Here is a 232,373-nt window from a genome sequence, read left to right as displayed (position 1 = left end):
CATTGCTGTTCATGCAGCACCAACCATTAATGTATAGCCTATCATTACAATAGCAGAAATTACACAGTGGGTAGAAAATGACAGTGATGCATGGTCATATTAAGCTGCTCAGAACCAACAGTGAATGATGAACTGTCATGTTGAGGCTGAGGTCAGAGATGTTGTGTTACACAAACCTTTTACAGGAGCAGAGCTGAGTCAGAAATTTGCTCAGGAGATGGAGTGGATCGACCACTACCCAGAGGGTCCGTGGTTCAATATCCGGGGTCCTCCAGTGGAAGTGTCCTTGGGCAAGACACGTATTTCTAATGATGGCTTTGCCAGGAGAACTATGTGTGATTGAAACAGAGCTGTGTATAGTAGCGCTGTATGAATGTATGTGTTAAGTGGTTAATGTGACTTGTACTGGAAAGCACTTTGGGTGGTTGATAAGACTAGAAACGTGATATATAAATACAGTTCACCATTTTATCATGAAGTTGCTGAAAAACCCAGCCATTACTAGACAGGTGCAGTACACATTCGGAGATATGCTTTGGTTTTTAGATAAGATAAGATATTCCTTTATTCATCACACAACGGGGAAACTTTGGTAACCTCAGTGGAATTTGATTTGGTCACTTATTGTCTTTTATCGCTTTTTCCATCTGGGAAACATTAATTTCTGTACCATATTTTATGGAAATTCATGCCCTTGTTGTGAAGACATTTAGATAAAGAATTATATTAGATAACTAAAGCCAGTTAGTGTCATCCTCTGGTGACCATAAATATTTTTAATAATAGCAACCCATCCAATAGCTCAGCCTGCACTAAAATGGTGGACCAACTGACCAATGTACAACTCATCCAAATATTTAAAGTTTTAGAAAAGAAAATGCAAGTATACCCCTCCTGAAATTAATACAAATCTTAGGTTTGATTTTAACATTATGGTTCCCTTTTAAAGTGCATAGATACTGAATGTTGCAAGTGTTATTTTAAGCCTAAGCGAAGATTTTTTCGTATTAAATGGAGTGGAGTGTTATCGAAAATCCCTTCTCTCCTTGTGTAATAATAGGATGTCTAAGTTTTGAGCACGGCCTCAATCTGTGGTTTGACCACATTTACAGAGTCAGCATATTCTGCTTTAGTACCTCATTCCAGTGTAATTCCTCTGAAAGAGTAAACTCTGTATGGAAAAATAGAATTTTGCACACTCATCCTTAAAGTCCCTTCTCGTGCAACAGAGGCGTTGCCAAAACTCTGTAAGGGGAAATTAAGTGAGCTGGAGGGTCAATGGTTGGTTTGTAAAATAAGAGACTGGTGTAACCAGATAGAGGGACAGTTTGTGTTTTCAAATGTCCTCACAAGATGATAAATAAGACTAATTTATGATTATCAACAACTGAGTTTATGTTAGCATAAGATTAATTCAAGATTGGCTCAGGATCAAGACTTGCATACAACTACGTTTATAAGGCGTTTTGACAAAAGGGTGAGGTTTTTTAAATTACAAAATCTGAGCCCTTGTAACATTTAAGACTCAGAGGAAGTTTCACATTTTCAGAAATATATGTCTTTTCTTTCTTTCTGAGAGTTGTGTGATTTTGTCGCTCATTTACTACATCACCCGACTTCTGTCTTTGTTCACACCATAATGGCTACAGCTGCCGAGCAGTAAGACGTAACTAGGAGTGCCCTGCACTGCTGCCTGACCTATGGGTTTGTACGAGAGGACAGTCTCGCATATCAGGCTGGTGTGCATGGCAGATGATATTTGAGCATGATAAGAAGTCATTGAGTTTATTGAAAAACGACACTGGAAAATCCTGACTTATAATCTAGAGCAACCATGTTTCCTAGAAATTACATTAACATACAGGTTTTCTGCAGTAGCAAATAGGTTTTTCAGGGTAATGTTTTATATATTTCATTTTCTATTAACTTAATGAGGATATGTAATTGATTTGCATATTTTTAAAGTCATGTGTTGACATCGATGTCCCTAATGTTACTTTTTATGGTTATGTTTAGGCATTCACTGCACTTTGACCATGGTCGTGTTTAATACAGAAAAAGTTGACTTCAGACATTGAACCAAAACCAGTCTTTTCCAAATCTAAACCAGGGTGATTTTGGCGCCTAAAGCCAACCACAGACAGGACTGTGGATGCAAACCCTGGCCCCACCATCCACCCCAACGGCTACCATGCGTTTCTACTGTCGTTACTCAATGTGCAGCTTTGTTGATGGAGAAAAATCTTGTCTCTCGAAATAATTCACCCAGTGATTATGTTCCCTACAAAACATTGTTGAGCTTCGACATTGGTTATTGTACCATTTGGAACCATTTGTCTGAACAATATAGTTGATCAACTATGGCTGTCAAAATTGATTTAATATTCATATTAAATAATAGCTTTAATTAAAATCAAAGTTCCTCAGGGCACCACCCTTCAGAGGAAGGGCAATTATAGCCAATTTACTGATTCAGTCTCATTTACAATATATTAACTGTCAATTTGGAATTCTGATTCATATTTAAATTAACAATTACAACCAGAATCACCATTTGGTAGTTGGCAGAGGTTGAAGGATTTGGGGTTCTACCGGTCAGTGGTTGGCAGTACTCACTCTTATGCAACATTAAATAGACCAGAGTGTATATTTAATATTCCATATGCCCAGGTGTTATGGCCTTGGTTCCTCAGGCCTCGTTTATTTTTAGTCACTGTCTGGTGGAGCCTGTGTTTTTCAGTTAAGGTAAATCACTCTGGTCCTCTCCACCAAACCTCAACTGGGGAGGACTCCTTCCTTGGCTGTGATTCGGGACCTCCCACCACTGTGTTACCCAGGAGCCATCTGCCAGCAACCAACCACCACCTTCCCTTCACAATCACCCGCACTATTCAAGCCATCTGGTGAGATTGCCAGGGGTGACTTTTGTTTATTTTGTAGTATTAGGGAAACTGGGCATTAGGTTAGATATTTGATAATTTCCTTACACTTGTCGTTTTGCACAGCACAAAGTTATTTCATTACACAGGAGTTATGGGTGACGGCCCCCTCGTGTTTTGTTATATTAAGAAAGATTAGGTCAGGTAGGCAGTATTTTCATTTCGTTAGGTAGATGGTAGAATAGTGACAGATTGTGCGCCTGTTAGGCACTTATCTTTTGAATGTTGCCTCCCCTGACTCCTGCTCTTTTTGTTTTATTTTTTTAATTGATTGTTAATAATAAAAGGCTGATTACCTTTTTACCATCTATGGTTTTGCTACCTCCCTCCTTTACCCCCAGACCAATTAAAGGGTCGTAACACCCCGTTACTTTACCAAGTCCATGGCGAAGAAGAAGAAGAAGAAGAAGAAGAAGAAGAAGAGTCCTTTTGGGATGCTGTTTGTGTGTCCAGAAAAATGCAGCAGTCGTGCTGTGTGGTTTCAGTGATCAGTTGACAAGACCGTGTGTCTGCCACTGATATGTAACCAGACTTTCCAGCCTTGGTTGGTCTTTTGGCAGGCTCTCGCGTCGCTGCCTTTTGGAAGTTGCAGCAGTCTGCTTCGACAGGCCTGCATGGAGTTCAGGATCTTCAGAGAACAGAGGCCTTTACTCCCCAGAGGGTCTGTGACACACAGTGACCAATGGCAGCTGGAGGTCGGAGGAGAGTTCACACCCAAGGTGTGAAAGGTGAAGCATCCTGGGAATCTGGGTTCTCTTAGGCTTTTCCTTTGTATTTGGAACAAAGGGCCACATTGTCAAATCCTCCATTTTGGTGAGGCACAACAATATATTAGCCGTTGCTGTTTAGTTCCAAATGAACACAATTTCTAAAAGGCAGGATTTACTGTGGATTTCTGATTGAAAAAGCTCTTATTTGTTCATTTATGTATTTGTTTATTTAATAATGGATCATCCTAGCCTGTTTAATCACACCATGTTTTGCTAAAAGAGAAATCTTTTTTTACATCTAAATTAAGTTAACCTATGAAATAAAAAAAGTTACAGCTTCCTGGGTAGTTACGTAATTTGTCTTGTAACCTGGGAGGTGGCCCTATAGCACAGCTTTCATGTTTGAGGCCTAAATTATCACCAAGGGAAACTTTTTTTTTCCCACAGCTCCTGTTTGTATAATGTGTTTCTCCCCCACTACCAGTCTCTGGACTAATAGTACTAACTTAGATTTTTCTAATCATCTTCCAAATGAATTAAAGGTGTTGTGGATTTCTTCTGTGATGACTACAGTGAAATCATCGCCAATTTCAAAGTCTCTACTCCACTACTCACAAGCAATGAAAATGTAAACCTGCTTCCTCGTCCCTTTCCTTGAAACACACAAATATCTCCCTCTGACAAGTCCATATGCTTGGGACTGCTTCTTTACCCTTGTAAATCTTATGCAGAATTTCCCAGCTTGGGATGAATAGGTATTTATCTATCTATCTATCTATCTTATTTTCTTAGAAAACCAAACAGAGCCTCATAAAGCAAAACTATTCAGAAAGGAGCAGAAAAGAAGAAGAAAAACATCTGCGCTGATGGAAGGCGGTGTTCTCTTTTTAATGATTAGCATTGTGAGCTGGGGCACAGCTTCACTCTGAGCAAGTCATTCTAAGCCATTACTCTGTCCTTGTCTATACCCAAAGACAAAAACCCAGTGAGGCGTGCTGGGGTGACTTTGTGTTTGAGTGTTTAAAACCTCATGTTTTATGACCCCATCCTTATTGTGTCTTCAGTGAAGCTTGGAGTGAGGAGTATGGAAACCTATAGGGGACTTAATTCAAATGATAATGTCAATGTGAAAATGAAAATGTAATTCCTTGTCTTTTGAGTAAATATTTTTAAATAAATTTGCATTTGCATTTTCACATCCTTGTATGGGCATTCTATGACTAAATTAAATGATTATGCAATTTGATAACAATATGAAAATTTAATAAGAATTCCATTTGACTTTTCATTTTCAAAGACTTAACCTGCACTTCGGTGGACAATATTCAAATGTAAATGCAATGTAAACAATACCGCCTAATTGTCCATTTAAGCAAGCATTATGTAGGTCACAATTAAAATGAAAATGCATGTCTAACCATTTGAAAATTAAATTGCAAAATTCATTGGACTTTTCATTTCACATCACATCAAGGGTTAACCTGCACTGACAAAATGTGAATGCCATAAGTGAAACAGAATTTACATGTTACCGCGCTCTTAACTTGAATTTGAACATCCAATCTGTCAGTCCTCTCATCAAGGTGGGTCTTCAGTTAGGACGATTGTATGTGCGACACACCATAGTCTACCTTTTGGGAACCTATTGACAGAGACTGACAATCTCGGCAGCGCTAAGCGGAACCTGTTACCTGACTCGCGTCATGCATGATGGCGAAGTCCGTAGCGCTGCTGCTCCGCGGGCAGCTCCGTGTACTGGCGCAGCAGCGGAAGCCAAACACCGTTCATCTAAACAAACAGCATTAAAACAGAGCTGGATTCAAATCAGCATAATATCTCGAAGTTTCTAAAGAGTTGATGTTGAAAATAAGAATAAAGTGTTGCTCACTCTCGTCCCATATGCATATCTCTATTTATTCTGACAACGTTTCTACCCTCAGGCCTTCTTCAAATCAACAATCATTGTTGCGCCAGTGGACTGGAACGACCGAGGGAACTACGGGATGAATGTTGCTGCTCCATGGCCTCTGCAGCCTCTTGGCGAAGCAGCACTACGGACTTCGCCATCATGCATGACGTGAGTCAGGTAACGGGTTCCACCGCGCTGTGCAGCTTGTAGGTCTCTGGCTACAGGTTCCCAAAAGGCAGCCTATGGTGTGTCGCACATACAGACGTCCTTACTGTCTTCAGTAAGGACGTCCTCATCAAGGTGGTTCTTACCACCTTGATGAGGACTGACGATGCATTTTCAAATATAAGTTCTAAGAGCGTAACATGAAAATTCAAATGCTATGACTGGGGGTGCTGTTTCACCCACTGCATTTACATATTGTCCACCGAAGTGCAGGTTAAGGCTTTGAAAATGAAAAATCCAAATGGAGTTTGCGATTTCATTTTCAATTGGTTAGAAATGCCTTTTCATTTTAATGTGACCTATATATTGCTTGCTTAAATGGACAATTAGGCTGCATTGTTTGTATTGTATTTACATTTGAATATTGTCCACTGAAGAGCAGGTTAAGTCTTTGAAAATGAAAAGTGAAATGGAGTTTTAATTTTAATTTTTTTATATTGTTATCAAATCGCATTATCATTTTAACGAAGTCAGAGAATGCCCATACAAGGTAGTGAAAATTGGATTATTGCATTTTCATTAAAATGTTTACTCAAAAATTATAATGCTATTGTGGAATTACATTTTCATTTTTACATTTACATGATCATTTGAATTAAGTCCCCTATAGGCTGCCATAGTGGAGGCTCTAGGAGTCAAGTCAGACCCGATTGCATTACTTCTATTACTAAAGCCATGACTAAGATCTGCAGGGTTGGGGGACTGAGAAATCTATGCAGTTGGTTGTGTGATTGTTGTTCCATCAGTCACTGAATCACTGCATGTATTGCAGTCCTCCTTTATAAAGTCCTCCAATGACTCCAACTATGTTCAAAGCCCCGAAGTTGATGTTTTATCATTCGCTGGCTTGGTCAATACTGTTAAACCATTGGTCAGAAAAAAATGAAATGCATACCTTTATAAAGTGCATAGGGCGCCTGTGGCTCTGGGGAGCCACTATAGGAACCCAGACCAAATAAGAATTCTTACACTTACTGCAACTTTTCACAATGCAAATCTCAGTTTTAAATGTTATTAAGCAGCACGCCAAATCACATGTGGTGTTTGGTATTCACCCTTTCCAATGAACCATGGCCAGTTATACAAGAACTCACCATAATTTCCCTTGGGATCAATGAAGTATTTATCTGTCTTGAATGCATTGTCTTATCGTCTGACTTGTCCTCAAAAGCAAATAATTATCATATCTAGATATATTGAAATGAGGCCGGTAATAAACTGATCGGTATGAGTTCAATATAATACAGGTGTGCTTGTGTAGTGTAAATTATTTCAAAACAATTGAGTAGAAAAGCATTAAAGCCGATGATGTCGTGAACCCAAAAGCTGAACGGGTGAAAGGACCATAGACTGTAGAAAGGACCCGCGCGTGCGTCCTGGTGGACAGAAGACGTACCTCACTGAACGCGCGAACCCGTCTGGACCGCAGTGCCCCGCCAGGACGGCAGGGGGCCTCTCGCTGTTTTCATATCGCTGCACGTCTCTGGTCAAAGTAGGAGAAAAAGAAAAGGCCTCTCACAGCTGAGGAAAATGGCCGACGTTGAAATGGACATCACGTCCAGAAGAATGAATTATGCCAACGAACACGTGTAAGTGATTCTATTTCATCTACGACGTTCGCGATAATAAGACATACGCTCTGAGACAGCAGGGGACTGTTCTGTTAGTCATGAGCGCGGAGGCTAAACTGAGCAGCGGGTTCACATGGTAGCCGGAGCTAGCTAAATAGCACATCAACGACTAGCTAACGTTGTTAGCCAATAGGCTAATGTTCTGTAGCTCAACTAGCGTGAAGTGTTGATAAACTTACAGCGCATATGAACCTCAGCTCATGTCCACTTCTTGTATATACCCGTCTGAACGCGTGCAGTCACACGGTGGGCTTTGGTAGCGAGCAACGACCCTGGGACTCCAGTGAGCATGGCTAGAGGATGTAGCGTGTTAGCTCCAAGTTTGCTAAGAGTGGTTAGCATATCCGAAGCTAACGACTGAACACCGTCTTGGCGCTCTGGCTCCGGGGCCGAGTGAACAAAGTGAAGTCCACGCGCGGACTCGTGGCTGTCGTTGACACACCACCCAGCCCATTCCAACATCTAGAAGTTTGGGCTCTTACTGTTTTTGTTAGTGCTTTATGCTCCGTGTAGTGTCCAGTTAAATGAAGAGCATTACGTAAGCACAAGTTATCCTCTTGAGCTCGTCGTGATCCTCATGCTGTCTCTAGAGGGATGGCTCCAACTTCAGTCTGAACGTGTCGACGTGAGTGTAGTGCAGGCGATCGATTAGTTGATGTCTGTTTATGATCAATTTTATGCCGGAAGAGAACAACTGCTGCGATGGTGTTTTTACGTTATTAACTCAAACGACTTAATAACTAAACTCTGCTGGTTTCTATATGAATCTACTAGTTACTAGTGTTGGAGGAGGCACTGTGTGTGTTAGAGCAGCATTGAAGTCATCAGTGTTATTATCCTCAGCTTTTTCTTTTCTTTTGTCTAATAAATGGTCAAAACACAAAGACATTACACCACGTCAAGCCTGGCCAGATACTGATCAAACATCGTAGAGCTTAACTTGATAAAGTCTTTGAAATGCTTCTTTTGTCCAACTTACAGTCCCAAGAGGATGCATCTACAATTATACTTTCCAAGTGGGACATTTAAAATATCCTAACACTATCGAAAGTAGAACCATTTAACGTATGGCATCTTTTACTAAATTACTTGAATTTTTGCTTCAATTGTTAGTCAGTTATAAATCAACATAAAATGAACTGCAACTGTTTTGTATTGAGTATTGGTTTTGATAGAAAATCGTTGGTTTGGTTTCATCTCATTCGGTGTGGTGATCTGCTGCTCGTAACCGAATGTTTGTTTTTAGAATGGAGACAAATACAAGACACCTGAAGATGTGACCTTGGACTCTGAGAATATGATGGGCATTTTATTTATTTATTTTTTTATATACATATTGATTCACTTAGAAAGTGGTTGACGGATAAATTGCTAGTGAAAATATTCTTGACTTGCAGTCATAATGCTTATACAGATACCTCAAATCAGTCTGTCTGCTCATATCATTACTTTCTGGGGGGGTTTTCTGGCGTAGCCAGACTAATACTAGTCAGTCTGGAACCTCATGGTTCATTTTCAATTTCCAAGAGGTATTACCAACAGATACAGACCAAAATGCCTCCGGATGCAATTATTGGATGAGCCAGTGAGAGCAACGAATCAGAGAGGGGATGATGTGATGATGGTTCCACAATGTCTGTGAACCAGGGTCGACATTTTTGTGGGAGAAATCCGAAAACATTGGCTCCGTGTCAAGATATAAGCCCCGCCCATTATCAGATAACTGGTTGTGATTGGACCGGCAGGTTTTCTTCCAGAGGCAAATCGATTCTCAGTGGAGGAGATCCAGACCGAGTCTGTCAGAGCAAATGAAATCTGGGTCCCAGACAGAAAATCAGTGTACCTAACTGTGGAATTCTTTTGGGCCATTTTTATATAACCATACTACTGGATGAATGGAATTGATTAATTTTTTCCTAACTTTGACAATGAAACACTATTGTGGATGTGATTTCATGGATGATGCCAGTGCTTCCTACAAAGTGAATCAATTGATTATAAATTAAGTGACTTGGTGTTTGACGTCTGCTCAACATTTAAGACTATTCTCTGTCCAACAGGAAGCAGGATCTGGAGAGCCAGGAACGAAGTGGAAATGAGGATAGCGGAGACATGTCTGAGGAAGAAGAGGAGGAAGAGGTAGGGCTGGACAACAGCAGACCAGTGGTATGTCCATCACATTCAATTCATACATTAAAAGTATTTTGTTTTCCCTTGTTAACTAAAACTGCTTCACAAATTCACATGCACAGTAAAAACAAGAACATAAACAGGAAAAAATGCATAATTCATGTTATCCTTTTTTATGCTGTTGTTACTTCATGTTTCATCATTTTCAATAAAACTGTATCTATTAATAACTTGAAACCTGGATGACTCTTATAAAACTGAAGAAAAAAGAAGCATAACTACAATTTTGAATATTGTGATGATCCAACAGCTGAATCAACCGTCACGCTGATGTGTTGTCTCATCCTAGGAGGAGGCCGAAACTAACGGCGAGAAGACAGAGGAGGGGTCCAAGCAACAAAGCAGCAGTGGTAAACACAAGAGGAAAAAACACAAGCACCGGAGTAAGCACAAAAAACACAAACATGCCTTGGACGAGGACAAGGACCGCAAACGCAGACACCGTCATAAACATAGGAAACACAAACGCAAAGAGGGCACCTCTCCCTCTGGTGCTGGCCTCTTGGGTGCCTCCGGCCATAAAAAAGTTGAGTCCTCTCCCTCCTCTGGAAATCCAAGTCTGGACGACAGGGCCTTGCTGGAGGACTTGGAGAAGCAGAGGGCCATGATCAAAGCTGAGCTGGATAGCCAGTTAATGGAGGGCAAGGTTCAGTCTGGCATGGGCTTGATCCTTCAGGGTTATAACTCTGGATCAGAAGAGGATGGAGAGGCCAAGGTAAGAAATGGAGAACAGCGTCAAAGGGGCAGTTCAAGTAAACATCTATCTCCAAGAGGAGGAAAAAGTGGAAAATCGAGACGGGACTCAACCGAGGGCAGTAAGTCCAGCTCCAAGCGTCGTAGTCGGAGTAAGTCTGCAGACAGGCCTGCTAAGGAGTCTAAGCAGGACAAGGTGACCAAAAGCACCAAGGACACAGGTGTTAAAGGCAGAGTCCGTGGCAGGAGCAGGTCGAAAGACAGAAAGTGTTCAGACAGCACTGAAAGGTCCAAGGAAAGGAGGAAGTCCAACTCTCCCTCTACCTGGAGAGGAGAGCAGAAAGGCAGTCGCGCTGATAAACGTGCTTCTCCACAGCGGGACGACCGACCAAACCAGGAAAGGGCAACCAGACGGTCCAGATCACCTGGACGGGAGCGGCCGAGTCGCTCTGACGCCGACCGGGACAAGCGGCCAGCAAAGTCTCCATCCAAGGACGCGTCATCTGGGAAAGAGAACCGCTCCCCTCACAGACGAGGGCCGCACAGCCCTGTGAGGAAACGCAGTGCTTCCCCTCGTCTCCGAGAGACCCGCCTCCCCTCTGCGAGTGCCACAGAAAGGACATCCAAACAGAGCCACTCCCCACCCAGAATAAGGTCCCCCCCCAGGAGAGGCCGAAGTCGCTCACCTGATGCCAGGAAGAGGGAAGTTGACAGGCAGGACTCGCCGTTACGGTTGGTGAACAGAGCTGAATAACAACAACATGAGATGTAGATCTGAAGGTTATGGTCCATTGTTATCATAACTTTTACAGAGCACTCTTCATAAGCCACATTACAAAGTGCTTTACTTTCAATGGTAGTCTGCCATGATTCGTTTTGACTCTGTCTCATGCTTGTTCAGGAAACGCCCGTGGGCTGATGCAGGGCCCGGTAGAGAGAGGTCACGAGAGAACAGTCCCAGAGCACCCGCCCGCCGCAGAATGAGTCGCTCGCCCCTGAGACGGAGGTCCCCATCCCCACCACGACGCTCCCGCTCCTCCCCTCGCAGACGGAGCAGGTCTCCACTGAGACACAGGTGAAGGGATCTCGCACCAGTTTAATTCATGTAATGGTTCTGTAGTGTCTCCAGCGTCTTCCAGTAGTATTGTGACCAGACCTTTTTTCAGGTTGAAACTTTCACAAGTTAACATTTCATGCTTGACATCTGGACCCCACAGGTCTGGAGAGAGAGACAGGTACGGCAGGCTCAGACAATACCGCCGCTCAATGTCCCGCGATCGGGGGAGGAGGAGAAGGCGCAGCAGAGATGAAGACAAATTCAAGGGTAGCCTTTCAGAGGGCATGAAGGTTGACCAGGAATCCTCAGGGGAAGAAGTGTGAGTATAAAAAGATACTTACAATACTGTCTCTTTGCAGACCATACATGAGTTTACATGTGAAAATAATAACATTAAAATAATGTTCACTTGCAGTAAAGTAATGAAAATAATTGTGTACCTAGCTCGCTAAAAGTGTTCATGGCAACTGCTTTTGATTAATGCGTTATACATCCTGTAGGTATGCACTGATTTCATTAACAGCAAATTGTGGTCTTCCTTTGTTGGTGTTTGCAGGCTGGAAGACTTTGATGGTGAGGAGGTAGATGAAGAAGCTCTCATTGAACAGCGTCGCCAGCAGCGCATGGCCATTGTCCAGGTGTGTGCACGCTGCTCAACCAGATCTAGAAGTTTCCACGTAGTCCGATACTGGTGAAGATAAAATGAGTTTGCAGTTATACGTCACTCTTCTTGATGCTCCTGTCTTTTTAAAAACAAATATAAACCATGTGCATTCTAATGTTTTTTCTGTTCCTTCCACTTACAGAAATACAAAGTGGGGAATGAAGACTCTAACATGGTGTCAGAGCCAAGCAGCCCCCAGAGCAGCACACGTAGCCGCTCGCCCTCACCAGATGACATCCTCGAGCGAGTAGCTGCCGATGTCAAAGAGTATGAACGCGAGAACCTCAACACCTTTGAGGCCAACATCAAAGCCAAGCACAACCTCATCGCCCAGGAGAAAGACGGTAATGTCCTGCTGTCTTTTGGCACACGGGGCCAATTGAATGAACCTCATGTGAACTCTGGAATTAACTGCCACATGTAATCACTTTAGAAACTAGTTGTGAAGGCCTGAGGCCTATTGTGGACAAGATGCAAAAATACTCTGTGATATTTGCACAGGAATCACTGATTGAACGCAGGTCAATCATGGTAGAAAACAATGAAGTGCTTCTTCCTGATAGGATACTTAACGTTCCCCTCACCATTATCAGTGTGGCATGATACTCCCCAAGCTTCACCCCCGTCACTAAGCCTGTAGAACATACTGTATGTTGGTCACTGCATGTGCTTCCCTTCATCATTCAACAACACAGCTTTTAGTTGTCAGGGTTCAATTTGTGTCGTCCCTTCTCAGTTTCCGATTTCCAGACGAAGCTCTTACATTGTTTTCCCCAGTCTGTCACGTGCAAGTGATTATGATATAGATTGGTCAAAACATACGAGATATAAAACAAATGATTCAGTTTTTTTGCATGGTTTGTGCTGATGCAGGGATTTCAATTTGTTTCTTTTTGTCGTGTGTTCATTCAGTTGCTGACTTGTAATCCAATGCCTGGTTGTCTCTGCCACCAGCAGCATGTTTTGATCTCTGCACAGTATGTGAATCAAACATGTTCCAGATATTCTGCCTTAACATCACAGACAACTAGAAACTCATCTTGTGGTGTTGGATTGTTATTCTTTGTTTCAGGAGCAAATCCTAAGAAGCCCTCGGCCCCTGACATGTTCACAGAGTCCGATGACATGTTTGCTGCTGACTTTGATGTGAGTATTCTCATATTGGTTTCAGTACGTATTCATCCGGACAACATTCGTCTGCACTTTAGTGTCTATTTCAATGGTTTGGCCTTAAGTTTTAAAAGAGCATGAAAAATGATAGTAAACACTGAGTTGATTTTTGTGCTGTTTGTGCAGAGTGCCAGGATGAGAGCAGCAGGTGTAGGAAAGGACTTCAAGGAGAACCCCAACCTCAGGGACAACTGGACTGATGCTGAGGGTTACTACCGTAAGTGGGTTCTAATTCTTGTCAGATTCTCAGTATTGAAGGCTTGTTGAATGTTGTTTAGACTTGTCAACATTAACATGTGTCTTTGGTTTTAGGGGTGAACATCGGGGAGACATTGGACAAGCGCTATGACGTGTACGGCTACACTGGCCAGGGCGTGTTCAGCAATGTGATCAGGGCCAGGGACACTGCAAGAGGCGGCCAGGAGGTGGCAGTCAAGATCATCCGAAACAACGAGCTCATGTGAGTGAACTGTGAACATGAATGTTACATTTTCATTTCTAAGCAGAGTATAGATTCTTGCAATGCAATAGTTTCAACAACAACAATGATACAGATCTTTGATTGGCTTTGCATTGATGGAAAACATGTCTGAATTTTTTGGTGAACAGGCAGAAGACAGGTTTGAAAGAGCTAGAATTCCTAAAGAAGCTGAATGACGCAGATCCTGATGACAAGTTTCACTGCCTTCGCCTTTTCAGGCACTTCTACCACAAGCAGCATCTTTGTCTGGTATTTGAGCCGCTCAGGTACAGAAAAACCAAACAATCCTTTTCCTAATTTGTGCATGATTCTTTCTTCTTAATGACCTTTTGAATTCTGTGTTCTGCAGTATGAACTTACGAGAGGTTCTGAAGAAATATGGTAAAGACGTTGGACTCCATATCAAGGCTGTGCGCTCCTACAGCCAACAACTCTTCTTGGCCCTCAAGCTGCTCAAACGATGCAACATCCTCCATGCTGACATCAAGCCAGACAATATCCTGGTACGATCTAAATACTCAATCAACATAGAGTCTAGAAAGATGAACACGGGCAAAATTCCCTGATGATTAAATGTATTTTTTTTTTTTTTTAAATTTTGAATTCATACTATTCAACTAGTCAAAAAAAAACTGTCACAATTGAATCAAGATCACACTGTGTAGAGTTAGGTATCATAAAGTTATTTGTTCTGATACCGGTGCTAAATGGATACTTTTAAAAATGGTACTGGTGTCTAAACCAATAATTATTTCTTTAAAAAAGTCACAAAATGGTGGTCGACGTTAGGAGCAAATTATTTGATTACAAATTGGAACTTGAAATAAACTTTGGCATGCTGCCATGGGTGTCACGCAAAAACAACAGGGTATATCCCTGTGCATCAGTCACTGTCCTGAGTCCAAAATCTCAAAGCTCAACTTGACGAGGACGCCACTGTCCGTTGGTGAAGGGCGAGTTCACGCTCGTCTCAGCCCCGTCCCCGCAAAAAACACTGTCGTGCAGAAATGCTGGCTCGCTAGTGTGCCTTTCACCCGCTCCCAGATTCCATTTGGTGCCCTGGCAAACATCCTGGTGTCGGAATCCCGCCGTGTAAAATACAGACACACTTCAGGCTTCTTGTTGTCTTGTTGACTCGTGTTGGACTAGCTACTAGCTAAATGTAGGCTAATGTTGCGTGCAGCCAGATCCATGTAGAGTGTTTTGAGTTAAAGGGAAGGTAAGCGATCCTAAAGCAATACGCGTTTTGAATGACTATGTTATGGCAATGTTAAATCATTGAGTGGACTCTTCGTGGATTCATCATGGACTCTTCATGCACATCCCTAAATTGTACTGACGTTTGTGTCCATCCTTACAAGGTGAACGAGTCGAAGACCATTTTGAAGCTGTGTGACTTTGGTTCTGCGTCCCACGTTGCTGACAACGACATCACACCATACCTGGTCAGCAGGTTTTACAGAGCTCCAGAAATCAGTAAGTTGCATTATTTTTTTATGAATCTGAACCCCATGATGAGAAAGTTTCATTCAGACCTGCTCATTCAGGCCTACTCAGCGTCTTTTCTGTCTCAGTCATAGGAAAGCCGTATGACTATGGGATTGACATGTGGTCGGTTGGCTGCACTTTGTATGAGCTTTACACTGGCAAAATCCTGTTTCCTGGATCTTCCAACAACCACATGATCAAACTAGCTATGGATCTGAAGGGCAAGATGCCCAACAAGGTACGATGTCATCATATCATTTCAGTTCCTTCAGTTGCTGTTTCCCTGAGACATGATATTGTTACAAACTGTCTCCAAGAAGTAATGTGTGATGTAATAATATGGTTTTCTTTCCTCAGATGATCCGTAAAGGTTTGTTCAAAGACCAGCACTTCGATCAGAATCTGAACTTCCTGTACATTGAAGTAGACAAAGTAACAGAACGGGTAAGGTGTTCAGACTTCTTTCTACTTAGGTTCTCAAAAATGTCCTGCAATTTTAACAGCACCCGGCATGTACTGAAATGCTTATGTACTTTGAATAATCATCGAATCATTGTATCAAGTTTGACTTGCATCTCCTGTCATGTCTGCACCATCAGGAGAAGGTGACGGTTATGAGCACTATCAACCCCACCAAAGACCTACTGGCAGATATGATCGGAGGCCAGCGGCTGCCGGAGGATCAGAGGAAGAAGGTCCTGCTGCTGAAGGACATGCTGGATGGAACCCTGATGCTGGACCCAGCCAAGCGCATCAGCATCAACCAGGCTCTGCAGCACCCCTTCATCCAGGAGAAGATCTGACTGCCGGACGCAACACACACTCCCGGAGCAGGCCCAGAACGAACCACTACACCAGCTCTGACAGGGACACAACGTCATGGATGTGTATTCCTCCTCCAGATTATTTTGTTTATGAAAGCATCAATGTGTTTTATTGTAAATATTGAAATGGTAGTCATTGACAACATTGATTTTTGCGATTCATTATTGTAAACTTCCCCTCATACCCGCAATGCAGTCATGGACATTTTTTAATTTAACTGGCATTGGAGTGACATGTTTAAAAGAAAAGTATAATTACTGTAAATACTGTATGTCTATTGCATTAACAATCTCAAGCAGAAGACAGCTCAGTTTTGTCGTAGTTGCAGACGTTTAACTACACCATTCTTTTTTAACCACATTGCTCATTGTGGGGCGATGCATGCTTTTGAATGTGCACCCTTTGTGCTCTAGACGTGTGTGGTGCAGGCTTGTGTAAATGCTCTGTATGTGCGTCCACTCCCCCTCCCCTCGTCCAGGCCTTGAGGTCGGCGCTGAAGGAATAGATACATACTATGTAGTCCTTGCAACGTATTCTATTTCCAAAGCAGGTGGTCATGGTTTTCTGTTGCTAGACATTTCCATGTTTTGTCTTTTTTGAACCTTCCTCTCCCTCCAGCTCTCTGGCTCGGTCTTGGCTCTTAAGGCTCTCATGTTCAAGTGCCTCCTGTACGAGCCTAGTGTGTTGAAACACCAAACAATGCTGGCCCAGTGAAGCCTCACCTCTGACCTCTCCTGCTGCTGTAAATAGTCCGTAGCTACTGTTATTCCATGTATGATTATTTTGCTTATGTTTTTTTCATTAAGTGGTTAAAAAAACAATCTTGTGATTTCAATAAAGAGTAGTTGTGGAAACGCTGCCGAAAGAGCACCTTCAATCTAAGACATTTTTTAGTAATAAAATGTTTCCTATTGTATACCAAACCCCCTTTCTTCTTTTTATCCCCAACATGTTGGCATGGTGGAGTTGATGATGTACTGTACATCAATAATAAGATTCATTTGAAGTAGTGCAATATAGTTATCAAAAGTGGCCTGAATAACCACAGACCGTGTGGTAAATACATAAGGGCTATAACACCTACTGGCTTTAACCTCTAACATGTCAACCCAGTATCTAAATATGTAACCAAGCAAGTGATTTATAACTATGCTATCAAATCCTATCAGGGTGAAATTCACACTGCGTTGCTGCCACCATTCAACATGACTGACATTTCTTGTGATGGTCAGAAGAGGGCACCAGAAGCACTAGGTATTCTTCATGAATTCAATCACTGTGATTTATGTGAGAACATAGGCATTCAAAATGTACATAAAAAAACTGACTATGTATTTACTGTCGTGACACAGGCTGTTCTAGATACAGTTGGTAGATGTATTACATTGAATTGACTACAATAAATTAAAGTAGATCTACTGTCTTGGGTTGGACATTCCATAAAAAATACAATTCAATTCAGTACATTTCATATATCATCAAAACAGCTTATAAAGAGGAAAAGAGACTTAAAATATAATTTCCATTTTTATTAAAACCATACAAACATTTGTAGTCGGTTATAAAGGAGCAAACTGGCTCTTTTGGTGAAGAGGGCCTCGACCCAGGGCCTGGGAATCAAACAGTCCGTTCTGTATTGGCCCCAGGATAGTCCCAATTTCCTCTGCTAATCCTACAGAACAAGTATATCATTTACATATTATGTATAAAAGCACAATAAATGTGAAAACTTTTTAAAAAAGCAAAATCAAAGACAAGTAGAATGCATTTCACAAGTCTTAACGTTTCTGATCAGATTCAGACTTCTCATATATATATGTTTAAGCATTTGAGCATTTCATTTTTTTCAGGTCTCACAAGACACTTTACATGTTTTATTTTCATTTTTTAATCATTCACAATGGAAGATTGGCAGTGATCTTTCTCTTAACCAACAGGCAGATTATGTATAAGGCACATACCTCAGTGTATAGTCCTTCTTTCAAAAGAAATGATTTCTACTTCTTTGAAGAAAAAAAAACACCATCAATGCACAGCTACAAAAATGACAAGTAGTACCTAAGAACAAATAAACAATTTGTACCTCATTGCTTTGATGCTGAATAAAACGTTAACTACTCAATATTCTGTGCAGTAACATAAGACTGCAAGGCAATACTAACCCCGTTGACAAAGTCACTGCAATACTCGATGGCAGTACACATTCTGAATTTAAGAGCTTTGTAGAAAACAATACGATTTTAGATGATTTCCTATAGAAAAAAATGCATCACTTGAAAGCACTTATCATCATGAGAGGTGTGCTGTGGACCGCTGATGGTCATTAAGAGAGATTAAAAACACAAAGTACACACATCAGTTCTCGTAAGCAAACATAAAGCACCAAATCAAGGAGTTAATGTCAATTTCACATTAGCTCCAAATAACCGTGCAATCCAAAATAAAAAAACAAACCAACAAACAAACGTTTTTTCACAAACAATATAAAAACACTGTTATATACACTTGCAAGTACCATACCAGACTAAATCAAGCCATTTAGATATCAAGTTGATGACTATCTAGTATCTACGGTAACTTGAAGACTCGGATGTGTTTTGGCCTCGATACCATCGAGACAAAAGTTTTAATAAGTGGTATATTTCCATCGTTGTCAATGACAACGATGGAAATATACCACTTATTAAAACTTTTGATGTATAAAGTTATCGTCAGGGCCTGTAAATTAAAGACCCATGTCTCACCTGCTAAAACAAGAATGGATTTCGCAATTTTGTACCTGTGGGATCAGAGCTGTGGATACTTGTCTGCGTACTTACAAAGACAGTGTTCATTGTTTAACCTTTAATGCATGCATTTCTTTTTTTTACCAACAGTGTGTACAGCAAAAACACTGACAATACGCAGAACACTGTTTCAAAGACATGAGCTTTTGCTCACCATCGTATAGTCATACAAAGAGAAGGGCTTCTAAAAATAGCCATCATTACAGCAAAGGAATATAACTATTTAACTATACATCATTTTGACACATCCCATTTCTGTGCAGGATTTTTACAACATACATGAGTTTGGCAACTGCCTTTTCCAGAACACTTTAAGTTCATAATAAAGTTCTCATAATTGCCACTTTTGTATTAATCTTCACGTACACCAGAGTTCTTCCTTTTTTCCATTTTTCTGAAGGGAGAAGAAAGCAGAGAGAGAGTGCAGCTATTGCATGATAGCTAGGAACTTGCTCTCCTCAGCAAGGGTGGTGAGGAGAGAGCTCATATCTCCAATGGCCATGTTGTTTAGGCCAGGGGCCACACCGTGAAAGATTGTGGATGTTCGGGGGGTGGTCAGGCGTGATGAGGTCCTGGACAGTCCCTGAAAGATGGAGGGACTCAACACCCCTGATGCCAAGCTACCCTGATCATAGCCATCCTCCAGCATGGTGCTAAAGTCCAGACTTACCCCCTCATCTAATACACCAGGCACATTTCCATTCACTGTGCTGGTCACCTGGTCTACACCGGGGGAGAGAATAGCAACCGAGTTCCCATTGCCACTGCCACCACCATGTCCCACTGACTCAGCCATGGAGTCAAGCAAGCACTGGTCCTCCAGGACAGGGAATGAGGAGGCCTTGCGATTTGCTGGCTCACAAGAGAGGCAGTCAGCAGCCACCTGCTCTAAGTATCCATGCTCTAGTTTCATCCCAGATACCTGATGTGCCAGGGAACAATGGTCCCCACTCCTCTGCAGTTGTTGCTGCTGCTGGTTAGGGGGAGCCTGGATTTCATTTGCACTCTCAGTATTGAGGTACTGCTGGGTCCTGACCAAGTTCCTGTTACCATTTATAGGAGGGTGAGGAGCATGAATCTGCCGATTGTGATGGAGAGGAGTTCCCTGGGAGAGGCTGGGGAGATAGTCCATGAAGCCCCTAGTAAGGTTCAGGTTGTTCCCAACTTGACATGTGGTGCTACGCTTGTGGTTCTGGTGGAAGTGGCTCAGTTTCTGAGGTCCGCTGGAGGCCTGCTGTTTGAAGCCCTCGGGAAGAGGCTCATCGATGTTCTGTGAGAAGTTAGGCCTGCCAAAGGTGTTTGTAGAGTTGTGACCTCTCATATCCATGCAGGAGTTAGGCGGCGTCTCTAGCTTCACCCCAGTGTTGACACAGCAAGCACTTTGAGGCTGATTAGCCTGAGAACAACTGTTCTGGAAATCAAGGGACACTTGGTGCTGCACTACCATGTTTTCAAACCTACAAAAAGGTGCAGATAAGGTTCCATGTTCTGTGCCTGAACACCTTGCACACTGTGTGTGGTAGTTTTGTTCCCTCTGAGGAGACCTGTCAGCACTCCCAGAGCTCACTTCATTCCACTGGATGGGAAGCTTGTTGGGGCTCTTTCTCTCTGCTATCTGCTGCTGCTGGAAACTATGGCACCCAGGGAAGGCTATATTCAACTCTGACGTAGGTTCCATCTCCCCCCTGTCCCTTTGGCCAGAAGCTAATTGGTCCTCAATGTTCATGTAGGAGCCAGCATCCAATTGGACCTGGGAGTGGAGATACTGCACAAGGTCATCTGGTAGCATATCCTCATCCTCAAGCAACAGGCCAGGCTCCCCGTCATCCTCCATGGCCAGGGCTTCTAAGGCTGCATGTTCTGCAATGCTAGGAGTGTGCGGTGAGTGCTGCAGACCTCTCTGCAGGTTGCCCTCTGAGCGTGTGTAATTCTGGAGGCTAAAGTTACGAGTTTCAGGCGTAGAATGATGAGACAGAGGTGGAAGAGGGTGGAGGTTGTTAAGGCTGTTGAAACGTTGCACCGGGGGGAAATTACAAGTATCAGGAGCCTGTGTCCGGACTGGATCACTGGCCCTGCGGTTGCCATTCAGTGGTCCTTCACCAGGATAGAGGACCCTCCTCCTGTAACCTGCATGTCCCATGTACCCATTGGTGTACCCGTTCGTGCTATCACTGCAATAATGTGGCCTGACTACAGGTGGCAAACAGTGGTTGCTACCACCAACATCCATCATGGCCATGCGAGTCTTCAAGCTCATGCGCTCCATGTTGGGTAGAGGCGTTGGAGGGGGGCCGCCAGTTGCTGCTGCGTACTTGGCTTTAAGGTGGTAGTGCTGTGCTGGGGTTAAATTGAGCATTCCTCGTGAGCCTGCTCCTCCTCCTATGCCTACTCCTCCTACACCTCCACAGCCCCCACCTGAGAATATCCCTCCACCCCCGCCCCCTAGCCCACCTCCATACTGACTAGCCTCGCTGGACCGACGGGAGGCATCAGTAGAGATGGGGTCGTAAGAGTCGGTGGAGCTAAGATTGTGGAGGCGACGGTGGTGGGTGACTGCCATTGTACCCTCACTTTGGGAAGCCTGGCTAGAGCGTCGGCTGGAGAAGCAGGGGGAGATGCCTGAGGAGCGTCGGCTGCTACTCAGATAGGCGGAACTGGTAGCACTACCGCTACTGTCACGCCGGTCTCGGAGCAAAGTGAGCACTGTTAGCTCTGTGCTTCCCAACTCAGCATGAACAGGTGGCTGAGGTGCAGACACCCCCGACTGCCTGCCCAGACAGGATCCTGGGGAGAAACACAGACAGAAAAATGGAAATGAAGAAGATGTGAACAGCGATGGAGGGAACAGGAAAATGATGTGGTAACAGGTAGATAACAGGAGGGTGAGAGAGAAGGAGAAAATTAAGTTCCTGAAACCAGATGTTACCAAAGACAACTGGCAGCACTCAGCCATGAAACATTGTTACATGCTATTCTCACTGATATGATCCACAGCTTGTTATGGGTTTGACACCATTTTCCAGCATAAAATACATTTTAAGAATTAGTTTTGCCAGAATGCTCTAGCCAAAATAGGCTAATCAGGATAATTCCTTCCCAAAATGTCATTACACACATCTGGGATGATGTGTAAATGTGGTGCCCACAGTTGCGCTCTGTGTCGAATAAGGCATGCTGTTTGTGAGGGTCAGGGGCTAACGTGAAACACTAGAAGCGTATTTGAAAAAGTATTCCCATACTCTCTTGGACGTCTGATTCAAACAGAATGAAACAAACGAAGATGTAAAAGTTGATTTTACCCTTCCCCAGGATGAAGGGCAATGTAGAGCCCTTGGGGGGCGGTGTAGGGGACAGGGGCCCCAGCCTGGGCAGCACTCCATTCACTTGCTTCAGCCGCTCCATCTTGATGTGCTCCATCCAGCGCAGGGGGCGGCCAACACTTCTCCTCGCCTGCAGGGTCAGCATGGCTGCGGTTGCCGTGGAGACTGTGGAGTCCATAATGGGGGCTGACTCACCCTCACACTCCTCCTCTGCCTCCTCTTCGTTGTCCTCTTTCTCCTCGTCCTCCTCCAGCCCCTCCCCTGGCGAGTGTCCGGCGCTCACAGCAAGCTGGACTCCACTGCTGGGATAGGTGCTGAAGGGGGACTGGTCACTGCTGCATGTAGACTGACTGCCAGGGCTTGGCTGAGACGTCTGACGAACACAGTCCAGGGAAGAAAGACAGAACGGACAGACAGTTGGGAGAAGAGAGGAGAGAGAGAGACAAGAAACACAAGTTGAGTTTATGGAACACAAGGGAAGTCATATACAGTATTATATGTAACAAACAATCATACAATGTAATGCGTTGAAGGATGCATTTCCAAGACAATGATAAGATGTACAATCCATTATGAAAGGTTCATGTGTTCAGATAATCATTTGGCATATTCGCTGTAGTTTGTGCTGGTTGGTTAAGCCAGAGAACCAACTACCTTTACTATTTTAGAAATAAGAGGTTTTGTACAATATTTCAACATGAATAATGCTACCCCCTGCGATCCACTAGGGACAAATGCTTGAAAAGAGAAAATCAAGTTTTGAATTTTAGGTTGTTTACTGAATTATAAGAACTGAAGAAAAATTGAATCACATTTGTGGCATCAAGTGTTCAGACGGTATTCACCCTGTTTCTATTATTGAATGAATGTGGCTGCACAGTGGAAACATTATAATAATAATAATAATAAATTGACAGAGTCAGGCCGACTCTCAATAGCTCATATGGCCAAAGCCGAGGACCACTACTCAGAGAAATGCATCGCCTACAATAAATGCTGCTGTAATAAATAAAATGAATAAATGCTGTACAGTAAAATGAGAGGAAACTATCTTTTTATGAATGTAAGGGATGAAGGAAAACTACAATGGCAACAGATCGTAAGTGTTTTGGAGAGTTGTTTTTATGAAAAGTTCCATGCAGATGTCATAGGATGAGAAAAGTCAAACAGGCCATAGAACGATGATCCAGAACGACATAAGCAAGAATAGATTCCACAAATCAAATGTGAAGGGACACCCATCTCACCTGATCACCCACTGTCCTTAGAAAGAAAGGGAGCGACATGCCGAAGCATTGAACAGAAGAAAACATTTACTCGTTAGAAGACTTAAGTGTTAAAAGTGCATGCCCCCTATTCAATGTTACACACAACAGAAACACTCAGTACTCAAATTAGTATGCCAAGAAATTGGTGTTAAAAAGTATTAAAGAAGAAAGGAATTTAAAAGGAATTTAAATAGTGTTAAAGGTATGAGTGGATACAGAGTCTGAAATAAAGTCTTACCATGGGCTTCTCTGTCTTGATGGACTTGACCTGCAGACAATCGTCTTGTTTTGAGGTAGCATGGTTGTACTCCCTTTGGTCTGTATAACCACCCAGGGGCAGTTGCCCTGGCGACCGGCCCTGGCTGTTGCCCCCTGGCTCCCTGGACTGGGGCGGAGGGCGTGGGTAATCGCCACGCTGTTTCTTCGTGACGTGCGCCTCGGGGCCGTGCACCGTCTTCACGTGCTTGCGCAAGGAGCTGGGGTCCGTATAGCGTTTGGTGCAGCCTGGGATTTTACACACATACGGTTTCTGAAAAGTAAAGGATAAAGGTGAGAATGGAAAAGCACGTTGCTTGTAAACACTTTACTTTTAGCAGTTAGGTCAACCGAGTCTGAAATTGTTTGTTGCTACCTCATTTGAGTGTGTGCGATTCTGATGTTTCGCCCGATCTGACGCGTTGGAGAAGGCCTTGTTGCAGCCTTCATGCTCACACACATATGGTTTTTCTCCTGTGTGGGAACGTAAGTGAGTCTTAAGGTTCTCCAGACGGGAGTAGGCCTTGGCGCAGCCCTCAAACTGCAGAAAGAGAGAGTGGAGGAAGAGGAACATGTTCATGTAGCAGCAGGTTACACGTAAAACAGCTTTTCATCTGCAAATAAATGAAGTCAACTGAATACATTGGAGTATCCTTACTGTGCACTTGTGCGGTTTTTCTCCAGTATGCCTGCGCATGTGGACCACCAGCATGTACTGGGCCTTGAAGGGCTTCTGCTCTCTGGAGCATTCCTCCCACCGGCACACAAACTCTTTCTTTTCCCCATGAATGTGGTCATTGTTGATGTGCTAGAAAAGAAAGATGAGAGAACTTAATCCAGAGCAATCCCTACATTATTATGAGCTTGTGCTGTTTCTGTATATAAGACAGATTTAGAATTCAGTGCTATGTCATTTGGCCTCAAACTGATGTTGTTGAGGGAACTTTTGCTCTGCAAAAAGGCAAATGTTTTTTTTGTTGCATGTGGTTCTTCAAAATGTCTTCCATCTCATTTGACTTAAGTCTTTCCTTCCATTCTCTTTTCTCCCTCACACAGCTGAAATCTTCACAAAGCCGAGCAGAGAAGGCAGACGTGTGAGTCTCACCTTCCAAACTGCAGAGGGATTTCAAATAAAACCCTGTCACCTCACATCACATTGGGCCCTCGCCCCTTCATGACAAGTGCTGACAGTTGTGCGGTCGTGGCAACTTCCAATCTGAGACTCGGGAGGAAGGGGAGGTAGGAGGGAGGTGGGCGTGAAATCTAAAGTTCGGTCAAGGCATGTGAAATGCAGGGGCTTTACAACTCCAGCCAAGCATAAGATTTGGGAACACCACATTTCTCTCGCTCCAACCCCTCTCACTTCCCTTTTCTCCAACTTTCTTCTTCTTCTGGAGATGAAGTCAACATCTGGCTCTCTTTCATAGACAATAATGTGTGTCGGCCTCTGAAGTGCCTCTCTGAGAGCAATTAAAAGCCAGGGAGACAGACACAATATCCTGTTGACAAGAAACCAGTATTATTACATTCCTGAGCAGCAGAGAGTCATCTTTTACCTCAGGGCTGAATGAAGAGAGCCGGATGGCAACAGGAGAGATGGAAGGCAGATAAATAGAGACTTGACTTTGAATGCTCTTAAATATCTGGGGGAAATGTGCTTTCTTTGAGCTCTTACTTGCAAGACTGTTAAGCTATAAGACATGTAGGACGAAAGCATATGAAGGGCTCCAGGGTCAATTCCCCTCTGGGCATGACACTGCTCTCACAAAGGCATCTTTGTGACTTCCTACTGCCCTGCCCACTGGCCAGGTCGTGACCCCACAGTGACCATGACATCAACAGAAACCGCCACGCTTCTTTCTAATCTTCTTTCACGACATTTTGACCCAGAATCTCTTCTAACTACAGACCACTACACTCACTGCCCCTCTGATACTGAGGGAGTATCGACAAATGAGTCAGCGCAGTAACAGCATGGTGCGACAGCAAAGGCAAAGAGCCAAACTGACACTAACATATCTGCAAAAGACCTCCATTATTCTCACTTGACGTTTTTTTAATTTTCAAGTGACAAAACAAGACTAATTCCAGGGGAAATGATTGGGGACTGGATGACCACCGACATTAGTGAAGTTTCCCCAAGATTGATCTCCTCCTCTCCTCTGCCGGCCCCTCAGAAAACCTGACTCGTCTTCTCCTTTTCCTCCTCTCTGTGAGGGAATCCCTGTGGCAAGCCATCGGTCTGTCGTGAGCAGCGTTCAATATCCCCTGGCTGAGAGCGATGGGGGAGCGCAGTGGTGCCGAGGCTCGCACAACACGAGTTCATGCACACAGTCACACACAGATGGATACACACTCAAACCCTGTTTGTACAAATGAAGGGGGTCGTTGACGGGTGTGATGCATGGGCCTCCGAGCTGACAGAGAGGGGGACAGACAGCACGGCGAGAGGGGCCGCCGAGAAACCTAATGGCATGATCTAATGGCAATTTTTATTGAATCAATAATCTCCATGCTGAGCAGACAGGCCCCATTGGCCGGCTAAATCGACAAACAGGTGCTGATAGCGGCAGCGCGGCAGGTTATTCATTTTCCCCCTGCCAGCTTATCGGCCAACAACTGTAAAAACGCCACCAAGATGGATTTAGGAGGGAGTCGCACGACAGGGAGTGCCGGCGACACAGACACAGGGGACACTGAGGCCGCCTTTGACGTATGAGGTGCGCACACGCGCACGCGCACACACACACACACACACACACACACACACACACACACACACACACACACACACACTGGTGCAGATGCTGTTTTCTTGGTGTAGACCCCTGATGTTTGGGTGCTCACACACAAACTATTTTATACTTGTTCTAAAAAATAAAACCCAATCAGTTTCCGTTCCTCTATGCCCCCCGGTGCTCACACCGACGCAAATCTACATGCATTCCTGTACTACACCGAAGCCTATCTTTTTTTGTGTTTGTTTTGTTTTCCCTGTATCCCAGCATTTGCCCATTTCAGTATCCATCTCCATGTCTCCTTATCAAACCCTCTCTGGGACACAGCCCTCATGCATTACAATGCAAGCGTGCATGAAAAGAGGGCCTGTTTACAAGGCAATTTCACTAAGCTGTGGGACCCGCAACACCGTTTAGCTTTATCAAACACTGCCTAATAAATCATATGCTCTTTTGTGATGTCAGTTGCTGAAGTGCTTTGTGTGAAGAGAGAGGAAAAAAACAAAATGAAAAGACAAAGACGGGAGGGAGGGAAGAAGTAAAAGGGGGAAAATTGAGTGAGTGAGGGAAGGGGGGAGGATAAGAGTAACTGAGCGAGCGAGCAGGGGGCAGGGAGCTAGAATTGGCATGTGTAATTCAGCACAGTCTTTTCATCTCAGAGTAAGATACTCTAGACAGATAAGGGGCCTAATCCTTCTCCTGATCAAAAAAAATCTGCATTTTACCAATTAAAGGCCTACGCCAGCAGCCGGGGGGGGGGGGGGGGGGGGGCTGTGCCCACGTTTATCTCCCTGTAACACCAGGGAGGCAAGCAGCAGCTGGGAGAGCCGAGGACAGCACAACGCCACCTAGTGAGATGACCAGGAACAGAACGGTAGACTGTGGTGGGGAGAAAGGCCTGATGAGCAGTCCGAACACACACATCCAGACCACCAACTTATCACACACACCAACACGTAAAGTCTTTCACTTCCTACTAAATCAGTTACTTGCAAGCTGACTGAGCTGGATTGTCCAGTTTGGAAGCCAGAAAAGGTCCAGCTGTCGTAGTGAATACATACACAAGAACAAATGAATCGAGCAAATCTATGTGATGAAAAGAAATTGGCTTTTACGCTTTTATTTCGACTCAATCATCTGAACACCAGACCTTATTATTTTGTTGTCCCATATATTCAATGACTACAACCACTTCTTACTGGGAAAAAAAGCAATATTTAATTTTATTTGTATAGCGCCAAATCACAACATACATTGTCTCAAGGCACTTTACATAGTGAGGTCAATATTACAATATATAATAAAGCAACAATATAGATTTTGTTGCTATACGACAGCAGTGAAAATTCACTCCTTACTGAAGTATCAGAGATCAATGGGAAAATACTGTGAGATTGTTGAGCAAGGCCATATTAGGGAATTATGAGAGTGGGGTTGGCCTCTCCGGCGACAAACCACAGGGAAAAAAGCCCACTTCAGAAGAGGGACATTAAAGAAGCCACCAGGCCTTATCTTTAAAAGTACTCCCTCCGAGGGCAAAGAGAGAGAAAATGAGAGAGGGAGAAGTTTATGCCCCCAAAATGGGGGAGCCACAGAACGCAGAGCTGAGTGGAGAGGGAGATAGAGTGGAATAGAGTTGAAATGTAATGAATGAAATAAATACAGCAAACCAAAATTGACACCCGCCTCGCTTTTGCTGACTGGGTAGGACAGATAAGTGAGCTAAATTGCACAGATCTGATGTTTATCTTATCGGCTGCACCGAGAGCGCTCAGATGATAAAGGAACGCCGTGGCACGTCATGCTAAGAGCACATTTCTGGATGTAAAAATATGCATCCAGATCACGGCAGGAGTGCTTTTGAACAAGGTGGTGAGCAACGAGGGTGGTGTCAAGGCTTAACTCTAAAATTAGACCAACCACAAAGAGAGGGGATATTTGAATCAAAGCAGCACCTGCGTTTAGTACTTCAGAAAGCCTTTCTTCTGACATAAGCTCATAAACAACAGAACAAAGTTTTAAAACAATTAATGCTGAATATGAGTCCATGTTGAACTTTGTGGTAAAATGGTTAACAGGCATTTTTTTTTCTTATCATGTTTTTTCTCTCCCCAAAGCCATTTAAGAAGGCAAGTTCGGGGGGAAGGGATGCTCCATTGTTTGGTTATATGACCCCCCTCCACCCACCCACAGACCCCTCCCAGTGTGAGAGGAGCGCCACTGTGGTCCAAATACTGTACTTATCCTATTACTGAGGGGGGTGGGGGTGCAGAGAGATAAGAGCATTTTCTCGTCCGCTCTGCTGAATTAGAGGACAGGGATTCTGTAGGCGAAGACTTTTATTGGCATCTCTCCACATATCTGCATGTGCATAGAAAATGAGGAATGAAATGCAAAATCAGAAAGTCAAATCCTGGGGAAAAGAAAACAATTCCGAGATGGAAAAATGGAAAACTAATGAGGATTTTGTTGGTGTCTGTCTACACGGCAATCTGATCGTGAGCGCAGCTTGGGAAGGTTAGCCTGGATAGTACCCTGCGTGTGGAGGAATGGGGAGAGGAACCTGCTGTATTTGGCCACCTGGTGTGACTACAGTAGGGGGAGGATCAGTGTGAGCTTTTCCTCCCCTCCTCTCCCACCACCTTAGCTCATCCCGCCCCCTGAAACAGGGGCAAGAAGTTGTCAAGATCCTCAACCTTTGAGCCAAGCCCTTCAAACACGGGAGGCAGCCCATTCCGCGCTGAGGATATCAATTATAGATAGGGGTTACCACCGCAGCTGAGGATTGCAATGTCAAGACGGCAAGTAGACAGCTGTGGAGAGCCGAGGATCTTTCTATCAGATGCGTGGTGATGTGTGTTTCATGTGTGTGTGTGTGTGTGTGTGTGTGTGTGTGTGTGTGTGTGTGTGTGTGCACTCCAAGCATCCCTTGTTCACAGCATCATACTTGTGTATTTTCTCAATTTCTCCAGCATCAGTTTGGTCTCTTCCGTTGTGCGTCAGTGTAAGTAGCCATAGTGGGGGCGATACGACCATAATGTCATTAATATTAAGCTTAACGGTGAACCCTCAGGCGCAATGTGATGAGAGCCATCCATCTCGCGGGCTGTGGGAGAGTTCTGATAAGAGCCAGGAGGAGGGCCGGTCCAGTGCAGTCCAAAGAGCTCACATCCTGACTATGGGAGGCTTAACCCACCGAATCAGTTAGCACCGTTGAGCTGTGAGATGTGCTCTCCAGCTTTTGAGCCCATTACCACCGTCCCCGGATCCAATCAGGAATCCAGGGCCAGGATCAGTCGATGCCTGCAGCTCCGACTCTGCTGTTGGCTGCTGCTGCTGCACAGACACACAGGCCTGACAGGAAGCATTGTCCAGAGCGCTGCAGCTGCTGGGGATGTTGCTGGAATGTTGCAAGTGTGAAAACTCTCTCAGCACAGAAATCCAAACCCATTGTTGGTTTGGTGCTCTTTCTGTCAGCCGTCAGCCATCTGAGCTGTGAACAACCTGTTGTGTCGCCCCGTTAGAGCAGCTCTAGTCCTGGAGAACACATGGGGTCAGGTGGGAACAGAAGTGATGAGTCACAAATCAAGAGTGCTCCTTGTGTCCCTTTGAAACTGTTTGAATGGGATTTTTCAGGATAGGGACATTTTTAAAAATCTTGGTCCAGGTTTAGAAGGAAATGTTCTGCTGAAGCTGAAGTTAAGGAAACATTTTCCAGCCACAGTTCTTTCTCTGCGTTTCTGTTTTTGTGTGTGTGTGGTACCTACTTGTACAAGCTGCTCCTGCGTATCAAACTCGCGGCAACAGTTCTCCCAATGGCAGTTTGTCTCGTAAACCACCTCGGGCTCCTGTTTGCTCTCGTCCTTGTCTACTTCTTCCTTCACCATGGTCATGCCATCGGGATGGTCCTGAAAAAGTGAAAAGATAAAGGAACTGCCCAGTATCCATCATCCATTAAAATAATATATTGACCACCTTTCTGCTTTGCATGAGAGGCACAGGCAACAGTGGTTTGGCTACAGGCCTCAGCCGCAGTGACCCTGGGACTGTGGAGAGCGGAGATGTGGCACTGAAAGCATGGCTCTGTACTTCTAACCCCCTCTTCCTGCTGTAGGTTGCTCTATCAAGCCCACTGACACTGTTTGGTAGCTGAGTAACGCAGAGATTTGGTGTGGGACAAATACAGGGAAGCCTGCCGCCTCCAGCAGACACCTCAGGCTGTATCTGCCAATGAATATCGACTCTTACGAGGTTCTTTTTTTTTCCTGCAGAAGCAAACACTCACTATTATCGCATTTCTCTTAAATTTTCCCAGCCACTTAAAGAAAAAAAGGAAAGCAAAAACAATTTCCTCCCAGTGTCCCAAAGATAAATGGATTGTTTCGCTTCGGGAAGTGAAAGTGATAAGAGCAGGGTGAGGAACCAACACCAACAGACCGGTAAGCTTGTCTATTGTTGCAGGTAACCAGCGTCTCATTGTAGGAGAAATGTCTCAAAATAAAACTGGTGAATACAGGGATTACCAACCAGTTAGCAGTGTGATACTTTCTGCCAGAATGACGACGGTGTTGCCGGGTAACTGAAGAATGTCCGTGCAGTCATTAACTGAAGATAAAGCTTGATATATTCTATAAATGCAGACAGGCCTCACCTGTAGGCTCACTGCACCGGGACTTGGCAGCTCTTCTTCTGGTTTCATTTTGGAGCGTTTGTGGTGCATTGGGTCTCCGGTGCTGCTCACAGCAGATTCACTCGTAGGTTTGGTCTGTGGAAACACAGAGCAGTCAACACACTCCTTCCATTTCATCATTTTGAGCCTTCAATGGCACGATGTTGACTCGATAGTTCATTTGTATTTTTTATTTATAGTATTATTAAAAATACAGTCAATTGATGCATACCTTAATCAACCAGAAAAAAACACTGCGGTTCAACCACAATGTTTCCTCAGTCTCATCCATGAGCTTTATGCTAATTAAAAACCATGCAATTCAGTGGATCACATTAGCTTCCCTAATCATTCCAATTAAAACAAACTCATGAAAGCAATTCCGTGAACCAATGGATGACCTGACCTTGGCCCTTGGGGGGAATTCTGGTTACATACCAAGCGCACCCTCTAACAAAAGAATTAACATGTATATTTTATGATTTTAATCTTATGAGAAGAAAAACTTTTTGGGGGTTATTTTACTGTCGTTCCTGAAAATCGATCGTTTTGTAACACGTAGAATGATGTATCTCAGCAGCCTTATCTTTGCTGAAAGATGAGATACATTGTGGCCCCAAAGCAATATTTTGTTTGTTCAGGAGGAGGAAATGGACATTTTGATTTGCCCAATGTGGCCTCGTTTGTGATCATACAAAATGCAGGCAATAGGAAACAGCAGGGAAGACTGTTAATATATAGAAGAATATTTACTTCAAATGTGGGCCCGCACATAGAGTAAGGGTCGGGGAAAGAGGGAATAGGCCTCTCTGGATCCATCCATCCATGTCAATATTCCCTCTTCAGTGATTAATGGAGTCAGCGGTGGGATTCTATGCTAACAAGCCTCTTGTTGTTTGCTGCAGGCACATTCTGGGTCGTGCTCGGCAGCATCAAAACAAGAGACAACACAAGTAGGAGGAAACTCCCAGGAGATGAGTACATGAAGGAGGGGGGGTCCTGCCTGTACCACGTTAGCCCGCTACATTTCGCCGAGATGTGGCTGGCATGCGACACTGCAATCTATTACCCGTGATGATGAATCGCACAGGCGCCTGCCACCGCACTCACCTGTGAGGAGTCGCTGGAGACGGCTGAGCGCTCACTGGCACTCAGCCCAGAGGGGGGGATGCCAGGTATGGGCCTCTGGGTAGCAAAGGCCGGCGTCGGGTGGATGAGGGGCGGGCTGTGGCCGAAGGCAGAGCCCACAATGCCCGGTTGACGGCCAATCAGCTGCTGGTGCACGTGCAAAGCCACTGGGGTTGGAGGGTAGGCGAAGCTCAACGCTGGGCTGGAGAGAGAAGAAGGAGGGAAATGCAAATCTGTTTTGTTGGATCAAACAAATCATAAAACTTAAGTACAACTTCACTAAAACATCAGTTGCAAAGGCAGCGAGGCGGAAAAAGGAGCAAGACAGTGAATAAATGGATTGTTCTGGATAGCTCCTCATCCCTAAGGACAATCTGACAGGAGATAGTGTGGTAATGCTGGAACCAGGGGGCTGCCGGCACATCCCTGCCAATGAATGTTCAGCTTGTTAACACACAGTGAATTATCATGTGGTCTGTGTAAAGCAGTATGTCATACTTCCACTGGGCAAATGATAGAGATGATAAACAATCTGCCTTGTAAATAAGGCAGAATGATGTTCCTCTGGGTAGTGTGCAACCACAGGTGAACCAGCAGATAAACACAGATCTGAGAGCAGCAGCCTCCATCCATCCTGACCTCTGACGCCTCGCTCTCGTCCGCTGATCTTATTACGAGCCAGCCCAGTAGAAATCAATGAGCCGTAACACATCCGCTTGTCATATCACTCATCACTCTGTTGGCCCCTGTTATTTGGGTCCTGTCACCATGACATTGGCTGAGTATCCAGCGTGATTGATCAGGTTCTTCTTGCAGATCACTGATCAATGGATATGGGTGGGGCAATGGATCTTTCCTTTTCTACTTTGTCTTCTTCTCTTTTGCTTCGCTCTGCTCGCCACCGGCTCCAGGGCGTGATGAATGTGACGTGCCCATGAGGGGTGCTGGATGACTGACACCAGCCGCCGGGGAGGCAGGCTGACTGGCTGGATGGGAGATCGTCACCCACGTGAGGGTTTGACATGGACAACACACACACGCACACACACATCACACACACACACACACACACACACACACACACACAGATTTACTCTTTTCTCTCACACACATGCTGCAGAGTGCATTGTAACTACATTAGAATATAATTCTTAAGGTGACATCTGGGAGTGTGTGTTTGATGAAAAAATACTGACCAATGATATTAGAAAATCATTCCTAACATTATTCCCCCCGGGGAGATTGTACTGTTGATTTATCATCGGCACAATCACTGCTCCTGAAAAACACTCTGACAATAATTTATTTAAATGCTGAAGGAATAATCAATAAAATCTCCTTTGACTCACGGATGAAACAGGTCTCTGGGACAGCCCTTTTTCACCTGGGCAATATTAAGAAAATTAGAAACATCTTGTTTAAAATTGAGAGAAATAAACTGAAGAATTAACATATAACCAAATTTGGTTAAAAAATGTCCTGAATGTATTGGAAACATTTTATACCCATAAAAGCAAATCCTCCTCATCTTAAATACCATATTTTTTAAAATTGCAACAAATATTATAATTTTTTTCGGAATGAGCTGCTTGTAATATAGGGACACAGAATCCATTTTCAAATCCGTGAGCTACCTGAGGGTCCCGGCAGAGAGGTGCCCGTAGGAGCCGCTGGTGGAGGAGCTGGAGCGCGAGTTGTTGAGCATGGTGACCAGAGAGTTGGGTGAGTTGCGGATCATGGTCTGCAGGTCGAAGCTGTGCTCAGAGAGGGGCGAGATTGGCAGCGGGCGTTTCCTGCTGGGCCGCGATGGCAGCCTCGGGCTCGGGAAGCGAGAGCCTACAGGATGAGGAAAGAAAAGTATCTTTTCTGAGGAAGTTACTAGAAAGTAATGACTGTGCTAGTAAAAGGTTATCATTTCCTGTAAGAACTGTAAATGAACCCTTACCTGTTCCCCATCACATGTTCTGACATGCAGAAGATAAATTCCTACAAATGTTCCTACAGTTTCCGTATGATTTTCTGTTTGACTTCATCCAAACTTTAACCTAATCAGACTTTAACAGATGACATTTTTGTCAATCATCAGACAAAAGGCTCGTCTGAGTGAGTGTTCGGCTGTCACTTGATGCACTGCTTGCATTTCATCCAACAGAAAACATGCCTTTTATTTTGGAGAATTGCTCTGACTGTGTATGGTAATATTGAATCAAGTTCAGTTTGACTCATTATTCAAATGCAATCAATGTTGACTGGAAATACTAAAAAGGGGGTTTGAAAAGGTAAAAGGCGGAAACAGCACAACCATTCTCTCTGCACATACAATGAGCCATGGGTAGAGATTAACACATGACTTTTGTTGTCTTCTCACACAGAGATGTCACAAACAAGACAGAGGCAGACGGAAGGAGGGGGGAAACGTGAGGGGATGTCGCGCTTTGTGCACCAACTGACACAAGGACTTTGTGACACAAGACTTGGAAAGAAAACATTTTTTTAGTTATCTTATAAAGGCAGACAAAACCGGTTTATGCAGCCCCGATAACTCCCCTTCCATATTTACTTCCCCCACAATCCATCCATCTCCCAAATGTAAATGCTCCATCTCTCATTTGACACATCCAATGATTACAGAGCACTCCATTCACATGCTAATCAGAGTGTGTGGATGTGAATGTGTGTTTAGCAAATGTTTCTGTGGTGCAGTGATGGTGTTCGGGCATAAGAAGGCCTGAGATGCAACTACAGCGTGGAGCTGCATGGAGAGCAACTCCTCCTTTACATCGTGATTGTATGGAAAATCTGTCTTTTTATGTCTTAGAGAAGGAAGTGTTGGAAGGTGGACACACACACACACACACACACAAACACACACACAATACACTTTGGTTAGTCAGGTGACGTTCCCTGACATGTCTGATTCTTCACTATTTCTGTCTGCTTGAATCACACATTGAATATATTTATCCTGATATTTCAGACAAAACCAACTTTCTACCTTGACAGATTTTTTTAAAAAGCCTAAAGAGACAGTGTGAGAGATGGGTTCCACTTGTGAGAAATAAGGAGCGGCAGTTTATTGATGGGGAGCAGCGCCAGCATCCCACAACTGCAAAGCCTCATGGGAGTGATATTTATTAATGCACAGCTCAAATGATAAATCGGCCAGCAGGACTATCCCTCTAATTTCCTTTTGATTTATGGATGCAATGGCTGGTTAGGCATCGTGATATTAATTCTCATGGGCAGGTAGGGTCCGACAGGCCAGAATGACAGTGTTGGCAATATTAGCTGGGTCCATAACCGGGGTTGAACCCTCCCTGACACACCTGGGGGCCACCTGAGAAGCAGGCCATCCCGAGTGGAACGTAAAAAGAACTGTACCCACAACTAAACGAAATAAACTATTATTCTGGGCATAAAAATAATATAATATATATAATATATAAATTCCTTTTAACACAAACAGTGCAAAAGGTACATTTCAAAATACTTGACTTGAGTTTTAAGCATTATATTAACTTTTAATAGACCGCAAAAAACGCACCCTAATGTAGTTGAATCCAGCCACATGGACGTTTTACATTTTATATGATTAACTGTTTTACTATGTTGTCATCCGTTATCTGAGTAAACAATACCCTAAGTCAACTGCTAATTTATTGAATGTTTATATACTGTTTATAAATGCTACGTGGGGGGAATTTAAGTAATTTCAACTCATTTCAAGTTTATTTGCATAGCGCCAACATAAATGATGTGTTGCCATATAATTAATAAATGACTCGGGTTATATACGACATTTCCAGTGTTTGAAATGCGTGTATATTAGTAAATATTAAAAACACAAATAAGAGTCAAAATGTCAACAAAAAGAGTAGAGAGTTCCACGAGGCGGAGGAGCCGTGGCACCGTGAAATAGACACAAAGAGCCGCAGTAACGTGGACGCTCAGACTATCGGTGGAAGCCTCGCGACAGGCTCCGCTCTTTGTTTTATACTGAAATCCAACAAAGCTTTCAAGTGTTCATCTTTCGGGCGTTGGAACACACATTGTTGAAACATGATGAGTTATTACCAGCAATGATCACAGGCGATTTTGAAGTGAGAAGCGGCGCATCTCCACTTAAATTTGGCCCTAATTGTTTTGTCTCAGTCTATTAATCTTAAAAAGTGACACAGAAGAAAGGATTTCTCCAGTGATGAATGGTGGCACATTCCAATTCCCACTTAATAGCAATTAATTTTCTGATACCCGCACAAGTTTGGCTAGTTTTAATTAGTTTGTTCTTAGGAACAGGGGGAACTTCACCCCAGATTTCCATGAGAGCGGAGTCTGCCAGACTAAATACGTTCTCATCAAAGGAAGTGGGGGTGAGGCTGTCCGACCTTTCTAAGATTCACTGGGCGTTTAATTTCCTATTTACACTTTAAAATAACTCATTAGCATAAGTCCTCTGCACGCAGTCTTGAGCCCGAGACAATAGCTCATTTGAATAATGTCCGAGTAAAGATGCAGGTCTTTCCTTGTCGTGGTTGAGCTGGAGCTTGATCTATATATAGCACAAGGTGTATTGTACATGTGCATTTTAAAGGCTTGAATTCCCACAGGGGCCAACATGCTTTAATGTAGACGTATGTGATCATAATTCATAAGTTTAAAGCGCAGTGCCAGTCGGCAGGGATTCACCTGCATGGCAAAATATGGTCAATAGGTGCAGGTTTTTGGATTCAGCGGTGATTCAGACTAAACTGTTCAATATGGAGTTTCATTTAAAAACTTCATGCTCATGCTTTTAATTTTATCACTCTCACCATGATTATTCCATTTATTTATGATGATGGCGATGATTTTTATTATGCTATTTTGTTATTATTATTATTTACTTTTGCGGATTGGGGAGCGAGCTCAATCTATTATTGTGTTTGTATTTGTAACATTTATGTGTTATGTAATTCTTGTTCTTCCTGTATGTTCTATTGTATAAATTCTGGATCTGTGTTATAGGACCCCCTTGAAAATGAAACGCTGCATCTCAAGGGGCTTTCCTTAATAAATTCAAATTCAAATTAAACTTCAAGACCAGATACATCGTAGATTATAGTCATTTCACTTTTCATCTGCATATTGATGTTAAATGAAACAGATGAAATCATGATTGTCCACTATAACCCAAATTTGGTGATTTAAAATTTTTCAGAAAAATTAGGTATTGACCTTTTCTTGATTTATTCATTCTCCTGTTTAGATGAACAAACACATTATAAAGCTGCAAACAGGGCTGTTTCCATAAGCTTCTGAAAACCTGATGCCGCGGCCATGAAATGCCACACAGTCACCACTTCTGGGGAAAAGTGCACACTTACTGTCTATCGCCTGCAGGTATTCCATTTGCAGAGCACTGGCGCTGCTGGTGCCGGCCATGGATGCCACCGAAGGCAGCAGGTCGGTCGCGTACGGGCTGCGGGGGCCTGCCAGCAGGGCCATCTGGTGGTAGTACTCAGCTGTGGTCAGACCCGTGTGAGGGACTGGAGAAAGAGAACACTCAGGTCAGCCAAACGTGAGGCTATGCATGGCAAGAACATGTTATAGACACCGATGGATAGAGACGAGGTATTAGAAGAAATGGGAAGGAGGGAAAGTCGAGAAACAACAGTGGAAGGAGAAGTGTTAGTGAGACAAGCCTGACAGGGAGAACACCTGCACTGCCTCCTGAACCTGCTCTCATTTACATCAGATGATAATCGACTCAGCGGAACAGTAATGAGCACATTAGCAACACCATCAAGTTAAGCAAAAGTGCAGCACGGGGAGCACCACCTGAAGTGGAGAGCCTCACTGGGGATTACTGGAGGCTTGCTCGGAGATTACAGTGAGTGTGCACGAGTGTTTAATTGATGCATTCATGTCGAGCGGCGCATAACGAATCGTCTGACAATACAATTCTTTAACTGCCTTTTCTCTCCTTCTTACTTCCTTGATAATTTGGAGAGCGTGCACATGTGTGTGTGTATATACAGTGTGTGTGTGTGTGGTAAGAGTATGTGGGCTGACACATCTTTTGCCAGAGATGGTGTTTGTGTGTTGTTCACATCAGGGCTGCAGCCTGCAGATATGCAACCTGCTCCTCGACTCTGCTCTGTCAAACGCTGAAGGAAAACAAAGGGCCTAAATCTGCCCAGATATATCTGCATACATAAAAATACAGCAAACCATCTCATTCCTCTGTCTTCCTCAAAATGCCTCTCTTTTCAAAGTCACTCCCGTAGTTGTAGAGTCTGTAAGTCCTTGAACCGTCGCCTAAAAATAAACATGTGGCGGTGGGCTTCCTTATGCAAATATTCTAAGAAAGAGAGGGAGAAGGCTAACATGGTGGTTTTGGATGCAGATATGGAATGCGGTTCATACCCACAGACCCCCCCCCCCCCAACTGAAGAAATAAAGACAAAATAAATAAAGAGACACAGTATGAGGGGATTTCCTCTCAAAACTGGCCTGTATGCCTGCAATATGAGACCATGATTGGTTGAATGAATGTCAGAAAAAAATTGTAAATTCATTCGATCTGGGTATTATGCCTTCACTGGAAGGAGGGAGCTTCTTAATTGTCTCCTCGGTTCCGCCTTAGCTTTGCTTTTGCATTCAACCATAATGTGGCCCTTTCACTCTCCACGCACAGAAAAGGGCTTTGCGGAATTTCTAAATCAGAAACGCTGGCATCCCAGTGCGATCCTGGGGGCAGAAGGGGGGAGTGTGAGAAGGAAGTCTGTCAGTGAGGCACTCGACGTGGAGACGGCAGAGACATGCCTCAAGACTTGGTGATCCACCAGGTGCTCCTTCAGCACAACAATGGGATCAGGGCAGGCCTACCTCTAAACCCCATCTCACATGGAAAAGAGACATGTTGGGAGGGAGGAGCAAATGTGTGGCAGCAAGAGGGTGGCATTAAATCCCACCCACTTTAAATCTCCATTTGATTGTGTTAATTAATTCATCATTATTCCAATGTACTTTTCGGTACGTGCTGAAGAGGGAGGCTCGCTGTGAGAATGGTGATATACTAACAACTAAAAGGCTGACGGGTTCATTAATCACCAGACTGATTCAAGGAGTAATTAGGTGCAGCATTATGAACTAAATGGGATCATTTGCTAGGTTGGACAAACTATTTGGATTCACGGCGAGTTGAGACTGGTGCACATTATACTGTGGTAATGGAAAATTGGAGGGTAGAGACTTTGAGCTTGAGCGTATACTTCCTGTTGGGAGTGCAAGAGAAGAGTTGAGTGAGCAAAGGTGCAGCTTCCAGCGGACATGACTGAGCTAACTCTGCTGCTTGAGTGTCAAAAAATTGATGGGTAAGGACATGAGGGCCACAACAGGTCATCAGGCCAATTCAAAAAATATATATATTATATTCTAGAAATAGATTTTTGGAAATTAAGTTTTTGTCTGTCTGCTGTTGAAAAAGCCGGTATGATGAAGTGGGTTACACCGCTGGATTCCAGGTCATAATGCCTTAATACCTTAGTATCTGCCCTGATGACTGTAAGTCGCTTTGGGACAAAAGCGTCAGCAAAATGGACGAAATGTAAAAACTAAAAGTTTAAAAAAGCCAGAACATATTCAATTATAGTGCTGTAACAAGGGACTTTTGCGATTTCCTGAGTAATCATTAATCTATACGTTGTCAGAAAATAGTAGTTTAAAAAAACAAAATTTCCCAGGCCATACATTTTGTCCAACCAGTCAAATAAATTAAATTCAGTTCAATTTAATTCACAAAAAAGGAAATCTTCACATTGAAGAATCTAGAAGTTTTTTTTAACACTCATTTCAAAAATATAAATTTTCTGCGGAAAGTCACTCCTCAAAGCAGGAGATCTAGACTGTATTCTTCATCTGGGTCCCAGGCTAGTGAAATGTAGTGTATTCCTTCTACGTGTATTTGGATCTGTATTTCCTCTATGATTTACAGGTTACAGGAGTGTCCACTTGAATTGATTTCTCAGTCCCAATCCATTACAGATTTCAGGAAACAAACACATAACATCCCGGCCCCCTGCCGACGCCACCTGAACTTGAGTCTGACCCTCTTTCAGTGTGTGCAATGTAACTGTACGTGACCCTGCCACTCACTGACGCCTCCTCCAGAGGTCTCTGACATGACTCACAGATCAGAAGGATTAGCCTCCCTCCAACCTGCACGCACACACACACACACACACACACACACACACACACACACACACACACACACACACACACACACACACACACACACACACACACACACACACACACACACACACACACACACACACACACTCATAATACTCCCAGGCCCCTCACTCAGATAACATCTCACCAACCCCTGGGTCTTAATAGAGATGGATCTGGTTGCCTCTCACCTGACCTCCTCTGACCTCAAACAAGAATTAAACTGATATGGACAATTCTCCAACTAGCAATCATACCTCACTAATCAATTCCAACAATTATTTTTAAGGGTCTGCTTTGAGTTTGTGTGCAGATGTTCATGTGTGTGCTGAGTGTGTAGATGCATCATGCTTTGTGCGACGGTGTGCGTTTCACTTCACCATCTGCAGGGGTGAGGCCTCGGGTAGCAGACAGAACGGAGATGGAGGGGCTGCTGTGAAGCGAGCGGATGTAGTCCATGTATGGGTTAATGTAGGGGTGCGGAGGGTGAAAGGGCGACTCCGCCCCCACGGAGGGGTTCCGCTGGGGCGAGATCCGGATGAGGGAGATGTCGGAGAAAGCTGGACTGCCAGCCAGCACAGGAGGCCTGCAGGGACAGACAGAGAAAACATGGATATGTATTATAAATGTGTTACAAACTCCCACAAGGTGCTTACTGATCACATGAAAATTCATTTGTAGTTTAAACGTTGAAAGAAAGTTTTTTGAGTTCTTATGTCATCATTTCACTGTAAACAAAACATAAATAATTCCGTGGTCTCCACAGACCCAACAGGGACATCACACTCATTTCATTAGCTGGACGAGCTCTGAACATCCAGTATCTCTCTCCTTCCATCTGCATTCCAACTGCTCCCCACACAGACATTTCCTCAGATCAAAGGCAGCTTTCAGCACCGCTTCTCAATCAGAGGGAGAGTTCCACCAAGCCCCTCGCCCGACAAGCAGCGCTGCACCACTTCCCTCACATGGCTTCAGACTTGGGCTTTGAGCAGCAACTGTGTACAGAAACACTCACAATGGACACAACCACCAGAAAGTCTCACACAAGTTAGAAAATATGAGCACATAGTCTTTTCTCTTTATCAAAAACGTTTACTGTGAATTGCGATGTGAAATAAAGTTGAGAACAATCATGAAAAACTTCTTTGGAGCCAAGTTTGAGATTAACTAATTTGTCTCCCTTCTTATAATTGGCTAGGAGGGCTAGGAAACTTCATAATGATGGCCTTCACCACAATGGCCTTCCCCTGAGGATGTGGAGAAATCCACATATCAGCCAGACATTAAGAGGCTAAGAGATTAGACTGAATTAGCCCCTCCACTTCTCCGTGGCTCCCCAGTGGACCAGTCTGCTGTGACAAAAGACCCCAGGAGGAGGACAGGATGAGCGAGGAGGAAGGGAGAGGGAGTGGTGGAGATTTTTCGGAGATGGAAAAGGGTGAGAAAAGACATGAGAACGGGGCATAAAGAGTGAGAGACCTGCCCCAGAGTTTGTCTCACAGTGACCTTGAGCAGGGCGAGGGGGGAGGAACAGCCCAGTTACAACCGCCACCCGTCCCCTGATCCCCTACCAGTCCATTTGTCCCTACATTTCACAGCCCCCCTAATGAAAGAGCTCAGGCCAGTGCCAGTAATGAGCACTGAGGAGCAGAAACAGCGCACGCACGCACACACGCACACACGCACACACGCACACACACACACGCACACACACACGCACGCACGCACACACACACACACACACACACACACACACACACACACACACACACACAAACTTTGTCTTCAGCAGCATTTCTGTAATTAGCCCAAAGGGGCTATGAGACGATTTTAAACTGTACAAGAGTGTGACAACATGTGGTGCTGAGGCAGGAGAAGGTGAAGGAGTCCTGAGAGGAATGTGTGTAAGAGCCGAACTGATCAAGTGAACAAAGGTGACTGGTGATTCAAGGACCACGTCTGACAGTGCAGTGCAGTGGTTGTGCTATTTTACATCCACCTTCATTTGATCAGTGTGTTTCTGCACGTCTGCTGTTAAAAAAAACCTCTTCCTCCACACCTAGCAGGCCAAGCTGAGGGCAACGGTATACTTGAAAACGCGTGTGTGTGTGTGTGTGTGTGATAAGTCATGTGTTCTCATGCCACCATTGCATGCCTCATTTACACACATCACAACACAGCTGCAGAGTGACGCTGACTTTGATGTCAACATGTCTTACCGTGCACGTACACACTCATACTCACACACACACACACACACACACGCGTGACTGAGGGACGGACAAAAGACCTGCTCCGTCATTACAGGAGACAACAACAGGAGTCCTGCATCAGTCGATATCAACGTGGCATACATGAAAGTTAATCTTATCTTATCTCATACGCTCGTCCACCCTTCCCAAGCTTCTCACAGTCCACATGCGATGTGTCCTTAACCCTAAATTGCCTCTGACGGCTCTTCCAGCACTGTATGAGTGTGACGTGTGCTGTAAACCACTACGAGTGGTCAAAAGGACTAGAAAAAGTCCATTTATGGCAAAGTATGTGGGACATGAAGCTGCTGCATGTGACATTTTAGACATTTTCAGTGCAGAAAAGAACCCAAGAGGAAAGTTTCCGTGTCTGGCCCTCCACATGCCAGTGTGAGGAGAGCCAGACACCACTGTGGCTGCCATGACACTGCTTCTCCCTTCACCGAACCTGGCCACATGCCTTTGCTTTGCCTTGCTTTCCCAATTAACTGAGCAAATAAGACCAAACCCTTGTGCTGAAAAAAGAGTTGGTGACTGGAGGGAAGATGGTGGCACGGGGAGGAGGGAGATCTGAGCCTTTAGAAAAGTGAAAAGGAGAGAGAGAAGGGAAAACAATATGGAGCAGGGCTGCGGAGGGGCAGAGCCTGACTGGCAGTTGGGAGGAGGAGGAGGAGTGTGAAGAGATGGACTATGAATTGTGAGAATGGGCCGACAGAGAAGAGTTAGAATAGAGAGGGGAGACAAACAGAGGTCTCGAGTGGTGCAGAGCCAGGTGTGAGGGGATTCGAGGAGGACAGATGAGAGATGGATGGTTTGGGGGAGAGAGCTGTGTCTCTGCACATGTGAGAGGTTTTGATCCTCAGTGTCCAGCCTCCGTCTCCAGGGCCGTGATCGTCTCAGCATCTGCCAGCGTGCATTAATCAACGTGCAGAAAGGAAGTCATCTGACAGGGCCCAGTGTTTGCGTGCAGGAATGTTCAGCCTGTGTGTGTGTGCTCATGTTTTAGGAGTGTGTGCCAGAGAAGTAGCTTCTTAGTTACACCTGATTTGAGATTTACATCAAAGCTGTACTGCAGGGTTTGCTGGCCTCTCCTTACCAGGGAGAAAACAAATGTCCCCCTCACTCCCTTGCTTCCCCTTGTAGGCTTACAGGTCCCGTTAACCCCAGAGAAGGCCTCCTGCAAACAGGGCACTGGGAGACTCGGAGCTCCTGACATATGGAAGCCATTTCCTTTCACGTGGCCTCGCTTAAACCAGTCAGCACCTCTATACGACAGTGCATGTTTACACGGGCGGTCGTCTTATTTCACCAGATAAATGTGCACTTGCCAGGGGAAAGTATGCCCCCTAATGATTTTGAGGTTTGGTGGCGGGGTGTGTGTTCATGTAAACAGGCCTTGAGACTTTGTTTGGAACAAGGTTGTATCAACACTAATATTTTTTGGGTGAAAGCTGCAGTAGAAACACACAGTTGCGGTGGATGCTGTCGGACAGAAGCTATCATTGTGGTGCAGCAGTTCGACCTGGTGGTATTAACACAGCGGCCCGCTGAAACAGGAACTGTGCTCGGCAAAAATACTTTTAGCTCATGCATGAAATAAAACGAAGATGTCTTGATGCGTACTTTCACAGGTCACAAGTCTAAATTCAGTTATCCAGCAACTGTGAACGTATGTGGAGCATCATATTTTCATCTGTAGTCGCTGGTCTGGTCCAAAACACAGTTGAAAAAAGAAAAACACTAAACATGAAAGCCGAGAGTCATCAGCTCCAACAGAAATTAGATTAAACCCAATCATTTTTATTTGGACAGTGCTGTGTGTAGCATTTAGTCTCAATAAAAAACATTACAACATTAATATTGAGACTCGTGGGCAGCTGGAATTGTCACCGGCCGGGAGGACGGATGGAAACTCTTCTCATACTGATCTCCTCAGTCAAAGGGACGCTCTCAAAGAGGCAGTCCAAGAAATGTCAAATGTAGATTATATGGCTTGAACTGCCAGAAACATTAACTTAACATGCAGGTCACCAAATATTTTGACATGATTATTGTAATAATTGATAATTACTGTAACACAGATAGAATGGAGTGTAGATGGGTCAGGGGCACAATACTTCCATGTTCACAACCAGCTATGGCGCTGCGCGTCCTGATGCTGCCTAAATATTGCTGTGGATACTACTATGCTCCTTAAAGGGGCAGCACGCGATGTTGGAGGACGCTTGTTTCTCTCTTTGTTGTTGATGATTTTACTGCTCTGACCGAGCCTCTGACTGAGCCTCTGACCGAGCCTCTGAGCCTCTGACCGAGCCTCTGACCGAGCCTCTGACCGAGCCTCTGACCGAGCCTCCGAGCCTCTGAGCCTCTGACCGAGCCTCTGACTGAGCCTCTGACCGAGCCTCTGACCGAGCCTCTGAGCCTCTGACCGAGCCTCTGACCGAGCCTCTGACCGAGCCTCTGACCGAGCCTCCGAGCCTCTGAGCCTCTGACCGAGCCTCTGACTGAGCCTCTGACCGAGCCTCTGACCGAGCCTCTGAGCCTCTGACCGAGCCTCTGACCGAGCCTCTGAGCCTCTGACCGAGCCTCTGAGCCTCTGACCGAGCCTCTGACCGAGCCTCTGACCGAGCCTCTGACCGAGCCTCTGACCCTCTGACCGAGCCTCTGACCGAGCCTCCGAGCCTCCGAGCCTCTGAGCCTCTGACCGAGCCTCTGACCGAGCCTCTGAGCCTCTGACCGAGCCTCTGACCGAGCCTCTGACTGAGCCTCCGAGCCTCTGAGCCTCTGACCGAGCCTCCGAGCCTCTGACCGAGCCTCTGACCGAGCCTCCGAGCCTCTGAGCCTCTGACCGAGCCTCTGACCGAGCCTCTGACTGAGCCTCTGACCGAGCCTCTGACCGAGCCTCTGACCGAGCCTCCGACCGAGCCTCCGACCGAGCCTCTGACCGAGCCTCCGAGCCTCTGAGCCTCTGACCGAGCCTCTGACCGAGCCTCTGAGCCTCTGACCGAGCCTCTGACCGAGCCTCCGAGCCTCTGACCGAGCCTCTGACCCGCAGCCTCGGAGCCTGTGCGACCAACGCACTAACACCCCTGAGTCGTAGCATCACTCGCTAGCTCGTCTCTTAACGTGTCGGGGATGTTTACACACTACACAGTGTTGTGTGGTGCGGTCCGCACCATCTGTTTCGTTTTCGATTTAAAGAGCCTGGGCTGAGCCGAAAAAACAACCGTATTCTTGACCGAGCCTCTGACTGAGCCTCCGAGCCTCTGAGCCTCTGACCGAGCCTCCGAGCCTCTGACCGAGCCTCTGACCGAGCCTCCGAGCCTCTGAGCCTCTGACCGAGCCTCTGACCGAGCCTCTGACCGAGCCTCCGACCGAGCCTCCGACCGAGCCTCTGACCGAGCCTCCGAGCCTCTGACCGAGCCTCTGACCGAGCCTCTGACCGAGCCTCTGACCGAGCCTCTGACCGAGCCTCCGACCGAGCCTCCGACCGAGCCTCTGACCGAGCCCCTGACCGAGCCTCTGACCGAGCCTCTGACCGAGCCTCCGAGCCTCTGACCGAGCCTCTGACCGAGCCTCTGACCCGCAGCCTCGGAGCCTGTGCGACCAACGCACTAACACCCCTGAGTCGTAGCATCACTCGCTAGCTCGTCTCTTAACGTGTCGGGGATGTTTACACACTACACAGTGTTGTGTGGTGCGGTCCGCACCATCTGTTTCGTTTTCGATTTAAAGAGCCTGGGCTGAGCCGAAAAAACAACCGTATTCTTTTCGGGCACACTCACAGAACCGACAGCGGATGGCTGATTTTAACAAAACGTGTATTGGATTAAAATCGCCTATTTCCCTTTAGTACTAAGTTTTATGTTGCTTAGTTCAGGTTCACAAATTGGTACACTTGTTATTCTCTGTGGTATGTTTTTTTTGGATGGTTGAATGTCAGCCGACTGAGTATGTGGCACATGGTGTAACTGTGGTGCAAGGACCTGTGTGACTCCTCATCAAACTGCTAGTCGGACCAGACACAGCTGTGTGTTAGGGGCTGCAGTGGTGGAGGTGTGCTACTTCAAGTACCAGTAAGGAAAAATGACACTATTGCTGCCAGTTTGAACAATAAGCGCACAGGTCAAACCCATGAAGAGCCTCTCTCCTGACACATTACGCCTGTGGCCACAAGGGGCTGAGCGCGGTGGAACTGTGGTTTTGGAGGGCACTGGAATCAGTCAGGTGTCAGGTAGTCTCCTAACCGAGGCTGACAGCATTACACGCCCACCCCCCCAAACCTCACCTCGATCTCACCCCCTCATAGAAACCTGCACTCCCTTCCACCAGCCCCCCCCAAACCCACCAGCCATAGCACACGGCTGCCATCGCTCTGAAAGCCTAAACCGGAGAGGAGGAAGAGAGGGGCTCCTGACAGCGGAAACAGAAGCACTTTAAAGCTCCAAAGCCTTTCACTGAGATCAAAGGGCCACAGGAACAGAGCCCGAGTCCCAGGGAGACACTGAGAGACACAGAGAGACACAGAGAGAGACGTTGAGAGAGACAGAGAGACACTGAGAGAGACACTGAGAGAGACAGAGAGACACTGAGAGAGACGTTGAGAGAGACAGAGAGACACTGAGAGAGACACTGAGAGACACAGAGAGAGAAGCTGAGAGACACAGAGAGACACAGAGAGAGACGTTGAGAGAGACACTGAGAGACACTGAGAGAGACACAGAGAGACAGAGAGACACAGAGAGAGACGCTGAGAGAGACGCTGAGAGACACTGAGAGACACAGAGAGACACTGAGAGACACTGAGAGAGACACAGAGAGACACAGAGAGACACAGAGAGACACTGAGAGAGACAGAGAGACACAGAGAGAGACAGAGAGACACAGAGAGAGACATTGAGAGACACAGAGAGACACAGAGAGACACTGAGAGACACTGAGAGAGACACAGAGAGACACAGAGAGACACAGAGAGACACAGAGAGAGACGCTGAGAGAGACGCTGAGAGAGACACTGAGAGACACAGAGAGACACAGAGAGACACTGAGAGACACAGAGAGACACAGAGAGAGACATTGAGAGACACAGAGAGACACAGAGAGAGACAGAGAGACACTGAGAGAGACGTTGAGAGAGACAGAGAGACACAGAGAGACACTGAGAGAGACAGAGAGACACTGAGAGACACAGAGAGAGACAGAGAGACACTGAGAGAGACGTTGAGAGAGACAGAGAGACACTGAGAGAGACAGAGAGACACTGAGAGAGACGTTGAGAGAGACAGAGAGACACAGAGAGAGACAGAGAGACACTGAGAGAGACGTTGAGAGAGACAGAGAGACACAGAGAGAGACAGAGAGACACTGAGAGAGACGTTGAGAGAGACAGAGAGACACAGAGAGACACTGAGAGAGACGTTGAGAGAGACAGAGAGACACAGAGAGACACTGAGAGAGACAGAGAGACACTGAGAGAGACGTTGAGAGAGACAGAGAGACACAGAGAGACACTGAGAGAGACAGAGAGACACTGAGAGAGACGTTGAGAGAGACAGAGAGACACTGAGAGACACAGAGAGACACTGAGAGAGACAGAGAGACACTGAGAGACACAGAGAGACACTGAGAGAGACAGAGAGACACTGAGAGAGACAGAGAGACACTGAGAGAGACAGAGAGACACTGAGAGACACAGAGAGACACTGAGAGACACAGAGAGAGACACAGAGAGAGACGTTGAGAGACACTGAGAGAGACACTGAGAGACACAGAGAGACACAGAGAGACACTGAGAGACACAGAGAGACACAGAGACACAGAGAGACACTGAGAGACACTGAGACACAGAGAGACACTGAGAGACACAGAGAGACACTGAGAGACACAGAGAGACACAGAGACACAGAGAGACACTGAGAGACACAGAGAGACACAGAGAGACACTGAGAGAGACAGAGAGACACAGAGACACAGAGAGACACTGAGAGACACTGAGACACAGAGAGACACAGAGACACAGAGAGACACTGAGAGACACTGAGACACAGAGAGACACAGAGAGACACTGAGAGACACAGAGAGACACAGAGACACAGAGAGACACTGAGAGACACTGAGACACAGAGAGACACAGAGACACAGAGAGACACTGAGAGACACTGAGACACAGAGAGACACTGAGAGACACAGAGAGACACAGAGAGACACTGAGAGAGACACTGAGAGAGACACTGAGAGACACTGAGAGACACTGAGAGACACAGAGAGACACAGAGAGACACTGAGAGACAGAGAGACACTGAGAGACACAGAGAGACACAGAGAGACACTGAGAGAGACACTGAGAGAGACACTGAGAGACACTGAGAGACACTGAGAGACACAGAGAGACACAGAGAGACACTGAGAGACAGAGAGACACTGAGAGACACAGAGAGACACAGAGAGACACTGAGAGAGACACTGAGAGAGACACTGAGAGACACTGAGAGACACTGAGAGACACAGAGAGACACAGAGAGACACTGAGAGACAGAGAGACACTGAGAGACACAGAGACCACCATTGTACTCCGGGTCAAACCAGTGGCCCTTTGGACACACTGAGCACATTTCCCCAATTTAGCCAACATTTCATTTAAAAAAAACATTTCTGCTGTCAAAAAGGTTTGCTGGTAGAATTTATGATCCAATGAGGCCTGACAAAAACAATCTAAGTCAAGGTTCACTTACTAGCCTCTTTTAAGCATACTGCACAGTCAGTTAGCTCCGAGCTGTAGAAGTGAGACTTTTTAGGAGCGGTATATTGGCCTTTACAAAAGTGAAGTGACGCTGTTGGATCAAACGTATCTCACCACAGATACAGTACTTAGGTCCTGAAATGTAGTTCAGTGATGAATATCACACATTCTACATGATCCGCATGTAGAGATGGCTTTGCTAGATGAGTTACTGTCTTTTTTCGGATTGGTTGTCTTCACTAGAAATCTCAAACTCAGTGGACAACACAAGCAACCTGTGCTGATGAATCACAGTTTCCAAGTTTTCCAAATCTCCATAGTTGTTGTTTCGATGATGTGGAGCTGCATGTCAGCAGTGGCACAGCCTGATGAAACAGCCATGATAAAGTAGTGCCCCAACACTAAATGGCTTATCAGAAGCAACTAAGAACATCAAACAATGAGGAGGCCGTATTTAAGTGTATTTAAGCCTTTAACCCTCTTAGAGCAGAGCATTGCTGCAGTTCTCATATTTCAAAATGAACACTTTGTAAGCCTCAGAATCTAATGAATACACTTTCTTGATAAATGAAGGCAAAGAACTTTTCTGTGAGAACCGTAGTTGAGCCTGCACTGTGAATGTCTGGTCCTGAGCCCGGGCAGAGCAGACCGCGGGCCTGGACGGGCATGGGGAGGTTGCCAGGCGTTCAGGGTAACTATGTCCCCCTGGAGCTGGAGGGCTCGGTGTGACCCCCTGACATCAAAGGGCTGGGTGGGTTCAGGGGGTGGGGAAGACTTTTTATTCATGGTCTCATCAAGCAGGATTCCCTCTCTGTGGGATACCTCTGGAGGCGTGCCAAACATCCCCACACACAGCTGTCCAGTTGAGCACCCCCCTCTCCTCTAGTTTCCCCGTCTCCTCTCCCTGTGCGTCTCAGTCACACTCTCAATGTCCACATAGAAGCAGCAGAGACCGCACACGTGCACCGTGCACTGCGTCCTGCAGAAAGATGTGAACGACGCACGAATCTCTTCTGGAGTGATAACATGAGTGTGGCGTGTTGGAGACACTCCTATTCTAACTGCTGCCTGTGTGACCTCCAGGGTCACAGTCCACATGACACTGCTTCTTGTTTTAGATCAAGGCTCCTTGTCACTCCTTATACTTCTACAAAGTCAAAGGTCTTTGCTTTGTCAAGAAGGCAGTCTCACATCGTTTCCAAATTGTGACCGGACACAAAGTTTCTGTTTGGCTCTGCCACGCGGCAGTGTTCTTTTTTGCAGGCTGCAGGTGACCATCGCCATTAGAATGTCTACCCAAAAAAGACTATATAGAAGTAAATGAATGTCCCTTCTCTCCTGTAAAGATTGATGGAATCAGGGAACAAACATGTGACAAAAAAAGATTTTCTTGTTCTTTTTCAGTCCTCTCCCATGCTTGATTTAGATTTTCCCCTTTTACAGATAGAGCAATCATTTTGCACGGATCATCCAGGATTCTATTCGGCTTGCTGTGAATTTCATATTTGATTGCTGTTTTCTTACCAAGCACAGGTGGAATTAGCACTGCTGGCAGTTTAGAGTTCCTCTGGCATGCCCCGGGCTGTAGAGAAGACAGGAGGGGAGTCCTGGGTGTTGAAGTGATAAACTTCTGAAAACAAGGAGGAAGCAAATCTATCCTTCCTTTTCCTATCTTTCCTGATGCCTGCAGCTAAACAAGGTTCGGGTTCCACACCCCATTGCCTTCACTACCCTGACAAGTCGGGTAATCCCAGGTGAGGGGCGGCGAGGAGAAGGAGTGTGGCCCAGGGCTGCGAGTACCGGCGCAGCTCGGTGAGATGGCTCCGCATGATCCCCCTCAATTCACCACGTCACACTGGGCTGCTGAAATGAGCAGCCGCACGGACAGGCCTGAGCAAATCACAAACAATACACAGCGCTACAAGACAGAAGAGACACCGCTGGAGATGATTAATCCTGTAGACGGGGATCTAAGGTAGAATAACAGAACAAAAGGGGGTTGGGGGGAAGAGGAAGGAGGGGAGGGAGAGCTGACAGAGGGAGGAGAACAGCAGCATCAGGTATAAGACACATAAATATATGTTTCCTTCTCTCAACAGGAAATCTCCTTTTCAGAATGAAATCCATCACATTTCCTAATACATACTTCTCATCGAGGAGGGGAAGGAAAGGCTGGACAGAAGAAAGGCAAGAGCTGGTGGGAAAGTGAACAGACACACCCTACTTTATTCGGGCCATTTCATCCATCTTGCTGGACTAATAAAATGTCAAGGGGAGCTCCTCGATATTTAATCATGACGGGCCTGAGTGCGTGGTGGTGCCAAGCTCAGGCTTGATGAAGCTCTGGGAGGCTTTCACACAAACCTGTGGAAATTTGGGATATACCCAAAGCAGTATGTTTCACAAACCGGCTAAACAAGTGAAGAACCCTGATGGGAATGAGAGGGAATTCCAATAAGCCCACTTTGGGAAACATATGTTGTTGTTTGACAAGAAGTTACCCAGCTTTATTTAATCCCTTACACAGACAAATATATGACGGATATGTAAAAGAAACCTTGCTGCATACTGTGGTCACCCTACAGCTGTGTGCATGACTGCACAAAAACCTAAATGTATCAGGGGAGACAGATATAGAGAAGAGTTTCTTTTTGGCTCATTCCCAACTGGAAACGACATTATTAGATGAAACCATTCTCTATCACACTATCAGATGTAATGGATGCCACATCTGATAAGGCAGATAACAAAGGGCTGAGAGAAAAGAATCGCTTTATGTGATATGAATTCATTTTCATTGGTGAGGAGAGTGTAAAATAAGTGAAATCTTCTGTGATCTTGAAGATAAAATAGAATAGAAAACAGGAGGAGACGAGGTATAGAAGCTGTAAAAGAGAAGTCATTAACTCATTTCCTCCTACATTAAAACTGTCACTGGTCCACAGCTCGACGGAACTGTCTCACCAACATGTGGGAACATATGACATTGTTGAATTTAGGTTTCTTCCAAATCATTTACTGAAATCTTGACGAAGAGGGATGGAAGCGGAGGAGAAAGAGGGAGGAGAGGAAAAGGCGGAACAGAGGAGGGATCGAAAATGAGCAGAGTCGGAGAGGATTTATGGCCCTCTTCCTCGGTCTCGTTACTCGCTGTAACTGGCCCCCATAGTGGGAGCCCCGAGATCCCAGGAATGGAAATTCCACATTTATACACTGCTACAGCATGACGTCAAAAAGCTACGAACCGACTCTCAATTTCTTAAACTAAAAAATAAAATAAATAAAATAAAATATTCTCTAACTGCAGAAAAGACATTTGAAATGACTGCTTCTTACTATTTGGGACGAGAGGCAGACGTCAGAGCAGCGGCTGCCTGAGGTTGTGAGGCGATGTGAGGCGGCCTGCTGCAGCGCCGGGTAATATCTCTCACAGCTCCGCACCAATGAGAGGAAGGTCTTTTACTAACAGCTCACACAACTGATAGTCGTCCACACCCAGCAAACAAGTTACTACCAAAACCTATAAGCTTTTACTTTCATGCCCTTTATGAATGTAATACATCACACAGATTAAATGCTATTTAAGGCTAAGATACCAAACGTTCTCTGGTTCCATCTTCTACTTATATTTGTCATATATTAGAGAATATTTAGGGGGTTTGTGGACAATTCCACGTCACCTTGGGCTTTGGGAAATTTTGCCTTACAAACACATTTTATAGAAATACCATTCATAGACAACAAATAAGCAGATTATGTGATGATGAAAATAATGAATAGTTACATTATTCCTAAGGCATATTGTAATAATTTTAAGTTTGAATAAAATCCTTTTTTTCCCAGTTCTTATTAACAATTAACTATTAAATGTCTCCAAGTTTGCCAGGCGGCCGATGAAACAGACGGCCTGAACAACTCAGATTTTAAGAGATGAAAGATGAAGAATTTAATTGAAAAAAAAAACGGCAGTAAAATAAAGCAAATGACTGAGAGGAAAATGTGTGTGTGTGTATGTGTGTGTGTGTGTGTGGGGGTGCGTGTGTGTCTGTGTGTGTGTGTGTGTGTATGTGGGTGCGTGTGTGTGTGTGTGTGTGTGTGTGTGTGTGTGTGCGCGTGTGTGTGCGTGTGTGTGTGTGTACTTGTGTGTGTGTGTGTGTGTGTGTGTGTGTGTGTGGGTGCGCGTGTGTGTGTGTGTGGGTGCGTGTGGGTGCGTGTGTGTGCGTGTGTGTGTGTGTGTGTATGTGTGTGTGGGTGCGTGTGTGTGTGTGTGTGTGTGTGTGTGCGTGTGTGGGTGCGTGTGTGTGTGTGTGTGTGGGTGTGTGTGTGTGTGTGGGTGTGTGTGTGTGTGTGGGTGCGTGTGGGTGCGTGTGTGCGTGCTCGCAGCGAAGAGCTGTTGGCACCTGCCTGTTATCTCTTCCCCTCAGACCTGGTTGTGAATCGTGTTCCATGGGAGAGAAACAAATTGAGATCTCAAACATGAAGAGGGGGCAAATGACTTGTGTATAGAAAATCTAATCCACTAATGTGTTACAAATTCACAGGCCTTGTTCTCTGTTATTGAAAATGTAAATTTTTTTCAAAGATATTTTTAATGTGCCCTGATATGAAATTCAACCAAGGACAAACACAGAATATATTACAATTAATAGGAAATATTTACTGGACATTGTTTAGGATTGGATTAATGTATATTGGAAATGCTAATAAGTCTTTAGTTGGAATTTCTACTGTATTTGGTTTTACGTCATGCTAAATGCGTACATTTTTAGCAAAAACATTTTTTAGCAAGGAGCAAATCATTGTTTTGGATATTTAATAATTGGGGAGAAAGACAAACAGTAGAAAGAGTGGCTGCTGCAGCCTCAGTGGGATCCCAGCCTGGTAGGTAGAGTTTTGGAACATGTCTCCACAGGTAATGACTCAACCCTAAAACCTTTACATGCCTTGTCAAATATCTGCTGTGCCAAAGTAGTTTCCCCCCTCTTCTTCCCCTGTGCCTGCTGCATCCATAATTCTCAAAATACACAGTTGCCTTTAACATATCAGCCATGTGCTCAGACTGCAAAGAAAAAGTCTTCAGTGGCTATTTAGGGTTCTGAAACTGGTGTATTACAAAAATATATATACTGTTACTATAATCTGCCCACATTTCTGCTTTGGCATTTATCTCTTTTCTCTCTAAATCCTGAAATTGCCCCAGAAGAAAAGGGGAGATATTTTCCCCTGCTCGCACATTTTCACAGAGTGGCGCACAACTTTTTTTCTATCCTCTTTTTTCTCCAGTGAAAATTGAAGAGGCTTTATGTCAAATGCGGCTAAAGCCAGCCTCTCCATATCAAACAACGCAGCGCGAAAATTACTGTGGTGATGATAAGGCTGCCAGATAGAGTGGGAGAGGAGAGCGAGGGGGGAAAACTGAAAGAAAGTGACTCTACTCAATTATACTGCAAAATTGGTATGACTGAATATTTTTCATTCAGGTGACTGATAGTATCAGTGAAACTGCAATGCAGATAAATAAAGGAGCCCTCTGTCAAGAATAAACACCATTAATCATGAAGCCAGCTACTGCGTGACTGCCTGTCCCCCTGACTTACCCCATAGAGAAAGTATTAAAGAGGGGGATGAGGGGGAGGAGGGGGTGGAGGGGGGTGGAGGGGGAGGGAAAGCAGTGACTGCACCAGAGAGGGGTGACCTACAAAGTCACACAGAATGGGTTTTGGACAGTCGGAGCGGAGGATGAAAAAGTGGCCCAAGTCTCTCTTCCCTGCTTTTCAGTGACAGCAGCCATATCTGGACAGAGATCATCAGATGTGATTATGAAATGATCATCAATTCTTAATGTAATTTATGCCTTCACTTAACATTCTGTTTTAGTCTAGAAGGCATTCAAATGTGAATATCAATGGGCTATTATGACAGAGAACCTGAAAAATATGTTCCTTCTAAATAATAGTTATGTTACAAAGAATATACATTTAGAAATTTCAGCATCTGTCATTTGATTGACAAAAAACAAAGACAAAAATAGTTAAAACAGTCTTGAGGTTTCAAAGTCATCTCACGGCACTGATGAAGTCCTGCAATTAAAAACACTTTTCCTATCTTCTATAAAGCTATACTTCTTTTGTCTTTCTATGGTTTATTGTTTAGTTTATGTTTATGTCTTTATCTGGAGAGAGAGAGTGTGTGTGTGTGTGTGTGTGTGAGTGTGCGTGTGCGTGTGTGTGCGTCCACATGTGTTGCAATGCTCGGCCTCGTCCCATCTGGAAGGAGGTGTTGAGATAAGACCGTGGTCTCTATGCTAAGTAACATGCCACTCCTTTGTGGCTCAACTGGGCTTTCTGGAACAGATTATGTGAATAACAAAACACGCTCAACACATCTTTTTTTAAAATAAAAGTGTACACTGAGGGCGTAAAGAGGAGGAGTACAGCAACAGTAACAGTTTAGAAAAGGTGAAAACCCAACTGGACATGAGAGGGTAACAGGGGGATTCACTCAGTTTAAGATCCAGTGACATTACTGAGGCAATAGCTCACGCAGCACTTAAGACAATGAACTTGTTCCTGGTTCATTTGGTTTCAGAGCTGATGTTCAATGACAGAGACATGTCGCACCTGGAGAAGACCTTCAAGTCAGGGAGGCCCTTTTCAGTCAGGAATACCTTCCAGTCAAGAAGACCTTCCAGTCAAGAAGACCTTCCAGTCAGGAACACCTTCCAATCAAGAAGACCTTCCAGTCAAGAAGACCTTCCAGTCAGGAACACCTTCCAGTCAAGAAGACCTTCCAGTCAAGAAGACCTTCCAGTCAAGAAGACCTTCCAGTCAAGAAGACCTTCCAGTCAGGAACACCTTCCAATCAAGAAGACCTTCCAGTCAAGAAGACCTTCCAGCCAAGAAGACCTTCCAGTCAAGAAGACCTTCCAGTCAAGAAGACCTTCCAGTTAAGAAGACCTTCCAGTCAAGAAGACCTTCCAGTTAAGAAGACCTTCCAGTCAAGAAGACCTTCCAGTCAAGAAGACCTTCCAGTCAGGAACACCTTCCAATCAAGAAGACCTTCCACTCAGGAACACCTTCCAATCAAGAAGACTTTCCAGTCAAGAAGACCTTCCAATGAAGAAGACCTTCCAGTCAGGAAGACCTTCCAGTCAGGAACACCTTCCAGTCAAGGAAACCTTCCACTCAAGGAAACCTTCCACTCAGGAACACCTTCCAGTCAAGAAGACCTTCCAGTCAAGAAGACCTTCGAGTCAGGAAGACCTTCCAATCAAGAAGACCTTCCAATCAAGAAGAACTTCCAGTCAAGAAGACCTTCCAGTCAGGAAAACCTTCCAATCAAGAAGACCTTCCAATCAAGTAGACCTTCCAATCAAGAAGACCTTCCAGTCAGGAAGACCTTCCAGTCAGGAACACCTTCCAGTCAAGGAAACCTTCCACTCAGGAACACCTTCCAGTCAAGAAGACCTTCCAGTCAAGAAGACCTTCGAGTCAGGAAGACCTTCCAATCAAGAAGACCTTCCAATCAAGAAGAACTTCCAGTCAAGAAGACCTTCCAGTCAGGAAAACCTTCCAATCAAGAAGACCTTCCAATCAAGAAGACCTTCCAATCAAGAAGAACTTCCAGTCAGTAAGAAACACCTTCCAGTCAGAAACACTTCCAGTCAGTCAAAAATACTTCCCAGTCAGGAGGACCTTCCAGTCAGATACACCTTCCAGTCAAGAAGACCTTCCATTCACAAACACCTTCCAGTCAGTCAGAAACACCTTCCAGTCAGGAAGACCTTCCAGTCAGTCAAGAAGACCTTTTAGGCCTGCAGCTGAACAAACACACTCCTGGATGAAATGAGCACACAGGCTGGAAAGGCTCCTTCACAGCCCCCAACTGTACTCCTCCACAGCCACAGAAAATACAGTCCATGACTTTAATCATGGCTAAAGCTGGGCAACTGTGGTTCAGGAGTAAGAGTGGGTTGTCCACTAACCAGTGGGTCGATTGTTCAATCCTAGAGTCCTGGTGTCCTTCGGTAAGACATTTAACAATTAATTGCCACTGACGGCTCTGCCAGCAATGTATGAATGATGCGTGATAGAAAAGTGCTGTATATAGATATAAGACAGAGAAGTTTTCTGAAAAATCTAACTATGATATGTTCAGATTGCTTCACTTTTCTGAATCAATTTAAAAACACAATTAAATATATATATATATATATATATATATCTATACTGCACATTTACCTTTGATGTCAGACTTTTGGAATCCAACGAATATATATTTACTTAATTTCAATTTTCACATTTTGCATTTGCTCAACAAATTATATATATTGGGAAATATCTTGTATTATACGTATAAAACAGAAATGTCCTCTTAAATGCATAATCAAAAAGAGAGGCTTTCCTATTTGTTGTACAACTTTATAAACTCTTTCACTGACTTTGCCATTTTGACTGATTCTTTTCTAAATCTACATTCTGTAGCTGCGCAAAAGGCAGTGAGTCAATTGCTTATCCCTTAAGACTGTTTAGTTTTTTGTGGCCCGATTCACAGCACTAAGGGCTGAGACTCCAGAGTAAACTCTGATGATGGTAATTGACTTGTGACAAATACTTCACTTTGTTCCGAGCGGTCTCCGGGTGACCAACAGCCGGTGCTGAGCCATATGAGAGAGTTGTTTTGTTTTACTATGGTCAGGCAATAAAAAGCTGGAATGAAAGAAGCTGGCTCTGCTCTTGGCCCCCTGCATCCCCCCAAACTCCCATTAAGCCAGTCCCGCACAATGGTGCTGGCATAGGAGACCCGAGTTCCCATGGAGCGCCTGTTCTTCACCGATCAATGTGTTTACTTAAGCAGGAAGCATCTTCTCTGGAGCAGGAAGGGCTTTTCCTCTGTTTGGTGACGTCGGAGGCCAGCTGTTTCCAGACCAGAGAAATGTGCAGAAAAAGCACCGGCTTCAGGACTAAAAATCTCTTTCACTGGTCCTGGATCAGTGTGGGACAATAAGGATTTGCTTGAATTGGCAGGCTACAGAAACTCAGAAGGAGCTTGCTGTAGCTGGCTTTGGTTCAACGCAAACTGAGGTAGCTAAAACTCTTTCATATGAATACACGAGTTCCTCAGCAAGGCAAGCACCCACAACAAGCGACCCCCACCCCATTCATGCCCCTGAGGCTTTCATATTGAATGGCACATTGGTACCTTCCCCACAAGAATTCATAAACTAAACGATTAGCCTCTGTCTGTAATTGCGCTCTGCTTTGCCTAATAGGGGAGGTGAGGTAAAGAAGGAAAAAAACAAAGAACAGTTAATTTGTGATTTCCTCTGCTCATTTGAAGGCAAATTAAGTGTCAAACAGCTAATACAGAGCATATTTCATTTTATGAGCTTTTAATTTAATTCCACCGCCTCATACCGCTGGAGCCTGTTAGCTGCGCAGCTAACGGCCGCTCCTCATCTGAAAACGGGGGCCATAAATAAACATGTTTCAATTAGGTCCTTCACAGTAATATGATATGATTCAGTTCATTTGCCATGTATAGATGGTGGATGTGTCATTGTGGCAGAGAGGAAACAAGCTGCTGGGCATGTGTGGCGTTCTGCTCCGGCCATGGATGCCCAGTGGTGACTGGCTTGTGAGCGTGGCGGGGGAAGCTGGCTGGATTGATGGAACTGCCTCAGGGCCAACCCAACTGTAATTACAGCCCATAATGAGAGGCTGCATGGGGAAGTACTGCAATAATAGCCCCTGTGTACTGAGGCATATCTTTGAGAGAGCTAATAACAATTAATTGTGTTCACTGAAGAAAACTTGTCTTAAAACAATTCAATATTTCTCCATAAGCCAGCTCCTGTCCTCCATTTCCCTGAAGCGACAGCTACACGTTGACTACCTCTATTTCCCGGCCTGGCTACAAGCAACATTACAGAGGAAAATGCATCACTTCTAAATCTTCAGAGAGATTTCAATTTTGGCAGTGGCTCTATGGTCATTAAGTTTCGCTGCAGCAAAAACTTCACAAAATTGAACCTGGGAGCACCATGACCTCCAATACTGAGGAGTGCTTCCGCTGTTCCCGGTGCAGACACTCAGAAGTAGTTGAGATTTTTTTCATGGAACCACAAGAGTTCACGGATAACGTGCACGACAGTGAGTTCCCTTGATTTAAATAAGCCTGGCTGCTTAACAGCTGTCTTATAATAATGACAAATAGTTTCCGTCAGTGTAACGTGTCATATTAAACAGCTCTATGTTTATTGGCCTGGATAAATAGGCCATAAGTAGCATAGCAGAGCATGGCCATGTCTCCAATGACAGCAAACCAAGCGTACAGATAACTCCTGTCCGGACAGAGTGACTGAAGACACTCTGCGTAACTCATCCCCCTTAATTCAATTCCCTGGCTCCGTGTTTCCCCTCCTCATTCCTCTCCTCCCCCTTCTTAACCTGTGCTCCTGATTTCACCAAAGCGCTCCTGACGGATAACAAGCCAGGCTGTTTGTTCGAGCCTATGTTGGCGCCGCGTGTTCGCCCCATTATCTCTGCATAAGCTAAATGCTAAATTATATTTGCCATTTTGTTTGCAGTGACACGGGGCATCAATCACCTCCCTTTTTTATTTCCTCGCAACCCCCCCTCCCCTTTTCCTCCGCTGCAGCCCCTGAGCAGGAGACGAGGGGTTGAGAGGTGGGGTGGGCCGGAGGTGGGGAGGCAGAGGGGGGACATAAAAAATTCATTACGCTTAGTGGCACATCAGCAAGGGAGAGATATGACTCCAGAGGAAAGGAAGGGGGGAGTTGATAATGATGAAGAATATCAAACATAATGCGGCCCAAGTAGCTGCCCCATCCAATTTGTCCTCGTCGCGTAGTGATCGCTTCCTTCGTGTCTACGGGTAAGAAACAAGCACAGCAAGGACAATGAAGCATCTCCTTGTGGCGCCTACTGTTTAGACGCAAAGAATATAAATGATGAGAGAGAGTCGGAAGGAGTGAAAGACAGTGACTGAAGGCAAACAGTGTTTAGAAGTTCGCTGCTGCACTGGCCAGTCAGATGTACACCAGGAAAAATACAAGACCACTGTAATAAGCATTTCCCTGCTTATGAATACTTACCACTCTCTAAAGAGGCATGGCAGCCCTTTTTTACCTCGCTTCATATTTGATAGTCTGTACATGTGATTGGATGGTTAGTTGTATTCGTTTAGTGTGTCAGGAGATGGGTAGATGTCAGCACAGGCGTTGCTTCCTTCTCTTGACAGGGCTTGATCACTGCTCTTATGAGAATGGCATGCTCCCAGGCTCCCCTCGCCCAGCTCTCGTTTCCACGTCTCTGACACATGTTCATTTGTGTGTCTCTGACACAAAGATCATGTTGCGCATGTATGGGACTGACGCCTTTGATCCTTAAAAGGAAAGAGAGGCGCCTAGCACCCATGAGGAGGACGCTCCACGCCCACAGGCGGAAGGACGTTTAGGGGCTGGATTTGTATCGCCGGTAATATCTGGGAGCTTGTCACTGATGAAATGTTCTCTCAGGTATGATCAGCAATCAGCTTGAGACAGCTTGATTACAGTCACCAATAACTTTCTGTCATGTGGGTATAGTATTAAAAAAGAATTAAAGACAGACTTGACTTAATTCTTTAAGAAAGACCCTTAAGTTAAAGCAATAAAGACAGTTTGAGTAAATGGCCGAGCACACCATGAAAACAAAGGCCTTGTCTGTGTGTGTGTGTGTGTGTGTGTGTGTGTGTGTGTGTGTGTGAGACCAGTTTGAGAGACTTACATGTGAAGAGGGGGCATGGGAGAGGGCTCGTAGATGTAACGTCCCTGGGCATGTCTGTCATCGATGGGCACAGGAGGATGGAAGGTCGGGAAGAACTGTGGTGCAGCTGTAGAGAACAACAGGAAGAGGATGAGAAAAGACACAGGAAACATGATCTTTTACAGTTTGTAAGACACAGGTTCCTCTACAAGATACTGCCGTCCTGTTCACTCTGTCCTCATCGAGCAGCTATAATAAAAGGCAGTGGTTGATGACTATCTTTCTGCAGACCCACCCAAATGAGACCTCATTAAATGAACTATAATCTGCACGGCTCCAAAATGTTCGCTGAGGAAGTCTTTCTCAGGGCTGACACAACTCGTAACAAACAAAGATAAATAACCATAGACAACGCAGCCAAATGGCACATTTCTTACAGAGCCAAGCATAACGTGTTTTTGTACAAAGGATAATGTTTGAGTACAAACACTGAAACGTAGAAAATGAGAACAAAAACATCCCTTTCCGTTTCAGTGTTTTGTCACAACTGCGAGAGAATCAAGCGGCTCCTTTTTCTCCCCTCCAGATGAAACATTAAGATATTTGCATAATATGAGCTCCCAGGCCTTTTCTCTATTTTTACCAGCTGCTAAATGAACCTGCTGTGCTGCCACTATGCTGAATTCACATGTGTACCAACACATCTTCTGGCCTCAACTGCATTTCACGCCATAATCTTAAAAACTGAAGCTGGAATTTGGTGTTGCAACTGTGCATCCATTGTTGAACAAGTTACAACAAGCAAATGCCTGAAATCCTGCCTACCTGAGGGTCCAGGGTTAAAATCAACAGGTGAATTTGGACTTTTTTGGGTCCACATGGGAACAAATTAATCACTTCTTCATTCACACGTAGTTTGATCAAATCTCATTGCCACAACATGTCACGTTGCTGCCTGTTCCCGAGACCGCTGCCAAGTGGCGAACCACCGCCCTGAGGCAACAATGTGTCAGCATCTGCATACCTTCACGCAACAAGTCTCTCAGGCTACTAGCTGTGTCTTTCTGCTTGTGAACGTGTGTAAGCTGGTGCCAACATGGTACACTGCCAAACGGTGAGGTGCTCCACAATTTGTACATGTGGTGAGCGCAGCTGGGGTCGATTCCTCAGCGCCACTCAGGTCGCTCACCTCATCACCCCTTTCTTTGATTGAGATGATCTTTGGCGGGTTGGGCCAGCACAGAAGACCCTTGAGACAGAATGACACTGGGCTGTAGTGCCCCCTCGTGAGGAGTAAAAGGACTTTGACATGTTACACAGTAGACTAAAGTATAACTATTGTTATCCGGAGCAGAGAGGCAGACGGTTCAGGTCTTGTTCTTCATTGTTGATGTTGAAATATTAGCAAATCTTTTGAGGTCTTTTAAAAGTGTAAGAGTCTAGTGAAATGATGCACAAGCGATTCTCGAAGCTCAGATAAGTAGTAAAAGCCTCCTCCACATCTCTGGCAAGCGTCCGTCCACTCCATCTCAGGCTGTTTGAGAGTTTCCTCCTGATGACTCACTTTTGGCTCGGCTCACCTCACCTGATTTCAGAGCTGCGGAGATGGAGAGATGGGCCGGTGTGAGACACGGGCAGAATGTGCTTTGTTTACTCTCCACAGCTCCACTACTGGGCTGCTGGCCCTCGGCTGTCAGAGTCGGAAACGAACCGTCAGGATTATGTTCTGTGTTTTAGCTTGACGGGAGGAAAGGCTTCATGTTGTTGATACCGATCCCTGCCCACATTGCATGAACTTTACACTGACCTCCCTTCTTTTGGGCATTGTGGGATGACTACAGAGATTACAAACTGTGAGATCATTTGAAAGACTCCACCCCTTCATTTTCACATCCGCCACTCCTCATTGAATTACCAAGATCTCCTCTATGTTTATGTCTCTGGAGCTCCTCACTCAGCAGGGCCCTGTGCCTAGACGGGACCCTTCATCACTCTTTCCCTCCCCCTCTAGCCGCGGCCCGCGACTTCACCGCAGTCGCATGGCAAAAAGTCCAGCCGAGGTTTATTTAAATCTAACTCAGAAGTTTACTTTGCCATGGGCCGATCTAAATAGAGCCGACTACCTCTTTTACACCAGCGCAGGTCTCCATTAGCAGGGCACACAGCCCCGTGTCACTGGAGGGAATGGATGCAGTTGCAAGAAACAGAGGAAAAGAGAGAGAGTGGGGGAGAGACTCCATCCTGCAATCCATCTGCAGTGTTTCCTGTAGGGACTCCTCACTGTTTACTCCGGGACTAAATTGCCCTTGCTCTTGTGGATATTCAGGGATATTCTCATCTTCTGATACAGAATACAGCTGGAGGGCACAGAGCAGGCCAATACAAACTCACAGTGTTTTACCTCAGCACTGCAGCCACACACCACAGCAGCCGAGCATCGCTGAGGAAAGTGTCATCACGCTACATGAATAAACTAACACCGGCAACCAATCAAATGCTGAAAATCAGGAATTCAGGATCTCTTGATAGTTTTCTAACTTTTTTGACAAGCATCTTTTAAAATAATATTTTTTAGCTCTTCAGAAGAGCCGGTGCGACCTTTCAGAGCAGCAATATTTATTTTACCTTTATTTTTTTCAAGTTTTTCTCTCTCAGGACATGGGAGAGAAGTCATTAAGACATGATTACAAATGGGTCCTAATGAAAGGGCAATTAGAGGCTAACTTTGACCGAGCTCATTAATTCTAATTCAGTACAAACACACCATGCTCAGCTTCTCCTTCATTAAAGAGAGGATGGTAATTGACTTGTCCTTTATTGGACACTTGAATAATTTCTAAAGAAGGGGGAGGACAAGGGAAGGATGAAGCCTAAAGCATATAATTTGCAATATCCTTATTGTTTCATCTGTTTTGATAATGGAAGTGTTTCCACAAAGGATCTTCAATGGGCTTCGGAACATATGTGATGTGATACTTTCGGAGAATTCCAGCTGTCACTCACAATTCATATTTGGGTTTTGATAATACACAAACTATTTCTCTTCCTTCTCTTTTGTTGTCAACTCAGCATTGTGAGTTCATTGTCTCGACGGTGAACCCCGACTCCTCCTCTGCGCTGGTGAGGGTTCACCGACTCTGCTCTAACACAGCGTCACCCGCAGCCGAGGACCAAACACTCTTCCATAAACACTGCGCTCCTCATTGACGCGCCGCTGCAGGAGCACAAAGAGCCACTGACAGATTGTCATAAGCTACTAAGGCGGAGTGAGAAAGGGGCTGCTGGGGCCGGCTCCAGAGGTTTGTGAATTGCTAATGTGGAACATATGAAGCCTGTGCTGAAGCTGTGACTGCCAGATTTCATTATGCCACCTCTTTCCCCGCTCATGATCTCACTGCTCAGGCATGCTCGTCTGCAGCGAGGCCTGCACTTACACTTCTTAAACTGAGCGAAAGACGCTCCTGACTGCATGTTTGCATCTTGTGCCGCTTCTCTCTGGGAGTGAGTACGAGCACATGTATATGAGTTTGCTGCGCAAGAAAAGGGCAATGCAAGTGGGGCGCATTTTGTAACTGGCGCAGCAGTTATGTACATATCAGGTAATCAACAAAAAAAAGGAAGATCAAATGAAGAGTTCCATAATTCTGTAGCAGTCAAGCCTCTTTTAGTATTTAGTATGTGCCTGATGTGTGACTTCATCACCTCTGATCCTGCTCCACTCAAGGCACGAGACAGTGGGCCTCCCGTCATTATCTGGGTGGAGCCATGAACGGACGATCCACGGAAGTAGTCTGGAAGCTGGCACATTACCCCTGTGATCAATCCTTTCATAAGCATTTTCTCCTCATGTCTGCTTCCACTGACACCTCAAGCTGTTTGGACATGTAAATAGCACTTACAGGGAGTGTTTAGCTAAGCTCAGTGGGAGTTGCTGTTGACTTTTGGAGCGCTTTGCTTAATTAAAGGTCCCAGATTGTTTCAGGTCTAATGGCCTAATTACCACTGTATAAATTAGTCTAATGTTCTTGCCGTGCAAAGCTTTCTCTGCAGAATGTGACGTTTGGGTAACTAAGATAAAAACAGGTCTTTATTCAGCAAAGAGCCATAGTCACAAAAAGCGAGAAGAAGGCCAGCAGAGAAATGTTAAGTGTTGGCATGCTAATCTCTCTGCCATTCATCATATACTTATGGCTGGCAGATCACATTCTGCCCTTCCTCTGAAAATCAATAGATTCTTCTACTCCGCTGTGTTCTGCAGTTTCTTTCTCAATTGCTCTCATACCCTTAAATACAAGATTTAAACGTAAAGTACAAGGTTTTTTTTCTGTGGGTTAAAGTAATTAACGCGGTGGAAAAGAACAACAGAACAGGGAGGAGGAGAGAAAGTCAGACATCAGCTATCCATGATAACAGGCTCTCTGTTCAAGTATACATTCCATCACTACTCGCTGTCAGGAGTCATTTGTTTGTCTAAACTGAACAAGTCGGTCAATGTCCGTCCTTTCCCTTTTTCGTTTCCGCCCGAAACGTGTATGGATCTCTGGGACATTTATCTGAGACGATATTTAGCAAAAAAATCCTTTTAGCAAACCTACATAGATGTAGGCTGTGCTTCAAGCAGCATGTAGTTAGATCTCCGACCCCTCCCTTCTCAACAAGTCACACAAATATATTTGCAAGACATTCACAGAGCCAAGTCAATCTTAACAACTTGCACACTAGCGCGAGGACCCTCACCAGAGCGGAGCTAAGCATGCACACTGCTTTCCCAGGTGCCCCCAGCCTTTCCCCCTTTTCTCCCCTTGTCCATTACCCTGTGCCCAAGTGTGGATCAGGGAGTTAGGATTATTTCACAGGCCTGTGCGAGGCTGCGCGCTATCTCCAACATTTGAATTTCTCCAGATTGAGATGAGCTTGGGAGCAGAACAAAGCATTATGGTTCGGCCCTCTCCCCTCACTTCAGCGCCCTCTCTACCATATATATATCTATATAGATATAGATATATATCTATATATATATAGATATATATCAGAGTGTTCACGACTACCACAGCTGCTTCACAGCTAAGCCCCTATAGCCTCATGTCACAGACCTCTGTCAAACTGCATGTGGCTGTGTGATTGTGACTGTGAGGCTAATACACCTGCATCATAATGAAATCCAGGCTTGACAGTGTTTGGGGAACCTGGGCAGCTCCTCGATGTTGAACCATGCTGTGAGGACATTTTGAAGTAATTTTGTAGACAAAATGTTTTTTCCTGGTAGCCATTGCACTTGGTTCAGTTCTCTGAATGTCAACTAGCAGGGATTTTAATCACAATGAGAATTTTTTCAGCTTTGTTTTTTGTCAAAGTGATTTATTATCGCATGGTAATGTGGTAAAAAAAAAGAAGCCGGTTTAAAAATGTTCCTTCATGGTGCATTCAAGGGCATGTCGAAAATTTAACTGGGAAATGCAGAAAAGTGAGGAAATTGCAAAAATGGTAGTGTGTTGAAAACCAACTCTGGAATCTTAATATTTAGAAAATATTCAGCAAAAAGGCTGAGCTCCTAAATGGCTACAAAATGTTTTAGAAGCAGGTTTTGTGCGTCTGCAAGGTGATTTTCATATGGTGTTAAAATTAGTGGCAAGCAGTGGCTGCGTAAAAGGTGGGAAATCAATCGGTAAAGAAAATATTGTATCCTTTGGAAAATAGTAGTTGTTTAATAGTTTATATTTTATAGTTTCATTTTTAAGCTTTACATTCAAAACCATCAATGAAGTTGTTATAATCAAATGGTGTTTCACTGTGTTGTAAATTCTTAGTCCTTTATTTTTTACTGAACCTTCAGACATTAAACAAAGTCTGCATGCCTGTGGAAATACGTAGCCAATATTTGGGCAAATAGAGGAAAATGTGTCAGCAATCAGACAGATGACTGCCGGGCTCTGCAGGGCCAGACAGGGGTTTATGCTACGAGACCAATTAGGTCTTATGAGTGCAGCAAAATCTGGAATTCTCTTCTTTTCCTTTCTCTGCACTCTTTGCATTGCTGCAACCTTATCCTCTCTTTCACCATCTCTCTCACTCTTGCATCGTCCTCCTAATTCTTTCAATTAATCCCGCTCTCGGTCTAACTCCCTTTCTTTGCCTCTCTCATTATTCAAAGCGCATCCTCCTGATCTCACCCCTTTCCCTCCTCACGTCATCCCAAAACAAGGACAAGTTGTAATCCATTTACTGTGACCCTGTCAACAGTTTCCACCCAAATAATCCTTAAAGACTTACAACTAGGCCTAGGTACTATCAAGGGAAGTAGAGGAAAGAAGGGGAGGAATGCACAGGGGAAGGCAAGCAAGGGCCATGGAGAAAGAGGGGAGAGGGGAGCGCATACAAGGGGAGCAAAGGAGAGAGGCAACAGATGGAGGGAACTTGTGTCACAGTGATTTGAGTCTTTGTCACACAGGTGGCACCCAGGGGATCCCTCAGCCTGGGCAGAGAGACAAACTGGGGCCCATGTAAACCTTAAAGAGGATTAACCCTGCCGGAGAACTTTAAGGAGACCTGAAAGTGCCGGGCACCAGAGAGCCCCACTGATTGAGCCACGCTCGAGTCGGCTCCCAACGGTCCACCAGCCCAGTGGCCCAGCAGCGCTGCTGCAGCCCCGTGGCCTACAGCTGCCTGGTCACACTGAGCCACATCAAAGCAGCCTGGCTGGAAGAACCAGGGACGATGTGAAGAGGAGGAGGGGCTGTGAAGTGGGAGGAATGGATAGAGGAGGGTGCCTGCATGGAGGAATCCCTTATCTCCTCCTGAGAGGATGCTGCTCTGTAGTGCGAGATTGTCTGGAGCTGCCACCTGTCCCAGGCATCTTTGAAGGCAACACTAAAGCCTGTGATGGGCCTGACCTCCTTGAGCTCCCATTCTTTTATGTCTCTCTTCATTTTCTGCTTTGTTACACCCGCACCCCCTCTTCTTCTCCACTCTCTCTCTTCTCTGTTTTTCTGAGCCCTCTGTCTCGCTCACACCCGTAGACTCAGCCCTGACTCCCTTCCTGTTTCCCCAGTGATATCTTACATTTGACTAGGCTGCTACAAACATTTTAGTTATATTGTGCTCATCAGCCTCCTCTACATGTAGAACAATATATACTTGCGACCCTCTAGAGACGAGCGAGATATGGGTTGTTGGCTGAAGGGATGCGAGCACTCATCTTTGCCACTATGTGGGAGGAATGCAAATGTACAAAGGAACGATGAGAATTGGATACGCAGAAAGGAAACATAGAAAGGCATTAAACAACTCATATTCTCCCACAGCACACAGAGGTGATTATCCTACTGGAGACTACAGGGCAACTTGAGGAGGAGAGAAAAAGGCAAAATATACTGTGGCTTTAACCAGCCATCTGAGAAGAAGCCCCCATGAGCATCTAGTCTTCTTGTTGTAATAGTATTGTGCCCGATTGTTTTGTCACCAGTGGTGTTCGCTGCAGCTCGTTCTGAACCATATACAGCAAAGTATTCATTTTAAGCCTTCACAACGTCAGCAAAGTGCCATTGTTCCATCTTGCATCTGTGACTTGACTGATTAACCAATCTCATTTGAAAAGGAGTAAAACACACTGACAGATGTTGCAACAGCGATACCAAGAGATGCTGAGTATTCTTCTTCTGACATCTTAAGTTCTCTGGAAATTCTTCTTAATGCCTCTTAGCCCGTTCACATTTAATCTTGTTATTGTTAATAAGAACTGACATTATTCTGAAATGGCAGCTCAGTTCACACGCATCAGCACTGTGGTTAGAGCACCATGCGACCTTAAGATGGTGTAAGAGTGCATTCTTGAAGCACTTCAAACTCTGCTTAACCCACTTAAATCATCCAGTGCTACAAAGGGGCACATGCATGTGAGAATATGGCCTATCTTACAGCATGAGATGCCTCTAATAAGCTGTATAAAGGGGGATCATCTGATAATCCCTGGTGCGCTGGACCAAGGGGCCACAGCAGAGCACAGGCCCATGTTGTTTTTTCTTGATGAAAGGAGGTGGATGGAAGGAATCCCTCTCCATTGCCTGCAGTGTGCCCCAGGCTTCTCTGTGCCGGCACACCGCTGGGGGAATGCATCGTGCCACCACATTGGCAAACAACAATCACAAAGACAAACACTTATCCATGAAACAGGCACATGACTTCTCACTCCGGGCTCTCCTCTGCACTCCTCTGTTCCTCTGGGGGAAAGATGTTTGAACCTGTATCCCAGCCAGTACTGGTCACGTTTATACCAACCAGAGGCCAGAAAGTTTGTTCTCTTAGTGCGATTTCTTCCAGAAACATACACACACACTTCATACATTCTACTTTGCTACATTTACTCTTTCAAGACATCTGGAACGGTCCATATGAACTGAATGACAAAGCACTGTAATTAACTGTCGAGAGTCCAGGACTATTCTTGTGCAGATCACGTTCAGTTTGGTGACAGCTAGCTCATTCAGTTCAGTGGTCAGCTGCATTTTGATACTGAGGCTGACAGTGGGGCAGAGGCTGGCGTGCTACGGCCCAGTAGACCTGAGATCAGCTGGACACAGCACTTTAGAGCTTAACCCATACAACAGGACACCTCCCATTCCCACCACACCACAAAACCCCATGCAGGTTTTATGTCATGGCTCCATGTTCCCACTAGCATTCCCCGAACACAGGGCCAGTATGATCCAGGTAGCCGTCACCTTTGTCCAGGCTCAGAGAGTCGGGATGCTGTGATACAAGGGAATTCATTCTTTAGCCAAGACAGCCATGCCTTCACTGCCTCTAGCTTAGCAACCTTGGTTTCTGAGATCAGTCAAGGACAGGAAGGCTTTAGTGTGGGGATTTTGTCCTGGCAGCCAGAAGCAGCCTTGATTTTTTTAAGGAGCTAACCCAAAGACTGTAGGACTGATACTGTAGACAGCCATCTCAGCCTGGAGACACGCTTAATGTGTCTGTTCAGTCCCATCAACGATCTACTGTATCAATGATAAGAGTACAATCACTTCAGCACCAAAATCCTCAAGCATTGTCTCCCAAGCTTTTCTCTAGTTGCCTCCATTTCACTAAACACTCTCTGGTGTCGCAGTGCGGTTTTAACATGAGCAGGTAAGCCATTGAAAAGGAGTCACTCTAAGTCCCTACACGAACGTGACACTTTAAACAATTCGCTCCCCTGTGAAGAAGGAGCGTGGCTTCGCCCAACCAATAGGCTCAGTGCTGCAGGACCACTGACCTGCTAATCAGCGCATAATGCAAACAGATGACGGTGCCGCGCATCCCATTCACATTTTCACACAATTAAGATCTTTAAAAAAGTCTTCTTCCTCATTAATCTTCAGCGCAATTCTTTCTTCTTATCCCACAGCAAAGCCACATGTTGTGGTAAGAAGGATACGGCCTCTTATCCAGTGTTTGCCCAAGAAAAGCGGCTAAGACTCAGGCAACACCATGATGAGCTAATGGCAACAATGGGCAGTGTTTCCTTAGTGTCTCCTCTTTTCTACCCTGAAGTGGGTGTAACAACCAGAGTAAACACAGACTTAGGCCACGGATGTTAGAGGAGTGGGAGACCACGGGGATGGTTGAATAGCAGAGATTTACCCGGAGCACAGACCCCTGAAGATAAACCCCCCTTGCTCTCTTCTCATTGTTCAACTCCCACGCTTCTCAGAGCTTTGCTACCATTTTAAGAACCCAGTGGCCAGGTGTGGGGAGGCTGCAGGTGCCTTCGCATTTAGGCACATTAAGCACTGACAAACACCAGCACCAAGAGTAATCGGATTTACCTGGCAGTCTGCTACATGGCGTGGTGCACTGTGCAAGCACAGCACAAAGGCTCAGGGCCCCCTCTCCATCACAAGCACACACATGCACACACCTGGGATAGATTTAGGAGGTGACAAAGCCCTCATCGAAGGGACTGCTGCTGGTGTGTGTGTGTGTGTGTGTGTGTGTGTGTGTGTGTGCGTGTGTTTATGGAACCAGAAACCGGAACAGGAGCCAGTGGCTCTTTATACCTTGTAGTGTAGTAGTGGCGACAGACGCCACAGGCTTCTGGTTCAAAGCAGCCGAGGGAGGGAGGAGGGAGGAGTTTTTAGGGGAGCCCCTTCATTCCGCTGACCCTCGGACCACCGGAGCTCATGGGGATTGAGCTCTGGTGCTGGGTTCAATCAGACAAAATGGGACCGTCGCCTTAAGGGACACCCCGTGTCCTCAGCACCTGGGGCCAGGAGGAGGTGTTTTACACAGCAATGCTCTCATCTCAGATCACAGGTCTTCAGAGTCGGGATCAGAGAATTCACAGAGAAGATCGATGAAAAACACTACAGTGATTTTTTTTAGTCTCAATTTGTTGGTTTCTTTTGAATACTTCTTAAATATATACTGACACCTGAGGTGCGATAAATAATGATTTTCATTATCCATTATTCTTACTAGAATTTTGACTACTGTTTACTGTTGTTACTATTAATCAATCCTTTTGAGAACAGAAAATGATCAGCGCCAGTAGCGATGTTTTTTCATTGTTTTGTCTGGTCAATAGTTGAAAGCCATAAAAGAATCACTTCACAATGATAATAGGAAAAGAGAAAAGGAGCAAATCCTTGCATTCGAAAGCAGCAATTGGTGAATGTTATTATCAAATTGCTGCAAAGTAGTTTGCTGCTGATGCTTAGAGCAATGCCTTGTATATGAACATGTGAAAAAAGCAGTTTAGCAGGATATCATACCCACAGTTTCCCTGCCAGCGTCACTGTGATTCGTATGATTGCAGCCTTCAAGCCTCTTGAGTCCTGAAGCACAAAGAAAGCCTCTTGATGCTCTGCAGCTCTTTTGACTTCTCCTGCTGCTTTTGAACTCTCCATTTCAGACTGTGACCTTTCCACATGACCTCAAGCTTCACAGTGACCCCCGCTGCCCCCTCCTCTTCCTACTCCCACCCCAAAAGCTTCAGTGGTGTGGAACCACCAGAGCTCCTTCACACATACGCACACACAAACATAAAATGAGAAGTGGCAGTGTTGCTGAGTTAGGTCAGGAGGTAATGGGCAGTAATGTTCTGTCCAAAGCGCCATTGCCTGGTTTTCAGTAACCTCACCCTTGAAGAGGCATGTTGGTGACTGCAGGGGAGCAGGAGCTAATGAAGTGGCTGAATAAATAAAGTAACAGTATAAGGTTGGGGTCCGCTGGACCTTTTATTATTGCCTCTGGATTAAAATGACTCCGTCCCAATTCAGAGCCAATTTAACCAAACTAAACAAGCTATCACATCAAATCCTGGCTAAGTCCTCATGGCTGCAGTAGCCGCTGAATTAACCTTCTAAGCTTCTTACTCCCCAATCATCGATCTCCTGTTCTGTCATTCCACATACACAATGCGTCACTTTAATCTAACTACAACTGTCTATCTCACTGTTTTTTCCAAATTATCTTCAGTATCTTACTCAAGCCACGGCTCTCCCTTCACCTAAATCTCCCAAGCTTCATCTCCATGACGCTCTCTCTCTCTCTCTCTCTCTCTCTCTCTCTCTCTCACAGTCTCTGAGTCCCAGGGAGGGAGGGGCAGAGGAGGGAGTGGTGAGGTTCGTCTCGGCACTGCTTTGGGGCTTTGAAGTGTGTGTTGATGAGAGAAAGTGGAGTACTGTGCTCCGAGGGGCCCCTAATGAGGGAATTAAGAAGCTACGCTGGCCGTTGCCCATACTAACTTCGCAAGCACAAAACAAGACAAGTGTGTGTGTGTGTGTGTGTGTGTGAGAGGCCAATCTGTCAGACATCTTGCAGTCATGCCTCTCTCCTTCAGTGAAGAGACGGCTATATTCATGTCCTTGAGCTTCTTACATTAAAATCTACAACTTTTTCCAATCCAAAAATGTAAGAAATGTTTTAGAAATGTCATGCTGGTGGACTTACGGTAGTGTGAGTCTAGGTAGCCATTGCGGGGGTCCATAGCAAACAGAGTGCCTCGGTACGGCAGGGCGTGGTCGGCCAGGTGGGGCAGGGAACCATGCAGCTCCTTCTTGAGCAGCGAGGGGCGTTCCTCTGTGGAGGTGGAGGGCTCCTCATTGGTCGGGGCCTGGGAGCTAATAGCATTACGCCTCTCGCGGTGGTAAGGCGTACCGGAACTCTCCTCCTCTGTTAGGGTAGACACACACAAAGAGGAGAATATGAATATGAGGTTCAAACATTGGAGGAGCAACAGATCTATCACAAGCAGATATCAGAATAAAAGTTGGAGCAAGTGTGACAATTTCTCTCTTCCTGGGAATGTTATATACAAATACTTCTCCCTCTCTCTCTCCCCCTCTTAGACAGTGTATGAGCATAATTTACATTGCATCACATAACATTACAGGATAGCTGACGCTTTTGTCCAAAGCGACTTACAATAAGTGCATTCAACCATGAAGATATTACCCAAAAAGTGCAAGAACTAATAGAGTAGGCTACATAAACATTTATAAAATAGGCAAAAACAGCTTCAAGTGCTCCATTCTGGGTTTTTTCAAGGAGTAAGGTGCAGAGAGGTGAGTTTTCAGTGTGAACAGAGCGGAGTGGACGGCCCGAGGTGTTAGGTCTGACCATGTTCTGGATGTAGGAAGGGCCTGAGCCATTCGCATTTCCTGAATGTCCATTCTTAAATTCAGCCCTGTCATTCACCTTCCGCCTGTATCGACCCTGCCATCCTTCTCTTTCTCAAACTTAATCTGTGTCTTTCTCTCTCTGAGGGCAACATTAGGAGGAGTGGGGTCTCTAGAGATAGCCCATGCTGGGTAGAGGGGATACATAAGGAGTTGAGTTCAATGGCTGAACTGCAGCAGAAAGACATGACCCTTGACCTTTGGCCTGACCTATGAACTGACATATATAAGGGTTAGTTAGCCCCCTGACCTGGAATTAGCCTTTTCTGTGGGATGATTCTATACAGACATTTGAACTGAAGTATGTCACTTAAACTGATTCATCTTTAATATGCTGTTAGGTCCTGTCGGTTTTATAATTTATGTCTGGAAATCTTTATTAGCAATAATCCACTTCACTGGGAGATTGTCGTTATTTCTGAGTTCTGTCATTGTTGAAAATGTATATGAGTGGTGCCAGCAGATTACTTATTAGTGGACCGCTGTACATCTGTAATTCAATCATTTTGAAAGTAAAGTAAATTATTAATGAAATATCTTGTTTGCCACAGTAACATTACTGTGCTCATTAATGTCTCTCCATCAATGCATAATGCTTGACCTGCGTCCCTTGTGTAGAACATCTTTAAACTGAGATAGAATGCATCTGATGAGGTCTAGATGGGTGATATGTTACAGGTTAGTGGTAAATGTTTTGTGTTGTGTGCTCTTGAGCAAGATCAATCACTGAATGAGTCACATTCTTCAAAATCAACTCTTTCATTACTTTGATCCACTGCTCCCATGTCTCTTCTGGACCTGATTCCTTCATCAGCTGCTGAGTTAACTGGTCTCAGTGCTCAGCCCTGATTATAAACAATCCTGATTTCACCCCAGTGGTCCTCTGCAGCATCCAAATGCTCTTTCTCGCATTAATGTAGCCCACTGAGAACCACAAAATGTCGCTGTGCTGGTGCCACCAGTACTGTAGTATTAGCAACCAAGCGGTACAGGGCTCCCCACTATGCGCTGCAACCCAACAGCTTCCAACTGCCAATTAAGAACAGAGGAGAGGGCCAGATTAAAGAACACCAGCATTATGCCATACCACTTCACTGAGGACAGAAGTGATCAGCGGGGGTGGGGGAAAAAAGAGAGAATGAAACTGAGCGAGGCAAAGAGAGAGCAGGAGGAGCAAACCACGGGTCCTGATTTTATCCCCCATACTCTCCCACATCCATTACCTGCATCGGGGCCAGCCGTGCCTCAGCGCAGTACTGGCAGCAGATTCAAGGATTCTTAACGCGGAACTGACAGCCAGAGAGGCAAGCCTCTCTCATCCGCAGGAAATGACAGTGTCAGTTATGATATAAGTATTTAATCCTATACTGCACAGCCAGTGATCTTATTAAGGGAATAATGGCACTTATACGGTTAAAGCTGGATTAATAGGTCTGCTCTTGCAAAGCGCAATATTAACATAAAGGGATTTCAGAATTGGGTTCATCTCCTGTCATGGAATGTAATAAGTTGAAACTGTAAACTATGCTGAGAGTAGGCTCTGCTAAGGGCAGAGCATGTAGCCGTGTGTAGTGCAGGCTTCCACCGTGTACCCTCAGCTTTTTCACATCCGGAAAATCTGTTTATCATACTGATGTTTGAGAAATAGATTCATCACTCAGGCTTTAGATAGTGTAGCAGTTAGGAGGCCACTGGGCAATAAGAGTTTTTAAATGTCTTCTACCAAGGAGATTCAAATGCTTAATTTAGAAAATATAATATTTCAATATTTTAATTTGTCTTCTTCTCCCATTCTTTCTCTTCTGTTACTATAAAGACAGTGTGTCCCCACACTGCTATTCAGAGGTATGACTCTCTCCTCCAAGGGAGGTCAAGCGACTAACAGTTCAATCACAGCAGTGTCACAGTCCCACCAGCCCCCTCTTGTCACCATGGCAAGTTCACAGGGGGGGTTCATCATTGGACCATATACTACCGTAAGGGGCTTCATTACTTCAGTTCATAGCACCCTTAAATGGTTAAACAAACACTCAGCAGCACAAGGGTCAAATGACTCGTCCGACTGGTGGAAGAGAAGCAGAAGATCTATCCTGCTGGTGGAAACCGTTTGTATCCTCATAAAATGTCAAGTATCTGTCAAAAGATGGGATAGTGAACACAGTGCAGACACAGGTAAACACATGCAACTTTGAAAAGTTCAACCCTGCAACACTTCTCTAACTCTGACCATCCGCCCAACAGACCCTTTCCCCTTTTCCCTCCCTCATTTTTTATTCCTCTTTTATTTCCTCTTTTCCCATGGTTGCCGCATCCAGTCCTCTACCAGTTTGCTGGTCTATTCAGTCCAACACAAAGGCAGCAGGCTGGTCCTCTGTGGACCAGAGGAAAGCATGCCTCTCAAAAAAACAGCAAAAGAACCATCCTGCTCTCTCTCTATGGTGATTGAATTTCTTAACATCTTTTCAAAAAGCGCTTAAATGCCTGGAGGCAAGAGGAAGAAACAAGCTAATGGTGGATGGGGAGCACTGAACAAATTTCAGAGCCCTTTCCTGCTCGCGTTTGAGGTTGAAAGCGAACTCCTGCCTTTCAAGTTTCAAAGTCCTCCTTCCTCCTGCAGTGTCACTGAAGGATTTGAAAAGAAGGTAATTGTGCTCACTGCCATCCTGATCAGAGCACACGCCCGGGCTCTAGTATTTCAGGAGCTTTCTCTGCCACTATAATGGTACCTGGTGCTCCATTCCTGCATTCTTCCTTCCTCACTACTCCTTCTCCTCTCGCTCTAAACCTCTACAAATGCACCCTCTCTTGTTCTCCTTCACTTGCTTTCTATCCGCCTTTCACCCCCAGCAAGCCACTCATTAAATCCTAAACCGCAGGTTTCTCCCCTTTTCCCCTTATCTGGGGTCTCTATTGTAAAACATGGTTCGAATACCTTCAGAGAAAACCCTATGCATGGTCTTTAATATGGCGGTATAAAAGAGAGCATGGATGCAATGACAAAATGAAATTTTAAAAGAGATAATGAGATATGGAGCGGGGCCAGTTCCTACAAGAGGCTCTGGGACACGGGGGCTGAAGTTAAGGGTACCCAGTCAATTCAAAGAAATGAAAAGTGAAACAAAACCCTTGGCTTGTTGTTTCTGAAGGCATTTTATACTGGCAGGGGTTAAGAACAAGGATGCAGTTCCTCCACATGCCATTCTGCCCTTGACTCTCAAGCATCTAATTTGCCCTCCAGCCTGAACTCATTCAGACGGACAAGTCTCTAAAGCTGGGACACTGCACACAGGAACTCTTTCACTATGTTGCCGCCTTTCCTAAAAGCCTTAACATCAGAGGAGGTGTTGTTGTACCTCTGAGCCAAAGCCAGACATATGCTGTGTTCCACCTTCGAACTTCTAAAAGCACTGTTGTCCGTGACACAGAAAGATTTTGGCTGGGGAGCACAGGGAGAGTGAGAAAGGAGGAGAGGAGGAGAGGATATACAGTGAAATTACAAAACACTTCTTCAAAGCTCCTTTCCTCCTGTGCAATAATCTCTTGCTCCTTTTTTTCTTTCTCTTGCAAATCAACTCCTGAGAAAAAAATTCAAGACTCCCCAATTAACAATGAGAAGGGGAAGAAAAATTCCAGCAGCTGGCTAGAGTTTAATAAGAGCACCTCTCCAAGCAGCTTAGGCTTATGTACCTGATTCACCGGCCCTGGCACTGGCGCTATAGACAGACGGAATCATTCACGATTAGTGCAGACTAAAAGACACGGGAGAGGGAGAGATACTGCTGAAACTCCACCAAACCCAACGTGACAAGAGCACAGCGGATTACTGCAATTGTGTGAGGTATTTTTCTGATCAACTTCTTGGCTGACTGTCTCATTGCCACAAGGAGCTTGGTTCCTTCCCCACAACAGAGTTCAGTTGTGCATTATGTGGAGGGGAGAGTCCAAATGGAGCTTCCTGTATCTGCTTAAAAGGGTGACATTCAGGAAACTCCTTGACAAACAAATCTTTAGAATGTCAGATCATCACACAGAGTCAGAGCTCCGGAGAACTTCAGCAAACATATCGTTCACCCCCTATAACTTTGCACTCATGTTTGACTCTGTCTCTGATGAGTGAATCCGTGGTGGTGCATTATTTAACCATCAGCGTGTGACTGATGTCTGGACGAATTGCAGAGAGAGGTATGGGGAGGTCAGGATGTTCCCCCTCCTGGTTAACAGTCTATTGTCAGCTCCTGATTTCCCCACACAGCACTCGCAAATGCCCTCTTCAATATTCATCCAGGCAAATTCGACAACTCCCACATCTCAATTTGGCATTCGGCATCACAGGCCCCAGCCCCCAGCTCCAGAGCCCACAGCCCCAGCCCTGGTCTCTGCCGCTGGGGGTCTGCTGGGACACATCCTGAGCTCAGCATCTCGCAGTTCCAGCCTCCAGGCCCTAGGGCTGGGGAGGGGCAAATCAAAGCCTGCGTGGCTCCTTCCCATTTTCCCTTTGCTCACCTAAAATCAGCCTCACAGCAGGCTTGTGTCGTGCCAGCCCTCTGGCTGCCCCTTGCTGCCTCGTATTCACCCATTAGGGGCATAGGCCCACCATAGAGCCCGAAACCCCACCACCATTTCATCAGGGCCACATTGTGACGGAGCAATGAGCATTGCAGTGAGAGCGCTGAAAGCCTTTTGACTGTGGAAGGATATAGCCTTTAAGGTTTTTCACTCAAAGGGCAACTTGGCCTGCATTCTTTAAGGAATCAAACACCAAGAGATGCATTTGATCAAAGCTTCAAACCCAAAAAAAACATGTAGTGCGCTGATTGGCTTATTGACTATATTAGAATTGCTTCACACAGTCACAAGTCAGCTATGATCGGCCAAAACCTGTTGGTTATTCATACTGTTCTCTGTAACAATACAGAATGATTGTGGGCTAGGGAAGACAAGGGCAGAATGATGTCCATTTGGGAAAGTGGGTTTTTAGGGTGAATCCGGGCACACAGCCCACCAGACCAGAGTGGGCCAGCTTTCCACTGGGCCTCAGCATTGGAATCCTACTTCTGACACCAGAGTGATTCTGACCAAGTCTGTGGCAGTCAGATTAGGAACAGCTCGCCAAGAGAAATGGATATCCAGCCAAGGCAAAGAAACACAGAGCCAGCAGTTAGGATAAAATAGAAAAATAATACAGTAATTTCAAGCACATCAAATATGATCCAAAATGCCCAATGTGGATGTTTCCACCTTACAGTATAGGATGATGATATCATCACCTCGTTCACTTCACTTTAAATAGCTCAGACGTTACGTCCACGCTGAGTTGTCCTAAGTAAACATGCGACGGTGTTGTGTGTTTTCGTTCAAGTGCATAAGTGTACAGTGCATCGAGGCACAGAGGCGCTCTCTCATCACGAGCTCTAACTAGGAGCTGGATAATTAGACACTTCAAAGGCACCTGCCCAACTCCCCCCCCCACACACACACACCCCCACACACCCCTCACCCCATTTAAAAGCATGTTAACTCCTATCTGAGGCCAGCAGGCTAATTTAACTTTTGACATTTGATAACTACTGAATGAGAGGGATCAGCCATTTAGCTGGAACAGGATTACCTCCTCCAACCCCCTATCCCCCCACCCACCCAGCCTATCATCCCCAGCAGCTCTCCTCCTCTTCTTCTTCCTACCCTTCAACCCCAAACCCCCGTTTCCAGTCAGGCCGGATTCATTAATTTTCCTGCTGCTAAGCACTTTATCAATGGCTGGTGAAGGTCTAAGTCCGGAGTGGACTCTCTGTGTTCCCCTCCCTCTTCTGTGGTGATTAGGCCTGTGGACGTTAGGATCCGTCTGTGTAATTCACTGCTCATGTGTTCTCTTACCTGCTATGCAGCTCAGCAGAGAGAAGTGTACCTATTTAAAGAAGAGTGAAAGTCAAGAATACAATTTTCTGGTGATTTTGTAAAAGTCACCTTCCACACTGAAGTGCCTACACAACAGGAAATGGATACAACTCTTCATCCGATTGTAGTCGACATAATAACCAAACTGTGCATCTCAGCCCACAGTCTGATAAGGTGTTGAGTCTCAGGTGGTTAGACTTCAGTTCTGTCTCCTCCAGCTGTTTGTGATCAACTAAAGAAACCACCATCCAGTTCTTATGATTGAGATATTTTCCCTTTTCTGTCATCAGACAACTGAAGTAGTATAAAATGGGGATTTGATGCCAGTTGTTAAAGCTATCTTTAAAACAGCTGAACACTAATCCCTGTGTCTGACATAATAAACATGACTCCTGACATAAAGTTTGTTAACTTTACTACCACACAGAGCATGGCTAGGCTTATCCGATAGTTTCTCCCACTCACACCCAGCCATTTTCAGGCATATCTTTTTGGATTTCCACTTTGGAAAACTTCATAGCACCACACAGTGGCACAGCATGGACAGAGGAAAAGATTCAGATTTAGACAGCTAGGTGTGGGTGTGCTCTCTCTGTGTGCACACAAGTTTAGGATACATTAACTGCTTATTTTTCATTCTTTGTAAGTATAATTTCCAAATATAGCTGGTCACCTTATGACATTAGAGGTAGAAAAGTGCTGGCAGTTATTTGCATCAATAACTCTACATTAGTCTCGGTCTAATGCCTCCTGCTGAATGTCTACATTACACATGACTGTGACGGATGTGGATTCAATGACCAGCACGCCTTTGATGCTGCAGCTGGTAAAGCTTACTGTTCCTGCATTAGGCCGTTGTACTAGAGAGCATGACAATCAGAACTCCAAATACCAACGCATACACAACTCAGCTCCCACGTCCTGCTCATGCATCGAGTTACCTGGTGTTACAGTAGGATGTTCAAATCTGATTGACTCGACCTTCTGCCCTCAGAGCTTTACACAATAGTTATTTAGAATAATAATAGCTCATTTTACAAATGTTCTCTCTCCTGAAGACCTAAAAGATCCCAAATGACCTCACGAAGAATCGTTTATGAACCTATCAATCCTTGTTTCCCACTTACAATCCAATCGTCATTACATTACTGATGGTTGGGCCAACCGACCCTCACTGGGCCTACATGAATGGAAATGAATGGGAATGCCTGCATCAAAATGACAGTGTCTGCAGCAGACAACACAGGGTTAAGGTTGGACTGTAGGTTTAGACAATATGTTGGACAAGACGCTGGAGGCTCCCGTATTAATCTGAGCATAACCTGTAATCGCTACATGTGGATATTTTTCTGCCAGGTCCGATCTATTCACAGTAAAAACTAAAACTTGAAATTGCTCATCTAAATATGTTTTTCAAATAACATTTTAAACTAAAATGATAAAATTTAGAAAGTATTTACTTACTACAAACTTTAATATGTTTCCTGTGTAAAATTGGCCTCAATACATAATGTAAGGTGGCTTAACAGAAAAAGAGCTATGGTTGGGGATAAGAGATTGGTTGTACAGTAGATTTGTATTTCTGTTTCCTCTGACAGTGGCAGATATTTAAATGTGGCTGAAAAGTGAAAGAAGAGAGGAACCTACGATGACGTTATAAAGATTTAGTGATTATTTGTTTTTGAAACCAATGTATTCTTATTTTTGATAGGTCATAAAAAAGTTGTTTTCGCCTAATGCTGAGTTCACACTAAACGATTTTAAGCCCGATCTTCCGCTCGCCGACAAATTCTGGAGCTTGCAAATCAGAGGAAAATCAGCGTGAAATCGGGGTTTGCAAATCGACACTCGCTGGCTATGAGTGAACTACCCACGACGCGATCAAAGTGACTCACGAGGCCTCGCCGTCGTCTGCCAGATATCTATCAGCTAAATATCTGGACGTGTCGGGGAACCATCTCCTGTGGGAGCTGTGATGTGAGTGTGTCGACATGGAAACCACAACAACACTCTTCACACATATTCTCTGCCTTTTCCTTTTACGTGTTTCTGAAACAATCATCACACAGACTATATGCGGGGCTTGTTTCTGTCATGTTGTGCGTTTTCCCTGATACAGATAATGAGCGTAACAAAAGTAACCTCGAGCGGACTTTACTGCCAAACCACATATTAACACGTCAAGATGTTTCTCTCCGTCCACACAACACACAAGAGTGTCCTCTCAAACTACTTCCTGTTTCTAACTTCTTCATTCAGAACATGTCCTCAAAAAGTCACATGAAATTATCAATGATGCCACACAAGTCCTCCATGATAACTTTCAGCTGCTGCCACCAGGAATGCGTTTCAGAATGCCCTTATGTAAAACAAACAGGAGGAAGTGACGACTTCCAAAATCGTGCAGTCGTCCGAGGCATTAGTCTGCAACGACAACGAACCCTTAACACCTCCCCAACCCAATTGTTAAACGCAGCATGAAAATGCTTTCAAAGTGCAAAATCTAAGAAAAATACAAGATATGTTAGGTCGATTTTCCGCCATCTTTAAATTCCAGCAGCCGTGACAACACGCATGTGCAAGTTGAAAAGAGATATTTTCAAATGTTTCACACTGGACCGCACTGGTCCAGATGGTTTGTTTTAATGATGTGACACTATGGCAGCCGCAGTCCCGACTCTCTGGACTTTAGCAAGGTCCCGTCCGGTCCAAGTTTGTGTGTCTGCTCAACCTCATGATAAAGCTGCTGACAGGTCCCTGCACTTTGTGTGTTAAGGTCATGTTGAAAGGTTCTGTGAATTAAACATATGCTTTAAGGCATTTCAACAAAGTTTTGTGTTCAATTTTGATGCATTGTGACACCTTTTTACAGCAGACACATATCGTTTTAAAATATGCTTGATATAAAAAATATTAAAAATATATATTGATATCGGTATCGTCCCTGTTGTGAATGCAGTACTACAGTACCTGTTCTGTTGCAGTGAATATGGTTTCAGGGTCAGTTTGCATGGTGTCAAACTGTGCCGCGCAGTAACTATGAATTGATGTTATGCAGAAGTCAGATTATATCTGTATTATTTTCTCAACAAACTAGATCAACAAGTGTTAACAGTTTAACTAATGTTTAGTGGTTTAAATAAATGTGTGCCTTTGTTATTATTAGTTTGCACAACATTTATTGTTTGAATTTGTGTTAGTATGTAAACTCCACAGTAGATCAATTAAAATGATAAAGGATTTGAGCAAAACAGAATCAATCGGCACAACTACAGGTGATTTTCTCAAAAACGTAAGAGTTTGAGCTGGCCTCAAAACTCAAAAGTCTATTAGTTGCCTTGAATCTTTGAGTTTGGTGGCGGAAAACAAATTATTAAATTAACTGTGAACATTTCACTGATCATCTCTTCATTGTATCAACATATTTGTGACTGCACTATGTAATTAGTCATAAACATAATTTCTATGAGAGGGGGTTGTTGCAGAACCATTAAGGGCCATTTTCCTTCTTAGAAACAAATTTGTATTATAGATTCAATCAAATAACCATTTATCAGACAGAATGTGTAGATGTTACGATGAGGTACATTCAGAACAGCATTGAGAAAAAGCTAACTTAAAAGAGGGACAATTGGTCAGTTTGACCCTGGTTGCATCAAGTACAGATAATGGTTAAAAATATACAAAAATGGAAGCTGCTCCTTTTTTGTTTCATACATGGGACACATTCCTCGATCTGACCCCCTCCTTCTTCTTCCTTGATCTTTTCACCTTTCGGTTTTCCTCATATCTAAGCGTCAACACTCTGTCCTTACGTCCTCCCATACTCCTTCTCTCAGTAATGAGCTCCCCTCATGTATGACCTCTCCTGTCACTCCCACCAGTGGAATCCTCCACTCTCGCCTCCTTCGCTAATCTCTGCAGTACTTTGCCATTAATCCCACATTCCACACAGGGATGGGTGCAGCAGCTCAGCTGACACGTTCCCTTTCTAATCTGGTGTTTTTATTGGAATGAATCAGTGGGATGGTTTTTCAATGATCATAGAAAAAGTCTTCTCTGCTCTGGCTACTTTAGGACTCACCCATTGCATGATGCATTCCCTCTACATCCTTCATTCCACCTCTTTAAACTCTCGACACCCCAGCTCCTGTACCTCGCACTCACTCTCTCCCTGCCAGTCACTTATTGTTTCCTGCTGTCATCCCTCCCTCTCAGGTCATCTTCCAGTTCCCATGTCTTTCACAAATCTCCTCAGACCCACTCTCACCCACTACCTCCCTCCTCCCATCTGCCTCCCTCCCTCCAGACCCGCAGTGGGACTGTCGGACTCACGCAGCCCCATGCTGAGCTGCACCAGAGCCAAGCCAGAACAAAGAGCCCATTGAGCCGAGAGGAGAAATAATGTGGACTGCCCTTGACAGCACTGACGATGAAGTCATGAGGTTTCCAAACAGTTAATAGTCACGGCCCCATCCTCCAGTTAGACCAAGTGTATGTGTATAATTGTCAGAGAAAGTGAAAGAAAATTAGAAGTGATGATGATGTGTCTGCATGCATGTACCACTGAGTATCTACAGTATGCAACGCCTGTGCACATCTTAGAACATGTGGATGGATAAAAAGCTTTTAAGAGCGTAATGAGATACTCCATGAGACTCAGAATGTGCTCAATCACTTTGTAAATACCACAGAGGGAAAACAAAACCTTCAGAGAATTGCACTTTGAGTTTTGGCTCCACTCCAGCTCTGTTGAAGAACACCCACCCCACCCCACCACCAGACCCCTTTTCTGATTGGAGTCTGTCTGGCGCAAAGTCTGACATGAGACACATCTCCCCGGGACCGGAGTTGTCGCCGCCAGGCCCACACTCCAAACATCATCAGACTCACAGCTCCAGGTGAGACCAGGTAGGATAGGGAAGACAGAGAGAGTCGCTTGTGTATTTGTGTCCCTGCACAAAAGCATGAATGTGGGAGCATTAATCTCAGAGCCACTGAACGGCCAAGGTCTATTAAAATGCCTTTACTGGATCACTCGCTTGTCAAGGGGCCTATGAGCTGAGTTGTGCTCAGGACAAGGGGAAGAGGGGGAGGCAGGGGAGAGAATGGTGAAAGACAGCTATGCAATTGATTAATATTAGGAGTTAAAATTGCACTGCCCCTCTGCTGTAAGCTATAGACATTTGTTTCCCCGCAAGTCGAATGTTTCTTTCAAACCCTGTCTCTGCTACACATCTGAGTTCAATTCTCCGCATGCCCTCTTTCTGAAAATCAATTCCTCCTCCTCTTCCCTACTCTTTTCCTCCAGCTCTGCGAAAAAACCAGGGTGAGGGGATTACACTGTCCCTCCCCAGATCCAAACAAGACAACAAATGGTTCTTATTAACTGACAACCCCCCTGCCATCCAGGAGGAAGAGGCAGAAAACGGCAAAGTTTCTGGGCTCTGTCTGGTCGTGGCTGCTCTTTTCACACTTCAAGTCTGAGCTATTTATGAGAACCCTGGGAGAATGCATGCGCAGCACCAGAGAGTGGGAACAATGGAGGGGAGAGAGCTGCTGCTTTTCAACCTCTGCTTCTAATCAATCACTAGAAATCACTGCCATGGTTTATGGCCTTTGATCCTGGCTCCTCTTTCGACTATGAGGGAGAGATTTGGGTGGGGGGAGCAGGACGAAGGGTGAGAGTCAAGGTCCAGGGGGTGTGGAGGTCAGGGGAGAGAGATTAGGGGGAATAGGGCCTTTTGCTCTCTCGAACCACGATTTGATCCAGTGAGCTCTGAGCACAGAGCTGAACATGGTCTGGAACACACAGGCCATTTGCAGACCTTACAGAAATTCTCATATATTTCTGGATGTTTTGCTTTACTGCCAATCAGACGGTTTTAATGTTGTCTTGGTATACCAATGCTGTATCTTTAAAACTGTAAATCCAGAAAATTTGATTCATCATGTTAATTATTACAGTTTATTCATCATGTTAAAAAGATATCTTCATGCTTGAGATCAGCTCACCAGTAAGGCCTGTCCTTCTCCATGCAGTCACTTTTTTCATATAAACTCCAACCCTGGTGGTTGGCAACCATTATTTGCTACTTCATCCTCTGATACCCATTCAACAAGAATCCAACTGTGGTAAGGAGGTGTGTATGAGAGGACGCGACAACAGATCCTCCTGGCAGGGTCAGGACGCTCCTGCTTTGTTCTCCCTGGCAGGAGGGAGGCCACTGAGGCCGAAACAACAAATGCACAGAGTGGTAGAATAATCAACTGCTATTTCTCCACTTTATGGGTTTATGAGTTTCTGGGGCCTCCCTCTCTGAGAGGAGTGAGATTTGGCAGGGTGGCAGTGCTGCTGGGATGCAGCAGGGCCGCTGGTCGATCACACTGATTTGTATTTGTGAGGCTGGTCATTTGTTCAGAGACTTGTCTCTGACCCGGGTGACCTCGGACTCCCAGGCCTTCTCTCAGCATGTCAGTGAAAAAGACCTCATGTTCCTCCAGAGAGCCTTTGCGATGGTCATATTTCATATTTGCCATAACAATCTATGACTCAATTGATATTGCACTCTGTATCAGTGTACATTAGGAATTCATATTCATATTAAAAATGTTAATGTGCAAGAATTGACCAACTGTCAAATTCATACTCCACACAAGTAGGGGGCAGCATATTAAGGTTTATAAGTACTTCTTCATCCTCTCATGGTGCAATACAGTGACTCACTATCGCCTCTTGTTGTAATTCAATTCAATTCAATTTTATTTCTATATCGACAAATCACATCGTACCTAATCTCAAGTTACTTTAAATTGTACAAATGGGTATTACGATACGAGGCTAGCAAGTTAGCATGCTAACTTCACTAGATTTCTCTGCAACACAATAATGTCTGTGAAATAATGTCAAAAAAGTCATTTCATCACATTAAAGTGATGATTTGAGTTAATTTTTCCTATGATTCCAATCTTGTTTCCGTAGTTGGACATTCTTTTTTGAATAATAGCTCAGATCTAGGAATTTGGCAACATAAATAAAAATTCCAATGACAGGAGTTTTTAACAAACTCTGTGAAAATGATTATTTAAACAATCAACAGTGTTTTGTGTGGTTGAGCATCCACAGCTTTCCTGTGCAATAAAAGCGATTAAATTATTCCTGACACTTCAGACGCTCCAACTTTGTGCTCCGTACCTTCGAATAGAGTGGTTTAATAACCAACTGTTCATGTGCCCGTCCTCTGGCTGCCCATGTTTCTTGCTCTCTAGCAATGTGTTCCCAGAGTTCAACAAATTGCAACGGACCGATGTTCCAATAACAAAGTTTCCATCCATGTTCACACTTGTAGGATGAGCACTGACCAAAAAGAAAGATACAATTCCACTACAGTTAAGTTCTGGCAGCATCTCCACGGCATACTGCAGTGTAGAGGACGTGGCTTACTTGCATCCTCCAGCGGTGAAGGAGCAGCGGAGCTCCGGCAGGCAGCCCTGGGCAGGCGGAAGTGTGCCAGACAATAGAGCCCAGACTGGGCTGGACTGGGCCCGGCAACTGAGGTTCCCCTCCGCCCTGATTAGCAACGAGGCTAAGCTAATCCTGCGCCTCAGGCCCCTGCAAGGTGGCTCTGCCAAACGCCTGTCTTCCCGCTGCTACAGGAAATTGCCTTCAGTGCAGAGGTCCATGAAATGGCTATGGCTCACCACTGGAGGGAAAGCACATCCACTGTGTGTGCACGTGGATCCAGTGTGACTTATGGTCACAGATCCCAATCTACAGGTAGGAGGCAGTAGGTATATATGATTTCTGTTTATTGAATGATTTGTTGTTTATTTATATCCTATATCCATGTACCATACAGAGGTCAGTTGACACTAAAAGCCAGTTTTCCTGTGTGGAGTTGTGTGTCAGGCTCTATAACGCCTCCTCCATTGTGCTGTTTGACCTGTGGGCCAGGCGTAGCTCCCATGAGGTCCCTTATCCCTCCATCAGTCCTCTCTCATTAGCCACCACAGGCGGAGCTCAGAGCAGGGCAACACAGAGGGGCCCCGACTTCCTCTTCTGGTCCCCCATGAAATTCACACAGCACACATACAGATGGCAGTTGTTATACACAAATAAATACAGCATTTCTTGAAATAACCACTAGCTTGCCTCTTTTAAAAGAAAATGTCAATTTCATAAAGAGAGCAGTTGTATTTCTTCACATTTTCAGATCCCCATCAGATCTCCTGATGTTGAATCATTAGTCTGTATTTCATGTCAGGCAGTGTTCATGTTCATTTTATGTATTTATCAATCATGTATTCCCTTCAGCTACACAGAGATGATCTGACTTGCCACAGTGGACCATCGTTTCGGAGGAATTAAACAGTGATTTAAAAAAAGTAGCAAGCAGAGGTGGCAACATGATGAGGGAGGAGGAGGAGGAGGGGGAGGAGACTGGGCAGGACACAGGAGAAACAGTTGATTATGAGCCCCATCAAGTGATCAATGATTTCATTAATAAGACGGATCACGCGGCTGTCATAGCTGCGACGCAAGCCCAGGGATGATCCGTTACCAACGCTCCATTTCCCCCAAAGCCTCTCTCGCTCCCTTCCTCCCTTCTCCTTCTCTCCATGTCTTTCCGATATTGCTTCCCTCTGCCAACGACAAGGGAACGCCAAAGAAACAAGGGATGGAGCTGGGTGTTGACGGAGATGGACGGTGGGTTAGTCATGAGGAAGGGAGGGTATGGAGGGTAAGAGGAGGGAGGAAGAAAAGTGAAAATCAATTTTGAAACCCATTTTCAATTAGGGGTCCACAAGCTGTTATCACAGGTGTCCCAGAATGGGGGCCCGTAAGTGAAAATGTCTCCTATCCGTTTCTGAAATGAAACCTTATCTGGGAGGCACAAAGATGGCGGGGAAAGCGTATCTGTAAATTACTTTCCATCCCCGCTGTTAAAGGGAACTTTATTTCTGTCAGATGACATTCCCCTCTATTTTGATAATTTAAATGGCTGCCTAAAAAGAAGGTTGCCCCTCACTCTTCCTCTATCTCACCCCTTTCTCTGTATCATTATTCCCTTCCTTCCTGTCAGGGTATTTTTTTAAAGCTGTGAAGTGTTCTTTTTCTTCTTTAAACACTTTAGCCACGGTCTCCATTTGCTGTGAGATTTCTCTGGTAACCTACACTAAATCCGAACAGTTGCTGCCCTTTAAGGCTTAACTTGTGCCTCTGAGACCCTTGCTCTTGCCCCTTTAAGCATGGCCATTAAAAGACCCCATCTCATCCACTTCTGAACAGGGTCCAGTTCTTCTCCTCCCCATTTTCCCCAAGTCTCGTCCTATTACTTACCCTAACTCCCTCTTTCCTCAAATCAGCAGCACCCATATCATATCAAGTCCAGCCAACCAGAAACTTTTTCCCATCCCCAACACTTTTTTATTCAAAAATTATCCCATGACGGCAGGATTTCTACAGCCACGGAGCATGGACATCTTTTTTTTTTGCCTGAGACCCAACAAAAGAATCAGAGGACTTTGTGGTCCACCTGCCTGTCGAATGATGAGGGTGGGAGTGGAGCCTACCCCCCCAACCTCTCCTAAAGAGCACCAATCACAGCATTGTTGTGGCACAGTCGGCCCTTTTGAGCTGTCAGTGCAAGAGGAGGGGGCACGGAGATGAATGGCACACAGGATGAAGCCACCATTTAGCCAAGCATGTGGGAACGCTCTGCCAGGACTCAATAATTACTCTGTGGCTGCTCAACTTGGAGAAAACTCACAGATTGAGGACAAGAGGGGACAGAGTGGTAGCAGGACAAAGAACTATCCCTGAAAAAGCTTAATCAGTTTCCAGAAAAAAAGAGGAGTTTGCAAATCAGAACAGATTCATCTGATGAGATCAACACCAGTCTGCTCACTGATCCCAATAAAAAAGACGTACGCCGTGTCCACTCCTGCTCCTCATACTTATTTTCAACTTTTCACAACTTATCATAGTACACTGTTGCTGGGCACACCACGGGGTTTCCACTGCGCTGAGATCAGGGGCCGCCACTCTGCATGACGGGGGAAAATACTTTGCCACTGGGGTTCCACAGCTGCTCACAATTACCTTTTGTTTGGATGGAGGCAGCGGGGCAAGGACTACGGGGGTCGAAGTGGAGGCGAGTGTAGGGTTACACCTGATAAGAGGTTATGAGTTCTGGGGGCGACTTGGGAATGTGCTGTAATTATAACCACGAAAAGAATGTGCAACCTATCTTATGATTCCGAGCAACTGATTGGAATCTAAAAGGGACCTATCTACACAGATAAGTATCATCGCTCCCCACCGTCAAGTGAATTATGAGTCTACTGTATTCTAGGGAGTGTGGCACTGCTTCAAGCTGTGTATCTTCTGACGTGGCGTTTCAAGACGAACCCTGTGCTGTAATTAACAGCACATTACCAAGACAGAATCCACCATCACGGAGCCGAATTGCATCCATGCTTTTTCTACAACTAACTTTTTTTTCTTTGCTGCTTTTTCAACAAATTAAACAGTGCTGGCCATCTGGGAATGAGTAAGAATGAGTGTGCCCAAGACGCTTCAGGATGCATTACCTTACCCATATCCTCTGATAACTCCCATATGGGCCAAAGTCACAGCAGTTTATTTATCATTTTGTCTCTCGTTCACACTTGCGGTGATTATATTTGACAACAGCTACAGAAAACTCTCGATCAGGCCACCAGCTTCAGCTACGAGAGCCGACCCTCGACCTTCCAAATCCTCTCACTGCTAATGACACTGTGGTGATCACAACTCTGGTTCTGTGATGACTTTAGCTGGATGCTCCAAGGCTTCCAATAAAACCTGGCTTCTAACATTCCTTGAGTCCAGCATCTGGATTGAGAGTGAAAGTTGAATGACGACAGGCCTAATGAACTGTAATTCGAATAGCATCTGTTAAAGACATTGATATCTAAACATGACTCACTGTGAAGCATGAGGATCTGTGCATGTGTACATCCTTAAATCATGTTTTTGGGAGTTGGTCAGATTCATATATAATACATACATAATACATATATATATATATATATATATACATATATATATATATATACATAAATATATATTGTTGTGTGTGTGTGTGTGTGTGTGTGTGTGTGTGTGTGTGTGTGTGTGTGTGTGTGTGTGAATATTAGGGCTGCAACTAACGATTAATTTCATAATCGATTAATCTGTCGATTATTTTCTCGATTAATCGATTAGTTGTATGCTCCATAAAATGTTGAAAAATTAGGATCGTGTTTTCAAAATCCCAAGATGATGTTTTGTTCTGTCCACACACCAAATGTATTCAGTTAACTGTCACCGAGGAGCAAAGAAATCAGAACATATTCACATTTAAGAAGCTGAAATCAGAGAATTCTGACTTAATTTTCCATAAAAATTACTTGAACCAATTAATCAATTATTAAAATAATTGGCGATTCATTTAGTAGACGATTACTAATCGATTAATCGACGAACTGTTGCAGCTCTAGTTAACAAATGTCTTAAAATAGAATCTCTGGATTTTATCTGAAGAAATGAAGATGTTTACATTTTAAAATTGTATTATATTCTTCCAGGTTACAAACACTAATCTTTTTACACTTATATTCAGTGGAATATAGAGAGCTCCCTGAGTAGAAGCCGTGTTTTTGTGCCCCATGTTCCTAGCTGATAACTGGCCTGAGGGACTGATCCCCCAAACCCCTGGAACTCTTTTGATATATTAATGATAATCATGGCGTCTGAGTGTACAGGTATGTATGTATGAATGTACCATTTGAAGTGGTACTGGAGGCCACCGCCTTCTCACTGATGTCATTGCGCACTGAAGAGCCCTTGGTCGCCACAATGGTCTCCACTCTCTTCTTCTTCTCAGCTGCTGAACTGGCCTGGGACTGGTTTTCCATGGCGATCGCTCATTCCTTAACACCTCATGAAGACGAGACAACTGGTGGGGAAGAGGAAGAAGTGGTAAGGTGAGACATCACAAAATGAATCCGATCACACACACTCATCTCTCCACTTGCTAAACCAAAAGAAATCATCTCTGCGATTTGGGCATTACATTTGTTTCTTGCTTGATCGACCACACGTTAAACATTTCATCAATAGACTGCCTCAAGACAAGACTTCAGCACTGGGAACCTCGGGAGGAAAACTTCAGACCCAATCCTCTCTTCTCACGATGCCCAGAACCCGAGCAGGGGTTAGTCCACCAGCTCACCCTGATGTATTTGAAGTGTCACAATAAACGTATGACTTCTGACTTTAAAAAACAACAACTCTATCAACATAGTAATGCAGGACATCCTGACTCTGTTTTATACATCATAATAGATGTAAAGGCAGCTTGTGGATATTCCAATAATCCTGCTCCAGGAGTCTTTCCAGAGAGAAAGGAGAAACCTTCAGGGGATACCACAGAGCGAGAAACATCCACAGTCCTGAAAAACAAGGGTTGTTTGAAGGCCCCTTTGGGAATATCATGGTGCCGGGCAATTTTTCTTTCAAAGGATAAAGGTGGTTCAAGTTAATACTGTTTGTGGGTTTAGAACGGGTTCAGCCAACAGTCTAGCAGACATGCTGCTCAGTTCAGCACCTCAGAGGCCGTCTACCAACTCGGCTCTATGTAGGTCACGGAGGTGTCTGATTATGGAGACAACATGGCGATACACCACAACCGACCATTTGCACAAAGTAAAGGGCAGCTTCATTTGCTCCAATACAAAGCCTTTACTTAGACGCCCTAATTCATGGATGATTACTGGAAATATTTAGTCTGACTGAGATGTTTTTTTCAGTAAAGACAAGCTAAAGCCCTATCTGTACTATTTAATTCTCCTACATCCCATAAACATTTATGGCTCCAAAGAGTAAAGTCAGCTATAATGCAAACAGAGGCGTGCTGCTGAAACTGCAAGAGAAGGGTGGTGGGGAGGGGGGGGGGGGGGGGGGGGGGGGGGCAGCTTTTACTAACTCCCCAAGGAGGGAAAGCAAGGGGAAGTGGTGAGGGGTAAACCTCAGACAAACACTGTGCGCTTTGTTTGTTTAGTTTTTTCCCCCCAACCCCCTGAAAAGACCAGAGTTTGTCATCCATCCTGACCCGGCATCAACATCTGTAAGCAATTGCTGGCTGAACAGCGGAGAAAAAGGAAAAAAAGAAAAGAGAAAAATGAAACACAATGCAATTACTCCCCTACCAATCAAAACAGAATTAAACAAGAGTTTGTCCTCTAATCATTCCCACATGCATACATATGTAGCCGTCATCCATAACAAAGACGTTTTGTCCTTCGTGCACAGATATCATCTCAACGCACTGGTGCATGGATCTGATAGAGGGGATGCTTTCATTTCTGTTTCTAACAGTTAGTTAGAAAGTTAAATGTTAGAATATGTGCAGTGCATGTATGTCTGCATGTTTTTTCAGTTTCTCTGCTCATATCTAATCAGCCCTTTCTTTTACTTTTATGCTTTGATTGAAACACACTAAAATGATCAGACAAAACTCATTCTAATGAGCAAAAGCAGCGTCGGGGAAAAGAACCAAGAGAGGAGCTACTTTAGAGCTGTTGATGAAAAGCTTTGTGTGTGTGTGTGTGTGTGTGTGTGTGTGTGTGTGTGGAGTGTGTCTTCTTGTTTCCCCCAGGTGAGTCAGACCCCTGCAAAAGGAGCTGGAAGGCCTGAATACGAGGGTTGGGAGTGGGGTTTGTAGGGAAGGAGGGGAGAGAGCGGGGCATTCCGCTGGTCAGGCAAATATTCCCAAGTCCAGGCCACTGAAGCGTGTCTGACCGGCCTTTTGTGTTCCACAAGGCACGCCACATTTCCAAAGCAGCAATTAAAAGCAGGACCTTTTCACCCATAATCCCTCCGACCGGGACGCCCACACCCGATCCTGCAGATGTTCCTGTCTTCACTTTCACCTTTCCAGTTGCTCATTTTCATCCCATCCCGACAACACAGAGGCACTTCCACCTATGTTTACAGCACGTCAAGACATTAGCGTGTGGAAAGAAAGTCCTGATGTAACACGGTTTTTCTATGTTTGTCCTTAAAACTACAGAGAGAGAGATCCTCGAATCAGTGAGAGCATCATTTTCATGCAAACCTCTGAACGTAAACTCAAGAAACCAAACTCTCATCAACTTATAAGGCAGATGCAGAAATCAGATTACTAAATACATTTACATTAGACAAACCCTCTGTACGAGGACACAGAGGCCTGGCACAAAGGAAGGAATTACAACCAGGCACTGGTTGCTGTTGTTACCCAAACTAAATGTTAATTTCATATTAATGTCTTTCCCATGAAATGTCTGTCCTACACCCAATTAGAGAAGAGAGAAGGAGGGCGTATCTTTATTTGTGTTCAACTGTAATCCTTCCACACAAAAAGGGAGGCGATTAAACAGGTTTAAAATACCACAATTCAGACTGTTCCCTCGGAAAAAAAATCTTATTTCATAAGCACATTAAGCAAATCAATTTAACATAAATTATACGCCTCGGTGACAAAGGCACTGAGTTGAAAGTCATCTGCAAATTGTACACATCAAAGTGTAACACTGAAATAAACTTTTGGCTTTGATAGAAAAAATGCAGGGTTTTTTTTAGTTCATGCTTGAAACTTAAACGACAGCTACCAGCATCAAAAACCACGGCCTTTAGTTACTTAGAGGCCGCGTCTTTACAAGCCTACTTTAATGAAACAGCTTAAGGTATACCTGCACTCTGTATCACACACACACACACACACACACACACAGATGCATAGAAACTAAAGGACATTTCTATATAAACTCTTGAAGTGTCTTCTTAGATTTGGCAACCCCCCTCACAGACGAGGTACTGTGTTTCTGCTCATTTCATTAGGGCGACCGTTCAGTGTCGAGGGCCCCTCGAGGGGGAGACTGGCAATGCCACAGCATTCATCATCATTACATCAGCGACCACCGAGATCTGCTATCTTAAGCTTATCAACACTGTAGAAACGCAGCGCAGCGCGGCGAGTTAGAGGCGAGGGGAGAGATGGGAGATGGAGACGATTGAGCAAGATTGTGAGCAAAGGTGGGATAAGAGGGGGAGAAAATGAATGGAGAAAGGGTGGAGCGTGAAACCGCGCGTGTGTGTGCGCCTCACTTTGCCCCTGCATGCCTGCACATGTTTTCCAGTGTTTTTGCACATTTTGTAGCTATGCCAACAACATTAAGGGCACAGCTGGAATAACCAAAACACTGAGGCTGGTGGGGGAGGAGGAGTCCCTCAGCAAGATTAGCTGAATCCACCAATAAAAGCGAATGCTCGGGCTCGAGCTACATGTGTTTGCATTGGATAAGGTCAATGAGTGGACGAGGCCCCTCGAGGAGACAGTGGAGGTGCTTACCGGTGGTTGGAGGACCTGTTCCCAAACTCAATGACTCTCTGTGGAAACCACATATTTAGGTTTGTGTGCTGTGTTCAACACTGCATTTATGGACTGCCCTTGGCCTTGGAAGGCAAAGGGGAAGGGGAGGGGAGGGGAGGGAGGGAGGGAGGGTTGGGGATTTGGTGACTGTGGTTTCCATTCACCAGAGAAACGTAACACTGTGCCCAGATGGCACTAAGTCTGTCCTACAGCTGATGGCGACCAGTCCCTCAAGTTAGGGCCATTTAGCTGGATTTAGTCACACCCCGCCACACACACACACACACACACACACACACACACACACACACACACACACACACACACACACACACACACACACACACACAGACACACACACACACACACACACACACACACACACACACACACACACACACACACACACACATCAAATCCCAGATATGCACACGCAAACTGGTTTAGTATGAGGCTTTGTCACCCTTTTGTGTGCTGTGACATGGTTAAACTATTCAGATTATTAGTCATTTGCATGTTCACATTGTCCCATCAATGTGTGAGTCCAACGTTTATTGAATAAAGTTGATACATTAATCAAGATTATTTGTTGGTTCATGTTTTAAATCAGTAAATCATTTCATTAAAACATGGCAATGTATAGTGTGTTTTTATAATTTGTCTGCCTTTATATTTGACAAAAGACGCTCTATCTTGACTAAGACATATAGCATCATAGTATTATCACCACACAAATGTGCACAGCACAAAACTTGAAAAATGGAAATCCTGTGCAAATAAGGGGTGTTTATATTTTTTGTCAAGGACAAACAGTGCACACACAGCCCATCAGTAGCTTTCAGCGGAGCTAATAAGATTATCCTCGCATGCGTCCTGGTCCCTCAGACCTCTCCACTTAGGATGCTTTGGAGGGCTGGTGAGGGACCCTGTGTATTGCACAGCAGAATGAGCTGAGTGCATCTTACATTCCTGGGTAACAAACCCACACGATGTAATCGTAATGCTTACACGATGCCTATTTTGCGCTTGCTACCCAGTAGATAAGGGCCAAATAAATCATGCTCCACAATGGAAATCTTGCGCCTTTCCCCCACAGCCCGCTGCTTATTAGATTCTTTATTTATATATTTTGACTTTGCATTTGTTGTGAGCCACTTGTGTCGGGGCAAGTGGGGCTACGAAGACTGTAACAATGGATAATGCAGGCGGCTTTATTGCTGTGGTGGCCCAGTTAGAGGTATTGGTTTCCTCTGTTCTCCATTTGATTCATTTTCTTCCCATGCTCAAAAGGTAGAACTTCTGTTTGATCAGATACTTTCCACGATTCTTGAGGAAAGAAAAAAGCTGCTTGATCAGTTATTTACTGGTGTCCAAAGCAAATAATGCAACATATTACTTTAGGGTTCAGGGAAGGAAAACAAAAGTTTTTTGCCTTAAACTTCCTAAGATTAAGATTAGCATGCATCAAATTATTTTCCCCTACTTGTAAACTTTGTTTGTACAGCATCCAGTGCACATACACTTGAGACTGAATTTATTAGAAGGATTACAGACTGTTTTCCACCCAAGTGGCCCCTGCACATGGCACATACTGTAAGGCACAGGAGAGAGGGTCTGTATCCTGTCAGAGGGCCTCTCCTCCCCAGTAAAAACACTCTTGTGTTTGTGGAGGCATTCTTCATTCAAGGCTTAGAAGGCGCTCTGCATGAGGCCACAGCCAGTGTGCAGCGACACCATCCTTTGCTGTGCTTATATAGCGAAAGGGAACATGTTATGCCTTGTGCTGTGTTGTTTGAGAAGGCACTTCCTATGTAATGCCTGTGCTTGTGCATTGCACAGGAAGAAAGCGGGACTGCCTCGACTGTGTTGAGGAGCGCATGAGCCGTACACTGTGACGGTGTGCATTGGAGCGGGTGCATCAGGTGCTCTACACACCTTTCAGGATGCAAGCACGATCATACTGTGCGCAGCACATAAATAAGGAAAGGGACCCCAGGGAGGAGATGAGTGAAGGAAGAGAAATTCCTGTACTGATGAAAGCCCCACAAACATCTCTCTCTGCCTCCTCCTCAGCCGTGCTCTCAGGGACGGATCAAGCAGATAGATGGCCCTGTGCGAGTGCAGTGGCAGCAGGTAGGGCTTCAACAGAAGGTCTTCACACTTAGCCCAGGGGAATGCAGCATTTGATCCTCTTATCCTCATTGCCTTAAACAGGAGTGTGTGACAGAGAGCAGTGCTTCTTGAAGGAAACTGAATGACGCGGAGCCTTTTCGAAGGCTTAAAAGCCACAGGTTATGGAGTCATTGTGAAACTGCCCACTTGGGTTCCCTTTCTCTTCAGATCACTTTTCCCTGCTCCCTCTCCTACTCTCCTTCTTCACCTCCTCCTTTCTATGTCTCTTCCCTCTGCTCCATTCCTCTGTGTCAGTGAAGTGTTGAAGCGGAGTAAGTCAGCGCTGTTATGTGATTAATGATGGGCCCTGGCATCTCCAGGGCTGAACGCTAACAACAGCCAGGGGGCAGCGCAATAATGCACAATAATAAAGCCAGCAGACAATCAGCCAGGCAAAGCAAGGCCTATTAGCCAGCCCCATCAGGACGGCTAAGTGAGAAATTAGCCCTTCCCAAGCCCCGCCACAATTCATCAAGTGCTGCCCCTGAGTCCCCCCTGCAGAAGTCATAATGTTTACTTAAAGACTGGCCTCGATGCCCCAGTGGTGAGCTTTATTGGCTCTTATTAATTCCCGTCCTGGCCCTCATGGCCATGCCATTTAAACCGAATTAAGGGGGTGAAAATTGGATGTGATGAAGTTGTCTCAGTGTTTGGCTCTCGCATGTGATAAAGACGGACCTAAACAGAGGGAGACTTGGAAAAAATAGGGATGGGCAAATGAGTCGGGATGTAAAGGAGTGCTCAATGAAGCTGTCCTGAAATGCGCTGCAATAAGTCAAAAGAATGCTGATAGAGAGAGAGAAAAAGAAGAGAGACTGAATAAATGGTATTGCTTTAATGCCAGACTTCCTGTGTGGATGGGAACAGTTCCAAAAGGCCAACACTGGGTCACACATTCCACACACGCAGACATGGATGATTTTGTTGCATCTCTCTGTTCTCCTTATTTTTCATCAGACGGGTGGAAAATACTTTCAAACAAGGTATTTAAACCTCATCAGAACCCCAACCTCAACGCAACACGTCAGTGACATACAGGGGTGTACTCACATAAGTACATGCACTTAAAGAGGTGGCTGCACAAGTTCAACCAAAAGAACAATGAATCCCACTCGTTAAACCAGTGACGTTTTCATCAGCTGAGTTTTGGTTTTTCACCTTGAGTGACACTCGTACTGGGTTCGGGTTGTAATGGGGGCTTTGCTCTCATTACTGAAATCCCAACAAACAATAAATAAGTGTAGTTGATGGTGTGACCTTACTGGCCCTTGTGCTGGTCTGTATGAACATAATATTAGTGCACGTATGGGCAATTAGTTACCAGTAATGTGCATAGACAATGGTGACAGAAAGGTGGCGCTCTCTGTGTCATACAGAGAGTCCAGAGCGTTCTCTGTCAGACAGAGGTGAAGTGTTGAAATGCATGTGTTCGATGGAGCAATATGGACGAATATGATACTGCAGTGGAGGCGTGAGATCAAACACAGCTGAAGCTCAGAGGGAGTCCCGGAGACTTCTCCTTCCCTAACGGCTCTCCCAGCGGTGGCGTCGGGAGACAACTCTCTCCCTCCACTTTCATGTCAGCCACAGAGCCCCTTCCCTCTGCGCCAGCTCATGGGCTCCAGCTCCACACGCATATCACACACACACACACACAAACACGTGCTCACGCACACAACACACAGACATACAATCAGTCTGTGTGTCTGAAACCTGTCACCACAGCAACTACACAAAGATACAAACACATAATGGTGCTCATCAGAAACCAATGCATCAAAAACACACAGCGGAATAGTTTGGATTTTGAAAAGCTGAGCTGGGTAGAGAGTCTGGTGAAAAAGACTCACACACCAAGACAACATCACACAGCACTAGAATGAGAGTGGTCAACAAAAAACTTCCCTTAAACTCCAAAGCATGCCGTAACAAAATGGCCCCCTGAAAATCCCTGGCATGAGGAGGGAGGAACAAGACTGTCATTAGAGAAGCAGTCCCCTCAGGCCCCCTGACTTGATCATGAGGAGGCCAAACATCTGGGCATATTTACTTGTTTCAGCTGTTTGCAACCCCGCCTCAAATAAATATAGGAGCTGTAACACCAAAGCTTAGGATAGCTCCTAAACAAACATGCTCAACGCTTGCCGGCTCACTCGCTCACCCCTGCATGTTTGAGCATCTCAACCAGAGCATGGCCAGCTATTGCAAGCAAATAAATTCATGGGGAGAATGAGGAGGAGGAGGAGGCCTTAATTGGAGCATTTGACGGGTGCCTGGGGTTAATTGGGAAGCATGAAGAGCAGCTGGCTGAACCATGGAAGTAGAGACAGGGATAATAAGTTCACCCTTTGCAGGAGAGACATTTAGTGATGAATCAGATCAGAGGAACAGTGTACTGTAATCATCCTCACATCTGCCCTCCTCCACCCTGCTCTGACAAGCAGAGACAACCTGGCTTTCAGCTACACAATCTGGCACCTATCACACACGAGTCACAGGCAAGAGATCACGCAGCAATGGTTCTCTCCCTCTCTCTCACACACACACACACACACACACACACACACACACACACACACACAATCCTGACATTCATTTTGCTAATTATGCACACACAATAATTCTTACCTCTAGGACATGGAACCTAGTTTATCAGTTCACCGGTCGATGTATGTAAATCTCTCCAACAATGTGTGTACTAATGGCTTATTACCCTGCGTTAGTTGGTTTGCATTGATCTCTATGCCAGAGGGGGACGGGGAAACTAGAGCAGTTCACTGCTTATATGTACAGAGCAGGACTATAATCACATCCCAGCTTGTTTCAATAAAAGCAACATTAACATAAACCATCTCAAACACACTAAAACCTTCAACCCCGCTCAGTTGGTGCAAGACAGAGGGGGGGGGTCCTGGATTACAGGGTAATCAAGCCCATATGGGATGGGTCTGTATAACTTGGTACGTCTTTCTGATGAGTTTAGCCTACACTGTATTTTTCTCCACATAAAAATGAAAAGGTATTTGGCCAAAAAGAGAAAATCATAAGCCAAATGCATATAAAGAGAGAAAAGTGTTTCTCTCTGGAAACTAGTGGCTATAAAGGGTTTAGCCATAACGCCAAAGCACAAGTTTGGGCTGAGGGTAGGGGGAGCGGCTGAGGGTAGGAGGGTGGCTGAAGTTAGGAGGGTGGCTGAGGGTAGGAGGGTGGCTGAGGTAGGAAGGTGGCTGAGGGTACGAGGGTGGCTGAAGGTAGAAGGGTGTCTGAAGGTAGGCGGGTGGCTGAGGCTAGGGGAGTGGCTGAGGGTAGGGGGAGCGGCTGAGGGTAGGGGAGTGGCTGAGTGTAGGAGGGTGGCTAAAGGTAGGAAGGTGGCTGAGGGTACGAGGGTGGCTGAAGGTAGAAGGGTGTCTGAAGGTAGGAGGGTGGCTGAGGGTACGAGGGTGGCTGAAGGTAGAAGGGTGTCTGAAGGTAGGAAGGTGGCTGAGGGTACGAGGGTGGCTGAAGGTAGAAGGGTTTCTGAAGGTAGGAGGGTGGCTGAGGGTACGAGGGTGTCTGAAGGTAGGAGGGTGGCTGAAGGTAGAAGGGTGGCTGAGGGTAAGAGGGTGGCTGAGGGTAGGAGGGTGGCTGAGGGTAGGCGGGTGGCTGAGGGTAGGAGAGTGGCTGAGGGTAGGAGGGTGGCTGAGGGTAGGCGGGTGGCTGAGGGTAGGAGAGTGGCTGAGGGTAGGGGGTTTGCTGAGGGTAGGCGAGTGGCTGAGGGTAGAAGGGTGACTGAGGGTAAGAGGGTGGCTGAGGGTAAGAGGGTGGCTGAGGGTAGAAAGGTGGCTGAGGGTAAAAGGGTGGCTGAGGGTAGAAGGGTGGCTGAGGGTAGAAGGGTGGCTGAGGGTAGAAGGGTGGCTGAGGGTAGGAGGGTGGCTGAGGGAGTATTTGGGGCTGAAAGGAGCCCAGGTAGAGTCATAGGCAGTAATGGGAGGAGACAGGGACTTAGAGCACCACACAAAAGCCAGGCTTTATAAATAATTCCAAAAGCTAACAGGATCCCTTGTATGTGTGAATCTGTGAAATACATTCACACATGAACGCACACACACCAGCAGATGCAGACACACACACACACGTCCTACCACCAGTGGGAATAGGTTATTGACACTGCTCCAGTGGGCCTATTGTGAGTCTGACCTGCCTAGATTGGTAAATTTGGGTCAATATCCTTCTTGCATAGATGATGCAAAAAAGAAAAGAAAGGTCCATTTCACCAAGACATGCACACATTACACACTCACTCACTCATAATGCAGGGCAGCAAAGCACACCGGAGACCTGTCTTGTAAATCTCTTTGTGAGAGCAGCTTTGGGGGGTAGACAGGGGCTTACACACTGAGCCCTGAGGAAGAGCTACAGACTCCACTCCCTCTAACCCCCTCATGTTCCTTCTCCCTCTCCCACACATACTCGGCACTCTCATCTTCTCTCTTACTCACTTTCCAACTACCCCACATTCCCTACTCCTTTCCTGCCCTTCTCTCACCTTTGCCGTCACTCCCTCCCTCCATTCTTCCCTCTCCCCTCCCTCCTCCCCTCTGTCCCAGCTCAGGCTCCAGAGCACTGGTCCTTAGCCCTGCAGGCTCCCGTGGTGTTGCGGTGACTAATGTCCTGCCTTTGCTCAGACAATGAGTTTGAGGCTGAGCTGGGAAAGTGTTGAGGAGGGAAAAAGACTCCAGCACCTTTGACAAATGGAACCCTTCGCAATCCTGTGCCCACTAAGGGAGGCTTTACAATGTCGCGCTCCACGCTCCACGTCTTCCGAGGGATGGCTGCGACCCACAAAGCCGCATCTGGGGGAATATAATGAATTCTTTGGGAAGTCTAACCTGGCTTCATAAATAAGATATATTTCCAAAGCATGTTGACCCCTCTTAATAAAAACACTAGTCTGGCAGGAATAGCCAAAGCCATTTTAGGGTCCCATGTACACGTTAATATTTCTGTATCTCTATACATTTTTCTCAGGCTCACTTCTTTCCGGGCCTGTCATTGCAACGTCAGCCTGATGTTTTCCCTCGAAGGTGGAAGAGGCGCGATGACAAACTGTCATTATAAATGGCTTGAGTCAGTCTATTTCAAGGAGCTCAAACTCTTGGATGTTCCCCCTTCTAACCCACTCACCCTACCCCCCATGCAACCCTGAAAGGAACTGGGCTTTGTCTGAGGAGCAAAGGAGAGAGGACCCCCCCACCACCAACGCGACCTCCTCTCCCCAAAACCTGTTCCTAACACCCTGCAGAGTATTGTTAAACACAGCCCCCTTCTCTTTCCGCAGCCCAGCCTCTTAAAACAGCGCGCTTTGCATGAGAAAAAAAACTATAAGTCTTCCAATGCTACACTGTCAAAGGAGGGCTCTTTCAGGTTGGGGCAGCAATTTGTTCAGATAGCAGCGTTCCCCTTTTGTCTTAGAGCCACGGTCTGTTAGCATTCATTACATACTAGTCGAGTTCATACACAATGCCCGCCGCTCTCCTTTTCCAACTTGCCCCAAGTCCACAGCATGAGAAAATGAAGGGACAGAGTGAATGTCTGGGTCTGTGCGTCTTTCAGGTATTAACCTTGGAATTTACATTTGATAAACAACAGCCCATCCTTGACCACCACTCCATGATGCGACAAGACTCACGGATAAGTCCCACTGAAAGATAGCAACAAGCAGCATGGGATCACAAACGCATGGGGTCACATTGTGAGCAACTTCATTACTGTGCATGGACGTGTGTGTGTGTCCCGGTGTCTTAGGTTAGACAGAGCCTGACTCATGGCTTCACACATCAAAAAGCAAGGGTAAGTGAGTAGCCAGTTCATCTGTCCCCCGATCAGAACCCCGACCCCCTCGCGGACGCCACTACCCGCTCCCATCAAAGCTGAAATAACAGCCACAGCCCCCGGAAAATGTGTCTTAAGGCGCTAAACTTTACACACGGCCCTCAAACAAATGGGCCCCAGACCAAAGCACTTGTGCTGCTGTACTTCACACGGCAGACCTCAATATATTTTTACGGCAGCGAGAGCAAACAGAGGAGGGGATGAGCAGCGTCCTCATGCACGCTTTTTTTGTCCTGTCTCTCCTCAAGTGTGAGAGAAAAGAAAACGCAGCCGCCGGCACGGCACACTCTGCATTCTCACACTCAAACCCTGCAAATAAAATTTACTATGGCCTACAACAGGGCTTGTGTTAAGCTGTCAAACACACCTTCATTGGCCGTAAAATCAAATCACTTGATTCTATGCATTTCACTGTTTTTCCTCTGTTATTTTTTTATTGCCAGATTGGGTGCTTCACTCTGGGAAATGAGTTGCCCAGGTCCAGTTGGAGCAACTTAAGCTCACACTTTTTACCTCACATTTCTTCTGACAAATGAAAAAACTGTTGCTCCAACAAGAGGGGAAAAATAAAATATAAAAAATAAAATAAAAACCAGAAATATGTGTGTGTGTTAAAAACAGAAGAAGGGAAAGAAAGTGGGATGGGTGTATGACTGTTGATTCAGTGTTTTTAATATTCCTGAATGGGAGTAATATAATAACTCTCTTCATAACCACCCCCGCCCCCAATCATACGCGTTATCCAAAGACATCACCCGGCTTGAAAGGTGCCTTTAGCAGGCTCCTTGAAGCGGGGAGTGGGGGTCCCGCTCTGGGACAATGATGGTTGAGGTGGAAGGGAGCCGGGGGAGCAGGAACACATAGCATATTAAATCTGCTGGCGGAGCTGGGTCGTCTGCCCGGAGAGTCAGAGAGCCAGATCTGAGGCATGCCCTGAAGGGATGGCTGGGCCTGGGGATTAAGAGGCCAAGGAGAAGCCCTCACGCGCCCAAAGACCCCTTCTTGTCTCTCCTCGCACGCAAATGCATCCAGACGTTTTGACGCTCCTCAGGTTTGCCATCTCAGCCCCAACTTTTCATCGCGCTCCTCCATGCCTCGCAAACCGAAACAGCGTGGACGCGCGCGCGCGCACACACACACACACACACTTCCACTTGCTCGTATGCACTGCCTTTTTTTTTTCCTCTATCACTACCTGTCTGACTTGTCCTCTTTTTTCCAACTGTGTCTGTTTCATGTGATGTCAACATATCAAAGTAACAAATCATCAAAGTGAGACATTTCTTTGGGGCCATATATTCACCTCCACCAGATATGTAGAAGAAAAGCAAGAGCTAATCACATTGCAGAGGGAAGTACTCCAAACCCTCACTGGTTAATTGTTTGCTGTGTATTTTAAACTAATGTAATTATTGTTTCTAGTTGCACCTCTCTGTGTGATTCCTTTAACGTCCCAAAAAAAAACAGAAAGGGGGAAAAACAACCTGCCAAACAAGCACACTAACACTTCCAATACAATCCTCATTATGTTGAGGAAAAGCAGCATCCTACATATTACCCTCATTTTACAAAACCATTGCCTCCTCTTTGAGGGCGTCAAGTCGCGGCATAAGCACGAGAACACGGCTCATTAGGGCCTCGCACACAAACCCCTTACCAGCAAGTGTGAAAGGCCTGAGGACAGAGGAGAGGCCATACCTCAAAAGCTAATAGCATGTCACCTCGCTGCATTAACACGACAGCCCTTATTCCACCAGGTCAGCGCTGTCCTTGGCCAGTGTCACCATATGTAGAATTTTACAGTGCTTGAGCGAGATAAAAAAGGTACGTAGCTACTATCTGACGGGCTGACTCCTGCAGAGTCCTCACATACGGAGCATGAGACGCCGAGAGCGGCAACGATACATCTTCGCCAGCTACAGTAGGCGAGCGGCTCGGAGTTGTGCATCTCATTCCTGCAGATTAGCATCTTAAACACTGCTGCATTCATCACCGCTGCTTCATCACAATGAGGCAAAGACTCCTTTCTACCTGTTTAACATCACTATCATCCTGCACTATTACTTTTAGGGCAACATTTAAAACCACAAAAACGAGAAGAATAATCTTGCACATTTATAAATGCAGATGAAATATGTGTATGGTTTATTTCAAAGGAAATGTACTGACACTGACTGGTGTGTAAAACAAAAATCAGAGTAAGTAATTATGTGTAACATCATTCTGTACAATAATGAATTCCTGAAAAATGTGAGTCAATGAAAATTTGACTCATCTCAATTTCTTTTTCTTTTTTAAAAAATGTTTTTAAAAAAGTCTGCCTGCATGTTGAAAATAAAATGCTGTCATAATTTTGGCTTCCAATAATAATGATTGATATATACATATATATATATATATATATATATTTATACATTTATATTTTTGTATGGCATTTTTAACTGTCAGCATTATTTTAAAATGCTTAATTCACAAGCCACAGGCCAAACAAATGCAAAACACAGAGGAGAAAAAACTACAGTCCTCTTCATTTAATGTCTCTATATAAAACTATAATTACACTATTTATAATTATTCTATTTGGCCATGTCGAGGTACAAGATATTAGGCCTGCAATCGGAGTGGTTACAGGCCCGATGAGTCACTTTATCTTTTTATAACAGAGATTCATTTTCCACTAGTGAGGCCTGTTAAATTTTATGTTGTTATTATATATAAAATAGTGCACATATTAAATGATAATTTATGTGACATTCCCTTTTTTAAATTTTTATTAGAAAATTGTAACCAAGACCTGAAAAATCAGCTGCCTGCTCAAAGCCAAATGCAGAGAATGATGAATGATGGAACTGCCTCATTAAAATATCTAAAAGGATATTTTGATCCGTGTGAACTTGTGCTGTTTAACATCTTCTTTGGTGTGTGCGGTCACTGCTCCGTCTCCAGGCAGCCAGGCCGCCGTTAATAATTTGCCAAGTGTCAAAAAAAGGAGGATTTGAGCTGCACCGCATGGCTGAGCACCTCGGACCCTCGTCGTCTGAATGAAACCCGAGAGCAGACAAGCAGATAAAATGTGGAACAGCTGGCGAGGACAGCAGGGAAAGTTTCAAACAAATATCTGCACATGTGGAGGCTCGGGGCTCTTCAACATGTTCATGTCCCACTCCCCAAAAATGATGGGGCTTCTCTTACAAGAGAGATTTTTTTTCCCTCTACACAAGCCCATGTGAGAGTTTCTTTAAATGTTGATTTTGTTTTTAAAAAGGCACAAAGCTATAAGGGTATTACTAATTCTAATCTCGTTTTAAATTGTGCTAATTGCAGAGAATTGTAATAAACTAAACCATAGTGTATTTGTTCTACGTCTCATTTTGCTCGGGGCCCCTGTAAAGCGCCCCACATGGACCCCTGCCGGGGAACAGACCCACTGTAATGGGCTTAGATTTCTCTGAGCACATGCCTTCAAACACGCTGTGATCTGCCGATGTCACCTAGAATAGCTCTCGTTTTTTACATGAACCAGATCATTTTAAGAACTTGCCATTCACTATGAATAATTTCCGACGCATGACTGATTTGTTTTAGTTGAAGTCTGTTTTGCTGTAATTGACACCTGTTTCTACAGGGACAAATAAATAAAAGTAATTCACCTCGGTGCCAGAATATCATTTTAGCTCACTTTAAAAAATATAAATTCTCTGCCAAGTGTGAATCTGAGTGTGGAAGTGCGTGCAGTGTAGTGTGCGTATCAACAAAGGCCTCAAGTGGAAATTATGATGCTGGAAAAAATAGATCAAATAATCAGCCATGTAAAATTCAGTAGTTAAAAAAAGTGGCATGATGGCTGTAAAATGAATTATGTCTAAATGTCAAAGGTCAAGACGGACTCTTGGCCACATTCCAAAACTAAGTCTGAATGAACCTTTCCTGTAACAGGACGAAGAGAGTCACTGATGGACAATGAAATCAATCAACACGCGCTCTTCTTGAGGCCAAAGGCCAACAATAAAGTTTCATGAAGTTCCCCTGCAGAGGAGTCCTTCGACATCTGTCCGTGGTCCCCTCCAGCCCGGCTGCTCCTCTGGATCCACACCAGGACCAAACCCGCTCGTCTGAAATGTGAAACCTCTGCTGACGGCTGCGAAAAAGTTTACAGGCAGACGATACTGGGACGGAGTGAGAGGTCTGGACTCGGTACTCACGTCTTTCCTTGTGCTTCCCCCAGTGATTCTTCACTTTGACGATCTTCTCAGAGAGCAACCAACTGGTGCGTCTTCGTCCTGCTGCTCCTCCTCCCGAGTTGCAGATGTGCGTCTGGAGTTGCCGGGGACTTTCTGACGCGTCAACTCCAACTCCAACTCCAAACGGCGCAGCCGGACTGTGCCGCTCCGGGGCCCGGTTCACACGGAGACCACCACACGGAGACCACCGGATGGAGACCACCGGACGGAGACCACCGGACGGAGACCAGCGGCCCGCCAGCAGCACACGCACCGTGCGTCAGGGCAGCGGAGGCTTCGGGCCGCGCGTGGAGACGCGTTGGTTCGAGGGAACAGGGAGAGAGAGGGCGAAGTGTGGATCTCCAGCTGCTCCTTCCCCCGCCTGACTCCTCCCTTCGGACGGCTCCCTCCTTCCCTCACTGCCTGCCTCCTTGTTTTCTTTTCTTTCTTTCTTTTCTTTGTTCTTGGAGTTTAAATATAAAAACGTAGTATTATATTCATTATAATAATACACTTGCATTGTGTTCCTCCAAGGTTTCCTAAACACTAAAAGAAAAAGCAGCGTTTAAAAAGAATTGGGGGGAAATTCCACCAATGTGGTGGTAGAAGTATTTATTCGATATTTGTGATTAATATTAAATTCATCCGGGTGGGCAATAGAGCTCATAGACTTTACTCGGACTCTGCTTTATGAAATAATCCTGCACAGATGAAGTGTAATATTATTCTGGTCTGCCAGTCTCTCTTTACAAAAGTTTGTAGAGCTACGTTGTTCTGTGTTCATGTACATGAATGTCAAATAATTAATGTTACAGGACATATAATTTCACACTGCAAATTCAGTTAAAATAGTTTCCACTCAAACATTTGCACCTAATCATTAAATGTGATATTTTATGAGTAGCCTATTACATTAATCTCTCTTCTTGTATGGGTGTTTTAACTACTTTTATCCAGGTAATGCACTCTGGCCATTCTTCCATAATCCTTCAAAATCCCCTTCAATTTTTCATTTTTGGATTATTGGAACAATTTGACTCACATGCTGACAATTTATGGGGTCCTGGCCTGAGCCTTCATCTCATGCTGTTTTAAAGCAGTGGAGAGCCTTCCTGTAGGGTTAGATATAATCAATATACATAATCAATATACAGGGAAATGATGTGGTAAGCGGGGTCTTTAGGGTGCCGTTTCAATCAATGAGGAGGTGGGAGTTTGGAGAGCAAAATCACCGGCTAATCGTTTAACTAGGATCTGAGTGAGTATGTGTGGCCGAGAGGTCAAGTCCATCAAGTTAGTGAATTTATCTTTAGTGTAACAGACACACAATCAGCTACGGATAGTGCCAATATATTTTCTCTTTTAAAAGAGACATGTTTTACAATCGATTTTCCTGATTCTTTTTTCTTTTCTTCCCATGACTAATTACTGTCTGAATCAATCAGAGACTAAGATCTTCTGTCACAACTGTCAACGTCTTCGTCATCAGCAAACCCCCAAATGTTCAGCTCGGATTTTGCCAGAACATGAAGATGGATTTTGGAAAATGTAGAGCAAGTTGACTCAGGCAGAAACTGTAAATATCAGATACAGATACATTCTTTTATTTAATACCTACTTGTAAGTACAATTGTTGACATCTGCTGATTTAAAATGGAAATGTGGACATAACAAATAAGGTTAAATAATGAATACAGAAATGCAACAAATGCACAATAAAAATAAAAAAAAGCTGTGATATGAATCAGTGTCAATACAATGAAAATGTTTTGTGGCCGAGAGAGGAGACAATCAAAGATCCTCTGTGAGACACGACTAATTCTCCCGTCTGTTTGTCAGGCGGTGCTCATCTGGCCTGGACTACACAGAGATGAAGTCCTTGTTATGAATCTCTCAAACAGAATCCGAGGAACGTGGAGGGAGGGGGGCAGGCCGGGGTGAGGTGGGGGAGAACAAGAGGCTAAAGGAGGAGGGAGGGGGAGCACATGGGCATCAGTAGGGTTAGCAGCTCCCGAAAGTATTTCATCAAAGAGGGCCAGGATCCTCGGGATTGAGATTCTGCCTGGAGGCAAGTTACCAATGGTCTCCCAAGAACATATTCCAAAGTAGGACTCACAGAGCCAAAGCACACATCAAAAGCTCCTCTGTAGCAAAAGCGATTGTGGAGGAGACAGAAAGGGGTTGGGGTCCCTTCTTGGCCCCCTTTGAGCCCCTGATCTCACCCCAATTAAGAAGGAACTACTGTTTGTTCTACAGACAGGGAGGTGCTCCCACGAAGGTACACGCACAGCAACAATCACACACATTCACTCACTCACACGTTGTCACTTCTCCTCAAGGAACCAAGATCAACATCTGTGCCCTGTGCGTATTTTTCGAATACTGACCAACTGACAGAGCGTGATTCCACTTTCAGCCATGATCTCACTGAAGTAATATGTAGTGCTCAGTGCGTATGTTACACGAGTAACAGTAAATCAATATCTGGCAGAATGTTGTGTAGGCATCTGGATTTTTGCCTTTAATTCTCCGCTGCCGGACAGATGTCACAGTGAAACGGATACGGCAGAGGAAGCACATTATATCCACACAGATGTGAGCGCTGAAGACGCAGCGGCTGCACGAGCAGAGCAGGGACACACAACAGCAGAGCAGCTTTCAGATCGAGTTCATATCCAGGAGCAGCAACATGGAAATACTCTATTTCAAGGGAAAGTCCTTGTGTTGTGTTTAGCATATGAACCCATTATTGGCTTACTGTTATGAGTGATTCTGGACAAAGCTTGTTTCCCCCTTTGTTTTTCTTGTTGGGATTTTCCTGCTCTGGCCAGGCCTCGAACCCGAGGCCTCCGCTATGAGGGACGCACCGACCACGAGGCTGACGGGCGATGGTTACTAACTGCACACAGTGTTGTGTGGTGCCATTTGTATTCTTTTCGATTTACAGAGCCTGGGCTGAGACGAAATCCCAGATTTTTTTTGCGGCGCACACACAGAAGCGACAGCTGACAGACCGCGAAGAAATATTGACTAGATTTTACAAAACGTGTGTTGCTTTAGAATCGCTTGCTGCCCCTTAATGTAATCAAAGTGGAGATCAACTTTCACGCTTCTGGTTGATTCTATAACAATAATTTAGTAAGTGTTACAATTGTTAGCTATAATATTTTCCTTCTGAAATTAGTGGTGAAGATGTAGCGGCTAACATGAAATTGAATCGTTTCAGGGGGGATTATAGCTCTTAGATTGTCAGAGCAACTGTTTTGAGAAAAAGAAGCATTTGGATGGTTTACCTCAGAGCATGATTCCTCATGTGGGACGTCCCTCTGACAGTGTCGACAGCACGTTGTGGCTTGGTCAGAGGAGCCAGGATCAGGATGGCGCCACTGGTGGCCTTGTGGTTCAGAAGCTGTACCTCTCCTCTCCCTCCTCATGTTTCCCGTCGGCCTGTTCCGTGCACTTAAAAAGGCAAAACATGCAGAGAAGCAGTGACAAGGACACTTTGTTCTGAAAACCTCCAGCACCACCAGCAAGAGCCCGTTGACCACCCTCGAACCAGACAAGCACACCACTGTCTCCCTGGCAGTGGCAGTACATTCAATGAAGTCATCAGGTTGAGTCTTGTCGTTCCATGTTGCTTTACACTTCCACTCCGTTACAGGTTCACACTGAGCAGGACATTGCACCAGTACATGGCAGAACAGCTACTTTCACATCAGTGAAGGCGCAGATGTTTTCTCCACCTCTGACACGAGGGACAAGTGGGAAAAGGTTCTTCCCCAGTATATTGGATGTGACCTATGTATATATTAGTTGCATTTCAAAGGGAAAATCTGTTCATTACATAATATCCCAAATATTTCCACAATCATTTTGTGATAAATCATGGCTGTCCAGGATGTGACATTAAATGTTGTAACAATGAATTCACCTCCAGTTTGATCTCGGATGTCCTTGTGCCATCGTGTCAGAAAGCAATGTTGTTTCATGGGCTACTTTATTTGGCTCCATACTTTTATTTAGCTTTTATTAAGCTAAAGACTCATTTGATCCTTCAATATATCAGATAAATTCAAAATCACCAAATTTGGAGAAACAATGTTTTGATTGTTCAGCGCACATATACTACCATAATGATAAAAATATATCTATTTATATAAGACTAGTGAACGCTTGTTTTTCCCTCTGTCCCTCCACTGTCACCACCCAACCCATCCGTCCTTCTCTCCTCCTTCTCTCCTCGTGTTGGTCTGTCCTCGTCTGTTTTGGTCTTCTCACATGAACTGTACCTGAACACACTTGCACCTGCGGGACACTGAACACGGCTCTCCCCTCTTCAACATCCCCCCTCCTCCCCCCAGCTCGAGAGGCTTGAGTGGCCCATTAGTGTGAATGTCTTATTAGACTCTCAGCCCCAAATAATCCGGAAAAAGGATATTTGCAGTTATTTTGAATCCGTCAGAAATAATAAACGCAAAACTATATATCTACTTGGGCTGTTTAAGCAATTTCCCTGTGATAACATCCCGTGGGGATTTCATGTGGATTCCAAATGACGACATAATAAAAACCACGTCGACTGCACCCCCTTATCAGGCGGGATTAAAAGGGAATAATGAAACAGAGCGGGTTTGGAGCCTTGTGTGGTATGAATATGATTATCTAATGGGCTCCAATGCAAAGGCATGTTAATTCCACTTTAACGCGAGACCTTTCCCAGTCTATCTCCTGCCCCTGGCTGCCCCCCCCCTCCGACCCGCCTCCTGCCTCCCTCTCCTCTTTCCCTTAGTTTAAATAATCATTCAGCTTTTTCCACATAAGTCATTATGCCGCCGTCTATCTCTGTGGATGAACGTGAACTTGGGAGAGTGATTACCCCCCGAACATTTTCTGCTCTCTTTTCAACTCTGATTGAAGTGTGTTGGCCCCTTCACATTCAGACTAAAGCACTCAAGGCCATTATCAATATTCAGATTTTTTTATTCTTGTACAGTGATCGTTGTTGCTTGAAGAATGTGGGTCACTTTCATACAAACTCAAGTCAAACTTTCTGAGTTGAAATCATGTGACAGGGTCTGATGCTGGACTAGTATCACTACACAGGATATTTTGGGTTTGTGGTTTATTTATTTCATGATACTGATTTTTAATCAAATATTTTTTGAAGAAATTTTTTGTTGTTATGATGTCTGGGTTGAATCAACATGCATGAATATTTCTGCATTGCCATTTACAAATGTATTCTATACATTATACATGTAAAGCTGTTGCAGCTTTGTTTCCAGGGCAAACAATTACCCATCCAACACCAAATAAAGATTTCAGTCATGTACATGCGACTCACCGGACACACTGGTAACGCATGTATTGTGGAATTGATGGCGACTGATTAAGAGCACATTCATTCATCAATAGACTCATTAAGACCAATAAGACTCCTTGAGCAACGTATGCCAGTCCATTCTCATGTGGGGAGGCGCAGCAGTATTGTGGATCAGCGCACACATCCTGAGAGCAGACTGAGCTCCCACAGGACACAGTTAAAAAGAGCATCAATATTTCATCAAACTACTCTCTTTCTGGTCCAGATCAAAGCCCCGACTCCCACAGTCCTACAGGTAGATAGGACTCTTTTGTTTTTGCTCCTCAGGTAGAGCAGCAGTCAGACTGTGTTCACTTTTGGAAACCTTGCAACGCGCAGCCCGTCCATCTCATAGCTTACTGGCTTGCTTTGGAAAGGAGTAAAGAGGAAGAGCAGCGAGTATCAGGGTGAAAACATGTTCCATAGGTGTCCAGAGATTCAACCTTTGCCCTTTTAGCGCTGCATCCTTTCCAGGTTGGTCCATAGTGAGACTAATGGTGAAATCAAACAGCGGGTGTTGTAATTTGTTCCTTGTTGTCATCGTCATAAACTATCTTTTAAATATTTACCTCCTCCATTGACGGAGTCATTTGAAGATCCTGTCATGCCAGAGGTCAGCAAACAAGGTTTGACCACGGCTTGGATCCTTCAGCACTGTTCATGTGGAGTTATCCATCACTGGTACAATTGTTTCTTTTAATTAACTTGTGCTCTCACGCATGAAGATGCACAACTCTGCAGCAACTAGACACACTTTAAACATTAAACGCTCAATAGATCAGATTACCCACGTTTTTAATGGAAACAGTTGTGGAAATGTGTCAACAACAAGAACAATTATATGGATCATAAATCAGACAACAACTTGCATTAGCCTTTCAACATTTGCTTTGTTAGTATCCGCTGCTATGGGACACGTTGGATTTGCAATTAAGTGCTGGTGCAAGACTATAATGAATAAAGTTGATTTAACATTTCCCCATTAGTGAGTGAAGGCTTATGTAGTTACAGCAGCTCATGTGGATTGTCAGAGACAGAGGACAGAGCCTGCAACATTCTCACCACTCTCATGGCCACCGTTCTTGGCCACAGGGGGGCGCTACAGTTCGTAATAGGTGAACACTCTGGAGCATTCAGCTGTTAGAGCTGGTGGAGACCAAAAGCAGAGCTAAAGGAAATCATTCACCAGTTGGGTACAAACAACTCCCAACTGGAGACGATCTCGCAGTGTCATCACTCAGCCTGTGATGTTTCCATCTTCAAATTCAGCCTCATTTTGATCTCAAATATATATAAAGAAAGACAGCAAAGTGTGGCAGATGCGTGGATCCCATGTGAAGGATGTTGAAGAGGGTGGAGGCCAACCCAGTTGGTTTTTGCATGTGAATGCAAACCTCAGCGAGTGAAAAGGTCAAATTAAAGACATGATCCATTTTGAACTGTTCCTCAGTGGCTCTACATACATGGATCATCTCTAGTTCATGCTTTCTATTGCCAAGAGTACTAAAGTAACACTATATTTTATTGGTCCCAATATGTTCCTATAATTTCTTGAAAAGGAACCGATATTGAACATATTTTTTAGGAAAGTTCTAACAGTGAATAATGAACTGTTTCCAGCACACTACATTAAGTTCAATTTGTCTGAGATACTTTACCACTCAGGTGAAGGGGAAATAATGCCTTCTCTTAAAATGTACAATGATGTGCTTGTGTTTGTGTATTACCCCCCCCCCCCCCCTTGTTGTTGTTGTTGTTGTTGTGGTTGTTCCAGAACACACCTCTCCTCCGTTCATCACCAGCGTCAATCTGCAGCTGTCACTCGGAGCTGGACAGTGACTAATGCCAGTCGCAGTCAGTCAAACACTTATCACCACACAGGTAACACACAGGCCTGGAAATGACTGACATGAAATGGAAACGTCTCTCATTCTGCGGGCCCCGGAGCTGAAGTGAAATATTAGCTACGGGAGAGATGCGGGTGATAAGGTGCTCCCTGTTTGGGCTGGAATTTTGGAGGTCCAAGATCTATTACATTTCATTTTTAAATCATGGAAGGGTATGAAGATAAAGGATACTTTCCTTTTTCATTCTTTTTCTTATATTTGATTCATTGAATTGTATTTTTTCCTGTTTCCTCATAATATGCTTCAAATGTACCAACGAGCCAGACCCTGACTGTCATGATGGGCTGTTTGTGACCTGTTCAGGTAGAAAATATTTGATATTCCACAGAACAGGACAGCGGACAGCAATCAATGGGTCACATGTGCCGACACTGTCTCTCCTATTACTCACACACACACACACACACACACACTCACACACACACACACACACACACACTCACACACACACACACACACACACACACCCAGAAACACACACACACACACACACACGTACACACACACACACTCACACACACACACACACACACACTCACACACACACACACCCAGACACACACACACACACACACACACACACACACACACACACACAGACACACACAAACACACACACACACACACACACACATCCCCCCTGATGGATGGGATGCTCCCAAACCACAGGTGCTGCTCTACTTGTGAGTCTTTCACATTCTTCACAGCACAGTTTTTTTGTTGTTAGTGGTGATTACTAATTTACTATGGCACTTCAGAGTTATGGGACAATGAGGAACATGGAATTTTAACATTGTAGTGCACAATCAATCTGCCTGTTTGTTAGTTTTGAAAGAACAGTGAACGTATGACGCTGCTCCCCCAAACATGGACTTCCATTCAAACGGCCACTAGGTGGCGGTAGCTTCACTTCTAACCCGTGTGTTCGCCGGGCATCAGAGGCCACTCTGCTGAGCAAGGTACACCACCTTGTGGTGAAATAACTACAGCCTGCAATAAAATGATGTTCTGCTAATTGGGAAAAATAGAAATGAAAGGATTAAAATATTTCCATATTTTCCACAGTAAAAAAACAAACACATAACTGTGATTACAAGTGGGTGTAATAGTGGTGGGTGAAACAATAAAGTACATTTATTGAAGGTTTGAAGGGGTATTTTCAAATTGAATCCATTTCTACTCCACAGAGGGACATTTGTCACCATGTCTACTTGAGGCTCCTTGTCTTGTCTCATATGTCGGGGAATTGTTAGTAGTTCCACCAGAGTTCTAACCTTCTCAGTTGGTTTAATTCATAAACTAGGATAGTCCAAGAAAATACAATTTGCTTTTCTTCTTTTATAGCCCATTAATGATTGATGACCCCTTTGTATAAATGGTTCAAACACCCAGTTTTTGAAAAAATGATAGAAGTATGAGTACAATGTGGATCAACTGCAGACCAAAATAAAAAGGATACACAACCAAAACACTGACTCTGATTCGGTTTATTTGCATTAAAATACTCTAAAATAATTGGTATTACAAGGTGGACTCAAGCCCATCTGGCAGAAATGTGGCTAATCAGAAGGTCGATGGTTCGACTCCTGGGCCCTCCAGTCTGCATGCCATGGTGTCCTTGGGCAAGACACCTCAATTGCCCCTGACAGTTATTAGGGCCGTGTATGAATGTTGTGTGATATGAAAAGTGCTGTGTAGAGCAGCATGTGAACAGATGAATGAGACTAAAATACTTGAACATTGCTGTAAAGATACAGTCCACTAGTTCTGATCTGATAGAATAGTTCTGGAAACATTATTCCCTGTCGATTCAAAGACAGTTTTATTTTGAGGTTGTATGTAAAACTAGAATACAGAAACAAATTCAGAATTCACTAAAGTTGTACTGAGTGGAAATATCAGCGTTTGTGCTCGGCAGTTGAGGCAAATGTAGTATTTCAGTCTGGGAACATCCACAGCGGGTTGGGTTGAGGCCTGGGCTCTGCATGTTGACTCTGCTCATGGTTTCCTGCTGTGAGAGACACAGAAACTTGTACAGAGAATGTGTCTGTGGTCTCACCTGAACCCAGCAGGTAGGCTGCACATGTCTGGGGCCAACCTCGATGACCACAATAACAGCCCACGTTTTGTTTGTTACAGTGTGCAAGATTGTCTTTCGCGATGTTTCTCTCTTTTTTAAACACCATCTGTCCTAACTCTCTGTCTTTACATGTTACAATAGGACCACGGTAATATCTGACAGCATGGGTGCACAGCACTTTTATATCCTGCTTACTGGTCTGAACCCTCGCATAAACCAAATTTTCATTGATTGACAAACACCATAAATACATGTACTACACTATAAAACACCAGCCTCAGCAGCTAGAGAATCTAAATGATATTGCTCCCCATGGCAGACTGCATGACACAGTTCAACAAGAAAGAACCAACTCCTCTTGGCCTGTCTGACTGCCTCTCTGTCTGTCTGTCTGTCTGTCTGTCTGTCTGTCTGCCTGCCTGCCTGCCTGCCTGCCTGTGTGTCTGCCTGCCTCTCTGTCTGTCTGTCTGTCTGCCTGCCTGCTTGTGTGTCTGCCTGCCTCTCTGTCTGTCTGTCTGTCTGTCTGTCTGTCTGTCTGTCTGTCTGTCTGTCTGTCTGCCTCTCTGTCTGTCTGTCTGTCTGTCTGTCTGCCTGCCTGCCTGCCTGTGTATCTGCCTGCCTCTCTGTCTGTCTGTCTGTCTGTCTGTCTGCCTGCCTGCCTGCCTGTGTGTCTGCCTGCCTCTCTGTCTGTCTGTCTGTCTGTCTGTCTGTCTGTCTGTCTGTCTGTCTGTCTGCCTGCCTGCCTGTGTGTCTGCCTGCCTCTCTGTCTGTCTGTCTGTCTGTCTGCCTTCCTCTCTGTCTGTCTGTCTGTCTGTCTGTCTGTCTGTCTGTCTGCCTGCCTCTCTGTCTGTCTGTCTGTCTGTCTGTCTGTCTGTCTGCCTGCCTGCCTGTGTATCTGCCTGCCTCTCTGTCTGTCTGTCTGTCTGTCTGTCTGTCTGTCTGTCTGTCTGTCTGCCTGCCTGCCTGTGTGTCTGCCTGCCTCTCTGTCTGTCTGTCTGTCTGTCTGTCTGTCTGTCTGTCTGCCTGCCTGCCTGTGTATCTGCCTGCCTCTCTGTCTGTCTGTCTGTCTGTCTGCCTGCCTGCCTGTGTGTCTGCCTGCCTCTCTGTCTGTCTGTCTGTCTGCCTGCCTGCCTGTGTGTCTGCCTGCCTCTCTGTCTGTCTGTCTGCCTGCCTGCCTGCCTGTGTGTCTGCCTGCCTCTCTGTCTGTCTGTCTGTCTGTCTGTCTGTCTGTCTGTCTGCCTGCCTCTCTGTCTGTCTGTCTGTCTGTCTGTCTGTCTGCCTGCCTCTCTGTCTGTCTGTCTGTCTGTCTGTCTGTCTGTCTGTCTGTCTGCCTGGCTGCCTGCCTGCCTGTGTATCTGCCTGCCTCTCTGTCTGTCTGTCTGTCTGTCTGTCTGTCTGCCTGCCTGCCTGTGTGTCTGCCTGCCTCTCTGTCTGTCTGTCTGTCTGTCTGTCTGCCTGCCTGTGTGTCTGCCTGCCTGTGTGTCTGCCTGCCTCTCTGTCTCTCTCTCTGTCTGTCTGCCTGTCTGTCTGTCTGTCTGTCTGTCTACCTGTCTGCCTGTCTGTCTGTCTGTCTGTCTGTCTACCTGTCTGCCTGTCTGTCTGTCTCTCTGTCTGTCTGCCTGTCTGTCTCTCTGTCTGTCTGCCTGTCTGTCTGCCTGTCTCTCTCTCTGCCTGTGTGTCTGTCTGCCTGCCTGTCTGTCTGTCTGTCTGCCTGTCTGTCTGTCTGTCTGTCTGCCTGTCTGTCTGCCTGTCTGTCTTCCAAGTCATAATCAAACTCAGGTTAGAGGTTAAACAGTTGAGATTGTCGTTACAGATGGAGGACATCCAGTCATACCCAAACTATTCTGGATCTGGTGAGTTTGTTTCCCACCACACCAGTTATGTTACAACAGTGAAACCTCAAAAATATTTTCCCATGTACAGTTCAAATACATTGTCGATCTCAATATTGATCCCTACGATCTTCTATGTCACTGGAACTACTGTTGCATTTCCCTGACACTGTGCTGTGTTGACAGAAGAGTAACAAAGAAAACTGCAAAGTGCTTGAGATTTTTATTTTTTATTTTGCACCCTCCAATCAAATCAAATGCAGTTTTTTTTATTCAGTTACAACACAACTAATGATGAGATGAAAAGAAAAATACAAACACTCAAAAATCGAAACAAAAAAGTATTTACACTAATATACAGTTTGTACAGTGATGTAATGTTATGAAGGTAATTAATATAAACTCTCATTTATCATTGCAATTCTAGCCGGTAATGCATGGGGAACAAACATTGCAGTTATATTGACAGAGCAGGGGTGGTATCAGTGTCTGACATGACAGAGGGACGTTTTGGAAGCGAGTTTGTTTTGCTCAACCCTCCGGTGCTCAGACCCCCGGCACACGTCTTCACAATCCTCAGGAGGTCTTGTCTGAACCGAACTCCAATGAAGACATACAGGAATGGGTTGAGACAGGCGTGAGTAAATGCCAGGCTCTTAGCTACCTGTCCTGCCACATTAAAACGAATGACTGTTTCACATTCAGTGATGGTGGTGTTTGCTGCCTGCATGGCCTCCACTATCAGCAGACTGTTGTACGGCAGCTGGGAGAGGACAAACACAAGCACCACGACAAAGATCACGCGTAAGGCCTTGTGCTTTTCAAAGCTCCTGGCCTGCAGAAGGGTGCTTATGATGATGGAGTAACAAAAGAACATGACTAGTAGAGGGAGGCAGAAGCCCATGCAGATCTGCAGGGACAGCACCAGGATCTTAGTCTGGTTGTATGTGTTGTTCCAATAGACCAGAGTGCAGAAGGACTGCCCCCTTGGGTCTGGCTTCACCCGGGCAAAGATGAACTCAGGGAGGGCCAGGAGAGTGGACACACACCAGACAGCCAGGCAAGCAAGTTTGCTGTAGAAGAGTCGCTTTCTCTTCAGGTTCTGGGCTTTGGTGACTTGCACAATAGCAATGTAGCGGTCCACACTAATGCAGGTGAGCAGGAACATGCTGCTGAAGAAGTTGATCTTGTAGACAGCAGACACAATTTTGCACAAACTGACGCCACATTCCCAGCCCTTGATCGCATCGACAGCCCAGAAGGGCAGCATGCAGAGGAAGAGGAGGTCGGCCACCGCCAGGTTCAGCAGGTACACGTCGGTCATTGTTTTCAGACGGTTGCGCACAGTGGTGTAGATCCAAACCACCATCAGGTTACCGACAGCACCAAGGATGAAGATGATCCCGAAGAGAGGAGGTTCATACAGCCCACGAAACTCCCTGACCCACCTTCTGTCGCACATGCCTGTCGGCCCTGTTTCATAGTCTGGGAAATCAGAGGGGTTCTGCATCGACAAATACAAAATGGGGTTATGTTATGTGGGATTGAAAAGGGATTGAAACAGGTTTCTTTTCTTCTTCTGGTCTTGCTACCCTTTTTAACTGCTTTCAGGGTTTCATAACAGAACTTGCTTCGACTGGGGACGTATAATAATGACACAAAACACTGTCAGTGACGTACATTCTAACCAGAGTGTGCAAAAAAACCAAACAGCAGTCAGGTGCAGGTGTTGTGTCTACGCAGGAGAAACCACACTATTTCACAACTTCCTGCTGTTATCCAAGCCTGCGGGGGTAAACCATCCTGAGGGACCCCAGAGAGGGGCCCACAGCAGAACTCAGTGCCCCAGATGCACAAAGCTTAGATGTAGAGCAGAGATAAACGCTGGGGCTTGTGTTTCCACAAACAGGGGAACATTTGATGCTGATACAGCTTTGACGCTTACCGTGGCATTTATACATCTTATAGATGCAGGAGTCAGATAAATCTATTTCACATGGATCATGAAGTGTATTGTTTTACACATTTTTAGAAACAATTAACAACCAAAAGAGGACACACAATATATTGATGAAGATATATATTCATGTGCACATATGGATTTGGCATTTTGAAACAGTGTCCTAACTTTTATTGTATTCTTTAAAAATTCACTAGCAGTAGTTGTAGTGTCGCCTCCTTTGCTCTAATCAATCGTACAGTACATCAACAAGAATAGATCACCAGCATTGTCTCAATGGCTCATTCATGTTTTTTCCACCGTGTCGTGTCAGATATGTATCTCAAAATAATACTTACAGTTTCAGTATAATAATCATCTACTGTGGTCATAGGAGTTGTTAATAGTGCATCCATCCTATCTACAAAGAATCAGAGGATATTCATTTGAGACAACATATTAAAACCATGCAACCTTGTGAAACTGTAATTACGGTAAATGATTAATAAATATAACATGACAGAAAAGCTTATTTGTGAAATATAAAATGCACATTAAACATTTCTACAGTTTTGTAGCAGTGCAACAAATCACTTACCCTCTCAGTGATGATTTAAGAGAGCAGTCCTTCAGTTACAGTGCTGCTTCTGTGTCAAGGCAGTGTAGCGTATTGAACAACCAACTACATCGTCACTTGCTTATATGGTTTATCTCAAACCACAGAATCACGTGCGGATATACTATCGCTGTCTGCAAAGAAAGAACAACATACAACCCTCTATGCAGTACATGACTTCCTTAAAATACAGATATCTAGCAAAATAGCTAATCAAGCATCAATATTGAAAGACAGCTTGTTTCACAGCATGATCTTTGAAGAGTGACAAGAGTGTGCTAGTTTCACATGGAAGTTTCACATTGACTTTTAGACTTTTCTCACCGAAACATCAGGTTTGAGCCAAAAGAGGTCTCACCACATTACTGCCACAGACTATCTAGCTTCAAGCTGAAGCCCATTTTTGACACAATTTTGTGTTGTGCTTACAGTTGATCAATTATGGCTATCAGAAATGAATGAAAAAAATAAGAATATTAAAAATAAGAATTTAAAATGGTATAAAGCTACCATGGGGCAGTACCCTTCAAAGGAAAAGAATTACTATAATTATAACAGTTCACTGATTCAGTCTCATTAACTATACTCATAATAAATTTGAAAATCTGATTGATAATTAGATTAGAGTTTTTTCAATTGCTAATTGGTCAAAACTGAAGTCACATTGTCAAAACTCTTCACACAGTCTAACAGAAATCATTTTTCATTGCTTTCACACAAAATGCATTCAGTGACCACATTTTTCCAAAATTCAACAACTGCAAAAGACTAGATATTTATGTAGCACATTTTTCAAATTCAATTCAGAATGATGGCAAATTGTTCTGTAATGACCACTTTGTATCATTTGTATAGCAACAAATCCCAACATACATTATCTCAAGGCACTTTACATAGTGAGGTGGAGACCTCACAATACTACAGAGAAACTCAACAGTTCCCATAATGAGCAGCACTTGGCGACTGTGGAGGAGAAAAATCTCCCTACAGTAAGAGGAGGACACCTCTAGTAGAACCGGACTCAGTTGTGGGCTGAACATCTGTCTCCAAAGGCAGGAGAGGGCTAGGACTGAAAAAAAAGCATGTTAAAGCCATTTCTGATTCATTCTTCTTATATATACTGTAGTACAGTCAATAAAGTAAAATGTGTTTTTCTTATTTTATAATGAAATACTGATTTATGAACATTTATAAATCATTAAACTTCAAAGATAAAATTCCATAATTTATGTGATGCTCCCTGTTGTTAGTGGTTTTCAAATCAGTGTGTTATGACTGACAGTGTTTGATTTCTGAGTGAGAATTCATTGTTTGGCCGAGATGCATGTTGGAAATACAGACTGTATGAACAAATTTTGAAAAAGTGGCTTCAGTATTGAACGATGCTTGTTAGCGATTAAAAAAAATGTAATAACTACAACTAAAATCACCATATTGGTAGTCAACAAAGGTTGAAGGATTTGGAGTTCTACCAGTTAGAGGCTGGCAATACTCACTCTTATGCAACATTAAATAGACCAGACTATATATATATGTGTGTGTGTGTGTGTGTGTGTGTGTGTGTTTAGGAATGTTCATTGCCTTAACAACTCTATACCATACAACGTTAACACAGCGAGGAGATTGTCTGCCCCTGTGCTCCCCAAAGTTAAAGCAGAACTGGAAAGGATGGTGAAGTGTGGCGTCATCAAGGAGGTCAAGGGGCCAACAGAGTGGTGCACTCTCCTCTGTTGTCATCCTGCTTGATCTCTCAGCAGCTTTTGACACAGTGAACCACCAGATCCTCCTCTCCACCCTCCAACAACTGGGAGTCTCAGGCTCGGCACTCTCCCTGTCCTACCACAAGAACGCACTCACAGGGTAACTTGGAGAGGATCGGCGTCTGATCCCAGGGAAGGGACGACCAGCTCCTGCAGATTCATGCTCTACAACATTAGGAGGATATGTCCGTTCCTCACAGAGAAGGCGTTGCAGGAGTTGGTGCAGCCTCTTGTCATCTCACACCTGGACTACTGCAACATCCCGCCTAGCTGGTCTGCAGACATGCGCCAACAGACCTCTGCAGAACGAGCTCCCCATTGATGAATTGACAACATTCATCACACCCATGGGGAGATACTTTTTCAAGAGACTCCCTTTTGGTATCTCCAGCGCACCAGAGATATTTCAGAGAAAAATGTCAGAGTTGTTCAGGGACCAGGATGGAGTCCATGTTTACATGGACGACATCCTCATCCATGATTTATGATTCCTTGTGTATCTGTTATATATAATTTTCCTGATACCTTGTTGTTGGTTTCTGTTTTATTTTGTAGTAACTTTCCTTGTGTCTCTGCACTTCCTGTTTCCTTATCTTTTCTTGTGTTAACCTGTGATTGTCCATGCCTTTTCGTAATGTGTCACTTGTGTTCAATCTTCCCTGGTGTATTTAGTCTTTGTGCGTCAGTTGGTCTGGGATTATTGCTACAATCTGTTTCTGTTTTCATCATTCCTGCGATGTCTCTTGTGCCTTGTTCCCGGGTTTGGTTTGTTTTTTGTGATTTTTGTTATTTTCTATCTCCTGAGACTGAAAGTCTGTTTTGTTTTCCATTAATTAAATTTTTATTTATTATTGCACTCTGCATTTGGGTCCTGCGCCTTCACACCTTGACATTGGGAGCATATATATTTATTAAGTTGATGGTAGTAGATGCTACGGAACCATTAAGTACAATGTACCTTCCTGATTGATATTTATATTTATTTTTTTAACTCGAAAGGTGTCGACATATAAATTAATATCATGACCCCCTCAAGAGTAAAGTTGCCCCGGCCACCTTTTTGCAACCCTGCCTATGTCGCTTTGTATCCAAATGAGTTTCTTGTTGGAAAATGATATTAGATTTCATTTGTTTAATTCTATGTAGTGCCTGTTTAAGTTCAACAAGTTTGTTCAGTCCTCTTGTATTCCAGCTAGAGCTCTTTAACTCTAAACAGTTAGATATCCTATTATGAAGTTACTTTTTAAATCACAAGTAGGCCTAAGGGATAATAATAGTTTCATTGGTTGTTTTGTTTATACATTTGAATAGCATGACCAAAAAAGGATGATGGAGGGAAGAAAAAACAGTAGACAAGCAAAACACACTGAGATCTTAACCCCTCTCCAGAACCCCGCATGCACTTACCCAAAATAAGCGCAGGCCAAAAACAACTACAATATTTACTCCTGGTAATGCAGAACTTTTGATCCACCGTGACGAGCAATGGTCCTCGGCCTCTTGTTGTTGTGGGTGATAATCAGATGAGCTGGGTAGAGCATCCCGTTACTGATATTCATGGACCGAAACCAGGCCTTGACTTGATCGAACTGCCGTTGACGCTGGCGAGTTTCAGCTGACAGATCTGGAAAGAAGCTGACTCGTTGATTTTCCTACTGCACGCCTCTCTGCTTTCTGGCTGCTCTCAGTGTCTTCTCTCGGTCCTTAAAATTCAAAAACTTCATGACAATCAGTCTGGGCGCAGAGGGCCGCACTGTGTTGATTCAGCCTATCGGATGTGCACGTTTGATGGCTGGTGTGGTGGTGAAAGCACCCCCAGTACCTTGGGAAGCCAGTTTTCCAAGAAGTTGCATAGATCTGGTCCCTCTGTTTTCTCGGGGAGACTGACAAGTCTCATATGAATCGTTGGCCATGGTCTTCTTGATCTCGGATTTACTTGCTTAATGTCTTCACCGTCCCCTCCAGTCGCTCAACTTGTTTGAGAGCAGTTATATCTTCCTCAGCCTGTGAGGCTCTCCTCTGTTTCCCCAATCCTCTTCGCGTGTGACGTCAAATCTCCTTTAATGCCATTGTTGGTGAAATCTTCCTTCAGTGAATATCACTGTTTGAGGGTGAGCTGGCACTAGCTTAATTCTCGTCCTCGTCCTTTTATCAGTATCTTGAGTGTGTGTTGTCCAAGTTTAGAGTTTTTTAGTGGTATAGATTCTTGCAGGGCTTTTCTCAGGTTTAGAAATCATTCTTTCGCCCGTTTAGTCGTTCTTTAAGGGTATTTTCAGAAAGTTAGCAAAGAGCCAAGTTAGTGACTGCGACTGCGTCAGCGGCACGCCATAACCGGAAGTCTCCTCAACCTTCTGGTTGATGGACCACCGACACTAATTCTGTGGCTGGGTATCACGCAGATGATACCCAGCTGTATTTATCTATAAAGCCAGAGGAAACTAATCAGGTATCAGGTGTCTTAAAGACATAAAGCACTGGATGACTTATAATTTCTTATTTCTAAATTCAGACAAAACTGAGGTCATTATAATCGGCCCTAAACACCTCAGAGAAACAGTATCTGATCATATAGTTCCCTGAGATGGCATTACCTTGGCCTCCAGCTCCACTGTGAGAAACCTTGGAGTTACCTTTGACCAGGACATGTCCTTTGACTCACACATAAAACAAGTCTCTAGGACAGACAGCCTTCTTTCACCTGCGCAATATCAAGAACATTAGAAACATCCTATCTCAAAAGGATGCTGAAAAACTAGTCCATGCATTTGTCACTTCTAGACTGGACTACTGTAATTCATTATTGTAAGGATGTTCCCCAATAAGTCTGTGAAAAGCCTCCAGTTAATCCAAAATGCTGCAGCACGAGTTCTGACAGGGTTAAGGATGTCAGAATCTTTTTTTAACATTTACATTTTTAAATTTACTGGCATTTTTCCACGGTAACACAAACAAGTCAATAAAAATGACCATTTAGGACTCAAGTATTTCAAAAAACAAAACTCTTTTTCCTTTAAAAGTAATAATCAGCAAAGTTCACAGGCAAAGGTTGTACACTAAATATGATGTTATGTTATAAAATTCAACTCGTTGGGCTGCCTGATTTGATGTCTTCCTGTACAAATCAGAAGAGAATTCAAAATCCTGCTCCTTCAAGCCCTTAATAATCAAGCTCCATCATATCTTACAGAGCTCATAGTTCCATATTATCCCAATAGATCACTTGTCTCTGTAAACTCAGGACTACTTGTGGTTCCCAGAGTTTGTAAAAGTAGAATGGGAGGCAGAGCCTTCAGCCACCAGGCTCCTCTCCTCTGGAACCAGGGAGGCAGACGACATATCTAAAACCTTCCTCTTTGATAAAGATTATAGTTGGAGCTGCTCAGGTGTTTACTGAACCATCTCTTAGTGATGCTGCTATAGGCCGAGTCTGCTGGGGGATCTCCCATCATGCATCTCTCTCTCTCTTATAATATGTTTACATTACATGTCACTAACTCTGTGTTTTCTCTCTCTCCCAGTATATCGCTGACTCCAGAGCTGCATGATCCAAACCCGTCATTATTATAATTATTATTATAATTATTATTATTAATGAGAAGAAGAAGAACAACAACAACAACAACAATAATAATAATAATAATAACATCATTGTATCTATAAGTGTCAGTATTATTTCCATAATTATAAGTATCAGTCTGGTAGAGATTAAAAAGGGCGGTTGTCCAACTGTTCTCTCTCTCTCTCTTCTCTCCTTCTTTCCTTACTTGCCTCTTTATTTTTCATTTCTTATTTGGGGGTCTCCTATTCGACACACTCAGACTTTCCCCTTTTTAATCATGATAAAACCACGAATGGGTCTACTTGTCAAAATATTTCATTTCATTTCAATATCATATCACATCATTTCTTCTGTCGTGCATAGCAATAACATTTTCTTCAACTGTAAAATGTTGTCTCTGCCAAAAAGAAAAATCACATCATTGTTTTTGCTTTTCATACTATACTCTGGACATCACCTTATATTCAGAAATGTGCATGCAATCATTTCTCACATAAAAAGGTGCTTGATGATTCTAAAGAAAAGCCAAACAACAGATGCAATTGTCTTGCTATTGAAACAGAGAAAACCCCTTTGATGCCTTGTCAAATGGAACAGGAAGTTGCAGTGATGGGTACACTACTCAGATATGTATTAACATTTGCCCCATATTGTGGGAAAGTACTGTCACTGTCGCAGTGTGATTGTGCTTGGAACTGAGAGTCTTGTCACCACTTCCTGTGTAGCATGCTGTGATTTATTTCATGCTCTGATACACAACTGTTGAGCATTTGCATCCTTTCTGAAATCATCTTTGGTTTTCCCATGACGGTTACTCTTCAGCTGCTACTTATAGGAAACAGATGCACGCACAGAAGCACACAAATGTTCTGTTTGTCTGATCTGAGAAAGGATATGTCTCTTCATATCACATTTCATCACCTGTGTTTTGACAGCAGAACAAACGGGTTTTAAAAGAATATTGTTTCTTCATATTGTGTCATTATCCCCACTGCCTACAAGAAATGTTCACTGTAAATAAAACTCCTGCACATCACATAAAACCAACACACGTCTGAAACAACGAAGGACGTGACAGTTCACTGATTGGTAACCACTTTGTTCCTTAACCTGCCACTATGTCAATTCACTTTGGTTAACATAGACAAAAACAGGGCTAAAACAGCTGTCTTTTTCAGGCAGCTAAAGAAACGATTAAAAAACGTTTACACAACCACATTGTGCAAATCATTAGATATCATACGTCCATTGCAGACTTTTCATATTAGGAATAGGCTGAAATATGTATCCTATTACCGTTTGAACTCTTATGGTTTCACTGTTAACCTTGGTTTGGTTTGACGTGAGCAGGTGGGGCAAAGCCCCAGTAAAATAAAATCATCCACCCCAAAACATAGTTCCTCCAAGTAAACAATTTTTCCATGTGAATACATCATACATTGATGATTATATTGCAATAAATATTATCTAGTCAACAATTTTTGATTTTTGAAGGTTAAAATAGTCATTTCCGTGATTTGGTCTCAATCTAGTGTGTTGTGCAATATTGGGGCAGGAGACCCCAGGTTTATCATATCGCCTAGTGGTCAAAGATGTTTGGACAATCCAGAGTTCCATGTGCGAAGAGTGACATGGCTGCCGTGTCCTGAGAGGGAAAACTGTGGGATTTTGAAACAAAGAGGTAAAGGTATTACCCAAAGGACCAGCAACAACAAGATCAACGCCATTACTTAAACTGCTATGTCTGGCCGCAAACGATAATGTTACTTTACTGTAAGTCGATAGTTTGTAGGTTTATTTCTGGGACATCCTATTACTGGGAGACCACAACATGTCGACAAAAAGCTAACATTAGCTTTGCATTAGTTTGCTGCTGTTTTTCTGTCAGTGGAGTTGATGTTAATGCCAGTGAGATGCTACATTTCTTATGTTCAGTTTCTAGGTCCCTGAGAATATGCAGTGGAAGTGCAAATACTGTGTGTATAAACACCAGACGTTTGTACACATATAACTCATATAAATAATACTGTATTCACATCCTTGAAATCTTTGAAAGATTGGGAATTCTAGGGGGAAATGTTTTTGAAACATCTGTAATGCTTGCTTGCTCTCGTTGTAAAAATTATCAGTGTTGTAACAGTAGCCTGATTAACCTTTCTCTGCTTCATGGAAGGTCCTTGAAAAGTCATTGAATGAATGTAAAAAAAAAAAATAAGATTGCTTGGGAACCTCGCCTTGTGTAGTACAAACTAAAATTTGCCCCCAAAAGTCTCCAGAGCCAACTGATGTTGGGACACTCAGGGGGCTTCCTGTCATCCCTGGTGACAACCCCCGACATCTACTCTTACTTTCTCAGTATCAGTATCTAGAGGGACCATGACAGCCCGATCTTGAATTTTCACATTGATCCCAATGGGTTGTTAAATCTGCTCCAGCCATCGAAACCAATTCCTTCATGTGTCTGACTCTCCCTTGACCAGGCTACAGTGATTAGGATTATTGCTGGTCAATGAGAAATGTCAATTTGTGCCCTTATTGTTTATTAACTCACTATTGACTCATTCCATCACATTGTCATTGGGGTCCTGCTCACTTTCCCTGCATCTCAGTCCAGCCTTGTCGAAGATCATCACTGAGGGAGGACAACACTCAAGGCCTGTTTGGGCTCGTATATGCGCATTCCAGTCTGTGAATTGTTATAGCGTATATTATGTTGAGTACATACTACTACATATATATATTTGTTCTCCCTATGTTGCAGAACTCACTCTTCATAGTCAGATATCATCCTCAGTATTAATGAGGATAACCAGTATGTCATCCCACTACTTAGTTCTTGACTTTCTTTTGTGAGCTCTGAGGCAGTAATGACAAAATATAGTCTGAAAAAAACCAACAAGTATTTGTAGATGCACTGATCTACCAGGTAACACAGTGACAGCTCATCATAATGTGCTTCTGTTCGGATGTACTTGTTGTGTATGTTATTAGTAAAATTTCTAGTAAAATACATGGATCAGATCATTCATTTGTGTATGTCCCATATATTGTTGCAGTACAGCGCCCCCTTGTTGAATCAGTCAGTTCCAGGAAAGCCTGTAATTCACTGTAATTACTCTGTTACAGCTGTTCCAGGTTGCAATGGAGAGTTTCTCTATCATATGAACTGCCTGTTTCTTTTCTATGTTTATAAGCTATTTAAAATGTATGTGGTATCACTTGAAGTGTATGATTAACTATTCTCTAAATGTAAAGCAACATTTTTAAAAAGAAAAATGATGATGACCACACATTTTTTTGGTAACAGCTTTTATTACCCTATACTTTGCACAATACAAACAAATGCACATCTACTGTGATATAGGGTTGATGTATCATACTCTACAAGAGCATTACTTCATGAACATCATGTATATATTTCATTTTTTTTAACTTACACTCCATCTCCCACAGCAATACGAAAAGTACAGGTTAAAGTTTCCAGACAAAATATTCTATGCCCTTTGTTTAGCAAAGTAGGGAAATCAATCTAGGTCACTATCCATGTCATTCAATATGCAACAGCAGAGAAAAATAAATGCAAGAAAGTCAGCATATTTTCAATGATCACACTTTCACAGAATGTCAGGTCATTGGAAATATGCTAGTAAATGTTTTGTAAAAAAAAAAAAGGGAAAGCGAGTATGCTCTCAGAAGGTCAAGAAGCATGACTTTGAAGCTCTCCACTAATAATAAACTAACTATCTTGGGCTTTGCTTAAAACCCTTACTCATAGATTGTTTTTTGACCACTAAAATCAATAAACAATAACCCTGTCCTAATACTAAATACTGAATATTAAGATATTACCCATATCCATCTGATAGAAGATATGACAGCTGATTTGAGACAGTATGTATCTGTCTGTTCAGAAAATGGACAAGGCCTCTTCAAACAGGGACATGATAGTAATTGCATAGAGCACTGACGGTAGTCTGAAAGTGAGCTCTTACGGAGAAGGCTATCATTTGTTACTATTTCATTGGTGAAATTCAGAAGTGTGTACTGTCAACCTCCCCGCTCCAACTCTACTGTAGATCCCAGATAAAGCATAAATGAACAATTACTCCTAGAAGTGCTTTTTTCTGTGTCTCTTGGTACAGTATTGGAACTGATCATTTCTTGTCAAACCAGAGTAATAAATGTTGGTCCTCTCCTACACACCCCTGGACATCTGTTTATCCAGCTGTCCTGGATGGAACTCATTCACTGGGCTCATATCTGAAACAGACAAGCAATACAAATCTGAAAATAGACATAAATCTTGAGAAGAAAGCCAGTATTTGGTCATCAGCTTTAGAATAACGTCCTTGCCTTTTCCACCAGTCAGTCAAGTTTCAATTTACATTCATGTCTGTCCATGTCTTGCCCTTTGACCAACAGTAATCTATTCAGTTCATTATTGAGTCCAAGTGACTATTTATACCAAACTTAAAGAAATTCCTGAGATATCGCACTCACAAATGTTGGACGGACAGACACAAACACCAAAACATAACGCCTCCATAATTCATTTTCTGATGTAAAAAGCCATACCAGTGTTTGATCCTTATTGAACGTTGCTCACCTCTGCAGTCTTTTTCTTATTTCTTTGATCTGCTCATTTTTCTTGGTCAGGATTTCCTTCATGTTGCGGTAGGCTGCAGTTTGCTGGAACTTCTTATCCAACTCCTGCACACCATACACATACATGCAGTGCATACACACATGACAATAATGGCACAGAAGCTGAATGCACCCACACTGAAAACTGGCCAGTACAACAAGTACTCAATATCGACTCATCTGCCAAAAGGAAATTTCATCGTTTGGTGCTTGGTAGGCTCAGCAACAACATCAAATCTTCTAGACTACATTCGCAGCAATAAAGTTCAAGTTTTGAGGAAAGACATTCTTAGCTATGAATATTAAGAGTTTACATCTCAAACACGGTGTGGCTGTGCTCTGAACAGATTTGACCAACAGTGACCTGGGAACAACTGTTGAATCACATTAATGAAATTCTAATTGGTGTAGCACGTGACATCATCTTAAATGAACTAAGCCCTGCCCACTTTTACATTTAGCAGCATGGTCAAATTGAACTGTCTGTCAAGGCATTTAACTGTTGGTGAAAGATGTACCTTCTCTGCCAAGGCTAGCTGTTCCTGCACTCGAAGCAGCTCGTGTTTGGCAGACATCAGGTTCTCCTGCAGATCCTTCTGGGAGGCAGCCTTGGCACTAAGAGACCTTTCATAGTCCTCTTTCAGAGCTACCATGGTGTCCTCCAGACTGTTGATCTCCTGGAACTGAGCAGCAACCTTAAAGGGTAAAATAAATTACATCAAAGTTCAGTTGCATGTTTCGACAACCGAATGGACGTATACTTCCTAATCCTGTGACAAACAGAGGAGACCCTTTGATCAGCTGCATACAGATCCAAGTTAGCACAAAAAAGATTATAGAAATCAAAAGATGTCACTAATGATGAGCATGTTACTTGAAAGTCAAGCATACAGTACCTGCTGTTCACCTTGCACCTTGTGAAGGTCTTTCAGAGCTCTCTCTGCCTTGGTCTTCTCGTCCAGTGCACTCATGGCCTGACATCCATTTGAACAGAGCATGAGGTTAACAATGTGACTGAGCACACTGAAATATGTGGTCTACTAAAGAAAAGTTTGTACCTGGGATTCTAAAGTCCGCAGCCTGGCTTTCAGCTTATTGTTTTCCTCCTGTAGTCTCGCTATCTCCTAAAGAAATGTTCAACATACTGTAGATCTGCATGGGTTTATGAAGCTCACAATATGCTCCAATTTGCTGAAATAAATCTGTACATAAAATCCAAGCAATATGCTTCTTTACCTTGTTGAGAAGTTCAGACACGCCACCTTCAATCAGTGGTGCTAACTTAGGTTTGCTTGTTTCCTGGTTGATCTGGTAATAAAGCAAAGACTTCTCACTTAAACAATGGTCTAAAACATGTTGGATATGTTTTGCTATTACTGTACATATAACAGTAAAAATCAAATCCAATTTTGATACCTCTTTAATCTCCCTAGGGTAACTAAACAAACTCATGAAAGATTGCCTTCTTTTTCTTTTCAAACGTTTGTGATGCGTGACATTTGAAACTTCTTTCGATGTACAGGAGTGCTGAGTGTGGGTTTAAATATGCTTCGAAGACATGATTAATGATGACTACATGCTTTCAGGTCACCATATGACTGGTGACCTGAAAGGTATGAGCTGCACATCATACTTACCTTGTCAGTGGATTTAAAGTCAGTCTTCTCAAATTCAGCCACTTGTTCCAACAGTTCTCTGGTAGAGATGGAAAGAAAAGAAAAAGAATAGGTCGACAGAATAATCAACAAAAGAAAAGATAAAGACAGGTTGATACCTTTTTAAATATTATTTTAAGATTGAATTAAAGAGTGGTCAGTAAAATACATGTAAATAATCTGCATGTTGCCACTGCAATGTCGATGTTTTTGACATTACAATAATCTATTTGGTGGTTGTGCATGTTTGTAAAGGAAAATAAACACCCTTTTTCTCGATGGCAGTTTAACACTTGTGCTTTGAGATGAGGCCTGTGGTGAACAGATCAGTTCTCTGCAAAGCTTAAATGTGGTTTTAAAAAGCAGCTGAACGCACGCAGACTGTGACATGGGGCGTACTGCTGCCGTATCAAGTCACGTAGGACGCAGCTCAAGGCTTCTTTATCCACCCACCATGTGCATACTACAAACAAGAAACAAATGAGGTGAAGGTCAAAGGGTCAACAGAGGTGAACAGTTATATGAAGTTCACAGAGCCTTTCCCTTCAACACTATATCACTGGCAAAAAGAGGAACGGGATGATATGTATACTTTGACTTTCAAATTTGTACTTCAAAGCCGCCATTATGAACAATTCAGCTCAACTTTATTTTCAGGACAGATACTGTTGATTATTGTAAGTCTTAAAACTCCTATGCTCCAAAATCTGAGAACATCTGTGTCATAGAGCCCTCGTACTTCCTCTGCCAGAATAGTTGAAATGTAATTTACCATGGTTACTGGTATCACATGTACACTAACCCTAACCGCATTGAAAAGAAGAAAAACAACACACACCAAAACACTCTTAGCATCCCTTCTCAGAAACAATATCATAATATCATGACCATTTACCAATAACACTTCATGTGATCATGTGGCCACTACTTAGTTCAACTCAACAACCCATAAAACATGAGCTGCTGGTAACTCAAATAAAACCATAAAAGGCAATTTCTGAAGAAACTACGGTGTGAACGCTGGCTGCTGATTGGCTGACACTGAACTGGATTAGTGGCTTGAATTTGGATGAAGAAGCTGAAGGAGTATGAAGAGTAAGAAAAGTGGGTAATGTGTAATTACTAGAAGGATCTCGAATAAGGTTGAATATTTTTGAAAGTACAAGGAATGTCTAGACTGAGTGGAACGTTTTGAAAAACAAACAGGGAGAACTGTTTTTGTAGTTGGTATGCTTCCAGAATTCACAACAAATTATTGTAAACCGAGTAGTAAGTTCATAATATGATTTTCCCCCACTTTGGTGTATCAAATATTGCCCCCAGAGGTTAAAATGTGTTCTTTGTTAGTTTCATTTAAAAAAACTGTGACATTTCTTCGTTTATTGGTGTGAATGCTGAAACAAACATTCTAGCTTGTAGTCAACTTTTTCACAACTTTCATTCTTTCTAATATATTCAAAGGTTTCGCGATCATTCTCACATTACACATTAACTTCCCATTTTACACTTTTCCTACTCTTCATACTCCATTCTTCATCCAAAGAAGCCTTTCAGCAGCCAGGATTCAGGATTGGTATCTGGTTTATATGTTGTTACAGAATGTGCTCAGAAGATAGCAGTGTTGTGAAATGAAATGAATACTCCGCCAAGACTTTGCCAGGTGCATCCTGGTCTATCGTTCTGTTTATGTTTGGGCTGGGGATGCATTAGAGGATGGTGATGTCATACTATGCTTCCGTTGCAGACTGAAAACTCATCTGTTCACACTGCACCTTACTCCCTGAATTTATTATCATAAAGAAAATCTAAATCAGCACTTGAAGCTGATTTTGCCTGTTTGATAAATGTTTATGTCACTTTTGGGTAATATCTTCATGGTTGAATGGACTTATTGTAAGTCGCTTTGGACAAGTGTCTGCTACATGAATGGTAAGTCACTTGTTTATAGTTTAAAAAGGCAGTGTATTTTTGAAGTTGTCAGTGTTGCTGGCATGGGTCCGGAGGTCGCCATTTCCTCAAATGTGTAGAAAGACAAATGCCACGTCCGCTGTTCAAAATCTCAGAAATTGACCAAGGCGTTTTCTTTAAAACAATGTTCCCCATGATAACAGTCATGTCTCAAGGTAGAATTTTTTTTTTTTTTTAAATTTAAAAACTATGGTCTGCAAATTATCCCGAAAAATAGAGACATTGTTTCTTGGGTGACACGTCACCATTATATTTCTTAAATTCAGTATTTTAAAGTTTTGAGACGAAATAACATTCAGCACTCCACTTAACTATAGTATATTGTCCTGAACTCAAATGTTCTACATAAGACCATGAAGGATTACGAGGATAAATTGTGATATTTAGCAATTTGAGTGACATGACCTTAAAATGTAGTGAAAGGATGGCACTAGTTGAATTGACCATCAGTGCAGGAAGGAAACCAAAGTGTGTGGCAATGACCTTTTATACTGGCACATAATATCCAACAGATCTACAGCACTGAGGAGGAAATTTCAAATGGACCAAAGTAGAGGACTTTTCACATGAATATGACGTGTATTTCATGGATATGAAATATGAATGGTGTATTTTGCTTTAGAAGCCTATTACAGTTTTACATTGGTTAAACGGTCACTTTGACCCGTGACTTTAATTGAAATCATTTTGATTGGAAAAGGTTTTTATAGCAAATTAAAATCTTTAATTCTTTTTGAATTGAACAGACTTTGTTGTGCGTAAAGATTCCACATCTTGTTCACAGACGTTATTAATTTGTGCACAAGTTGTAACCTAACATTTTGTACTGTGGGAACATACTGTAGGTTTTAGCTAGTTAACAGGAAACCTCAGTCATAGCTCACCTATTCTCCAGCTCTGAGATATCACTCTGCAGTCGAAGGTAAAACTTCTCGGCCTGGGAGAAGAGCTGCCGGAGCAGCAGCACATTGGTGTGGGCAGTGTTGATGAGCTCCATCTCCACCTCCCCTCGCACCACCGCCTGCAGCCCGTCCAGCATCTCTCTCACCTCGTCCACTGTGAAGGTTTCCTCCACCAGCCTTCAGACAGACACACATTACACATCCACCTGAACTGACAAGTGCCATGGTGTTGAGGAGATGAGTCTGACGAGGAGATCACATTCACCAGAAACGGAAGTACAGTATGACATTCACCTGCTATCTTTGAGTTCCTCAAAGCACGAATCAATAGTCTTGAGCCTCAGGACCCTCTTCGAACGTGCAAACCGCATGTAATTAATGACTTCATTCTGGTGGTGTTCATTAAACCCAAACTCAGCCTGCATAGAGACAAAAAGAAAGATGATATATATATACACACACACACACACACACACACACTGAGACTATCTCTGCCCATGACTGTAATAGCGAGCACAACTAGCTGGTGAGCTAACTCGAGAGGATGCCCCTGCTCGTGTGACGGACAGGGCCTCTGTACACGAGCCTGCGGTCTGTCTGGACAGAACTGTGCTCCTCAGTGAATCCACATCTTGCACCGTGTTAGCAAAGCAGAGCTAAATATTCAGCATGGTAACTTTTCAAATCAAACAGGTGGCTTGGACACCCACAGATAGCAACGATAGCAGCTACTCACCATGGCGGCTGTGCAGCTAACGTGAACCTGACTAGGTGAGCTAGCGTGTGGACTGTAGGTGCTTCAGCCTCTCCAGCCTCTTCGGGCCACGCGGCGAACAGACTACGAGTTGGAGGTCGAGGATTCAAACAAACTCAAGCGAATGTAAAGTTCCCCTCGGTGACGAGCCCGGCGTTGTGCAGAGGCTATAGCATGGCTAAAAGATTATCCGTCCTGACTAGCCTAGCTAACACAGCTAGTGTTTGCTGTGAGAATGCCTTGGTAACGGAGAATAGCGTCATCTCCTTGGTTACGAGAGGTGCGTTCAACGCTGCGACGTACAACCAGAGCCGTTTAATCAGAGGTGCGTTCAACGCTGCTACGTACGACCAGAGCCGTTTAATGGAAGTCGCGACAACGGAAGTCCAAAATGTTTGCAAGTCAAGTGACTCGTGTAGACTTCAGATAGTTCCCGGAAGTTCTTGGCGCGCAATTCGAATCCATTATTCAGAGCGACAGAAACGCGATATTTGGTAATTAGTAGTCAATAAATGTATCGATTTAGTATTTAGACAATACGTTTTAATGCGCATGTTGATTTGATTAATATGTGCTGATGATATACAATCTGGATATTTAAACGTCTCAACACAGACGGTCCATCGATCCATTCTGCTGCTACTCTAATGCGCTGCTTCTCACTTCCGGGAATTATTGAGAGGCTCCATGAATCGCCATTGCTAGAAAAAAAACAAAAAACCTTATATGGTTTAATTATTTCTAAAAATATAATTTAATATAATACAATTATTATTGTATTATATTATAATATATTATATTATAAATATTATTATATTTTTTCTATGCATGATATAAATGTAGATATTTCATCGTTGTTATAAACCATAACAGGTTATATGTTACGGTAATATCTTCATGGTTGAATGCACTTATTGTAAGTCGCTTTGGTCAAAAGCGTCTGCTACATGAATGTAATGTAATGTGATACATTCAATGCAAATCTCCTTTCCTGTCAAACCAATGTTTTTAAAAACGTTCACAAGTAGTATTCTGCTATTGAAATTGATTCTAAAATTCTACTGTTAGTTTATGAAGAATCGAACGGTTTAGGAGCGAAAGGCATTCTCACCTGTTGCTATGTCATTTCAGTTCACCTCAATAATAATAATAATAAATTTCATTTATAGAGCACTTTTCATTGCTAAAACCAATCTCAAAGCGCTAACTGTCTACCTCAGACAGTTCTGCTTCCAGTCCCCCAAGTTAAAACCAAACAGAAACTACTTGAGAGTCAGCTCTGATCCAACTCTCAGTTGTTTTAAATAAGTCTTGAGACTTTTTGTTTGTTATTTTGTTTCATGAAATAAAAACTAAGTAATTTCCTGCACTGCCATGCAACTTGTTTTGTTCTTAAATGTCTTTTGACATTGTACAATACATTTGCATTGTATAACTTTTTCTTAATGCCTTTTATATTTTAGGCAATTTAAATTGCTTTGTTGTTGAAAGATGCCATACAAATAAACGTCCTTTACCTTTCCCTGGATACTCAACACCCAAGCTCTGTACTCAGCCTGATGATCAATTCTAATATCACCTGTCCTGCATTTCTTTTAAGAACATGTTTACATTCACAGTTCCTGTGCTTTGTCATTCTAGAAAAGGTTTGTTCTTACAAGATATATTTCAATTTTAGACAAAGCATGACAACCATCAGACCTGAATATTTTCTCTCCGTAACTTTATATGATGGAATTTCTTAAGAGTTTAAGTTGCAGGTTATTGATACTAGAGGGTTGAGAGTATTTCATTTAGCATTGAATGGCAGCATTGAGCAAGACGTGTGAGATGAGAGACTGAAAACTCACCTGTTCAGACTGAAAACTCACCTACAGTATATATTTCCCGTATTTTGAAAGACTGTGAAATCATGTTGTGATAAATGTCATATATGATATATATGATTTATTGAACCACTTCTCTTAATGTACAAGACTAAGGTGATGTTATCTGGAAGCAGTCATGAAACCATTGTTGTTGCAACCTGTTGTCCAATCCTTAATTAGTTTAACCTAAATTATGCATTGTACTCAATTAAGATTTACTTATTCAGGCTATACTTATTAAACCAAATTAATCTTGCTGTATACTAACCACGGCATTATTATTCCAACCAGAGCATGAGATAAAGTTTGTTTTAATTTAGTTTTGTCTTTCCCCACATAAAAGATACACTGTATTAAAAAATATCAACAGTTTCAGATTTGATTGTTCCACAGACAATCATTTGACTGGCATGGCAAAATCAGGCCTCTGGTCAAAACAAGAAGACCATAAAAATGACCATAAAATGATTGCCAGTATGTTTATAGATGTTCTTCTCTAACTTCAATGCTCCATTGTGGATCATTCAGCATCCATATCTCTTCATTCCTAAAGGCAGTTAATGCCTCCAACAACAGATTGGTAAACTCTCTCAACTACTCAACTATAAGTATTTCTTTAATCTGCTCTTTTGATACAGATGGGAGTCAACATGGCTCTTTCTCCATCATTAAACTCATTTGAGTCCACATGAGCTGAATAAAAACTTCATAGAGATTATGTTGCACCTCCTCCTTATCCTCTGTCACTGAAGCCTAAGGGACATCACTATCCATTTTGTCAAGGCGGGTCCTAAGAGAAAAGAAGGAAATTCTTTTCCCCCTAATGTCTCTCTAGCTGTAATTAGATTAGACTAACAGGCAGCGCATGGTTGGTCACCTAATTAGATGCCTCATAATGTGACCAGTCTGTGCTGTCCTGCTCATCTTCACTGTGCAACATCAGTCAGTCATAGAGGCCAAGATGTTTCCGCTTTACCTTCAGTCGGGGTGAGTCACTTGCTATTTGATACAAGAACTACAAACCACAATCAGTGGGGTCTTTGTGAGAGTCCAATATGTTACTGTTACTGTGTTTTACTGAATGTTGATGGTCAGCAGCTGCTTTATGAACCACTTTGGAAAAACTGTCAAGGGCACTGTGGTAGTTGGAAGGATTCAAATTATTCTATACCCCTGCTCTTGTTGTTGCTGCTGCTGCTGCTGCTGCTGTTGTATGTGTGTGTGTGTGTGTGTGTGTGTTTTTGTGGAAGGCTGATCTCCCTGTAGGCCTAATGAATACTGTAGCCTGTAGAACGTGTGGTACTGCTGTATTGATGAGACACTGTCCCTAGAGGGCAGAATAGTCATAATTAGTCACCCAAAAACGAACAGATTATTTAACTTTTAAACTCCTAACATATCGAAGATGGAAAGGGAGAGGACAGTAGACGAACAGAGAAGAAACAGAAGTGTAACCCAGTCTAAAATATATATCATTAATGAAATAATGGAAAGGAATACGATCCTCATCATTTAAAAAATGCTATCTTTGCATGAAAAATGAATTAAATAATTATCGGAATAGTTTCCACTTAAATGTTATTATTAATAGATGATAAGTCGTTTTAGCTTTACTTATATTTACCATTTAGGTAGGTTAATTTATAACGAAGCATAATATGTTTAGAAATTCTGTAAATCATTTTTACGTGCAAAAATGATTTGTACAATAACTGAATCAAATAATTATAATAAGGTAAAAACTAAAAACAACTCAACATAGGGTAAAATGACATAGTGTTGCCTTCCAGTCGTCATACTGCTGCCAAATGGAAACTGTTGATACTGCTCTAGACAGACTCCACTGTTCCAAGGTCGACCTGGTCTTTATCCATCTGTTCAAACACCGAAGAAAGAGAAGAAGAAGCGCTGATCTGGAGTCAGGTCTCTGGGTCAGTCCTTCTCCGGACCGACCAACAAACCGATCAGCTGACGGCCCCGTGACAGACAGGCCGCGCGCATGCGCAGCAGCACTCGGTATGAGGAATATGGCAGCGTCCTGAGCTCTGTTGGGGGGAATAAGGCATCGGAGCGGGACAAGTGAGAAGCTCCCGGCCACACATAGAGGCGGGTGGTGGGCTGAGGGACGGACACGATTAACACCCGTTTGCGGTTTTCAGGTAAATGCCCCCGTCAGCACCTGCCGCACCCCCCCCCCCCCCACCCGGCCATCCACCGTGTCTGCTTGATGGACCCCGCTGCTAACGCGACTAGCTTAGTTAGTCCACACAGCCTGACTGGCATGCTACCGCCTCTGTTAGCCGCTAGCTGCGCGCTAACCCGACGTAGCCTGTCGCGCGACACCGATTTGTGCATTTGACAGACAGACGCGGATACAGGAAGACGTCTGCGGCTGTCGGTCGTGTGTCCGAGGGTGAGCGGCGGCGGTGTCAGCGCTGTCGGCGCTGTCGTGCGTGTTGTTAGCCCGGCGGAGGACCGCCCAGGCCTGCCCGCTGCCGGGCTGGACCAGGTGCCGCTCACGGTGCTCGTCAGGGATCGAACTGACAGGTCGGGAGGCGCCGCACATCCTCGAGAGGATTAAAGAAGCGACGTGAGGCTTTTCTCTCCTCCTGTACACGTGTAGAGTAACTACAGTGAGTCCTCCATGCATGTCACAGTGTGGGCTGTCGGGGGTAACAGTTCCTGTCTCTCGGACACTGCAACATGCCCTCGGTGCAGAGAAACGAGTACCTTGTCCTTCTGTCTTGTATCTGATCTGGTGCCTTTGTTTCTGTCGGTTCACATGTTTCTAATTGACCGAGGGTCATTTGATTTCAGCTTTATATTCCACACCATTTTAACTGGAATGTCAAATCAAATGAATATGACCATATAATGATGTAATAGCACATGATGGGTCTAACCCTTGTACCGTTGTCTTGCTCTCTTTGCTTTTGTAAAGGAAACATGTGATTCAGCAGCTGTGAGAAGTGGGTACTAATGATACTTACATATTACTTTTGTTACAAACAAACAGGTAGTGCAGGAGATGCACAGTGTTGAGGCTGCAGTATTGTGCAGTGTTTCTATGGGGCCCATGTACTGGTTTGATACAGACCTATTAGCAGGGCTACATAACAGCCAGAAGTTCCTGTATGTGATCAATTATCAAAACTTTTATTTGATAAGGTATAAGAAGTTGTGAGACCAGTGTGGAACAAGTTATTATGTAAATGTTCTGTCTGCTCCTGGCTGCGTTCCATTTATCTTTCCTTTAATGTCATCTTCCTTTCTCTTCCTCAACTCAGACCATGAATGATGTGCTGTTGGCGAGCTGGGAGGGGTAGTCACATGACCCAGTCTACTGTGTCTTCCATCAGCACCCGTTTTGTAATGGATTCAGAATTCAGCTGCATGAATGTGTGTTTGAAAAAAGAAAAAGAAAGAACAACAATGTTGATAAAAACATTGTTTCTTCAGCGCAGGCATCAATCATTTATAAAGGTTGTTGGCAGTTGAACCAGTCTGTATCTGCGTCCTGCACCAAACACTTTAGTGAGTGTTTATTATCATGTGAACCTATCTTTCTGCTTCCTGCTTCTTCTGCGCACTGAAACAGAGAGGAAGGAAAACTGGAGTAGGATTTTTCCAGGATCCTGGTAGAGTGCTGACACAGGTTCCCCTTGTCACAGTGCAGCCACAAGCAAATGCCTGCACTACGGATAGGAGAGGCAGTTGTTTCTCTACTGTAGTCTGGTCATTTTTGTGTGGTTCTGTGTTTTGTCCTTGTAGGAATGAAGCTCCTCAGGTTTAGTGACAAGAAAATGCATTACTCTATTGTCCAGGTTGTAGAATGTCTGCCTCTCTTAAAGTGAACTTACAATGACCTTCCATCCATATTAGATACCAAGGCTGTCTATCTAAAGGGGATCAATAGACCACACAGGCTTTGCTCCAGACTTGACACATGCTCAGCTGGCCCACTGTCGTGTTGTTTATGTGCCTGTGTCGGATCTTTACTTCCTCTCTGCTTTTGCTGAACATACTCTATTCCAGTCATTCCCAAAGTGTGAGTGGAGATATCAAAAATGAGAGGGTTGTGATGAATTGGAAGTCACGAGCTATCAACTGCATTGGTGCTTTGGCTCGTAGTTGAGTTTATGAGCGTGAAGAATGAGTAAGTTCTGTCTGCTGGGAGTCTCCTCATCACGTCTGTGTGTGGCAGTATGATGGACTGGATGCAGTAATGACTTGTTAAGGTCTGGGTGCAGGTTATATGGTGACTGAGATCATTCTCCCCTTCGGCTGTGGAACTGACATGTTTATTTTGGTTTTCTTGGTTGAATATATAGAAAGACTAACTTTTTGTCTGTGTTGTAGGTCCTGTGAAAAGATGAATGTCGTCAAAGACAACAAAGACCTGGCCTGTTTCTACACCACCAAACACTCCTGGAGGGGAAAGTAAGTTGCAAAATGTTTTGTTCCAAAAGGATGTCAGGGCTATTTCACCTATTCTTTGTATCAGTTTACAAGACAATATTAAACTCCACTCTTCTTTTTGTCACCTTGTTTGAGAAAATCTTGACATCCTGACACATCCTTACACAGAAGGTGTAATTCACGGTTCGATTCACACCACGGTTTGGACGTCACGATTCTGTACGAGTTCGGTATAGTGGGGAGAAAAGCAACAGAAACCACAAATGCATGCTTCTTTTAATTTATTATACGAATTACAGTTTTTTGCACCTCATTTAGTCTCCCCTGAGGGAGCTGGTACAGAAAAACAGTGAACATACACCCTCCATTGGTCATATTTTTAAATAAATAATATATAATGTAAGCAAATAAGTCAAAATCGGCTACAAAACTGTTTTTTTTATAAAAGTGCAAAATAAATATAATAATACAAAAATTAAACTTGTGCACTAGAAGTGTTTGTTCCACTATAGCTATATTTAAACATTCAGCACATTTTAATATTGTCCCATATTACGTAGTTAAATGTAAATAGCGTCGACACACCGTCCTCCTCCGATCCACCTCTCGCTGACTGTTGCTGTAGCTCAGTGGGAATCCAAAGTTTTCCCACAGCGCTTTCCACTCGCCAGGTCATGTGTGACCGACTCAGCCAATCAGCTTAAGCCAGGGCTCACAGTTTAATGTGTCCGGAAGGGAACTCGTGTGTGTGAAGTTTCGGTTCCGCATTACCTTCATCAATCTCCGCACCTCAGTTTAATAATTTTTTGTACCGCGTATTCACCGTATGATTGCCTGCACCGAACCGTAACGTCCATACCGTGACGTTCGGCACAAATTCACCGTTCCAACTCTATCCCGACTCAATGCTTCCATTGTGTTGACATCCTAATCTCAGCCAAGGATGTGAGTCTGCTGAACGCAGATCAGAGTGTTTCCAGTGTGTTCAGTAGAGCTGCACAGTCTTATGTAATCTAAACTCAAAGCAAATTACATCTATATGCTGATGGGTTTTTAGTTGAAAACCATCTTCACATAATGTATTCCATCTTGAGTAGGATTAATAATAGGAGTAATATTAGCCTTACCTCTGTACTACATTTGGGAACATTTCTGGTGCGGTTCAGTGTTGGGCCTAAACTGGTATGATTTTTTACTAACTTGCTTAACCATCATTTCTCATTTTGACAGGTTCTGCCTAAATCAGCAACCTATGCCGATGGCATCACAGTGCTGAATCCAACTTGTTGCATTAATAATAAGCAATATTACAATTTTAGCACTTTGAGATTGCTTTTAGCAACGAAAAGTACTCTATAAATAATCCTAAATGGACAAATGGAGCCGCTACTGTCTTACAAGCTGTTCAACACTTACTGCTCAACCATTAATAAAATCACATTTCAGTAGAGGGAGGAAGAGATACAGGTCATGTCTGTTTTATTAGGATGTTCACGTGTTTCATGGAGTGACAGTGAGAAAAGGCTCAAACTAAAACTGCCCCAGTATGGCAACATTTCAGATTTGAAGCAATGATTAGTTGTGCAAGCCTCATGCAAGAACCGTCTATAGGAACAGATTTGTCGTTCGTACAAGTGACTTAGGAGAAATTCCTGCATTCACCAATTTTTTCCCGTGTTTTGAGTTTTCTTTCAGAGACCTGTTGTAGGAGTCACGTAAATGAGTCTGCTGTTTTTCCACTCAAGTTTTCCACTAATGGATTATATGTTTCTTCACTTTGTAGCAATCATAACTAGATATATAAATGAAACCTCATAATTATGGAGCATTAGTCTGTTTCAACTCTACCTGCCTAATGTTGTTGCACCATGGACAGGTGATTGGACAACTCCTTTGTACAGCAAAAGATGCAGTTGGCATACGTCCTGATTAACCCAACAATTGTCCCCATGCAGGCCATTTTTTTTAGCCTAATATTTAATATTTTCTCAAGGTGATTGAGGTAGTGCTTAATCTTTGTGGCGTTAAACATGAGATGGGAGCGTTCATACGACATGAGGAGTTAAACACTTGTGCCGTGGTAGAGCGCACAGTGCGTGATGTGAATGTGCCAGAGGAGGCACGTCAAATCATTTTTAGCATGCTATTTTTTATATAGTATTGCAATGTGCGAAGGTGCACTGATCCAGCACCAACAGAAAACATGTCAGTGCAACATCACCTGTTATGGAACATATTTTGTGATCCTAAACAGTGAGACTTATCCTTGACCTCCTCAGAGTGCCCATTTGGGATTAATAAAGTGGCAAGACATTTTCTTTGTCATATTGAACCATTTCATCTTTATTTCAGTGACCCACAGCTGCATTCACAGCTTTGCTTTAGTCGTTCACTTAGTTTATTCCACTGCTGATGCTACTAAAAAGTATAGACTTCCATTTCTGGATTCCCTGAAAGCCACAATCCAATCTCCAAGCTCGTAAAGTTCTTCTTTTTACTCTTTGATGCTGATTTCATGAACGATCACTTCGCACAAATAGGCAGGGGGGCATTCATGAAGTGTTTGCTGAATCCGACGTGGCATGATCGTACATACAAAAGAGAAATTTAGGAAAAGGAAATGAAAATGTTTTTACATGAGGCCCATTGTGTCCCTCAGTTGCCCAGCTGATTGTGGTACTGTCACTATCTCTTCTGTGGTTGGATTACCTCCACAGAGTGGACTGGAGTTCCTACACTCTCATACATGATCACTCTGTCTCCAACTGGGAGCATCTGCTGAGTCAATGTGACACCCAATGGTAACATTTGGTCCAGTGTTTGGCTTGAAGGGAAGGAAGCGATTTTAATAAAATAAACTTTTTGTAAAATTCAGCAAACATTTCCTCACGGTCCACTAGCATAGGTTCTGTGTGTGTGCCAAATAGTTTTTTGGCCTCAGCCCTGCCTCTGTAAATTGAAAAAAATAAAATGGTGGGGACTGACCTCACAACACTGTGCAGTTAGTAAACCTCCTTACACGTTAAAAGACATACTCAGCGGTTTTGGCCTAGTTGTTAGTGCGTTGGTCTCACATACCCCGGCCAGAGCAGTCAAAAGATCAACAACAAACTATCGCTTACAGCCACTTGAATATCAAACCAATTAGAACATTTTGACACTGACTTGACCCTACTCTGAGTCTAAGTCTGTACAATACAGCACTGTACACAAATATTCTGGTAGTACAATAAATGGACTAAATGTTAATGGACTGTCTCACACACACAGACATATTCACACAGCACTTCAGTCATTCATCTCATCTCACCTTATTATGATGTGATGAAAGATATAAACATGGAAGTGTATTCAAATAGAATGAGGCCCACATAGTGTGTCAGTAACATATGTCAGAATAACCCATTTTCCATGATGTAATCTGAATTATAAATTTTCACATTATTGTTGAATTACACATTCAAGTCAAGATGGACTTAAAGGGCCCATATTATGCCCCCTTTTACACAAGTTACATTGGTTTTCAGGTGTGTGCACTACATATCTTTGCCATTCCATGTCAAAACACCTCAAGGATCAAGCCACAAAGCACCCTCCTCTTTCTGTATAAACTGCCCTGTGAGACTATGGTCAATTCCATCGCTTTCCGGCTCACTCCTCGCCCCCCTCCCTTCGTGTTCCGCAAAGCTCCGCCTCGCTCCTCCCCGGGTCTGCTTCGCAACTACGGCGTTGTGCTGCCATGACAACAGTCGCACGTGACAAGGCACAAACACGACGTAGAGACCCAGGAGGCACAGTGAACACGTTCTCCATAATTACACACAGAGCACAAGGGGCTGGGCGATAGAACGTTAAAGATATCCGCGAGCCGCGAGCTCCGCCGGCCGGCCGCGAGTCTAGCTTGGCCATGCCCGCGGTCGTCGTTCGCTTGCGGGGAGAAAATTATGGCGTAGATGCGATCTGTTTTTCCGCACTTCAAGGGGGGAGGTGCTGCTCAGGTTGGGGGCGTGGTCGCCCCAGTAGCAGGAGTCAACTTACGTCACTCGACGCCCGGGCTGTGAATGGCTCGTTTACAGACCATTTGCAAGGCCAACCCAAACCACGAATCAACAACTCATTGTTTTCTTTTCATTCTCCGTGGGCTGGCAGACACCCCAGATAACCAAATATACGTGGAGGCAGGCTGAAAAGGTGCCTGGAGCATAATATGGCCCCTTTAAAACTAGATGGGACTTGCCCCTCAAAGCAAGCAGAATGGACACGCTCCAGCTTGAACAGTGAGCCAGTGGGATCACATTACCAATACCTGCTTTCTTAATGGTCCCATTAAGGCCTCCCATTGACTGGAGTAACTGGACCCCACCGGCCAGCTTCATCCTGCTCATGCTCCTCGACCAGTGTTGATATGTGTGTGTGGCCGGGGGAGACAACACAGTTAATCTGAAGTCACTTATGAGGGGCTCAATTCAGGTTATGTCCAGCCCAGTAGAGTAAGTCGTCTCCAGTGATGAACAAATATGAGCAAAGCAATAGATATGAAAACACATGAAGAATTGCATTGATTGCATAGACAGGAGATGAGAAAATGGTAGACGTGTGACATGTGTTCTCTCCATATCTGCTATATGAAAGGGTTCACGTCCCGTAGAACTTGAATAGGCCAACAGAAAGAGAAGAGGATATCCTCTTTTCAAGCTTGCTTCATAACCTCTGATATTACTTCAGTGGGGATATTTCACAATATTTCACTCATACAGTGCAGATATTTACAGAAAAGGTAAAAAAATTAGTAGTAAATTGGACACATTTACTACTATGTTATTTCTGTCCAATTTGAAATGAATTGGTCAAAATGGAAGATTTATCAGGAGATGTGTTTGTGTGTGAATGTGTTTCTTCATGTTTCAGATTGTATGCTGAATATTAAGTTTCATTCTGATCTTGCACAAGAAGCATTACTTCAACAGTTAATTTTACAGTAGACCAATTTTAGTGTTAGAGCAGCATTCTTTACCCCTCTCTGTGTGCTCATGATCACGTTCATTCAAGTCTTGTGACTCAAGCTTGTAGAGTCTATTAGATTTCTCGAAGGACATGCTTCTTAAACAAATGGTTTATCTTGGGTTTCTTGTGTCATTTAAGGTTTTTGCATTCCTCTGCTCTTTTTCAACACATGACACTTTATATGTCTGTATGATATATTTTTCCATTAGATGTGTTATGGTACATGGGTTGTACTGTAACCTTGTTTTTAGGCTTATTCCCTTAAATGTCTGGTGTGTATGTTGCTTACATTCAGCTCCCCTTCCGTCTCTCTCTACATCCATGTAATCCAGTGTTTGTTCAGTCTTGGTTAGAGGATTATGCAGTTGTCCTAAAGTTGTTTGTAGTTATACAAACCTTTCTTCTTTGTGAGAAATTGAGATTTGTTTGGTTGTACAAAGCCTTTATATCAGAATTGATCCTGCCTTGTTTAAAGAGGAGTGGTCAGATATAGGAAGTTGGTTGTAATACATTTTGAAAACCTGGTAGTGGAGGGGAATGCTTTACAGACAGCCTTTACAGTATCTCTGTATTTTTTCCCCAACTTTTTTTATTGAGTCTTACATATGAAAGCAATCACAATGATCCCTCCAATAAATGTTGTCCTCTCTACCAAACAAAGAATGAGCAGCCCCCCCTGCACATACCCCCACCAGAGTAAAGGGAGAGTACAGAAGTACAAAATTCAAATCAAAATAAACGTTAACAACAGTAACTTAGACAGTGCGCACCAGATCAATACAATGTTCAATCCAAAGTAATATGTTGTACATATGACAGACAATGTGAGCAGAACCAGACAGGGTCAAACAAATGTTTTCCTGTATGTGTGATGGAAAGTGTTAGTATCATTCCTAATGGAAGAGTAAAAGAACCATATCACTGTCACAAATCATAATATAGTCAGAGACGGACTGGGACTACAAGAACGTCCTAGGACCTCCCCCCAAATAGGCCCACCCCCACTGATTGTGCAGATTCACGTAGCAACAATAGAATTGATAAATTCCTGTTTGTTTTCATATGGCGTGAAATGATATGAGTTTGTCACCATGTCGTGAGCAATTTAAACTGGGATAAATCACCAACCTTTGGTACAGTATGTGAGCCTGTCGCTAGCATTTAAACGTGTGGGCGAGTGAGGTTTACACACACAGCACAGCATTCGACTGGCAGACCACCGTTACGTGCACAACAAGACAAAACATGCAAGAATACCAGCCTGGCCCACAGACGTCCACATGGCCCGTCCGCCCCTGATTACAACTACAGTGATCTTCCATGCATGACGGTCAACATGAACAATATGTTTGCTGGATTACCTAACACATAGTCTTTTGCACATTTATTTAATTATTATCTTTGTATGAATGGAAATCTTCCACTCAGCAGCCGGAGTTGTAAAGATCAGAAGGTTATTTAAATTCCTAATAAATATACTCATTTTCTGGAATTATCTATCGGCTCCTTAGTAATTTTCACTACTTCACTTTGCTATGCTGCTGTTGGTGCATGGTTTCTTAAATAGTATTTAGCATGCTTCAATCATAAAGTCAGTCTTTTGTTCAAAGGAATGATCCTAATGATTATCTCTAAGTTATGATGCATGCTTCTACTTTCAAAGACAGACTGCTATTAAATGTTTCAAATCAGAACAACAAACGGCCCAATCGTCTTCATCTACATTCTGCACACTTGTTGAAAATCTATTACAGTGACTGGCTTTGCCATAGAGCATAGGGTGTTGCCACAAAGAGAAGGTACAGTGCAGTTAAAACATCCCAGAGAGGGTCAGATATTGCCTTTGTGCTGCTGTAGAGTTCGAGGGGAAGCCACAGAGAATGAATCATTTACTAGGTTTGTGCTGACACCAAGTTGTGCCAGCCGCTTAACACCAAGGTCAACATTTGTTTGAGACAGCACCCTTAGATCAGGACAGTGGAGAGGAGATGATTAGGACAGAGTGAGTGAACTTCTTTAGGCTTTCGAATTGGGACGGTATCTAAAGATGACATGAAATGTTTATAAAAAGATAAAAGGATGGAGACTGACCGTTGGAGTTGGCTGGATGAAATATTCCACTTGGGCCTTGCCTCAGGGCTCTGCCCATCGTGTCCGTTTGTGTTAAGCACATGTACATGAGTACAAATGCATCATGTGGAAGTGTCCTCTCAGTTTGACTCTCTTTAACTCTGCCTTTTGATAGGTCTAGTTGCCTGAGTGGTATCATCACAAGACCTATCAAGATAAAAAGGAGCCACATCAGCATTTTGAGTGTGCAGTGGAGGTGCTAAAAGACTGAAAAGACATGTGACCCTGCCATTTAACACTTAAACACACACTCTGCTTCAGCTAAAACTGTCCACATCTAAAAACTTCAAGCATATACATTATATTGATTTAAAAAAACTTTAATGTTCTTGAAGTGTGCACTGTAAAACTGTGTTATCTAGGAAAATACAAGCGTCGGAAGATACTGAATATGAAATGACTCGTATCAGGATCGGTTTAGGGTTACATCCATACCTGGAACTGTGATCACAGTGATCAACCACACATGGTCATGCCTGCATGCTCTCACCACACATACTCTCACTTCAGAGAGCGCAACATGCAGAAGGATTGGCAAAACAGAATTTCACACTTCCTTCCCAGTTCCTACGATGAAGAAAGCCCCCTCCCGTAACAGTTCCAATGAAGAGTTGTTTCAGTGTCAGAGAGTTACTCATCACAGAACTGCTAGTATACAATAAGTTGTGATCATTTAACAATCAGAGAGACAGACCTAATATGATAAATACATAGGCAGAAACAAATTCCATGGTAATAAAGAGAGCATCTGATGGGGAAATGTTCAGAAACCACAGTTGCATTACTTCAGTCTTGTACTTGGTGGCTGTTGTTCAGGAGACCAAGTTGTTGGGTCCATCCAGGCCTCCTCCAGTCAGCATGTTGAAGTGTCCTTGGGCAAGACACTTCAACCCAATTAGCACCTGAGCTGTGCCGACAGTGTCTCAATGTGTTTGTGGAAGCGCTGTATGATCAGGTGAGGTGTCAGTTGATAATCTTCCCTCGTCGTCATCTTTTCACACTGCATCATCTCAGTCATTGGCTCATTAAATTTCTGGAGACTGATGGTGGACATTGTGATGCCACCTGTCGTTGACTCATCAGGACCCCAGAGGAGGGCTCAGTCATATGTCATGAGATCCATTTGGAGTTAATCAAGTGATGCTCAGAGCTAACAGGATCTGTATCCGACATATTTAACATTTAACATCCACTGCTAATGTCACGCCACTTGCTGTGCTGTTGTAGGTGTTGCTTCTATTTGCAGTTGATGATGGGTACAGTAAGTTTTGTTTCTGATGCATCCCAATTCTGTGTTCAAGGTACAAGCGAGTCTTCTCTGTGGGCACACATGGCATAACTACTTACAACCCGACCACGCTAGAAGTAACAAATCAGGTCAGTATGCATGCTTCTTGTCAAAGAGGAATGTGCTGTTTTGGCTCCATTTAACTTATTTTGCTCAGCCTTTTTAATATGCTAAGCTCTCAGTTCTGCAATGAATGTGCAACAGCATGTTTTTGCACCGATTAGAAATGTGCCATAAGGATATACGGAGGCTTGAGTCCTCCTGAAGCGGCCGCGGGTTCCACTCCACCCCGACCCTTTGCTGCGTGTCCTCGCCAAGTGTTGACACACTTTAATGAAGTTGTACACATGTATACGGACATATTAAGTGTTTTATTGATGTACTGTATTCATCAGCAATTATGATTTATGAATATGTTTTATATTATTTCAATTGGGTTTATCAATATCTGTTTATACACCAGCCTCCAATTATGGGTGGTCACAGGAGTTACGCTTGTTAACAAATACATTTATAGACACTTTATTATAATTCGTAATAAAACATTTATTATACACCATCAGCCACAACTTTATAACCACTTACCAGTTTTCAAAGTTGTGGCACTTGCCATAGCATCTTTGTTCATGTTTGAACTTTGTTTGTGTGACCTCACCAGTGTGTTCATATCTGTGTTGTTCCAGTGGCCTTATGGAGACATCTGCGGTATCGGTCCAGTAGGAAAAGGTCAGGGAACAGAGTTCAACCTCACATTCCGCAAAGGAAGTGGCAAGAAGTCCGAAACGCTCAAGTTCTCGACAGAGCACCGGACAGAGCTACTCACAGAAGCACTGGTAAGGGCAAAACTCTCTGATTGTTCAACACACGGTGTGGGATTCACTTTCAAGGGTATGTGGACTTGCAGGCCAGCTCGGGGTTCCAGGGACATCTCCGCAGTCTGCCACTGTTCCTTCATATACACTCATCATAATTATTGCATATTATATCAAGTTTCTCTACTATCAGGCAATGCTAACTTTTTAATATGTATGTAATAATGCCCTGTGAACAAGCACACAGTGAGGGCAGGGATGGCTCCTGAAAACTGCAGGGTTTTTGCATGAAAGACGTGCATTTGTGGGTGCCCTAACCGCCTAAACCCCTAACCTCCTAACCCCCTAACCCATTATCTTCTGCTGATTAAAGCCCTGGTCACTACTTGAGGAAATACGTTGAGTCACTGGCTGGACTTCATTGAGTACTGTTGTGGAACGCACTGGCTTGTGTCTCACTGTGATAGCAGACAGTTTTTTGTTGGGAAGAAAAACACTTGTTTTGCTGAGGTGTTTGAAAACAGCAACAAGGCTGAGTATTTCCCCATATAACTGATTTGTAAAACATCTTTCTTTCTTTCCACCCATAGAGATTTAGAACAGAATTTTCAGAAGGAAAGATAACTGGCAGAGTAAGTACTACAGTCTATTCAAATGAAATTGAAGAAACCTGAGTTGTTAATCATGTCTCACGACCTGTCCTCTCCAACAGCGTTACAACTGCTACAAGCACCACTGGAGTGATACACGGAAGCCTGTGAGTTTAGAGGTGACGCCAGGCGGCATCGATCAGATTGACCCCCACACTAACCGAGTGGTGTGTTCTTATGACTATCGGAATGTAGAGGGCTTTGTTGAGCTCTCTGACTACCAGGGAGGATTCTGCATCCTTTATGGAGGCTTCAGCAGGCTGGTGAGCATTTATGGAGTGTGTGTGTTCTCATGCTTCTGTGCGTCTGATATGTTCTCTCTTAGCAAACTGAACATTTCCTTTCTCTCCCTTTTCCTGTGCCCCTTTGTCTCTCAGCATCTGTTTGCCTCAGAGAACCGAGATGAAATCATCCGCAGCGCTATAGAGCATGCTGGGAACTTCATTGGCATCACTCTACGACTGAGGAAGGAGGCTCTGACCTTTGAGGGCTTTGTGACTGACAGGTTGGGGAAGTACAGCTCAGATGAGAGCATCACTTCGCTAGCCGAGTTTGTGGTGCAAAAGATCACCCCTCGCCACCCGGTCAGAACACTTTGCTTCTCCTCCTTTCTGTTGCAGGCTCCATGTTTCCAATGGTTACTTTTTGTGCCACCAAATGTTTGTGATGCCTGTTTACTTTGATAAGTTAATATTTAATTGTGAATAGAATCACTATCCACTTGATTGCTTATTTCTACATTTAAATTGTCTCCTGAGGACGTACTATATACTGTACTGTACTGTCAGTTTGGTTAACATGATCACGTATCCATTTTGCTTTCTGTTGACCTCCTCCAGGAACCCGTTAAACGCATCCTGGCACTGACAGAGACATGTCTGGTGGAGAGAGACCCAGCCTCGTACAACATAGTCACCATCAAACCCTTCGGAGAGGTAAACACTTGGAAACTGAAGGAGCATCAAGTCATAACAATTGTAGGCTTTAACATTGATTTCCAGAACCGTTGTTCTCATCATGTTTTCTCTCCCTTCAGGTATTTGCTCTCATCTGTGATGTAGACAACCCTCAGGTGTTCACAGTTGAATTCATCCGAGGTCAGATCAGAAAGTTCTCCTCCACAGAAAGGTACACAAATGGAACACTTCCGTTCTGAATGTGTGGTGTGTTTTTATACTATTTTACATCGTTTACAAGATGAGTTATCAATGTAATGCATTTAACTAAATGCGTTTTGATGTGTTTGTGTAGGGACTCACTGTTAGCCAGCCTACTTGATGGAGTCCGTGCGTCAGGCAACAGGGACGTGTGTGTCAAGATGGCCCCCACGCAGCGAGGGCAGAGGTGGGGCCTACTGAGCATGCCTGTAGATGAGGAGGTGGAGAGTTTGCATCTCAAATTCCTGGCAGCACCTCCTAGTGAGTCAGAGCCCTTCATCTTTATCCTGCTAAATTGATTTGATATCATGTGCACACATCCATTTATATGCAAGTCTATTTTTCATTTCAACAATTTCAGATGGATTCACATCCCTTATTTTTCATTAATGGACCCTAGAGGATGATCTGAATGTCTTTTTCATCCAGCATTATGACGAGGTGTTCAGTGCTAAACAGCAGTTCACAGCATGCTAACAGCAGCATAGTAGCCTGCTAATTGGGACATGTACATTTACATCAATACACCAGTGTGCTTGCCCCGGTGTTTGCTACTCATGTATTACCATTATATTGGAGTCCCTGCAATAAGATACGATTTACTGGAAAATAAATACCCGTTGACCTCTGAAAAACCCAGAAGGTTGTTTAATAACTCGTACCTATAATCTGAATGTATTCCATCTACTGAGACTGGTGGAGGCTCAGAATTGTGTGCCTTCTAAATGGCAGTCATTTTTTTTGTTTTATCACTCTGTGACTCCACATCAGTTCTGGGTTATGCTGTGTGTAGGTGTAGCCTGACAACTGTTAACATGGCTGTAGACTAGTGTTGTTCAAGCTTCCAGGTGATATATTCTTTTGTTGAATGATTCCACCCCTCCTTCCTCTGCTCAGATGGAAACTTTGCAGATGCAGTGTTCAGATTCAATGCCAACATATCCTACAGTGGAGTGCTGCATGCAGTAACCCAAGATGTGAGTGTGTTCAGCTCCTGTGTGATTTGTCTGCCCATCTGCTTAGTCATTTCCCCATCTCCATCTTCATCTTGGTTTGGCTCTCTGTTCTCTTCAGGGTCTTTTCTCTGAGAACAAGGAGAAGCTCATCAACAATGCCATCCTAGCTCTTTTATCCCAGGAGGCTGAGCTGCCCACTCTTAACACCGAGCTGGAGAGCCATTTCCAGGCCATCCGACGCTTGGTAGCCTCCAAGGCTGGCTTCCAGGCTTTCACCCAGCTGCCAAAGTAAGGACGCAGCATACTCTGCTTCATCTTCTCGCTTTATTTCTTCAAAATGTACTTTTTTGAGCTGCTGGTAACAGGCATGCTCTGTCATTCCAAGGTCTGGTCAAGGGTCTGGACTCACAGATGCAACGTAAATATCAATCCATACATCTCAGTCTGCCCTTTGTCTGTCTACTTCTTCTCCTTCTCATTCTTCTCCAGAGCTCTTCTTAGCTGTCTGATGATCAGCCTTTCTCTCTTCTGTTTTCACAGGCCTTTTAGAGGCAGGTCATGTCTCTTTGTTCAGTTGAGCTGTCTGCCTTCTAATCTTGCCATTTCATCCACTCATTCTTCTACATCTCTCACAGTATTTGCAATGTTCCTTCTATCCTTTACACATCTATAGATCACATATATTCTAGAAACTTTTCATCTTCCTGGATCACTGAGATGTATGAGAGTAACTGTATTTACTGTTTATTCCTTGTTCCTGTGGAGCAAATGAGCTAGAATTGGTTTTCCTGAAAAATTCATTGCTGCAGTAGTTTGGTGCCAAAAGACACAGACACTATAATTCCAATGAAATGGTTTCTTCTTGCTTTAAGGAAATCCTCTTTGATGATGGTAACCTCAGTAGTTCAGTAGAAAAATGTGACGGTTGATGAGCAAAAGAAAGAAGCCACCTCTTAAGCAATGAATTCTTTGTGCATCCACCCCAGACCTCTTTGAATAATACAGTATTTGTATTGTTTTTAAGTTCCTCACATTTTCAATGCATGGTCCATGTAGTAGTGTTACTAAATCTGTCAATGTATGTTTTATGTGTTCTAGGTTTAGGGAAAAGTTGGGAGTAAAGACGGTAAAAGCTTTAAAAAGGAACAACAATGGTGTGACACATGCGGCTATAGACATGCTCTGTGCCCTTATGTGTGTAAGTATGACTTAACATCAACAAGCGTAGAAACATGTGTCCATTAAATCCCTTCTCGGTGTTTGACTGAGACCTGTCTTTCACCTTTTCCTCCAGCCGATGCACGATGACTATGACCTGAGGCAGGAGCAGCTGAACAAGGCATCTCTGCTGTCGTCGAAGAAGTTCCTGGAAAACCTCCTTGAAAAATTTATCACGAACGTGGTACATTTCTTTTTATTGTCAGCACCAGCTCGGGCTATAAGGCAACTCGGATCTTACATGTTTTTAAAAGTTGTCATTTTTTTATTTCATTATGCTTATTTTTTCCAGGACCATGGAACAGGAGCTCTGGTCATCAGCTCCTTACTGGACTTCTTAACATTTGCCCTCTGCGCCCCCTACAGTGAAACCACTGAGGGGCAGCAGTTTGACATGCTGCTTGAAATGGTTGCATCAAATGGACGCACCTTGTTCAAACTCTTCCAGGTTGTTGACTTGACATATGGTTGAATAAAACCATCTGCCATGTTAATGTTAGTTCTATAACTCATATGAGATGTGTTGTTTTAATTTATAGCATCCCTCAATGGCCATAGTGAAGGGAGCTGGGCTTGTAATGAAGGCCATTATTGAGGTGAGTCTTTCTGGGGGATAGTGTTCTACTGTGTGTGTGTGTGTGTGTGTGTGTGTGTGTGTGTGTGTGTGTGTGTGTGTGTGTGTGTGTGTGTGTGTGTGTGTGTGTGTGTGTGTGTGTGTGTGTGTGTGTGTGTGTGTGTGTGTGTGTGTGTGTGTGTGTGTGTGTGTGTGTGTGTGTGTGTGTGTGTGTGTTTATGCTTTATGATAATAATAATACCCTAAATATGTTTTAGGAGGGAGACAAGGAAATAGCCACTAAGATGCAGGAGCTGGCGTTGAGCGAAGGGGCTCTTCCAAGGCATCTGCACACATCTTTGTTCACCATCAGCTCTGATCAGAGGATGCTTACCAACAGGTCCAACCTCAATGAATACGCACTAACACTCCAAGTCTCCACTTACAATTCACCAATAATCTTCTGCATATTTTCTGACAAATATCACAAGGCTCAGTTGCTTACATCAGATGTTTCTTCATCAGACAACTGAGTCGTCACCTGGTGGGACTATGGACAGCAGAGAACCCTGTTGCCATGAACCTCCTGAAGCGGATTCTGGTAAGCCTCCAAATCAGCCAAACCTGCCTGTCCAATACTCATGGCAGGAGCTCTTAGTGTAACATGGGTGGTACAGGTAAAATTCTCAAGGATGTAATCCAATGATTTTTTTCTGGCAGCTTGCACATCCTGTTTGAGTCCTTAACCATTCCACCTTGTGTTCCTCTCTCACTGTGCTCCTAGCCAACAGGCCTGCTGGCTTACCTGGACAGTCCCGACCCAGTTCCAGAGAGAGATGTGGACAGGATGCACATCCGTGACAACTTGAAAATCGCCACAGTATGCAGACAAACACATCACACAGAAAAAATCCCAACAAGGAATTTTTCTTCTGTTTAATATAATTGTTGCTTTATATTTGTTTTCCATAGGATCAGCTGAACAGAAACAAAGTTCCTGAGTGGCAGCGGATAGCAGGCAAAGCAGCCAAAGAGGTGGAGAAGTTTGCCAAGGAGAAGGCTGATGTAGTGCTGATGCACTGGAGAGATAAGATGGGCATAGCACAGAAGGAGGTGAGTGTTCTTTTACTTTACAAAGGGATCAGACAAGCTTCTGCTCTCCTCACTGCTGCTCTGGTGTGTCTAGCTGTTGCTGCTGCTGATGCAGAATCCAGTGCCAAACACAACATACTTTTCAGCCGCGGCTGTTTTGCCTTTTGCTTGGAAAATGCTGCCAGAGCTGATGCTGCCTGATCTTGTGGGGACTGTGTATGTGCATAAGTTTGATTGTACCGCATCTTGCATATTTACTATTCAACTTGCATTTGCAGCTTTTCATATACAGTCTATTTAAAGGGGCAGTACGTGATTTTATTCCAATACACTTTTTGTAAAATTCAGCAAAACCAATAGTGCGGACCGCACCTCACAGCACTGTGTGCAGTGTGTACACATCACTCCTCGACACCTTAACACTATGACTTGGGGTTTTTGGCCTCGTGGTTAGTGCTTGATGATATTTCCTATTTAGGTGTGACAAAACGTTTCCATTACACGTGTATGTGTCTGTGCACCATAGTCTGTTGTGGCCAGAAGGTTGATGGTTCAATCCCCAGTCCGCATGACAGTGTCCTTGGGTAGGACACATGAGCCTAAATTGCCCCTGACGGCTCTTTGGCAGTGTATGAGTGATGTGTGAAAGGAAGCGATGTATGAATGTGTGCCTGAATGGGTGAATCAGACTTTATAAATACAGTCCATTTTAGGGCTGAACCATTTGGGGATAATATCGAATTGCGATTATTCTAACAGATATTACGATCGCGATTTGATTTGCGATTATAATTAGCACGCCCGCGCGCACACATGCACACTGACAGAGAGCGAGATGTGTTGAAGAGGAGAAGGGGAGAGAGAGAGAGCTTTCTCTCTGTTAGCAGTCTGTCTCTGTAACGAGGGAATAGTCGTGGTGTTCGTCCCCTCACGGTGCCATGTAAGACATTTTCATACGGAGTAACAGTCTCAAACAACTCTCGTGTGGTTCTGTGTTCGTCACTACTTTCACTGACTTGTTGGCCGTACACTTGTCATGTAGCTGCTGTGGTGCTGTGCCAAGCGCTGGTACAGGTTGGTGGTGTTGCCCCGTGAAGTAGCAACGGTAGCACGGCATGTTCTGCACAACACCTGATGCTGTTCCTTTTCGAGGCTAAAGTCTCCGCTGTATCAGTTTCCGACTGTTCTGTCGAGCTTGAGGCCATTGCGCAGCAAGTTATAGTGCAGCGTGACTGATGCTTGTTCTTGGAACCGAGTGCTCCATTCGTTCGCGTATAACGTGACCCGTGTAATCGCGTCCATTGCGGTTAGAAAATCACGTTTTATCATATCGCAATATTATCGCAAATGCAATTAATCGTTCAGCCTTTGTCCATTTACAATGTCAGCTGTCAACTGTTGCTTGCCGCTGCCTGTTCTCTGACGTTTCTAAAAAAATATTCTACCTTCAACCTTCTACCTCCTTGAATTACTCAAAATGGCTGAAGTTGATCAACTGTGTCTTTTGATAAGCTTGCATTTACACATCCAGTATTTCATCTGTACACCACATGCTCACTGTATATGACCTTTTAGCAGTCCATTAGATAGTCTTGGAAAAGAATGTAGTGCATTGTCAGATTTAGTGATAGATGTGTTTGCATCAGTGACCTTTGACCCCTCTGTCTGATCTATAGAACAATAATCTCTGTGTTGTCTCTGCCCTCCCTTGTCTTGTGTGGTGTCTCTGCTGTCAAACAATGCAGCAGGACAGAAATAACCTGGTAAGTAGGACTGACCTATGGGATCCATGCCGTCTTCTTTCCATATTCTTTCTCTTGACCAAAACATTTTTCCATCTCCATGTGGCATGTGGACTGTGTTTGTTAATTCAGCCAGGTTATGACCGACTGGCATCTGCAGTTTTTAAATAAGATATTACACAATAGATAACAAAAGCATAGATTTGAACACGTCTCTTCACTTCCTGCTGTCAAAAGAAGACCTGTTCCTTTTGTGTCTTTTATCAGGAGATCATTGTCACGCTTCGTTTGAGACTTGATAAATGATCAGGCCTTTGCCAAGAAGCCTGGACTGGAGTCTCTAGTGGTATCTTTCGTTTTTCGTTACTCACTTCAGGAAAATTGTTGTATTGCTTTATGTCAAGACAGAGAAAAATGTTTAACCTGCAAGGAATGAGTTACATGCAACTTAGGGCCTACTCAGCAATGTCATATTTACCAAAAAAAAGCAACATATCTATAGGAATTGCAGTCTTAAATTTGAAAAGCAGAAAATGCCTCAAAAAGCTATTTTAAATGCTCACTCACTCTGGGGGAATTACTGAACGCACCCAATTTTGGGATCCCATCTTGGTTTTTGTATTTCATTAACTGACTTTCTCTGTCGGTGAAATGTTGATATATTTTTTAAAGATTGTGTTTTTTGTCTCATTGTCCTAATATTTTCTCCATTCTGAAAAACAGTTTTCATTTTTCCACGCTGGTGCCATTTATTTCTGGTGTCCTTGTCTGTGTAAAATATTGCTTGTGTTGTCGCCATTTCAACTCCTGCCAGAAGGTGAAGAAGATACACACAACTGACATGGTTTTGTGTCTGACATTTGTTTTTAGAACCCAAACCAAAAGCCCGTCATCCTGAGGAAAAGAAGGCAGAGAATAAAGATTGAAGCCAACTGGGAGCTTTTCTACTACAGGTATGACATGCCCCATACAGAGAGCTATACTAACCCCAATTTGTGGCCTATGATGTTATTAGATTATGTATTGTATCAGTTATTTCCCTTACTTGTTTTTTTGTTCTTCTCAAGATTTCAGGTCGACCATGCACGGTCCAACCTCATCTGGAACCTGAAGACAAGGGAGGAGCTGCGCGACGCTCTCGAGGGGGAAATGCGCGCCTTCGGTGTGGATCGCGAGCTGGGCAACGCCACCGTCATCTCCTGGAACCACCAGGAGTTTGAGGTCTGTGCTCAGATCGAGCATGTTGCACCCACTGATGTCTGGATAGGATTAGTTCCCATTTGAATGTAACCATCAATATGCATAATACACTGGAGGGTTTGACTAAACCAGTATATTGTTATCTAATACTACTCATTATTTGCAGGTGAAATATGAGTGCCTTTCAGACGAGATAAAGATTGGGGATTATTATCTGCGTCTTCTTCTTGAGGAGGATGAAAATGAAGATTCGAGTGCCATCAAGAGATCGTAAGACTGCAATACAACAACCAACCCAACTGTACTAATATCATCATTATCATCTGATGATTTAAGTTATTTCTCCCTTTCTTTCCCTCAGATATGAGTTCTTTAACGAGCTCTACCATCGCTTTCTGCTTACACCCAAAGTGACGATGAAGTGCTTGTGTCTGCAGGCGCTCGCCATCGTCTACGGCAAGTGCTGTGAGGAGATTGGCCCCTTCACAGATACAAAATACATTGTGGGCATGTTGGACCGAGTGAGTACTGGGAAACTGACACTGCAAGTTTTTACACAGTTACATCAAGGCAACTGTTTTTATGTCTTTTAATTAATCGTGAAATCTGAAATTCACTTCTGTGGTTAAAGTGTACAGACAAACTGGAGAGAGACCGACTCATCCTCTTCCTCAACAGACTGATTCTCAATAAGGTACGATAATAAAAGCAACAGTGCCTTTGGGGTTGCATGTTCATTTCACCCTCATGTCTTTTTTTGTGTTTTGATTTGTCCTTTCATTTTTTATTCTGCAGAAAAATGTGAAGGAGGTGATGGACTCTAATGGAGTACGTATCTTGGTGGACCTGCTGACCTTGGCCCATCTGCATACCAACAGAGCTACTGTGCCCTTGCAGGTAGAGACATTGCTCCTGTGCTTTTTGAGTTCAATTCTATGAATAGAATGATCGATCACACCTGACATCAGATGTTGTTATCAACAGTGACCCAAGCATGAAAATCTTTTAATGAATTTGTCTTCTTCATTTCCACAGAGCAATGTGCTGGAGGCAGCGCCAGACATGAAGAGGGAGAGTGAGAAAGAGTGGTACTTTGGTAACGCAGACAAGGAAAGAAGAGGACCTTTCAGTTTTGAGGAGGTATGTAATCATCTTAAAAGTCCAGTCTTTCACTGAAGAATCAAACAAAACCCTGCTAACAACAGCTTGTCAAAATATAATAAAGTTGAATTAAAATGCCTTTCTAACATTTTGGCTAGTTAATGTAATGTGATGTTGTCTAGAGCAGTGATTCTCAACTGGTGGGTCGCGACCCAAAAGTGGGTCACAAGGCCATTTTAAATTAAATTTAACAATACAACAAAAAATCCTCATAAATGATATAAACCACAAAACACAACAAATCTACGGAATAACATTAAAGATTTTTTTTGTTGATGTAGCGCTTTATTTTTAAGGACACAAATGCGCATGGGTCAGAGTAACACGCGCTCTCGAGCATTTGTAAACATGGCTAAACGCAAATATCACACCCAATATATTAAATACGGATTTTGTGGTGGGTAACAACTTTCAGAAATTTGGGTCGGGACTTCATGTCTGAGGCAAAAGGTGGGTCTTGATGCTAGACCATTTGAGAGGACACATCTGTGTGCATTTTCTTTTTCATGTGGATTTTGACTTTCTTTTACAGCAACCACCCCTGCATATCTGTGGTATAAAATTTGACTTAAACTTTTATAAAGATGCAGGAGTTTTGGAACACGGGCGTCCTGACAGCAAAGACCCGTTGCTGGGCTCAGGGCATGGATGGTTGGCGCCCTCTGCAGGCCATTCCCCAGCTGAAGTGGTGCCTCCTCGCCACTGGACAGGCAGTGATGAATGAGTCGGATCTGGCTACACTAATCCTTAACATGCTCATCACCATGTGCTCCTACTACCCCAGCAGGTGGGGACCACACACAATGTCTGTTGATGAGCATTATAAATTTTAATCTTTGTTCTTTGTATACTTTGCTATAAGATGCCTGTTGATTTCTTTTTTACTCAGGGACCAAGATAATGCAATTATCCGTCCTTTACCTAAAATCAAGAGGATGATCAGTGACAATGCCTGTCTCCCACACATTGTCCAGGTAATTTGAATCTCATATGATTCCTGAAGATTGTCATATTTACTCTTGCTGAATCTAATTGAACAACCTCTTGATGGTCGTCCATTGTTTTTTCTTTGTCATTTCAGCTGCTGTTGACCTTCGACCCCATTCTGGTGGAAAAAGTTGCAAATGTTCTGTACCTGGTGATTCAAGACAACCCCAATCTGCAGCGCCTCTATTTAACTGGAGTCTTCTTCTTCATCATGATGTACACAGGTTCCAATGTGCTTCCTGTAGCAAGGTGACCAAGTCCTGAATAATTCTGAAGATGATCATTATAAGTATTGTTTAATTGGTATGAACCCAATATAATTGACAGATTAATACTTTGTATTACTCAATAATGATTGATCCATTAACATTAAATAATTTAATATTTGGGCTCTTGTTCATAAATGTTGAAAATGGGTTGATGAGGAGAAAACTAAGGTAAATAGGATGAAATTCTTATTCTTTTTAGGGTTAGGGATACTTTTTTTTTTTTAATTTAGTCTTTATTTGTTTTGTGCATATAACCAAACATTTTGTTCAGTCAAGATTCTTACAATCATAGTTGTAAAAGGAAACGAAAACAGTCATACTTAAGATACCATAACAAACATCCAAGTATCAGTTAGGTCATAACTATTGCCATAAATCATCCATTTCTTCCATTAATGAATGAAAACATTTTCTCTCACTCTTATCTGATGAAATTGTCATTCAATCAGAGACAGGGGTTTTCTTCTTTAAAAAACGCTTGTTAACCTCCAAGACATTCTTGTGATGTTAGGTTCCTGAAGTACACTCACCTGAAGCAAGCCTTCAAATCAGATGAGGTAAAGTTGGTTTATTTCTTCCAGTCTAAATTGAAATGACTTGTATCCTCTGAATTCAACCTGACATCAGCCCATTTCCCTCTGCACAGTCGAAGGGTCAGGACATAGTGCAGCGTAGTGTCCTGGGACCGGTGCTGCCTGAGGCAATGGTGTGTTACCTGGAGAACTACGAGGCCGAGCGTTTCTCTGAGATATTTCTTGGGGAATTTGATACACCCGAGGCCATTTGGAGCAGCGAGATGAGGTAGAAATTAGTTTCTGTCATTTTTAATTAGCGTCTACTCTTAAAGGCAATGTCCAGTTCAACAGTTTAAAGCCACCATCTGGTTTAGAGGAATTGTTATACTTTCTGTTTTAGGCGCATGATGATTGAGAAGATAGCAGCCCACGTCGCTGACTTCAGCCCCAGGCTGCAGAGCAACACACGGGCCCTCTACCAATACTGCCCCATCCCTGTGATCAGCTTCCCTCAGCTGGACAACGAGCTCTTCTGTAACATCTACTACCTCAGACATCTATGTGACACCACCCGCTTCCCTAACTGGCCTGTTCGAGATGCTGTACGTCTTTTTCTTTTTTCAGTTCCTTATCAATGTCCTGCTTATAGTTTTCAGACAAACTCTTTAAATATTGTTATCCAAAACTATCAACTACAGGTGAAGCTGCTTAAAGACACTCTTGAAGCCTGGAAGAGAGAAGTGGAGAAGAAGCCTCCCTCCATGTCTGTAGAAGATGCCTACGAAGTCCTCAACCTCCCCAAAGGACAGGGGCAGTGAGTGGCCTTCCACTTATTACTTCACCATCATCTGTCTCTTTTCAAATATACTATTAGATTGTAGAATTCTTAAAAATATGTTTTGGTTCGTCAATTGATAATGGACACAATTACTTTTTTTTCAGGCATGAGGAGAGTAAAATCAGGAAAGCTTACTTCAGACTGGCTCAGAAGTACCATCCTGACAAGAACCCAGAGGGGAGGGTGTGTATGACAGTGGTTACTGATATAATATGTACAGTTCATAAGCATGTAGAATATCCTCATGATGTGTTGTTTCTTCAGGACATGTTTGAGAAAGTCAACAAAGCCTATGAGTTCCTCTGCACAAAGTCTGCCCGAATCCTGGATGGGCCTGACCCAGAAAACATCATCCTCATCCTCAAAACCCAGAGCATCCTGTTCAACCGACACAAACAAGGTATCAGATCAGATCCATCTGATTCACCCCTCTGCTTTTTCTACCTGGTCATCTGCAAATAACATTTTTATGGATAATTCCAGTGAAGAACTGAATTTGAAGATGTGTGTTGGTGAGTCTTCTGACCACTTCTTTGTCTATTAACAGAACTGGAACCCTACAAATATGCTGGTTACCCAATGCTCATCAAAACCATCACCATGGAGACTGAGGACGAGCAGCTCTTCTCTAAAACCTCCCCTCTCCTCCCGGCTGCTGCTGAACTGGCCTTCCACACAGTCAACTGCTCTGCTCTTAATGCAGAGGAGTTGCGTCGCGAGAACGGCATTGAGGTACATGTAATATCAACCATTCAAAATGGAACATTGCAGTTGTCTATATACTTGTAGAGCACTGTTGTGTGAATAAATGATGACTTGTTTGTGATATTTGATCAGATGTTGTTGGAGGCTCTTTCTCGGTGTGTTGCTGTATTAACTGCCTCCAGTAAGCCTGCCGACATGGCTGTGAAGGTATGATCACCTCTATTCACTCTAGTCACAACAGGGTTGTACTGCTTGTTGGGACCAACACTGTGTTGTGCCACAGGTGTGCGGGCACATCTGTAAGTGCTACAGTGTCGCAGCCCAGTTTGAGGAATGCAGGGAAAAGATCATTGAACTTCCCAATATCATCAGGGACCTGTGTCATATCTTGTTCTATGGAAAGGTAAGGGTCTGATATCTTTACTTCATTTTTTCCAGGCTTTTAAATATACGTTGACTCATACTACAAGTTGTCGTTTTTTATCTGCAGTTGTTCATGTTGTCTCTTCTTTTCCTCCCTTTCTCTCAGGGCCTCCCAAAGACTGCAGCGCTGGCAGTCCAGTGCGTCAGCTCCTTCGCAGTGGACTTCTTCCTCCAGACCCATCTGTACCACGCTGGTGTGCTTTGGCACCTGCTGGTCCACCTCTTCAACTACGACTACACACTGGAGGAGAGCGGTGTGCAGGCTAGCCAGGACACAAACCAACAGGAGGTTGCAAACAGCTTGGCCAAGCTCAGCTTAGTCGCTCTCAGCCGCCTGGGAGGCTACAGCCAAACTCTACACAACCCAGAGGGAAACAATTCTGTTTCAGAGACCAACGGCATCGAGGGTACACCTGAGAACCCCACCATCCGTAAGAGCTTAGCAGCCATGTTGACCCCATACATCTCAAGGAAGATGGGAACAGGATCTCCTGCTGAGGTTTGTTAAACAGGTGATCAGGAACACCCCAGAGTATTTACTTACAGAGACTAACTTCTGTACATCCTTTTTTCGCATTTAGATCCTGAAGCTCCTGAACAGTAACTCAGAGAATCCGTATCTGATCTGGAACAATGGAACACGAGCTGAGCTGCTGGAGTTCCTTGAGGGTCAACAGGAGGGAAACATAAAGAGGGTAAGACTGGTGAACATCTGTTATTATGATGAGCTATGTTGGAATGATTTACATGAGTAGTTATTTGTGTATCCGCTCCATCATATGATCTCTCCACAGGGAGAAAATGATAAAAGCTTCGGTGCAGAATTTGTGTTCAATGATCACAGCAAAGAGCTGATTGTTGGGGAGATCTTTGTGCGGGTCTACAACGAGCAGCCAGCGTTTCCACTTGATGTGAGTGTTAAAACTTTCTCAATGTCTTCTGTTCTCCAGGGATTTTTAGGGAACAAAGCAGGTATCAAAAGCATGAAGCAGATCATGACCTCCAGTGTGAAACTACAGCCAGATTTAGGTTTATGTTCACCATGAAATAGACATGAAAATCTGTAATGTTGTTTATCCATCTCTGCTTTTAGTATCCTAAGGCGTTTGCAGCCAGTCTGCTGGACTATGTGGGATCCCAGGCACAGTACCTCCACACTCTACTGGCCATGAGTCAGAGTAACAAGGTGGAATCCCAGCAGCATGCAGAGAGGCTGCGCTTCGCCGAGATGGCTTTAGAGGCTCTTCGCAATGTCATCAAGAACAACCCTGGTGAAATGTAACACTTGGTTAACAGATAGACGAATGCAATGGGTTAGTTGTCTAAACATGCACCTCTGTCTCATTACAGGTTCAGAGTCCGAGTGCATTGGTCATTTCAAGCTGCTTTTCTCCTTGTTGCGGGTTCATGGAGCTGGCAGAGTTCAGCAGCTGGTTTTGGAGGTACAGATAAACGCTTCTTTTTATAATGAATAATAAATACCTTGATTGCTTCAGTCCCTACATTCTGATCATATTGTTCTCTTCCTTAGGTTGTGAATACAGTGACATCAAACCAAGAATGTGTGAGCAACATTGCTGAGTCTCTGGTGTTGTCCAACCTTCTGTTGCTGCTGCACTCGCTCCCCTCCAGTAAGAGGACACTGTTAAGACACACTGTCCTACAATGTGTTGTATCTTCAGAGTAAAACCCTTCTTTGCATCTTCTAGGCAGGCAGATGGTGCTGGAAACCCTGTATGCACTGACTTCTAACACAAAGATAGTCAAAGAGGCAATGGCCAAAGGTCAGTGTGATTCTCCCATTTATTCTGTGGAGTGAATTGTGAATGCTCAGATGTTCAAGTTCCTCTGTCTGTGTCCAGGTGCCCTGATGTACCTGCTGGACCTCTTCTGTAACTGCACACACCCGCAGGTTCGCACACAGACTGCAGAGCTCTTTTCCAAGATGACCTCAGACAAGCTGGTTGGGCCAAAGGTCAGTCTGACGTGGGAAAAAAGAGTGAATTTAAAACATAATTCATGAATTAATAAAGACATGTACTTTATTATTATTATTTACACTCTGCCAGGTGCGTCTGACTCTGATGCGTTTCCTTCCTGGAGTGTTCATGGACGCCATGCGGGACAATGCCGAGGCAGCGGTGCACATCTTTGAGGGAACACATGAAAATCCTGAGCTCATCTGGAACGACGGCTCAAGGGAGAAAGTGTCCACCACTGTCCGGGAGATGATGCTTGAGTATGACACATTTCATGAGACATTATACTGATAGCTGCTGGATGTGAATTCTTTCTGTCTAATGAGATTTGTCTGTTATTTTAAATCTTTTACAGACACTTTAAACAGCAGAAGGATAATCCCGATGTGAACTGGAAAGTAAGTACATTAATAACTGAAACCTGTCCAGGGTTAACCCCACCCCTTGCCCAATGTCAGCTGGGATTGGCCCCAGCCCCTGCTGGAAAGGATAAAGCGGGATAGATGATGTTATTTTAATATGAGAATACATTTTTGTTCTGTGTGCTCAGTTACCAGAGGATTTCACGGTGGCTTATGGATCAGGACAGGGCGAGCTGGAAGTGGGTGGAGTCTTCTTGCGTATCTTCATTGCTCAGCCAGGGTGGGTCCTACGCAAACCCCGCGAGTTCCTGGTGTCCCTGCTGGAGACTCTGACCGAGCTGTTGGAGAAGAACAACCCCAATGTGAGCCTGCTTTACGACGAAACGGAAACAAAGTACGTTCACTCTGTTTCCTCACACTTTTTACTGATGTCTCTGGTGTCCTGCAGGGTGAGGCCCTTGAGACGGTTACCACGGCAGCAGTATGTCTGTTCAGCACACAGAGCCAGCTGGCCGACCAGGTTCCTCCTCTCGGTCACCTGCCTCGCATCTTGGCAGTACTCAAACACAAAAACAACGCCGTGCCCAAGAGCTCCATCCGCCTCATCCACGTGCTGTCAGACAATGAGGTGAGGGGCCAAAGTCAAACGACTGGACGAGATTTGATTACAGACAGTTTCCTAAAAGTAGAACTGTATTTATCTGGAGATGTAATCAGCGCGGGAATATGAACTATATTTTTCTATTATTGTTATTATTTCTACTTCTCTATATAATGAATGTAATATGCCAATTTGCCACCAGCCAATATTTAGGGAATTAAAGTTTCCAGGAAATGATTAGGAAACACAAGCCCAGCTTTCATGTGTACAGTACACTCATCACTGCTTGACCTGACTCTGAACACGTCACTGCTCAGTGTAGACGTTGCCTTGCTTACAGCATGAAACATTTACTGGAGCTTTCCTGTTTTGTCTAGCTGTGTGTACGCTCCATGGCTTCTCTGGAGACCATCGGTCCCCTCATGTCTGGGATGAAAGCTCGAGCAGACATGGCTGGATTGGCTTGTGAAGCTCTTAACCGCATGTTCCAGAAAGAGCAGACAGAACTGGTCGCCCAGGTAAAATGTCACCGTTCTTGTATTGGGTTTTTCTCCCCACACCACGCTAGATGACCTTGTAGCCTCACTAATATTGCTGTTGACAAACTGAACAGGCACTCAGAGTGGAGCTGGTTCCATACCTCTTGAAGTTACTGGAAGGTATCGGCCTGGAGACATTAGACAACCCTTCAGCTACGAAGGCCCAGATAGTGAAGGCTCTTAAGTCCATGTCTCGCAGTCTGCAGTACGGCGAACAGGTACAGTATAAGATTAACAACCAATAAGCTTTCTTTCCATCTCTCGTTGTTTTCATCTGCAACGATCACTGATTCACAGGTGAATGAAATCCTTGCGAGGTCCTCAGTGTGGAGTGCCTTCAAAGACCAGAAACATGACCTTTTCATCTCAGAGTCTCAGACTGCAGGTTACCTGACAGGTAAAGTTCTCCTGATACAGTGTTTTAACAAACTAAGGTAAGTCCTGTGTGTCTTTGTCTTAGCTGTGGTTGAATGTGTTTGCTTTGCTTTATCCTAAAAAAACACCTGGTGGCAGACTCTTCACTCCCACTCCTCTAACTTCCTGGCTCTGCCCTTCCCTTCCTGGTTGTTCTCCTTGTTTCTCTCTCAGGGGTTTCCACTCCTTCTCTCCTGGCTGCCAGCAGCCCACTGCGAGGGGGGCTCTAGACCCCTGAGCTGGGCCCCCACAGCCCTCCTTTATCTTGCTCTGATGCAGGTAGACTTTGACTTCCATCCTAATGCCACTCCTTGCTTCTTCACCACCGTCTTTGTCCCTCACTGACTTTTCAATTTCCATCTTTGCAGCACTGTCATGCTATTTTCTCTCATCAACTTCCTACCTCACCCTACTTTCAGGAGTTTATGGTGGCTTTGTAAGAACGCAACTGACCAACTACATCTAAGTTATTCATAAAATAGTTGAGGTGAAAATAATAATAATATTAATAATAATAATAATTGCAATCATAATATTAATAGTGTAGAAGTGCATTAAAAAAACTGAATTATTCAAAAGTTGTTTGTTTTTCAGTGTCATACAATGTAAGTATGTTATTTTGTTGTACAAAGAGCTATATGCCCCTAAAGGAAAATTTGATTAGTGAAAAAATGTATTGTACAGCCCATGTTCATGCCTCATAGTGCATCTGTAAAGGGTGCAGCATCCTCTGTCCTTACCCCTCAACTAGAGGGAGGAAAAACTACAAGAAGATAACTATCACAAGGGAAGGATCCCTCTCCCAGGACGGACAGATACTATGCACTATACGATAACAGCCTTTTCAAACGTTGGGCCTCAGGCAAGAACCATTCGTATGAACAGATTTGTTCATGCATATGAGTGATTTAGAAGAACTGAACGCATTTACCAATGTTCTCATATTTTTAGTTTTCATTCAAGTACAAACAGAATTTACAAGTGGTCCAGACCTGTGGCAGGAGTCTCGTCAATTAGTCTGCTGTTTTTCAAGTCAAATTATTCTGTTTTATGCTGCAATTCTAATTCTAATATAATCCAAAATGTAGTCATGTACCTGCGACTGCCAGGAGAGCGCAGTTGGCATGTGTCTTGTGCAAGGCGCATACGGAGTTGCTAGCTTGACATGACAATTGTTAACTGTTGCCATTCAAACTATTTTCACATCATTTATCTAAAATACTGCATATTGTATAATATGCAATGAACGAAGGTGCACTGATCCAGCAGCAGAAAGCATGTCAATGCAACATCGCATTGTTGATGCAAAGTGATGTAAACTTCCCCTTGACCTCCTTGTAGTCATCCATCTACATTTCATATTGAGCCATTTCTTCTTTATTTCAGCGTGTGTTTGTTTGTTTGTTTTGTTGTTTATTCAGTCATCAGAAAAAACAATAATTTTAAACATATCACAGTTTAAACTCAAACAGTAAATAGTGACTGAAAAGGCTTAGGCTGAAGCAAAAGCTTATATATGCCTATCCTTTTTTCTTATCGATTAAATCCACCCACCTCAAAGAAAAAAACTAATTCAAAATAATAATAAAGCAACCAAGATATAAGTAAAGAAACAAGGAAATAAATTACTCACATTTTTTACCCTTAAAAATAGCATTACCAACCATTTTCTTGAAAGTCAAAAAATAATAAAGAATAATAATAATAAAGCAACAAAATATAAGTAAAGAAAAGAAACAAGGAAATAAATTACTCACGTGTTACCCTTAAATATAGCATTACCAACCATTTTCTTGAAAATCAAAAATAATAATAATAAAGCAACCAAGATATAAGTAAAGAAAAACAAACCAAAACAAAATAAAAACAGCGTCTGTCAGATGGTGCAGCTCTATACAGTATTATTGGGGCGTTAAGTATGCTAATTATCTTTCCTTATGCATGTTCAATCAAATACACACCGGTGGCATTCATAATGTTAGCGTGGGTCATTTACACACCTTCCTGTATCCGAAGTGGACTGTTTTTTAAGAACTCACTGTACAAACGGATGTAAGAGACATTTAGGATAAGAAGAGAATAGGAAATGTTCTTGCATGAGGCCTGATGACTTCCGTTTCTGGAGAACGGGCCTTGCAGCCACCTTTCAGTTCCTGAGAGGAGGTTGAGTTACATGACACTTTTAGTTTGCTGTCCGGTCATTGGGCCAAAGCAGGAACATTTCAGTCAGTAGTTCATGTCCTTACGTTTTGTGCAACATTGTAGCTCACCATAAGGTCTGTACATATCCTGCCCATGCCCACCGGCACTGAATCATGTCTGCCTTGGTCTCATCTGCAGGTCCAGGAGTAGCAGGTTACCTTACAGCTGGAACTGGCACCACGGTAATGCCCAGCGTCCCACCCCCAGTGGACAACGACAATGGAGACCAGGGCTGACAAACAAACAAACACACACACACGGTCACACTCAGGCACAGCCCTGCCCTGCAGCTGAGAGAGGCCCTGTTCCACTCCCCTGACGAGGGGAGGGAGAGAGAGAAGGACGGAGGCCAGAAGGACCTCCGACATCATCACTCTCTTCTCCCCTTACAAGTGGCACTCAAGTCTCCACAAATACTTTGACCACATGTGTTTTGTTTCTGTGCTTTTTTTCTTCTTCGTCCAATGACACAGAATAGTTTACTTTTTGTATGAATATATTTTTTACTCTAGATTTTTTTTTCATGAGATGACTGAAGCTTATTATAGGGTAATTGTCTCTTCTCCATTATCCTCCTCCTTATATACTGATTGGCTACATTTATCCCTTAATCCTGTTCACCTGCCTTGTTTGTGACACATCTGTGCAGAGAAGCTTCCTACCTCTTGCATAAATATGTCATTTACTCGTCTATATAATGGATTGTCACTTGGAAAAGGAAGGATTTCTGTGCCACACCGCCCTCAGCCTGATGCTGACCTCTTGTCCACCTACTCATCTCTAAATGTCCAGCTCCTTATTCCTCTGATCTTAATTCATACTTCATTCTGCGCTCTCTTTGAAGGCTCCCCACTCTGCCTCATTTTTTTTTAAGTAATTCCCCCCCCCCCCAGAATGCAAAAAGCACTAGAATATTTATAAAGAATAATAACCACAGGAAATGAGCTTCTGCTCAGATGTGACGAATGACTCTGATTATGAATCTATGTGAAAGACTAGTGCAATTTGTGAAATGTTTAATGTAATATTACCTATATAAACTTTCTATATTGAATGTACATTTAAAAAAAAAATCGGTCGCACCTGTACATAAAATTTTAAGAATAAAAGGGAACCCACAGTGTTGTTCTTTTGTATTTACACTTGTGTTGTGAAAGTGTAAGCTGTGTTTAATGTACTCTCCAAACAATCAAAATTCTTTCTCTGCCAAAGCAAACAATTACTACATTTATTCTTTTCAGAGTTCAGTAATCGCCATTAACTGCTGTGTACCTGCAAGTTAAGAAATGGCTTCCAACTTATCAGGCCCACAGTTACCAATGAAACACAATAATATTATTCTAGGAATCTAAAGGTTTTAATGTATTAAACACAAGGACATAACTAAGATTTTAGCATTTCCAGACTCAATATACAGTGTATAGACATTTATCCAACAACAAAAACCAATCAAACATCCCTTAAACCAAGTATTTCCCACCAAAATTGTATTCTTGACAGTGTGGACAAGGTCTTAACACAACATTTTATTTTCATGTCGGGCAAATGCAATAACAGACTTGTGCCAACATAATAGAACATTATAAATTATATTCCTTACTCTTTTTAAGGGTTTGAACCTGAATAACAATTGTAGTCTGCATGAAGGATCTAGTGTCATTTTTCATTTGAAGGAGACAAGCATGAAACATAATTAAGTCATATGCACAAAAAAGCTCTCAAAGTATAAGTACATTTGTACCCAGTTGAGCATTTATTATACAAATATTCAGCATTTTTCAACAGTTTTTAGATGGAGCAATATGTTTTAAATTATTTTAGCAGTCCCTTTTTGCCAATATTAGATTCTATAGTATCCTCAATAATTTAGAAAATAAGGTTATTTGAGTGAATTCATATCTGAAAGATGGATATTGATTTTCTGCTTGGTCTCGATTTTAAAAGACGGATGTATGAATTTGAGTTTTGTAGCTTTTAGGTAGTTTTTGTCGTCCGAGTGCTCAGCTCTAGACCACAGGACCCCTGAGAGGCTGGTCCTGCAGCAACTCAGGCCCCTGGTACGGGACCACCTGGATCCACTACAGTTTGTGTACCAGGCTGACATTTGTGTTGAATCATCATCTGCATCATGCAAATATGATTCCAATGTAACCCTTTGAATAAACACAAAATACATTGGAATGATATTTGCATATTCATCAAGGGACAGCTACAGCCGGACAGGGATCTCCTTCTGTCTGGATACGGATCAGTGTACCACTTCTCCGAGCGCCAAGCCACTTGGTATCAGCAGCGACCCCTGCTGAAAAATCCTTTGCGCATCTGCATTGCAACTTACGGTAGCGGACATCATGGTGCTTTCAAATACACCTCGGAAATTTGTAAATCAGTACTCTATTTGCAAAATAATTAAACAGATAGGTTTCTATCATAGGGTTTCTATTTTTTTTTTCAAACTTATTTTCCTTCATTGAAATACATATATCTATTATGATTTTTTATTATTTTATCTATTATTATTTATTAATATTTCTCTAAAATACACTCGATTATTGTTTAAAGGTGACATATTATGCTCATTCAGGTTCAAGTGTTACCACTTGAAAAGGTTTAAATGCTCTAATGTTCAGAAAAGGCATCAGTGTTCTCATACTGTCCATTCCTGAAGCTCCTCTTTTCTCCCTCCGCCTGGATTTATTTTAGCCCCGCCTCCCGATAAACCCCAGTCTGGTTTGATTGGCCAGATGGCCCAGTCTGTTGTGATTAGTCAACTGCTTTCAAAATGTGTAAGAAATGTCACGCCCCTTCACCAGAGAAGTGGAGATTCTCAGATTGTAGGCGGGGTTACCCCAAAATAGTGCAACTGTGACATCACAGTGGGAGGAGATCTGAACCAGTTGTTTAGAGCCACGCTGAATGGTTTAGTCATCTCACAAAAAAACACAGGGATGTCTTTTTATGATGTCAGCAGACAGAATTACTGGATGCTGACATCATAGTCTGCATATATGTTTCTCGGGGGGGATATTAAATAGTCCATATAAGTATTAGATGAAATTGTTTTCAATAAAACCCTCCATGGTCAATCAGTCTTTCATCCCGTCCGACACTATCTGTCTGTCTCTCTCTCTATTTATGAATCACTCTTTCTGCAGAGTATGATTTCATTTTTAAATCCACACTGTGAGTGAGTGGAAAGCTTGTGTTGTGTTTATCTGTGTCCAGATCTATACAGTAGTCCACCTGTAGAGCTCCTTTGTTATCGGCTTCACCTCCACCCTCTCTCACCTCTCATCAGTCTACATTTTACATACCTGCTCTGACTCTTTTCTGACTTTTGGCTGGCTTTGGCCTTACCAGGTTTTGCCGTCAGTCAACCCCAGTCTGCCACTGCACAAACTGCACAAGCATTTCATTTGTCTTCTGTATTGCACAACAGCTACAGTGCACGTTATATGGTATTTGTGGTTGTGCCCTCTTAGTATTTGATTTGATCTTATTTGACCCTGGATTCTGTCCTCTATTCTCATTTGACTTCTCATGACATTTCCCCTTGCTGCTGTCTCCCTCAGCACAGGAACATGTGATCTCTTGGTTCGCTTCTTTTATACGCAGACAGCCTCACACTGGGATTCAACTGGAGCACATTCACGGTGCAAAGAGCCTTGAGACACTGTATGTCGTGTCATCGCTTGAGTTACGGAGCCCTGTGTCGTCAGCAGCGGGCGGAACTCTGTAACACTCCGGTCCGATTACCTACGGTCAGATTAGAAGTGAACACCGGAAATTACGCAAAAGGCGCGAAAGAAATCAACAAAGCGTACAATTCAACGACGCCGACCTACTTCCATTGGATTCTGAAGATGTTCTGATGAATGCGGGTGTCGCCATGGAGACTGTGGACCGCTCGGTCGTGTCCGTGTGAAAACTACGTTTGAATGTTCACGATCAAACAGAGGAGCTGGTTTCCTTCATCGTTGTGTAGGTGGACTCGTCAGGGACCTGGGTCAGGACGTGAGTACAGTCCGGACACGTTTATACTGTAGCTTTGTAAAAGATTCATATGCTCATATGACGAGTCCTCCACAGAATGTCCACCATGTCCACGGGAGACAAGGAAGGCTTCATCGTGAAGTTTGTCCAAAGTGAAGGACTGAGACCAGAGACTGCTGTCAAGGCGTATGAGGTGAGACCAAGTGTCTGGCTCCAGTCCCTTCCCGTCCCCTGACAGGCGGTGATGAGGTCGTCTGTGTCCGTGATAACGTCGTCTGTGTCCGTGATAACGTCGTCTGTGTCCGTGATAAGGTCGTCTGATGAGGTCGTCTGTGTCCGTGATAACGTCGTCTGTGTCCGTGATAACGTCGTCTGTGTCCGTGATAAGGTCGTCTGTGTCCGTGATAACGTCGTCTGTGTCGGTGATAAGGTCGTCTGTGTCGGTGATAAGGTCGTCTGATGAGGTCGTCTGTGTCCGTGATAACGTCGTCTGTGTCCGTGATAACGTCGTCTGTGTCCGTGATAAGGTCGTCTGTGTCCGTGATAACGTCGTCTGTGTCGGTGATAAGGTCGTCTGTGTCGGTGATAAGGTCGTCTGATGAGGTCGTCTGTGTCCGTGATAACGTCGTCTGTGTCCGTGATAACGTCGTCTTGTGTCGGTGATAACGTCGTCTGTGTCCGTGATAACGTCGTCTGTGTCGGTGATAAGGTCCTCTGTGTCGGTGATAAGGTCCTCTGTGTCGGTGATAAGGTCGTCTGTGTCCGTGATAAGGTCGTCTGTGTCCGTGATAACGTCGTCTGTGTCCGTGATAACGTCGTCTGTGTCGGTGATAAGGTCGTCTGTGTCCGTGATAAGGTCGTCTGTGTCCGTGATAACGTCGTCTGTGTCCGTGATAAGGTCGTCTGTGTCCGTGATAAGGTCGTCTGATGAGGTCGTCTGTGTCCGTGATAAGGTCGTCTGTGTCCGTGATAAGGTCGTCTGATGAGGTCGTCTGTGTCCGTGATAAGGTCGTCTGTGTCCGTGATAAGGTCGTCTGTGTCCGTGATAACGTCGTCTGTGTCCGTGATAACGTCGTCTGTGTCCGTGATAACGTCGCCTGTGTCCGTGATAAGGTCGTCTGATGAGGTCGTCTGTGTCCGTGATAAGGTCGTCTGATAAGGTCGTCTGTGTCGGTGATAAGGTCGTCTGTGTCCGTGATAAGGTCGTCTGTGTCCGTGATAACGTCGTCTGTGTCCGTGATAACGTCGCCTGTGTCCGTGATAAGGTCGTCTGATGAGGTCGTCTGTGTCCGTGATAAGGTCGTCTGATAAGGTCGTCTGTGTCGGTGATAAGGTCGTCTGTGTCCGTGATAACGTCGTCTGTGTCCGTGATAACGTCGCCTGTGTCCGTGATAAGGTCGTCTGATGAGGTCGTCTGTGTCCGTGATAAGGTCGTCTGATAAGGTCGTCTGTGTCGGTGATAAGGTCGTCTGTGTCCGTGATAAGGTCGTCTGTGTCGGTGATAAGGTCGTCTGATGAGGTCGTCTGTGTCCGTGATAACGTCGTCTGTGTCCATGATAACGTCGTCTGTGTCCGTGATAACGTCGTCTTGTGTCGGTGATAACGTCGTCTGTGTCCGTGATAACGTCGTCTGTGTCGGTGATAAGGTCCTCTGTGTCGGTGATAAGGTCCTCTGTGTCCGTGATAACGTCGTCTGTGTCGGTGATAAGGTCGTCTGTGTCGGTGATAAGGTCGTCTGATAAGGTCGTCTGTGTCGGTGATAAGGTCGTCTGTGTCGGTGATAAGGTCGTCTGTGTCGGTGATAAGGTCGTCTGATGAGGTCGTCTGTGTCCGTGATAACGTCGTCTGTGTCCGTGATAACGTCGTCTGTGTCCGTGATAACGTCGTCTGTGTCCGTGATAACGTCGTCTTGTGTCGGTGATAACGTCGTCTGTGTCCGTGATAAGGTCGTCTGATGAGGTCGTCTGATAAGGTCGTCTGTGTCGGTGATAACGTCGTCTGTGTCCGTGATAACGTCGTCTGTGTCCGTGATAACGTCGTCTGTGTCGGTGATAAGGTCATCTGTGTCCGTGATAAGGTCCTCTGTGTCCGTGATAACGTCGTCTGTGTCGGTGATAAGGTCGTCTGTGTCGGTGATAAGGTCGTCTGTGTCGGTGATAACGTCGTCTGTGTCGGTGATAAGGTCGTCTGTGTCGGTGATAAGGTCGTCTGTGTCGGTGATAAGGTCGTCTGTGTCGGTGATAACGTCGTCTGTGTCGGTGATAAGGTCGTCTGTGTCCGTGATAACGTCGTCTGTGTCCGTGATAACGTCGTCTGTGTCGGTGATAAGGTCGTCTGTGTCCGTGATAAGGTCGTCTGTGTCCGTGATAACGTCGTCTGTGTCCGTGATAACGTCGTCTGTGTCGGTGATAAGGTCGTCTGTGTCGGTGATAAGGTCGTCTGTGTCGGTGATAAGGTCGTCTGTGTCGGTGATAAGGTCGTCTGATAAGGTCGTCTGTGTCGGTGATAAGGTCGTCTTGTGTCGGTGATAAGGTCGTCTTGTGTCGGTGATAAGGTCGTCTTGTGTCGGTGATAACGTCGTCTTGTGGCGGTGATAACGTCGTCTTGTGTCGGTGATAAGGTCGTCTTGTGTCGGTGATAAGGTCGTCTTGTGTCGGTGATAAGGTCGTCTTGTGTCGGTGATAAGGTCGTCTTGTGTCGGTGATAAGGTCGTCTTGTGTCGGTGATAACGTCGTCTTGTGTCGGTGATAAGGTCGTCTTTTGTCGGTGATAAGGTCGTCTTGTGTCGGTGATAAGGTCGTCTTGTGTCGGTGATAACGTCGTCTTGTGTCGGTGATAAGGTCGTCTTGTGTCGGTGATAAGATCGTCTTGTGTCGGTGATAACGTCGTCTTGTGTCGGTGATAAGGTCGTCTTGTGGCGGTGATAACATCGTATTGTGGCGGTGATAATGTCGTCTTGTGTGTGTTCAGGCCATTTTGGAGCTTCAGTCCGACAAGTACCTGAGGACGGTGGAGGACGAGGCCGTGTTACAGATGAAGCAGAAGGACAAGTCTCTGTTTGTGTTCAGCACCTTCAGCTCTCCAGCCTTTCTGCACTGCAAGAAGGTCTCGTCACACAGCCAGAGTCTGTCAGGAGCAGGTGGAGGGCCTCAATGGAGATGTTCATTTGTCTGTGTTGTCTGTCGCGCAGCTCGGCTGCCGGGTGGTGAGTCCGCTGGTGGTACTGTACTGCCTGCAGCAGCAGCGCTGTGTCCCCAAGGCAGAGCGGCCGGTCTACAACATGGCCATGGCCGACGTCACCGTGTCCTGCACCAGCCTGGATAAAGCAACACGGGTCAGTTCACTGCGTCTGACGCTCTTCTGACAGCAGCAGATTACCAGAGCGTCCAGGAAATGAATGGTTTAGATCTAAAAAATGACTCAGTCAGCAACATAATTCAAATCAACAATGATCTGGTTTATTAATTAGTTACTGATTCTTTTTCATGTCTTTATGTCAACACTGTCTTTTCAGTTGCTCTCTAATATACATCCTGATCTCACATTCAAAACACTGTTTTCTGATGAAAAGTGTATAGTACTTTGAGTAGGAAATCACATATCTGAGCATGGTAAAGAATGTAGCTTTAGTCTTTGTTATAAGCACAAAAGCAGGGCACAGTCAAAGGCATAATTTTCAGTGTGTATCCATAATAGTGAAAATCAGAAAGGGACCAACTTCAGTGAAAGCAACAGAAAGTTTTAATGTATTCGTTTCTGACGTCTTTCCAAATTGGTTTCGAGTTAGGAAGTCAGGCCTGTTTCTTCTAAAGCGTCCTATGTGTTCATGTCTGTCTCCACAGGCGGAGGTGATGGATCTGGTGCAGCTCATGGGTGGACGGGTCTATCTTGACCTGAATGTGTCTGTCACACACCTGATAGCCGGAGAGGTGGGCAGCAAGAAATACCTGGTGGCTGCTAGCCTGGGGAAACCCATCCTGCTGCCCACATGGGTCAGAGCCTGCTGGGAAAGATCTCAGGACAGGTACACTCTCTTTGATGCTCACGAGTCCTGACTGATGTCTGCATGACACAGTTTGTGACCCAGGTTGCATCGTGTGGGCTTATTTGTTTCAGAAGCCGTTATTTTCATATACATCATGTTCATATGTTTGAGTGTTAAAACTAATGATATCCTCTTTCTGCCTCCAGCCTTTTCAGGTACACAGATTTACCCGTGGACGACTATGCGTGCGCTGTGCTGCGCGGCTGCACCGTGTGTGTGACGGGCCTCTCCAGCACAGAGCGTAAAGAAGTGCAGCGGCTCTGTGAGCAGCACGGAGCCAACTACACTGGTCAGCTCAAGATGAACGAGTGTACACACCTCATCGTCAGTGAACCCGCAGGTCTGGCTCAGCTCTGTATTGCAGCTTCTGCTGAAGATGTTGGGAATTCAAATAGTTCATATTCAAGAACACAGCTGATAGTGAGTATTTGTGTTTGTTACAGGTCAGAAGTACGAGTGTGCTCGGAAGTGGAATGTGTATTGTGTGTCTCTGCACTGGCTGTTTGACAGCATCGAGAAGGGCTTTTGTCAGGACGAGAGCAGGTACACTGTGGAGCGCAATGCGTCCAAGACCACTCGACCACACACTTCTACCCCTACAGGCACCAGCAAGAAGGAGGGTGAGCCACACATCTTACTTTATTTAATAATGCTGAGTCACTGTATCTGATTCTCTAGAATATTATAATGAAGCTGTGTTTTTTTACGCTAGACGGTCCATCTCTGTTGGGTTTGAGCCACATCTCTGTAAACGCGAGCATGACGGTACATGACACGGCCCTCGGCAGCAGCACCGTCAGCCACCTGGAGACCCCGGACCCCATAGATGGCCTGGACCTCACCATCTGTCCAGTTGATGATCTACTGGATGGCTGTAAGGTAAGTCAAATATTTATTTTCATGGAGGGGGGAAAATTGTGTTCATCTCTTGACTGATGATTGATTCCATGTGTTAAATGTTGTCCAGCTGTATCTGTGTGGCCTGCCAGGGAAGAAAGTGGAGAAGCTGCGGCGCCTTGTGAACGCTGCAGGTGGTCTGCGCTTCAACCAGCCCAGTGAGGAGCTCACTCATGTGGTCATGGGAGAGCTGGATCAGGACGTCAGAAACTTTCTCTCGAGTGTGACTCACAGGTCTGAACTACGGGGATAACTACTCTTCATCATATTTATTGCTTTTTGTTGTTTCAACTTTTCAACCTGCAAAATTATCAAAAATACTGAATCCAAGGATTTCTTGACGAACAAAATCTATAAGACAAAAAATGCTTTGGTTATGAGTAACATTACACGAGTTCAAACGAATCGGTTGTTCGACCCTCACTTCCCCCAATTGTCCTTGGGCTCTGCAGGAAGGTGATGGACAGTAAACAGCAGCGCTGGGTGAATGTGTGTGTGAGTGTGTGTAGAAGCACTTGAGTTTTTGACTTACAATAAAGAAAACAAATGGATGCCTGCTAAACACTTTGAAATGAAGAATGGAGTGAAAGCTATACTATTCTATTGTTGCATTGCCGATGCTTTGCAGTCCATTAGATCTTTGTAATGTTACTGAAGTTCTGTTTGTGTCACCTCCCAGGCCCCATGTGGTAACGGTGCCGTGGCTGCTGGACACATTCACCAAAGGCAGTTTACTGGCAGAGTCGGGCTACCTCCACCCCGACTGTCTGCCCCCTGCTGTGGCAAGCCGCCCCACCCCCAGCTCCCGGCCATCGGTTGGCCCCTCCGCGGCCAGTCCCAGCACTCCGGGGCGAGCGGAGGAGGATCTGCTATCACAGTACATGGATGATGACCCAACCGTAGGTATGCCGTTGAGTGTGTGGTGTAGTCATACGGTGTTAAGGTAATGTCCAAGACATCTGAAGCCTGGTGGTTACATCTTGTTGGACTTCTGTCCCCCAGTTGACATGCCCTTACCAGAACTGGAGAGTAACAGCAGGAAGTCCATGAGTACACTGGCAGAGCCTCAGCCTGAACCCTGGAGACCAAACCAGAGCAGAGGACGAGAGTCCGACTTCACCCTCCAGGAGGCCAGCGAGGCAGGACTGTTCGTCGGGAAATGTTTCCTTCTTGTGGGCTTTGGCAATGAGGCAGAAGCCCAGCTCGCTCTGCTGGTGACGGAACATGGAGGCAGGGTGCTGATGGGTCGCACACGGGTTGTGGCTGATTATGCAGTGGTGCCGCTGTTGGGCTGTTCAGTGGAGGCCACAGTGGACGAGGTGGTCACTGATACCTGGCTGGTAAGATCACACACTTGAATAGAGAGAAACCAGGAGGCAAACATTTCTTTTTGTTATTTGTCTTATTTTAGAAACAACAGCCTAAGAAATATCAAATACACTACAAAGGTAAATTGTCACACAAAAAGGGAGTATTTTCAGTTTTGATCTGTACTGTGTTATTGTAAAGTGAACGTCTTTGAGTTTTGGACTGCATGTTTGACATAACCGTGAGGAGTCTCGTTTCTTTGGAGATGATCAGGTTATCAGGTTTCATAGCTAACTGTGATAACTGTTGCTTATGTTCACTTTCAGGCCATGTGTGTGGAGAAAGAGTGTGTTCTGCAGCTGTCCTCCAACCCTTTATTCACTCCTGTTCCTGCGATGGACGGACTTCTACCTCTCAAGGGTTGTGTTCTCTCCGTCAGCCAGTTCACTGGAGCAGAGAGAGAGTCGCTGGTGGAGCTGGCTAAGCACCTTGGAGCCAAGTATGACACAAAACCAATTATTGACATTGTTCTGATATATACTATACTCTTCCTCTCTGCTGCACAACATGTTCCTTCTCACCCACTTGCAGTGTGCAGGATTACTTTGTGCGCCTGGCGAACCAGAAGAAAGGCATGCTGGCCAGCACTCATCTGGTGCTGCTGAGCCCTGAAGGCACAAAGTACCATGCAGCAAAGAAGTGGAGGCTTCCTGCAGTCACCTCTCACTGGATACTAGAGTCTGCTCGGACTGGCCATAGAGAAGAGGAAGAGAGGTTCCTCGTGGACCTGCCACACTCACCAGGTGACACTGAGATGGATACAGTAAACAATGGATGATTTAACCTTTATCCAAGAGGTTCTTTGAATGTCAAAATGAATTCTTTAAAAAATAAACTAACTCATGAACTATAAAAGTTCTGTTCAAAGTGGTTCAAGTCTGGACAAATATATGTTGCATTTCTTAATGTTTTTGTTGAGTGTGATTCTACTTCTGAGAATGATTTGTTTCTCACTCCCCAGAGAGGGATGAAGAGAGTTATGTCGGTGCTTCTCAGAAGCCTCCAGCTCGTTCCTCTCCAGAGATCCCTTTGCTGGGTTTCCAGAGTGGTAAGGCAGTTACCCCGCTAGATTTAGGTCGCTTTCAGAGCAAAGTGTTCCACTCCGTTTTGGACGAGATGAAGCCCAAAGATAACAACTGCACCCCGAAACAAAACCCAAGCGGCAGGAGGAACCCTCTTCAAAAGGAGCCCTCTCTGCAGCTGGACACTCCTTCTCGTTTCCTCAGCAGAGACCAGCTCTTCCGGCCCTCTTTTAATGTCAAGGTTGGGACTGACTGACAAGCAAGTGCTAACATGATGATTTTCAAAATCTGATTGATAATTCAAGTAATGATTCTTATATTTAGGATGCACTTGGAGCTTTGGAGACTCCAGGTGGGGGATCCAAGCCAGGAGAAAGGATAGAGACTCCACTGACGGATGTCATCAACCGGAACCTGAAGGTGGCTCTAGCTAATAGCACTCGCAGCAAAGTCTCGGACATGCAAGCCGTCTCAGCTAGCCCGCAGTTTACCAAGACTACAGAGAAGGAGGTAAAACAGACCAAAAAACACTACAGAAACTATACTCTTTGTACAATTCCTACTCATTTTAGCATCAATTCTGTGTGTTAGGGTCCAGAAAAGGAGAGCGGCCCCCTGGCTGGTGTTGTGATCTGTGTGGGAAAGAAGCTGAGCAAAATGCAAAGTGAACTAAACGCCATCGCTGCCTCACTTGGAGCCGACTTCAGGTATTCAATCATTCTTATCTTGGTGAGTATGGATGTACATACAGTAGTGCAAACATGGTGCATCATTTTTTTCATTAACTTCACTTTAGGTGGGCTTGTGACGATACAGTGACACACTACATCTACCAGGGCCGAGTGGGAGACAACACCCGGGAATACAGAGGAGTGAAGGAGAGAGGACTTCATGTGGTCTCCCACCACTGGCTACAGGCCGTACGTTTCACTCACCAATGTGGCACGCAGGACAAGACCCATGGGAAATCAGGGAAAATGTCTGTTTAAGAAAGTGATGGAAAAAAGATCCCGTCACATTGATTGACTTCTTTCTTTGCCCGTGTCCCATCTTCCACAAAGTGTGGTGGAAATGTTTCACGGTCATGATCTGTGCTGTAGGGTTAACACCTTCTCACTTAAACTACGTTAGGAGTTATCCATATTATGAACAGCTCATCACAAATAGACGTGTCTTAGAACTCAGAAGATGACTAGGTGATGGAACATCAATCAAGTATAAATATGTTCATCCATTCTCTATAACCATTTATTTCAATTAAAGGTGTAGAGACGCCAGGGATGTCTTAAAATTTGTCACATGACAGAAAACCCCGTTCACACTCGGGTCACTCGAGCCCTGAGTAAACCATGAAGTGCAGGGCCCTGTCACCTCATCAAAAATATGGAGGAGAACTAATTTTCATGTTGCTTTAAGAAGGTTCTGAAGGGGATCTTAAGATGCACTTTATCTTCATGACAGTAGGTTCAGTTTCGTACCTCCTTCACATCAATTCAATAAGTCTCACCCCATCAACAGCTCTGTTTTTTTTCCAGTCTTGCGTGAACGCTGTGTTGAATTTGTGCACACTAACAATGAAGCTGTGCTGTCTGCAGTGTGCTGAGGAGGAGAGGCGTGTCCCAGAGTCTCTGTACCCCTTCACCTACAACCCCAAGATGAGCCTGACCCTGAGTCAGGTGCCCAGCAGCTATCAGAGGTCTCCACCCGTCTCCACTCGCTCACAACTCCGACCGGTCGCTGACACCGATGACAACAAAGTGGGTATCGTTCAAAACAAGCTCCAGTTCCAGTGAAGTGTGGTTGTAGAAGTCATCATGGAAATCTATATTTTGTATGAGTTGAACATATTTTAAATGGTCTGTCCCTCAGTCTGTGCACAGTGCCACAACGCTACATGGAAATGAAGATCATGAAGAGATGAATGATACAACAGAAAGGAGCAGTGGGTGTTTTTCCTCAAGCTTTCTTTTAATTCTTTGAAGCCTTTGGAGTTTTGAGTTGTCTTTTTAACAATGATGTTGATATATTTGGTTGGTGCTAATTCCAGATATTTCAGAGACTCTGGAAATGAGGGAGAACCTTCACAAACAGCTCCAGGAGATCATGTCAGCCACCAAGCTGACGACAGGGAGGCGGACCTCAGTCAGACCTACCAGGAAGGGGTCAGGGGCCGCTGATTCGAGGCCCCACACACCTGACAGCTGCCGAGTGGGACGTAGTGGCAACAGGCGTACTCTAGAAGCCCTGAGGTAAGGAAGCCATGTGGTGTTCCTCAGTCAAACATGAAGCAAATGCCTGACATCCATCTTACGTGAGCTCATGATCTGTCCTGATTTCAGGGTTCCCAGAGAAACAGCCATGGACCTGAACACAGAACCATCCCAGAGTGAGCAGATAGTCTGGGATGACCCTACAGCCAGAGAGGAGAGGGCTAAGCTGGCTGACAATCTCCAGTGGCCTGGTAGTCCCTCACAGCAGTCGGAGACCCTCCCACCTCCTCCTCCTCCCACTGTAGAGAACGGCCCCCATGACTCCATGACAGACTCTGAGCTTGTGGAGATGGGTAAGTTACACCAACTGTTGATTTACACTCAGCCGATTTTATAACACAACATGCACAGCATATGTACGGGAAAGTTGTTAACGAATATCCAAATATTGACACTACTAACTAGGGAAGCACAGAATGTTCAGTCACAGAAATTGGTCGAATAAGTGAAAAGACGGAATAATTTTAACCGAACAATGTTTGATGTTTAACGACACAATCATAAAGCTGCGAGTGTGGAATGTGGTGCGCGCAATATGTCGGCAGTGTGGAAGCATTGACGATGTCTGATCTGCCCGCGATGTTCACCAAATAAAAGTATTTTAGTTTATTTAGTTCTAAATTATTTATTTTAAATTGTATTGTGCTTTGTTGGTATAATGTCTGCTGGAATGTCAAGACATTCATAAATTGTACTTTTGTAATTGACTTTTTTTCCTTGAAAATCAAAACAAAAAAGTAAAATGCACATTGAGGCTATTTAATTTAATCAATAGTGAAAAATTTTGCTAAATAAATGACAACTTGTATTTGAAAAATGCAGCATGTTCGGATATTCGATAGTTTGATTTTGTTCTGTTTCGGCCAACAATGTTCATTAGGGTGCATCTCTACTACACACTGTCAGTGTGAGTGTGATCCTGACATATGAGCAACACAGAACTATTATTATATTATTATATTATTATTATTATTAGAACATCTGTATCAGCGAGGGGAGACTGACATTAGAGTCAACTGTCAGTATAAAAACAACTGGGAATTGAGTGTATTTCTCCATATATGCAAATGAAACAGAATTTGAAGGGGGTTTGATGTGTCATTGGCTTTACCTACATTATCTTGCACTTCAAGACTTCCTGTTTATATTGTTAGTTGCTTCTGATTGTTGTATTGTTGAAATGGTGCAATCTGATTGACTGAGTGACTCTTTTAGAACCAATGAATTCTACTGTCATCACTCTGTCCTCCCCCAGCTGCTTGTGATGTCATTGACCAGCATATGGGCCAGAAAGTCATGACACCTCCCTCCATCCTTACTCCTAGAGCCCCCAGCCTAGCCTTCCCTATCGCAAACCCCCCGGTTGCACCAGAGCCACGGGTAAGGCTTCATATTTACAGGAACAAGTTGATGTGTTAACATTGTGTCAAACTACAACGGAAAGGATTTGAATATGCATCAGACACATAACTGTCACCGCTGTTAAAAGGTTGTTTCTTTCTCTCAGGAGGAGCAAGAGGAAGAAAAGCAGCCACCCAGATTTCAGCTCTCCTCCCTCACCCCTCAAGAGCGCATTGATTACAGTCAACTCATAGAGGAGCTTGGTAAGCCTCTGACACAGATCCATCATCCTGCAGACAACTAAAAGTCAGAAGATCTGCCTCTGCGGTCAACAGAAGCTCAGCATCATCAAATGTGTCCGGTTTTCACTGGTCTAGACAAATTGATTCATTATTGAATCTAATAGAGCACTTTCTACCAAAATGCATCATTTAGAAATATTCAAAACATCAAGAACAAAAATGGGACAGATCAATGTCTGTGTGATTCTACCATGATCAGTGTGAGCAGCTTACAGTGACTCAGCAGCTGTTTGGAGAATCTGACTTTTAACTTCCCATCTCGATTTCTCATCTTGTACTGTCAGTTCTGTATCCATTACTGCGGTTTAGGTGCTGTACATCTGATGTATAGTTTCTGTCTGTGTCTGGTCGTCACGTCAGGGGGCGTTGTCCTGGACAAGCAGTCTTTTGACCCCAGCTGCTCCCACATCATCGTAGGAACTCCTCTGCGCAATGAGAAATACCTGGCAGCAATGGCAGCTGGCAAATGGATCCTGCACCGCTCGTATCTGGAGGCCTGTCGATCTGTGGCTCGCTTCATCCAGGTCACAGTTTCACTTTGCTACCAGCAGACAACTCAACATATTTACACTGATCCTTAAAAATGGTTCACATATATATATATATATATATATATATATACACATATACATATACATATATAATATTATATATATATATATATATATATATACATATATATATACACATATATATATACATATATGTGAGATATGATGTACTGACCATCATTAATAGTGGTCTAAGCTGTAGCATGTCTGTAGCATGAGCGTTCACGTCTTTGTCAATTACACTAGAGCTGCAATAGTTAATCGATGGATTGATTAGTAACCGACAACTAAATTAATCGCCTACTATTTTGTTAATGGATTAATCGGTTCAAGTAGTTTTTATGGGAAAAAAAGTTTCAAAATTCTCTGATTTCAGCTTCTTAAATGTGAATATTTTCTGGTTTCTTTGCTCCTCTGTGACAGTAAACAAAACATAATCTTTTGGTTTTGGGAAACACGATCGACTTGATTAATTGAGAAAATAATCGACAGATTAATCGCCTATGAAAATAATCGTTAGTTGCAGCTCTAAATTACACTGAACATTTTGACCATTCGTCAGGAGTTGCATGAAGTGGTCTGGTAGATAAAGGTTTGTTTTTTTAAAAACTTGCCAATAATCTGCAGCAGTTTAAACAATAGTAGAATAGAACATGATGCCACGTGTTGTTTGTGTGTTTGTGCACAGGAGGAAGAGTATGAGTGGGGCAGTAGATCTATCCTGGATGCTTTGCCCTCCATCAACTCCCAGCAGAGGAGACTGGCCTTAGCTGCCATGCGCTGGAGGAAAGCCCTGCAGGGACACTCTGAAAAAGGGGTACACTTCTTATAGTTCGCTCAGAGACAGGGCTTATTCTGATTGAGTGAATGTGAAACATGTATTCCCTGTGAATGAACCTTTGTATCTTTCAGGGGGCCTTCAGCGGATGGACAGTCATGTTGAACATCGACCAGAACAGAGAATCAGGCTTCAGGCGGTTACTGCAGTCTGGCGGAGCAAAGGTTGGAGCTTGTTTATCTCTTGTCCTAAATCTGAACACGATCACTCGTCAAGTGCAGTGGGAATAAAGATCTTTAGACAACATGTTCGACAGAGGAGAGATCTGTAGAGAATCTATAGTGGATGTGATCCATGTCAGTTCGGGTGGCTCATCTCAGCTAGAAATCACTGTGAGACTTCTGAGAATGTTTAGTTCTGAAATTATAGCAGTCATGTTGTAGCAAAGAACCAAAAATAAGTGCTAAGCAAATAGGCCGGACGTTGATTAGATCAAATGAATCGAGCAGTTCAAAGGGAACAGAACACAATACAACAGCAAGGTGGACAGACAACAACATGCCTGTCTTTCCAACCAGGTGCTCCCCAGTCCCTCCCCATCCTTGTACCAAGAGGCCACTCACCTGTTTGCCGACTTCAGTCGGCTGAAGCCCGGAGACTTCAGAGTGGACGTGTCTGAAGCTTCCTGCGAGGGCGTCACATGCTTGAAGCCAGAGTACATCGCAGACTACCTCATGCAGGTTAACAGCTCCTCACTTCTGATGTTTCTTTGTAATCTCAGTGTTTCCCGTACCATTGAAAGGGAGCCCCCGCCCCCCCTGACGAGCAAATTTTGTTTTATATATATATATATATATATATATATTGTAGTCAATTAAGGTCACTTTCCCTATATACCTTATTCCTTATTCCTGCGGGTTCCTGTATAAAAGATTGTGGATGAAACGTTACATGATTTTGAAACCTAACCCTAACCCCCAAACCAGTAAACCTAGAGGAAACACCGAAGGTTTCTGTCAATGTGACAAGATGTTGCACTTGTTCTTCCTCTGCTCCAGGAGCCGACTCCACCCATGGAGCCGTACCACTTGACTGCACCCCGTGAGGAAACTCCAGACACCCCGTCACGTAAACGCAAAGCAGCCACCGACACCTCCAGGCTGAAAAAGAGCCGTCTAAACTGAAGTGTAACTGTAAATATTGTCGTCGTAATCCTCTGTGAACTTCGTTTTTAAATATGATGTATTCAAATAAAAGAGACGTAGCACTGGTTTTGTCGTGGAGTCATTTTGGTGGGAGAGCACTGCTGTGATGGATGACTCAATGAAGCTCTGCACAAAATGTTGAGTCACGTTTTGTAATTGGGTGCAGTGATATTCACTAACCTGTAGGGGGCAGTGGGTCAATACCGTGATTCAGGCCTGTGTGACAGACAGTAGAATCAAATCATAATGTAGGATCAGTCAGTAGAGACGGTCAACCACTAACCAGAAGGTCGGAGGTTCAATCCCAGTCCCCCCAGACTCTTGACCCTCAACTGTCTCTGCACATGAACTAGAGATGCGCCATAGGAACATGAATACAACCCATGACCATTCCATGTCATCATTCTTGTTGAAGTTCAACAAGAAGCCGACGACCAGCCTCTTGTGTCACACATACTGTTCTTCTCCTGGTCGGAGTCCAGGGCTGTGGGACAGTGATGCACAGGTCAAGTCCCGCCCCCACGTGGATAGGTGACAGGCCTGACCTCATCTGTCAGAGGTCAACTAGAAACTTCACCCACTCCAACAAGTGTCAGGAAGAAAACTGTACGCACACGTCAGCAGCATCTTGTTTTCCTATTGGACCACGAGGTATTGGCTTTATCTTCTTTGCATTCGAGAAGATTTTGACTGATTCTGTGACTTGAAACCTTACGGATTATTCAACCATCCATCTCATGTAGTGTAACGTCTTCGGCTGCACGTGTCGTGGTCTCAACAGGTGTCCCCCCGCCCCCCTGCTCCACACAGCTGCTCTCCGTCAGGGAGGGAGGCTGCAGCAGTCCTCATTACGATTCCTCGTCCGTCCACTCGCCTCCGCGCTCCTGGAGTGGGTGGCACCGGCGTCCTTCGCGCCTCTGGATTGCGCACCAGGCGTCAACGAGCCGTCACGGGTCGCGGTTTCCACGGCACCGGTGGCCGCGCATCACGCTGCCGGAGGTCGCACACGGCGCTGCTTCACTCGACGCCAGGGCTAAGAGACAGACAGACAGACAGAGAGAGAGACAGAGAGAGAGAGACAGACGGAGACAGAGAGAGCAAGTGACTCCCCGAGGTCCAGCGAAGGGTGTCGCCCGCCCAGCGCCGCTCATCCAACCCCCGGACTCACCAGGGGCCGGGGACCCGCAGTCCGCCGCTGGCAGCTCGTGGTGTTGACGTCTGTCCGCGGTGACCGGCGACATGTGCGTCCGGACGCTGTGAAGTGGGACACGGCTGCATTTCCCTCGGATACGTTAGTACCCGACGCTACGACGCACCTTGTGTAAGTACACCCGTTCACCACCCGTTCATCGTCCGTTCATCACCCGCTCATCACCCGTTCACCAGCCGTTCATCTCTCCACACGTTCGTCACCTCTGCTGTGTTTGATTGGCTGCTCTGACCCCTGCGTATCGATCATGTCATCCGATTTGTTGAAATCCTGGTTGACAGGTTTCCAGGCAGTCATCATCATCATGAGTCGGTCCCAGACACAAGCAGTGCTGCAATCAGCCCCTCTCCCGACATCTCTCCATTCACACCCGTCTCTTCTTATTCTCAGTTCACATCCCGTCTCTTCTTATTCTCAGTTCACATCCCGTCTCTTCTTATTCTCAGTTCACATCCCGTCTCTTCTTATTCTCTCAGCTCACATCCCGTCTCTTCTTATTCTCAGTTCACATCCCGTCTCTTCTTATTTTCTCAGCTCACATCCCGTCTCTTCTTATTCTCTCAGCTCACATCCCGTCTCTTCTTATTCTCAGTTCACATCCCGTCTCTTCTTATTCTTTCAGTTCACATCCCGTCTCTTCTTATTCTTTCAGTTCACATCCCGTCTCTTCTTATTTTCTCAGCTCACATCCCGTCTCTTCTTATTCTCTCAGCTCACATCCCGTCTCTTCTTATTCTCAGTTCACATCCCGTCTCTTCTTATTCTCAGCTCACATCCCGTCTCTTCTTATTTTCTCAGCTCACATCCCGTCTCTTCTTATTTTCTCAGCTCACATCCCGTCTCTTCTTATTCTCAGTTCACATCCCGTCTCTTCTTATTCTCAGTTCACATCCCGTCTCTTCTTATTCTCTCAGCTCACATCCCGTCTCTTCTTATTCTCTCAGCTCACATCCCTTCTCTTCTTATTCTCAGTTCACATCCCGTCTCTTCTTATTCTCAGTTCACATCCCGTCTCTTCTTATTCTCAGTTCACATCCCGTCTCTTCTTATTCTCAGTTCACATCCCGTCTCTTCTTATTCTCAGTTCACATCCCGTCTCTTCTTATTCTCTCAGTTCACATCCCGTCTCTTCTTATTCTCTTAGTTCATATTCTGTCAGTTCATATTCTCCGTTGACATCCTGTCTCTTCTTATTCTCTTAGTTCACATCCCTTCACTTCTTATTCTCTTAGTTCATATTCTGTAATTTCATATTCTCCATTCACATCCCTTCTCTTGTTATTCTCTTAGTTCATATTCTGTCAGTTCATATTCTCCATTCACATCCCTTCTCTTGTTATTCTCTTAGTTCATATTCCGTCAGTTCATATTCTCAGTTCACATCCCGTCTCTTCTTATTCTCTTAGTTCATATTCCGTCAGTTCATATTTTCATTTCACATCCCGTCAGCTCGGAGCATGTTGAGATCAACAGGGAGATGTCTGCTTCTCTGGATAATGAACGATTCCGTTTCTATTTGATCATGTTTTGTATCAGGTTCTACATGATCCCCCCAAAATCCTGCTTTATTTACAACAATGGCTTTTTCCTTCCAAAAAGAAAAAGTTTCTGGGGAGAGAGAACCAGAAGTCCTCTGTCCCCCTGAGTGGTTTATTTCTGAGGCACCATGGCAGCAACAGAGCAGGGAATGGGAGCAGCTCCATTAAACTTGAAGAGCACCATGAACAAGCTGGGGGTCATATTGAAGTGGTGTGTTCTAATTGAACCTTCCAGCCACTCACCATTGAGACAGGAATGTTTGGCTGCATGTTCTCCACAGAACCCCCCACTCCTTTGTTCTGGGGGACAATCCTCTGGTGCCATGTGTGCAGTGGTGGGGGGAGGGAGCAGGCTCAGTGGGGGTATTGACATATGTGGGTGACAGCTTCCTCGGGGTAAGCTGACATGCTGTGATGCCATGAATGGCTCCTGGGGAACATATGAGTGAAGTACTTAACCCTAATGAGGCCGTGTGCTCAGGGGGCGATCATGTTTAATTTGTAGGACATAAGAGTGTTCTTCTTCGGGGAGCAGGTAATTGTTGACTAATGTTTGTTTTTCCGAAACATTTCACTGGGTCAGATGTGTTTGGTTGATATAGTTTGAGGTCAACCTAAAGCCAAATCAAAGTTTACTTCCACAATAAAGTAGCAACTGTGGCCAAGGCTGATGGGAATGTCATTAATCAAAGCGTTGAATAAATTAGAACTTTGATCTAAAGATGGGATCGAGGAAAGGTCAGGTCAGTGATGTACTCAAAAGAAGAATTGGAAATGGAAATAATCTGCCCAAATCCCAACTGTGTCCAAGAGGGTTTCACAGTCCGTTGAGGACATGGCAGCCGTTAGCTGGAGAACCTCCCAAAAACTACAGTGAATGAATGGCAAATGCTATTGGTAAAGTGTCCGACAGTCATTCGATTTGGTGCGATATCTACTGTCAACATTAGGGAGGGTTTTCAGAGGACAGTAGCTGAACAATCTCTGCAGTAGCTCTTTTATCAGCAGTGTCAGGAAAGGTCTACATCAACAATGAAAACCACAGGAAAGATATCAGCTCTCCCATCCCTCTGACAAACCTATCAGGGAAGTTCCAGGAAAAGGAAAAATCTGGTTTCCCACTCATGGAACAGAAAGTCTGAGTTGATGGGAACGTTTTGGGGAATGTGGCTATGACATTGTGAGCAGGTGACATGCTTGTACATAATCATGACGGCGAGAGAGTGGTACACGAGGAAGAATGCAGTCCCCATGGGCCCCTCGTGCTACGCAGTATGTGCTCAGGATGAACTTCGCACCTTACCCCAGTCTGACAAAACAGGATTTCTCCTGAGGAAATGCCACAACTGTAAATGCCACAATGCATTAACAAAGGCCCTCAGCTGCTTTCGAAATGACTTTCATTTAAGCTGAGAGGGGGCGCAAACACAGGAACCACAGGGGGAGGTGCCATGCTGCAAAGCAAGTGAAAGCCGCTTTATTCTGCAAGGAAGAAAAATAAAAAATGTCCCCCTCATGATCCTATCAGCTAATATGTAACTGTTTGTAACTGCTTTGCTTAAAAAAACACCAAACTCTTTCTTTCAAGGTCCTGACATTTGAAAGCCATTAAGCCATTATCCTGTATACAGGAGTATGACTGGGGGTATCAGAGTGAGCAGTGTACCATGTGGTGCCTCAGGTAAACAAAAGACTGGACTTCCTGGCCTGAGCACCACGCTCACTGCCCCGACGGACGCAGCAGATGTCACAGGAAAGGCTGACAGAAGAAGGGAGGGCGTCGGCAATGAAAAGTGAGCCATTATGATGATTAAAGGGGGCAATGTGAAAGGAGAGATAAGAGTGAGGCGACTGTCCGAGAGTGAGGTGTTTACAGGGGGAATTCCTCACATTCCTCAGCTGCAGCCATGCCACTCCAATCTGTACCTCCACCCACTGATGGTCCCTCTCAGTGCCAAGAGGCACCCATGGGGCAAAAAGGGCCCGAGAAGTTATTTTGCGGCAAAAAGCTCAATGTACTCTGTAAGGGGATTTCTTAGTGTCGGTTTAGAGATGTTTAGGGGAATTTTATAGAGCTATTACATTGTGCTGAGTAATACTTGCAGCAGATCCCTGGAGAGGAAACAATCATGTAGAAGTCGACTTCCAAATGATGGAGCTTTGGATGTGACTTTCAATTCATTGTTGTTGGTATCAGGTAAAAACTTCACGTGAAGCAGGGCATATGATCTCTAATGTGTTATACACTGGAGTGATAAGATGTTACTGGTATTATGAACAGAGTATGTTCAGTCAACAGACCATGGTAGCATGTATTTTGAGCATCCCAACCACATTTTCAACCAGACTAGCGGTGTGGGTCTATGGAGGAAAAACTGATGATTGTTTGGTCAGTCCTCCAGAGATATTTTCATAGGAATTCGATAAAAATGGTATTCATGTCTCCCAGTGGATGAAGCTGTTCCTTTGGTGATCCCCTGATTTTTCTCTAGTATTATTATAAGGTGGAGGTGTAATAAAGATTTATTCAGAAGAAAACAGTCTGTACTTCAGCTTTGAATTTAACAAAGGGCTGTTTTGTAAAATATTTAACCAGATTATGTCAAACTAGAGGATGATCTCTCAGTACTTCACCATAATTCCCACCATGGACCATTGACTGTTTTAGGCTTTACATTGCTCAAACACAAGTGTATACGTCTTTTTGCAGTAAAATCTTCTAGAAGTCTAATTAATCAACTAGAATATTTGGATATGCTTCAAATGCTATATGCTGTGAAGTGCTCAGGCTTAAAAAGTATGTGGTTCCTTGTGTAAAAGGAAGTCATGACACCGGGCTCAACTCTTGTCTTAGTCTCTTCAGTCTATGAAACAAATTAGTATTTTCTCAGGCAAGACCTTGACAGTTGTTAAACAGTTGTTATTATTATCCTTCTCTCTGTGAAGAGTGTATTTTTTATGTTGTTATCTTAGAGCCCTGGGTTTTTTAAAGCTCCCGTAGAAGGGTACAACCTCATTTTTGTGGTCTGAGAGTTGTGTAGTATTTGCATATGAAAAGTGAATAGGCAGCCTCGGGACACAGAGGGTGTGTGTTTTAGGATCAATCAGCACATGTTTCTAATGCAGTGCAGATGACTAGGTCTAATAGGATTATGAAAGGGTCTGGTGGGAGGAGAAGTCGTCCCGGGGAGCTGCATGTTACCCCTGCAAACCCAGCATGGGCTGGCCCCTGGGGGTGATGTGATGGAGGAAGACAATAGTAGCAGGTGTCAGCCTGATGATTACGATGTCTGAGGGTGGGTTCACCTCTGTATGAGGTTTATCCAGAGCCTCTCATGGAAGCAAATCCCCACCGTCTCCTCCAGAAAAGCGTTGGTCAATCGAATCAAAAGGAAGACAGCCTAAAGTGTCTTGTTTCCCTGGCACCTTCCTCAAAACAATAAAAGCACAAAGATACCGTTTGTATTTTGTGTGCTGTGTGTATTCTTCATATTTATGTTGTTTTGAAGCTTTTAAGCAGAAAGTCAGTTAGAAACTAACCTTGTCTACCAGCAAGACCCTTCTGATAGAGGCTGCAGATTAAAGTGGCACCATATGTTGGGGAGTCCCTTCCCCACGGTAGAGCTTATTATTGGGCCACTATGTCACGGTCAGCAACTAATTGTTATGGAGGATTGAGGTGACAAGGAGAACAAATCTCATATCTGGTCTTAACTACTCTGCTCCCTAAATGGAACCTTAGGCTGATTTTCATAGAAACTCTTTGACTACATGACAGCTATGCAAACCAGAAATCTGGTAATCCTATGTGTCTGATGAGGTGTCATGCTGACATTTCATTGTAATCATTGCATGAAGCAGCTCTGAGAGAATTCAAGAAATATAAAACCATTTGTGCTAGTCAGCCTAAATTAGGAGAGAGCCGCTACTCAGCAACAGAGGCTTGGCCCCGGGTGTGACCCAAGGGGCTCCACAGCGCCCCCTTATGTCATTGAGTGTTTTACCTGGCATATAATATCTGCTAGGAGTCAAAGGTAAATGGTCCAATCTGTGCCAAACTTCTTCTAATGTTTTTATTTCAAGTCACGGATTGCATCCCAGCAGCAACATTCCACGGGCTTGCCCTCTTTATCCAAAGCCACCTTTTGGCTTTCTCTGCGGCTTCAGTGATGGTACATATGCACCCCTCTTCGCAGCTCCAGTTACTCCAAGCCTTGTCAGAGCTGTGCAGCTTGAGTGCCCAGCAAACCCCCAGCAGCACACTTCAACTGGCTCACAGAGAGCCCGCTGGCCTTGGCTTCTGCACTGCTCCACCAGCTCCTGGTATTTGGCGAGCTCCCTCTGGTGAGCCTCCTCCATGTGTTCTTCCCAGGGCACCATGATCTCCCACATGATTACCTGCTGAGTTGAGTCTGAGAAGATGAAAAGGTCTGGGCGGAGCCTCGTGTGTGTGTGATGTAATCAGGAAACTTTAGTTGTTAGTTATTTTCCAAGATCCACTCTCAGCTGCCAGTCTGGGGCTATAGAAAGTTGGCTCGGTCTTATCTGTGGAAGGGAACGGGGCTTCTCTCCAGCCTTAAGCAAATGGATGGTTTTCTTCCTAGGGTGGTGTTTGCTTGACTGACTGACTGTGCTGCCTTGAGCACCTGGTCGTGGCGTCAGCAGTCACATCCATCGGCCAAGGCTTTGGGGCAGCTGCTGAGGAGATGTTGAAGGCATCCTCTCCCAGCACACAGAGGGCAGGCAGGAGTCTCACTCTTGCCCCATGTTTGAAGGTTTGCCAGACTTGGTAAGGTTTCATAGACAGCTTGGACTAGGAATCTGAAGCTGTAGATGTCAGCCTGCCAGAAATCCGACCATGTGACTTTCCACTGCAGAGTGTTCTCCCACCTTGTCCAGGCTCCTTGCTGACTCATACCTCCTCTACACCTGCATGCACTTCTTCCCCGAGGAGATGTTGTCCCTCCTTTCCTTTTGGCTTTGCTGATCTGGCAGCTTGGAAAGTAGCCCAGGCCTAATCGCCCTTTTGCCCCTGTCCCAACAAGGGCCTTCTGGCTTAGTCGTTCCTCCACCACTTCCAACTCTCTGGCAGCACTCTACTTTCTGCCTGTGCATAACTCAATGCCAGCTGCTGCTACTTTGGGGTCCCTGGAGTCTCTATTTTGCATGGCCTCTCTTGTTCACGTCACAACAAATTCTTCTGAGAGACCACTGAAGGGGAGCTGTAGGGTGTTGGTGGACCACCATATTCCTCATGTTTTTCTTTATTTGACCTCATGGAAGTCAGAACAGGAGGGCATCATCGGTAAATTATCACTTAATCATAGACTGTGTGAGATTATTAAAGAAATCACCCACAAGTCCAGCGCTTCCTCTGAGCTCCATCTCCAGCCAACCATGGCAGTGAACCTCCACTTCATCCATGATATTAAACACTGCTGTATATCACTCTCTCTCTTTCTCTTGGTAAGTGAGTATAGTGTCACAGATCTCATCCAGAGGCATGCTGACTCTGGCTGGTTCCTCTGCTGTTTATCTATTCATTCATTCAGTCTTAAATGATGGCACAGGCAAACCAAGGCTCTCCATCCTCTGGTGATTAAAAATGTCTCTGTGAGACATTTTTCTCCTGGAAATCATTTTAAAAGCTGGTGCACACACACACACACACACACACGCACACACACTGAGAGGCTGTTTGTGTCCTGGGCCAGTGTTGATTATTGGCGTGCTGAGTGGATACACTGATTGCTTTATTATTTCTCTGATAGGCATCTGTAGGAGATATTTGATGGATGTTACATGTTTGAAAGTAATTCACACTAAACTATTTACATATGCATAATGCTCTTCAGGCCACAATATATTAAATACTGTCTGCACTCTCTGGCTCTTTACACCTATAGGAACCTCTATTTACTATTTATTTAAGTTAAATCCCTCAAATGCGCTTACCCCCTGATCCTCTTGCATCACATTTTCTCCATGCAACCTCCATACACAGCACAATGCAATTAACTACCATCATTGTGTAATTCACACAATGACTGTGTAGCTCACAAGTCACCATAAATCTTCTCGTAGCTTGTGTGCTCCCATTGGAGTGTTATGTTTGTGAAAGAGAGGTTTTTAAATGTAGATCAGCAGTGCTCAGATCCTCCTCAGTTTCATAGGAAGTTAGTGGCCAAGTTAATTGGTTTGTTTTTCTTGCAGCAGTTCAGCCGGATGCTGACGGCAGTTATCTGTCCTGATGCTTAGTCTTAAACAGTGTCTTTGAAAATGAATGTTTCTAAGGTGGTAGATGTTTCTTACGAACTTTCTTTGTTTCAAGAAGTGATATATAGAATCAGAAATCTATTATTTGTTAATTCATTTTCTATAATTTGTTAAGTTATTTTCAGCCAGGTTTGGCAGGCTAACACATGGATAAGTAGCAGGCTAAGTTAGCTGACCTAAGAGATGATAAACATAAGCATGCTGACCTATGCTGAAATAATATTTAGAATATTCACTATCTTATGACTAAATATCCAATAATCAGGAGAATACTAGATAGATCAACAATTGCTGCAAATAATTGTTGCAACTGAGATATTTTATTTACCAAAAGTTCTTGCACTTTAGAAAAACTGAGAGAGATGTGTCAGATCATGAACATCCAAAACAAAATCCTTCATACAATAGTTAGTACCAAAGTTCCCCACACCACACTGCTCCTCCGCACCCTGCACTGGCTTCAAAGCACTGGTACTCGCCTACCATGCTGCAAATGGCTCAGGCCCTTCCTACATCCACAACATGGTCAAACTTTACACACCAGCCCGCCCGCTCTGCTACTGCCAAACAGCTTGCTACTCCCTCACGGTGAGGGGACGGGCTGCCACCGCTCGTCTACATCCTGTCTGTTTTCTGTCCTGGTTCCTCATTGGTGGAACGAGCTCCTCACTGACATCAGGACAGAAGAATCCCTTCAATGTTTCTGTCGCAGACTAAAAACTCACCTGTCTCGTCGCTTTGGACAAAAGTGTCTGCTACATGAATGTAATGTAATGCAATGTAAAAGTGATCAACATTGTGCAGGGTTTTTGTTTTCTTACTGCTATTTCTTCACGAACGGCGCTTGTTTGTTTGATACTTTCTTCCCATTGTAGTCTACAGTGTAGACATCCAAGATTCAGATTCTGCACCACATGGTGCTGTCTGCTCCATGATGTTAAATAAATAAACAAATAATGTCACAACTGCCCCTCCAACACCTTCTCCATTATAACTGGACTCCCTCTGGACTGGGCTCAGTGGGCTCTCACTTTAAAATGTCAACCCTGTCAAGTCCCCACACCGTCATATCTCATGTCATCTTCAGGCAAACATCAATCCCAGTGCCGCAGGGAGCGCCGGCTCAAGTCATCATAGCAGCATTTGCCACAGATTCCTTTCCATGAAGTTTACACATCCACCTGTTAACCAAATATGACTTCTTTAATCATTTATCTATCCTGAGGAGACTGGACGAGAAAGGTCAGCTCTGTCTGGATAAAGGACTTTAGGCTCCATCACTGTGAAATTAAAACACTGCCAATGTGCGAGTAACAAACCCGCCAATATTTTGGTGTGTATATTGCACCACATGTAGTTCAGAACATGTAATTGCCATATTAGGGATTTCGCCTGTTTTTGGAGAATTGAGCAACTGGACTACTCATCCATGATTAAATTCTCCAGTTTGAAGCCAGTTGTACATGTTGTTTTTGTGGAGGCCATCTTCCTTTATCTTTCCGTCTGAATCACATTGACAAGGTCTAATTGACACAATGTGTGTATGTCTACATACAGAGTCAGACACACTCTAAGCACTAGCAGCTCTTGGAGTTAATCCGACTCACTAATGGCGTGGGTTATAGCAAGGGGGGATGTCTCTTTTACTCTCTGGCTCTAGACACGTGGTCAGTGCCCGGCGGGAAATCTCTGGTCCTTGGACATTCTGTCCGGATGTTGCTCCTCTTGTTCACTCGTCCTGGCTGGCTCTCAGCAGTTTCTGCTGCACTGCTCAAGGAAATGAGGTATTAACACCCTCCGAAACACATCCTCCCCCACGGTTTTTTGTTCCTGCCATTGTCATCAGACAAGAAGCTGCGTCAAGAGGTAAAATTAGGGATGTGTGCGTAGAGTAAAGAACTTCCTGGAGTTTTTGTTTTTGCTTCACAGAATTGTATGCTTCTCCACATGTTTGCAGCCCAACTGGGACCGGAAATGTACACACTGGAAACTATGCATTTCCTCCTTAAATGCATGCAAATTCCTGTGTACATAATTGCTGTGTTTACCTCATTGACATTCCTGTCCTGCTCATTGGTCCTCAGTAAAGACATAGGTCCTTACTGAGGGTTTGTAGATACCCTCAGTAAGATGATCCAATCACAGGAAAGAGTGAATTCCACAGTCTATTGTCACATTTTTCCCCCCTTACAAATTGAAATTCATATAACAGCATTGTTCTGGAACAAAGGGATTTCCTAAGTTAGTTATTTCCTACTACGCTTATCTCAGCTTCCTCAGTGCACTTGGTTGCATCTATGTTTCAGTTGAAAAAGACACTGAGCATATTTTTGTGTTTTGTCCATTTAAAGCTTTACAGTGTCTTATTTCACCCCCTCAGTGATGTTCCCCTGTTCATTCTTCTTCTCTTGTTGGCATGATTTCACAGAGAATTCAGATTTCCCTTCCACTCTGACAGAACTCAGCCCAGTGTTTGTTTTGCCCTCACCCCTAAGTATGTTGTCCCACCCTGTTACATCTGTTGTGTTGATCTGAAGGGATTAAGTTTGGTTATGGTGTTATGCCCTCCATGTTGGGCGCAACCCCAGGCATCTGATTTTGCATCAGAATTGTTTATTGTCAAGGAGGATCTCACATACAAGGAATTTGCTTTGGTGATTTGGTGCTTAACAAACATAGTAGATAGAAAAATAAAGCAAATTAAAAAGTACTGTTAGTATAAAGTGACAGATAAAGACAGGAACTTAATGTTCAAGAGCAATAAGTGAAACAAGCTGTACAATAAAAATGTAAATATATATATAAAGTAAACATATATAATAATAATATCCATTAAATACAACCTAAAAGATGAGGGTTTGGCTCACAACCAGGCGGTACAACTCTTGGTTTGTAATTTTGCACCATTACATTTTTAATCTCTCACCCTCGAGGTAAATAAAATTGCTACTGCTGACATGAATCATTTAGAGATGAACTCGACAGCAAACTGTCCTTCTTTCATTTGTGATCTCTCCATCATTTCATCAGTGCTTGTCTGGATGTGAGTGTAGTTGAGTGGATGTATGAGTCACTCTCTCGTCAGAGAGTGTATCAAAGCTTGTTAATGTGGTCTGTGATGAAGTATCACTGGCTTCCATTAATGATTGACCTGCTCGGTAAAAGAGGTTAAGGTGCGTTCAGGGATGCCTTGTGGTAACTGTGATGCCCACTGGGAGGCAGGAGGATAGATGGTGGCTGACAGCACCCTTGGCGTTGCAGTGCCTCTGCTGTGTCGTGCTATTTTGCTCTTTGGCTTGTCTGTTTGTCTTAATTTAAAATCTCTGGAGTGTCTGCTTTTATTGAATATACGCTGAACAAAATTATAAACGCAACACTGTTGTTTTTGCCCCCATTTTTCATGAGCTGAACTCAAAGATCTAAGACTTTCTATGTACACAAAAGCCTTATTTCTCAAATATTGTTCACAAATCTGTCTAAATCTGTGTTAGTGAGCACGAGATAATCCATCCACCTCACCGGTGTGGCATATCAAGATGCTGATTAGACAGCATGATTATTGCACAGGTGTGCCTTAGGCTGGCCACAATAAAAGACCGCTCTAAAATGTGCAGTTTTATCACAGCACAATGCCACAGATGTGGCACAGATTTGCCCTTTGGGGGCAAAAACAAAAGGGTTTCGTTTATAATTTTGTTCAGTGTATGTAGCTAAAAATACCATCTGCCCCACCAATCAGTATAAATAACAGTTAACAGTTGAAGGGTATAAAATGGTCATCTAAAACAGAAAAAGAAAGTTTTTCATATATTAAATTGCACAAGACTAATGCACTGAAGCAGTAGCCTTATCTTATAGATTACTTTTTTTTAAATTTAATTTATCAATTCTTCATTCAGAGATCTGTCTGCATATTTATCTCTCTTTGTTGGTGGAGATCAAGAGATGCAGAAAATCCTTTTTACCTAAATGATGCATTTGTTTGCTACTTTTTTGTTTACCCTCAAGGTTCATTATGAGCAAAACTTATTTTAGAACTAAGAAAAATATAGTGAAAATAATAGTAAGTTATAATAAGGGAAGCTCAAATCAAGTTATCTGATTGGTTCATAGCCACGGTATAATGAGTGTATACAACTGCTATGACGTCGCATCAGTTTGCACAGGTCCATATCCCTCCACGACTGAGGAAGTAACGACGTAAGTAGACGTGAGTAGTAGTGGGTGGACCCAGCTCCCGTCTCATAGCCTTCTTTATGAGGAACGCTACAGTGTGTCGCATAGCAACCGCCGTGCACTGTGCAGGCAGCCAGGAGGTACTACTTGTAGAAATCAAAAAAATCTAATTGTAGTGTGTCTATTATACCACTTTCACACCAAAATTACATTGTTAGCCCGGGTTTTTTAAACACGGGTCGACCCACTAAATATCGGCAATTCAATTCAATTCAATTCAATTTTATTTGTATAGCGCCATATCACAACATACATTGTCTCAAGGCACTTTACATAGTGAGGTCAATATTACAATATTACAGGGAAAACCCAACAAATCCCACAATGAGCAAAGCACTTGGCGACGGTGGAGAGAAAAAACTCCCTTTTAACAGGAAGAAATCTCTGACAGAACCAGACTCAGTTGTGGGCGGAGCTTCTGTCTGGACCGGTTGGGGTGAGGAGAGAGAGGAGGAAGAGAGGAGAGGTGGGCAGAAAGAGGGTGGGAGGAGAGACAGTAGGAGAGAAGAGAGAGAGAGGACAGTTGTACAACCGCCGCTGTAATCTCTACCAGACTGATACTTATAATTAAAAAATACAATTGGACACTTTTACACTGCAAAAGCAGACAAGGGTCTGATGATCGCCAGCAGACGCTGTGCATCATGTTTTGACGTTATAACGTACAGCCTTGGTTGGTCCTTCTTCGGGCCTGCCTGCATGGAGTTCAAGATATTAACTCCCCTGAGGGAGGTAGGAGAAGGAGGTGTTGTCTCCTTGAAGTTAGAGGCAGGAAGCGAAAAGAAAAAATAGGGAGAGCAGAAGGGGCTGTGGGGATTTATAGGCCTGTTGACCCCTGGGGTCTGGGACAGGCGGTAACCAATGGCAGCTGGAGCTTGGAGGAGAGTTCACACCCAAGGTGTGATAAGTGAAGCATTCTGGGAATCAGAGTTTTACAGTCTTTTCCTTTGTCTTTGGAACAAAGAACCAAATGGTCAAGTCCTCCATTTTGTGAAGCACAACAGGTGTGACAGGTGTTTGTCCTGTTGCAGACTGCGAGGTGTGGCAGGTGTTCGACCTGCTGCAGACTGCGAGGTGTGGCAGGTGTTCGACCTGCTGCAGACTGCGAGGTGTGGCAGGTGTTGGACCTGCTGCAGACTGCGAGGTGTGACAGGTGTTCGACCTGCTGCAGACTGCGAGGTGTGGCAGGTGTTCGACCTGCTGCAGACTGCGAGGTGTGGCAGGTGTTCGACCTGCTGCAGACTGCGAGGTCTGGCAGGTGTTCGTCCTGCTGCAGACTGCGAGGTGTGGCAGGTGTTCGACCTGCTGCAGACTGCGAGGTGTGGCAGGTGTTCGACCTGCTGCAGACTGCGAGGTGTGGCAGGTGTCGTCCTGTTGCAGACTGCGAGGTGTGGCAGTTGTTTGACCTGCTGCAGACTGCGAGGTGTGGCAGGTGTTCGACCTGCTGCAGACTGCGAGGTCTGGCAGGTGTTCGTCCTGCTGCAGAATGCGAGGTGTGGCAGGTGTTCGACCTGCTGCAGACTGCGAGGTGTGGCAGGTGTTCGACCTGCTGCAGACTGCGAGGTGTGGCAGGTGTCGTCCTGTTGCAGACTGTGAGGTGTGACAGGTGTTCGACCTGCTGCAGACTGCGAGGTTTGACAGGTGTTCGACCTGCTGCAGACTGCGAGGTGTGACAGGTGTTCGACCTGCTGCAGACTGCGAGGTGTGACAGGTGTTTGACCTGCTGCAGACTGCGAGATTTGACAGGTGTTCGACCTGCTGCAGACTGCGAGGTTTGACAGGTGTTCGACCTGCTGCAGACTGCGAGGTGTGACAGGTGTTTGACCTGCTGCAGACTGCGAGGTTTGACAGGTGTTCGACCTGCTGCAGACTGCGAGGTTTGACAGGTGTTCGACCTGCTGCAGACTGCGAGGTGTGACAGGTGTTTGACCTGCTGCAGACTGCGAGGTTTGACAGGTGTTCGACCTGCTGCAGACTGCGAGGTTTGACAGGTGTTCGACCTGCTGCAGACTGCGAGGTGTGACAGGTGTTCGACCTGCTGCAGACTGCGAGGTGTTGCAGGTGTTCAAGCTGCTGCAGACAGGCTGTCAGATGGATGATACATGTCACCTGAAACACAGGAAATCCGTGTTAACCTCTACTTCTCAGACACAAAATGTTAGATATGCACTTCCACAAGTTTTGAAAATGTTCTTGATTTTGTTAAAGCAAACAGTTCATTATAAAAATATATATATGTGTGTGTGTTTAAAGATGAATTAATTACGTTTTTGGATGTGGATCGGATTTGGTACAACAACAAAAATCTCAAACTTCCTACCCTGCTGTTACCCTTTCTTGTCTACATCCATTTTGATGCTTTCCAGAGGCACATTCTATGTCACACAATTCTTTAAGGAAAGTATTTTTTCCATGGTAAACTGACATTTGGATGGCTAACTGTTCAGGATATTTGGGTGTCATACAGCAAATAATAAAATCTTGAATTATGTCAAAATTCTACACTGTATTCCAAAACTTACAGTGTGCTTACAACTTACAATACACTTAAAACTGAGTAGGTGAATGAAACGTTGAGTTGTTTTTTTGCCAGCTGCTAATTTTGAGGACAATTCTAATAAGACCAATGAGACTGAACCAAATGAAGTTGTGGGTCATGATACCAAAACAACAAGCTGTAAGACACTAAAGGCTCTGGGGTGAACTGCAGAGCAGTGTGGGTTTTGTTAAATATTGATTAGTTATAAATAGTGTAGGTCAGGGATGGGCAACTTTGATGGTAGGGAGGGCCAGAGGGCCAGATTTTGACCGTGCACTTTCACCAGTAGGATACTGTATCCCATCATTCTACTAACCAATTATAGGCACTAAATTAATGAATACAACAAAATATATAACGGCAATCAAAGTTTATTTTACCAACATCTCTATTTTTCATATTCAGATGTATTTAGTAATGCTCCTATTCAGAAAAAAGCTGCTTCGTTCATGTGTCACACGATGGACTTGAACCCACGAGCTCTGGTGTGAACAACAGACGCGCTAGGAGGGAGTTAAATCCCTCCCGAGATTTACACACACTGCCCAGCACATCACTCGACAAGAGCTCTGACCACAGTTGCGGATGCCTTACAAAGCAAAACATGAAAGAATGAAATCCCCCTTCCAAGTATTTGTGCTTGTTGACGATTCTCTCGGTCCAGTTTTCTTTTTTGGCCGCCCATGTCTCTCTTCGTCGTGTCACGTTGGCATGACGGGCAAGACCACACGAGACCAATGTCGCTTGGCAATAAGCCTCTTACATTTCGAGGGAGCGCCCTCTGACTTGACTTGCGGGTCGGATGCGGCCCGGGGGCCGCCAGTTGCCCATCCCTGGTGTAGAGCAACAGCTCAATTGATGAATCTGCCTGTCGGACTGACAGTTTTGCAACCGTGCCGTGAGATGTAACGCTCTGGAGCTAAAGACGAGGCTTTGATCAACTGTTTTTCCCTGGGTGTTTTAGATCTGAAAGAGAAAATGGGCAAAGAAAGCTTTGCCTTCATTTTAGTATATAGATATTTTTATTTTAAAACATTAATCCAGCCTTTTGACCTGTTCTGTCTCCCATATTGGCCTGATTTCTTGAACAAACCAATAGGCAGTGCTTTGTCTGCAGAATCACAAAAGGAAAGAGGAAAAGGTGCAGATGAAAACATTCTAGTGAAAACAGCAAAGTCTGACCATTAGCACAAAAAAGTTGCTATAAAAAACATCATTATATTGAGATGTTTTTTTATGTGATATTTCATAGTGACACTGTGATCAAACATGTATATACAGAGAGCAGTTTTTGTTATAACACATACATTATTATGATTATTATCATTTCAAGGGAGGACATGCTGTAGATTTGCTCTAACATGACCTTTGTGGAGCTGTGATCCATCAAAACATGCATTTGTCATTTTTAACTAATTGTGGTAAACAGCCGTCCTCCACCCCTTGTATTTTTTAGCCTTTATTCACATACTTAATGTGAAAGGAGCTCTTCTGCAATTTTATTTTTTGGTTGTGCTACCAGTTCACACAGGCGTGGCAGAACCTGACGTAGTGTAGTTTTACGTTAATCTTCATCATCAGCGAGCCACTAGCAGCAGCACTTCATCAGTCATTCAGTAAGTCAGGGGTCACATGAGGATGGAAAGAAGAAAGAGAGAGAGAGTGACACAGAGAGGAGGATATTTACTACTCAGACAGTGGTGAGGGTGATCTGCATCCCAATGTCTGCTCCCGTATTGCTTAACTCAGTAAGAAAGAAGAAAGAGAAAGAAGCCGCTTGGTCTTAAGGTCCAGGTGTGTGACTGTCTGTGTACAGTCAAGAATAAAGAAGCCAAATATCAACCACTAGAGAGGGACACTATTGACATCATTCAATGGCTTATCTATCTATCTATCTATTTTGTTTCCTGTTTAAAATGATCTTTTTTTACCGCTACAGTCTGACAGCGTTTGTTCGACGTCAAGTCATTAAAGTGTGATCCACAGATTTAATTACGTTTTTGTTAGGAAAAAATGTTTTGAAGTTGTGAAAAATAAATCCTTAAAGGGTAACTGTGACTGTTTTGATTGAGAATAAGTATTATGTGTATTGCTGTGCATCCTTATTCCTGCAGAAAGATGCGTTGCGTTCTGAAAACAGATTTAGAAAAACAAGTACTCAATTGGCCCTCGAGGAATTGATGCGATCCCTCGATCTTGGAATTTACTACTCGTGCCCATCCCTACCATTTCCTCTTTTTCTGTCTCTTCTTTTCCCGTTGCAGTTGATTTTGTACTCTTCCCGTAATCACCCTCTCCCTTTCTTTAAATGCATCAAGTTAAGCTTTTTCTTAATTGTCAATTTTATATCTTCCAAAGCAGATTCCACTATGGGTGGGTGTTGAACTGAAAATGGCTGAAATAGGGGTGCTGAATAATAACCCTCTCACCTACTGATTCCAGGGACAATTCTCCACTGATGTCTGCCAACATCATAATGTGATGTTGCAACAATGTGTGAATCTAAAAAAACATCTGGGCATAGAGCCACAGGGGACAGCACTGATAAAGTTTGTCCTGTGTGCTGTTGGCCTGTCAGGGCTGACTTCAACACTCAGTTTGTGGTGTCCTCTTTCCAGTGATATAACAAGTCTGTCACAGGTTCTTCTCTGGGGCTCTGTTACTTGTCTCACTCTTTGTTTTAAACTCCATCTTAGGTGTGTGTGTGTAACACAGCGTCCCCCAAGCCTCCACCATTGATTCAATCCCCTGCTGAATCTGTCAGACGGTCTGGCCTTGCCTTTGTTTTAATGACTCTCACACCTTCTGTCAAAGTGGTAAAGCATATAGACTTTGGCTCGACCTGAGACATGAGACAAAATTCAGATTTAAGATTGAACTTGCTTAGCTTAACCCTTACTTGCCTCTGATGGCTCTTGCGTCAGTGTTTGAATGTGCTTGAATGTGACAGATTAAGTGTGGTAAACAGCAGCGCTGTATGCATGTGTGTGAATGAGTGAATGTGACTTGTGCTCTAAAGCGTTTTGAGTGGTCAACAAGACTAGAAAAGTGTTATATAAATACAGTCCATTTACCACAGATAGCTTTATCATCACTTCACTGTTGTAGGACAAGTTGAGCCGAGATCACAAAACTTCAGACTTGATCTTGACTGAAGTAAGACTTGCCTAACTTAACTGTTTAAAGACTGGAACTGACTTGAGAGCTAAATACATCACTTGCATCTATGATGTGACTTTACTTGGACCTACTCCAGAATATTTCAAACAGCTCTGAAGTGCACAGGAGTCTGATACTGTAAAACTTTATGCTTGTAAATGGATTCTGTGGCAGCCATAAAAATCAGCAGGAATTCTAACTGGCCACTATTTATCTCTCTGTCTGTGTCTGTGTTCACACACCCACAGATTGGGCTCTGGTCACGATTTCCCTGACAAATTGACAAATTGCACTCAGGAGCAGCAGAGCACCTTGCTCTGCTGCTCCAACTCTAGCCAAGACATAGATATGATATGGCAGCCTGTTCACTGAGCACATACAATCTATCTGTATAAGCATGACACTGACTGCATACTTGTGAGGATACATCTACTTTTTCATAGCTGGAGAGGTGTGGACAAAACTGTCGCTAGTTTCCAGAAACCACCCCTTTAATAACATTTGTACATTTGTACATTGTAGCCCTCAGAATAAAACAGAATTGCAATTTTGTTCCACTTCATTATTCAGTCTTTGGACACAGTGTGGCATAACATTTTAGAAATTGATATAAGGATAGAGGAATAAGGTTTTAAAGTATGAGTTTTTCTCACTCTTAAGACCATCTAACCCTTAAAAGAGCTCTGAAGTGGCTTTAAAACTCACTTTGATCCACCATCAGCAGTAAAAGCATTATACACACACATACACACACACACACACACACACACACACTGTTTGTTAAATGAAACAGTGTATTAAAGATAATACCTTATTCACATCGTCAGCTTCATACACATATGCATGGTGTAACTGGTGAATAAGGCTTCTTATTTTCATTTTTAGTTAATTTTAGCTGTACATTAACACAGACTTTTTACTTTTATGTATTTATTGTGTTGTGTGTCTTGTACGTGTGTTCACAACCAATTGTCCCTTTGGGGACAAATAAAGTTCTACTTGACTTGACTGTTATCGATACACGATGGTGGCTGGCTTGAACTGGGAGGGAGATGTCTGCCTTCTGTTGTTATGGTCAGAGTGAACTGCATGCTGGGAGCCTTATGTTCTTTTAATGGCCGGTGTGTTGTGGTACCGTGAGCAGGGCCTTGAGGACAGTGATGGCACTGATTGATAACCTTCACATCCTCAACCAGCCTTCATGATGCAGCTTTAGCAATTCATCCTGCCAGGATTACCATGTAGGGCAACAGCTGACAGCAACACAGTGACTCAGCAATATGAACCGTCTCTCAAGAATGGAAGGGTTAGAAGTCTACCAGGAACTCTATTCCTGCTTCGTAGTTCTTGCTGCTTGCATTTCATTTCAGCCTTTATTTGCACTGAATCAATACTCGTAATCAATCACTTGTGTGTGTATTCTGGCAGGACAATTAAGTTATCAAAGCCCCAGAGTCTCTCTTGTGCTTGAGTCACTGAAACTCCCAATGAGGGAAAATAATTTCATAACATAATTGTTCACAGCCGTAATCAGTTATTAGCTTCCCTATAACACAATAAGCCTCAGTCTTCCGTGATTGGTTCCAAGCATCTGGTGGCTCTGCAAGGTCACGTAGATGGCAGCAACACCCAGAGGTGAAGCCTTTCTACAATCTCAGCCGGGTCGGGGCCTCGTCAACAAGCGCAGGAAACACATGGACCGAGCAAGACGCAGCCATAATGCTATCAGGGACTGTGCTGATTTCATCAACATCAAAGGAAGAATGGACGCCTTCTTCCCCGGGCATGTCCCTTGGGTCGTTGCGGAAGTGCAGGGCTGAGAAAAGTTGGTTTTCTCAGAACTGAAATCGAACTATACTCTGTGAAATCACATTGACTCTTGGCTTTGATGCAATGAAATCACTGATGTTACCAGCTATTAATATAGTATAGATAGTCTATGATCATAAGTCTGGTAAAAAAGACAATAGAAAATGAAAAAATATATAATACTTCCAAAAAAATAGGACCTCAGTTGTTAAGGTTTAAATGGTAAATGGACTTTATGTAGAGCTTTTCTAGTCTTTGTGACCACTCAAAGTTCTTTACAGCACAAGTCACATTCGTACAATCACACACATTCCTACAATCCTGCTTTTTACTGCGCTTTTTCTGTCACATTCATACACTGCCGGAAGAGCTGTCGGGCACAGCAGCCCTTTACCAGGATATTGGACTCAAATAGCAGATTACAGACAAAGAGAGTAGTATAAGGGTTTTAATAACAAAAATTCAGATGATATGGAGAAAGAGGGATTGTGATGCTGAGCAGTTTGGCTGGCGAGCAGGGGTGAGGCAGGTAGAAAATTTGGCTGAGGATTCTAGTCTAGGCTGGGCTCCATGTGACAGAAACTGGCGGGTCGAATTTAAGGCAGAACAGAACAGGAGTGAGGAGCAAAATGGTTTAAAATATAAGTGAGAGTTCTAGCAAGAGTTTGGCTGGCGGCTATACCACTGAACAGGTAAAACAATCTGGCGATTAGAGCACGACTTGCTGAGCTGATGAGGAACAGGTATGAAGCCACACACACTCAGCAGGGAGGAGCAACTCATCAGAAACAAGGTTAATAGGCGGTCAGGCATGAGTCGTGACAACACTAAGGGAGAGGTAGCGTTGCAGCAGTTCTCTTGGTCTTTATACATATATCACTGTATTTTGCTACATGTATCTGTCCAGTTGATTCAAAGCTGCAGCTTTCACACTTCATCTCCTTTAATGCTGTAACTTCCTCCTCAGTCTCTAGCTGGCACAAATCGCTCTATATTCTAAAGAGATGTGACGTCCAAACTGGAGTGAAGGAAAACATTGGTTAGAGCAAGGTCCAGTTATCAGTTGACCGTGAGAGCACAACACTGTAGTTCACACCCTCATCATCAACTCCCTCATTTCCCTTCCCTCCTCCTCTTCTCTGGTTATGGAGAAGCTCTCACCCAACCTTCTGCACCACAGAATAAAAGGAAGTCCAAAATGAAAAGCATTGTAATCCCTGCTGTCTGAGGTGACCTAGTCTGTGCCCCCTTCAGACACACTACTTAGAGCAGCAGTCAGGCCTTCGACTTGTGACTGGATTTCTCACCCTCAATTTCTGTTCTCCTTTTTTTCCCTCCCCAATTCTGTTTTAGCCCCAAAATGTCCTTGTGAATAATTTGAATATCACTCCTATTAAGGTTGCTATGGTGATGGCTGCCGTCTGTGTGCATGTCAGTTGCCATGCAACTTTTTTTTCCTCTCCAGCAGAAAGTGTGGCTGCTTTGTTCACAGTGCTAAGCTGACACGGTTAATGTACTATATTTTTACCTGTACATCTATTATTGCTTAAGTAAGTGTATTTTCATTTTTTTTAATGAGAGGCAGAGGATCAGTATTTTCTCTACTGTTGCCCACCTGGAAATGGCACTTACGTTTTTACTAGAGGGGGTATAAGGTAAGTCTGTATATCGGCTGTACAGATTGTTAAGCACCTTAAACCCAAAGTTTCCTTGACTTGACTCGAGAGGGTGAATTCATCTGCTGTCTTATACATATGGAGTTGCCTCCTTATTTCTTGCCAACTGCATGAACATGAGCTGCTCACCTCCAGGTCTTACCAGACATTCAGTCCATAGCTATCTGAAAATGGTTTTACTCTGCCCCATGCATAGCCTCTGTCTGTAGTGCAGCCACAAAGACATAAGCCCTCTTCAGCTTCCCGTCAGCAAACAAGTTTGAGCTACCTGTCAGAAGTTGCCACTGAACCGCTCATCCTGTCCAGGGTTTTGGCAGTGGCACAACCCTAACTTGTCGTCTCATGTTACCTTGTACCTGCATGTGTGTGACTGTGCGTAGAGCTGAACTATGATTCTGCTCCCCAGCCTCCCGGCCTGAGCAGCCTGTCATTTCTTCATACAGCTTGTCCTCCTTTCGTGACAAAAGCCCTGCTCTGCTCTGCGATAACAAGTACAAATAAAACACTCCCTTTCGGGAGGTCTCCACACTCCTACCCACCTTCCCTCAGTCTCACCTCTTGTGCCCTGTAAATGAGAGCGTGCCCACAATGAGGTGTAATCATGAGGTGTAATCGCTGTGGAGAAGCTCAGCTGCTCTCTTCACACACCAAGCCATTGAGCCCATTTGACCACAGAAAGACAACAGTGGTATCACTGTAGCATTATGGTGTTGCCGTGAGTGGATGCATGGTTTGCAAGGGTTTGGGAGGGTTGCAGCTAGTATCATTTCTTTAGATGTGAAGCTGGGAAATCAAATGTTCTGCTCTTGCTACTATTCTTGAAGCCTCATCTTTTTTCAGTTACTCACACTATATTACTACTGAGCCCACGGCACTATAGTCAGGGCTGGAACAAGGAAAACATTTTGTGTGTATTACATCAGAAAAATTAGCCTTGATGGCCAGTTTAGTGGCATATTTTAGATTATTATTTTCATTCAGATTTTGTGTCGTATAAAAGTGGACCCATGCGGACAAAGAGTGTTTTTCCAATTTGTATTGTTTTTGTTTGAGGCTAACATCCTAAAAGCATATACAATATAATAAATATCCAATACGACATCATAATATAAAGGTAAATGGACTATATTTATATAATGCTTTTCTAGTCTTAACTTTTCTAAGTCTCCACTCCAAGCGCTACAGGACAAGTCACATTAACCCATTTGTTATGGAATTGTTATTGCAGGACACAAATGTAGACCCAGGACTCAGAATTCATTGAACATGATTTATTAAGAGAATCTCCAACTACAGAGGCAGAGCACAGGTGTTGGAGCAGGAGCGAGGCAGGTGGCATGGGGCTACGGTGTCGGCGGGCGGCTGGGCTGGAATCCGGTTGGTTCCAGAGATGTCAAGGAACAGGATGGTTTTCTAGCTGTGCTGTGCATCATTGGAGCCTATTGGTTCAGCCTAATTGCTAGGGCATCTGTCTCACATCCCGAATGTTGTGGGTTTGAGGCTGCCCCGTGACACACTTTCAAATTATGTCTATTATTTTGTTTTCAATTTATTAAAATTATTTTTTTACTGCACTATGCATTTGGGGCCTGCTCCATCACAAGTAACAGCTGTTTTAACAAATAACCGGTTAAAGGTGACATATTATGTGTATGTGCACACAATGTGTCTGTGGAGCCTGCTGGCCCCCAAACTGTGAACACCCTGTGTTTTTTTGTGAGCTGGCTAAACCCTATAGCCTGGCTTTGAACGACTGGTTCAGATTTCTCTCCCACTGTGATTTCACAGTTGGACTATTTCGGGGTAACCTTGACTGCAATCTGATAATCTCCACTTTTCTGGTGAAGGGGCGTGACATTTCCGACACATTTTGAAATCGGTTGACCAATCTCAACACACTGGGCCAGCTCGCCAATCAGAGCAGACTTGGGTTTATCGGGAGGAGGGGCTAAAATATTTCCGGGCGTTTTAGACAGAGAGTGAAAAGAGGAGCAGCAGGAATGGACAGTATGAGATCACTGATACCTTTTCTAAACATTAGAGCATGTAAACCTTTTCAAGTGGTCACCCAAATGAAAAGTATGAACCTGAATATGAGCATAATGTCTCCTTTAATACTCTTGAAATCTTGGTGTAAATTAACAGCAATCATTTACAGTGCAGGCTGTAGGATGTTAATGCTGATCTGAAAGCCTAGTAGCTGAGGCTCACCACAACTGCAGACCTACTTGGTTTTTTATTGCAAAATATTAGTTCTATATCATCCATTTTATCGGCAGTGAGAAGTAACTGTTGTCTGACAGTCATTGCATTAAAGTGTCAAGGCTGAGCTTTAAACACCTTCCTTTTCTGTCTAGTCTTCTTAAACCTGCCCTGACATAATCACAGTATTTCACGTTAATACTTTACCATGAATGTGATATTGATACCTTTCATCATACCTCTTTTCTTTTCACTCTCTCTCTCTCTCTCTTTACTAGAGAGCCATGAGCACTGTGGAGGAGGAGCCAGATCACATGATACCATGAAGACGAGCCTGCAGGTCCTGCACTGCCAGCTGCTGAGTGAGTGAAGGGGGGGTTCGATAGATATCTGCTGCATTAATGAACAGCAGATATCTATAGAACTTTTTTCTGTTAATTGATTTATTTTATTTAATGTGAAATATTTTGATCAGTATGTCAGCATACACAGAAAGGTTTTTGTAGTAGACTGTGAAAAGAAAAGAAATTGTAGACAATGTAAGTAAGTAATATAGTTTCCCAGCTATATTTGTGATGCTACTGGTTGGAACTGGTAAGCCAATGAGGATGGTGACATCTGGGATTTTTCCCTCAAGCTCCACCTCAGGGCAGTGGGGCCAAAGGCTGTCTCTGACAAATCTGTTTCAATTCCTCAGAAGTGTGAGCCAAGTGCTATAAGCTGTAGCAGAGGAGGGGCAAGGTTACTTTAATCTTAAGGTCTGAGTTGAAGCTGTGGACCAGCCTCGTATAGTGTTTACATTAACACAATATTTTAGAGCCTCTTTTTTTGGTATTATCCAGATAAATTAATTTGAAAATGTAGCGCTCACTTTTGCTTTTGTTCATTCCGCTGCAGACTAGCCGAGGTCTGTGTTTCCTTAGGCACATTACACTTCCATCAGGTTTGCCATTTTACAGTGTGCAGAGCTAAGAGGCCCACCTGAGCTCTCCGTCTCTGTGCAGTACAGAGATATTTCTCATTTCTCTCTCTGGACCAGCCATCTGCAGGTGCCTTAACATCATAAGGCCGCAGGCAAGAGAAAAGATGCTAAAGATAGTGGATAACTAAGATGGATGATCATATGTCATAACAAGAATTTTGCTCTGGTCATCCTCTGTGCTGTTTTTTGCTCCTCTGTTATTTGGCATTTCAATGACAAGGCCTTCAAGTGCACAAGGCTTGAGCTTTGTCTTGTCTTTAATTATAGTGTGTTGTTGCAAATGTTTGTGGTCCTTTTTAAAGCCGCAATCACCAGTGGAAATGTTGAAATTCTGCAGGCCTGCAATTCAGTGTTATCCCCAGATTCCAGACAACTTCCTGTTTAATGTTTCTCCTTCCTGTCAGATTCATTCTCGCTGTCACAGTCGCCGTAGGTAAATCATTATCGCAGTAAACAGCCCAAGGACTCTTTGTTGTGCTTGTTTTTGCATTCTCTTTCCGCCTGATCCTCAGATAAACACGTCTGTGTTTAAAGCTTCTGTAACCTGACAAACAATTTGCAGAGCATTCAAACAGGAAGCCATTATCCTGTTATGAAAGCTTTTCTTCTTATCATAGGGCTCACATCTGTAGAGCCCACCCCGCTCCACCTCCCCACCACTCCACCTATCCAGTCCTGCGGCCGGACAGTCCCAGTGGTCCACAGGATATGCAGGATGATCTGTCTGTTTCTCCCCCACGGGACAGACACTCTACCCAGAATGGCAGAGAAACACACCCAAGAGCAAACCAAAAGAATTTGTCTTTTTGTATTTCTTTAAAAATTACGCTATTTATACAACCATATTTCTTGCCATGAGACTAACTTACAAAACTTATAGCAAGTCAAGTAAGATGTGTGACTGGAGAAAGCTGTCTAAAGCTGTATAAATTAAGAGGAGCTACATTCATGAAAGATGAGTGTGCTTCTACAACCAAATAGGAAGAAAAAGCAGTTTCCTTATGGGGTGAAATGGATGATCAGGCTTTCTAATGCATCATTCATCCACCTTTTATTACTTGACAGTAGCTTTAACATATTGTGATTTAGTATTTGTTTTTTTTCCCTTACAGCTTAACTAATAATAACAACAAACAATATGATTGAATTATCCTGTATATAAATTAACACAAACATATTGAGCTCAGCGTTTGTTATAGAGGCCTCAAAGTCAAGCTCAGCCACGATCCAGTATCTGCTGTATCAGCTGACAGCAGAGCCCTCATCAGCTGATGGCCCAGCTGATCCTTTTCTATGTATTCAATTGGGAAAACTCATATTATGCATTTTATTTAAGCTGCTTTAGCCTGCCCACTCTTCCACCTTTCATTGCAAGCCACTACACAAGCTTTCCCACATGAGAACGTTAGCGTCTGCGTTTCGATTACGGTGCTGATCGCCATGTTTACCCCCGTTCTTGATGAGGATCCTTGTCAGATTCCATCCATCCTTCTTTTTCCGCTAATCCTACTGGCTCAGCTCCCTCTTCACCTCTACGGACCAGTACAACGCCTGCATTACTGCTGCTGCAGCCCCAATCCGCCCAGACCCCAAGTGAGCAATCTATCGTATTCCAGAAGAGAACCATGGCCTCAGCATTAGAAGTGCTGATCTTCATCCACACCACTTCACACTCGGCTGCCAACCGCCCAGTGCGCACTGGAGGTCGTGGTCCGATGATGCCAACAGAACCACATCATCCGCAAAAAGCAGCATGGCAATTCTGAGGCTCCCGAACCGCTCTCACTTCAGTTATACAAGGACCGGGCGGCCCGTAGCAAATGGTCAGGTACCCCATATTCCTGCAGTACCCCCCAGTCATACTCCCATGACCCCCGTAGTAACCCAGCTAGAGTCAAAAGCTGGTCCACTGTTCCGCGAGCAGGACGGAATCCCCATTGTTCCTCTTGAATCCGAGGTTCGACAATCAGTCAGATCCTCCTTTCCAGTACCCTGGAATAATCTTTCCCAGGCAAGCTGAGGAGTGTGATTCCCTGATAGTTGGAGCACACCCTCTGGTCCCCTTTTTTAAAAAAAAAGGAGAACCACCACCGGTCTGCCGCTGATCATGCATCATTGAAGAGGCATGTCAGCCACGACAGATCCACAATGTCCAGAGCCTTCGGTATCTCTAAAAAAAACTACAAGAAGAGGTGCCACGATGCAGAAGTCATTCACAAAAGTAATACTATTTTGAAAATGAGCATAATTTTAGGAGGGGTAACAGAATAGTAGTAGCACGAGTACATTAATTTATCTAAGGAAGTTTCACAGATAGTTTATACTCATTCACACTTAAAAGCTGCACACTACAACCACAGTGTGATTTGTTGATCACTGAGCAGCTCAGCTAAAGCATTTGAAGGTTGGGATTGATCCTTGCTCAATGGATTTCCTTGGTGTTGGTAATGAGAGAGGAGCAAGCAATGATCTTTTATTTTGAGGCAAACCCTAACCCTATAAACAATATGCTTAAGCTAATAACACACAAACAATTAGAATTGTCCTTGTCTTTATTGAACACACCAATCAAACATTCACAGTGCTGGTGGGAAAAGTAAGAGAACCCTTGGAATTAATAGTTGGTTGAACCTCCTTGGCAGGAATAACCTCATGCAAACACAGCTTTAGATCAGACGAGGTCAGAGTTGAACCCACGGCTGCTGCAGGAGGAATCAAGCCTCTGAACATGGGGCGCCGGACGATCAAGTTTTTTTTGCAGTTGATGTGAAACAAAGGATCGGGCCTAGTTTTGTGCTCAATAAAGCTGATCCGTTAATCTGTTTACCAGTTAAAAAATGACTTAAATGTTTACATTCCTGATAAGATTCAATTTTAGCAATGATGAAACTTTATCGCTTGCAGAGGCAGATTATTCACAAAATCACAACATCAGTAATTCACAAGTGTCGATGCCCTGTTGTGTTTACTAAAAGAAGAACAGTTGAATGAATCATATTCCATTTGTGATTCGTCAAAGTTGACTCGATTTTCATCACATTACACATCGACTTTCGACAAATTTGGGCTTTCAACCCCTATCAGGTATTTAATCTTACAGTTTGATTTGTTAAAGTGACCATGGCCAGATTCTCATTTGATGTATAAATTTTGTTCCCTAAACTGTACATAAGGTTCTTTTATTATTCCAACTCCTGCTGCCGGAGCAGGGAGATGACAAAATGGTAACAATTCAGAAGAACAGACTGTCGAACTGTCACAAGCCTTGTTGATGGATGATTTTGCAGCTTCTATTTTTGGCCCCTGTAGAGTCTCCATTTCATATTTTGCCCCTGCCAGTTGCCCACTGTTGATGCGGTACAACCAGGTGCTCCAGCACTTTCTTTGTCGGCAGATTGTCACCTTGCACGTTCAGGCCACATCAATTTCAACCCCTTGAAAGAAAAGAAAATATTTCTGTCCTTACTTTCACAGCAAGTAGCTCCCCTCTGGATTGATCATGCAGTCAGGCTGGTGCACAAGCACACTAAGTACTTGGTATGATTGATAAGCCTGGAAGTCTTGTTGTGCCTCAACACTGTTTGTTCAGAATGGAGTCTTAGCTTATGAGTTGGTCCATGAAAAACGAAATAAAGGCAGCAATTTATCAGCTGGGGTAAATGTTATATGTAAATGGACTGTATTTATATAGTGCTTTTCTAGTCATATAGACCACTCAAAGCGCTTTACAGGAAAGTCACCTTCACCCATTCACACACACATTCATACAGCGCTGCTATTTACCACGCATTTTTCTGTCACATTCATACACTGTCAGAAGAGATGTCAGAGGCAAGTTAGGGTTAAGTATCTTGCCAAAGGACACAACGGCATGTGTGCTGGCGGTAGCTGGGATCAAACCGCCAACCTTCGGGTTGGTGGACGAATGACTCTACGTCCTGAGCCACAGCCGCCCCCATATGATCCAACGTAAATTGACACACGCTCTTTCACTGTCCCCTGACATTGGTGAACAATTGGTGGGACAAAGCCTGGATTGGATCAGTGCACAGGATCCTGCTCTGCAACATGATATATTGATGTCACCAGCTGCCTATGTATTCAAAAGGGCCCAAATTCAGCAGGTTTCCTGCATATATTGCCCCTCCCACCATTCACCCTGAGCATAGTAAATGGAAAACAGGTTTGATGCCATTTGTCAAATAAATGGGGACGGATAGAGACTTATCTCCCCTGTAATTTTACCTTGTCCTTGTTTGTTTCCATGATATTAGCAGGTGCTACTCTGACATGATTGGTTGGGTGGTATTGATGGTGAGGACAACAGGTTGGCGTGAGTGATAACAATGTTCACTGTGCGCCGCCTCCCCTGCAGATAAAAGCATACAGTGGAATGGCAAAGAGAAAAACCTGCTATTCAATGTTATTACTTAAATCTTTTCACACCAATTGCTCCTTTTGTCCTCTTTTGAATAAAGATTGAGAAAATTGTCGTCGTCATGTCAGGTCCAATGGTATAATAATTCATTCTGAGTGTTACTGCGCAAGACCAATGTTAAAACAGGGCCTCCGACATCCCCATATACCTCTCACCCTTTAGTTTCCTTTAAATATCCTGTTTGATCCTTGGTCTAATGTGTCTAATCTATCGTTTATTTTGTCCATTTCTTATCTCTGATGAGAACACGTTTCTTACTCTACACTACACATCTGGCTCTGACCTCCCCTTTGCACATTTTCCCTCCCTGTCCAAACTGACTTTTCTTCTCTTCTCCATCCAATTGTCTCATGTTCTTTCCAGTGCTTCAATTCAATAATGGATGTTGATAAAGCTCAGTTCGCTTATTGGGCCTTTTCAATCATGTAACTTGTTCACTTTCTGTGCCTGCTTCTCAGCTTCTCAGCTTCTTGTCTTTATGGAGGCAGGGCCAGGCTCTTTGTCTGCATTCATCCTACTTACGCTCCCAGTCCATCAGGCAGGTGCACAGAAGTTGTGACAGAATATACCAATTTTTCTCCTTCTGCATGTGTAAAAACACAGATGCAAATGATATACCTGCACACATACATACTACTATATTACATACAGCAATATAACAAATACTGTATAGAACAAAATAGACAGGTCTCTATCAACAAATACAGTCACAGCAGAAAGTTTGAAAATACATCTACACAATGTCATGATATATTGATATTTTCAGATAGTCAGTTAATTAGTTAGTATTTATAAATGTAACAGCCTTGCCTGTTTTCCTATGCATTCCTGCATTTCTAGTAGAGCCTGACCGATATTGGATTTTTGGGGCCCATGCCGATATTACAGACTAAAAGATTTTCAATATCAATATATCAACCGTTATTCTTTATATTAATGGGAAAGCTAATTTCAACACATGATACATCTACATGTTACAATATTTCTGTCTGAAATGTAGTGGAGTGGAAGTATAAAGTAGGAGAAAATGCAATGGGAATACGCAAGTACAAGTTCTTCTAAATTGTATTGTACTAAAGTTCAGTACTTGAGTAAATATACTAGTAACATTCCACCACTGCCCTCTGCTAAACCAGGTATTCTCTACTCTATCAATCTAGTTTCTGAATCATTATTTCAATGGATGGAACTCATCAAAACATGTCATCTTTAGCAATATTTAGCTGGTAATGTACAATGTTAATGGTCACAAACAGTAACTCATGGTTCGCCACTGCCGTGTCAATAGAGCGGCAGAGCCTCTGCTATCAACATGCAAGGGAAACGTTCAACTTGGAAAACAGACTTAACTTTTGTAAATGCGACTACTGGTCCTGTTTGGTTGGAGGGCAAGAGCCAAAGTGCGAGACCCAGACAAAACAGTTAGGTGTGAATACATGTCACGTTACCGTTAGTTACATTACTATTAATGTTAAAACATAGCGTTACATGTAGAATGGGCTAAGATGCTCACACATTAGCTTCCACTCAGCTGACAAGCTGTGAAAGTAGCTACGTGGTTATCTTTCAGCTCAGCATCTCACCGACCAGGTAACAACGTAGCTTGAAATCAACACAACAGACTCAACTATAGCATCTTATACATATACTGTATATATATATATATATATATATATATATATGACCATGACTGACATGCCGGTTGTCGGGTGCAGGGTTAACGTATTAGTTATATTGAAAAGGGAAATGATGGAGTCATTGTTTTTCAACTTCACTATCTGCAGCTCCATGAGCTAATCAGCTGCGCTGGAGATAGCGGGTGAGATTAGTCAGTATTATAGTAAAAATGTATTCATTTCAATGATTGCAATAAGTTAGATTTGGCGGAATGACCTCCATGCTAATTAGACTGCAATAACATGGAATAAGGCCATCAAAACCTACACCAATAGAGGTGAAAGCTGATAATTAATAGTTAAGATTGAGAAGGTATGCCGTAATGTAATGTCAGAGCCAGCAGATTCACAGAGCATTCATAGCTTTGAGCATCTAGGATGGCAGGAGGTGACATTTGTATGCAGACGAAGACCAATAGCCTTGATCATTGAAAAAACAACCCACCGTGATGTCACCCATTGGTTTGTGAATGGCCATTTTGAAGCCTCGATTAAGCATTTTGGGCTTCGCCATTTTAGTTTTTTGAAACCAGAAGTCACCATATTTTGAGGAGCAGTGGTGGGCCTGACAGAGTTTGTCCACTGCATGTCCACCTACACCTTCACCTGTTGAACGGTCTTAGCTGTCAATTATGCTGTATCCATGCACCAATGCATATAGTGCTTTACCTTCTACCTTCATTCATCCAAGCAGATGCTTTGGGTGGATTTTTTCCAATTTCCACTCCCACAAAATCCTTCTCCGGGCAAGAAGAGTAGCAAAGGCAAACACGATTTTTATTTTTTTCATAAATGATGCACCCTCCCCTAGAATTACAAAGATTGCCAATTCAGCAATGGGTTGAGTTTCCTTGTCAAATCATTTAGATAACAACTGAAATACAGTAGCCCAGAGATTGAGAGAAAATCCTAAGAGTGGAAGTTACTCCACTGCCTCTGATTGGCAACAGTCAGTATTTGGGACTTGTATTCTATTAACTATTTATTGTGAGTTTGCCACCAGATTTTAAGATTATTGATCAAAGGCTGATCATTTTTTTCGTAAATACCAGATAGAGATTCCCAAATATTTATATCCTTATCCAGAGACAGGGAAGGCCAAGTCCATTTCAGCAATTTTCATGGCTGGATTGTTACTTGGAAAACACTTTTTGAAAAGTTTAGTTTATTGTCAGAGAAACTGCTGAATTGATGTAGCATATTTACAATGGCAAAGGCACGTGCCAAAGGGTCTGAAATATATAGCAATAGCTCGTCGGCATATAGGGATACGTCTATGTTTTTCCTGTGGAGGTTTGTGAGGTTTCAAGCATGACACAAAAATGACTGAGGCCAAAGCAAAGAGGAGTGGACTGAGAGGACAACCCTGAGAAAAGCCCTTGACAGTGGAAAAAAGGCCTGGAACACAATTTATCAGTTATTGAAAATGCTTTAAGTGAGGCATATAGAAGGTGAATCTATGATATCAATTTTGATCCAATTCTGAGTTTTTTCAATACTGCAAACAAGCCATGCCACTCAACTTGGTTGAACACCTTCTCCACATCCAAGGAAACCACCACCTTGGGAAGATGTGGAGGAGTGGACAACACTAAGAGGCCTGCGAATATTAGTAAAAGAATGAAGACGCCCAATAAAGCAGTTTAATTCCATGGAGATTATATCTGTCATAACTGTATATAAGCTAATAGCAAGAAGTTTGGCTAATATCTTTACATGTCTGTTCAGAAGCAATATTTGCCCATATGGGCCACATTCTTTTGGATCCTTTCAATAGAATTGTAACAGTAGCTTCTGTGAGTGTTTGTGGCAAGGCCTTTCGACCAAGAGAATACTTAAACATTTCAAGCCGATGATGGGGCTCATTTGGAAGAAAATATCTTGTAAAATTCAATTGGATATCCATCCCGTCCAGGGGCCTTGCCACTTTGCACTATCTTGATTGCATTGGAGACTCCTTTAATGTAAGGGGCTTATCCCAAAAAAAATCATATCACAACCTATGGAAGTAGCATCCCGGTTAGTTAGGAATGTATGTATATCTTAATCATCTGCTAGAAACTCAGATGTATATAAATTCAAATAAAATGTTTTGAAAGTGTTATTTATTTCAACAGGATAAACTGTTAGCTTATCAGTAGTCTACCGTATCTGTGTGAATTAAGCAGCATATCTACATTTCAGCTAGTGGTCCAAAAGAGGGCGGCTGTGGCTAGAGTCAGTCGTCCACCAACGCCTCGGACACACTACACAGTTTTCAAAGTCGCAAGATCGCTGTACCTTTCATAATACACCATGTACTTTCTTGTAATCGCAGGCTTTCAGTCGTTGTGCTGTTCACACTATGTGACTCATCGGCGATGGGGGTTAACACACACCAGTATTACACGATCTTTCACCAAAGTACGTTTTGTCACGAAAACACACACAAGACGTGACACGGGAAAATTTGTGATACATGCAAAACAGGAATTGTTTGTCACTTTTACGATGGACGTAAAAAGATTTAATATATGGCAGAATGATCTTATGTATGTCAGAAACAGGAAGTAGTTTGAGCGGACGCTCTCAGTGTTGTGTGGCGGAGAGAAATAACTCGACACGTTAATATGTGGTTCCACAATAAATCCAGCTCAAGGTTACACTCATTATCAGTGAAAACACACAACAGAACAGGAATACACAACGAATATGATTTGTTCACAAACATGGAGAAAAGGCAGAGAATATGGGTGAGGAGGGTTTTTTGCTGTGCTACAGTTCCTCCCCCGGGTTTCCAGGTTGACACACTAACTGTCTGTCACATCACAGCTCACAAAGGAGATGGGTTCCCGGACTTGTCCAGATATATGGCTGATAGATATCCTCCATGTATGAATTTTTTGCTGTCTGCTTAATACATGATAATGCCACATGTCTCTTCTGAACACTGAGCTGTTTGTTTCAGCTGCCAGGCTGTACTTGTAATTGTCTCACTTTGCTGAAAATACACACATGGAAATTGTCTTGTAATTTATGAATGTAAAGGGTATTCTAAATCCTTATGTGTTAACCTTTATCTCTCTTTTTACCTGCAGATGTTCTAGCATTCCTAGCACTGCCAGTAGGACTGGTGTCATCAGCACAGGAGCTGTACCTCGGCCAGACGTCCCAGGACTCTGTCTCCATGGCAGCCGCCCACACTCCTCCCGAATCTCCCCACCTGGCAGTAGACACTCATGCAAAATCTGATTCCCCACTGGAGAGCCCACCAGAGAATCTAACCTTTACTGCGTCCACCATAGCCCTATCCACTGAGCCAAGCCTCAAAAGGCTGGGTCCCACAATAATCCCAAACAACCACACTGCACCCATCGAGACAACCAATGAGGAGGGTCATGGTCCGGTTTATCAAGGTAAAGGCACAGACAATCCCCCTCTCATACAGTTGCTTGGGAATGTAACTTCATATGGAGGGCTGCTGTCTAACAGCAGCTTAGTTGAGGAGGCACCTGCTAAGGGGAACAGCTCGGAGGCCCCTTCTACAGCCAGCAAGAACTTCCTTAATAGGCAGGTGCCTGCCACCACCCAGGACCCCTGGACATACAGCAACAGCTCAGACCCCACCATCAACTCCCCGCCCTCCCGCATGACTATCTGCTTGAGCAGGATGGAAATTGTTTGGATCGTGTTGGCCATCAGTGTGCCTGTGTCTTCATGTTGTAAGTAGTCAGCACATCTTAAAAAGAGATTTAATTAAAGAACATACAAATGCAAGATGACCTTAACTTTAATACAAATACTGTTACTGATAGTAATAATTTTTTGACGAACTGGATTATTTGTATTAGATTAAGGTGAGAAGATCTATACAACATTTGTAGATAGTCAGCTTCAAGTTGGCTTAGATTAGAATAGCATAATGACTGGAGAGGCCAGAATCAAGCACAGAACAAAGCGTAAAATTACAACCTGACATTGTATACCTTTGTGTAAGCATTAAAAACAGGATCAATGAATTTGTTGAGCTTTGAAGGTGCTTATAAGAGAATTTGGTTATCTTAGGTCAGAGACAAGGCAGCTGTTTTCCCTTGCTTTTAGTCTTTATGTTAAGATAATCTCAAATAAGATAATTGACTGCAACTGTAGCATATTTTACAGAATTATAAGAAAGTTCATTTAACTCATTTAACTAAATCATTTCCAAAATGTCAAACTATTCCTTAAAGAAAACTTTCACTTTCTTTCTTTTGACAGCCAACAGAGCCTGGATAGATGGATTGATAGATATTTCTTCCCCTTTGATAATGTTTTTTTCCCCCTAATACAATTCCTAAACACCTGACTGCTTTGTTGTTTACCTGACAGCTATAGGCACATCACCAGTAGATATTTCTGACAGTATTTTAGGGTTGATCTTTTTCCTTCCACCACAAAGTATTCTACCTGTGGCATATTTTCCTGAAGCAAACAACAAACTCAACCTGAGCAGCTCATGTGGGCACTTTCACAAGCTATTTATTTGAAGCAGCATCTTTTCCAACAACTGTACTAACCCCTCATTTTCTTTTCCTGCCTCTGCCCACTGTAGCTGTGCTGTTGACTGTGTGCTGCATGAGGAGGAAGAAGAAGTCATCAAGTCAGGAGAGCAACCTCAGCTACTGGAACAATGCCATCACCATGGACTACTTCAGCAGGCACGCTGTGGAGCTTCCCAGAGAAATACACACTCTGGAGAGTGAGGTACAAACTACTGGCTCACTGTCTCTATTAGTATATAAAACTGCACAGTGATGCGATATTTACTTGATATCAGTCCTTAGAATAGTTCTAATGACAATGAAAACAATAGGAGAATCCATGTCCCATCCCCCCTGACAGCAATGCCTGGATGCTTGCGGAGGTTACAATTTATATGATGCTATTTGGAACGAGCAAAATAAATTTTCCTCTGGGCAATAAGTAATGATTCTTAGATTGCCACATCCAGTATTTAAAATTCAGAGAATAACTGTAGAACTTTGGCTTTATAAAATAGCTGAAGCATTGCTAAATTCTCTTCACAAAACCATCCAGTCCATATAAATTCTCTGCAAAATTTCCAACCCTCATTCAAACTAAATGTGTGTACAATCTATTCAATGAGGTGTTTGTAATTTTTTCAATCCACCCCATACTTTTGCCAGTTTTCTCATGATATGTTCTCTAAAATTGTATTGAGGAAAATAGATAAATCAAATTCGCACTCACTCAGGCAACTTGTCATTGTTTGCCCAATGATAATCAATTCCAACTGTGGAACAGCTTGTTTTTTGGTGCATTACAGCACCATCTGTTGGATATTGTAGAATATGACATGGATTCATATGGGCTTTAGTGAGAATTAAATCTGCAATCTCCCTCATCTTCTATCTCATATCATTTTGATTGAATTATCACTGCTTTGTTCAGTTTGCATGTCATTTTATCATCTTCTGCACAGTTACCAATTCATTGTGTGTATGTTTCATCTTTTACTCCTTGATTAATTTACAATTGCATTCTTTTACCTTCTGTGGAGGCATCAGGAGGGGGAAGCTGAGGTTGGATCATGTGTAGGATGCCCCTGGTGACGCCTAGGTTTTATTCTCCCCCGCCTTTACCTGTCTCTGTAGAGCAGCAGCCTTATAGCTTCCCTAATGCTGACTAGGGAAGCTGACCCCAGAGCTGCAGGACCCAAACCCGTCATTATTATTGTTATTATTATTATTATTTTTTTTATTATTTTTATTATTATTATTAATAATAATAATAATAATAATAATAATAAAAATAATAAAAATCATCACTAATAATAACAACAACATAATTGTATTTATTAATTATAAGTATCAGTCTGGTAGAGATTACAGCGGCGGTTGTACAACTGTCCTCTCTCTCTCTTCTCTCCTACTGTCTCTCCTCCCACCCTCTTTCTGCCCACCTCTCCTCTCTTCCTCCTCTCTCTCCTCACCCCAACCGGTCGAGACAGAAGCTCCGCCCACAACTGAGTCAACAACTTTCTTCCTGTTAAAAGGGAGTTTTTTCTCTTTGCTCATTGTGGGATTTGTTGGGTTTTCCCTGTAATATTGTAATATTGACCGGACTATGTAAAGTGCTCTGAGACAATGTATGTTGTGATATGGCGCTATACAAATCAAATTTAAAAAATTAAAAATAGTGCTGTAAGTAAATGGGAGAGCTCTGGTATAAATGATTGTAAACCTAAATGACAGCATTAATTTCATTTGATTGGATCTTGCTGATAAAATGGCCTCATCTCTGCTATAAAACAAGTCACTTTGTTTATCACTCTTTCCTCCAGCACTGCCTCATAACTGCTGACTCACCATCAAAGGCCAATTCTTAACCACCCCCCCCACAGGCATTGGACCTCTCCATTGCCTTGTTCATTCTGAGTCATCCCTCCCTTTTGTCTCTCCATCCATTGAGCTATTCCAGCCTCCCATCTACCTCCCTTTGTATCTTTGTTCATCTAGCTATGTCAGATATCTTTGTTCACCATTTCCTTAAAATCCCTGGGGTGCAAAAAACCCCACATCTTATTCTGTTTGCCTCCACACTAAACTGTCTGCCTGGAGAGAGTGACTTAGATACAGTAGACAGCAGTTTGTGCCCTAATGGTGACCCCTGAAATATGATTCACAGCTATTATTTAAGAGTCAGGCACCTGTGTTAAATTGATCTCTCATTTTGTTGCATGTGCATTTGCAGGACCATGACACCTATCTACCCCCTAATGGAGACTACAGTGGCAGCAGTGTGGTCCTGGTTAACCCCTTCTGCCAGGAGACCCTCTTCATCAACAGAGACAAGGCTTCTGCCATCTAGAGACAGAAAACGAGAGACGTTGCTGGATTCTCCTCTTCTACTCTCCTTTGTGTTGTTATCTATTTTTTATATGTATGTGGTAAATATTCAGAGACCTTGACTTAATACTGTATATTATCAAAACAAAGAGCAACCTGAAAGAGGAGTGATGTAAACATACACTATTTACTATGAGGATGCACCTGCATATTTTTCTGATGTACATTTTCTACAAAAGGCTTAATTGTGATAAAAGGTTTTTATTGTCTTTCTAAAATACAGAGAATATGTGGTTTTATTTCATGACAGTGGCTTGATTGTAAGTACACTGTGGATTTTGCTTCTTTTAGAGAGAGAAATGTTCTATGAAAACATAGAAGTTGTAATTTTACTTTTCCTTTAAAATCAATCCCAAAATACTTATAGCCTGTTGAACTTGAATATAGCACCTACAATATTTACTTGGGGACTGGGCAGAGATTTATGGCAAAATACTGTTGATGAAATCGGGGTCTGTATTTATCAAACTATCATACCAAGAAAGTTACGAATGCCCAAAGAGCCATCAAGTTGAACAACTAAACCTTTCCCAAGAACTCTCAAGTGATCACGATTAATTAATTAATCACATACAGGAATTGGCAATCACAAATAAGGATTACACCTGCCCTATTGTTAATATTTTGGAAAACTTCATGGTTTTTAGCTTCATTTTTTTGTGTCAAGTCCTCAGTATCCCCAGTAGTGGTGAACACAACAATAATATATAGTGACAGAATTGGGCAGAACACTAAAACTAACGAAACTGGGGGAAGAAAGAAATGTTCTGGTGCTAGAGAAGGTGCTGTACATCAGACTCCCAAGTATAATAAAAATAGTTTAGTCCCACACTGATAAGTACAGACAATATGAAAAGACAGCTGATATGAAAATATTAGTCTAAACCTACCTGATTATAGATTATACAGCTAACGTATTATTCATCCAGACAATGATATTCTGTACAATCACTTTAAAACATGACGCAGGGGGCATGTCTTGACCTCTGTCCCTGTCTATGGAATCTAACGGTCAACTTTTAACCAAATTAGCCTCAGGAGTTCTCTATAGATCAAGAGCACTTTAGGTTGGGAAAAAAAAAGATGAATGTTTTATCTGAAAACAGGAGTTCAAGTGACAAACTTTCATTTTGTATCTCTGAGCAGGTTGATAAATACAAGCCCAGATTTTAATGGTAAATTTGAGCAGACTATTTGGATGATTTGGGGTCAACATCTGTCAGTTCTGAGCGAACTGACTTTGAATGGCTTTCCCCCTCATGTGTCACCAGCTTCTCTTAAGAGGGACCACATAGATGTCTTAATTGTTCATGTTGGCCCTTTATATATCAGTATGTGTATGAATGCCTTGATTGTGCATGTAAGCATTCTGTGTGAGTGTGCAGTCAAGTGTGTAAGTATGGACAAATTCATTGAAATGTGCTCCCCCCTAAACCAAATATCACTGTTACTTTAAGTCAAACAAGACTTTGTATCACTTTCAGCTCAGTTGACCTGTTTTCTTTGTCTGTCTGTGTGTCTGCCTCTGTATGTCTGTCTGTTGGTCTGCTTGTCTGGATTGTGGAGTCGCTACTACTGTATTTGAGAACGACTTTCTCAGCACTGTAGGAAACAATTAGACCATTCCTCGCTACTGTAAGTGTTTCCCAAATAATGTATTTGTCCATTAAAAGCAAATTGTCTTAGTTGAAATGTTGAATGATTGAGAATAAATTCCTGAACCACATAATATGGTGGATAGAATATGGTATAACAATTTTACCAATGAAAACACTGACAAAAAATTGACAGTTAGCTGTATAATTACTGTGAGCACGTACAGAGGCGTTTGAATACTTTTGTTTAATTATTGAACCTGTGGCCCTTCTATCATCTTTTACTCTGCATTGCTGCATTTTATTCAATAATCAATGCTGCCTGCCTCTATTGTCGCTAAAGATTTTCTGCATTGTTGTTCTGAAATCATTGATTTGAGCAGTGATGATGAATGACAAAGTTAAACATATTGATATTTCCTGCATTGGATGCTCACAGGTGGGCTTGTTGTTTTGCACGCTCAAAAAATGGATATTTTACAAAAGGTATAGTGGCACGGTGGAGCAGTGTTCAACATTATGTATTTTTTGTACTGTAGTATACAGTGTACTTTTTACTGCTGAGCAATAAAACAAAAAGAAGAAAATTGACTGTTCTGTCTGATTTATTATCTTTAAATAGTAAAATTAATCATTGGGTATACTTCCTCATGTTTTGTCCTTGCTGTATGATCTGATTTAGACAAGAGGTCCAAAAACAATGTTGAGCAATACATTTACAGCATATGTGAGTTAGATATCACATCTGTTGGTTGTATAACAAAATAACAAAGCAGCTTTAACAGTCTTGCCGACCACAGCACTTCCATTGATGTAGTGAGCTGGAATATTCTCTTTGTGCTGCATCTGGTCAAGTGACCTCCAGCTCAGGGAAAATGACGTTAGTTCAATAATCTGTTTACAAGCCTGCTTTTCTGCTGAGAGGTTTAATTTGATGTGAGTGTTATTTACTTAAATTTGTAGGCCTGTTCAAATCCAAAAAGCATGACTGATAACTGGGTTTTTTTTGGGGGGGGGGGGGGGGGGGGGGGGTCATATTCTGAGGTAGTATCACAGGAATTTGAAGTTTCATCTATTAAAAAGGATTTTCGGAGGTTATATCAAACTAAGATGTGTAAATGGCTGGATTTATGTCTAGATAGATAGATGATGAACTTTATTGATCCTAACCTAGGAAATTCCAGTGTTACAACAGGTATTAATTACACAACCTAACAAAATGTAAGAAAAAGTGTAAAAACATAAAATTGCAAAATGTCTAAGAATTAGTAATAAGTAATAAGTAAATATAAAGAATGTACATAAATAGTGCAATTGTATGTAATGTGCAATCAGTTACCAGTAGCGTGCAGAGGAACATAGTAACATGAAGGTGCAATGTGCTGGAATTGTGTTTAAATAGAGTCCAGAGTCTCTGTCAGACAGAGGTGAGGTGTTGTAAAGTCTCATGACAAGTGGCAGGAAAGATTTCTTGTCCTCATGACAGTGAAGCTGAGTCAGTGTATTGGAGAAAGAGCTCTGCTGTCTGTCCAGTGTGAGGTGGAGATGATGGTCAGGGTTTATCCATGATGGATAACAGTTTGTTCATAGTCCTCCTCTCCACCACAGCTTCAAACGCGTCCATCTTGCAGCCTATTAGGGAGCCAGCTTTCTTGATCAGTTTGTTCAGTCTGTTTGTGTCGCTGGCTCCGATGCTGCTCCCCCAGCAGACCACAGTGAAGAACAGTACACTGGCAACAACAGACTGATAGAACATCTCCAACATCCTGCTGCACATTGAAGGATCTCAGCTTCCTCAGGAAGTAGAGTTTGCTCATCCCCTTCTTGTACACAACCAGGCTGTTGGTTTTCCAGTTCAGTCCGTTGTCGATGTTGACTCCCAGGTACTTGTAGTCCTCCACTGTCTCCACCTCCTCCCCCAGAATGAAAAGGGGCTGTGAAGATCTCATCTTCCTCCTGAAGCCGATCAACATCTCTCTGGTCTTGTCCACTTTAAGCAGCAGGTGATTTGCTCCCGCCCGCTCCACAAACCTACCTACCAGCGCTCTGTACTCTCCCTCCTGTCCATCCTGTATACACCCAACCACTGCAGAGTCATCAGAAAACTTCTGCAAGTGACACAACTCAGAGTTGTACTGAAAGTCAGTGGTGTATACGGTGAACAGGAAAGGAGACAGCACAGTCCCCTGTGGAGATCCTGTACCACTCAGCACCATGTCAGACAGAACACTGCCCAGTCGGATAAACTGTGGCCTGCCTGTGAGGGAGTCAGTGATCCAGGAGAAGGTGGGCGCGTCGACACCCATCACCTGCAGCAATTCTTCGGAAAGGTTGAGAAATCAAAAAATGTGATTCTCACAGAGACACCAACCCCATCCAGGTGTGAATGGGCCTGCTGCAGCAGGTAGATGACAGCGTCATGCACACCCAGAAGACATTGCTTTTTACTCAAAAACTAAATCCTTGAGGATTTGTTTTGGGATCCATATGACAGTTTTAGCCATTTAAAATCCAAAAAATACATACAACTTTGTAAAATATTACATACAACAGCTGCTCATACATTTTTGTCTTGAGAAAATCAATGATGAAACAAATTTCTGCCAGGAAGAAGTTGACATTTTAGGAATGACAAATTGAAATACACATGGTAATTCAAAATTGATATATCGTAAGTCCTGAAGTAGAATTTATGAGTCATAAGTCATATCTCTTGTGGTAGCTGTCTACAATGTTGTCCCGAGCCACAGCCAATTGAAATATCTAACAATAAATTTAAAATGTTATATATATATATATATATATATATATATATATATATATCATACAGCGACAGGTGGTTAGAAGAATACATGCAAAATTATATCAAAACTGATTTCAGGAAATAAAGGAAAAACACAGCAGGAAAAAATATATATTAAGATTTAGGAAGTCAAACAA

General features: G+C 43.7%; 7 protein-coding genes and 1 long non-coding RNA gene across 14 annotated transcripts; 4 read left to right on the top strand and 4 right to left on the bottom strand.

Annotated features, from left to right (window-relative positions):
* Window positions 1–4,460: 4,460 nt before the first annotated feature.
* Window positions 4,461–7,970, bottom strand: LOC118286971. The gene is made up of 3 exons (XR_004785553.2): window positions 7,594–7,970; window positions 7,180–7,266; window positions 4,461–5,437 (listed from the first exon to the last, which is right to left on the bottom strand). It is a non-coding gene; the product is annotated as an uncharacterized LOC118286971 (long non-coding RNA).
* Window positions 7,225–16,905, top strand: prpf4bb (pre-mRNA processing factor 4Bb). Of its 2 annotated transcripts, none has more exons than XM_035611635.2 (16): window positions 7,225–7,372; window positions 9,475–9,553; window positions 9,894–11,029; window positions 11,199–11,372; window positions 11,515–11,673; window positions 11,911–11,992; window positions 12,161–12,362; window positions 13,091–13,164; window positions 13,315–13,405; window positions 13,501–13,648; window positions 13,798–13,935; window positions 14,019–14,172; window positions 15,031–15,145; window positions 15,244–15,395; window positions 15,515–15,601; window positions 15,757–16,905. In XM_035611635.2, the coding sequence occupies exons 1-16, from the start codon at window positions 7,314–7,316 to the stop codon at window positions 15,958–15,960; spliced, it is 3,054 nt and encodes a 1,017-aa protein (XP_035467528.1). In that variant the 5' UTR covers window positions 7,225–7,313; the 3' UTR covers window positions 15,961–16,905. The 2 variants fall into 2 exon arrangements, with proteins under 2 accessions (XP_035467528.1, XP_035467527.1); XM_035611634.2 differs by having other exon boundaries at window positions 9,475–9,580.
* Window positions 16,906–17,496: 591 nt separating this feature from the next.
* gli3 (GLI family zinc finger 3) lies at window positions 17,497–107,731 on the bottom strand. Its single transcript, XM_035611633.2, has 15 exons — window positions 107,359–107,731; window positions 91,484–91,657; window positions 73,054–73,275; window positions 61,147–61,252; window positions 40,744–40,949; window positions 37,510–37,671; window positions 33,781–33,982; window positions 32,129–32,348; window positions 31,001–31,114; window positions 30,117–30,257; window positions 24,270–24,419; window positions 23,988–24,152; window positions 23,595–23,885; window positions 22,068–22,461; window positions 17,497–21,552 (listed from the first exon to the last, which is right to left on the bottom strand). Exons 2-15 carry the CDS (start codon window positions 91,614–91,616, stop codon window positions 19,196–19,198), a joined length of 4,863 nt encoding a protein of 1,620 aa, XP_035467526.2. The 5' UTR covers window positions 91,617–91,657; window positions 107,359–107,731; the 3' UTR covers window positions 17,497–19,195.
* Window positions 107,732–118,766: 11,035 nt separating this feature from the next.
* On the bottom strand, window positions 118,767–121,336 carry ccr9b (chemokine (C-C motif) receptor 9b). Of its 2 annotated transcripts, none has more exons than XM_035613534.2 (3): window positions 121,095–121,336; window positions 120,856–120,913; window positions 118,767–120,061 (listed from the first exon to the last, which is right to left on the bottom strand). In XM_035613534.2, the coding sequence occupies exons 2-3, from the start codon at window positions 120,910–120,912 to the stop codon at window positions 119,015–119,017; spliced, it is 1,104 nt and encodes a 367-aa protein (XP_035469427.1). In that variant the 5' UTR covers window position 120,913; window positions 121,095–121,336; the 3' UTR covers window positions 118,767–119,014. The 2 variants fall into 2 exon arrangements, with proteins under 2 accessions (XP_035469427.1, XP_035469426.1); XM_035613533.2 differs by having other exon boundaries at window positions 120,856–120,917; window positions 121,095–121,331.
* An 8,387-nt stretch (window positions 121,337–129,723) lies between these two features.
* Window positions 129,724–136,743, bottom strand: lztfl1 (leucine zipper transcription factor-like 1). The gene is made up of 10 exons (XM_035613555.2): window positions 136,337–136,743; window positions 135,895–136,019; window positions 135,583–135,777; window positions 132,713–132,770; window positions 132,312–132,383; window positions 132,134–132,199; window positions 131,972–132,049; window positions 131,594–131,770; window positions 131,038–131,141; window positions 129,724–130,691 (listed from the first exon to the last, which is right to left on the bottom strand). Exons 1-10 carry the CDS (start codon window positions 136,337–136,339, stop codon window positions 130,673–130,675), a joined length of 897 nt encoding a protein of 298 aa, XP_035469448.1. The 5' UTR covers window positions 136,340–136,743; the 3' UTR covers window positions 129,724–130,672.
* Window positions 136,744–140,223: 3,480 nt separating this feature from the next.
* On the top strand, window positions 140,224–172,563 carry LOC118287458 (dnaJ homolog subfamily C member 13). Of its 5 annotated transcripts, none has more exons than XM_035612672.2 (57): window positions 140,224–140,381; window positions 142,582–142,662; window positions 151,077–151,152; window positions 151,747–151,896; window positions 152,466–152,507; window positions 152,588–152,788; window positions 152,903–153,109; window positions 153,365–153,460; window positions 153,562–153,653; window positions 153,777–153,943; window positions 154,580–154,659; window positions 154,757–154,926; window positions 155,024–155,056; window positions 155,737–155,836; window positions 155,933–156,040; window positions 156,149–156,304; window positions 156,396–156,452; window positions 156,688–156,809; window positions 156,935–157,010; window positions 157,194–157,289; window positions 157,382–157,522; window positions 159,247–159,264; window positions 160,114–160,196; window positions 160,311–160,464; window positions 160,610–160,713; window positions 160,805–160,964; window positions 161,075–161,137; window positions 161,239–161,340; window positions 161,479–161,583; window positions 162,189–162,391; window positions 162,494–162,578; window positions 162,686–162,840; window positions 163,372–163,417; window positions 163,507–163,661; window positions 163,776–163,977; window positions 164,074–164,189; window positions 164,318–164,396; window positions 164,478–164,613; window positions 164,761–164,945; window positions 165,051–165,125; window positions 165,202–165,321; window positions 165,448–165,840; window positions 165,923–166,036; window positions 166,136–166,252; window positions 166,435–166,612; window positions 166,692–166,783; window positions 166,873–166,972; window positions 167,051–167,125; window positions 167,204–167,316; window positions 167,411–167,580; window positions 167,676–167,718; window positions 167,871–168,044; window positions 168,131–168,310; window positions 168,661–168,801; window positions 168,897–169,040; window positions 169,120–169,219; window positions 171,577–172,563. In XM_035612672.2, the coding sequence occupies exons 2-57, from the start codon at window positions 142,595–142,597 to the stop codon at window positions 171,672–171,674; spliced, it is 6,816 nt and encodes a 2,271-aa protein (XP_035468565.1). In that variant the 5' UTR covers window positions 140,224–140,381; window positions 142,582–142,594; the 3' UTR covers window positions 171,675–172,563. The 5 variants fall into 5 exon arrangements, with proteins under 5 accessions (XP_035468565.1, XP_035468569.1, XP_035468568.1 ...); XM_035612673.2 differs by lacking the exon at window positions 140,224–140,381 and adding an exon at window positions 140,502–140,812; XM_035612674.2 differs by lacking the exon at window positions 140,224–140,381 and adding an exon at window positions 140,502–140,855.
* A 2,644-nt stretch (window positions 172,564–175,207) lies between these two features.
* On the top strand, window positions 175,208–189,277 carry topbp1 (DNA topoisomerase II binding protein 1). The gene is made up of 28 exons (XM_035612737.2): window positions 175,208–175,452; window positions 175,528–175,624; window positions 178,402–178,536; window positions 178,622–178,765; window positions 179,274–179,455; window positions 179,623–179,816; window positions 179,920–180,096; window positions 180,189–180,355; window positions 180,444–180,607; window positions 181,053–181,276; window positions 181,376–181,713; window positions 182,008–182,180; window positions 182,273–182,484; window positions 182,703–183,004; window positions 183,088–183,273; window positions 183,355–183,470; window positions 183,560–183,683; window positions 184,359–184,520; window positions 184,633–184,705; window positions 184,811–185,012; window positions 185,103–185,326; window positions 186,289–186,413; window positions 186,541–186,637; window positions 187,037–187,200; window positions 187,916–188,044; window positions 188,140–188,229; window positions 188,584–188,745; window positions 189,064–189,277. The coding sequence occupies exons 2-28, from the start codon at window positions 175,529–175,531 to the stop codon at window positions 189,187–189,189; spliced, it is 4,488 nt and encodes a 1,495-aa protein (XP_035468630.2). The 5' UTR covers window positions 175,208–175,452; window position 175,528; the 3' UTR covers window positions 189,190–189,277.
* Window positions 189,278–190,023: 746 nt separating this feature from the next.
* On the top strand, window positions 190,024–230,024 carry tmem108 (transmembrane protein 108). Its single transcript, XM_035612738.2, has 5 exons — window positions 190,024–190,531; window positions 214,134–214,217; window positions 224,029–224,652; window positions 225,522–225,673; window positions 227,684–230,024. The coding sequence occupies exons 2-5, from the start codon at window positions 214,178–214,180 to the stop codon at window positions 227,798–227,800; spliced, it is 933 nt and encodes a 310-aa protein (XP_035468631.2). The 5' UTR covers window positions 190,024–190,531; window positions 214,134–214,177; the 3' UTR covers window positions 227,801–230,024.
* The last annotated feature ends 2,349 nt before the right edge of the window (window positions 230,025–232,373 follow it).

Source organism: Scophthalmus maximus, chromosome 16 (genome assembly GCF_022379125.1).
Source record: "Scophthalmus maximus strain ysfricsl-2021 chromosome 16, ASM2237912v1, whole genome shotgun sequence".
Taxonomy (NCBI): domain Eukaryota; kingdom Metazoa; phylum Chordata; class Actinopteri; order Pleuronectiformes; family Scophthalmidae; genus Scophthalmus; species Scophthalmus maximus.
Note: the sequence above shows the minus strand (reverse complement) of the source record. Positions and strands in the feature narration are given on the sequence as shown.

Coding starts and splice junctions, on each gene's coding strand:
- prpf4bb (XM_035611634.2), top strand. CDS start 7,314: ATGGCCGACGTTGAAATGGACATCACGTCCAGAAGAATGAATTATGCC. Junction 13,165..13,314: donor TGTTTGCTGCTGACTTTGAT/GTGAGTATTCTC, acceptor CTGTTTGTGCAG/AGTGCCAGGATGAGAGCAGC. Junction 15,602..15,756: donor TAGACAAAGTAACAGAACGG/GTAAGGTGTTCA, acceptor CTGCACCATCAG/GAGAAGGTGACGGTTATGAG.
- gli3 (XM_035611633.2), bottom strand. CDS start 91,616: ATGGAAAACCAGTCCCAGGCCAGTTCAGCAGCTGAGAAGAAGAAGAGA. Junction 61,253..73,053: donor CTACCTAGACTCACACTACC/GTAAGTCCACCA, acceptor TGTTCTCTACAG/CTGCACCACAGTTCTTCCCG. Junction 40,950..61,146: donor CCCATGCCCCCTCTTCACAT/GTAAGTCTCTCA, acceptor CTGTCCCTGCAG/GCCTCCTGTGCTGGCTGGCA.
- ccr9b (XM_035613534.2), bottom strand. CDS start 120,912: ATGGATGCACTATTAACAACTCCTATGACCACAGTAGATGATTATTAT. Junction 120,062..120,855: donor ATGATTATTATACTGAAACT/GTAAGTATTATT, acceptor TTGTCGATGCAG/AACCCCTCTGATTTCCCAGA.
- lztfl1 (XM_035613555.2), bottom strand. Junction 135,778..135,894: donor GAGGAACTCAAAGATAGCAG/GTGAATGTCATA, acceptor GTCTGTCTGAAG/GCTGGTGGAGGAAACCTTCA. Junction 132,384..132,712: donor ACTTTAAATCCACTGACAAG/GTAAGTATGATG, acceptor CTTTATTACCAG/ATCAACCAGGAAACAAGCAA.
- LOC118287458 (XM_035612672.2), top strand. CDS start 142,595: ATGAATGTCGTCAAAGACAACAAAGACCTGGCCTGTTTCTACACCACC. Junction 163,662..163,775: donor ATTTGGAGCAGCGAGATGAG/GTAGAAATTAGT, acceptor TTTCTGTTTTAG/GCGCATGATGATTGAGAAGA. Junction 167,126..167,203: donor CAAAGAGGCAATGGCCAAAG/GTCAGTGTGATT, acceptor GTCTGTGTCCAG/GTGCCCTGATGTACCTGCTG.
- topbp1 (XM_035612737.2), top strand. CDS start 175,529: ATGTCCACCATGTCCACGGGAGACAAGGAAGGCTTCATCGTGAAGTTT. Junction 183,684..184,358: donor CCCACCACTGGCTACAGGCC/GTACGTTTCACT, acceptor TGCTGTCTGCAG/TGTGCTGAGGAGGAGAGGCG. Junction 188,045..188,139: donor AGGGACACTCTGAAAAAGGG/GTACACTTCTTA, acceptor TGTATCTTTCAG/GGGGCCTTCAGCGGATGGAC.
- tmem108 (XM_035612738.2), top strand. CDS start 214,178: ATGAAGACGAGCCTGCAGGTCCTGCACTGCCAGCTGCTGA. Junction 224,653..225,521: donor TGTGCCTGTGTCTTCATGTT/GTAAGTAGTCAG, acceptor TGCCCACTGTAG/CTGTGCTGTTGACTGTGTGC. Junction 225,674..227,683: donor TACACACTCTGGAGAGTGAG/GTACAAACTACT, acceptor GTGCATTTGCAG/GACCATGACACCTATCTACC.